This window comes from Theropithecus gelada, chromosome 12 (genome assembly GCF_003255815.1).
Source record: "Theropithecus gelada isolate Dixy chromosome 12, Tgel_1.0, whole genome shotgun sequence".
Classification (NCBI taxonomy): Eukaryota; Metazoa; Chordata; class Mammalia; order Primates; family Cercopithecidae; genus Theropithecus; species Theropithecus gelada.
The window spans coordinates 114,467,336-114,751,880 of record NC_037680.1 but is presented as its reverse complement, the minus strand read 5'-3'; the positions used below and the strand labels follow the sequence as shown (position 1 = coordinate 114,751,880).

The following is a 284,545-nucleotide window of genomic DNA, read 5'->3' as shown; positions in this document are numbered from 1 at the left end:
GGTTCCACAGGACAGACACCAGGAGTTGGGGGCGTTGAGGGCCATCTCCCAGGCTGCCCACCACAGCCCCCACGTGGCCGCCCGTGTCTGTGTTCTTGCCACTGTCCCTACCCTCCGGGAGTGGGTCTGGTCTCATCAGGGAGGGCAGCGCTCTCTTCACTCTGTCCTTACTCTGGTGTTTCACTGTGATTTTAAAAACTGAAACTGGAATTGTTACCCCTTGACATAGCTGCACCCTGAGTGGGCCTCTGCGACGCCCCTCCTTCTCTTAAGCCTTTCCAAGCTGTCTGACGATTTTTAAGTCCCATTTCCTGAGTGACACAGAGCATCTTAAGCTTCTGAGTGACTTGTGTTTTCCTCAGAGACAGAGGGGACCCCCAATCTGTTTGTTTCCAGAGGCCCTGATGGTGTCGTCCTGGGAGTAGAGGAACCTGAGGGAAAGTCCCGGGGCCGAGTCAGGGGAGAGCTCTGCCCTGGCGCCCTTGCACGTATCCACATGGGCCACAGCTGCACCCTGCTCTCAGCAGAGCACCTTGCCATGCTCCTGGGCACAGCCGGGCCCTCTCGCCTCCCTGCGGCTCCTGATGCCTCCCAGGCTCTGCTGAGTCACCTTGGGCACTTAGCGTGGCTGCAGCTCTTTGCAGCCCGGTGTCCTGTCATCCATGTGGCAGTCGTGGTCACTTTTCGGTATTGCCCTGCACAAGGTCCATGGGAACTGGGCACCTTCGGCCATTCTTTCTTTGGTTGTCTGTGCAAATAATAAACCAAATCTGAAAAGGTCTTCAATTTATTTACCGGCAAATCTGTCAGCCTTGGCCTTGCCTTGTGCTTGACAGAGTGGAGGGAAAAGGAGGACAGACTCGGTGGGGAGCAGGGGTGGGTGAGGAAGGCCCGAGCCAGGCCTCCCCCTCTTTTGAGGATGCTCCATGTCTCCCCTCGCCCAGTGCCACATTCTGCTCTCTGCCCTTTCTTTCCACAACTTGACCCATCCCCCGTAAAGCTTGGCTACTTCTCCCTCAGGATACTGTATTTTACCCCAGCCGCCCCACCTGGAGAGCCTCCAAGGGGTGGCAGGAGCTCCTCCGGGACGTGCCAGCATCTGAAGCACAGGAGCAGAGGCCTAGACCTCCTTTCGCCCCCAACACCCGGCGACAGACATTTGCCGGCTCACAGCAGTGATGAACGAATTTTGTATTGCACATCTGGATATATACCCACCACCTGAGTGTACCATTCACGTTACTGGACTTTGTCACATCTAGTTAATCCTCCCTGCATTGATCCATTTTACTTTTTATGCATTTCCAAGTAAATTATAGACCTCAGGCGGCTTTCCCTAACACTCCAGTGCGCACATCATTAGAATCCATTTGCCACCGGGTTTTCCTTTGGATGGAAAGCTCGGCATTCGGTGCGATGCCCTGCTCACGGGTGAGTACCTGCCGAGTTTTGACAAGCGTGTGCTGTGTGTGCCTCAGACCCTTCTCAAGGTCCTCAGCATGACCATCAGAAGGTTCCCTCACATACCTTCCAACCAGTACCCTCCCGTGCAGGAGAGTGGTGCTGGAGCCTGAGGCAAAAGGAAAAAATGTGGTTTTTGTGTATGTGGTTTTCTTTCTTTCTTTTGAGATGGAGTTTTGCTCTTGTCGCCCAGGCCGGAGTGCAATGGCGCAATCTCAGCTCACTGCAACCTCTGCCTCCTGGGCTCAAGCGATTCTCCTGCCTCAGTCTCCCAAGTAGCTGGGATTACAGGCGTCCACCACCTCATCTGGCTAATTTTTTATATTTAGTAGAGACGGTTTCACCAGGTTGGTTAGGCTGGTCTCAAACTCCTGACATTAGGTGACCCACCTGCCTTTGGCCTCCCAAAGTGCTGGGTGGGATTACAGGCGTGAGCCACTGCACCCGGTCGAAAAATGTGTTTTTTAATGTTAATTTTTTTCCACAATGTTTCAGTAAGTGGGAAAAAAAAAAAAAAAGGAAAATATGTATATTAAAACTCAAAATATTTTAAGTTTAAATATTTTACTTATACAAAAACAGTACGTTTACTCTCCTTACGTAAACGGAAACAAACTCGTGAATATTTCTAAAATCTACTGTCTCATTTTTCAGTTGAGAGAATTGTCATGTGAATTTCTCTTGACCAAGTGATGATCTTAAATAATTTTTCACTAAGTTCAGCTGACCAAAATTTCTTTCAAAGATGCCACCGTGGCCGGGCTCGGTGGCTCACGCCTGTAATCCCAGCACTTTGGGAGGCCTAGGCTGGCAGATCACGAGGTCAGGAGATCGAGACCATCCTGGCTAACACAGTGAAACCCCGCATCTAATAAAATACAAAAAATTAACCAAGCATGGTGGCGGATGCCTGTAGTCCCAGCTACTCGGGAGGCTGAGGCAGGAGAATGGCGTGAACCCAGCAGGCAGAGCTTGCAGTGAGCCGAGATGGCGCCACTGCACTCCAGCCTGGGTGACAGAGCGAGACTCTGTCTTTAAAAAAAAAAAAAAAAAAGAAAATGCCACCATGACTGGTAGTATTAAAAAGCTTCTCATGCTGGGTGCGGTGACTCACAGCTGTAATCACAGCAGCACATTAGGAGGCCAAGACTGAAAGATTGCTTGAGCCCGGTAGTTCAAGACCAGACTGGGCAACAACGTGAGACCCTGTCGCTGCAAAAAGTTTAAAAATTAGCCAGGTGCTCACGCCGCTGCACTCTAACCTGGGCGACAAAGCAAGACGCTGTCTCAAAAAAAAAAAAAAAAGTTCAGTGTTTACAAATACCTTTAGTTTTAGTTTGTGAAGTGCCTTGGTTGCATTTGATCTTGATGTCCATGGGGAATAGTTTTTTAAAACAGATGTAAGAATATTCTGTCTGTTCACTGAATTCACACACAAACACAAACATACAATGTTAAAACAGGTCATCAAATTTCATTTCACAGAAGCAGAATTTTTGCATATGAATTAAGAGCTGATTGAGCACAGCAGTTTGGGGCTGCAGTGAGCCATGTTCATGTCACTGCTCTCCAGCCTGGGCAACAGAGTGAGACCCTGTCTTTTTAAAAAAAAAATTATGAACCGAGGAAGACACAATTTGGCATAATCATTTTTGGAGGGAAATAGTAGCTTATACACCCTTGGATAACCTGCCATGGTTGTTCCATGATCGTATCCCTGGCCAAAAGCGTGTTTTATGTTAATACCTTTTTCCAACCTGTAATTTCATAGGCTAGACTTAGTTTTTTCTTTGATTTCAGTAAAGTCAATGCAACTTATTTTACTGTTAATGGCATTATTCTTCATGTGAGCGTGCTCACAGTCTGACACACTTGTTCACAATGGGCTACATCTGGTGCACAATCAAAAGTGAGGGGCTGGGCTTGGTGGCTCATGCCTATAATCCCAGGACTTTGAGAGGCAGAGGCAGGAGGATCGCTTGAGGCCATGAGTTCAAGGCAAACCTGGCAAATACAACAAGACCCCATCTCCTTTAAAAAATTAAAAATTTGTTTTAAAAGTGGGGTCCCAGATGTGGTAGCTTGTGGCTGTAATCCTAGTGCTTTAGGAGGCTGAGATGAGAGCATTGCTTGAGATTAGGAGGTGGAGCTGAAGTGAGCTATGATTACTCCAGCCTGGGTGACAGAATGTGACCCTGTCTCTTTAAAAAAGGAAGCAAATGTATTTGCTTCTTTTATTCTTAATAATATCTCAAATCAAATATAATTTTCTAGTAGCAGCACACATTTGTTTTAATGTTATTAGACACAACATCCTTTTTTATTTTATTCCTTTGGAGACAGAGTCTTGTTCTGTTGCCAAGAGTGGAGTGCAGTGGCACCATCATAGCTCACTTTAACCTTGAACTTCTGGGCTCCAGCAATTCTCCTGCATAGCTAGGACTAGAGGTGTATGCCACAATACCTGGCCTTTTTTTTTTTTTTTTTTTTTTCCGAGTGGGTCTTGCTATGTTGCCCAGGCTGATCTGGAACTCTTGGCCCCAAGTGATCCTCTCACCTTGGCCTCCCAAAACAGTGAGATTTCAGGCATGAGTCACGGCTCCTGGTTCCCTTTTTTTATGATTAGCTATAAACTCACCTAAAGTTAAAAACATGCCACCATTTGGACCTCCAGTAATTTCTTGTGATCCTCTAAGATGTAAAATATTTCTTACCTAACATGTGATATCTAAAATCACTCAAAATAATCTATTTTTGTTTCACTTATTTTATTGTATTCTGCAAAGCACCATTTATTAAACTGTCAATTTGAATATTTTAAAAAGACACTTTGATTTTAGAAAAGCATCACATGAGCCAGGCGCGGTGGCTCACTCCTGAAATTCCAGCTGCTTGGGAGGCCGAGGAGGCAGTGATGCAGTGGCCGCTCCAGACGGCTGCTGTTGCCAGGAGCCAGCGACCAGCAGGACCCCTGCCCCTTCTGAGCTGGGGCAGGAGCAGCTCCCCGGTGCCACTGCAGCTGCCCACACTGCGCCTGCAGGCCCGGGCCTCCCACTCTACAGAGCAGGCAGGAACCCCACCGGCCCCTTCCCTGCCCAGCAGCAGCTGCCCAAAGCACGCTGCAGACTCAGGCCTCCCTGCACTCTTGGGGACCTGGGAAGGCCCCCCTGCCCTCACAGGCCCAGAACTGCCTGCTCCCACGGACTGGCCTCTCCCTGTTCCCGGTGCCTGCTCCAATCTCAGAGCAAAATCGGGGCTGAGCTCTGGTGCCATGAACGGCAGCAGAAGGCAGACAGATTCCTGGGCAAAAGAGGACAGGTCCCTGATGAGGCCCCACCTTCAGGCCAGGGAGGGCCTGAAGGTTGGGGGCCAGGCTGCCAGTCCCAGAGCATTGGAGTGGGGAACTTGGGATGCTTTCTCCAGGCTGCCCATGACTGCCCTTGGACCAATCAGCATGCACTTCCTCCCCTCTAAGGCCAATAAAAGCCCTGGCTCAGCCAGAGCTGAGCACATGACAGGAAGACCAGCTGCAGAGAGGAGCTACCCTCTCTGCTGAGAGTTTAGAGACCTTAGGACTACCGGTGGCAGAGAGGAGCAACCCACCCCAGGGCCTCTTCTCTGCTAGGAGCTGGGCAGACACTGGGACAACCCCCCTGCAGAGAGGAGCCACCACTCCAGGGCTTCCTCTCTGCTGAGAGGTGAACACTCAACAGGACGACTTGCCTACAGAGAGAAGCTACCCACTGCGGGGCTTCTTCAGGCTGTTCTAGCAGTCAATAAAGCTCCTCTGTCGTGCTCACCCTCTGCTTGTCTGCGCTTCTCATTCTTCCTGGATGCAGGTCGAGAACTCAGGCAAAGATGCATTCAGCCTGGGTGACAGAGAAAGACCCCGTCTCAGAAGAAGACAAAAAAGAAAGCCTCACAATAAAACAAAATTTTCATGGTCGCAAATTCTGTTTAACTGTTTCCAATCTTCGGAACCTTTTTTTTTTTTTAAGTTGCAAAAATTTGATTTTATTGCATTACTACAGAAAAGTATACACGAAAAATAAGGATAACTTTTTTTGGAATACATGAGCAGTCACAATGAATTCATTTGCCATTAGAACATTAAAGAAAAATGTTTTGTCAGGTGCAGTGGCTCATGCCTATAATCTCAGCAATGCAGAGGATCCCTTGAGGCCAGGAGTTCAAGACCAGCCTGGGCAACTTAGTGAGACGCTCCCTCCCCTGCCCCATTTCTGAAACAAAAAAAGAAAAGAAAACTCTAGAAATGTCCATTGTGTGAAGTAGATTCCCTAAAATCTAAATCTTTTCCTTTGTGATCTATTCAGGTATGTGCTCTATTCAGATCATTTTTACTTTATCACAAAGTAGCAGCCACAGTGGATAATTATTGCAATTCGTTTCAAATGGCATCTTCTCACCTTTTTTTTTTCGAGATGGAGTCTCACTCTTGTCACCCAGGCTGGAGTGCAGTGGCGCAATCTTGGCTCACTGCAACCTTCACCTCCCGGGTTCAATCAATTCTCCTGCCTCAGCCTCCCGGGTAGCTGGGATTACAGGTGCGCGCCATCACACCCGGCTAATTTTTGTATTTTCAGTAGAGACGGGGTTTCACCTTGTTGGCCAGGTTGGTCTCAAACTCCTGACCTCAGGTGATCCACCCACCTTGGCCTCCCGAAGTGCTAGGATTACAGGCGTGAGCCACTGGGCCCTGCCGGCATCTTCTCACTTTTTTGCTCAATCTCATATTCGCTAGTTTCTGAAACTTCTAAAATTTTTCTCTAATGTTTTGAAGCAGATGCTTTAGTTAGCTGACTTTGATGACAACTCTGTTCCGATAATATCAACATTAGATGACTCAGCCATTTTCAGTAGCCAAAATACTGTATTTCTAGCCAAACTTATAGTGGTCTCCTATAATTTTTATATATTTCTGCATGTATTTTTCTTCTTCTCCTGAACATTGTACCTCTTGGCTTTTTATTTATTATTTATTTTTATTTTAAAAAATTATTTTGTAGAGAGAATCTTGCTATGTTGTCCAGGCTGGTCTCCAACTCCTGGCCTCAAGCAATCCTTCTGCCTCGGCCTCTCAAAGTACTGGCATTACAGACATGAGCCACTGCATTCAGCCACGTGGCTTTTTAGATGCTGAAACCTCCACCTCCCAGGCTCAAGCAGTCCTCCCACCTCAGCCTTCCAAGTAGCTGGGACTACAGGTGCATGCCACCATGCCTGGCTAATTTTTGTATTTTTTTTGGTAGAGTTGGGGTTTCTCCACGTTGCCCAGGCTGGTCTCCAACTCGGGAGCTCAAGTGATCTGCCTGTCTTGGCTTCCCAAGTGCTGGGATTACAGACGTGAGTAACATGCCCAGTCTCAATACCGTATTTATCTAAAAACTTTTAGTATGAATTTAAAATATATTTTAATATAGTATTTAATTGTAGAGATTATAATATTGATTTACATTAATTAACAATATGAACTATAACGTTTAACAAGTAGGTATACATAAAATTTTCTATCAAAAATACAGAAATATCTGGTGTGTACTGAGAGTAAAAGAAAAAAATTCAGAAGCCAATTGGTGGGAATGTAAAATGGTGCAGTCACTATGGAAAATAGTTTAGTGGTTCTTCAAAACACTACACATAGAATTACTATATGACCCAGAAATTCCACTCCTAGGTATATACCCAGAAGAACTGAAAATGGGCTGGGTGTGGTGGCTCACACCTGTAATCCCAGCACTTTGGGAGGCTGAGGCAGGTGGATCACTTGAGGTCAGGAGTTTGAGACCAGCCTGGCCAATATGGTGAAACCCCATCTGTACTAAAAATACAAAAATTAGCCAGCCATGGTGGCGGGTGCCTGTAATCCCAGCTACTTGGGAGGCTAAGGCAGAAGAATCTCTTGAACCTGGGAAATGGAGGTTGCAATGAGCTGAGATTGCAATCTCAATGGTGGCCTGGGATTACAGGCATGAGCCACCATGCCCAGTGTCAATCTTTCAATAACATTTTCTTCTCTCTTTTTAAGCACTCATTAACAGCCTCAAGGCCCATTGAGGTTCTACTAACAGTCTTCTCAAGGCCCTTCCAGCCTTTGCCTGCTGCCCAGTCCCAAAGACAATATCATATGTTTTGGGTTGGGTTTTGTTTTTTAGGCAAGATCTCACTCTGCTGCCCAAGCTAGAGTGCAGTGGTGCGATCATGCCTCCCTGTAGCCTCAGCCTCCTGGGCTCAATCAAACCTCCCATCTCAGCCTCCTGAGTAACTAGGAACACAGCATGTACCACCATGCCTGGCTAATGTTTTTAGTTTTTGTAGAGATGGGGGTCTCACTGTGTTGCCTAGGTGAGTCTCAAACTCCCAGGCTCAAGCAATCCACCAACCTTGGCCTCCCAAAGTGTTGGGATTACAGGTGTGAGACACCCCAGCCTGTTTTGAGGCTTTGATGTACCCACTCTGGGTACCAAATTTATCTTCCAGTTACTATTGTGTAACAAATTACCTCCAAATTCAGCACCTTCAAAAAAAGCTAGGCTGGGCCAGGCGCAGTGGCTCAAGCCTGTAATCCCAGCACTTTGGGAGGCCGAGACGGGCGAATCACGAGGTCAGGAGATCGAGACCATCCTGGCTAACCCAGTGAAACCCCATCTCTACTAAAAAATACAAAAAAAAAAACTAGCCGGGCGAGGTGGCGGGCGCCTGTAGTCCCAGCTACTCGGGAGGCTGAGGCAGGAGAATGGCGTAAACCCGGGAGGCGGAGCTTGCAGTGAGCTGATATCTGGCCACTGCACTCCAGCCTGGGCGACAGAGCGAGACTCCATCTCAAAAAAAAAAAAAAAAAAAAAGCAAGGCCGATTTTTTTTTTCTTGTGGTTTTGTAGGTCAGGAATTCACAAAGGGCTTAGCTGGGCAGACCTTCCTTGGGGTCACTCAGCGGGTTGTAGTGAGATGTTGGTTGAGGAGGTGGAGCATAATGGCCAAATAGAAGCCTCCACCCATCATTCTCTCCACAGGTACACCAAATTCTACAACTATCTACACAAAGAATTATCCCCATAAGAACCAAAAATCAGGAATCAGGTGAGCAATCACAGTACTTGGTTCTAACTTCATATCACTGAAAGAGGCAAGGAAAAGGGTGGGAAAGACAGTCTTGAATTGCCAACAACACTCCTGGCCAGTGCCCCTAGAAGTAGCAGGCCATGTAGCATGGAGAGACAATCTGTGCCCCCGGAGGGGAGAGAACACAGTGATTGTGGGACTTTGCACTGGCACGCAGTGCTGCCAACACTGGGCAGAACTCAGCTGGCACCCATGGAGGGATCATTTAAACAAGCCTTGGCCAGAGGGGAATCACTCATCCCAGCAGTCAGGACTTGAGATTCAGCAAGCCTTGCCGCCGCGGGCTGAAGCGCTATGGGATCCTAACTAAACTTGAAAGGCAGTCTAGGTTACAAGGACTGTAAATCCTGGGCAAGTCCTGCTGCTGTGCTGGGCTGAGAGCCGGTGAACATGGAGGACACACAACCCAGTGAGACACCAGATGGCGCAGCTAAGGGACTGCTTGCATCACCCCTCCCCCAACCCCAGGCAGCACAACCCACATCTCCAAAAAAGACCCCTTTGTTCTGCTTGAGGAGAGGAGAGGGAAGACCAAAAAGGACTTTGTCTTGCAACTTGGATACCAGCTCAGCCACAGTAGGATAGGACGCCAGGCAGAGTCCGGAGGACCTCATTCCAGGTCCTAGCTCCCAGATGACATTTCTAGACACACCCTGGGCCAGAAGGGAACTCACTGCCTTGAAGGGAAGGACCCAGTCTGGCAGGATTTATCATCTGCTGATGAAAGAGCCCTTGAAACCTGAATAATCAGCAGTGGAAACCAGGTAGTACAGCCATGGGCCTTGAGTGAGACTCTGAGACATGCTGGTTTCAGGTGTGACCCCGGACATTTGCAGCTGTGGTGGCTATGAGGAGGGCCCCCTGCTGCTTGAGAACAGCAGAGGGGAGAGTAAAGTGGACTTTCTCTTGGACTTATGTACCAGTTCAGCTACAATGGGGAAGAGCACCAAGCAGGCTCTTGGGGTCCCTGATTGCAGGCCTTGGCTTGAGATTGCATCTCTGGACCTACCCTGGGCCAGAGGGGAGCCCACTTCCCTGAAGGATGAGTTCCAGGGCTGGCAGCATTCACCACAAGCTGACTGAAGAGCCCTTGGGCCTTAAATAAACACGGCAGTACCCGCTGTGAGCCTGTGGTGGTGGTGGACGTAAGAAGAGACTCCTCTGCCTGGAGAAGAGTGGGAAGGACTTTGTTTGGTGGTTTTGGCACCAGCTCAGCTGCAGTAGTATAGAGCAACAGTAGATTTCTATGGTTTCTGCTTCCAGGCCCTGGATCCCAGGACTCACCCGGGGCCTGGGGGAATTCACAATCTCAAGGGAAGGACACAAGCCTGGCTTGCATTGCCAACTGCTGATCATAGAGCCCTAGGGCCTTGAGTGAACACAGATGGTCGCTAGGTAGCAGTTATAGCAGGCATTGGGCAAGAACCAGTGCTGTGCCGGCTTCAGGTCTGACTCAGGACACTCCCAGGGGTGGTGGCCACGGGGGTGCTTGTGTTACCTTTCCCCAGCCCCAGGCATCTCAATCCAGAGTGAGAGACTTTTTTGTTTAGGAAAAAGTAAGGGAAGAGAACAAGAGTCTCTACCTGGTAATCCGGGGAATTCTTCCAGATCTTAGATCCTCTATGAGTCTGCAAGAACCACAGTGTTACTGGGCTTGCAGTAGTACCTAATGCAGTTACAGCTGCAGTGACCAAAAACATAGATCACAACACCTAAGTCTCTTCAAATACCTGGAAAGCCTCCCCAAGAAGGACAGATACAAACAAGCCCAGAATGTGAAGACTGCAATAAATGCCTAACTAGTCAATGCCTAGACACTGATGAACATCCATAAGCATCAAGACCATCCAGGAAAACATGACCTCACTAAACAAACTAAAAAGGCACCATGACCAATCCTGGAAAGACAGAGATATGTAAGCTTTCAGACAGATAATTCGAAATAGCTGTTTTTTAGAAAACTCAAAGAAATTCAATATAACACAGAAAATGAACTCAGAATCCTATCAAATTTAACAGAGAAGTTGAAATAATTAAAAAGAAGCAGAAATTCTGGAGTTGAAAAATACAGTTGACTGAAGAAGGTATCAGAGTCTCTTAATAGCAGAACTGATCAAACAGAAGAAAGAATTCGTGAGCTTGAATACAAGCTATTTGAAAATACAGTCGGAGGACACAAAAGAAAAAAGAATAAAACAGAATGAAGTATGCCTAAAAGATCTAGAAAATAGTCTCAAAAGGGCAAATGCCAGAGTTATTGTCCTTAAAGAGGAGGTATAGAGAGAGATGGGGGTAGAAAGCTTATTCAAAGGGATAACAACAGAGAAATTCCCAAACCTAGAGAAAGATGTCGATATTAAAGTACAAGAAGGTTATAGAACATGAAGCAGATGTAACCCAAAGTAGACTACCTCAAGGCATTTAATAATCAAACTCCCAAAGGTCAAGGATAAATGATCCTAAAAACAGCAAGATGAAAGAAAACAAACAACATGCAATGAATCTCCAACATGTCTGGCAGCAGACTTTTCAGTGGAAACCTTACAGGCCAGGAGAGGGTGGCATGATATATTTAAAGTACAGAAGGAAAAAAAAAAAAAACCAAACAAACAAAAACAAAAAACCTTTTACCCTAGAATAGTAAAATCTGGTGAAAAAATTCTTCAAACATGAAGGAGAAATAAAGATTTTCCCAGACAAACAAAAGCTGAGGAATTTCATCAACATCAGACCAGTCCTACAAGAAATGCTAAAGAGAATTCATCAATCCCTTTCGTTGAAGAAAAGAACAGTAATGAGCAATAAGAAATCATCTGAAGGCACAAAACTCACTAGTAATAAAAGGAAGACAGGGCTGGGTGTGTTGGCTCATGCCTGTAATTCCAGCACTTTTGGAGGCCAAAGTGGGAGGATCGCCTGAGCCCAAGAGTTCAAGACCAGCCTGGGCAACAAAGCAAGAGCCCATCTCTACAGAAAAATTTAAAAAATTAGTCAGATGTGATATCATACACCTGTAGTCCCAGCTACTCAGGTGGTTGAGACAGAGGGTCACTTGAGCCCAAGAGGTCAAGACTGCAGTGAGCCATGACTGCACCACTGCACTCCAGTCTGGGAAACAGAGCAAGACTGTCTCCAAAAAAGGGTGTAGGGGGCCAGGCACCATGGGGAGACAGGAAGGAAGGAAAGAAGGAAAAGAAAACCAAAAACAACCAGAACCCAACAAAATGGCAGGAGTAAGTCCTTACTTATCAATAATAACATTGAATGTAAATAGACTAAACACTCCAATCAAAAGACATAGAGTGGCTGAATGGATTAAAAAACAAGACCCAAGATCTGTTGCCTACATGAAACACTCTTCAACTATAAAGACAAACATAGACTGAAAATAAAAGGATGGAAACGGATATGAACAGAACCAAAAAAAAGAGCAGTAGTGATACTTAGATAAGATAGATTTCAAGACAAAAACTATAAAAATAGACAACATCACTATATAATGATAAAGGGGTCAACTCAGCAAGAGGATATAGCAATTGTAAATATATATGTACCCAACACTGCAGCATCCAGATATATAAACCAAATATTATTAGTGCTAAGGAGAGTGATAGATTGCAATACAATAACAGCTGGAGGCCAGGCATGGTGGCTCACACCTGTAATCCCAGCACTTTGGGAGGCCAAGGTGGGCAGATCACCTGAGGTCAGGTGGGCAGATCACCGAGGTGGGCAGATCACCTGAGACCAGCCTGACCAACAGGGTGAAAACCCATCTCTACTAAAAGTACAAAATTATCTGGGCGTGGTGGCACATGTCTGTAATCCCAGCTACTTGGGAGGCTGAGGCAGGAGAATCGCTTGAACTCAGGAGGCAGAGGTTGCAGTCAGCCAATATCACGCCATTGCACTCCAGTCTGGGCAACAAGAGCAAAACTCCATTTCAAAAAATAAAAATAAATAAAAAATGAAAAAATAACAGTTGGAGACTTCAACACCCCACTTTCAGCATTGGACAGATCATCTGAACAGAAAATCAACAAAGAAACATCACACTTAATCTGCACTACAGACCAAATGGACCTAACAGATATTTACCGAGAATTTAATCCAACCGCTTCAGAATATATTCTTCTCCTCAGCACATGGATCATTCTCAAGGATAGAACACATGTTAGGCCACAAAACAAGACTTAAAGCAGTCAAAGAAATAGAAGTAATGTCAAGTATCTTCTCTGACCACAAGGGAATAAAACTAGAAATCAATAACAAGAGGAATTCTGGAAACTAGACAAACACATGGAAATTAAACAACATGCTTCTGAATGACCAGTGGATCAATGAGGTGATTAAGAAGGAAATTGAAAAATATCTTGAAAGAAATTATAGTGGAAATACAACATACCAAAACCTATAGGATACAGCAAAAGCAATACCAAGTGGGAAGTTTATAGTTATAAATGCCTTCATTAAGAAGAAGAAAAACTTCAAGCTGGGCACAGTGGCTCATGCCTATAATCCCAGAACATTGGGAGGCCAAGGCAGGTGGATCACTTGAGGTCAGGAATTCAAGACCAGCCTGACCAACACAGTAAAACCCCATTTTTACTAAAAATACAAAAAAATCAGGCATGGTGGTGGCCACCTGTAATCCCAGCTACCTGGGAGGCTGAGACACAAGAATTGCTTGAGCCTGGGAGGCAGCAACTGCAGTGAGCCGAGATCATGCCACTGCACTGTAGCCTGGGCGACAGAGCAAGACTCTGTCTGAAAGAAAGAAAAGGAAGGAAGGAAGGAAGGAAGGAAGGAGGGAGGGAGGGAGGGAGGAAGGAAGGAAGGAAGGAAGCAAGGAAGGGCGGACTTCAAATAAATAACCTAGTGATGCATCTTAAAGAAACACAAGAGCAAACAAAAGCCAAAGTTAGTACAAGAAAGGAAACAATAAAGATCAGAACAGGAAGAAATGAAATTGAAATGAAGAAGACAATACAAAAGATAAATGAAATAAAAAGTCTGGGTGCAGTGGCTCACACCTATAATCCCAGCATTTTGGGAGACTGAGGCAGGCAGATCACTTGAGGTCAGGAGTTTGAGACCAGCCTGGCCAACATGGCAAAAAAAATCCCATCTCTACTAAAAATACAAAAATTAGCTGGGCATGGTGGCGGGCACCTGTAATCCCGGTACTCAGGAGGCTGAGGCAAGAGAATCGCTTGAACCCGGGAGGCAGAGGTTACAGTGAGCTGAGATCACACCACTGTACTCTAGCCTGGGCAACAGAGTGAGACGCTGTCTCAAAAAAAAAAAAAAAAAGAAAAGAAAAGAAAAGAAAAGAAAAAACTTAAATTACATAAGAGCCCCAGGAAAATCCTGCCCTTTTCTTATTACGCCTCACTGAAGCTATGCTAAAATATACCAATTTGGACCCAGAATCTAGAGAAGGTCAAACTTTTTCCACCTCCAATTTATTTCCCAGATATCCAGAAAAAAATTACAAAAACTAGAGGAGGGTCCCCAGACATCTCGGTGGGACCTCCTAAATGCAGCCTTCTGTGTCTTTAACAAGAGAGGAGGAACAAAAAATTCAAAAAGACAAGCATCTCCATTTAAAGTACCAGATGCTCACCTCTGCTGTCCAAAAGCCTCTCGATAACCCAAAATGAAACTCTGCCATCTTTCTAGGAGTCTATTTCCAATGTGGCAACCCTGGACACTGGGCAAAGGCTTGTCTTAACCCCCAGCCCCCCACCAAGCCATGCCCAACTTGTGGTCTTTGGGGACACTGGAAAATGGACTTCCCCCAATGGAGACACCTTCCCCATCTGGGTGTGGCTCATAATGAAGCCCCGGGCCATCACAGGAGGAAATCTCTTCACTGCTGGTGCTGACAGCAGAGGACTGAAGGTACTCAGGATTCTTTGCCCCTATGTCTAGTGAGTCCACAGAATCCAGGGTAATTGGGATGTTATCTGGTAAGATTATTTCCTTTCTTTTGGATACTGGGGCAAGCCTATTGGTATTAACTATCAAGGCCCATTAGAACGTTCATCCATTTCTGTTGTTGGCATGAAGGGCATACAAGAAACCCCATACAAAAGCCCGCCTCTATACTGCTCATTTCAGGGAGTCACCCTCACTCACTCTTTCTTGGTCATTCCTCACTGTCCCACTCCTTTATCAGGAAGGGACATTCTATATAAACAGGGGGAATCATTCATTTATCAGCCCTACACCAAAGACACCCCTATTTATTATTATGTCAAGAACAGAAGCCCTCCTCAGACACTCCACATCAAACAGACTTAAATCTCAAATTTCTCAGCCATGTAAACCCCATCATATGGAATGCTAACTTCCCCATAATAGCTACCCACCATTCTCCAACCCAAATTTCACTGAAGAATCCTAAGCACTATATAGTGGTTCCAACATTGTCCCCTCAACCCTGAAGGATTGCGGGGACTCAAGCCCATCATCTCCTGATTTGGGGAGCCAGTATTTTAATCCCCACGCATTCCCCCCACAATACTCCTATTCTTCCAATTAAAAAAACTGGACGGCTCCTATAGACTGGTTCAGGATTTGTGACAAATTAACTCCGTTATTATTCCTGTTTGTCCTGTTGTCCCAAACCCCTACACCCTCCTACATGAATTCCTGTCAACACTAGCCACTCCTCTGTATTAGACCTCAAAGATGCCTTTCTTACTATCCCTGTACATCCCTTCTCTCAAAACCTTTTTGCTTTCACTTGGGCTGATCCTGACACAGGCTACTCCCAACAACTCACCTGGACTGTACTCCCCCATGGGTTTAGGGACAGCCCTCACTATTTTGGTTGGGCACTTCAATTAGACCTCTCCCGACCACCTCTACAACCCAGCATTTTGCTTCAATATGTGGATTTACTCCTTTGCACCCCCTCCCTAGAATATTGTATTCAACACACCACCAGGCTTTTACATTTTTTGGCTGAATGTGGACACTGGGTATCCAAAAGAAACGTTCAAAAGTTTCATACCTAGGACTAATCATAACTCCAAATTCTGTCAGCATGAAAGCAACGTGTTCAACAAATCCCATTTCCTAAAACAAAAAGGGACTTACTTTCCTTCCTCAGATTAGAGGGATATTTCCAAATATGGATAGCAAATTTTGCCATTGTCACTAAATCCCTTTATGAACACACAAAAGAATATCTTGACCAACTCCTCACTCCCACCCCAGATCTTTATCATGCTTTCTCTCACCTAAAATGTGTGTTATTACAGGCCCCTGTTTTAGGCCTTCCAAACCCCCTAAGACCTTTTAATCTATATTTACACAGTTCTCATAATCAGGTCCTTGGACTATTAGCCCAACCCATGGCAAACTCCCTCCAACCAGTGGTATATTTTTCAAAACAACTAGACTCCATTTATAAAATCTGGCCCCCTTGCTTAAACATTTTGGCCACAACAGCATCAATAATTATCTCTGAGGCACAAAATCTCATGTTTTATGAACCTCTTCAGGTATTTTCTTCTCACAGTCTACAAGATATGCTCAGCCATAAGGTGCTCACCTCCAGCTCATCCTCTCGCATGCAAGCCCTATTTTCAACTCTCCTTCAACCCTCTAACTCTCTTCATAGATGCTCCTGACTAACCCCGCCACTCTTTACTTTCAACACCGATTTTAGACCCCAATCAACAGTCACGCTCTGATCTAACTGAAAGTTCTCTATGTATCACCGCCTCACTCACATGAAAGGAGCCCCAGATTGGTTTATAGATGGGAGCACATCAAAAAACTCCAAGCAGAATATGCCATCATTGAAAGGATATCATGATGATATCTACTCTCTCCCACCTAGAAAGCCGTAGAGGCTGCCCCCTTGCCTTTGGGCACATCCTCCCAACAAGCAGAATTAGTTGCCCTAATAAGAGCACTAACTCTAGCAAAAAACACACAAGTGAATATATACACCACTTCTAAATATGCCTGTAACATTGTCCAGCAGGATCATGGCCATCTCACAGACAATTACCCAAAAATATCTACAGACAGCGTTACTCCTACAATCAATCTGAAACCAAAGAACTCTCTGCTCGCTCCCCCAGCAGGAAGTAGCCAGAAAAAACGTGCTGCCCCTAGTCCTTTTCATAACTGTAGAGACTGGATTGACAGAACAGGAGCATCGCCATCTTGGACAAACACCACCATTCTAAGTTCCCCTTGATTAAAAAACCACCTAAATCCCACCCCAAAACATCAGCCTAATGGCTAATGTCAGCATAATCGGAAGCATTCCAACCCTAAGATAAACCCCTCTTCAACAAGAAACATGTTAACCCTGAAATAGCCTCCCCTCCAACCAGAGACATTCCAACCCTGCAATAAACTTTCCCCCACTTCCAAAACCCTTAAGTATCCTTATTCTGTAAGAGAGAACGCTTAGTCTGTAAGAGAGTGTGCTCCCGATCAAAATTGGCCAGAATCCCCTCTCAGGTTTATTCTCTGAAATAAACCTGTCTTTGACTGTTGAGCCGCTTTTTGTATTCCTTTCCTCTTTAACTCTTACAAGCATTGTTACTTGAGTGTTTCTGCTGTAATGGAGGAGGCAGCATGAAGATCTCAAAGAGTTGCTAGTAAGAAGCCATGTAGATGAGAGGCATGAAGCCTTGTTGGGCTCCCTCCATGTCCTACAGCCAGAGAGCGCCAGAAGCACATCTGACCTGGAATGAATTGGGCTGAACTCTTTGCATAGAGGGAGACCACATAACCTGGGGAACTTGGGTAAAGGGTATTGGAACGGACGCGTAAGATTTGGGTTTGTGTTAGTTGATTTGCGGAAACATTTATGGAAACGGGGCTTTGCTCTGGACTGGATGTCAGGAAGAGGAGGATTCCATGATTGGATATCTTTTTTTTTTTTTTTTTTTTTTTGAGACTGAGTCTGGCTCTGTCGCCCAGGCTGGAGTGCGGTGGCCGGATCTCAGCTCACTGCAAGCTCCGCCTCCCGGGTTCACGCCATTCTCCTGCCTCAGCCTCCCGAGTAGCTGGGACCACAGGCGCCCGCTACTTCGCCCGGCTAGTTTTTTGTATTTTTTAGTAGAGACGGGGTTTCACCGTGTTAGCCAGGATGGTCTCGATCTCCTGACCTCGTGATCCGCCCGTCTCGGCCTCCCAAAGTGCTGGGATTACAGGCTTGAGCCACCGCGCCCGGCCTATGATTGGATATCTTGATGAAGCTTATCTAGATGGCAGGAGGACTAGACAAAGGCTAAACATGTAATGGTAAAGAAGCAGCAATCACTCTCTGGCCGAGACGAGCGAAGTTTGGTCACTTTTGCGGCTTGGACAGTGTTCCTGTTTTCTCTATGTTCAGATTTCATTACACAGTGGTCTGTTTTTTTGGTCTTGATCTGTATTATGGCCTGATGTTGGTGTTTTATGAAATTGTCCATATTCAAAGAGAACACTCAGGACTAGCTGTTTGTGCCAGACCAACCCCAAGTCCTGGCTGCAGAACCAGGCCAGGTCCCCGATGTCAGTGGCCGCCTTTCTCTTTATAGCCATAGAGGGGGACACCATCAAGGAGGAGTCCCTCTTCTCCGCTCCCCACAGAGACCAGTGGGTGCAGACAGGTCAGGGAATGCCTCCTTTCCCTCCAGCATCTTTTGGGGTTTCCGTCCTGACGCCCAGGGCCACTCCATCCAAGCCTCGGTTTTTCAGTCTCTAAAACAGCCCAGGAACCAGGCACGCCGTGGTGAAAGGACGAGCCGAAGAGATGGCAAGAGCTCCAGAAAGCCTTCCCAGGCATCAGGGGCTGCCCTTGGATTGACAGGACAGGCCTTCTTGGACAGGAACTCAACGAAACTTGACAGAAATCGGACACCCCGGCCAAGGAAAAAGCACGACGGGCCCGGGATTCGCCAAGGCGGGAAACACCGCAGGGCCCAGGCGGCACCGCCTGCCAGGCTCGCAGTCCGGGCGGGAGGGGTCTAGGCGCATGCGCACTGCCCCGCCCCTCCCTTCGCCCCGCCGCTCCAGCCGCCCCGCCCCGCCGGCGCGCAGCCCTCTGGGGCGGCCGGGCCACGCCGCGCGCGGATTGGTGGCGTCCGGGGCTCTCCCTGCAGGTGACTGACGGGGCCGGCAGCCCCTGCGTGTCGCCCGCCCGCCGCCGCCGCCGCCGCCCGCCCGGGGTGTGGAGCCCCGCCGCTACTCGCGGGCTGAGCGTCTGCCGCTGCTGCCGTCGCCGCCCAGCCTCCGCCATGGACCTGTTTGGGGACCTGCCGGAGCCCGAGCGCTCGCCGCGCCCGGCTGCCGGTAAGCGGCGTTGCCGCCGGGCAGGCCAGGGAAGGGAGGGCGGGCGGGATGGCGGCGGCCTGAGGCCTGGGGCGGCTGAGGCGGTGCCCGCGCTGGGAGGCGGCGGGCGGCGCGGGCAGCACGGGACCTGCTCCTGCCTGGCCCGGCCCTGTCCGGCCCACTGGCCGCCCCGCGAGAGGCCCAGTTGCTCGCGGAGCTCGGGGAGGCCGCTCCGCCATTTTCGCTACGCAGGAAGGAAAGGGCAGCGCCGCCCCGGCCACAGCCCCTCTGCGTGGCGGTGGAAGGCCCTGGCGCGGCCGCGTGGGCCGACCCGAGGGACCAGCTCTGAACGCCCGGCGGCCCTGCGGACCCCCGTGCCACACGATTCCACCCGTGGCCCGGGGTGCCCTGCGCGCCGCCACCCCCCGGCTTCCGGGCCGCGCTTCACCCGCGGGCTGTGGAACGGCAGCGTTCAGGGCCGGTGCAAGTTCAGGGGCTTGGCGTTTTTTTGCACAGGAGATTGAATTAATCACCATCTTAATCCTTCGCGTTTTTGAAGCCTGGAAGACAGGATGCGTCCTCCGCCATCCTATGATTTTGTGATAATTAACAGTAGGTTTTTTTTTTTTTTTTCCTGTACCACGGGAAGTTCCCCCTCTCCCTAAAGTTAAGGGGTCCGCTCATCTGCTGAGCCCTGGCCCCTGCCAGTGGGAGGCCCTGTGGGCTGTGGTTTGAGCTCAGCATCCTAGCAGCGTGAAACGGCCCGGGTTAATCCCTGCGTCCCGTGGGTTACAGTCTCCGGGTTTCATTTGTCAAAACGCGTGAATATTTCCTATGCAAGAGTTCCAGCTTGATGTTGTAGTTTAGGGCCTTATTACCAAACTTAACTTGGGGGCAGAAAACCTGGAAAACTTAAGACATTCAGATTTCCAGGCCCACCTCAGCCCCAATAAATCCGAATCCCTAAGAGTGGGGTTTCCGAATCTGTTACTGAATCCCCAGGCCAACCCAGCGGAGGCTGGAGACCAGTGGTTTGGGAACTGCTGTTGTAGGGCAGACGGAGGTGAGTAAGGCCCAGCCTTCGCTTTCTAAGAGCTGCTTTCTGAAGGGTGCTAATTACGGTAATTAAAACTGGCAAAAGTTAATGACTGTGGGAAATGCTGAGGACTCTTGAGGAGGGATTGTCGCGCACCGAGAGACTGGGGAAGGAGGCAGTGTTTGAATTAAGCTTCTAAGGATGAGCAGCCTTGTGATTTGCGGTAATTCTGGGCAAGAAAACATTTCATTTTATTTTATTTTTTGAGACGGAGTCTCGCTCTTGTCCAGGCTGGAGTGCAACGGCGAGATCTCAGCTCACTGCAACCTCCAGGTTCAGACAATTCTCCTGCCTCGGCCTCCCTCGTAGCTGAGATTATAGGCTCCGATCACCACACCTGGCTAAATTTTGTATTTTTAGTAGAGACGGGGTTTCACTATGTTGGGTAGGCTGGTTGAACTCGTGACCTCAGGTGATCCGCGCGCCTCGGCACTTACAGGTGTGAGCCAACGCACCCTGCCCCCACTGACCATTCTGATGGTACAGAGCATCTCAGTAACTGATCCTGGAGTCTTTGAACTTGACTCAGCCATTCATTTTCAAAATAACCACGGTTCTAGCTGTGGGTAAAAATTGACATTGTGTAGCAGTCTTTTTTCTCTGTTGGTGGAGTATAATTTCTATCAATATATTTGGAGCAGTGTTTGGATTCACCGGTGTGCCTGTAAACCTATGAGTTTTAAAGTCTCCCTTGCCTTTTACCTGCAATTAGGTTCTGCTCGGGGGTAGGCTCCCTTTACTGACAAAAAACCTGGCAACTCAAAATCTCTTAAGGTGGCACGTTAGCAGCCTTTTGCCAGATACAGTGGGAAAGGTACGTCCTGTAGCCGTTTTTTCCAAACTCAGTTTCCAACCTCGACTGAGCTGAAAGGGTGGCAGAGGGGTTGCATGGTGTTTAAACTGCCGACCCCCCGAAAATGGATTAACTGCTCCCCATCTGCCAGGAGGACCCTGACAATTGTCAACAGGTCCTGCTTGGCTGAGTGTATTTTTTAAAATAGCTTTAAAACGAAGAAGATCTCAGAATTTGTAGATGATTGGAAGCTGAGAGGGATTAAATACTAAAATGAGTGACAATTGGGATCCACAGTTATCATTGCAGGCAGTTAGCTACAAACAACAAGATGAGATTTGACAGGTTAAAATCATTTGTACAGGAACAGAATCTGGTTTCACATATTTGTGAAAATACTGTGATTTTAAAAAAATACCATACTTTGAATAAATCATATTGATTGCTAAAGTAAATGGAGTAATGAGCGTGCACTGTGCATCATGACCCTCACACATGATATGTGGGTACCACATAATGCAGTGAACAATAAAAGACCTAGTTATTTTCACAGAGCGCAATAACAGGAAATGTAACCAGACTATTTGGTTTAGAATCCAACTCTTCACGTACTAACTCTTGCCTTCTGTGGCTATGCCTACATCTGTAAAAAGAGGTGACACTTCCCACTGTTGCTGTACAAATCAGTACAGTATGTATGGTGCTGTACATGGTGTGGGGTAGAATGTATCATGTTTTATAGATGTTAGCCAGGGTTGTTATTTTTGAGACAGCCTCATTTTGTTGCCCAGGCTGGAGTGCAGTGACACAAACACAGCTCACTGCAGTCTCGACCTCCCCGGGCACAGGTGATTCTTCCACCTCAGCCTCCTGGGTAGCTGGGACTACAGGTGTGCACCACCACAGCCAGCTAATTTGTGTATGTTTTGTAGAGATGAGGCTTTGCCACGTTGCCCAGGATGCTCTCGAACTCCTGGGGCTCAAGTGTTTTGCCCACCTTGGCCCTCCCAGAGTTCTGGGATTACAGGTGTAAGCCACTGTGCCTGGCTGAGCCATTAACAGGTGTTTAAAAGTGGAAAAATACAGTCTTAAATGAATTATGGGAAAGCACTAAGTGTCCAAAGGGTGAATACTACACTGCTTATATCACATCAAATGCATTAATATTTTGTTTAGATCTTTTTATTTTTGTTTTAAACATTGCAGCTAATGTTTCCACCCCAAACCTCTTAAATTTTTATAATCTGGAAAGATACATAGAATGCACTAAACATTTCAGGTATTTTGCTAAATTAGTAGTTTTATCAAGCCCTTAAAAGTTTTAATTGCTGAGTGAATCAAGTTTTTTAAAGGAGATATGTATACATTTTACCTGAAAAAAAGAAGTGTTTGTTCATATCAGGCAGAAATGGAACTTTTCTATGTCATACCCATGAAAGTGCCAACTTGATGTCTTTAGGATTGGCAGCTTGTATTTGACAATCCGTATATGTCAGTTACAGATGTCGTGGTTTAAAATTGCTTTGCCAGTGACTTGGTTTCACTTTTATAGGGTGGTTCTTTTACTTGTTTGGTTGCTACACCAGTACATTTAAAAATGATGGTCAGTTGTTGAGGATGAAGTAAAATATTTGCTTGCCACACCATCTTAAAAATACTTTTTAAAAAATTGGAGGCTGGGCTCGATGGCTCATACTTGTAATCCCAGCACTTTGGGGGGTCAAGGCATGAGGATGGCTTGAGGCCAGGAATTTGAGAAGAGCCTGGCACAACATCGTGAGACCCCTGTCTCTACAATTAAAAAAAAATGAATATTTGAACATAAAATAAAGGTTAAGGTATTATAGGAAAACAGATTAATTGTAAAACTACAGGGTTGAACAAGAAAAAAGTCATAAAATAAAGTGAATTTGACTATGTAAAAATTTAAAATTTCTGCAGGACAAATGATACTATAAAGGCAAAAGACAGAGAAAATATTTACAATATACTTACTAAGGGTATGAGAAAGGCTCACAAAATTAATAGGAAAAAATAAAACCCACTAGAAAAATGGTCAAAGGATGTATTCTACCGGTCCAGAGGTAAGGGATACAAATGACCCATCAACAGAAAGTTGCTGAGGAACTAGTTACCTTTTCACCTATCAGATGAGCAACAATTGGTAACATTGGTGAATGTGTAGAGAAATAGACATTCTCATAAAGTGTTTTGGGAGTGAAAATTACAACTTTTTGGGGAACAAATTTTGGCTTCTTTTTTTTTTTTTTTTTTTTTTTTGAGACGGAGTCTCGCTCTGTCACCCAGGCTGGAGTGCAGTGGCCGGATCTCAGCTCACTGCAAGCTCCGCCTCCCGGGTTTACGCCATTCTCCTGCCTCAGCCTCCCGAGTAGCTGGGACTACAGGCGCCTGCCACCTCGCCCGGCTAAGTTTTTGTATTTTTAGTAGAGACGGGGTTTCACTGTGTTAGCCAGAATGGTCTCGATCTCCTGACCTCATGATCCGCCCGTCTCGGCCTCCCAAAGTGCTGGGATTACAGGCTTGAGCCACCGCGCCCGGCCCAAATTTTGGCTTCTATGAGATTTAAACTAATATTCTTTGACGAGCAGTCTAGCATATTAAGCAGGAATACATGTATCAGGTTGTTGATTGTGGCGTCACTTGTCATATGAAGAACTGGGAAAAGCTTGAACCCATCAGTAGGATCTGGTCGAAGGAGTGGAGATGCTTCGCATATGTTGCTGTTGGAGAGAATGAATTAGACTCGAGTGTGTTGGCCTGGAGCATGCCTTGATGGGTTGTGTGAACAATATATCTGGAGTATTGTGTAGAGTATGACTCTGTCTTCTACAAATTAAAATGCATGTATCCATGTACATGAGCGTTAAGGAAAGTAGAAAGGACATACTAAACTCATACTGTGGTTGAGGAGTGCGGTGGAACCCGTCCCCTTTTTCTGATAATACCTGTGTGGCGTTTGGAAAACACCTGGATTTATTTTATAGTTGAAAAGAAAATTGAGGTATAAAAAACAGTTCCAGCAAAATATTTTAACATCCTTATTTAACTTTATTGGATATAGCAACCTTTAACCTGAATATGACCAACCCAAGGGTATTTTTCTCAGCATAGTATATAACTTCCAGTAGACTTAGCTCCAGAATGTAGATAACTGGGGTGGGGGTGGGGGGGTAGTTCTAGGTGAGATTAACTATGATTAATAAACATTTTTAGTCTTGTCTTCTCACTAGGGTTCTAGTATTTTTAAGATTGGGGGAGGCGCCTCTTCCAAATTTTTAGGTCAGGGTCACACTGTGTCCAATGATTGCAAGCTCCCAGTGCTTTGAATTTCAGTTTATTCAAAATAGAATGTAAGGGCCTGGAGCAGTGGGTCACACCTGTAATCCCAGCACTTTGGGATGCTGAGGCAGGAAGATTGCTTGAGTACAGAAATTCGTGACCAACCTGGGCAACATAGTGAGACCCTGTCTCTACAAAAAATTTAAAAATTAGCTGGGCATGGTGGTGTATGCCTGTAGTTACAGCTACTCGGGAGTCTGACAAGGGAGGATTGCTTGAGCCAAGAAGGGTGAGGCTGCAGTGAGCTGTGATCACACCACTGCACTCCAGCCTAGCTCACAGAGCAAGACTCTTGTCTCAATTAAAAAAAAAAAAGAATCAGCCAGGCGCGGTGGTTCAAGCCTGTAATCCCAGCACTTTGGGAGCCGAGACGGGCGGATCACGAGGTCAGGAGATCGAGACCATCCTAGCTTAACACTGTGAAACCCCGTCTCTACTAAAAAATACAAAAAAACTAGCCGGGCGAGGTGGCGGGCGCCTGTAGTCCCAGCTACTTGGGAGGCTGAGGCAGGAGAATGGTGTAAACCCGGGAGGCGGAGCTTGCAGTGAGCTGAGGTCCAGCCACTGTACTCCAGCCTGGGCGACAGAGCGAGACTCCGTCTCAAAAAAAAAAAAAAAAAAAAAAAGAATCTAAGGTTTTTGGCTAATTGGTAGTTTCCTTATGTATCTATGACCTATAGATTTTTATTTTTTTTTTAAGAATCCGTGTATAAACTTCTAAGATCCTTTTGATGATGCAAAAGATATTTCCAGAGATTTTATACAATCTCAGGATTATCATACGATTGTTGTAAGGGTAAAATGAGTTGATGTTTGTGAAGTTTCTGGAAGGGTGCCCATGTATGGAGGCAGCATAGTACCTCACTAAGAGCATGGACTGCATGGCTTTGAATCCCCTCTCCACTCCTTACTGGCTCTGTAATCTTGGATGGGTAATTGACCTCAGTGCCTAAGTTTTTAAATCAGTAAATAATAATAGTACCTATCTCATAAGAATTAAATGAGTTAAGGCCGGGCGCGGTGGCTCAAGCCTGTAATCCCAGCACTTTGGGAGGCCGAGACGGGCGGATCACGAGGTCAGGAGATGGAGACCATCCTGGCTAACACGGTGAAACCCCGTCTCTACTAAAAATACAAAAACTTAGCCGGGCGTGGAGGCGGGCGCCTGTAGTCCCAGCTACTCGGGAGGCTGAGGCAGGAGAATGGCGTGAACCCGGGAGGCGGAGCTTGCAGTGAGCTGAGATCCGGCCACTGCACTCCAGCCTGGGTGACAGAGCGAGACTCCGTCTCAAAAAAAAAAAAAAAAAAAAAAAAAGAATTAAATGAGTTAAGATGTATAGAGTTCTTAGAATAGTGCCTGACAGGCAGGCAGTATTATCATTTTTAGAAGCCATTCCCAGTTGTGGCCAGCAAAATGTAAGATGGTCTCATTGTGTTTAATTGAAATACTTCTCATAGTATTCCAGAGTGAGAAAGAAGGTGATAGGCAGTTCTCTGGGGATGGGGCTCAGTTTGGGGCACCATCTGATTGAATTGTAGCCAAAGGAGAGGGGGCCAGGCTAGTATTAATACTAAGCTGGAAGTTGCATTGTGAGGAATGCTTGCAAGAACTGAAAATGTATTTATTACCTGGGTAAAAGAAGACTTCCCCCATTGTACAGTGACAATGGAAAGACCTGATTTAGACGGGCAAATTAATTCAAAAATTAAAATATGATCTGGTACAAGTGGAAGGGTTGTTTGCTCTTCAGGTTGGGCTGTTACCTGTAAATGTCCCCTCCCTTGTCCTAAGACGTCTGGCTCTGTGACCCCACTGAATGCAGCGTGATTGCTGGATCATCTCATGTGGTTTTGAGTCTGTCTGGAGAACGGGCGTTTTGATTGTTAGATCCAGTGTCGTTTGGGCAAAAGTGACCTACTTCGAGATACTAGGAATTCTTGTAAGAGGATTAATACATTGAGTAATGGTTATCCTAAATACTTTTTTTGTGGGGTAGGGACAGAGTCTGGTTTTGTCCTCCAGGCTAGAGTGCAGTGGCACTATCTCAGCTCATGGCAACCTCCGCCTCCCAGGTTCAAGCTATTTTCCTGCTTCAGCCTCCCAAGTAACTGGGGCTACAGGCACCTGCCACCACGCCTAGCTAATTTTTGTTTTTCTAGGAGAGACAGGGTTTCGCCATGTTGGTCAGTCTCATCTCGAACTCCTGACCTCAGTCCTGACCTTGGCCTCCCAAAGTGCTGGAATTATAGGTGTGAGCCACCACGCCTGGCCATACTAAATACTTTTTAATGGCTTTCTTCTGCTTCTTGTATACTTGTAGAGTCTTTATGCCACTTGTAAGAAAAGTGAAAGTATTTGCAATTCCTTAATTTGTTTAGGGTCATCCTGAGAGATGAGAATACATTTTCCCGTTTGTATTAGGGATATAAAGCAAAATAGTTATTTTTTGTTAACTCAGGAATTTCTTGTGTATTTTAGGTACTTCTGACCCAAAGACCCTGGGAGAAATTTCATTCCCTTAAGTTTATAAATTTTAATTAAAGCTTTTGTGTTTAAAAGAAGAAAGTTGGCCGGGCGCGGTGACTCAAGCCTGTAATCCCAGCACTTTGGGAGGCCGAGACGGGCGGATCACGAGGTCAGGAGATCGAGACCATCCTGGCTATCATGGTGAAACCCCGTCTCTACTAAAAATTACAAAAAACTAGCCGGGCGAGGTGGCGGGCACCTGTAGTCCCAGCTACTCGGGAGGCTGAGGCAGGAGAATGGCGTAAACCCGGGAGGCGGAGCTTGCAGTGAGCTGAGATCCGGCCACTGCACTCCAGCCTGGGCGACAGAGCGAGACTCCGTCTCAAAAAAAAAAAAAAAAAAAGAAGAAGAAAGTTGATACCCAGCTCATTTCTAAATGGAGGCAAAAAGATGATATGGATGAGCCTCTCGGGGGATATAAATTTATTTGTTTAAGTGAATTGGTGTTTGGCCTTGCACAGTAGCTCACCTGTAATCCCAGCACTTTGGGAGGCTGGGATGGGTCCTCAAGCGTGGACCCCTTGAGGCCAGGAGTTTGAGACCAGCCTGGCCAACGTGGTGAAACCCTGTCTCTACTAAAAATACAAAAATTAGGACGAGCATGGTGGCTCACACCTGTAATCCCAGCACTTTGGGAGGCTGAGGCAGGCAGAACACTTGGTCAAGAATTCAAGACTAGCCTGGTCAATATGATGAGACCATATCTCTACTAAAAATACAAAAATTATTTGGGGCGTGGTGGTGTGCACCTGTAATCTCAGCTACTCAGGAGGCTGGAGCAAGAGAATCGCTTGAACCCGGTGGCGGAGGCAGTGAGCTGAGATCACATTACTGCACTCCAGCCTGGGCAACAGAGTGAGACTCAGTCTCAAAAAAAAAAAAAAAGTGAATTGATTTTTAAGTGAGTACTTTTTTTTTTTGAGACAGGGTCTCATTGTGTTGCCTAGGCTGGAGTGGCCCAGTCATGGCTCACTGCAGCCTTGGCCTTCCTGGGCTCAGGTGATCCTCCCACCTCAGCCTCCTGAGTAGCTTGGACTATAGGCGCCTGCCACCACACCTGGCTAATTTTTGTACTTTTTTATAGACATTTTTTTGCCATGTTGCCCAGGCTGGTCTTGAACTCCGGGTCTCAAGCAGTCCTCTCACCTCAGCCTCCCAAAGTGTTGGGTTTATAGGCATGAGCCACTGCGTCTGGCTTAAATGAGCACATCTTTATACTTGAACTCTGAGGAACAAGAGGTGGGATAAAGCCGGTGTGTTTGGTTGGTGTGTCGAATTTTGCAAGAGGTGAACATGTATACTTCTAATTTGGATTCTTGTGTGCCAGTTCAGATATCTACTAGCTTAAATAGAATTTCAGGAAAAAGCTGGATAATAAGGAATGGTGGTTAAATTTTATGTGGAAAAAGATAATTGGGCATAAAACATTTAAGACATACGTTTGGAATGTAAATCTTCACATTTTTTGTTAAAAGAGTTTCCTGACTTTCTCCTGAGGCTATCTTTGATTACCTGAAACTCCTTATTTTCTCCAAAGCTATTTATTGAATCAAGCACTGTGCTGGGGCTAGGGACACCAGGTTCCAACAGATTTTCTTCCCTTGCAGAATGTTACTGAAATAGGATTTTTACAAACTTGTAGGTCTTTGAAGGTTCCTCCCCTCTTCCCCCGCCCCCACATTTCTGAACGTCCATCTTGAAATCCTAAGTATTGTTTTCTTGGTCTAGAATCAGTTTTTTGCTTCCCAGGATTCTATTTTAAAGAAAGACTTTTAAATGTTTCATGCTTTCAATAATGAAATTATCAAGAAAATACTTGTTTTCCTCAAAATACTCAGTGGCCCTGAAAATGCCTGTTAGGGCATCATTCATTGCTTTTATGTTGACTGCAACTGTTGGAAACAGATGCCCAGATTTAAAAAGCTGCTAAGAAAATATTTTTTAAAAATTTGTCCAACAGGAAGGAGAAAATTAGAATCTAATAGCAAACTTGTCTCAAAGCAGGGGAGACCACATGATCTTCCTCTTTGAAAATCTGTCCTGGGTGATGGCCATATGCTCTCTAAACAGCTTTTCTGTGTTTTAGGGAAAGAAGCTCAGAAAGGACCCCTGCTCTTTGATGACCTCCCTCCGGCCAGCAGTACTGACTCAGGTACAGTCTTCAGGCTCTCCCAGGTGTGTGTCAACGTCTCTACTCATCCTGGGATTGTAGTTGTCTCAATCTTTTTCCCTTTCCCCCATTTTCAACACACAGATGTTTTAGGTGTTGGACTGTCTTTAAGTTTTGAATCCATGGCATCAGGTAAGGCAGAAAAATCTGCTAGTCGCTAGCCCTGAGAAGTACTGCAAGAAAATGTGGAGCAGTTTTCTCTGGTTCATTTGAGTATTTATTTTACTACCTGAAATACAATTTAACTTTTTAAGGCAGATTTTTATTTCCTTTGAAATAATAGGACTTTAAAATAGGTTCAAGATATTATTCACCGCAGTATGAGTTGCCACTGGATTGACGCGAGAGTTTTGAGTTTATTTCAGTAACCTACATAGGTGTCCTGGTGGGATGGATTCTGAAACTTCAGCCTTACGTATTTTTTGTGGGCTCACTAAGTGTTCTGCTGTGTTTCAGGATCAGGGGGACCTTTGCTTTTTGATGATCTCCCACCCGCTAGCAGTGGCGATTCAGGTAAGTGGTAGGAAAAAAAATCCAAGGTGCTGGTGGAAATAATACATAGTATTTTACTCTTCTGTGAAATTTATGTATAGGTTTTAACAGGATTTGGATGCCATTAAGTCATACAGTATAAGGTTTACTAAAACTATAAACAGGCACATTAATTGGAAGCACAAAGATAAGTTAATACTATATTACTTTCTGGTGATATTAACTTCTTGAGGTTCAGATTGTTGGAACTGCCTTTAAGAATTAAGAGTTCACTAATTTACTCTTAACTTTGTTATTAACATTTTTTTAAAATTCAGGGTTCATTATTCTGATTTGCCTTGTTAAACAGAGTGCTTGACCCAAATGTATCAAGGCTGGTAGCATTGGCTCTACCTTTTCCTGAACATATTCCTTTACATGTCCTCATTAAGTAGAAGGGAAGAGTAGAGCAGATTCCCGTTGCCATTGTGGTAAAGGTATGATTCTGTCTCATGAGAACTTACGTGGAGCTCTTCTGGTTGGGGAAGGTGAGGGTTAGGAGAGGTTGGGAGATAGATGGTGTGGGGGCAGTGGGGATGCAGGTAGTCCCATTTCATATGCAGGTATATTTTCTATATTTTAGAAAAAGTACTATAGTCATCTTACATAAGAATTCTCAATCTTCAGGGCTATAGACCCATACCAAAAAATTGCAGCATCCTCACACCCACAGTGTAGCCTGAAACCTTCCCAATAAAGATAGTACCCTTAGTTGTAATGAAAGTTAGTATGTTCTGGCTGGGCGTGGTGGCCCATGTCTGTAATCCCAGCACTTTGGGAGGCCAAGGCGGGTAGATCACTTGAGGTCAGGAGTTCAAGACCAGCCCGGCCAACATGGCGAAACCCCGTCTCTACTAAAAATACAAAAATTAGCTGGGTATGGTGGCACGTGCCTGTAGTCCCAGCTACTCAGGAGGCTGAGGCAGGAGAGTCGCTTGAACCCGGGAGGCGGAGGTTGCAGTGAGCTGAGATCACGCAATTGCACTCCAGCCTGGGTGACAGAGCGACACTCTGTCTCCCAAAAAAAACGAAAGTTAATATGTTTAAAGAAGGTTATTAAGGGATTTAATAAAAGAAATGAAGAGACAGCATAGCTGTCTCTTATCTACAGGACAAAAGACAATAAAGTAGTTACAATTTAGAAGATTTACATAACACGATTAGCAAGCTTGATTTTTTGGATATATAATCTTGGGTCTAATGTTTTAGATTTCTTGAGAAGATAACACATTCTTTTTTGTTTTTTCTTGAGACAGAGTCTCGCACTCTCACCCAGGCTGGAGTGCAGTGGCGCAATCTCAGCTCACTGCAACCTCCACCTCCCAGGTTTAAGTGATTCTCCTGCCTCAGGCCTCCTGAGTAGCTGGGACTACAGGCATGCGCCACCATGCCCGGCTCATTTTTGTATTTTTAGTAGAGATGGGATTTCACCATATTGGCCAGGCTGGTCTCGAACTCCTGACTTTGTGATCCGCCCACCTTGGCCTCCCAAAGTACTGGGATTATAGGCGTGAGCCACTGCACCCTGCCGATAACACATTCTTTTTCCTTTTTCTTTTTCTTTTTTCTTTTTTTTTTTTTTTTTTTTTTTGAGATGGAATCTCGCTCTGCCGCCCAGGTTGGAGTGCCGTGACACAGTCTCAGCTCACTGCAAGCTCCGCCTCCCGGGTTCATGCCATTCTGCCACCTCAGCCTCCTAAGTAGCTGGGACTACGGGCGCCTGCCACCATGCCCAGCTAATTTTTTTTGTATTTTTAGTAGAGATGGGGTTTCACCGTGTTAGCCAGGATGGTTTCCATCTCCTGACCTCGTGATCTGCCGGCCTCAGCCTCCCGAAGTGCTGGGATTATGGGTGTGAGCCACCTTGCCTGGCCCGATAACACATTCTTAAGCAGGCAGGAACCACTTACAAAAGTTAATTATGTACTAAACCATAAAATAAGCCTCAATAATCTGTTTCTTGTACAGACTGCATTCTCTGACTATAGTGTAATTTGCTTAGAAGTCAATAACAAAGCTGTAAGGTGTCTTTTTGAAATTTTATTATTTCCTTTTCTTTTTTTTTTTTTTTTTTTGAGACAGAGTATCACTCTGTTGGCAGGCTGGAGTACAATGTCGCGATCTCAGCTCACTGCAGCCGCTACCTCCCAGGTTCAAGTTGCTATCTCAGCCTCCCGAGTGGCTGGGACTACAGGTGCATGCCATCACACCCAGCTAATTTTTGTATTTTTAGTAGAGACGGGATTTCACTATGTTGGCCAGGATGGTCTCAATCTCTTGACCTCATGATCCGCCTGCCTCTGCCTCCCAAAGTGCCGAGATGACAGGCATGAGCCACTGCGCCTGGCCTTTTTCTTTTTCTTTTTTTTTTTTTTTTTTTGAGGTGGAGGCTCGCTCTGTCTCCTAGGCTGGAGTGCAGTGGTGAGATCTCATCTCACTGCAGCCTCCGCCTCCTGGGTTCCAGTGAGTCTCATGCCTCAGCCTCCCGAGTAGCTGGGATTACAGGCACTACCACACCCGGCTAATTTTTTGTATTTTCAGTAGAGACCAGGTTTCGCCTTGTTGGTCAGGCTTGTCTTGAACTTCTGACCTTAGATGATTTGCCCGTCTCAGCCTCCCAAAGTGCTGGGATGACAGGCGTGAGTCACCACACCTGGCCATCTGTTTTGGAATTTTAAAGGAAGATAGTTTCATATCCATTTGGAGAAAACGGGAACCCACACAGTAAGCCACAGGACACTAATGGGGACCTTTGGGAGAGATACTGTTGGAAACATCTGTGTTACATTATGCAGGGTGCATATGTGTATCATGTTACACTGTTGCAGAAATAGGTGCTTGTGCAAGTAATTTACTCTTCTTGAGGGCAGGAACATTTTCATTACCTTTTCCTCAGCACTAAGAAATGTCTGACACAAGGAGTTCGAGACCAGCCTGCCCAGCATGGTGAAACCTCCTCTCTACTAAAAATAGAAAAATTAGCTGGGTGTGATGGTGCACGCCTGTAGGCTGAGGCAGGAGAATCGCTTGAACCCGGGAGGTGGAGGTTGTAGTGAGCTGAGGTTGCGTCACTGCACTCCAGCCTGGGCGACAGAGTAGACTCTGTCTCAAAAAAAAAAAAAAAAAAGACACCTTGTGTTTACAAAAAAATTAAAAAATTAGCTGGGTGTGGTGGTTCCTGCTTTCAGTCCCAGCTGCTCAGGAGGCTGAGGCGGGAGGATCACTTGAACACAGGAGTTGGAGGCTGCAGTAAACTATGATCATGCCATTGCGATCTAGTCTGTGTGACAGAATGAGACCCTGTCTCAAAAACAAAAAGAAAAAGAAATGTCTGGGCCGGGCGCAGTGGCTCACGCCTGTAATCCCAGCACTTTGGGAGGCCGAGGCGGGCGGATCACAAGGTCAGGAGATCGAGACCACGGTGAAACCTCGTCTCTACTAAAAATACAAAAAATTAGCCGGGCGCGGTTGTGGGCGCCTGTAGTCCCAGCTACTTGGGAGGCTGAGGCAGGAGAATGGCGGGAACCCGGGAGGCGGAGCTTGCAGTGAGCTGAGATCCGGCCACTGCACTCCAGCCTGGGCGACAGAGCCAGACTCCGTCTCAAAAAAAAAAAAAAAAGAAAGAAATGTCTGGCAAAGAGTAGGTTGAGTAAGTACGTAAGTACTTGCATCCTTTTTTTTTTTTTTTTTTTTTTTTTTTTAAGAGAAGCATCTCACTACTTTGCCCAGGCAGGTCTCAAATGCCTGGGCTGAAGTGATCCTCCTGCCTCAGTCTCTGGAAGTAGCTGTGACTACAGGCATGTGCCACTGCATCTGGCTATTGCATACTTTTATACCTAAATGCAGAGAACATTTCAAGTCATTTATTAGGGCAACAGCTGCCCTTATTGGAGATTGATGTGTTAGGCACTGTAACAAATGCTCTTCTTACCTGTGCTCACCCATTTTCAAACGTCCCTCTGAGATGACAGTATTCTTACCGTGTTACGCATAGGTGAAGACAGCTGAGACTGAAAAGTTAAGTTGCACACTCTTTGAAACTTGACTTTTCTGATTTCAAACACATATACACTGCAGATTCCCTTCGCTCTGGCTTTGAGTACAGATTCATCCTTTTGCTAGTGGGAACAGCTGTGGCAGCCCTATTTTGCCTTTGAAAGGATGTATTACAGTTCTTAAAGGCTGCCATTTACCTCATTTTGAGTCTTTTTGGGTACTACTTTTTGGAACTTGTTTAGGATATGTTAGTTTGCTTACAGATTTTGTAAGTGTTTAACACTAAGAGCCTGTGGATATAAAAACATGTATATGCTACAGGCCAGAAAAATACATATTTTTACCACTGAGAAAAGTCTTTTACAAACCCCTTCAGCAGGGTCAGTTTGACTCAGGGCCTAGATCTTTATGTTCTCTCACTGTGGGGACCTGCCCCCACCCCCCGCACCACCATGAAGACACAACTCCTGGGTCCGCCTGTGTCTGCCAGACCTTGCTTGAAATGACCTTGTCTTTGAGTGCTAGGATGAAGCCCAGTCTGCTAGTGACTTTTTCCAACAGTCTACAGCTGTGTTTCTGTCCGGCTTTTACTTTATTTCCAGGTTCTCTTGCCCCGTCAATATCCCAGATGGTAAAGAATGAAGGGAAAGGAGCAAAGAGAAAAACCTCCGAGGAAGAGAAGAATGGCAGTGAAGAGCTTGTGGAAAAGAAAGTTTGTAAAGGTTTTCAGACAGTTTGAAAACAAATGTATTAGACTTCATATTTTAAAACAACCCAGAGCAAAACCAGTTTCAGCTTTCTAATAATACTTTCTTTTTATGTCTGTATTTAAGAGATGAGTAGGGTTCCCTTTTTGCAAATGAATTTCCAAGTTTCTCTGTGCTTTCCCCTACTTTTCATGTACATCTATCTCTGATCCTACCTTTGATCAGATAGGAAACCTACATTTGTTCCTCAAGAGTTAAAAAATACAGGTGGTTTTTTTCTTAGTCTTCTGCAGTGAATGGTTAGTTTTTGACCACCTAGTGTCTCTCTGACTTCCAATCTTTGTTCGCAGTTTGTCGATTAGTGCTTTGAATTACGTGATTTAGCTTTGTAGGCAGCTTCCCTAAGCCTGGAAAAAGCCGTTGAAATTTGTAGTCAGTTGTGTACCTTGTCAAAGTTAATGGGCAAGAAAATGAAAAGAATTAACTAAAGAGAATAAATACTTCAGTTGTGGTACTAAAGTATTCTTGAGCTGTGGAATTTTCTTTCTTTCTTTCTTTTTTGAGACGGAGTCTCACTATCACCTGGCCTGGAGTGCAAGTGGTGCGATCTCTGCTCACTGCAAGTGCTACCTCCTGCCTCCTGGGTTCACGCCATACTCCTGCCTCAGCCTTCCTGAGTAGCTGGGACTACAGGCACCCACCACCACACCCAGCTAATTTTTTGTATTTTTAGTAGACACAGGGTTTCACTATGTTAGCCAGGATGGTCTCGATCTTCTGACCTCGTGATCTGCCCACCTTGGCCTCCCAAAAGTGCCGGGGTTACAGGTGTGAGCCACCACGCCCGGCCCGAGCTGTGGGATTTTCATTGACTGCATTGTCCTTTGCCAGAAATTATCTTAGTGAAAGCTGTACGATGCAGGCAGAGGTATTGAAAAAACCCACTTGTAGCTTTGCTGGGAAGATGTCATCTTGAGTTTAGCTTGTCCCTTCCCAGAGGACAGCTCTTCACAGTGTTTATTATTTGGCATTAGTTATCAGAAAATGAGCTTAAATGAGCCTAACCATTAAATGTAAATAGATCTCTGTCTGCATTGGAATCTTTTATCTTTTTCTTCCTCAGTTGAAATAAAAGCAACCAGTTCTACTGTTTGTTCAAATTCTTCACCAGCGTTGAGCATGGAAATACGTATTTTCAGGGCATCTTACAGGGCTTTTGAGACAAACTCTGCTGACTTGCATTTGTCCTTATTCAATTATCACAAGACTAATTTGCACGTGATCCTTTCCCCTGATTTGAATCTCACTTCTCTGGGATGGCAGCACATCCCTTGCCCTGGTGCTTTGACTTATACCCTAGACAGAATTGTTTTGTGCTCACTGACTCCTCATTCGTGTCCCTGTGCAACCTCTCAGAGCTTACCCTGTCCAACAGTGCTCTGATTTTAGTTATAGATTTGCAGCTGGGAAGATGCCTTAAGGGGTATTGCTTATTTGTTTGCACCATTAGGATATTGTTGAGTCAGACAGTCATAGTTCCCTCTCATTTGCTCTGGGACTAGGGTTTCCAGCGGGTTGGGCACAGTTTTGTATTGGCTTTTTTGTTCTCTTTTCCTTAGCCTCTTCGGTGATCTTTGGTCTGAAGGGCTATGTGGCTGAGCGGAAGGGTGAGAGGGAGGAGATGCAGGATGCCCACGTCATCCTGAACGACATCACCGAGGAGTGTAGGCCCCCATCGTCCCTCATGTGAGTCTCATGTGGTAGGAAGCCCAGCCGGCATTAACATCTCCTGGGTTCTGACTGGCATTTTGGACTGGCTAGTATGTATTTACTAGAAAGACTAACACATCACTTGATTGTACATCAATGATTCTCAGCTGGGGTTGATTTTGCTCCCCGCCCAGGGGACATTTGTCAGTGTTTGGGTACATTTTTGTCACAGTGCGGGAGGGAGTTGTTACTGGTGTCTGGTGGGTAGAGACTAGGGATGCTGCTGAGCATCTTAGCAGCGCAGGGCAGCCCCACAACAGAGAACTGTTTAGCCTGGGATGTCAGTAGTGTCGCGGTTGAGCAGCTGAGCGGGAGACGATGCTCCATGGCAGGGCTCTGCAGCGTGTGTTACTCCTTACCAGCAACTGAGCAGCTTCTGGCAGAGAATATTTTTATTCCATGACCTAGAAGATAAGAGTTGGAAGCTACTAATTAAAATATGAATGGTGATCAAGGAGAGCTAGTACAGATAATCAGGGCCCAGGAAGAACAAAAGTCAAAATGATGTCAAGGAAATGACAGACAATGAAAAATTAGCTGCAACTATACAAACTAAAATGAAGCCTTCTGGATAAGCTCTTGGGCCTGGAGAAAAAGAAACCAGAAGGTAGGACATGAAGTTGGCTGTTAATATACATTATAGTACATATTTAATAATATATATTACACAGGTTACATAATTCAGAATTACATAAATACATTACGTACGTTTATTGACACCAGTTGGTCATTAACATACAGCGTGCTGGAGTCATTTGGGCTGATGGCGTTTGTCCTGAGAGGTCTACTCATGAAGATGAGGTGATGGCTGCTGCAGAGCAGCTGATCATATGTAGAGGGGACGGTATACACACCCTTTGAGACAAAGTCTTGCTGTCTCACTCAGGCTGGAGTACAGTGGCACAATTCCGGCTCCCTGCAGGCTTGACTCCTAGGCTTAAGCAGTCCTCCCACCTCAGTGTCCTGACTAGCTGGGACTATAGGCATGTGCCACCACAGCCAGCTAATTTTTTGAATTTTTTTATAGAGGCAGTGTCTCCTTAAGTTGCTCAGGCTTGTCTCCAACTCCTGGGCTCAAGCCATCCTCCCACCTTGGCCTCCCAAAGTGCTGGGATTACTCGCATGAGCCACCATACCCAGCCTGGGATTTGCATTAAAACCAGGAAAGGGGCCGGGCGCGGTGGCTCACGCCTGTAATCCCAGCACTTTGGGAGGCCGAGACGGGCGGATCACGAGGTCAGGAGATCGAGACCATCCTGGCTAACACGGTGAAACCCCGTCTCTATTAAGAAATACAAAAAACTAGCCGGGCGAGGTGGCGGGCGCCTGTAGTCCCAGCTACTCGGGAGGCTGAGGCTGGAGAATGGCGTGAACCCGGGAGGCGGAGCTTGCAGTGAGCTGAGATCCGGCCACTGCACTCCAGCCTGGGCGACAGAGCGAGACTCCGTCTCAAAAAAAAAAAAAAAAAAAACCAGGAAAGGGACCTCTGGAGCCCAGGAAGGCAGATCCTTTGAGTGTAAATTTAATTGGGACGCTAAATCATGCCTTGCAAGTAACAGGCAGGAAGATAACAGCTCTGAGTTATAAACCAGATGAGGTTTTTTCTCATGGCTCAGGATGTCCTAAATTGAAAAGGAATTCCAAAAAATTTGAAAGAAAAGCAGCTTTCTAGAATAAATGTCATTTCTCATAGGCATTTTTTTTTTTTCTTGAAATAGTTTATTTGATGTCTTTTATTCCATATATGAGGGTTTTCTGGCAAAACTTGAAAGGGGAATAGGAATAAGAGTAGTAAGAGGTTTTTAAAATGAGATATTTAAAATTTGAGTAACAATTCTGTAATATCCTCCCTGCTCTTACACAATCACGTGCTGAATGACATCATCAAGTCATTGATGGACTGCATATATGATGGTGCTCCCATAAGATTACAAATTTTGTAGAGATGGGGTCTCGCTATGTTGCCCAGGCTGGTCTTGAACTCCTGGCCTCAAGTGATCCTCCTGCCTTGGCCATCTCCCAAAGTGTTGGGATTAACAGGTGTGAGCTGCTGTGTTCGGCCATAATACCATGTTTACTGTACCTTTTCTATGTTAAGGTATGCTTAAATACACAAATACTACCGTTGTGTTACAACTGCCTTGGTATTTCGTGCAGTAGCATGCTGTACAGTTTAGCCTAGAAGCAATTAGGCTCTGCCATGTATGTAGCTTAGGTGTGTAGTAAGCTACACTATCTCAGTTTGTGTAAATATGTTCTATGATGTTCACACAACAAAATCACTTAACAGCACATTTCTGTTGTTAAGTGATGCATAACTGTTTTTGACTTTTTTCGATAAATGACTTGATCTGTTGTTTTTTTTTTTTTTTTTTTTTAGACGGAGTCTTGCTCTGTCACCCAGGCTGAAGGGTAGTGGTGCAATCTCGGCTCACTGCAAGCTCCGCCTACCGTGTTCACACCATTCTCCTGCCTCAGCCTCCCGAGTAGCTGGGACTACAGGCGCCTGCCACCATGCCTGGCTAATTTTTTTATGTTTTTAGTAGAGACAGGGTTTCACCATGTTAGCCAGGATGGTCTTGATCTCCTGACCTCGTGATCCACCCGCCTCGGCCTCCCAAAGTGCTGGGATTACAGGCATGAGCCACCACACCTGGCCCACACACAAGTATTTTTTTTTTTAAAAAAAAGATAAAATGCTGTGAAAGTTACTTAAGTGTTTGTCTCAGTTAAAGCCTTTTTCCCCCAATTCATAACAGTGTGACTGGTGTCTTACCAATGTGACTTCCTCATTAATGTTCACTCTTTGAGATGAAATTTAAAAGCTTTAATGGAAAAGTGTGGTTTTCGCTGTGAGAATTTGATTAACTCTCAATTCATTATTTCAGTACTCGGGTTTCATATTTTGCTGTGTTTGATGGACATGGAGGAATTCGAGCCTCAAAATTTGCCGCACAGAATTTGCATCAGAACTTAATCAGAAAATTTCCTAAAGGTGAGACTGAGAACGAAATCAGTTGATACTCATTTTGGTTATTGCTGTTCGGATGGCTGTATGAAGCAGTCAGATGTGTCATTTTGGCTTTAGCAGAGAATCATTGATGAGTCTTAAAAGAGTGGTGCTGAGGAGTGGACTCCACGGCTTCCAGGCATAGCGGCCATGCGGGTGTGACTTCGGGTGGCACTTCTTATGATTCTGAGTGATAGGCACCTTTTGTGAATTGTCTTTGGGTTCAGTTAGTGTCTTGCCTTTATTGGAAAACTAGTAAAACCAACTTCAAATGGTACTGTGTTATATATGAGGAAACAGAGATTGTTCTGGCTGGGCACGGTGGCTCACACAGCACTTTGGGAGGTCAAGGCCAGAAGATACCTCAAGCCCAGGAGTTTGAGACCAGCCTAGCAACATAGGGAGACTCCATCTCTACAAAAGAAAAAAACAAACTAACTGGACATGGTGGTATGCACCTGTGGTCCCAGCTGCTCAGGAGGCTGTGGTGGGAGGATTATCTCAGCCCCAGGAGGTTGAGGCTGCAGCGAACCACAATTGTACCATTGCACTCCAGCCTGGGTGACAGAGTGATACCCAGTCTCAGAAAAAAAAAATTTTTTTTTAAAGAAATAGGGATTGTTCTTAATCATGCTTAAAAATCAGTTGATGTGCAGAAATTACAAAAACAAAATGGCTGGCCCTGGTGACTCAGGCCTGTAATCCCAGCATTTGGGAGGCCAAGGCGGGTGGAACATGAGGTCAGGAGTTCGAGACCAGCCTGGCCAATATGGTGAAACCCCGTCTCTACTAAGGATATAAAAATTAGGCTGGTGTGGTCGCGCACGCGTGTATTCCCAGCTACTCGGGAGGCTAAGGCAGAAGAATTGCTTGAACCTGGGAGGCAGAGGTTGCAGTGAGCTGAGATCACGCCACTGTATTCCAGCCTGGTGACAGAACAAGACTCCGTCTCAAAAAAACCACAAAAAACAAAACAAAATTACAGTGGGAGGAGGATAATCTTCCCTCCTTGAGAGATTGTTTTCTTTTGGCCCTTTTGTAACAGGAGATGTAATCAGTGTAGAGAAAACCGTGAAGAGATGCCTTTTGGACACTTTCAAGCATACGGATGAAGAGTTCCTTAAACAAGCTTCCAGTCAGTAAGTATAACTTGAAAAGTTTGAGTGGACTGTGCGCGGTGTTTTCCTAAATGCATTTCAGTCTTCTGATGTGGTTTGACACTATTGCTCACTGTCTGAAAAGTGCCTAGTACTCAGTAAGCCCTTATAACCATTAGCTAAATCTAAAACAGAAAAAAAGCAAGTATCAAGGAAATGGTCCATTTTGAAATATAAGATACTTCCCATTCAGCTCTGGAAATTAGTCCCAAAGTGCTAGGCTGTTGGTGGTGACTGTGTTTCTGATGTGTTTCCCCCCAGGAAGCCTGCCTGGAAAGATGGGTCCACTGCCACGTGTGTTCTGGCTGTAGACAACATTCTTTATATTGCCAACCTCGGAGATAGTCGGGTATGTGGCTCTGGAGCCACCCACTTAGGTGACAATACGTTGTATGGGGAAAAGACTTTAGCAAGTACTCGTTGAATAAGATTAAAATGATGATGTCTGGTTGAAACCTTTCTTCTCCCGGGGTTGCTGCAGAGTGTTCTGCTGCAGCTCAACTTCTGGGTAAGGGAACAGCAGCCCAGCTAGAGGCCATTTGTTCTCTGGGGAGACTTACGCCCTGTGATAGACTTGTGCTTTAAAACCCAGATCCTGTCTTTTTTGTTTCTTTTTTCCTCCCGTGGTTTGTGTGTGTGATGCTGTGGATCAGAATGTAATCAGTATGTAAGTAGCCTAGATCATCTTTTATTTCATTTCTCTGACCTTAGACAGTAATGAATGAAAAGCTTTAACCCCTGCCTCTCAGAGTTACTGTGATTTCAGAGTAACTCGAAAGCTGTAGCTAGAAAATAACAGATGAGGTGCCATTCATCCCCTGAGCCCAGTCCCTAGCTGAGGGAGAAAGCCCAGGGTGTTGTTCCCCCTGGTGACAGTCATGGGGATGCTGTAAAGCCTAGAGGGTGCTGCTGTGGAAAGCTGGATGCAGACCCTGCTGCCTCTGTGTCAGGACCGTACGTTCCGTTCCATTGCCACTTTTTCAACCGCCTTCCTTGCTCCTTCAGCTGTCACAGGAACCAAGTAACTCTGTCCACACTTAAGCAGCATCTTTAGACCCCTCCCCCTGATACTTTTAGGGGGATGATTCATCAAATACTAAGCGCTAGGGGTATAGCAGGGACTATAACAGATGACAGCCCCTGCCTGGTGGAGTTTATATTCTGGAGACCCTGTAGTAGACTGGCCCTAGCCCACATGTGTTTAGACCACATGATTTCAGAAATAGCAAGAGGAAAATTGGCAACAAATAAAAAAAATAAAGACTTAGGAGTCAGACCCAAATTTGAATCGTGGCTGTGCTCTGTGACTTTATTGCATTACTTATTCTTCGTGCCTCAGTGTCCTGTAAAACAGATACAATGAGCCTGGCAGGGGTAAGAACACCTGGAGGCACTGGTGTGGACGGCCTGCCTGGCACTCGGCCAGCATGCACAACGCTTGCCCTCCTCTTTGCCTTCCATAGGCTCATGGACATGTCTCTGGCCTTGTAGTCTCCAGGCCAAAAGGGACTTTGATGCTTGTTGAATGCTTCCTTTCATGTCACAAATGTGACAGCAGCCAGAGTGAGCGCTTGGCTGTAGTTATTCAGCAGAGTTTGCACCAGAGTTGATATCAAAACCAGGGGTGACTCTCTCCCTAACTGTTGTGTCTTTGACACTTCTTTGCTGCTTGATTCTCTGAACTTAGGTTTATCAGCAGGAGGCTGAATGTGAAACTCCATTGTTAACTGTTTTCTTCAACTGCTACGTTTAGATGCTGGGCCCACTGAATTTCATGACTATCATAATCTCCATCTTCCCAGGCAATCTTGTGTCGTTATAATGAGGAGAGTCAAAAACATGCAGCCTTAAGCCTCAGCAAAGAGCATAATCCAACTCAGTATGAAGAGCGGATGAGGATACAGAAGGCTGGAGGAAACGTCAGGTAACCAGGGGACTGAGAGGAGCTCATGGGAAGGAGGGCTGTTGGCTATAGAAGGATCCCGAGACCTTGAAGGAGTAGAACTTTCCCTGTTAGGCCGTCTTCAATATGACGAGGCTCTGTCTGAGATCTAACACTGGTGACATAGGTGGATGACTGTTGTAGATTTCACATGTGTCCAAGTGGAAGGACTCTTGCCTCCCTACATTTGCAAAAGGACAAATTCATATTTACTGTTCACAGTGTTTTCTGTGCCTAGGGGGTTTCTTAAATACTGTCATTTGTCGTGGTGTCTGGCGCCTGTAGTCCCAGCTACTTGGGAGGCTGAGGCAGGAGAATGGCATGAACCTGGGAGGCGGAGCTTGCAGTGAGCCAAAATCGCGCCACTATACTCCAGCCTGAGCAACAGAGTGAGACTCCATCTCAAAAAAAAACAAAAAACACACTGTCCTGTCACTTGTCACACTGAATAAGTTACAGTTTTAGGTGAATTCTCCAGAGAGAAAATCTGAAGTAGTTAAGACAGGTTAAGTAATGTCTTTGGACTTCTTGGGAACTGTCTTTGGGCTTTTTGGGAACAACCGGCACAGAGGAACCTGTCTGTCTTGGCTTTGTCTTTTGCAGTTTCGTTTCACTCTCTCTTTAAATCTTTGAAAACCATATGTCTACTTTGGTTTTATTATCTGCTTCTATCCAAGGCAGCTAAAGGAGGGCATAAGTCTTTTCTTTAGAATTCCACTTCAAGAACATTGCATTATGAATTTGACCAGGAGTATTTTCTGGTTTATTGTACAGTTTGACTATTAAAATTTTATTTTCTGCCAGAGATAAGAGAGATGTCATCTCTTAGTATAAGACTGCACTTACCTATCCTTTGAAGTGTAGTTTCTCTTCTGTTGTTCATTTGGGGAAGCCTTTTTTATTGCTCTAGGCTGAATCTAGTCAGTGGTACAGGGAGGTTTCTAGAGAGTAGTTGGAACCCTTAGCATTTGTTCAAAAAGCTCCTGGATTAGTAAGAAGCAGTTTCATTCACGGTTGCTGCAGTTTGCATGAGCAGTGATGGGATTATAGGCCTGTTTTCAGGCCTCAAGCAGTGTTGTTTGTCCAGTTTTTGCCACCGTAACTACTGTCCTGGTAACTACTGTGGACAGTCATGCCTGAGGATGTGACTCTTAACGTGAGTGTAAGCATCACCTCTTCTCCCCTTTCTTGTAAGTTTTACATTTATTCTGCTTTTGCCTGAACTCCTTGAAAATAATTTGATACTGACAGTCCTATGGCTGAAAGTAAGGCCAGTTGTGCCTGAGGCCAGGGCTGGCTCCCCCACTCTCAGCTTTTATTATTAAATTTTTCAGACATACAGGAGAAACTTTACAGTAGTAAAACAAACATTTCCAAATCTACTAGCAGTGAACATTGTGACATGTTTAGTCTGTATAGATGTGTGTCAGGTTTGAGCTGTTTAAAAGTTGCAGATATGATGACATAACACCCTAAATACTTAAGCATGCACCTCCTGAAGATAAGGACGTTCTTGCCATAATTAATGAGAGTTTTCGCACCTAAGATAATAATATTTCCTTAGGTTATATTAGGTTATCTAATGTCCTGTCCAAATTCTTATTTCCTGAGTTATCCCCAAAGTATCTTTGTTTCAAACGAGGGTCTAGTCAGCATTCATGTCTACCGTGGACTTGACTTGGCATTTCTTTTTTTTTTTTTTTTTTTTTTTGAGAGAGAGAGAGAGAGAGTGTCTTGCTCTGTTGCCTAGAGTGCAGTGGCACAATCACAGCTCACTGCAGCCTTGACCTCTGAGGCTCAAGCAATCCTCCAGCCTTGGCCTCTCAAGTAGCTGGGAGCACAGCATGTACCACTATGCCTGGCTATTTTTTTTATTTTTTGGTAGAGAGAGGGTCTCTCTCTCTGTTTTCTAAGCTGAGTTCAAGTGATCCTTCTGCCTTGGCCTCCCAGAGTGCAGGGATTACAGGTGTGCACCACTGCCCCCTGCCAAGACTAATTTCTTACCAGGCTTTGAACCGTGTTATAGGCTAGCAGTTGTATAGAGTCACCACCATTCTGAACTTGCGTATTTTTTTTATGGTGTTATTTCCGTATATTTCCTATAAACTGGAAGTTAGGTGTAAGGCCTTCTTTAGATTCAGATGAGATGTTTTATGGGGGATGCTGTTTACTCAGTAGTCCTTCACTTCAGTAGGCACATAATGTGACCTGTCAGTTGCCAAATCCCAGCACTTGGCTCCAGTGGTAACAGTCAGATGCTCCTGTTACCTTGTGTCATCAGCAAGTAATCTGGGGAGGTTCACTGGTACCTTGTGAATATTCTGTTTCCTGTCAGCCTTTCACCTAATGGTCTTAGCATCCCTAAATCATTATTTCATCAGGGATGTCAAGGATGATTTTCATATTCTGTGATTCCTTTCACATGTATTAGCGGGCATTCTGTAAAGAAACTTCTTATTCATCGTCAATAAAAGAACATCATAGATTCTTCTAAAACAGAATAAATGTTTCATTCTGTCCTTTACCAATTTGAAAGGAAGATAGTCACCTATAGTTGTGGAAATTAGTGTTTTTCTTTCACTCCTCTGTGTCTCTCCCTCCATCCTTCCTTTGTGAATCACTGTGTGCCAATTGACTATTCAGCGTGTTGTAGTCACAGTCATGGTGTTTTCTGCTGCTCACTTTATTTCAGATATGGCCAGTGGGAACTCCTGCCGGCTGGTTCCTGTGCCCTTTTCATATGTATTTATTAATGTTTAAGAACCGAAAACCAGGCCGGGTGCAGTCGCTCAGAGATCTGTAATCCCAGCACTGTGGAGGGCTGAAGGGGGTGGATCTCTTGAGCCAAGGAGTTCAAGACCAATTTGGCAACATTGGTGAAACTGCATCTCTACAAGAAATACAAAAAAAAAAGAGAGAGAAATTAGCCAGGTGTGGTGGCACACACTTGTGGTCCTACTCAGGAGGCTGAGGTGGGAGGATTGCTTGAGCCTGGGAGGCGGAGGTTGCGGTGAGCAGAGATCATACCATTGCACTCAAGCTTGAGTAACAGAGCAAGACTCTTGTCTCAAAAAAAAAAAAAAAAAAAAAAAAAAATAATTAGTGTAGAGAATAAATTTTTTAAAAAAAGAACCCAAATCCATGTTCTCAGGTGCTCAGTTCAGTTGGATTGTCGTTAGTTCTATGTCCACTCAAAACATACAGAACTAGGAAACATAACACATTTTAAATTGCAAGCTTGGAGTGCTATTTCTTACTCATATTTAACATTACAGAGTTTTCTCTTCTTTGGTTTAATATTTGTAGCTCATTTCTCTTAATGCTAGAAATCTTGGTTCTTAACAACAGTATATTTATTTGTTAAAATAGTTTCATAGTATCAAAATTATCACTACTAGGGGAGCAGAGGGCTCACACCTGTAATTCCAGTGCTTTGGGAAGCTGAGGCAGGAGGATCGCTCCATACCAGGAGTTTGAGAGCAGCCTGGGCAAAGCAGTGAGACCTTATCTGTACAAAAAATAAAAATAGCACCGTGGAGCCATTTCTGGTGGTGTGCGCCTGTAGTCCCCGCCACTCGGGTGGCTGAGACAGGAAGGAGGGTCACTTGAGTCTAGGAGTTCTAGGATACAGTGAGCCATGATTGTGCCACTGCACTCCAACCTAGTTGACAGAGTGAGACCCTGCCTCAAAAAATAAAAATATCCTAACTTTAGTTTGTGTTCCTTGCTGTTCTCTTGTCCTTAGAATATATCTCACTAAAGCAGTACTGTTGGCACTGTGTGCAAAAGTGAATTAACTATTTCTTACTGTGGTTATTTTGCCACTTTGTTTATTACTATTATTAGTTAGTTTTCTGTTTATTTTTACTCAGTTCATTGTTTTCAGTTTATCCAATTTATAAAGGGCTTCTTTCCCTTTATACAATACGGGGAGAAATGAGAACCCCTGTGCATGACTGGTGGGAATGTGAAATGGTGTGCACTATGGAAAACAGTATGGCAGTTCCTCAGACATTCAACAGAGTTAGCATATGATCTGCAGTTCCACCTCTGGGTATATACCCAAAAGAATTCAAAGCAGGGACACAGATATTTGCACACCCATGTTCACACTCTTATTCACCATGGGGAAGAGGGGGAAGCAACCCAGATGTTCATTGACAGATGAATAGATAAGCAACGTGTGAGATGCCTATATAACAGAGTATTATTTAACCTCAGAAAGGAAGGAAATTCTGACCCATGCTACAAAATGGATGAACCTGAGGACTTTATGCTAAGTAAAAGAAGCCAGATGCGAAAAGACAAACACTAGCATTTCACTCATAGGTACCAGTCAAGTTCACAGAAAGTAGAATGGTGGTTCCAGGGGGATGTGGGGTTAGTGTTTAATGGGAACAATCTCAGTTTGGGAAGATAGAAAAAGTTCTGGGAATGGATGGTGGTGCTGATAACACAACAGTGTGAGTATATTTAATGCTGCTGAACCTGTACACTTAAAAATGGTTAAGATGGTAAATTTCATGTATATTTTACCATAATAAAAAAAAAAGAAAAACTCCCTATTGCATCCTTCAGAATCTAAATTGAGTAAAAAGACATTTATAGATGTCATGCTTTCATCCCTGTCCCCTTCATCCTATTTCTTGATTCTTTCCAGTATTTCTTAACAAAAGTATGTAAATCTTTGTGCATTCTTATTTTTTTCTGCTTTCTTACATTGAAGTAGCTATGTAGCAGTGAATTTTTCTGAGAAGATTAAGACAAGTTTTATTTTTATTTTACAAGGAAGGCAGCTGAACAGATGGGAATTTTACATACAGCATTTAAATTTAAATATCAGTACTGTGTGCCTAGAACTTGATCAAGTGCAGGCCTCTCACAACTAAAAGTAACTGTTGTAGCATTGTACCTTTGGTTATCTTTGTAGCACTCATTGTATGAATACGTTGGATTTAGGCATCCACCAGTCTTTGGATGGTCAGGAGATGGAGCTTCATCCTCCCAACCTTAACTTTGCAAACATCACTTGTGGATGGTCTATTGAGACCAACTGTGTCTTGCTTTTACTGACATGCAAGAGGAGCTGAAGTCCAAGCAGCTTCCAGCTGCTTTAGCAGCCAGATTAGCCTTAAACACACAAGTAGTAGGATGTCTCAGTCTCACCCAGTCTCTCTCTCTAGAGAAAGAATTAGAACAGAAAATATCAACAAAAATAGCTAAGATCTGAAGACACTGTTGAACAGCTTGTCAAACAGTAGGAAAACAGTTTTCTGGTTGGCAGAAAACAGAGAAGAGAAATAAAGCAGCACAAAGCAAAAGTTGGAAGTGCGTAAGGGCAGGAGGACAGTCCTAATGAGGGCTGGTACCAACGGACAGGCAGATTGGCTTGGTAGGCTGAGACTTAAAATGCCACTACTTGGCCGGGCATGGTGGCTCATGCCTGTAATCCCAGCACTTTGGGAGGCGGAGGTGGGTGGATCACGAGGTCAGGAGTTCAAGACCAGCCGGGCCAAGATGGTGAAACCCCATCTCTACTAAAAATACAAAAATTAACCGGCATGGTGGCAGGCGCCTGTAATCCCAGCTACTCGGGAGGCTGAGGCAGGAGGATCACTTGAACCCAGGCAGCAGAGGTTGCAATGAACGGAGATTGCGCCACTGCACTCCAGCCTGGGCGATAGAGTGAGACTCCGTCTCAAAAAAAAAAGCCACTACTTGTTAAGTGTTGTAATTACGGGGCTGGGGGGAAACTGAGGGAAGGGGAAAGAGAATGAACTTTGGGCAGTTTGTTTGAACTTTGAAAACTGGGCAATGGGGGAGAACCTGCTGTGAAACAGCTTTCTATTGTGTCTATAGTAGTGCAGACTTTCTAAGAAATGGACATGGATAGATTATGTATTGGTGGCATGCGCCTGTAGTCCCAGCCACTTGGAGGCTGAGGCAGGAGGATCGTTTGAGTCCAGGAGCTTGAAGCTATAATGCGCCACCATGTCTGTGAATAGCCACTGCACTCCAGTCTGGGCAACATCGCAGGACCCTTTCTTTTCAAAACAAAGAAGAAGTCTGGTGAAATGGATAAAGCAGACTGGAAAGTACGAAGCCTGTGTCTCTGGGGCTGAGTCTCGACCAGCCTCATCAGTGGTGATCCTTTTGAACTTGTACCAACAGTTTCCAAAGTAGACGTGGCATGGATTTACCCTTGTGTGATGCTCGATCTCAGAGTTGGGACTCTGTGATTGGCCTTTGTTGAACTGACAGGTATTTGAATGTGCATATCTATGTAGGACATTGCATTGGGTGTAGGCATAGTGCCAGGGCAGCTTGCTGCATCATTACCAAACGCTTTTCCTGGGATCCATCATCCTGTCCGTGTGCTTTCTGCTGTTACTCTAGCAGTTCAGTGAATGTAAGATTACTACTCTGTATGCGGAACTTTGAAAACAAGAATGAGGCCACATTATACCTGTAATCTCAGCACTTTGGGAGGCTGAGGTGGGAGGATTGCTTGAGGCCAATTGTTTAAGGACCAGCCTGGGCAACACCCCATCTGTACAAAAAAAGAATTTTTTTTAATTACCCGGACTTGGTGGCACCTTTAGTTCTAGCTACTCAGGAGGCTGAGGTGGGAGGATCACTGGAGCCCAGTGAGCGATTGCACCACTGCCTTCCAGCCTGGGCAACAGAGGGAGACACTGTCTCTATTAAAAAAAAAAAAATAGAGAATGAGAGATGGCAGTTCCGGTGCTGCTCATATTTTCCTTCTTTAGACTTAGGAGTTGTTTCACATTTTCTATACTGTGTTGTGCAGTACCAGAAGTTGCTGGTGGCTACTTTGGCTTCTGGGACCTGCCGTGGCAGAGGTGGTTATTGTAATCCTAATCTTGTTGAAACAGGATGGGTTTATGACTGGAATGCGGGGAATCCACACCAGACACCCAGTCACCTGGTTATGGGAGAGGTGCTTTGTTGGGTTTTCATAGCACTTCACTGTGAGCTGCTTCCTAAACTGGCACTCTTAAGGCCAAGTGCCCCCACCCATCTTCATCCGCAGCTCTTCCCCTGTGCACTCTGTTTCCTCTTGCTGTTTGTTTTAACAGTTTGTATCCTAGAAGATCACTAGGGTTTTTGCAGATACCAGCAGAAGGCTTTGAAGAAGAAAAAACGTGAGAGGGTAACTGGGGCCCAGAGAAGGGCCAGGCTGAATTCTGCCTTTAGGACAGCAGCCCAGGAAGCATTTCCTACCATGTGCATCCATCTGCACCGCATCTTCTGAACTTGCTTGGTCCATGGAGCCCCCTGGTGATCCTAAACACCCACGCACAGCCGTGGCATTTGTGGAGTGCCCTCTCGCACTTTTGAGTATGGTTGTCTTCTCTCCCTTTACAAACAAGGCCCTGAAGGGTAGAGAGCTTGCAGCTGCTTAAGGTGACAGTGCTACAGCCCAGACCAGAATTGTTCTTTGGGTCAGTAGGCTCCCCCAAATGGTTTTTCCTTGGCAATAGGACTGTCCCTTAGATGTCTCTTCCCATTTGTAGATCACTGCCCCATCTCCTCCATATCCCCTTACCTAAAAATAGAGTGGGTGAAACTATGGTGCTATGCAGGACACTCTCATTTATATTAACGTTAAACCATCCCTGTGGAGCAAAAGACATGTGCTCCACAGTCCAGGAATAGCCACTCTCAGGGATTTTCCAAATCTAATTAGATTGAAATGCAAAATATCCCTCTGTTCTAGCTGTTGTTAACCCTCGCTGCATGTGGGAAACGCTCAAGGAGCTTTAAGATATAAAAACACTGCCAGGCTCCCCTACCCAGTCCAGTCAAATCCAATTCTGGACTTTGGACCTAGGTGTGTGATGAGAACTGCTGAGTCCTGTTGAAGGTTAAGCTGGACAGTACTGCTTGGCAGCCACTGGAGGTGCTGTTCCCACCCATGTGCAGCTGGGCAGGGTCCCTATCCCAGGGCAGCAGTTAATGGCCTAGACACTCCTGCATATTGGAGACCAAGAAATGTCAGTACTGGTTAATAATGTGAATTCCACAGTCTGTATCTTTCACACTTTCATTCTCTGCTTTTAAGGTGAGATTCTAAGTACTACGGACCCATAATCTGTCAGGTAGAGTCTGAAATGTTTTTCCTCTCATTTTAGGGATGGGCGTGTTTTGGGTGTGCTAGAGGTGTCTCGCTCCATTGGGGACGGGCAGTACAAGCGCTGCGGTGTCACGTCTGTGCCCGACATCAGACGCTGCCAGCTGACCCCCAATGACAGGTAAAAGGGCCCTATCAGAGGCACAGGTGTGCGTGCACGTGGCTTTATTTCTTTTCCTCACTTCTTCCAATTTGTATCAAGCCTTTGTTGGAGGGAAGGTGTCCATGGTGCTAGGCCCTGGGGGTGCAGAGATAAAACAGAGTGTGGTTTCTGCTCTGGTGGGGTCCACAGTGGTGGGGAACACACTTGGGGATGGGCAGCTGTAGTCCAGTGTGTCCTAGGCATGTGCCATGTGCTGGGGTCTTTAGCAGGAGGGGAAGGGGGGTATCCCTGTCAGAGAGAGGAGAAGGGCCTTCCTGGCAGAGGGAACACACACTAAGGCATTAACATATGACAGTGTGAAAGCTTGGCCAGACAGGCGCTTGGAGGACCGAGGGAGTGGTGGGAAAGTGATAGCAGGGTACTTCAGGGGCAGATCCTGAAGGGCCCTCAGTCCCATGCTGGAGAGTTTGAATTTTAGTTGATCATTGGTGGAGAATCATAGGTTTTTGCACAGAGCCAGGATTGGTTGAGAAAGAGACTGTTCACTTGTTCATCTCCTGTTCTCTATGCCTAAACATATGGCACCATGCCGGCCGAGGGCAAGGCCTCAACAGTTAAAGATGGTTAAAGATGCTATTTTGGAGCTAGGGAGGCCCATGAGCAGCGGTGCAGCAGCCCTGGCCTGATGGTGAGGGCGGAACTAAGGTAGTAACAGGAGGCGGACAAGGAAAGCTCCCGGAAGCAGGATTCACAGCATTGAGTTGATGAGGGGAGGCGAGAGACTAGTGGCACTGCGGCGGGGTGGTCCTCTGAGTGCTTCTCTGAGTCCTACCCCAGTGCTATGGATGAAGAGCACTTGCCTTGCTTTGGCACTCGCCTGCTTGGCCTTGTCTCGAGCCACTGCCCCATTCTCCACATCTGCCTTCAGTGTGTTTGTTATATTCTCACGTACCCCGGGGTCCTCCATTACCTTTCCAGCAGCCACCGCCTCTGGTTTTCTGAATGATGCATCTTCTGCTTTGCTTCCTAGCTCCCCTTCCTGGGTTGTAATCGTGGGTCTGTGTGATTGGTTATTCAGGGTCTGACTTTGAGGACACTGGAAGGGGCAGGAGCCTGCCAGGACTAGGCCCCACTGTGTTCTTAGCATGGACGACATGCTCAGCAAATAGTGGCTGAATGAAAGCCTAGTCAAAAGAGGAAAACAGGCTGGGTGGGTGGCTCACGCCTGTAATCCCAACACTTTGGGAGGCGGAGGTGGGTGGATCACCTGTGGTCAGGAGTTCAAGGCCAGCCTGGCCAACATGGCAAAACCCCATCTCTACTAAAAATAGAAAAATTAGCCAGGCGTGGTGGTGGGCGCCTGTCATCCCAGCCACTCAGGAGACTGAGGCAGGAGAATCACTTGAACCCGGGAGGCAGAGGTTACAGTGAGTCGAGATCGTGCCACTGCACTCTAGTCTGGGCGACAAGAGTGAAGTCCGCCTCAACAACAACAACAACAACAACAGAAAGGAAAACAGACACAGATATTACAGTGAGAAAAGGAGCGTGGCTTATACCGTAAAGCCGCAGGGAAGCATATTCCCCACCCCCAATACCGGGAGAACTAGAACTGTCAAATGGAATCCATTGGCGTTCAGAAAGATTCCAGGGGCAGTCTAGAGGGGCTTGATTCTGAAAGGGAGAACATGTGGTTTTCAAACACAGGAACACACACAGCTACCCCTTGTTGGGCCTTAGACTTGCATGCAGCCCCCAGGGTGTGCATTGTGCGCCCAAGGATGTTTCACCGAGGCCGAGCTCATTCTCAACTTGATGTCTGGAAGTGGTGGAAGGCCTATGGTGTTATAAACTCTTGTATATTTACCATAACACCCATGTTTTTATTCAGTGATTTTTCTTGTGTTTGTCTAAGAAAGTATAGCACCTAATGTTTGAGGTAATAATTCTGTTAATTGGTGAAGAGAAAGATAGTCTCTGTTTTGATGTATAACATCCTATCCACAAATACTTGTAAGTAGTTTAAACCTTTGTCTCAGAAGTTGAAACCTTTGTCTCAGAAATTAAGTGGGTTTAAACAGATCTTAGCCTGGCCAGGTGCAGTGGCTCATACCTGTAATCCTAGCACTTTGGGAGGCTAAGGCAGGTGGATCACCTGAGGTCAGGAGTTTGAGACCAGCCTGGCCAACATGGTGAGACCATGTCTACTAAAAACACAAAAAATTAGCCGGGTGTGGTGGCGGGCGCCTATAATCCCAGCTACTCAGGAGACTGAGGCAGGAGAATAGCTTAAACTGGGAAGGTGGAGGTTGCAGTGAGCCAAGATTGCGCCATTGCACTCCAGCCTAGGCAACAAGAGGGAAACTCCGTCTCAAAAAAAAAAAAAAAAAACCTTAGCCTTTGAATAGTTGGACAAATATTTATTTTATCTCCATCTCCAGGCCTTTTTTTTTTATTTTTAATTTTTTTGGTTGGACCTAAAACCCATTTATATTTCTCCCTGGTGTTGTAGGTTCATTTTGTTGGCCTGTGATGGGCTCTTCAAGGTCTTTACCCCAGAAGAAGCCGTGAACTTCATCTTGTCCTGTCTCGAGGTGAGAAATCTCACATGGGAGTGGTGAGTGGTGGTTGTCCCAGCTGTGTCTTAGTTTTCAGAGAAGTGTAAGTCCTGAGACCCCATGTCCTCCCATTGTTGAACAGCTCTTTTGCCCTTTTTCCAGTGTAAACGCTGCCTACTGACTCACTAGTCAGTTTGTCCTGCCAGCCCTGATGGAGACCAGAGCAGCTCCTCTTCCTGGCAGTAATGTCTCAGGAAAGTGACAGGCTGCAGGGTCACCCCATTCACTCATTCCCTTTCTCATCTGGTAGGATGAGAAGATCCAGACCCGGGAAGGGAAGTCCGCAGTCGACGCCCGCTACGAAGCAGCCTGCAACAGGCTGGCCAACAAGGCAGTGCAGCGGGGCTCGGCCGACAACGTCACCGTGATGGTGGTGCGGATAGGGCACTGAGGGGTGGTGCGCGGCTAGGAGCACGCATGGTGTTGACTTAAAAGGTTCATTTTGTGTGTGTGCACATTGTGTGTTTTGTGTACTCCTGTGGGACTCCCATGGTTGTAAATAAAGGTTTCTTTTTTTTTTTTTCCTAGTCTTTTGAGTTATTACACTGTGAGCACCTGTTGACCCTTCAGAGATTATGTTTGCTTTTGAATATGCTGTCTTTCCTTGTTAAAACCATTATAGGCATCTTGGACTGGCTCAGAGTGGCCTGCAAGCTGCTGGTTGTGTGATGTTTTATAGTTCACAGGCATTTTGCTGTGCTTTCACTCTCATGATGACCCTGGTCGGGGAAGTGGCATGTTGCAATGAAGAGACCGAGGAAATGACTGGTTAGAGACAAGGCTAGGACCAGACCGGGGCTTTTGGAACCCTCTAGCTCTTTTCAGTTTTCCCTATGGAAATAGTGTTGGAAAATGTTGCATAGCATAAGCTCAGGCTCAGCCAGGAAATAGACTGATATACAAGGTTACTTGTGCATCAGATCCTCCAGAAACAGTACAGAATTAGCGATTCTGATTCCATTGGTGAGAGCTGCAGTCTGGCGGAAGGAGTCTGTGGAGGACTAGGTTCAGTGGCTTCCATCTGGACCCCCTGGGTGTAGGTGTGCACCTTCCTGTTGGAGCAGGCAGCCTGCTGCTGAGCATGGCCCGGAAATTCTGCTTCCCACATGAGGTAGGTGTGGAGAGTTGGCCCTGTGCTGGAATGAGGTTAATCTTTGCAGTAACACCTCAACCCGTCTGTGAAAGATGTTAAAAGCATGAGAGTACATGAATAATCTCAGAAGAATAAGCTTTAAAATACTTTTCAAGCACTTGTTTATATAGAAAACATGTCATCATTATGACTAAGTAGTTTTTAGTAAAGCAGCTCTTGGATCCTTTTGTGTAAATGTTTGGCTGAGGATGATGTAAGATTCTAAAAATTTGCGTTTTTCAGAATCTGTTTTGTAATGTTCCCTGGCCCCCACCCAACTCTCACACATGGTTTTATCACCCAGTTGATTCAGTGAGTGGAACTGGTATCCATGCTACAAGGATCTCAGTGGTAAATGCTTCATGTAAACCTTAGATGACTCCTGTGGGTCTGTTGTGTAAAAGCCGCAAATAAAAACTGAAGTGTTGGTGCTGTCCCTTCCCCAGGGAGTTTTAAGAGCCAAGTACCCATTTTAGTTTGAGGACTGGGACATTGTCCAGTGTGGCATCATTGAAGAAAAGAGCCCTGGTACCCCAGAATCAGGAAATAGAACCATTTATTTGGTAAATAACTTCCTATAGCAAACCAGGTGTTTGCACACTGATGTCTGTGCCTCATACATCCCTATGTCCCACCATCCCCCAGAGGCTTGACCCTAGTTTCCCAGAAAGGTTCACTCCCAGCCTTCAAGGGAGCCCCTCCCACGTAGAGGCTGGAGGCCATCTCCACTTCACCTTGCAGGTTTCTCCTTACTGTGCTTAGTGAACCTGGGCTAAAGGATTGATTCTGGATCTTAAGGTCTCCCTTTTGTTTTGTAACTGTTGTGTCACACAGTTCTTAAGTAGTTGAACCACCCCCATGAAATCAGTTATATATATTCCACCTGGCAGTATTAGACAATAAATACTTTAATAAATTGCTGCATAACACACTGAGAAAATGAAAGAGATGTGGATATGTGGCTTTTTCAAGAGTAAAAGATGAAGTTCTCTAAAATATCTGTGCCCAGTGGATACAAAGTGAAATCTAGATAAGGGTGTGGCCACATCACCCCCTTATCAAAACGCACGGGATGCAATACCCAGGCCAGCCCAGTACTTCTAGGTAGGGTGGGTATGAGTCCTACTGAGAATCGCGCCGGGCCTGCCCCAGGGCAGAGTGGTTGGTTTTTGTGTATTACTGCACTCGGGGATGGAGATGTTTGATTCGGAGTTGGGGTTTGGAAGCTGGGCTCCTGGGGATCATTCAGGCCTGGTGGTGGTCACCTCATCCGAAGGCCAGTTAGAAGGTGAAGGTGACTGGCCATTGCTCCCTTCTTTCCCAGGCCCGAGCGCCCTTGCCAGACCAGCTTGGCTCCCAGGAGGTCCTGAGGCACCAGGTTCTTCATAGCCTGTTGTGTTGGGGAGGCAGTGGGTTAACTCTTCCTCAGCAGGTAGAAGGCCGTGGAGGTCACCGCTGAGGGCCTTGTCCTCTTCACTACCTACTCTCAGACAGTCCTGCACTTTAGGGAAAATGTGGGAGGCTGTGGGCTCACAGCCTAGGTCTCCTCATGAGAGCTGCCATCCCCATCCCCACACCCCATCACTGCCACAGGAGCACAGCAGGCTTGAGACCAGCCCTCCCGAGACCACCCTTTCTTGGGACCGTCTCTCATCCACCACCTGTCCAATCTCAGCCGCATCGCCACCCAAGTGGGAAAGATGCTTGGGAGGCTCCTCCCAGAGCCGCTGGACCAACCCAGGCCCTGGCATCCCTGGTGGAAGTCTCTTGCTTCAGCTGTTCGGATGGGTCAGCAGGCCTGGCTGTCTCCAATCTGTCAAGATGTTCTAGATCTTTCCTCTGGTGGGTGGATCCTAGCAGTAGGTCAGCACCTCAGAGGGGAGGGGAAAAGGGATCTCATCCTCCTCTGGAGAGGGTGGAAGGGGCCTTGGCTGTGAAAAGATTGGCAGAGGAGGGGAAGAGTAGAGCTCTCATTTGGAAAGGCCTTCTGAGGTGAATTTGTGAGTTAATCTTGCATACATTAGAACTGGAAGCTGGGCGGCCCAGACTCATTGTCCCCCAAAGGCCCTTGTCCAGTGTCCCTCTGGCCCAGGCTAAGCAGTGCTCAGCTCCACTGGCAGGTGGAACACAGTTAGGGGAGGGGCAGGGAAGACCAAGGAGCCGATGGAGACCAGGGGATTGGTGGGAGACCCTGTCCCTTCTGAGCAGTAAGAACACACGGCGTACTTCCCTGTGGCAGCCCCCTCAGCCCTGCATCAGCTGACCCTCTTCCAGGTAGGGGCCCTGGCTGGTGCGCTCTGCACTCCATGAGAACATGAAGAGGTGAAAAAGGTGGGGCTGGGCGCAGGAAAGACGAAGAGGCCATCTGGGCAGGTGCTGAGCAGGCCAGGAAAGAGTCGGCCTGCAGCTGGGGACTAGCAGGTGTCCCCAGGCCTGCCGACTGTTTCCGGGATAATGGCTCAAGATGGTGTCCTGAATCACCCCTGGCTCCGGGACCACCAGTGTGCACGTCACGTCCGTAGGCCTGCCTGCCGTGGCTCTGTGGGCTGAACTGCAGTGGCCAGTGTGGGCAGAGTTCCGGGTGGGCCTCTTCCTGCATGTGGCCACTGCTACTCCGACACTGTCCACACATTGTCTAGACCTGTGCTCCATTTGCCCCCGAGAGGAAGGGACTGTGGTGGCTGCTCACACGCCCAGGAGGACAGCGCTGAAGTGGGAGCCACTGCGCACTGTGAGGGAGGAGCCGCTGGCGTTGTCCAAGAACACGGAGGCCCACTGCCCCATCTGCAAGGAGGGTGCCTTTGAGGCACTGGGCCACCCCAACAGCCTGCAGAGGCGACCCAGAGGCCAGCCAGCCACACTCCCTCCTGCCCACTCAGCCCCGCACATGGGAAGGGCTCAGGCCCAGAGAGTAACGTGGCTGCCAAGGTCACAGAGCAAGGGCCTGCTCGGGTTGGGCCCTGTGCCCCACCCAGCACCTCTCCTGCTTTCCCCGCAGTGCCCTATGGTTCGCGCGTGTGGGAGCAAGCCCCTGCTCAGGGCCAGAGTGGGATTCAAGAGTCCAACAGGTTTCTCAGCTGCAGGGCTTCTCAGAGCCTGTAAGGGCTCCAAGTCAGGTGGGAGGGTGGCCCTTCCCCACAGGCCTCGCCCTGCAATCATTTGGCAGGGCCTTCCATGAAACCAGCACTCTAGCCTGGCTGCTCCAAACGTGGTCATGTACCAGCAGCATCACATTCTCTGGGAACTCCCAGAAATGCATAATCCGGGATCCACCCAGAGCTGCCTCAGGATCTGCATCTTAAGATCCAGGTGCGGCAGAGACTGAGTTCACCAAGCACGCTGTGCGGCACCCAGACAGGAACTCTAAATGCCCCTCAGCAAGCACAGACTCTGGAGCCAGATGGCCTGGCCTCCATTTCTGGCTCTGCTGTGTGAACTCGGGCTAACTTGGGGAGTAGCACTCCCTTCTCCAAAGCTCTGGGAGAATTCAATAGCAGCTGTTACTCCACACACCTGCACTCAATTGTTTTTTGTTAGTAAATTCCACCTTTCTGTCCATTTCTCTACCACTTGCCAAAATTCCCAGTGCCAGAAAGAGATGGTCACTTAGGGTTTTAGGTAGGAAAATAACATCTCTGGCTTCTCACAGTCACAGGAGACTCAGGGCGTCAGCGTGGGCAGTCAGCCTGGCCTCCATTCCCTCCCTCCACCGGTCCCTTCAGCGGACCTGTGGCGGCCGGGAGTACCCGGCCTCAGAATGAGGTGCTCAGGAAGTCTGAATGTTGGGACTGCAGAGCAGAGCAGCTGCTCAAGTGGGCAGGCGCCCTGGGGGAAAGGCTGTTTGGAGGAAGGAGATCAGAACTTGAAGCCTGGCTGTGTCCAGACCACGGTGAGCACTTGGCATGTCCTGGACCCTCTCCCAGGCCTGGAGTCTGAGGGTGCTACACCCGGTGATCCTGAACATCTAACAGCACCCTTCTGCACCCAGCCACCCGTGGCCATGCCCAGGCGGTGCCCCTCCATGCCCAAGCCTGCCCCACTCACCTGCAGGTACAGGATGCCATTCACGGAGATGGTGAAGAGCTCACTGCTGTTCTCCAGGCCCATGATGGCCTCCAGGGAGCTGTAGCCAAAACAGAAGGAGGGTCAGCCTTCCCCATGAGACCCCACCAACTTCACCCACAACACACAATCCTGCCAGCAGCAAACACATGCCCAGCAAAGTGCCTGGCCCTGGCCAGGTCTTCCAGTGGAGGTGGTGTCTGAACCGAATCCCCAAAAGGAGGCACGATACAGGGCCAGAAGCACATGCTTGCTGTATTGGGAAAGGCAAGGCCAGGGACCAGCAAGGGGCAGCAAAGCCCTGGCTCCGATGGGAAACAGGACACTGGCTGATACAGCCGGAAGTGGGGGTGTGGTGGAAGGTGATGCTAAAAGTTGGTTCAGGCCAACACACTCTGGGGGTTCAAAGGCAGACTAAGAAGTTCTGGACTTGATCCATTCATTCAGGTCTGCTCCAGGTATCGGCAGGGCATCTCCGCTGTACCTGGGCTGCCTTCTGGGTGTGGGGAGACAGGGAGCTCCGTCACGGTACTCAGGAGCCAGATGGTGCAGGAGCAAGGGATGCGATGATGGGGAAGAAAGTTCCCGGGTGAGGGGTGGGAGGGCGACTGAGGAGGGGCCCTCCAGAAAGCTGTCTGGAGAGGCCTCTTGGAGTAACACTGGTGCTTCAGTCCCCAAGATGAAAGTCCCCGAGGTGGGAAGGAGGCGGGAAGCTGGGAGGAGGCGGGCCTCCTAGGACCTGGGGAGGAGGTGAAGGTCTGGGCAGGGAGTGGCCTAGATTCCGGCAGCAGCGCCCCCTGGAGTTTCGGCGGCTTGAGTCCTCAGGGGCGGGGGGACAAAGAGCGGAGGGGCCTCCCCGCTTGGCCATCCAGGGACCTGAGGACTCCCCTTCCAGACAGTCCCGCCGCTATGACTGGTGAGGGCCCCGGGCCCTCAGCCTCTCTTGTACAGGCTGAGAGGCTGAGAAATCATCCCCCGAATAACTTTTTCCTCTCTGATTCCCATCCCCAATTTAATATTAAATTAACAGGCAAGCCGGCCCCCACCTCTCCCTGGGGGTCTCAGGGAGAACCTTTCACGGCACCCTTTCCTACTTTTTCCTTCTTTAATCCCCTTACCATGATGACTTCGCCTCTCCATCTACTAACTTGATTTTTCATTCTGCTGCTCCATCTTCAAACCCCTTCACCTTTCCCATTCTACTCCTGCCATGCATTGAAGGGTCTTTTGGGGTGAGCTCTGGGTTTAGGGGCCTCCTCCATCCCTCAGCTACCCTGGATCTTTGCCCACCTCTTCCTCAGAGCCCCCACTGAGGGGCCGTAGCCCTGTCTAGGGCTGTGGAAGGAACAGACTGGTTCCCAACTCTTTCTCCCTACTCCTGCCCACACACATCAGGAGAATCTTCCCTAAACCCTTCTCTGCCTTTATTTTTTGATTTGTGCAACTTGTAACTAGGTGTTTATGGAATAAAGGAGAATGGAAAAAAGAAAAAAAAGAAAAAAAAAAAAGGTCATTTTTAACAGCCCCTGGTTGCTGTGAAGGGAAGGCCTGATCGGGGCAGGAGTAGACCAGGAGACCTGGAAGGAGGTGTGGGGTCACCCAGGCCACGGCGGGGTGGGAACGGGTGGAAGCCCCGTCCAGTGCCTTGTTTAACCACCCACAGCTTGTGGGGGCCAAGCGAATGCGGGTGTGGGGTCCGGGCCGGGATGCACTCACGTGTTGCGCTGGCACCGGGACTGGATGCAGATGAGCAGGCGCAGGTGGTCTCGGGGGCGCGGCGGCCCCCTCCTCGGCGGCTCCCCGAGCGCTGCGGGGGAGGGCGGGACGTGGTCACGCAGGCAGGCAGGCGGCGGGGTGGGCGGTCCCCCCACGCCCCGGGCCTCACCCACGTGCAGCGTGGCGGCGAGCGCGTAGAAGCCAGCCACGGGCGCCCTGTACTGGCCGCTGGTCAAGTTCAGGCCTGAGCCGCGGCGGAAGGCACCCTCCGCGTCGGGCTGCGAGGGGCACGGATGGTCATCCCGGCTCCCGCCTGGCCGCATGGTGCCACCCGCCCTCCCGCGCGCCCGCACTCACCAGGTAGTAGACGCCCAGCTCATGCAGCGCGCGCCGCTCCACCAACGCGTCCCGGCGCAGGCGGCAGAGGAAAGCGGCCTCCACGCGCGGCGCCCGCGGCCCCGGGGCCAGGGGCGCGGCCAGCAGTGCCAGCACGTCCTCCGCCGCGTCGTCGTCCTCCTCCCTGGCGGTGGCTGAGACCGGGGCTAGGCTCGCAGCGACGGACCCGGCGGGGCCGCACGTGCAGGGTTCGTGCTCCACGCGCTCCCGCTGCCGCACAGCGCCTGGCACAGAGCGAGCGGTGGCCGCGCGCCGGGGACCCCCTCACCCGCCCGCCGCGTGGGTGCAAGCGGGACAGGTACAAGCGGGACAGGTGCAAGCGGGACGAGGGGCCTGCCCGGCGCAAGGGTGGGGCGAAGGCGACGCCCCCTCAGCCTGAAGGGCCTTGGAGGCTTTGCTTCCTGACCCTGCAGCGGCTTCCGTTTCCCTCACCATTTGGGAAGCTCGGGCAGAAGTGCCCCAGCGCCCCTGGTCTCCAGCCTCACCTCCACCCCACCCACATTTTCCAAAGAAGCTGGGGGTAAAATAAGGGATTGCGACTTTACTGGAAGTACAAAGGAGGTTCTTCAGCGCAGAAGGTGCTATATTTAAACGAACAGGACATTGAACTAAAAGGGAAAAAAGGCTCAATTCTAATGACTAACGTGAGCCGCTGATCGGGAGCTGGCCTCAAAGTGTGGACTCCGCAGCTCGACTCAGCTCTGCCTCCTCCAGCGCAGGTTGCCCCAGCCTGGGCCAGTGGTGACTGTGGGTGCCAGGCCGAGCTCCACCTGGTGCTGCCCCATACACTAGCCTCTGCCTTTCACTGGGCTCTCCTGACTTCCAGGCAGGGCATGGGCGCTGGTCCCTGAGCACCTGCCATGCTGAGTGGCCAGGTCCACCTTCCTCTGTGAAGCCTTCTCCTGGCCATGGTCCCCCACTCCCAGCCACCCCCAGCCCTGACCCTTGGCAGACGTGGGCCAAGACAGGGCAGGGACTGGACCTGGGCCAGCTCCACTGTCCTTGAGTCCAGCCCAGAGCAGGTGCCTCCTTGGGTGCCTGCAGAAGTGCTGAGGTTGGCCCTGTCGGCTCCTCGGGACACCCTCCCAGGCCCAGCTCAGTGGGGGGGGGGTGTGTGTGCCAGCTGGTGCACACCCGTACCTTTCAGCAGCAGCTGGAACTCCTTCAGCAGCGCCTCGGGTGGGATGATGGGGCCTGGGGGGCCCTGGGGACCGGGAGGCCCAGGGGGCCCTGGCAAGCCGAACTGAAAGGGAACCTTGCCAGTGAGGACATATGAGGAGCAGGCTCTTGCCACTAAGAGGCAGGCAAGAGAGCTCCCCAGTGGGCTCCAACCTCCAGCCGAGGGTCTACCTCCAACTGAAAGCTTCTCCTGGAGCACAAGGACTGTGTTGAAGGTGGGGGCCCTCGGGCGGGGCTTTGGCAGGGAAGGGCTCTGCCCTCAGTGGGGAGGCAGAGGGCTGAAGCCCACTCCTGCAGCCAGGCCTCCTGGAGGGAAGATGACTCTAGGCTGCTTTTGGGGACTTGCATCTCAGGGTCTGCACTGGGCCGGAGTCCACCATCAGCAAGTCCCCACTAGGCTGGGTTGGGACCCGAAATAGGAGCCAGTGAGCCCCTGTCGGGAGCAGCTTAGGGCAGGGCCAGGAGGCTGGGGCAGAGGTGGAAGGCCAGGCCACGGGGACAGCCTGGCCTGTGCACCTGCCTCATGTGCTCTGAGCTGGCCTTCCATCGTGTGGTCAGATCCCAGGCAGGTGAGACTGGTCCCCAGGGGACAGAGAAGCCCACACCCCGTATGTGCCATTTTGGGGGCTCCAAGTAGGAGGCAGCACCAGGACCAAGCACCAAGGACCAAGCACCTCCACTCAGGCCAAGACCCAAGGCTGAGTGAGGGTGAGAGCGCAGCAGTCGCCAGGACCCTGTGCCCCTAGTCCCCGGGAACCAGGTACTCCTGCAGGCCCCCCCAGCGTGGACAAGGTTCTCACCACAGCCTGCGCTAGCCCAGCCTCCCTGGCCTGGATGCAGAGGGAGGAGAAAAGAGGGAGTGCTTGGCATTTTAGGGGTATGGGGAAATGGTTGGGACCAGGCCCCTAACTCAGGGCTCCCCCTGGGGCTGCCTGGGTTCTTTCTCTGTGTTCTCTGTCCCCAGGCCGAGGCGTGAGGGGTGTGCTATTAGAAATGTTCAGGATGTAGGAGTGGGAGTGGATGAGGAGCGAGGAGGTGGAGCCCCCCGACGGCCTGGTGCTGACGGGATGCCGGCCTCACCTTCAGCTTCTTGGCCTTGCCCTTGGACCTCTTCTTGCCGTTGACACCCTTGTCACTCTGCCTGACGAAAAGCATCCAGGTGTCCCGGGGGTCGACGCTGTGTGCACGCTCAGCAGTGGGCTCCTGGAACACAGCCAGCCCAGCAGGGCGGTTGGCCTTACTGGGCTCCCACCAAGCAGGTGGGACACTTTGCAGGAGGTGACTGTGTGGCCTTCTGTACTCTGGGACCCTGGTCCTTGTCACCTGTGGTGCCCTCAAAGGCAGTGCCTCAAAGGCAGCTCCCAAAGGGGCCCCCACCCCTCGCACCTTCTCCCCTTGGCCCGTGGAGGACGACTCCTAGGGAACAGGCCACACCTCGGCCTGGACTTGGCACTCATGGGAGAGGCAGACCCAAGATGCCTGGAAGGAAGATGGGGTGCAGGGCTCAGGTATAGGCGTGAATCCCTGCACTGCTGGGCCTCCTTCCTCCAGAGGAGCTGCAGTGATCACACCACCCTCCAGCCACCAGGAAGATCCAACCACGAGAGCACCCATAGGTGCTCAGGAAGAAGCAACTGTGATTATCAGGGAGCCCAACTACTAGCCAGCCCTCCTCTGTGTATCCCCCACTGTCAGAAGTTCTAAGGAGGCAAATTCAGCCCTCACAGCTGCCTCGGGTTACAGTTCAGTAGGGGAGAGGACCAGGTGAGCTTCTCCTCTGTCCATCCCCCACTGTCAGAAGTTCTAAGGAGGCAATTCAGCCCTCACAGCTGCCTCGGGTTACAGTTCAGTGGGGGATAGGACCAGGTGAGCTGTCATGACATGAGGCCTCTGCACGGGACGTTCATTTCCTCAGCACTTCTGAGACACTGACTCAAGCACGGACAGTGAAGCTTCCAGAAGTTCCCATTCCTGTCCTTGCTGCATCCTGACTGATGCTGACATTGAGCACAGTTTTGGGAGGGAGCTTTCTGGGAGAGGACTTGGGCCCACTGGGCTCTCTGGGCTCCAGGCAAGGCTGCCAGCTGGGAAGCAAACCAGTCCAAGAGGGCTTAGATGCGGTCATGGGTGCTGGCGCTGGGGGCTGACAGAAGGACCCTGGGGTTTTATAGCTGACCAGGCCCTTTTATCAGAGACAAAGCCGGCTGCCAAGTCACTGCCTTTGGTTCCTGGCTGCTCTAGGGGGACGCAGGGCCTTCTTTTGGGAGCTGGCTGACCAATGCACAGGCTAGGGTGCTGTGGTGGGAAGATGGGGCTGCGGTGCCAGAGGAGCCTGTGGTTGGACGGAGAAAGGGTTCAGGGTGCCCAGGGCCCTCAGCGCGCTCAGCGCTTCCTTGTGCCTTGGAGGGTCAACTGTACCACCTGCTGGCTGCTCTCCACTCTACCCCCTCCCAGGACCCTCTTCCACTTCGCGTGTGCCCTCTGCGGAAATATGCAGTGAGGATGCCGCACACCTGTCAGGAGGGGTGTGCCCAGCTGACCTTCCCAGCTGCACCTGTAGCCTGTGGATGGACTCTGACCCCAGTTTGGTTTGGGGGTAGAGCTGTTAACAGGCAGAACCATGTCAGTTGGCATACCAGGAGATGGCCCCAGCCGTGAGGGTGGGTATTGGGCAGCTGCCCTGGTTCCAACCACAAGGGGTCTCTCAGAAACAAGCCTTGGAGCCTTGGAGGACCTCTGGTGTCACCGTGTCCCCTACAAACAGGGTCCAACCAAAACTCCACCTGGAAGCACCTGAGCCCCATCTGCCTCCTGCTGACCGTGCCCTGACATTTGGCTGCTGTGCCCACCTGGGTGGTCTGGCCAACTGCAGGGGGAGGGGGTGCCCTCAGTCCCTGGAAAGCAGCTAGGGGTGGTGGGGCTGGGATAGAGAACGCTGGGGGACCCCAGGCCTAGCTGCACCCCTGTCCCCTCTAGTAGATGCCCTCCTGACTCTCCCCTCTACTGTCCCTGAGCATCTTCAGAGTAAAGAGCACCCGCCGCCCACCCCGGCTTCCCTGGAGCGGCCCTGCCCCCCTGACCCAAGGCCTGGCCACACTGAGGCCCCTCTGAAGTTCTCGTCTCCTCAGGCCTGGGCCACACCTCCCCAACCGGACCACCCTCTGCTCAGCAGTCCAGGCTCCAAAACCCTGGAGAGGAGGGGGCAGGGCAGAGCTCAAGCTCACCCCTTCACGGCCAGAAGCTACCTGACTCAAAGCCCCATGTCATTCCCCACCCTGAACAGCCCCCTGACCCCAGACCCGCAGGGAAACACTTTGTTTTCAGAGAACTGCACCAAATAGATTGGGGGCGGTGGTAGTTACTTGCTTATACTTTTTACAAATGCGTTCTTCCCAATTTCCTCAACTCAAGTTATTTACACTTTATTTCCCAACTTCCTTCTGTCCCAAAAGAAAAGGGGGTTTTCGCCGACCTAGCAGAACCTTGCTTTAAGTCAAACTACCCCAAAGCCAAAGTCAAGGCTCCCCGCCGGGCTGAGCGCAGCGTCTACACGGCCCTGAGTCTCGGCGGAGCCCCGGAGCCGGGCATTGCAGCAGCTCTCGGGGATGAGGGCGGGCTCGGCCTCTCCGTCCTCCTCCCGGGCCGGAGCTTGTGGGCGCGGGCTGGGTCCGGAGCGGACCCGGGCGTCTTACCGGCAGACGGGCGGCCGGCCCCGCGCGGCTCTCCCCGGGGCCCCAGGGCAGCTCGTTCCCGGGTGACGGCTCCTCGCGGGCGCGGCTCCTCGAGGGCGCCCCAGGCTCCGGGGACCCCAGGCCCGCGGCGGCGGCCAGCAGGCCCGCGTAGACAAGCAGCAGGCGGGCTCCGGCGGGGCGGCGGGCCGGGGCCATGCGGGCGGCGGCTCCGAGTGCGGCGTCTCGGGCGTCCCGGGCTCCTCGCCTTATAACGCGCTTGAATCCCCCGCCTCGCCCGAGACCGCGCGCCCGCCCGCGCCCCCTCCCGGCTCCCGCGCGCGCTGCAGGGGGATGCGGGGAGTGTCCGGGCTGGGGGAGGGGGCGTGGGGAGCGGGGCAGGGCAGGGAGAGGGAGGGGTGTTCCCCTGCTGTGCGCGTCCCCCCTGCAACTCCCTGTTCTGGGGCCCCTCCTTCGCGCTGCCAGCGCTTCCGCTTCCTGGGGAGCGAGGCGCCTCTTCTCCTGGCCCTAGACCCTCTGCCCTCACGACCCCATTTTCTTTACGGAGAGCCAGGCGCTGCCTCCTCCCAGCCGGCCCGAGGATTCTTTCTCCTCTCTCTATCCCCCACGTCCTCTGCAGGGACCCCCGAGGTATCCCCTCCCCATTCTCCTGGACGCGCCCCGCCAGGGCCAGGCCTCTACGACACAGGTGGAGCAAATCGGAGCCGGGAGACCCTCGGGGCCCCTTCTCAGCTCCCCTTTCCCAGGGGGGAACTCCCCCTTCCAGGCCGCCCTCCCTTCATGGCTGGCGTGCTCCGAGCGCAGAGACTCACTGTTCTTCCCCACCCGGCTCACCTGCAGGGACGGAGGGGACGCGGGGAGCCAAGAAACAACTCAGGACAACCGCCTGCCCTGGTGGGGCCTGGGCTGGGAGAACTGACCCCTATCGTGCCCTAGTGGGGGTGTGGGGACAGACCAGACCAGCAGCGAAGCTGCCCACCGCCTACCAGAGTCGGTGCCCCCAGAGGTGGACCAGACCCTGCAGGCCTCAGAGAAGGTGGCAGGCCTCTGGGCACCCCTACCAGGAAAGAGGCAGCCCCCAGCCCCACCCCACCCCTGGCTTTGTTATATGGCATACCCTTTTGGTTATCTGCCCCGCCACTAAGACGCTACGCCGAGGAGGGTCACAGGCTTGGCTCTCCTGCCCCACCCCGGAGGCACCTGCCCCGGTGGGTACACAGTGCGTTTTGTTAAAGACCGGGAGAAGGCTCCGCTGGAGAAGCACCTCCCACTCACACGGAGGGCTGCTGTTCCCCTCTTTTGAGAAGAGCCCGCTGGAGAAAGGAGGCCTCACCCTGTCCTGGTTCACAGGATGTGGCAGCAGGGACTGAAAGGGGCACCAGCAGCCACAGGTGGTCCCCGCCCAGGCTTGGGGATGGGCCAAAGTCAGTCCTCAGATGCAAGCGGGCCTTTGCCGCCTGACTTTTCTGGCCACTCATCTGGCTGGCCTCATGCCTGGCAGGTGGGGAAACCAGGAAATACTTAATACTCTAGGAAAAGCATGGGATCAGAAGGTAATTATTCCCAGTGATTCCACCCCTTTCCCCATAGGATATGGGAATGATGTAGAGTTGGGTGGGGAGGGCGTTTAAAGATAAACATGCCCTGCCCAGCATGAGAATCTGTCCAGCAGGGGTGAGTGAGTAAGTCCCACGGACTTACTCTATGAAGATGTCTTTCAATGGCAGGTGAGGACACAAGAGAGAAGTCCTGCCTTTAAAAGCCACAAATGGGCCCAGCACAGTGGCCACACCTGTAATCCCGGCACTTTAGGAGGCCGAGGCGGGTGGATCACCTGAGATCAGGAGATCGAGACCAGCCTGACCAAACCTGGTGAAACCCCGTCTCTACTAAAACTACAAAATTAGCTGGGCGTGGTGGCGAGTGCCTGTAATCCCAGCTACTCAGGAGGCTGGGGCAGGAGTATTGCTTGAACCTGGGAGGTAGAGGTTGCAGTGAGCCAAGATCAAGCCACTGCACTCCAGCCTGGATAACAGAGCCAGACTCCATCTCAACAAAAAGCCACAGATGATTTTTTTTTTTAAAACCAATACAACGAAAACATTTGAATTCCTATAAAACATGCAAGTCTTTAAGACACATTTGAGAAATATGAGAAACACTGGCTTAGGTCATATGTGCCCAGCAAGATATGTGAACTTATTTCACCTGCAAACATTCCACAGGTTTGTCACAATTAGAGACATTTGCTCCTAAATTCACACATATGAGGGGGATGTCTTAAAGCCCTTAAAGAATGAAGGTTTTCTCTGGTGGGTTTTCATGTCTGGTTCTATTGGAGTGTCTATTAAGAAGCCTGATGTGTGGAACTTTGTCATGACATGTCTGAATGTGACATGCACATTCAGTATAATGTGTTAACATTTCATTCGGTTTCTCTTATTCAGAGGGACTGTATCTGTGAACCACAGGACCCCTGCGTGCCGTATTCTCCTGTATTCTGCTGGTAGAGAGGGGTTCCTGTCGGCCGGGCGCGGTGGCTCATGCCTGTAATTCCAGCACTTTGGGAGGCCGAGGTGGGCAGATCACGAGGTCAGGAGATCGAGACCATCCTGGCTAACATGGTGAAACCCCGTCTCTACTAAAAATACAAAAAATTAGCCAGGCGTGGTGGCAGGTGCCTTTAGTCCCAGCTACTTGGGAGGCTGAGGCAGGAGAATGGTGTGAACCCGGGAGGCGGAGCTTGCAGTGAGCCGAGATGGCGCCACTGCACTCCAGCCTGGGCAACAGAGCGAGACTCCATCTCAAAAAATAATAATAATAATAATAAAAAGAGAGACGGGCTCCTGTCCCCAGGAGTTGCAGCTGTGTGAATGGTACCTTCTTGCTTCTGGAGAAGCTCATCCACACCAGCACCTCATTCGATTCCCCACCAATTAGCCCAGAGAGGTGGGCGGCTTGCCCAGGACGCAGCCCATGGGCAGAACCGGAGTGGGACTGGAGAGACCCTCCTGCCCACTGGGCAGGTTACATCTTCACGGCCTTATGTTTTGCTCGTTAGGGTTCCTCCTCCTCTAGTTGGTGTGAAATAAGAGCTCCGTGATGAGTTGGAGCATTACTGCAGAAAACATAGCCCCATCTTTTCCCTGTGAGGAATGGGCATCCCACAGGTCTGAATTCCCTCTGGGGTCCTGGCTGCAGCTGTGGTTCAAGGTGGGCGCCGATTGGTTGCACCCAAGCCCTGGGAAGAGGAGGCGCTGCCACTGTCAGCAACACTGAGGACACACAGGGATGAGGTGCCCCGATTTGGGGAACATTACCCTTAAGAAACTGGTGTGATGTCATTCCACTTCACAGTGGGGGGCCCCAGCTTTCAGGCCAGCATTAAGGACAAGTGCCGTTGCCATGTGAAAAAGTTATTTTCCCAAACAATGAACAATCCTAGTGATGTCATAGGCCCTGCCAGAGGGCCCAAATCAAATCGGTTCTGGTGCTGGGGCAGCCTCCTGTAACACTATCCTGAGGGGATGACTCTTCCTGGGTTGGGGGCAGACAGCGGAGAGGCCGGGGGTCTTCAGGTGCGGCCCCTGCATGTATCTGTGTTCACATTTCAAAGTGCTTTTCACTCAGAGGAAGGTGGAGCTTAGCAAAGAATTGTGCAGATCAAGGAGCAGCAGAAATGGGGGCTTCCCCCTGCAGCAGCAGCCCATGGCTCAGAAGTAGGGCTGGCATCGGGGCAAGCCAGTGCGTCCCAGGGTGGAAGGACTAAATGAGTGGCCACAGGACAGGGATCACTGGAGCAGGAGGTGGCCTCCCCCACGCGCCTTCGTGCCTGGCTGAAATCTAATCCTCATTCTTGGGCCCTCATGTCACGGCCCAGGCCTGCCTTCCCAGCAGCCTGATGCAGTCAAGCTGTTCCCACTCTTCTCTCTTCCTCCAGAGGAAGGACCTTTGCCGATGAAGTCATGGGAATAAAAGCTCCCTCTGCTCCGAAAACAGTGGGACTGTGAAGTCAGCTTGTTGTGTGGCCTCCCGAGGCCCAGGTGGGCAGCCGTGGCTGTTTACTGGGCCTTGCAAGTCCACGACATCATCTAATTTGCAAATCATGTGATTATCCCCATTGCACAGATGAGGAAACTGAGGCTCAGATCTTGGGACTGGCCCAAGATCATGGAACCATCAAATGAAACCACATCCAGGTCTGGCCCCTACAACTTGAGGTCCGTTGCTCTGGAGAACCCACAGATTTAGTTCAATTCAGTGAGCATTTGTGCAGTTCCCGCAACGTGCCGGCACCAGGCCGAGCCCTCAGAATACTCTGTGGCCTGCTGCATGGATGTGTGGGCAGTCTCGGGTCTCACGGGGGACAGTTCTTTCTCACTTCTGCCCAGAAGGTCTCTTGAGTTTTCTGCTAATTGTCTACATGGTTTTAATAGATTAATTAAAATAATCATCTTTAGCTCACCTCTCCGTTGAATGCAATGCCATTTTGGAAAGAATCACATTCTTAAATGTGACTGTGATCAAAATCACCTTGGCATCTGACAGAGTCGTGATGGCTCCTGGGGTCTGTTCCAAACAGGACACTTCCCCCATGGAGATTCCTCACTCTCAGTGACAGCCACACACCTGGCTGCCCTGCCACGTACCTGGTGCTGCAGAGCCTGGGAGAAGCAGCCACACTTCAGACCAAGCAGCTGGCACCACACCGGGCACTGGGGATGGACAGTACAGACATCTTTTCTGTGTATGTGGCTGTGCCCTCTCTCCTTAAGCCATTGGCACATTCTCCAGCCATACACGTGCTTTCAACTGGATCAACTGATGGCCCAACCAACTGGAGTAGTGGCCTGTATCTGTCTGTTTTCTTTCTATAAAGGAAAACTTGAGGCTGGGTAATTTATAAAGAAAAGAGGTTTATTTGGCTCACAGTTCCACAGGCTGTACAGGAAGCATGACGTCAGCATCTGCTTCTGGCGAGGCCTCAGGAAGCGTCCCCTCATGATGGCAGGGGAAGGGGAGCAGGTGTGTCACACAGAGAGGGAGCAAGGGAGAGCAGGGGAGGTGTCAGGCTCTTTAACGATCAGCTCTGCGTGAGCACACCACCATTACTGCACCACGCCACGCCTGAGGGGTCCTCCCACCAGGCCCAGCTCCAACGCCAGCGATCAGACTCTACATGAGATTTGGAGGGGACAGATCTCCAAGCTATGTCATGGTCTACCCGACTATGGAAAACTGTCAGGTGACCAGTCCATTTAATTACAGTCACATGAGGGTGTCAATGGCCTGATTCCAGGAACCACTGTCCCTGCCTGAATAGAGAAGATGCTGGATAATTAAAGGGGCCTGTCTGGCAGGTGTTGGGTAACTCAAGTCCAATGGAAGTGGCTGGAAGCATGCCTAGGCCCTGGCTTACCTGGGGACCTGAGGGAGCTGAGATAGAGTTGGCGGTGCTGGGCCTGGCTGAGGGCCCTGTGTGCCCACTGAAGGCTGAGGGGCCTTAGTTTACCCAGCATCTTCTGTGGCCAAGACAACACACAGCTACCTGGAGGACATGAGCACACGGGGCTGGGGAGGTGGGTTTCACTCACACACCCCTGTGGGCTTTTGCACATGTTCCAAGGCTACGCGCTCCCCTTTCTAGAAGCCCCTATTAGCCTCAAGCCTTCTAATGAGTCCTTGCTGTCCTGGGATTTTGATGGTGGAAGGGGGTGCCTTGGCTGCCCTATGACTGTTGCTTGGTGAGTGAGTGCATTAATGTCCCTTCCTGCAAAGCTCTCAAGTGGGTGACGTGTGCCAGACATTCTGGCCGCCATCCTGGTGTCCTGGCCACCTTCTCCACCTGTTCTCTGTCCCCAGTTGGCCACTACAGCCTGTCAATGGCCTCTCTTCCTTCTGGGTTCTGGTTGGGTTTGACCTGTAGGAGGCACTAGTGGGAGACACGGGGCAGGCTGGACAGAGAGGGCAGACGGACTCTGCCACCTCCTCCCAGCCGGGCAACAGGGGTGCTGGCTGCATTCCCCCGCCAAGGCCCTCTCTCAGCAGCTCCCTGGAGTCTGTGTCTGCCCTTTCCCTTCCCCCAAGACAGAGGGGGTTGCGCTCCCCGCTGCTGCTGTCCTGGGACACCTCTCCAGCCTCTGGGCTCCCTTCACTCTCCCCACAGCATGGGGAGAGGCCGTCGTGAAACTCTCCTTAGCCTCTCACCTCAATACCCAGCAGGCACCCCTTTCCTCCTGGTGCCATGAAGGGTGCGATGGCCCCCTGAATCAGGAGCCCAGCTGATCGGGCGAGGTGCACTTTGGCACCTCAAAGCTGGGAGCCAGGACCTGGAGAGGCCCACGCCCTCCACCCGTGGAGCGCCCATATTCCTGCAGGGTGTGCAGGGGTGGAGAGCAGGTCTTGCTCTGGCATGCCGCCCTTGTGGCTACTTTGTGATCAAAGTTAGCCTATGTTGACATTTCATGTCTTCAGTTGTATTTTTATTTATTTTAAAATATTCCTGCAGAAATGGTTTACGTGGAGGCTTTGTTTTTAAACAGCCCTTTGGCTGACCTCCTTCCATCACTGTCTAGAAAACATTTCAGATTTCCATGTGGAAACAGAGCCCAGGGCCCCAGAAACCCTCACCCGTGCTTCATCCAATCCACCTGCCACCAAAGGTCTCCTCAGCTCTGGGCTCTTGTTCCTTTGGAAGCACCCAGTGGCCCCACTCTCTCTGGCCCTCCAGGGTCAGCTCACTTCTCCCACACCTTGTAATCCCAGCACTTTTGGAGGCTGAGGCAGGCGAATCACCTGAGGTCAGGAGTTCAAGACCAGCCCAGTCAACATGGTGAAACGCTGTTTCTACTAAAAATACAAAAATTAGCCAGGCGTGGTGATGGGTGCCTGTAATCCCAGCTACTAGAGAGGTTGAGGCAGGAGAATCGCTTGAACCCGGGAGGTGGAGGTGGCAGTGAGATTGCACTCCAGTCTGGGCGACAAGAGAAAAAAAAAAAAATGCTATGACAGGCAGGTCTGGGAGCAAAGCAGATCCCTACCTATGGAAGCTCGAGAGACCCAGGGGCTCCTGTCCTCAGAACCCAAGGATGTCAGAGGTCCCTCTCGTCCCTAGGGGCAGGGGCTCTTCAAGGAGGAATCCATGGGCTGCTCCTGGAGAGGAAGCCTGGATCCGGTGGGAGACGGGAGCTGCCCAAGGCCTCTGCGGGGCAACACCAGGGCCTGTGCCTGGCCAGACCTGACTCCTGACTTCTAGCCCCATGTCCCAGGGCGGAGCCTGTGATAGTAAGGACATGCCACTAGGCACCCAGGGAGCGTCCTTCATCGTCTCCTTAGCTCCAAAAGTGGGTGCCTCATTCAGGATGAGGGAGAAGCCACTTAGAGCCTGAGCCAGCCAGAGTCAGGCTGCGTGCTGCCAGGGGCCCATCAGATGCTACCCCTCACCCTCAGGAGGCTGCCACCAGTGCACCCAAGAATCATCCCCTGGTGGGAAATTCCATTCTGATGCACAGCCTTTGTTCTGACACAAACAGATGCAGCAGTCACTTCTGAGAGCAGGCTCTCCTGCTCACCTCCCTGGGACCCTCCGGCCCGCCCCACACCCCGCCTCCATCCTTCCTGGTTTCTCTGTGGGCGCTGCCCGCTGGGTGCAAGAGATGGTTGGGGCCTTTGTCCACAGAAGCAGAAACAGCACCGACATGCAAAGGCTGAGTGGGGACCCAAAGCCCACACAGTCAGCCCCGTGTGTGGCGGACGCGGAGCTTGAAGCCCAGAGAGGGGAGGTGGCCTGCCACGGTTACACTGCTGTGAGCGAGGCAGAAGCAGGCCCACCAGGACCTGGTGCTGACCCCATCTCTGGGGCTTGCCTTCCTCAGCAGTCTCAGCTTTCTGGGACACTCCGTGTTCACCCTACATTCATGCAACTGCTCCAAAAGGCCCTGCAGGGCAGGAGTGGAGCTCACAAGCTCTGGAAATGCTGGCCCAGCCCCCGGCTCCTCTCTCTCAGGTCTCGGTAACCCCAGGGGCAGCAGAGCTTCCTGACCCTGTTATGCTGGTGTCCGGCACTCAGGCCCTTATCACTGCTCAGCTCAGACTTTAGTGTGGTGGCCGCAGAGACCAAGGCTGTGTCCTCCGAGCCATGCTGTCTGATCACCCCTGGTGGCCCAAGTCCGGAAGGAATGGTAGCTCCAAGTGAAGAACTAAGCGAAAATGAAAGGGGGCCGTTCCACACGGTGATGAGGGGCTGCTGGGGGGCCCTTTCCGGGGAGCCCAGCCCTGGCTTAGTGCTCCTGGGTGGAGCTGAAGGGCTGGGTCCACTTGGAGACATCCAGGAAGACGGTGGAGGCCCCGTGGTAGAGCCAGAGCCGGGGCAGGGCGCCGTGGCGGGTCCAGGTGTCCCGAACTGTATCGTAGGCCTCCATCTCCACGTGGTAGTCACCTTCCATGCCCTGCCAGCGGCCGCCTGTCACGTACAGCGCATCGCCCAGTGGCACCAGCGCGCCGTTCTCATGCAGGCTGTGCTGGGACTGCACCTGTACCCGGTCAGCGGGTTAATGTCCCATGGTGGGAGCCGGAGAGCAGTGCTGAGGGTGCCCTCAGCAGGGTTGGGGGAGTGGCAGAGAGGACGGCCAGCCACCTGGCCCAGATCCCCTCCACGGCACGAGCACAGGGTCCCTGGGCAGCCCACCCCAGCCCCTCCAGCCTCCTCAGACTCTTCTTTTGGTGGGGAGGCCCCTTTCCCTCTCTGACCCTCAGCCCTCGGGATGACAATTCCACCCCCTGCAGTCAGAGGGGGCCCTGAAGCCTGAGCCCAAAGCTGCCTCCCAGGGAGGTCTGGGCTGACTCGAGGCCTCACTGAGGCTTCGCTGTCTCACAGGAGACACCCAGGAAGAGCCTAGCCCACCGTGGGCCCCCTCGCCTCACCCCTGCACCCCTGCTCAGTCTGTGGCCTTGGGAGTGGCCCCGGGAGGGATTGTGGGGTGAGGGCAGTGACTTTCCAGAGGCTGGAGAGAGGTGTGGCTTCAGGAAGAACCTGGGCGGGTGGGAAGCAGGAGGCCGGTCTGTGGCCTCCAGATGAAGACAGGGAAGAGATGAGGACCCAGGCCCGGAGAGGGTAAGGCAGAGTCCTGCTGTGCTGGGACCTGAGGCTGGGACAATGGCCTGGGCTGGAGGAAGGCCTGGCTGTGGCCCAGCTGAGAGGGCCCAGGCTGACATGCTGGCCTGGCAGAGCCCACCCTGCACCTGTCTCACCACTGTAATGGGGGCCCTGGGTCAGCTGAGCAGTGACGCCAGGGGACAGCTGTGGGCAGCAGGATTGCAGAAGTCCAGCTGTCACCAGGCCGGGAGCCTGCAGGGTTGCTGCAGGAAAGAGTGCCCCATTCTCAGACTGCAGGGACTGGGAGTCTTGGGGCAGGTGGGCAGGCCCAGGGTATCTGGCTTGGTGCCAAGACCCACCCCCAACCTCCTGGGCACTGTCCTCTCCACCAGGGAGGCCGCCCAGAGGTCCACCTCCCGCCCCTTCCTCAGGGACTGATGGTCAAAGAGCGGGCCATGGTGGGATGGTGCTGAGGACAATAGGAAGGCCCCGGGGCTGGCGGCTCTCACCTCCCCTCAGCTCAGGAACCCCCTCCCTGACTTGGCCACCCTGAGGCAGAGGACGCCCTCCCTCCTGGTCCCTATAGCACCCTCCGTCTGAACCTGGTTTTTCTCCCTGAGAAGGAGGACAGGCCACTCCTCTGTAGGAAGCTGGGTGTGCAGGGACAAAGCACCAGTGGCCGACAACCCCAAACCACATTCTCCCATTGTCACTGTCTCTCCTATCCTCAAGGGGGCTCAGGCCAGGGCACTGTTGTCGCCTTGTAGCCTGGGGGGAATCTCAACATGCGCCACCCCCTTCGTTGTGGGCCCTCTGTGGGCATTCCAGCCTGTGCTGTCCCCTTCGCAGTGGGCCCTCTGTGGCACCCCATCCCTCACTTCCCAGGCTGGCTCTCTGATGTCAGGAGTCCCAGGCAGGGGCTCACACATTGGGGGAGGGGGTGGCCCACCTTCTGCCACAGGTTGGCCCCAGGGTCGTACACGTAGACCTTCTTGGTGTTGTCCCCGATGAGGTAGAGCTCCCCGTGCAGTGCGGCGCAGCGCGGCGAGGACAGGTACTTGGGCAGGAAGGGTGAGGCGATCACACTCCACGCATCTGCGGGGGGCATAGGCACCGGCCACCATCACCAGGGTTGCCAGTGCGGGCACTGGCACTGTCCCCCACTCTGAGGGACCCCGGACTCAATGCCTCTCTGAACCTCAGTGAACTCGTCTGTGAAATGGGAGTAGGTTCCTGTGGTGCAGCTGGGAGGGACCCACACCTGCCTCTCACCCAGCCTTGATCTTCCCCCTGGGGACAGTGGCCCCTCACAAGGCTGCAGCATAGGTGAGGGGCCTGTGAACGGTACAGGGATCCCTCAGGTCTCTCCCTGTTGGGGGTGCTTTGGCCTGGCTGCCACCCCACCCACCCCACCTGACTGGCTGGGGCCCCTCCCTTCCCAGCCCCCAACCCCGGGCCTGGTACCCAGGTGGGCCTTGCATGGACTCTGGGCCCAGCCAGTCTCTTGAGGGTCCTCACATCCACGCCTCAGAATGGGGCCCGCCACCATCTACACTGTCCCCACACCCACACGGTGAAACAGGGCCCGCCATCATCTATACTGTCCCCACACCCACACTGTGAAACAGGGCCCGCCACCATCTACACTGTCCAGAGGGTGAAACAGGACTGGAGACCAGGGTCAGGGCTGGACGGCTCAGAGTTCAGGGAGGCTGAGCTGGGCCTCCAACTCTGGCACAGAGTCCAGAACCCAAGATGGACCCCAGGGCCTCGGAGGTTGGGGGGTCACCACTCCTGCTCCGTGAGGCCCTTTTGGGTAGAACAGTCAGGCAGTTGCCAGGTGCTGGGCTCAGGTCACTGGCACCCTACCCCTAGCCCCAGCCCACTGCTGCCCTAAGGCCTGAGCAGGACAGATGTGCAGCTCGCCTCTGCGCTGGGACTCTGTGGAGGTGACGCAGTGGGTCCCCGACCCCTTGGGCCCCTGCCTTTCTCCGCGTCCCCTCCTCTTTGTGAGAGGCTGCGGCCACCAGCTCTCTCCACCCCAGGCCCCGTCTATCCTCAGGAGCCCCCATCCTCGCCATCACTGCCAGCGGACTGTCGCCTGTCAGAGGGGCCTGTGGTCCTCTGTCCTCGGTCCCTGAGCCCCGCCCACCTGTGACAGGGTTGTAGCACTGCAGGGCCAGGGCGTTGTACTTGCAGGCACTGGAGCCCACCAGGTAAAGCCGGCCCCGGCAGCCGGCAGCTGAGAAGTTGCTGACGTATTTGAGGGCTGGGCTGATGGGCGTCCAGCTGTCCGTGTAGGGGTCGTAGCTCTCCACCTCCACCACGTCCAGGGTGGTGCCTGCGGGGTGAGGGCGGGGGCAGGTCAGGGCTGGGGAGGAGAGGGGAGGCCTGGAAACTCAGGGGCTGGGGCTTTGTAAGGCAGCAGGGACCACCGTGGTGGGAAGCGGGGTGGGCGCCCCATTTCACAGATAGGGAAGCTGAGGCTCAGAGAGGCGCCGGCACCTCCCAAGGCCACCCTGCCAGGAAGTGGTGTAGGGGATGGACACTCAGGCCTAGAAATGCCCCACTCTGGGGCCGATGTTGCGGAAGGGGGTGGCAGGGAGCAGTCAGGAGGCTGCCCGTCCCCAGGCCCCTCATGTGCCAGGAGTCATTTCCTGGAGTGCTCTGAACTAGAATGGAGGACGCCAGCCCTGGGAGGGCAGGTTGCGAGACCCTGGAGCTGTAGGCAGCTCCCTCCCAGTCCCAGATACAGTCTGGGTGTGACAGTGATGGGGACGCCTCCTGGGGAGAGCAGGCCTTGGCCTGGGCCTCTGTGAGCACCTGGGGACCTCACAAGCCCTGGGCGCTTTCTGCTGTCTGGTTGGGGACACGGTAGCCACTGAGAGAAAGGGGACAGCTGGGACAGGTGGGGCATTAGAAGTGGCCTCAAGACCAGTTCATCACCTACAGAGCTTTTGGGCCACATGTGTTTTTTCTTTTTTCTTTTTTTTGAGACAGGGTCTTGCCCTGTCACTGAGGCTGAAGTACAGTGGTGCGATAACGGCTCATTGCAGCCTCGACCTCTCAGACTCAGCCATCCTTCTACCTTGGCCGGCATGTGACACCATACCTGCCTTTTTTTTTTTTCTTTTTTTTTGAGATGGAGTCTCACCCTGTCACCCAGGCTGGAGTGTAATGGCTCAATCTCGGCTCACTGCAATCTCTGCCTCCCAGATTCAAACAATTCTCCTGCCTCAGCCTCCCGACTAGCTGGGATTACACATCCAGCTAATTTTTGTATTTTTAATAGAGACGGGGTTTCACCATGTTGGCCAGGCTGGTCTCGAACTCCTGATCTTGTGATCCGCCTGCCTCGGCCTCCCAAAGTGCTGAGATTACAGGCGTGAGCCACTGCACCCGGCCTGGCTATTTTTTTTTTAAAATGGGCTGGGGGCAGTGGCTCCCTCTTGTAATCCCAGCACTTTGGGAGGCTGAGGTGGGTGGACCACTTGAGCCCAGGAGTCTGAGACCAGCCTGGTCAATATGGTGAAACCCCGTCGCTACAGAAAATACAAAACTTAGCTGGGCATGATGGCACGCACCTGTGGTCCCACCTACTCAGAAGGCTGAGGTGGGAAGATTGCTGGAACCTGGAAGATGGAGGTTGCAGAGAGCTGAGATCACTCCACTGCACTCCAGCCTGGGTGACAGAGCAAGACTGTCTCATAAATAAATAAATAAAAAATAAATAATTTTAAAAAGGGAGACAGGGTCTCTCTATGTTGCCCAGGCTTGTCTCAAACTCCTGGGTAACATAGAGAGACCCTGTCCTCCTCCAAGCAGTCCTCCTGCCTTGGCCCTGCCAAGTGCTGAGATTACAGGAGTGAGCCACCACACCTGGCCACATTTTGTTTTTCGATGTTCCTTTAATCAGTGAAGGCTCCTGGGTGACTCCCTGCTGTAGCTGCAGGTGCTGGCGGGTGGGTGTGGCTGTCCCCACTGGCCCCTCCTGCAGGAAGCCCTCCTGGGGCCTGAGTCACCATCTTGCTGTCTCTGTCCCAGCACAGCAGAGGCACTGGGAGCTGGCCAGGGAGGACAGCCGGGCTGTGGGTCTCGATGGCCCACCTGGTCAGGAGCCCTGGCCTATGGCTTGCCCACCCCACCAGACAGCGAGCCCTGATGGTGGCACTGGGAGCAGCATCTCTGTGGTCTCTGAGGCCAGCATGGGGCTCTCTGTTGCTATTGCTGCAGGGAAGAGAGGCTAGAACCAGGCCCCAGGGAGGAATGGAGAGGAAGGCCTCACCGCCAATGGCGTAGATCTCCCCATTGAGTGCCGCGCTGGCATGGTTGGTGCGGGCCTTCAGCATGGGCGCCACGGGCTTCCAGGCGGCCTCCTTCAGTGGGAAACACCAGGCCTGGGTGGTTGACCAGGTGTCTGTCTTGGTGCCCCGAGAGCCACCTGCCGGGAGAAGTTCTGTCTACATGGGTACCACCAGCCTGGGGTGCCAGGCCAATGGGGTCTGGGTACCAATGTCCAGGCGCCTCCTCCCATGCCAGGCCATGATCTCCAGCGTGGTGAGCCAGGGGTGGGACCAGCGTAGCGCAGTCGAGCTGTGTGACTGCACAGGCCCCTCTATCCCCCATAAACAGGGATGACAAGATCAGTGGTTTCAAGCCCCCATCAGCGGAAGCTTGTCCCCTCCCAAATCTTACAAGGAACCCCAATTTCTTTTTTTTTTTTTTTTTTTTTTGAGACGGAGTCTTGCTCTGTCACCCAGGCTGGAGTGCAGTGGCCGGATCTCAGCTCACTGCAAGCTCCGCCTCCCGGGTTCACGCCATTCTCCTGCCTCAGCCTCCCGAGTAGCTGGGACTACAGGCGCCCGCCACCACGCCCGGCTAGTTTTTTTGTATTTTTTTAGTAGAGACGGGGTTTCACCGTGTTAGCCAGGATGGTCTCGATCTCCTGACCTCGTGATCCGCCCGTCTCGGCCTCCCAAAGTGCTGGGATTACAGGCTTGAGCCACCGCGCCCGGCCCTCCTTTTTTTTTTTTGAGATAGAGTCTTGCTCTGTCACCCAGGCTGGAGGGAACCCCAATTTCTAAGATAGGAAAGAACAAAGTGACCCCTGCATCACATGACTCCTTCTGGGGACCAAGACGGACATCTGGTCAACCACCCAGGCCTGGGGCTTCTCACTGAAGGAGGCCACCTGGAACCTCGTGGCGTCCACAGCAGCCACGCCAGCGTGGCACTCAGCGGGGAGGTCTGGAGCTTCCCCTGAAGGAGCTGTGCGATGCAGGGGTAGGCCCACGCTAGCCTGTGTACAGAAGCAGCTCCCGGCTCCCACGAGTGACCACGGATTTTAAATGTCCTTGTTTTCACATGCATGGAAAGGCCTCAACAAGCCTTGACTAACCATCAGAGACCCCACTCAGTGCGGGGAGTTGCACGGAGCCCGGTGCTTGGCTGGGCAGGGCACCCCTGGAAGGGCCCCTGAGCTGCCTACCTGTGACATAGATGTTGTTGTTCAGGGCCGCCAGGGAGAAACCCCACTTGTGGTAGTCGGGGAAGTCTGGAAGCGCCATCCACCTCTCTGGCAGAAGGAGAGAGGCAGAAGGGTCAGGCTGCCAGGCTCCCTGCTGGGGCGGTCCCCACTACCCCTTCCCAGGTGCCTTTCCGTGCACCAGGTGCAGAAATGCCCCCCTCACTGGTGGGGAAAGGGAAGGGCAGGGGGACACTGGTGCAGGGGCCCAGGGGGTCCTGGGTGCTCTGGCTTAATGCGTCCCCCCCACCCCCTCCGCAGAGCCTGGCACTCAGAGTGGACATAGGATAGCCCCCTGGAGAAGCAGGAAGGCTTTGGAGGCTGGGGTCTCACCTTGACCCTGCAGTTGACCCCACTGACCCCAAATGGACCATTCAGCCCCTGGGACTGGCCTGTCGGTTAGATGTGGTGTGGGTTAAGTGGCCTGATCTGTGGGTGTCACTAGTGTGTGGTAACACCAACAGCATGCCTTCCTCCCTCCCTACCTTCCTTCCTTGCACCTTCCCTGCCCTCCAGGCAGCCAGGCACATACAGGGGATCAGGCACAGGCCTTGCAGCAGGCAGAGCGGGTCCAAATCCCAGCTGTCGTGCCCCAGCTGTGTGTCCTTGGGCAAAGCCCAGCCTCAGTTTCCTTGCTGTAGAGTGGGACTGACCCCTGCCTCCCAGGAGCTATGGGGACCCTCATGGGACTGCTCACTGATGGTGGCTGTTAGGATGATTGCTGCTCGGGTTGTGGGGTGGGGCAGAGCGATATGCCCAAGTCAGGCCTGCCTCTCAGAGCTACAAGAGGTAAACTGAGGCAAGAGATGCGAAAATGCTTTGGAAAATCTAGACAATAACTGTGGAAATGGTAAAGTCCTATAAATGGACATATTTTGGGTGTTTGTGGAAGAGCCCCAGGCCTTCGGGACGTCCCCTGGGAAGACTCTGTTTACTGTTTATGACCATTTTTGGGAGATGCGGGATTCCAGGCCTCCCTGGGAGCACAGCCTGGCACTGTGGGCAGGGACCGTGTCCCCGTGACTCATGGCTCTGTCACCCCAGGGAGGGGGTTGCCCAGCCATCAACAGGCCCTTCCTGCCAGCGCCCCGCCTCCCGGCCGGGTCTGAGACAGCTGCTCCCTCCTGACGCCAGCCTCAGACCCCTCTCATCAGCCCCTGACCCGAACAGCTGGCCTCGGGCTTCCTGGAGTCTGCCAGCCTCTGACGCCAAGGAGATGGTTGGCGACCTGCCTGGTGGCCCCATGACACCAGCCAGCCTGCGTCAGCCCTTCCCAGAGCACCTCCCGGGGCCAGTGCAGGGGCCTCCAGAACCGCTGCGGGGCCCTCATGCCTCCTTTCCCGCCAAATGGCAGACCTGGCCTCAGTGCCCACTTCAGGGCTTCCTACAACTGTGTGAGGAAACAGCAGGAGCCCATTTCACAGATGAGGAAGCTGAGGCTCAGAGAGGCGAGGTCACCTGTTTGAGGGCTGGGATTACAACCCCGTTTGGGCTGACCCAGAAGCTGAGCTCTCACTCCTCCAGCTGCCTGCACCCCTTTACTCCCCACCCCGCTCTCCCCTTGGGGTCTCGATTCCCCCGGCAGGTGCACTGAGTGGGGGGCATGGGGAGGAGGCAGCGGCCAGGCCGCCCACTCCACAGAGTGCAGTCTGGGCCGTGGAGCCCTGTACACCAGTCCCAGAGCCTAAAAGGGACCAGAGTCCTGGGCTCTGGTTGCAGAGAAAGGAAACAGCAGTGCCCCCCAGCTTTCCTCCTCACTGGGGTGTCACAGGCTCCTCTGCAGCCCCCAGGTGAGGCCCACCCAGGCATGCCCCTCACAGTGGCCTCACACAGCTCCTGGTCCTCTGCGAGCCTCAGTCGCTCCACCTGCAAGGTGGACACAGCGGCTCTCGCCAGACCGAGGGACGGCAGGCGGGCCCAGACGCGGGAGGGGTACTTACTGGCCTTGCTGTTGTAGAAGGCAAAGTTTCCAAGGCGGGGAGTGGGCTCCTCACCTGCCTCATCCTCCTCCAGCGCCCGCCCGCCCACCACCACCAGGACCTCCTCCAGCTTCTGCCGGACGGCGGGTGGTGCCTGTGGGGTGGGAGGCCAGGGTCAGGGCAACGGCAAAGTCTCCCCATGCCCTGAGCCCCCGTATGCCCTGGGCAGGCCTCGGCATGTGTGTGCATGTGTGCATGTGTGTTGCTGGAGATGGTGTGTGCCCGAGTGCACGAGCTGCTCACTCCTTGCACCACGTGCCTTTCAGGGGCCATTCCTGAACCACCTTCAGAACCAGCCCCACAGCAGGTACGCAGTGCCATGCATGAGCTTCTCCCTATCCCCGCTCCCTGGGTGGCCTCCAGCAGGCAGCACAAGGGTGTCCCGGCTCAGCGGGAAATGCTGGCTGTCTTAGGAATGGCCAGTAAGCAGTCGCTGCCTAGGGCTCCCAGAACCCCAGGCTCCCCAACGGCCACCCGCCCTGGCCCCCATATGGAACCCCCAGATCTCCCACTGCCAGGAGTTAGAATACTAGGTGACTGCCTACTGGCAAGGCTCTGAAGCCAGCTCCAGAAGGAGGCCAGGTGCTCTGTGACTGGCTGGAATCCAGTGGGGACAGGGGTTAGGGGTTAGCCCACTACTCACTCCACCCTTGGCCTGAGGACCATCAGCCTGAGCCACTCTTTGTCCTCGGACTTGGCTCTAAAGGAGTGCCCTGGAGCAAGGCCCCCAAACAGGGTGTCTGGCAGCTGACCGCGCAGCCACTCCCAGACCTGTCACTCCATCATGACCTGCCGTGCCTGCCAGGCCCACTGCCAGCACAAACAGGAAGTAGCACCCCATAAAAGCTCCGGCAGACTGCCAGGCCTGTCTGTGCCTCCTTGCCTGTGCATAAGCTGCACCACCTTCCTGGATGGTTTTCCCCTCTTTTTCTCCCTGTGAGCTCCTATCCCTCCTCTAAGGCCCAGCTCACATGCTGCCTCCTCCAGGAAGCACTCCCTGACTGCCAGCCCCTCCCAGAATGCATCCTGGGCATATATTTGGCCCTTCCACACTGCCTGATGTCTGTTTCCAGGCTTGTCCCACTGAGCTGCAGGCTCCTTCAGGACAGGGTCAGATCTTACCACTTCTACATTCCCCTGCCCCTTGCACCCAGGGTGTGGCACGCACACAGGCACGATCTGCACTTGAGGGGTGAATGGTGATGTCCTTATAGGGAACTGGCCCAAAACAAGGAGCATTGCAAGGTCAGTGCACCTTGGAATGTCCACTCCTTACTCTGTCCTGATTCAGGTGGGGTTTCTGGGGCTCTCCTCCCTGCTTCCCAGGAATAGGGGCCTCCCAGCTGCTCACTCACCCCATCACGGCCCTGGGACAGGGCTGCCCGGCATGCCTCTGACTCCTGGATTAGGGGCTCTGTGGCCAGCAGTTGTTGCACGCAGGGCCTGGGCACGGCGTCCAGGTGCACTAGGCTGAGCAGCTCAGGCAGGTGGGAGGCTCGGGCCTGTGGGTCATGGCGCACCCAGCGCAGCAGGGCCTCAAGTCGGCTTTGCTCTGGCTGCACCTGCAGCAGGTCACTGGCCAGACAAGTGACCAGCCGGTCTCGAGGAAGCTGCAGGAACTCGTCCTCACGTGCCACAGCCGCAAAGTTCTCTCGCAGGAAGGCCCAGGCCTTGGCAGCCACGCCCAGCAGCCCTTGCTGCTCCCCAAACTCACAGATGCCCAGGCAGTTGGCAGCATCCAGTTGCTGCTGCAGGTAGCGGCCGCAGACCTTCTGCACCGAGGGGAAGTGCAGGCGTGCAGCCGTGCGTGTCAGCGCCTCCACATTGCCCTGGGTGATGGTCAGCCGGCCTGTGTACACGAAGTCCACCAGTTGCCCCACCACAGCTGGCTCCACGTCCCGCAGCTCCACGCGCGCAGAGAAGCTCTCGGCAAAGTCACCCGCAAACATGGCATGGAAGTAGGGGCTGCTGAGTGCCAGGAGGCCACGGTGGCATGGCAGCTCCCGGCCGCCCACCAGCAGTGTGACATCGGCCAGCTTGGGCTGAGAGCGCAGCCGCTGCAGGCCCTCCAGCATGTCCTGGGCATGCGAGGGCAGGTGGAAATCCAGGTCATCCACGTTCCGTACCATGACGCTGTGCCCACGGGACCCTCAGCAGCCCACCCACTCAAGGGAAGAAGTGCCTGGAGCCGCCCGAGCTCCTAGGAGAGAAGAGAGCAGGGTCAGCCAAGTGGGGATGGTCTCATCCTCCTGAGTGACCCATCCAGTCTGTCCATCAGTCCTTTCCATCCCTTGATAAACAGGATGAGCACCGACCATGTGCCAATCACTTTACTCGCCATCTGCCTCAAGCCACCCCCAGAACCCTGTAAGGTAGGGCAGGTGTCATCCCTGTTTGCAGTGAGGAAATTGAGGTTCAGAGGGGTGGGAGACCTACCCATGGCCAGGCATTTGGGGCAGAACAGGGCTGGCAAAAGAACCCATACCCTGGGTCTCGTCCACAACCCTGGGCTACACCGAGCCCACCCCCAGGGGCCCCGGAGGCACCCAAACTCCCGGAGGCGTCCTCTGTCCCAGATCCCACACTGCTGGGGAGGCCATTTGGGGGCTGCAGCAGCTCCTGCTCCCGTGGTGCTCCCAGGCACCAGGCCACGTGCCAAGCATGCAGAGAAGCTGTGCATTCACCACTCAGTCCCACAACAGTCCTGGAGGGTGGGTGTAATCATTGCTCCTTTTACAGCTGGCGAGACTGAGGCACAGAATGTTTCAGTCACTCGCCCAAGATCACACATCTAGGAAGTGGTGAAGCTGGAATTTGAACTCAGAGCTAGGCTTGGGGGCCCAGGCTCTGAACCCTGCATTCCACGTGGCCCGCTGGAGGTTGCTAAACAGAAACGGCCAGCCAAAGGCAGCGTTCTGGAGGGTTTCACATCACCACTCTCCTGTGGTTGAAGTCAGCAAGGCTGCTTACAGGCTCATGTAATTATATGCATGTGGTTTATGTCCTTCTGGTGTTGCACCCTAAGACAACCGTCCCTAGGAGAGATCAAGTCTGTGCACAAGCCTTTGACCCGGGTCACCCCAGGGCGAAAGGCTGCACAGCGGAGGGGCCGTTCGCCCGCTAGGGGGCGCCTCGTGGAGCCATCCCGGGCAAGAGAGGCGTCCGTGCGTCCACAGGTACAAAATGTGTGGGAACGCCAGCGGCACGGAAATGACAAAGCTCAGCTGGAGAACCAGGAGGCCAAGAGTCTGGCCGCGCAGTCACGGTGCAGGTGCAGGTGCAGGTGCAGGTGCAGGTGCAGGTGCAGGTGCAGGTGCAGGTGCAGGTGCAGGCAGTGGGAGCTAGAGCTCCCCGACTTCCCGACCCGGATGCCACCTCTTGACCCCAGAGCGGGGAAGCACCTGGGAGCCCACAGGGCCTCAAGGACCAACCCTGGCTCGCGCACAGGGCAGCTCAGGCGGCCGGCGGCCCCACGCCCCAGCATCCCAGCCAGTACTTGAAATACCCACCCAATACTGCAGGCATGGGGGTCCTGCCTGGCCCCTCCCCAGGAGGCCCTGGCCCCCATGAAGGCGGTTCTGCCCTTCCTGGGCAGCTGGGAGATGAGCTGGGGCCTGAGTAGGCGATGGGGCTGTCCCTGGGCCACCGCCTGCAGGCGTCGCATTCCTGTCATTGTTGTGCTACCTTGGGCCAGCTGCTGCTGGGGCGATGGGCCGGCAGGCGTAAGCGCCCCCACTTTCCCTGGGGGCCTCAGGGGTGCCTGCTGACACTTGTCACCCTGCAGTCCCTGCATGGATCAGGGGCTTCCTGAGGGTCTCAGAACCTCACCCCAGTGCCTGCCCAGGCCTGGAGTGAGGAAGCTGAGTGGGCAGGACAATAAAAAGCCTGAGCCCAGCAAGGCTGGCGACTGTGGCCGAGTGGCCCTGGCTGCCATCCAAGGGGTGGCCCAGGCTCCCCCTCCCACCTCTCCAGCTGGAACAGAGGGAAACCTGTCTCCTGAGCCCCCACCCTGAGGAGCCTGGCTTGGCCGCTGGCAGGGGCCAGGGGGCGTCCCTGAAGCACTCGGCTGTGATCCTCGCCTCCGGGGCCTAACCCATCCTCCCCGCTGCCCCCTGCTGGGTCCCCCTGCCCTCTCTGCTGTCCCCTGCCCCAGAGCCCCCTGGATCCTACCTCTCACTCGGCCTGGACCTTGAAGCTGAGAACACAGACCCGAGAGCAGGACTGCCTAGCCGGCAGCCAGGGGACACGGAGGCCTGCAGGGCGGGGCAGGGCGGGGCTGGTGGCCCCGGGGGAGGTATTTTTAGCCTCTGTCTGGAGGGTGGCGGGAGGGTCAGGTGGTGAGGGCTGGGCTGGTGGGGGAAGGAGCGAGATGCCGGCTCCTCGGTGACTGTCAGCTGAGAAAGCCCATCGAGGCCTTCCAGGGACTCGCGGCCTAGGACAGACATCAGGAAGGGCTCCAGGGCAAGCACAGGTGAAAGCTGTGGCGGTGGGGCTGGCTGGTGGGGGCAGGGGTGCAGCTTCCCCACCTGTTTCCTCATCTACAAGGTGGGGACAGTGGAGCCCGTCGTGGGGGCCTGGGGTGGCAGAGAGCCTCAGCCCAGGGCCAGGACACCGACAGGTGCTGCCCTCGCTGTTGATGTCAGTGGCACCTATGTGTCCTCTTGTTCTGCTGTCACGTGGGAAAACGTGATTATCATGAATAAGCACAGCTGGTTAGCAGAGGCTTTCCAAGCTGGGAGTCCATGGCAGCGGTGAGGGAACTTTGCCCAGAGAGGGGAGGTGCCACCCTCAGGTGCCCCACCCAGCTAGCGCAGGTAGGAGAGACGCTGGGGCTCCTTGCCCTGCTACCCCACGGCCTTGGCCTCGGGGCTGCCCAGGGCGGCTAAGAAACAGGGTCATCTAAAAATACAGCAGCGGACTCTCAGCTTCCTGTCCAGCGCTTGGTTCACAGTAGTCGCAGGGGGAAGCCCTCACGCCTGGGACTGAACTGGGCTCAGAACCACAGGCCCTGACCAAGGGCAGGTGGGTTGAGTTGGGAGCCGAGGAGGCCACTGGACATTTCCCACACCAGTGGCCAGAGCAGAGCTTTGAGGCTGAGGAGCTTCAGGTGCATGGGAGAGAAGCCCTCAGCCCTCAGCCCTCAACCCATCGGCCACGTGGGTCTGACCAGTATGACCATTTCCAGGTGTGCTGCGACCTAGAGGAGCTGGGGAGTGTTGGGTCCGGCTGTGGCCTCTTGATGCTACTAGGGATTGTCCTAATGCTCTTACAGACCGGAGAGGCCCAGGTGGCCCCCAGGGAGACAGAACCCCACTCCTGCTCCTGAGACGCACACAGCCTATGGAGGGGAAGCTCACCCACAAATTACTGCCAAGTCTGCAAGGTGTCCTGAGAGTTACCTTCCATAGGGGTTCCCTGAGTCCATGCTTCCTCTACAGCCCAGCCACAGCCCAGTTCAGCTCAGCCATAACCCAGTCCAGTTCAGCCACAGCCCAGCCATAGCCCAATTATAGCCCAGCCATAGCCCAGCCTGGCCCCCGCCCCTGCTGTTTCCCCTGCTCCTGTCTCACACTGTCCCGGGATTTTCCCCCTGGCCTTGGACATCAGCCTCACGTTGGGTGGGGGACGCTTATGGAAGACCCCAACTCTCGCTGTGCCCAGGACCACTATGGGGTGGGCGCTGGAGTGCTGGGTTTCCCCACTGTCCCCGCTGTTTGCAGGTGGAACATGCAGGGTTAATGCGGTCCCAGCTCGGCTGGAGGAAATGAGGACAGGGGATTCTGATGACAGGCTGCCGTCACGGGGAGCTGGCTCTGCTCGGGGAACAGCACTGCTTGCCAAGTGTGGAGGCCTCACAGCAGCCGTCGTGGGGCTCGGAGTCCCAGCACCTCAGATGACAGGTCAGTTTGGGAAACTCAACACCGGGGGCGCAAAACAGATCCTCATCAACAGATTGCTACTGAGTGGTGCAGTTTTTAAAAATACACCACTTGTTTCTTTTTATGAGGATAAAAATAACACAAGTTCCTTTTGGAAAACAGAAAAATAAAAAGCAGAAAATGTCACCAGTAAAAGATCATTTGCCATTAACATGCTTCCAGCTCTTTCCTATTGTCAAAATGAGCCTGCCGGTGCGTGTGGGTCAGCGCCCTTTCCTCACACCTTGTTAGATTGTGGGCGTTTCTGATGGGATCAGCACTGGAAGATTTTCTGTTTTTGCCAGGTGCGGTGGCTCACGCCTATAATCCTAGCACTTTGGGAGGCTGAGGCGGGTGGATCACCTGAGGTCAGGAATTCTAGACCAGCCTGGTCAACAGAGTGAAACCCCATCTCTACTAAAAGTACAAAAAGTTAGCCAGGAGTGGCGGTGCACACCTATAGTCCCAGCTACTCGGGAGACTGAGGCAGGAGAATTGCTTGAACCTGGGAGGCAGAGGTTGCAGTGAGCCGAGATCGTGCCACTGCACTCCAGCCTGGGTGACACAGCAAGAGTCTGTCTCAAAAACAAAAAAGATTTTCAATTTCATCTCAATAGGATGACATCGCACTTTGTGAAGCTGGGAGTGGTAACCTCCTCCTGTTCGTGGACGTCCAGGCTGTTTTCCATTTGGGACTATTACAACGAAGGTGGCGTCACCTGTGTGACTATTCCCTCAGAATAGATTCTGAGCGTGAAATCACCAAGTTAAAATGTGTGAGGCCAGGTGCAGTGGCTCACGCCTGTAATCCCAGTGCTCTGGGAGGCCAAGGCAGGCAGATCCCTTGAGGTCGGGAATTCGAGACCATCCTGGCCAACATGGTGAAACCCCGTCCCTACTAAAAATACAAAAAGATTAGCTGGGCGTGTTGGTGCATACCTGTAATCCCAGCTACTCCGGAGGCTGAGGCAGGAGAATCACTTGAACTCGGGAGGCGGAGGTTGCAGTGAGCCGAGATCGCACCACTGCACTCCAGCCTGGGTGATAGAGCAAGACTCCATCTCAAAAAATAAAATAAAATAAATAAAAAACTGTGTGAGTGAGCTCCCCTCTGCTAGGCCGGGGGCCTTCCAGCTGTGAGGACGTCCCAGGCCGGGTCCGCATGTCAGTCTGCCCGCCTCTCGGGGGCCTTACAGCCCTGCACAGCACCTCTCATCCATCTGGGGTGATTTGAGGCCTGGGTTCCATCAGGCTGTCCTTGTTTCCCTTTCACCAGCACTCTCACCTGTCAGACGGCCGCTCCTTCCCTGCAGACTGGCTGCGGCACCACTTTCTGTGTGTTCACTGTTGGGATTTGTTGATTATTGGGTTAAACCGCCTTGTTTGACGGCATATCGCGCTGTAATGAGGACGTCTTCTATCTGTGATGGAAGCCCCTGCTGCCCTGCCGCATTAGTGATCTCACACCGTATCATCAACTGCCCCGAAATCCAATGTCCTGGAACAGCACACACGCGTCGTCTCTCCGTTTCTCCTCGGGAGCGCGTGCGTGGGGTGGCTGCACCTCAGGATGTCTCAGGAGCGTCCCACGACGTGCTCAGTCCAACTGCAGTCATCGGAAGGCTGGCCTGGGGCGGGAGGGTCTGCGGGCTGTGAGCTGGAGAACCCATTGCCCCCATGGGTCCCTCTGTAGAGCTACTCCCAACACGAGGCGGCTGCTTCCCCGAAATAAGGCGAGCAGCAGAGATGGAGCCGTGACGCCTTTTGCAGCCCACTCAGAAGTGATGTCTGCAGCTTCATCCTATTCTGGGGTACCCTGGGTGGAACGGGGCTGCATGCTGTGACCACCTGGAGGCAGGGATTGCTGGGGGCCTTCGTGCAGGCTGGCCTCCATGGCAGGCTTCATTCATTTCTTCTTTTAAATGGCCTTCAGAGGCATTAATTCAGAGGCATTAATTTTTTTTTTTTTGAGATGGAGTCTTGCTCTATCACTAGGCTGGAGTGCAGTGGTGCGATCTCTGATCACTGCAACCTCTGCCTCCTGGGTTCAAACAATTCTCCTGCGTCAGCTTCCCGAATAGCTGGGATTACAGGCACCCACCACCACACCCAGCTAATTTTCGTATTTTTAGTAGAGGCGGGGCTTCACCATGTTGGCCAGGATGGTCCCGATCTCTTGACCTCGTGATCCAACTGCCTTGGCCTCCCAAAGTGCTGGGATTACAGGCGTGAGCCACTGTGCCCGGCCGACGTTAAATTTTTAAATGAGTTAGGCTTTGCACTAAATCTGTGCACCGACATGCAGGGAGCCCGCCCTCTGCACACGGACCCAGCTGTGAGGGAGAAGCTGGGGTTCCTGCCCTGCCCTTGGGGAAGGTTTCTGTTTTTCCACATCTCCATCCTGCCCTCATCTATGGGCTGGGGACACAGGGCTCCCTTTCCCTTGGATGTTTTCGACTCATCGGGAAGTCCCCAGGCTTTGCGCCTTTGCTTTGCATGTGGCCACCTCACTGATGTCGGCACCTCCAGGGTGCTGTGGCTGCCATCTCTGGTCCTTAGTTTTTTGTCAATTGAACAACAGATTTATAGGCACCAAACGGGCCCTACAGCTGTGAGTGTGGCATTGCAGGGGCCAGTGCCTGCCTGCTCCGGGGACACGTGCTCCCCACGGGTGAGCTGCTGGTGGGCACGGGTTCCAGCTGCTGGGCATCAGAATCGCCTGAAATGTCTTAAAACCCCAGCTTTCCAGACCCACCCCAGGCCAAGGGAATCAGAATCCCTGAGGCAGCTCCCCCAGAGGCAGGGTATTGGCAGAAGGTCATTTAGGGGTCACCCCAGGGCATCCCAGCAGCACTCCAGGGGCCCAGCCTGGATCTGAGCCATACCCCACCCCTCGTCTGGCATTCCACCCCAGGCTCTCCTGGGACCCCTGATGCGTGTGTCTGCTGCTGGCCTTGATCCAGCTCCTCAGTTGGGAAACTGAGGCCTGGAGGCCATGGAAGACTTGCCCAAGGCCACAGCGAGTTGGCAGGGACACCCGGAGCCAGGAGGGCTGAATCCCTGCCCAGTGCTCTCTCTTGAGCACCCTCGGCCAGGGAGCAACCTGAGGCCTGCTGCCCTCACCTCCAGTCCCCTCCTCTGTCAGGGCCCTGAGAACAACACTGCCAGCAAGCGGTGCATGAGGGGACTCCAGGAGACACCAGAGCGTCCAAACCTTCTGACACCCCCAGCCAAGGGCTCTCCCTAGACCCACCTGCTGCCCCTTGCCCTCTGCCAGCCCTGGGCAGTGGCTGTACTGGGTGGAGCAGCCTCATCGGTCTCCCCTGGGCGCGTGTTGTGGCCAAGAGCCAGGGCCCCACTGACGGAGAAGCAGCGTTCAGGATGCTCCTGGCCGCTCCCAGTGCCCTGCTCATTAGAAACAACTCTGAAACACCTGTAATCCCAGCACTTTGAGAGGCTGAGGTGGGCAGATTGCTTGAGCCCAGGAGTTAAGACCAGCCTGGGCAACATAGCAAGACCTTGTCCCTACAAAAAATACAAAAAAAAAAAATTAGCTGAGCGTGGTGGCTGACACCTTAGTTTCAGTCACTCGGGAGGCTGAGGTGGGAGGATTGCTTGATGCCAGGAGGCAGGAGTTGCAATGAGCCGAGATTGCACCACTGCACTCCAGCCTGGACAACAGAGCCAGACCCTGTGAAAGAAAGAAAAGAAAAGAGAAGAGAAGAAAGAGAAAGAGAAAGAAAAGAAAAGGAAGGAAAGAAAGGAAGAAAGGAAAAAAAGAAAAGAAAGAAAAGGAAGAAAGAAAAGAAAAGAGAAAGAAAGGAAAGAAAGAAAAAGAGAGGGAAGGAACTCTGAAGTGCTCACTGCATGTTGGTGAGTGTCTGAGACGATGCTGATTCCCCAGCAGAGGCCCCTCCCACGTGGGACCTCCGTCCTCCCTCACTGCAACCCCAGGAGCGTGAGCTCCATATGTGTCCCATGCTGCAGATGAGAAACCAGAGGCTCTGAGGGACCAAGGACAATGGCCCTGATATTTCTGCAGAGCTGAGACGAGACTCAGGTTTGGTACCGGGGTCTGTGAGGGCACACGCGGCTCTCAGGGATGGGTAAACAACAAGTACAAGACGGGGTGGGCTAGGAATGGGAATCTTTATTTAGCAAACACATGTTCAGCTTCAGCTCTATGGCAGTGTCTTCAGCAGTGGAGGAAGCCAGAGCAGGCCGGCCACAGAGCAGGCTCTTGGGGAAAAGCCACTGGCCTGGGGCTGGGGCGGGTGCTACTTCCCTTCCTGGCCCTGCCCGCCCTGATGGCCAATACCACCCCTCCCAATTTTATATCTTCTTTTTTATTTATTTATTTTTTGAGTCGGGGTCTTGCTCTGTTGCCCGGGCTGGAGTGCAGTGGCACAATCTCGGCTCACTGCAACTCCGCCTCCCAGGTTCACACCATTCTCCTGCCTCAGCCTCCCGAGTAGCTGGGACTACAGGTGCTGCCACCCACGCCCGGCTAATTTTTTGTATTTTTAGTAGAGACGAGGTTTCACCGTGTTAGCCAGGATGGTCTCAATCTCCTCACTTCGTGATCCGCCCACCTCGGTCTCCCAAAGTGCTGGGATTACAGGCGTGACCCACCACGCCTGGCCAATTTTACATCTTCTTCAGCGCCCCTCCCCTTGGGCCCCAGTCAGCCGCGAGCGTCTCTCTGTTCCATCTAACAGCTTGCCTGCTGCCTTCCAGGTTCTGCCTGGACAATCCCCAGGGAGCAAGGCGGGGACCCCTGACAAGCCTGTCCCCTGACTGCACCCTCCTCTGTCCCAGAGGGCCTGGATGCCAGGAAGAATATTCCTGAAGCCTCCCCTCCCTGCCACTCCCCGCTGGGCCATCTCACAGCTGCAGAGCCCCACCCCCAAAGTCGCTGTGGGCTTGGGCCCAGCCCTCCTCAGCCCCAGAGCCTGGGTGATGACCCATTCTCCTGGCTGCCATCAGGAGCTGGGGACAAACCACACCCTATGCCAGCCATGCCCAGCACCATGTCCAGGGATACTCGGCAGCACCCAGAGCCCCCGAGGATGGAATCCATCTCCCTTCCTGTAGGCCCCCGTGAAGAGGTGCACTGTGGGTGACACCCAAGTGCCCTCACGGAGTAGCCATGCCCCACCAAGGTCCGGCTGCTGCCCACCCCTGCCGGCATTCTCCTCTGTGTTCAGAGCCTTTGAGAGTGGACGCCAGCCACCCCGTCTGGAGCACTCTCTCTCAGCCACTGCTACTCCCACGTCCCTGCTCACCGGCCTTGCTGGGGCCCATGACTAGGCTGAGGCTCGTCAGCTGGAGGACAGGGGCCCCATGGGGAGCCTTCCTTTGAGGGAGCAGGGTCTCTGGAGCACCCTGGGGGCGGGGCACTGGCCTGGCGGGCATTGGTGTGTGACCAGCAAGGACGGCCTGGCAGGAAGGTCTCCTCCCCATGGAATCTGTTCTCAGAATCACTCCAGCTCCCCACCATTCACAGGTGGGAGGTGAAGGGGTGTGGCCCAAGGTCAGCAGGAGAAACAGGGGCAGGACCAGGACCTGGGGCCACCTCAGGCTCACATGGAAGGTGGATGTGGCCGAGGCCACCAGCACCAGAGAAACTGAGGGACAGGACGCCCAGGTAACTGGTGGCGCTGGGGAAGGACAAGTGGGAAACAGGCAGCATCCCTGGTCTCGGGGGCTGGCCGGGCAGAGGTGCCCTGGGCTGGGGTGGCCCATTACCTAACTTCAGGGCCTGTCCAGGGGCTTCCTGGGTGCAGTGGTGAGGAGTCTGAGTCCTGACTCGGAGGAGAAGCATGCCACAACAGAAGAGTCCCGCAGCCTCTGATAACCCGCAGGACTGGAGGCAGCCTTGCCTGGCTCACCCGGCCACCAAGGGTGTGAGCAAGGAAAAGAGAAACCCCAAGTTACCCCCAAACCACCTTCTGGAAAGCAGGCTGCCAGCTGGGTCATTCTCCAAAGTTGAACATCTCAGCTTCCTTCTCCTTCCAGAAGGCAAAGCTCCGGTTGATGTAGCCACAGATGTCCTTGCTGTTGAAGCTGCCCCGCTGGGAGCGGGACCCCAGCCACTGTGCTGTGGGCTCAGGGCTGCTGCAGGGGACGGCGGCATGTGGCAGGGGCCCGAGCGGGGTCAGGCCTGACTTGCGGCCAGGCTCCGTATCCCAGGCGGGACCCTGGCTGGAGCCGAAGAAGCGGGCTTTGATGTCCTCGAAGCCGTCGGTCCAGGCCCGGCGGCCGGCGGCCACCTCGTCGGTCACAGCCTTGTGGAAGGCGCGCACCGCCTCCCAGCCGTGGGTGTCCAGGTGCTCGAAGACCTCGAAGCAGAGCAGGTGGCGCACCTTCCGCTCCTCGGCCGGCAGGTCGCACTCCAGGAGCTGGAAGTAACCCAGCATGAAGAGATCCAGCGAGAGGCTGCTGTAGGGCACAGGAGCCCCGTCCACGTGGGGCAGGAACTGCTCGGGGGACAGGGCCCCGCGGGGCCGCCGGCTTAGCCGCCGCAGCTGCCGGGTGGGCACATGAGCCATGATGGCTTTCCAGTTGCCCAGCAGGTGGGTGATGGTGCTGCGCTGCTGCCACAGGTGGCCCAGCCGGGGACCCTCGCCGGGCAAGGAGGATGGTCCAGGGCTCCTGGCGGCCTCCTGGCCCCGCAACCCCGCGTGGCGGGCTTCTAGGGTCCTGCAGGCTGCTGTCTTGAGGGCCGGCGTGTAGGCCGACCTCCTCCAGTGGCTGAGGAAGAGCATGATGATGCGCTCCTTGCGCAGGCTGGCCAGGTCTGGGCTGGCTGCGGTGCCCACTTCCAATGGCACCTCCTCGCAGCTGATGCCGGAGTCGCTGGCCTCCTCTGTGTCGCCAGGCCTGGGCTCCCCCGAAGCCAGGCCACTGCAGGGCTTAGGCAGAGCCGGCCAGCAGCCACCCAGGCACTGCCTGCGCTGGGTCCCTGGCTCGCAGGGGCCAGGGTTGAAGCCACAGGGTGGGCCGGAGGCCGACTCGAAGTTGCCACGCAGCATCCGCACAGACACCCCCCACTCCTGGATCTGGCGCTGGGCCTCGCTCCGAGGGGGGCTGGCCGAGGCCTCCCTGCAGGTCTCCTGCAGGGGCTGGGTGGCTGGCTTCTCATCCCCCTGCACCAGCCCATGCACACCCTTCAGCAGCAGGGACAGGCTGCGCACCAGGCGGGAGATGTGGCTGCACCAAAAGGGCAGGGGCTGCCCCCCGGGGGCCACCTCCGAGGCCTCTGCAGAGCTTGTGGGCTCAGCCGCTGGGGTTAAGGCCTCCTCAGCCTCCAGTCCAGGCGCCCTGGGCAGGAAGTGACTGTTGACCGTGATGCTGACCAGGGGCTCGGGCAGCAGGGTCTGCAGCTCAGCTGCCAACCGGCCCAGCTCACTCTCATACTCCTGACAGCGGCGCCGAAGCTGCAGGTCTGCAATCTGCTTCTCTAGGTAGACCAGGTCGTCCTCCGTCAGTAGCTCCCCAAAGGGCCCCAGGATGGCCTGGTGGGTCTGTGAGTACCTCCAGGCCGCCTGCTCTGTGGGGCCTAAGCTCCCACCATTGTCCTGGGCACAGGAAGGGCAGAGTGAGCAGGGTGAGCCCGCCTACCTGCCATCAGCCCACCTAGCTTCCAAATCCCTGAGTTCTCAGCATCTCTGCAGAGCCCCTGGTCCTGCCCCAAGGTAAGACTTTAAAGGGCTTCCCAGCTAGGGCAGAAGCCCCTGACCTGCTCTGCCCCAGTCTTGCTCTGCTCTCAACCCTGTGGCTTTCAGCCCCTATGGCTCCCAGCCCAATAGGCAAGGACAGGCTGGGCCCTCAGACAGGGCTGTCCCACAGTCCTGAGATGATGGAGATGGGCTATATTCCAGCAGCCAGGAGCCACTTGTGGCTACAGAAATGACAGGTGGCTGGTGCAATGGAGGGGCAGGACTTTTACTTCCCTTAAATTGTAGTGAATTTCAATGGCTGCACGTGGCTGGCGTGATTGTGCCGGACAGCACAGCGCTAGACCGGGGATGCAGGACGCAATCATCCTGACAAAATCGTAGGCCTCTGAGGGTGCAATTCCTGAACTCCTGTCTGCACAGCAGCCCGGGGAGCCTGTTCAAATCCAAGGCACATCACAGCCCTTCTCTGCTCAGATTCTCAGTGGCTCCCCACGGCCTCACAGAGGTGCAATAATCCCAGCCAGGTTCCTCTCCAACCTCAGGCGCCCATTCCACACCAGGGCGCCGCCTCTTGCTTCTCCCCAGGCCAGGGGGGCCTCAGGACCCTTGCACTGGCTGCTCCCTCTGCCTAGGAGGTGCCTGCCCCAGATTCCCACAGGGCTCCACCTCTCTTCCCTCTGGCCCCTGCTCAAGGCCACGTCCCCAGAGGGGGCCCCGTAAGCACCCATATATCGTAGCCCCCAGCTGCTTTGCTTTCTCCACAGCAGTGGGAATCGCACCCCCACACCTGCCGGCACCTGCCCATGGGCCACCGTCTTCCCTGCTAGACGCTGCGCCCAGGAGGGCAGGGCTTGCCCTTCACTGCCTAGAACAATGCTTGGCACAGGCAGGCGTGTGCCACAAATCCGCCAAGTGGAAGGATACGTGGGACCCATGCCTCCAGAGCGGGCGAACGGGCTCTGCTCAGAGTCCTCTGGTCTGGTTCACTTCATCCTCTGGCGGAAGCAGCAGCTGAGGCCACAGAGGAGAGGGGCCCCTGGGCCTTGGATTTAGTTCTGGGCTTCGGGTGCTCTGACTTCCACTTCCACCTACCCGGAAAAGGCCCCGCTCCTCCCCGCCCACTGGTCCCGCCCCTCCCCGGGGCCTACCTGGACCTCCCCGGGCCTACCTGGGCCTCTGCGGAGCTCTCTGCGCCCAGGCGCGCCTGCAGCTTCCGCACCATCACCTGCCGCTTCCACTCGGGGATGGGCCGGCCGCGCTCATCCTGCGTGGGCACCAACCCGTCGATGTCACCTGAGGGCGGCCCATCCAGCTGCAGTGCCGCCAGGCTATCTGAGGCGTCCCCCGCCAGCGCAGTCTCTGTCCCCTGTGCAGAAGGGGGTGGGTCACACAGGCCTGAAGGGGACCGAGGCCCTAAGTGGAGGGAAGATCCGAGAGGACATGGGGGGTTGGCTCCGCCCAGGACACCCTAACAGGGCGCCCTGAGAGAAGGGACAGTTGGGGTCACGGACAGCACCCCACCCTCTCATCCCCAGCTTAAGAGTGAGGCCTTGGAGGGGAGGGATGGGAGTGGGGCGGGGGTAAGATGTGTGGGAAGGGATTGTTAGCAGAGAAATGAAACCAGAGGTCCCTCCCAGTCCCCTATACAAGCCCAGCTGATGCTCGCGGAGCACACCATGTCCCTGGGCAGACTTGCTCTGGGCACAGCTACATAGACAAAGCCTGGCAGCCAATCCTGTGCTGCAGGGCTCGTCAGAGGCTTCAGTGTACTGTGCACACTCCAGCTCTCCAGGACGGGCAGCGCCACGTGGCATTTCCCACTCCCACCGAACATCTCAGTGGTTGAGAATCTGCAGCACCACTCAGGGAAAGGCTGGGCTGGCTTTCTATGGGCCTGGCGCCCAGGAAAGGGAGGGTAAGGGGGAGCAGGACCCTTCTGCTGGTCTGGGCTGGCGGAGGCCTTGAGGAGGAGGACAGGGGCAGCGGGGCCCTGCCCATGGCTGGCTGCTGCAATCTCCGCACTGCAAGCAGGCACGGAGCACCCCTGAGCTCAGAGGTCGGGCAGAGGGGCTTGGGCCACTGCAGCCCTCTGGGATGACAGAGAAGGGTCCCCGTGTTTCTGTGGTGGGGGGACAGCTGCCGTCGCCCTGACACTCCCGTCTCCTCAGAACTCAAGGTGTTCTTGAGAGCAAGCAGTGGAGTGATGCAGGCAGCCTGGCATCCACCCTTCAGGAAAGGCCTGGCTGTGCTGGGGGCTTCCCTGGGCCCCTAAGAGGATGGGGATGGAGGCTGGCTGGGGGCCCCGGGAGACAGGAATGCACGGGTGGGTGACGCACCGCAGGGTCAGCCATGGCACTGGTGGTGATCCTCGGAGGGGCCGGGCCGGTCATCTGCTCCCTGGGAAGAGGCTGGTCAGGATGGCCAGGCCAGGCAGGGCTGAGGGATGTGGCTGCCGAGAAGAAGGGGGTGTTGCAGAAAGGGCAAGGGCTGGGGAGCAGAGATGCAGAGCCTTGGGGGTCTAGGCCTTGGGGCAGAGCCGGCCTCCTGAACGAGCTGCGAGCTGGGAGCCAACCCCAGCCTGCCCTGCCCCAGAACACCTCAGGGCCCCACTGGACCTTCTCTGGGGAGTCAGCCTGGTCCACTGGAGACCGAGGCACACCCCTGGGCCACGCTGCAGCCTCTCCTGCAGCAGGGGAGGAGCTGGGAAGGGCTTGAGGCCTGGAGGTCACAGGCCGCTAACAGCTCTGCAGGCCCCAAAGCTGGTCCCCTCGCTGCCCACAATGCTCCTTGCCCCGATGCAAACACACACTTCAGTGTCAACCTTGAAAGAAGAACACGTCTGCATCACAGCCAGGCAGACACACAGAGACACACACAGACACAATCACACACAATCACACAGACACACACACGCACAATCACATACACAATCACACACAGACACACACACAGACACAATCACCCACACACACACAGACACAATCACAGAAACATACACAGAACACAGACACACAAACACAATCACACACAGACACAATCATACACAGACACAGACACAATCACAATCACACACAGACACACAATCACACACAGACACAGACACAATCACACACACAACCACAGACACAGACGGACACAATCACACAATCACATACAGATACAATCACACACAGACACACAATCACACACAATCACAGAAACACACGGACACAGAACAGACACACAAACACAATCACACAGACACACACAGATACACAGATACACACAGTCATACACACACACAAAGCATACACAATCACAATCACACACAGTACAATCACAGACCAATCACACAGAAACAGACACAGGACACCCACAAGCACACAGACACAGACACAATCACACAGAGACACACGAACAGAATCACCCACAGAAACAGGTACAATCACACACAGATGCATAGACACAATCACACACAGAAACGGACACAGAACAGACTCACACACACACAATCACACAGATACACACAATCACACACTGACAATCACACACTGACACAATCAGAAAGACACAATCACACACATACACAGGCACAATCATACAGAGACACACAATCACACACAGAGTCACACACAATCACAGACACACAAACACAAACATACAGACACACAATCACACACAGATACACAGACATAATCATGCACAGGAACACAAACACAATCACACAGATACATACAGACACAATCACAGAGAGACACACACATAGACACAATCACACACAGATACAGACACAATCACACGGACACAATCATACACAGCTACAGACACAGTCACACAAAGAGAAGGGTCCCCGTATCTATGTGTATCACACACAGAACACACAGACACAACCACACACAGACGCACACTCCCACATGTGAGTACAGGGCCACAGCGGGGCCTGTGGAGGAAGCTTGCCCTCACTACCTGTGGCACCTGCTGATGTTTTCTTGCCATGCCATGCCATTCCATGCCATTCCAATCAGTGCTGCTCACAGACCCCTAATGGTGGTGGCCCACAGTGTGAGGACCATCCCCTCCCCTGCTAGCCCACGCATGCAAGGTGTGCTGGGGTCTCAGGGACAGCAGCCCATCCACAAGGGGCCTGGGCCCAACCGGCCCGTCTCCCCGCGTTCACCCCTGGACAAGTTGCTGTGACTGTAAGTGCTCACCATGCAAAATGCTAATCCTCTGCTTTCCAAAGCAACAAAGGCAGCCAAGGACACCCGGAAGCAACTGGGGAGGGAGGGTGATGGGGTGCCCGGCTGCCCGCAGACTTCCCCACTGGTCCAGGACCTTGGAGGGAAGGCCAGTGGCACCCACTCCCAGGCCCATGCCCCAGCCGGCCCATGTGGGGCTGTGCACTCACTCACACGTGGGGTTCCCGGGCCCTGGGCCTCCTCTTCTTCCATCCTCCAGGGAGGGCCTCGTGGCCAACAGTGGAGGTGGGGGGAACGGCGGTGGTGGGGGCGTCATCAGCAGGGGCACCTGTGGGTGGATGGACCTGGTCAGTGGGGGGCCCCTGTGGGCTCTTCCCTACTCACCTAGATGGGGTGGGAGCACCCAGTGGGCGAGCCTGTGCATCTGAGAAGGGCTGGGACAGGTAAGGAGGTGGTAAGAAAGAGGGGCAGGTCCTTGATCAGGGTTCTGTCGCAGGGTCATCTCTTGCCTGAGTGCCATCACTTCCCAGCACCCCACCTTGGTTCCCCACCTGCTGCCACCTCTATTGAGTGGGCCACCCCCATCTCAAAACTCAGCTTCCAGGCTCCCTCTGGAGGCAGCTGAGCTCTGGGGTTCTGGGCACTGGGTTAGAGCCTGGTTTGCAGCTGTGCTCAGCGCCCTGTGGTCTCACAAAGACACGTGCACACGTATGCACACACATGCATGTACTCTCCTGCACACATGCATGTACACTCTTCCGCACACCCGCCTCCCCGACTGCCCTGACTCCTGTGCTGTAGTCCGCCTGGAACTTCAGCCCTGACTTGGGGCTGACACGGGTCAGTGTCTTGGGGGTGGAGGCCCCGTGAGAAACCTGGTGAGGAGAGGGGAGGGCAGTGGAGTAGGATGGGGGTCCCTAATGTGCCCACCAGCCAAGGGCATGGGCAGCCCTTGTCCCTAGCCAGCAGGGCCACATGCCACCGACCCTCTGGGCACCTCCCCCACCGTGCCTGTCAGACCAAAGCTCTTGTCCCTGCCCTCCAGTGGGCACTGGAAACCAGACGTGGCTATCAGGGCTCCAGGGTCAGTGCTAGCGAGAGCCTTGGGCAGAGCAGAGAATTCACATCGGCCTGTTGGGAGAGCGGGAGGGACCCTTGCTGCAGCTTGCTCGAATGCACGGCTGTCTCTGCCTTCGAATTCCTTCTCCTTTCTGAACGCAGGGGCCCCTTTTCACACTGCACTGGGGCCGGACTGCAGTGAAGCCGGTCCTACGTGAGCAAAACTTTGGCCTCCCCAAGCCTCCCTTGCTCATGGACAAGGTGGCACAGGCTGCCTCCCGGCAAGGATGCTGGGTGGCCCCTCAGCCACCTCCCCTCCAGGACCCTCACCCCACTGGGCCGCGGGGGAGGGAACACAGTCTGAAAGCCCATCTTCCCAGCCCCCACGCACCTCTCTCCTTCCAGGAATCTGTGCCCACAGCCCAGGAACCCTGGTGCACGGTGGGCTGGGGAGTGACCGCCCAGCCCCAGCCCCGGAGGACCTCAGACGCGAACTGCAGAGCTCAGGGAGTACAGCTGTCCTGGGACACCGGGGGCTGCTGAGGCTGCCACCCCCAGGAGTGGGAGGCGTCACATGAATATTTGAAGGCCGAGGTGTCAGGTGGCCACGCGGGGCTTGGGCTGGGTGCGGGATTCCTTACCACAGCCCCTTTAACTCTCCACAGAGCAGCGGCCGGGGAGGGGACGCTCTGGGAGACTGAAGGGGACCTGAGACCCCTGGGCCCCATGAGAAGAGAAACCATCCAGAGGAGTCCCCGGCCCCACCCACAGTACGGCTCCCGGTGCACAGATGGGGAAATTGAGACTCAGAGAGGGCAGTGGGGCTTTCTCAAGGCCCCAGAGCCGGGCTGCCACAGAGCTGGGATGAGAGTCTCACAGGAGACCTCAGCCTTTGCTCTCTCCAGTGCCCTTGAACAGCTGCTTCCTTGGTGGGCGACACCACAGAGGTCAGCCTCTGGGGAAAGACCAAGAACACAAAGCCTGGCTGTCCTTTCTGGGCCGCTTCTCAGGGCTGTGTGTGCAGGGAGCGACTGAGGGGTGGGGAGCGACTGAGGGACAGGGACGGGGAGCGACGGAGGGACGGGGAGAGACTGAGGGATGGGGAGCCACTGAGGGACGGGGAGCGACGGAGGGACGGGGAGCGACTGAGGGACTGGGAGCGACTGAGGGACGGGGAGCGACTGAGGGACTGGGAGCGACAGAGGGACGGGGAGCGACTGAGGGACGGGGAGCGACTGAGGGACTGGGAGCCACGGAGGGACGGGGAGCCACGGAGGGACGGGGAGCGACTGAGGGACGGGGAGCCATGGAGGGACGGGGAGCCACGGAGGGACGGGGAGCCACGGAGGGACGGGGAGGGATGGGGAGCGACGGAGGGACGGGGAGCCACGGAGGGACGGGGAGAGACTGAGGGACGGGGATTGACTGAGGGACGGGGAGCGACGGAGGGACGGGAGCGACTTGCCCTCTGCTGAGCAACACGGTGTTCCCCAGACTCGAGGGTCCTCGGCGGAGATACAAACCTATGCGGCACAGCTGCCATCGGGACCCAACTTGCACCACCTGGGACTCAGGGGCAAGGGAACGCCACAAAACATGATGTGTGCTCTCTGCCATGCTGAAGGAAGGCCATAGTGAGAGGCTGGCTTCGCTGTTTCAAGCAGGGCAGTCAGACTCCAGACCAGACACGGCCAGAAAAGCCGGACACAAGTGGTACCACCAACAGAGGTGGCTAAGCCCTGCCTCGAGTGGGCCCTCAACAGCAAGGCCACCCCAATGCCCTTGCACTGTCCCCTGCCTAGCCAGGACTGAGCCAGGAGTGGGATGGTGCCTCTCGCCTACTCTCTGCCCTTGCCTGGGAGCCCTGAGCCCCCTCCCTGAGATCAAACCTGCTGTCTGTGGGGAGGGGCCACCCCTGGCAGAGTGAGGGGCTTGGCAGGATGGCAGCGGCCCTCTTGTGCTGGGGAAGACAAAAGAGGTGGAAGTTAGTTTGGGGCTCAGGCGACTACCGGGCTCTGGCCCCAGCACAGCACCTGTGGATTGGGGGACCTTACTCGAGGTCCCTGTGGCCCAGCCCTGCTCCACTCCTCACCAGCGAGAAGCCCCAGGACGCCACCCCCTGAGCCTCCATTTCTTTGCCTATAAATCAGGGTTCTTGGAAAGTTGAGGGACTATGGAGAGCACCTGGCAGGGGCCTGCATGACAGTGGCATTCAGACCTCCACGCTGCTGCCACCATCGGTATTAGGATGGTCTCTGGGTTTTAACAGGGATGAGAAGCCTGGCTGTGGCGTTTACCCGGCAACGGGAGTCACCACACCCCTGCCTCCCACAGGAAGGCCCTGGACACAGTGGAGCCTCAGGGATCTGGAGGCACAGACGTGGGAGTCCCGTCCCTTGGGGTTTTAACAGTTAGACACGTGCTGCCCCGAATCCCAGCATTGGACAGTTGCCCTGAGGTTGGTGGTCATGTGGCCCCACGGCCCAGCCCGCTGTCCCTGTCCCTGGTTTTTGGTGAGATTTGAGCACCGAGGAGGTTCCATGCATTATACATGGAGAGCATCGTGGTGAGCCAGGTCACAGGCCTGTAATGCCACCCGGGCAGAGAGAATCACGGCCCACGGATGGGTGCCGGACAGCAGTTGCCATGGCTGAGATTCCATTACTGACTGGGCGGGTACCACCCTTCCCAGCAGGAGGAGAGTGCCCAGGAAGCCTCTCACCTTCTCTGGGCCTCAGTTTCCTCATAAATAAAATAAAGATGTCTCAGTACCTTTCTGGACTGAAGCGGGGAGAGCACACCTGTCTCGAGGGCCCACCAGGGCAGGCGCCTCACCGGGTGCTCGAGGAGCTTCTCCTTTACCCAAAAAACAAGGCTCTGGGTCGGCTGCGGTGGCTCACGCCTGTAGTCCCAGCACTTTGGGAGGCAGAGGTGGGAGGATCACTAGAGCCCAGGAGCTCAAGACCAGCCTGGCCAACATGGCCAGACCCCATTTCTACAAAGAATACAAAACTTAGCTGGGTGTGGTGGCATGTGCCTGTAGTTCCAGCTACTTGGGAGGCTGGGGTGGGAGGATCACTGGAGCCTGGAAGGCTGAGGGTGCAGTGAGCTGAGACTGTGCCACTGCACTCCAGCCTGGGTGACAGAGAGAGACCCTGTGGTGAGAAAATTGGGGTTTAGAGATGCTCAGAACTTGCCTGCGCCCCATGCCCAGGAAGGGCAGCACAGTGCTGGCAGGTGGGGGTGAGTGGGACAGCCCTGGACACCACGGGAGGTGCCAGAGGCTCTTCCCCAAGCATGGAGGGTTCTATGCGCCGTCCCTGCCCAGACAGGGCGCTCAGAGCCCCACAGCCAGGATCCCAGTTGCTTGGCTAGCAGAGGGGAGGGGGCCTGCCTTGAGGGCAGCCCCAGGACTTCAAGACCCCATCTCTCATTGCGTGGAGAGGGGTCCCCAAGGCCCAGGGAGGGGCAGGGCTGGCCGTCCCTAGCACCCTGAGCAGACCCCAAGCTGGGCAGGCCCCACAGACCCGACACAAAGGAGGCACGAGGGGGCACCTCCCACAGGCCAGGTCTCAGCACTGCTGTCCAGCATTGCTCCCCAAGCTGCTGTTGCTCTTGGAATGCACGAGTTCCCTGGGGGCGGAGACACGCTGTGTTGTCATGGGGAAGACGATGGATTTCACTACCTCTTCTGAGGCCAGCTCGGAGGCGGCCAGTGCGAGCAGCCCCTGCGGATTGCATTCCCATCAATATTGCAGCAGGCACATGGCCTCCCCCGGCCCACAGCTGACAGCCTGCTCTCCCTCAGAGGCCTGGAGGGGAGACAGCTCCAGTGATGAGAGATGAGCACCCCCTGCTGTCACCAGACCCTCCCAGAGGCTGAAGACAGAGACATGCTTCAGTCCCAACCCCGAGCTCCCAAACCGGCTCCTGAAGCTGCACACCGAGGAGCCGGGAAGGTGGCAGGGTTGGGTTTTCATGTGCTGGGCAGGGGGCACCCAGGCGCAGGCAGGAGGGGACTGTGGATGGGAAGGACATGGCGAGCCTAACGCAACCCGTCCTCCACTACCACGGGGTCTGGGGACAGAAGGCAGAGGCGCTGCTTGGACAGAAAGCCCACGCATGGGACCCCAGAATGGCTGGGCAGGAACAGTGTCAGAGACTCCCAGGAGGTTGGGCGGGGCTGTTCCCTTGTGCCAGGGGCTTCTGGAGGCTGGGACACCAGCAGAGCGGCTGCCCTCCCCATCGCCTAATCTTGGCTGCCATCCAGGCAGGAAGTGCAGGGATGGGCCCAAAAAAGGCCGAGGCCGACCCAGCGGCCTTGAAGGAGCTATGGGAGACCCAGGCAGTCGGCACTCCTGGGCTGCGGGCCGTGGAGCCCCGCCTTCTGTGGAGAAGCCAGCAGAGCACCACCACCTTCTCAAGCCAAGCCAGAAAGACAGCCTTCTGCTGAACCAGGACCCGCTGGACGTCTAGCAAGCACACCATTTAGTAAATACATGACTTCCAGCAGTGACTGAATTCTGCTTCCTGCAACTGCTGCACCGGGGCAAAACCAGGGCAGAGCCGTGCTCTCTGGAGGTCACCTGAGCCACCTGCGCAGTGCGGCAGGATGGTGTGGGTTTCCACCAGTGCTAACAGAGGCCCCGGTGGTGGCAGTGTGACAAGTGTCCGGCAGACCCCAGGGGCTGGGGGGTGGGGGGGACTGTGGCTCTGCCCCAGTTGGCCCCAGATGCTCTGAGAGGACACATCAGAGAAGAGGCCAGCAACCCCTTGGGGAGACAAGGGGTTTGGGGGGTAGAGGGCAATGACACCTTCTGGGCCTCAGTCCCCTCACCCAAAAAGAAGGGTCAGGTGATTTCAGAACACCTTTCTGAAGGGGTGGTCACTAAAAGAAGCGTGAAGGAAACTGAGGCAGGTTAGATGAATTTGTCACAGTAACTGCCCTGGGCCTGGAATAGAGAGGGAAGGTCGGGTGGGAGCACATGGGGGTGACCTGACTCCAATGTGGATGCCAAAGCACCCTCTCCCACTGCCTCCTTCATTCATTTGCCCCCATCCACCCTCCTCCACCCACCCAGCTCCCGTCTCCATCCTTCATCCACCCTCCTCCATCCACCCTCCTCCATCCACCCAGCTCCCATCTCCATCCTTCATCCACTCTCCTCCCTCCTCCATTCCTCTTCTGTCCATTCCTCCTCCATCCACCCTCCTCCATCTCCCCTCCTCCATCCAACTCCTCCATCCAGCTCCTTCATCCATTTCTCCTCCATCCATCCTCTTCCATCCACCCTCCTCCATCCACCCTCCTCCATCCACCCTCTTCTATTAATTTCTCCTCCATTCACCCTCCTCCATCCCACCCTCTTCCATTCATTCCTCCTCCATTCACCCTCCTCCATCCATCCTCTTCCATTCATTCCTCCTCCATCCAACTCCTTCATCCATTCCTCCTCCATCCACCTCCTCCATCCAACTCCTTCATCCATTCCTCCTCCATCTATCTCCTCCATCCAGCTCCCCCATCCACCCTCCTCTATCCATTCCTCCTTCATCCACCCTCCTCCATCCACATCCTCTATCCACCCTCCTCCATCCACCTCCCCCATCCAACTCCTCCATCCACCCTCCTCCATCTAACTCCTCTATCCACCCAGCTCCCATCTCCATCCTTCATCCACCCTCCTCCATCCATTCCTCTTCTGTCCATTCCTCCTCTATCCACCCACCCTCCATCTCCCCTCCTCCATCCAACTCCTCCATCCAACTCCTTCATCCATTTCTCCTCCATCCATCCTCCTCCATCCACCCTCTTCCATCCACCTTCCTACATCCACCCTCCTCCATCCACCCTCCTCCAACCACCCTCCTCCATCCATTCTTCCTCCATCCACCCTCCTCCATCCCTTCCTCCTCCATCCCCCCTCATCCATCTCCCCTCCTCCACCCACCCTCCTCCACCCACCCTCCTCCATCCACCCTCTTCCATGCACCCTCCTCCATCCAGCCTCCTCCGTCCACCTTCCTCCATTTTCCCTCCTCCATCCACTCTCTTCCATCCACCTCCTCCATCCATTCCTCCATCATCCACCCTCCTCCGTCCACCCTCTTCCATCCACCCTCCTCCATCCACCTCCTCCATCCACCCTCCTCCATCCATTCCTCCATCCATTCCTCCTCCATCCACCCTCCTCCATCCACTCTCCATCCATCCTTTTCCATCCATTCCTCCTCCATTCACCCTCCTCTATCCATTCCTCCTCCATTCACCCTCCTCTATCCCTTCCTCCTCCACCCATTCCTCCTCCATCCACCCTCCTCTGTCCATCTCTCCTCCATCCACCCTCCTCCTTCCACCCTTCTTCGTCCACTCCTCTTCCACCTATCTCTTCTCCGTCCGCCCTCCTGAGCTTTCCCCTCTCCATGTAGCCCTCTCCTCATTTCTCACTCCTTTGGCCTCCCTGCCCCATCCATTCCTCCTCTGTTTGTTCCCTCCCCATCCATCCCTTCCTCTGTTCACCCTCATGCATCCACCTGCTTTTCTGTCCATTTGCTCATTTGTTCATTCAGTAAACACTTGTTGAGCCCTGTCATGTGCTAAGGGCTGGGGACTAGTGGGACAGACAAGATCCCTGTCCTTACAAATGGGGAAATGAGAGGCTGTGGGGTCCCAGGCTGAGGGACAAGAGCCAGGGCTGGAATCTGCTGCCTTCCGGCTGCTGCAGGGCTGTTGGCTGCCTTGTGGTCACCTCTGGGAGGTTCTGCTCCCACTCCTGGGGCTCCTCAGTCTGACGTACATCACCCACGAGGAACTCTGGCCACGGAGGCTCTTGAATCACAGGTGTGGTCTCTGTGACCCAGATGAATGGCATGACCTCGCCAAGTTCCAGCCACAAGCCCAGGCCGGGCCCTGGCCACAGCCATGGCCCCAGGCCCTGTCACATGCCCTCTCTCCTGATCCCCGTTACAGCCCCTGTCCTTGTCACAGCACTGGCCCCACCCGTCACAGCCCCTGTCCTGGCCCCTGTCACAGCTCCTGTCACAGCCTGACCCTAGCACTGGCTGCCCTGTGGCACCTCAGTCCTGCCCAGGCCCTTGCTCCTGGCTCCGATGCCATGTATGAGTTGGATATGGTGAGCTTCCCAGCTGACTATGCTGCAGGTTCAGCAGTGGGGACCTGGCTGGGATCTGGGCCCACCCTCCATGCCTCCAGGGCAGCTGGGGACCCTGAGCCTTACCGGCTGGGCCACCTCCCGCAGGTACTGGGCACAGTCCCGGTGTCCATGGTATTCCGCCAGGTCCGCCGCCGTGTAACCGTCTCCATCCCGCAGGGAGGGGTCCACGTGGTGGGAGACTAGGGTCTGGCAGCACTGCAGTGAGGAGGGCACACGTGTGACCCACCGCGACACTCACCAGGTGCCCATGGGCTGGCCCTGTGCAGGCCGCTCCCCTGGCCCCATGGCACAGGCTGCCCTGGTGCCCTTCCCAGCGGGGCAGGGCTTGAATCTGGGCCGTGGGGTTCCAGAGACCTGCCTAGGAGCACCCAAGCCTCATCCCACAGCCACCCTGTCCTGGCACAGACAGTACCAGGCACTGGATATGAAGCAGTGCTGAGCTGACAGGCATCAGGGTGCCCCGTCCAGACCCCTCACAGCTGCCATGTCCTAGGCATTAAATGCAGAACCAGTTTCCATGTTTGCCACCCTTGGAGATGTGGATCAACGCACGTGAACAAACAAGGCTCAGAGAGACAAGCAACCGGCCCCCGTGCCGGGGACTCAGGGCCACCTCCCACCACAGCCCCACTCTCCATAGGACCATCTTCCTGGCCCCACGAGGTTCCCCCCTGGCACCCGGAGTACCAGCTCATGCCTGACCAAGGCTGCTCACCACCTTTGCCAGCCACACTGCATGCTCCTACCCAGCCAACCTGGGGCCAGGGCCCTCCTGTCTCCTTGTACCTGATGGGCTCTTGTGATGGGAATGGGGAGGAAGAGGGGAGGGAAGAAAGCTGGGGAGGGAGTCCACAGGACTGGAAGGCTGGAGGACATCTGGGCCTGTGAAGGATTCAGATGGGAGAGGGTCAGGGGACCTCAATAATGAATTCTGTACTTTATTCTGTATGTATTTATTCTACAAATATTTCTGTGTCTCTTTGGTGGTACTAGGGAAACACAAAAACGAACTTGAGTGAGGCGAATGCCGTGTTCACAAAACTGTGCCTTTGACGCAAACGTATCTCTGAGATAGACCAGCTGGGCCTCAGCATCTTTGGGTGACACTGAATTGAACTAAGTAAGAAGTTGTGAGACCCTTGGCCAGGCACGGTGGCTCACGCTTGTAATCCCAGCACTTGAGGCCAAGGCAGGTGGATCACTTGAGGTCAGGAGTTCCAGACCAGCCTGACCAACATGGTGAAACTCTGTTTCTACTAAATACAAAAAATTAGCCAGGTGTGGTGGCAGGTGCCTCTAATCCCAGCTACTCAGGAGGCTGAGGCAGGAGAACTGCTTGAAGCCGGGAGGCGGAAGTTGCAGTGAACCAAGATGGCACCACTGCACTCCAGCCTGGGCAACAAGAGTGAAACTCCATCTCAAAAAAGTTGTGAGACCCCAAAGGAAATTTCAGCTCCTTTCTGGACTGCAGGTGCCTCACCTATAAAAGGCGCAATTAGTGTTCATTCTCTACAGATAAATACAGGTTCAGCATGCATGTGGAGCGGCGCGTGTGCCCGCCGTGAGTAAACACAACGTGACGCTGTCGTGCGTGGCAGGGGGCCTGGCAGCGAAGTCCAGTGGCCTTGAGCTCATCTGGCTCTGTGACTTGCTGGTCAGAGAACTTGGCCAGCTAACTGGGCCTGTCTGTAAAGTAGGGACAGCTGCACTGATCTATGGCCGACACCACCAGCCTTCCTCGTCCCTGGCCTCTACCGACACCCAGCTGTGCAGCTAGCAGGTCAGCTCGAGACCTCAAGGGTGAGTGCCTCGTCCTGGGGGAATTCTTCTCTGGAGGGCTTCCCTTCCCCTCCTTCCTCTGCCCTGAGTTCCATGGCCTCCAAGGTGGCCACAGCCTGAAGAGGCCACGGCACCACCAGAGGAAGGTGGACATGAAGATGGAAAGAGCCCTGCGTCCTGGAAGCCCTGCAGATCCACAAGACCTGCTGCAGAACCACAGGGCCACGGGCTTGTAGTGCCTGAGGATAATGACCCTGTGCCTCTAAGCTGTGGACTCAGGTGTCTGCTCGCACACTGCCTGCCTTCCTGGGTGCCGCGCTGCCCTCCAGAGAGTAAGCAGCTCAGGCCGGGGGCCGCCGGCTCTGGCACAAATACGCAACCCTGGTTGTGGTGTGAAAGCTGCCACCCATAGCATGGCCGGGTGCACACGAGGCTTTATTTGTGGACACTTTTAACTTCAGATGAGTTTCATGTGTCATGAGATGTGATTCTTTTGCTTTTTCCCCATTTAAAAAGGGGAGAACTATTTTGAGCTTGTGGGGCCACACAAAATCAGGTGTGCGCACACCCCTTCCTGGGGGCCTGCTGGGAGGCTTGAACCAGATAACGCCTGAAGGCTCTTGGAGGACCAGAAGGGCTGAGCCAGTGGCTGGTGTGGCTGAGGAAGCAGGAAGCATTTGTCAGATGTGCAAGGAGGCTGGGGCTGGGGAGGCTGGGGCCGGTTGCTGAAGCCAGTCCCTGGGAGAGGCACTGCTCCCGGAGGCTCTGGGCTGGGGGAATGGCAAAAGTCTGCCAGGACGCGGTGGGTGTGTGGGTGGGTGGAGGCAGAGCGTCCCCAAGGAGCTGTTGCTGGGAAGAGGAGGCCAGGATGCGGAGGAGGGGAGTTACGGGGTCTGCAGGAGTATGAGGGGTGTCACGGTAGAGGAAGGGGGACAGGTGTCAGACCTGGCCCCAGATGGTGCTGGGGAGAGAGGGCATGGCCCTGACAGGAACAGAGCCATGGGGAGGAGGAAGGGAACATCTCCCCCAGAGTAATGGACCCCATCGCCGCTGGGATTGTCAGCAGAGGGTGGGTGGTGACAGACGGAACTCTGTCCGGAAGTCTGTGCAGAGGCCACAGCAGTGGAAAGGCAGGTGAGCAGACGGATCCACTTCTCCAGGGAGGAGAGAACCAGGCGGGTCAAACCAACCCACCGCCCAAGGACATGAAACACGGGTTCTCTGTAAAAGTCACCTGCCAACAGCCTCCGTAAGGTAACACAGAAGTCAGGGAGGAGTGATCCGGCCACACTCAGGGGAAAAGGAAAGCCTGGGGGGTAGGGGGTTGGTGGGGGAGCCTAGCACTCAGAACTGCCCTTGCCCTGAGCCTGGGCTGATGCCAGAAGAACACTGTCCTCCAGCAGCCTCAGGGGACCAGGCAGGCCAGGAACAGTGCAGGTTCTGCCAAGGGTGGGAGCTCTGGTTGACCACCTCCCGATGTAGGCCAAGGGCTCTACCCTCAGAGAAAACGGAAGCCAGATGCCAGTCAGGCCCCTGCTTCCTATCATGGAGGTGGTCCTGGGAACTTCCTGCCTGGAATGCAGATTAAGATGATCCTGAGCCCACATGTGCCCAGCAAAGGCAAATAAGATATTGCCAAGGCCTCCAGTTATGCCTACACTTCATTTTTCATATTTAATGTCAGCATACGTCAACAAAAATAAAAAATACAAGGAAATAAGATACCATGAATGAGAACCAGAAGACCCAGCCCACAAAGAAATAGAAATAAAGCTCTGAGAACTAACAGACAAAAACAAAAGTGCTTACTACTTTTAAATAAAGAAAAACCCAGGCAGCCAGATAACATCTCCTCAAAATAAGAGAGTAAAAATAAACCCCTAAACATTAGTAATTATACGACTGTAGATGGTCTAAATGCACCAATAGATAAAGACTGTCAGGCTGATGAAAAAAACTAAATATGACTGCATGTGGCTAACCAGAGGTACTGGCAAACAAGGATTCAGAAGGCTGAAAGTAAAGTATGAATAAGCTTCACCATCAAATGAGTACAGAAAGAAAAGTCATGTGTATACATATATCAGATAAAACAGACTAGATATGGGGTTCAAAATATACAAAACAAATGGTGACAGGATTACAGGGAAACACAGACAAATCCAGAATAATAGCCAGGAATGTTTACACACTTCTCTCGAGCCATTTGAAATCCAATAAACTAAAATGTATACCTATGGAGATCTGAAGAACACAATGATATAACGACATGTAGAGAACAGCCTGCAAACTCTACAGTCTTTCCAAGAACACATGCAACATTGATAAAATTGACCATACACAGGGCAATAAAGTAACTTCTCAAAAAATCAAAGGATTGAAATCACCAGAGTATATTTTCTGACCACAGTGCAATTAATAACAAATAGATAGCCGGAAGGAATGCCTTCATATCTGGAAATTAAGAAACATAATTCCAAGGAATCCCTAGGGCAAATAAGAATCAAAATGGGAATTAGAAAATATTTTTTTTTTTTTTTTTTTTTTTTTTGAGACGGAGTCTCGCGCTGTGTCACCCAGGCTGGAGTGCAGTGGCGCGATCTCGGCTCACTGCAAGCTCCGCCTCCCAGGTTCAGGCCATTCTCCTGCCTCAGCCTCCGAGTAGCTGGGACTACAGGCGCCCGCCACCACGCCCGGCTAGTTTTTTGTATTTTTAGTAGAGACGGGGTTTCACCATGTTAGCCAGGATGGTCTCGATCTCCTGACCTCGTGATCCGCCCGCCTCGGCCTCCCAAAGTGCTGGGATTACAGGCTTGAGCCACCGTGCCCGGCTAGAAAATATTTTTTAACTGAACAATTATCAAACAGTGGGATACAGCTAAAGCAGTACTTGGAGGAAAATTTATAGCCTTCAATAAATATATTACAAAAGAAAAAAGGTTGAAAAGTAAGTGAAGTAGGCACCCATCTCAGTAATTTAGGAAAGAAAGTAATAACAAAGATAAATGTAGAAATTAATGAAATAAAAAAAATACATTGGAGACAATTAAATGCTTTTTGGAGGACCCTGAACAAGTTAAAACCTGACTGTTGGAAAAACTAGTGACTAATAACCAGTGAAGCTGATTGAGACAAAAAAAGGAAGAAGAAAATAACCAACATCAAGAATTAAAAGTGGGGAACTTACTACGTACAGACAATAAAGGATCATCAGGATATTAAAAATAACTTTATGCTAATACACTTAATAACTTAGATAAAATTGATTCCTAGAACGTTTCTAGGAAATAAATCCTAGAAAAATATAATTTGATGAAACCAACACATAAGAAATAGAAAGCCCTAGTAGTTCTATAATTAAATAAATTGAATTAGTAATTAAAAACCTTCCCTTAAAGAAACAGCCAGATCCAGAGGATTTCACTAGTGAATTCCACAAAATCTTTAAATAAAAAAATAAGTCTAATGTAACCAAAATGTCTCAAAAAATAGGAAAAGAGAAAACATTCCCTAATTCGTAGCATATTTTGATACCAAAATATAACAAGGATAAAACAAAAAAAGGACATTCCATGCCAATTTTACTCAAGAATATAAGGCCAAAAAATCCTAAACAAAATGTTAGCAAATTGAATTCAGCTATTTTTAAAAGGAATAATATGTCATTGAATTTATTCCAGGAATGCAAGGTTGGTGTAACATTTGAAAGTAATCAGGGTAGATCCAGGTATTCTAATGCTGGGTATACATATCCAAAAGATTTGAATGCTGGATCTCAGAGATATTTACACACCCATGTTCATAGTAGCATGATTCACAACAGTCAAAGGGCAGAAAAACCCAAATGTCCACTAACAGATGAATAAAGAAAGAAAATGTGGTATACACTATACAATGGAATATTATTTAGCCATAAAAAAGGAAATTCTGGCTCGTTATAACAGGGATGAACTTTGAGGACATTATGCTAAGTGAACTAAGCCAGAGACAAATGGATAAATACTGTAAAATTCCACTTATATGAGGTATCCTAAGTCATCAAGTTCATAAAAAACAGAAAGTAGAATGTTGGTTGCCAGGGGCTGGGAGAAAAGGGAGATGGAGAATTGCTGTTTGATGGCCATAGAGTCTCAGTTTTGCAAAATGACAAAGTTGTGGAGATTCTGCTGCACAACAATGTGAACAGACTTAATGCTGCTCAAGTGTATGCTTGAAAATGGTTAACATGGGCCGGGCGCGGTGGCTCAAGCCTGTAATCCCAGCACTTTGGGAGGCCGAGACGGGCGGATCACAAGGTCAGGAGATCGAGACCATCCTGGCTAACCTGGTGAAACCCCGTCTCTACTAAAAAATACAAAAAACTAGCCGGGCGAGGTGGCGGGCGCCTGTAGTCCCAGCTACTCTGGAGGCTGAGGCAGGAGAATGGCGTGAACCCGGGAGGCGGAGCTTGCAGTGAGCTGAGAACCGGGCACCGGCACCCAAGCCGGGGGAAAAGAGCGGACCCCCGCCTAAAAAAAAAAAAAAAAAAAAGAAATGGTTAACATGGTAAATTTTATGTTATGCATTTTTAAATCACAATTTAACAATTTTTAAAAAGAATTAGTGTAGGCCGGGCACGGTGGCTCAAGCCTGTAATCCCAGCACTTTGGGAGGCCGAGGCGGGCGAATCACGAGGTCAGGAGATCGAGACCATCCTGGCTAACACGGTGAAACCCCGTCTCTACTAAAAAAATACAAAAAAACTAGCCGGGCGAGGTGGCGGGCGCCTGTAGTCCCAGCTACTCAGGAGGCTGAGGCAGGAGAATGGCGTAAACCCGGGAGGCGGAGCTTGCAGTGAGCCGAGATCCGGCTACTGCACTCCAGCCTGGGCGACAGAGCGAGACTCTGCCTCAAAAAAAAAAATAAAATAAAAATAATTAGTGTAATTCACACCATTCAAAGAATAACTAGGCTGGGCGCAGTGGCTCCTGCCTGTAATCCCAGTACTTTTGGGAGGCCGAGGTGGGCGGATCATTTGAGATCAGGAGTTCGAGACCAGCCTGGCCAACAGGCTTGCAGACCCAGAACGCGATGGTCGGTTGCACTTCCACTTATAATCCCCCCAGACTAGTCTTGCAGAGGCCTGGAGTGCGCTTCTGGGGAACCAGGAGACTTCATAGAGGTGAACAGACCCGACACCGCTCAGGGCTGGATGGGGCTGGGGAGAAGTAAACTGTGTGCATTCTCCTGAGATGGGGTCTCGCCTTTAGACGAGGTCAACATCGGGTGGGCACCCGTGCAGGGCCAGAGGCTTATGGCTGCGCCCACCCTCAAAGGCTGGGTGTAGTTCTGATGTTGTTGAACATTTGAACACCATCCCTGCCTACGTGGGGTTTTTGGATGTCGTGTCCTTGAGGCTGGGCCATGTGAGCCCTCAAGATTTATCTGGGTAATAGCAAAGGGGCTGACATCACAACCCTGCCACAACTCTGCTCGAAGGCTGCTCACGGCAGAGGGTCCGTCCCCAAGGGCTGTTCTGAGAAGACTGTCACCAAGACCAAGCCCTGACCAGGCACCAGGGAGTTTCTGTGCGAAGGGAGGGAGGATGGTACGCAGGACGAGAGCATACAGCTTGGATCTTGCCACTTGACCCTGGGCTCTTGACCTTGCGCAAGTGACTTTGCAACTCTGAGCCTCAGTTTACCCATCTGTATAAGGGAAGTCATCATTCTTACAGGGTTGCCATGAGCGTCAGTGACACAGTGCTGGGCATGGCTGACACTCGTGACTGCTCACCCTGTCTCCCTCACGCCCACCTTACCTCCATCTGTCCGTTCTCTGCTGCGTCGTGGAGGGGGGTCCCACCCCAGGAGTCTCTCAGGACCGGGGCACCCATCAGCAGGAGTCGGTCTAGGATGGGTGTGTGGCCGCCTCGGGCTGCAAAGTGCAGGGCCGTGGCCCCCTCATTGTCCCGTGCCGTGAGTCCGATGTTAGTGAATGTGACCTGGGGAAGGAGGAGCAGTGGGAGCAGCCACCCTCCCAGGGAGGAGGCAGAACTGAGAGCAGAACTGAAAGTGGACTCTGGCTGTGCCTCTCAGGGCACAGGGCACAACCTCAGGAAACCTCGGACAGGGCTGGCTCAGCACGTGCGTCCCCGTCACCCTGGGGCAGCAGGACCTCTGGGGTCCAGGTGGGGGTGAAGTGAGCGCAGTAGCTTAATTTGGAGACACCATGGTCCTAAATCTGAAAGCAAATATCATGGCAAATGAAATACCTAGGGAACAGTAAAGAAGCATTTGCTATGAAGGAAGGAGAGAAGGAAAGAAGGAAGGGAGGGAGGGGCAGGGGAGGAAAGAACTTCATTTGGCCCGAGGGTGGCGCTGCCTTGCTGGGCATTTGCACTGAGCCCCTTTGCTGGAGCAGCGGGTCCTTTGGCCTCCCTCCAGGGCCTGGATTTGAGCCAGGCAATGAGGTTTGGGGCCCTGACCTGCTGGCCACCACTGCTGGCTGAGGCCAGCCCCGCCTCTGGGGCCTCATCTGCCTTCTGAAGGGCCCCTGCTCTGGTCCACAGCACCAGCCAGGTGATAGTCCCCTACACTGACTCGCTGAAACCTGTGCAGCTGGGACAGCCATGGGGCCTGGGCCGGCCAGTGGGACGCGGGGGTCTTCTAGGACAAACTGCCTTCCTGACAGAGGGGTGATAGGTGTGCTGGCTCCCTGCCTTCGCCCTCCTTCCTCCTTCCTGCCTTGAGTGTGCCCGCTTTCCCCGTCGGGGAGGCCAGGAGGACAGCAGAGTCGTCAGCAGCCCCCGCCACCTTCGGTGTGAGTGCCTCTTAGCGCAGCCAGGGCGCTCCTGACTGATCAGAAGCGTCTGCTAGGCAAAGCACAATGAGCTGGAAACAGAGACAGGGACAGGGCTGCCGGGGGGCTCCTTCGCATCTGGAGTGGCCTCTCTGGCCCTGAGACCCCAAGGCCTGTCCGCTTTCTCCCCAGGAAGGGCCGCTCATGCCTCAGCACGGTCCCAGGGCTCAGCGGACCTCCTGCGGTGAGCTCTTGCCGCTCTGCCAGCTGTGTGCAGCCACCGCTCATCCCAGGGGCCAGGCATCGTTTGGGAGGCTGAGGTCTGGAGTGAATGGGTCAGAACTGCTGCAGGGGCGAGGGGAGGATGGCCAGGGCAGGACCAGGTCAAGAGAACTTCCTCTGTGGGAGACCGCTCCAGCAGGAGGAGCTGGAGGGGCAGCCCCCGGGGTGGGGAGGGGCGCACACGCAGGCGAGGCACCGGGAGGGGCTGCAGTCTCCACAGAGGGAGGCTGGAGGCCAATTCAGGTGACCTTGGGGCCAAAGTGGGCAGGCTGGCACCAGCCTGAGGACCTTGGGGCCAGGGGGAGCAGGCCAGCACCATCCCGAGCGCCCGGGGGCACGGTGAGCAGGCGGGACCCATCCCAAGGGCCTCAGGGCCACGGTGAGCAGCGGGTGCCATCCTAAGGGACTAGGCCCCTGTTCCTTCACTTGCCCATTGGTTCAGTAAACATCTCTCGAGCCTGACCGCATGCCAGGTGTGGGGAACGCAGCGGGTGGCGAAGTCCTGCACCCACGGAGCTCCTGGCGCCTACACCCCGGCGGGTGGAAACCACCACCAAGACCAGGAGTCAGATGTGCCGTGTGCCCGGTGCTGGTGCGCAGGGGAGGAAAGCAGGAGTGAGGATGGTCTGGGCAGGCAGCTCCCCGCAGTAAACCAGCTGGTCAGGGAAGGCCCCAGGGGCGCCTGGGGAGCTGTGTACCAGGCACAGGGTGCAGCGCATGCACAGGCCCTGGGGGCAGAGCCAGCCTGGCCTGCTGGAGAAGGAGCTGGAGCTGAGTGGGTGGGAGCCAGGAGACAGGAGGCCTCAGGCAAGCGTGGGAGGGCTAGGGGCAGGCAGCTCGCACTTCTCCACCAGCAGCCACAGTGACCTTCCGATACGCCAGTCAGATCCTGCTGCTCCTGGCTCTGAGCCTTCCATGGCTCCCCAGGACCCTCAGGAAAGAGCCCCAGTCCTCCCAGCACCTCTGTCTGCCTTTCTGGTCCACCCCCAGGCCCCACGGGCCAGGCTCTCCCTGCCTCTGAATGAGGTGTGCCCCCCTCAGGAAGTTGCTTTGGGCCCCGCTCCTTGTTCAGCCACTTCCTGTCCATCCTCAGCTCTGCCCCCAAGTCCCCTCCTCAAAGAGGGCCTCCCCTACTCTTTTTTTTTTTTTGAGACGGAGTCTCACTCTGTTGCCCAGGCTGGAGTGCAGTGGCCGGATCTCAGCTCACAGCAACCTCTGCCTCTCAGGTTCAAGCGATTCTCCTGCCGTAGCCTCCCGAGTAGCTGGGATTACAGGCGCCATCCGCTCTGCTTTTCTGTTGTAGAGGCAGGAAGTCCCCAGCCCACCCTTGAAGATGGCACCTCCCCAACCTCAGTCACTCTGCTCTGGGGTCTCAGGTCTTCCTTCCCCAAAGAGGCCAGAAGTGGAGAAAGGTGGGGACTGGCCCGGGGATATCAAGCGGCAGGGCCTGAACAAGCGGCCGAGTGGTCTGAACTGGGCACTGCTGGTGTGGGCGCAGACAAAGAACATGGGCCACCACCAACTGTGAGAGCACCTGGGAGGCCCACCAGGACTTCCGGGGAGAGAGGGACTAGGAGAGCCCCAGGGGAGCCATGGCACAACCCCACAGAGCAGAGTGCACTGCAGGCGGTCAAAACTTCCGGGGCCCAGCCTGGCCGGGCCTGCAGGGTCTCGGGAGCCATGGACCAGCTCATTGGATGCCCCAACAGCCCTGCGTGTCCCCAGTTCCCTCTGGAGCCCCTATCCAGGCTCCAGACTCTGCTTGCTGCAGGACCCACACTCCCTGGATGTCCCCTTTCCACCTCTGGCACCTACTTACCAGCCAGACAACGAGGGAGTAGTGGCCGCGGGCGGCGGCAGCGTGTAAGGCGCTCATGCCGTCGAGAGCACGAAGGTGGACGTCAGCGCCACAGTCCTTCACCAGGAACTGGGCCAGATGCAGGTGGCCCTCCTGGCAGGCCAGGTAGAGTGGGGAGGCGCCACTGCGTGTCCGCCGGTTCACGCTGCTGCAGGGAAGGGAGGGTTTGGAGGCCCAGTCCCTGCCTATGGCTGAGCCCATCCCTCAGCTGCTTGGACTTCACTGCTGACTCCTGGCCCTGCCCGTGATGGCTGAGTTTCCCACGTGCTTTCCAGCTGCTACTGTGGGGTTCCCTCCTCCAGGTTGCTCCCCCAGGTGGCTGTGCAACCCCACTCTCCTATCCTTCTGTCCTTTTCTGGGAACTCCTGGGTCCAGGTCAGAAACATGCATCTTCTTAGATCTGAGGGGTCACGGTCTTGCCTTCCAGGTTCTCAGTTGTCCCAGTGGAGGCCCGGGATTGACCCCGACTCCCTTAGGGGTTTCCCTCTGCCCTGTGCCCTGTGGCAGGTGATGCTGGGTGCCTGGTAGCTGTGGCAGCCTGTGATGAGGTGAGGGTTGCACTGGCTGGGCTGGGGTCGCAGTGGCGGCGTGGAGGCAGGGCCAATGTCACTGAGGAGGGTCAACTCTCCGGCTCGTGCCTGCTTTCCCGCCAAGCCTGCTCACCACGCCACCCTGTCCCAGACCCTCCACTTCCAGGCCCTTCCTCTCTCAAGAGGGGAAGCTGGGTAATAATGAAGGGATCTCACGAGCACCCCCACACGTGCTCCCCACTTCTGATGGATGAATCTGAGCAACGCGGGGTCTACCCCAGAGGAGAGTCTAGTCACAGGCCTCAGCTGGCAGAGGGGAGACAGAGGCTGGGAGCTGATCTGTCCAGGGGCTTGCACCTGGGTTTAAACCCCCCTCCCCTCACAAAGTCCCTGCCAGTACCAGCCCCCTAGCAACCTCTCCTCTGCTCCTAGCAAGGGGGACACAGGACCTTGGTGGCTGTTCCCTGGCCTTGGACCACACAGGGATCGTCCCCTGCACCTGCTGAGCCTGAGGGTACACTTGCTCATGGAACGTGCCCCAAAGGGCTGCCAGTATGCCTTGGTGTCCTTCTCGGGGGAGGATCCATGCTTTCACTGGACTCTGCCAGGCGTCCTTGACTGCATCCAGGGTTGGAACAGGCAGTGTCCAGTGCGGTGGCTGGGAGCAGGCCATGATGCAGCCAGTGGGTCGGGGGCCACTGGAGGGGCATGGTCTGGCCAGCAGCAGCCACCTCTCAGCTGCTGGTCAGTGCTAGGTGGGAACTAGGCTAGGGGTACAGGACCTTCCCATTTGTGTGTGTGAGTGTGTGTGTGTGTGTGTACATATTAACATGAAGTCTCCTGGTTTTCTTTTTGTTTTTTTTAGACAGGGTCTTGCTCTGTCACCCAGGCTGGAGTGCAGTGGCACAATCTCAGCTCACTGGAACCTCTGCCTCCCAGACTCAAGTAATCCTCCCACCTCAGCCTCCTGAGTATCTGGGACTACAGGCACTCATCACCATGCCTGGCTAATTTTTAAATACATTTTTTGTAGAGATGGAGGCTTCGCTATATTGCCCAGGCTGGTCTTGAACTCCTGGGCTCAAGCAATCCTCCTGCCCCAGCCTCCAGAAATGCTGGGATTACAGGCATGAGCCACTGCACTCAGCCCAAGTCTCCCAGTTTTCAATGGCGGAAACTTCTTTAAAAGCCAGGTGGGTCTGAGAGAGACTGTGGCCAGCCAAGGCTGGGGGTGGTGTGGATGCTCGGGGAAAAAGCCACAGAAGCGAATCCCAAGGCCTTTGCCAAGCGGTCCAGGATGGGAACACCCAGGAGTGAGAACCCGATTCCACAAGCATGGGGCTTGTCCTGGAGCTAAGAGGATGTGGAGACTGAGGCCTCTGGGGCAGCGACAGGCAAATGAGATGCTCCCTCGAAAAGAGAAGAGCCGTGGTCAGGGGTAGGTGGGTCCCTGGGGGACGGAAAGGTTCACCCTCAGCCAAGACAGCAGGAGGCAGAGGGCCTATTCCTATGACAACGGTGACCTTGGTAAGCAGGGTGAGGACTGGAGGAGCGTCCAGGTGGGGAGGGAAGCCCTCTGCCTCACTGGCTGTCCTGACCCTGTCCTTCCTCCTTAACCATCCACCAATTCTGGCAGGGGCACAGGGCCCCGGAGACGATGAGGCCAGCGCCTGGCTCTAGGGATGGGGCAGTGCAGAGGTAGCTCCAGCCTCTGTGTCCCCAAGTCCACCAGACAGTCCCCACTCCTGTCAGGTGAGGGGAGGGTGCCCTCACAGGTCGCCGGTTGCCCACGTCCCGAGCTGTTTTAGGTCCTGAGACGCCCCCAGGCGGGGCCTGAGCTGCCCTGGGCATCACAGCAGCATCTTGCTGTCCTCACTGCCCCCAGCCACTCTCCAAGCTGAAGCGTTGGCCTGTGTCCCCTTGGGCCCTGGCATGGCACCGCTACTGCCTGGCCTGTGGGTAGAGGCCTCATTGCCCTTGACTCCTGCCAGCTCACCCCACAGTGACAGCATGCCCGTCTGCAGGATTCACCTCAAAGGCTACCAACCTGTCCTCTTGGCCCTCCTCGGTGCAGCCTCCCCTTGGCCAGCTTGCCCCAGGCTGCCCCTCGGGTGGGACCCTGGGCTCCTTACCTGCCATGCGCAGTTGTCAGGAGCTTCAGGCAGGTCAGGTCCCCACTGACGGCGGCGTGGTGCAGCGGCAGGGCCCCCTCCCGGGTCTCCAGCGTGGTCGAGTGGCCCTCGTGGAGCAGCCACTCCACCAGCACCGGGTGTCCAAAACGGGCGGCCAGGTGCAGCGGGGAGACGCCCGAGGCATCTTGGTCCTACCGAGGCCCAGGCAGGTCAGTGAGTGGGGGGTAGGCCGTGTGGCCAGAGCCAGCTGCTGGAGGAGCCCCAGGCGAGGGCTTACACTGCCTGCAACCCAGCGAAGGGGCTTCCAGCTCCTTCCTCCTCCCCTCCGTTTCTGCCTGCAACATGGAGGGAGGTGCTCCCTGCTGGGACTGAGGTGAGAGGAGGGCCAGGACTCAGGTCCAGGTCTTGGGAGGCCACCTCTGGCAACCCTGCCCCTCCTGGGCCCCTGTCCCCAGTGCGGAGAAGGCCCTTTCCCACTCAGCCAGGTGCCCACAGACACCCGCCCACTCTGCTCATGGTCAGAAAGGCTTCCCAGGACACTTGCCTCTGGCTGGTTCCCTGCCCCAGTGCCCTCCCTCTGGCCACAGGGCCCTGGGGCCAGGGAGCGTTTCCACCACAGGTGCCAGGGGTCCAGCAGACCTAGGCCTTCTCCAAGGGCCCTGTGGTCAGAATGGATCCCCAGGCAGGCACAGCTCCCACCTGCTGCCCTTGAGCTTGGCGGAACGGGATGCTAGGCTGGCACTCTCAGGCCCTCTGGTGAGCCAGGTGCCGGGGAACCTTCCCGCTCCCTAATCTCAGCAGGTCCCACCGGCCCCCACCCAACTCTGACCTCTGGGCGGTGTTCTAAGGCCCATTAGTCCTGCTCACCCTCAGTCCTGAAAGCTCCACAGGGCTGAGCAACAGCTCGAAGGCCCTTGCCTGCACAAAGGGGATGGGGCAGGCAGGAGAGGGGAGGAGGGCCCAGTAGAAATGCTCCGGACAAGACGGTCACCATCAGCAGCCCTCACTCCCGTCTCCCAACCGGGTTCCCAGCTCTCAAGCCCGAGTTCCCACAGCGCTTCTGTAAGGATCCCTTTCTAGACCCTTTGGGAAGCGGGCCCTGTGGACCAGGCCTGATCAGAGACAAGGGGTCTTGACCTCTGGCAAGACCCCCACTGGTAACACCCAGCTTCCTGGCAGGGGAGGTGATAAGAACATTTAGGAGGTGTTCTTGGCTCTCAAGACTTTGTGCTCTGAGAAGCGTGGGGTAGAGACGGCGACCACTGAGTCCCCAAGAGAAACGAAGAGCCCAGGGCCGTGGAGCCTGGGGTGGCCTGTGCTCTGAGCCTGCGTGGCTCACACCTCCCTGGTTCCACCCCAGCCAGGTTTGTGGAGGCCAGGCTGCCCCGTCCCCGCTCACCTGCAGACCGCAGCCCCCCTCGCGGACCAGCCAGCACAGCTCGGCCAGGCTGCCTGTGGCGGCGGCGTCATGCGCTGGGGTGGCCCCATTGTGGGCCCGCTGGTTGCCAGGCAGCTGGGCCCGCTGCACCAAGAACTTGACACAGTCCAGGTGGCCGGCCCGGGTGGCGTGGTGAACCAGGCCGGCCCCCAGAGCATCGGTGATGCCCGGGCCCAGGGCGCCAGCCTCCAGCAGCCGCTCCAGTGTTGCCACATCCCCATCCTTGGCGGCCACGAGTGCCCGCTGCTCCTCCATCCTCTGGCCCGGGCTCTCAGTGGTGACTCATGCACAGGCCAGGGCTTCTTGTTTCAGACGTGGATGAAGCTGCCGGCTCTGGTTACCTGATAAGCCGCCACAGGGCAGATGGGAGGCGTTGGGGTGGGGTGGGGGGGATACACCTTGGGGACCTGCCCAAGCCACTCCCACAGTGTGGCGCCAGGTGCCTGGAGCTGGGAGAATGGAGTGCAGCACACAGGGAAAGGCCCACACCGGGCTAGGTCAGGGTTGGGCATGGCCCGCAGAGAGAGGAGGCTGGCCCTGAGGCTGCTCACATCTGTCCAGACGGCACGAACCCGCCTCTTCAACTGCGGAGCGAGGGCTGAGGACACGCATCACTGAGCTTCTCACAGGAGCCCCGAGTAGCCTGGGAGATGGTTCCCCCAATTCTCACAGAAGGGCAGACCCCCAGCCGCCACCACAGTGCGCCTGAAGTAAAGGGTGCCCAGTAGGTCTACATGTTTGGCTGTGTTGGCACAGAGCTGAGCGCTCCGCCTCTGGATCTGGCCCTGGGCCCTGGAGGCTATGAATCTCTGGGGACGCAGTGGCTCCATAGGGCCTGCAATGGGCCCAGGACCCTGACTTGGGTGTGTCCAGCCCCTGCCTCAGCCCCCTCTCCAACTACGCTGACCGAGTCTCTGGGCTGCAGTCCAAAGAGCCCAAGTACATTTAACCCCTTTCCAGATTGTTCTGGACAATCCACAGTTCTTCTTTAGGGAAGTCAGGACCACCAGAACCTCTTCCTGGCAGCAATGGGAAGCTGCAGATCGGGGACCCATTCCATTTGTAGGGGCTCCCGGAGACGCAGCCTCAAGCTGGATTTCTGGGCTAATGCATCATCACACAATGGTGACCTGGGGGCTGCTGCACCCCTGGTTTCCCCCATCCACAGGCTCCGTCAGATGCCTTCGTGCCCAAGCGCAGGGCCCACTAGAGAAACCACAGGAGACCCAGACCGGGCACTGAAATCTTTTGTTCATTTAGTTTCTGGCAAGTGTTTCCTCAAAATCATTATGCAGTTCCTTGAACCGTAAAACTACACATTAAAAGTGTTATTCCACTGAAAATGACTCCTATGCAAACATCGACATGGGATGTGTGTCCAAATGCCACAGAGTATTTTGAGAAAAAAATCCTCTGCAAATAAAATTAAGGTAAAAGCTGAGTCAGGGATGATCCAATTTCCACCCCAGGAATGACCTGGAGCTGCACCAGCTCAGTGAGGTTGGAGCTGAAACCCTGAGTTAATGATCAAAAGGGACAAGACGAGAAGGCCTGGGGACTGTGGATGGGGAAGCACGCAGCCCTGAGTGCCAGTGGGCAGAACAGGGTCAGGCTCGGGGAAGCAGGAGGGGTGGTGTGCGGTAGGTGCTGAGCAGAGCAGGCCTGGCAGAGGCTGGGGGCCACTGTGCACTGAGGCCAGAGGAGCAGGGTGGTGGGGGCAGCTTTGGAAAGGGACTAAAAAGGGCCTGAGAAGAGACCACTCAGGAAAGGTACATGTGCGAGGCCACGATCAAAGCAAAAACATCAAGTTTCCTATGTTCATGATAGCATTTGGCTGACAATGAGTTATAAATACTTGGATTCTATCTTCCTGATAAAAACACCTTCCAGGAAAGGGCACTTGCAACAGGCTTGCCCAGTTCCCAGTGGGGAGGGTGGATGAAGCCGGTGTTTCCACTTCACCACTGGAGGACCGTTCTATGTGGGCGTTCCTATGTGGGTGTTCCTATGTGGGCGTTCCTATGTGGCACTGGTGTCCTGGGCCCTGTGAGCTCCGCAGGGATCCAGGGAAGGAAACTGGGGGTGCACACTCCAGGACAGAATGCAGAGGGGGCATGAGACAGTCATCCTGGCACAGCCCTCAGGAGGGAACTGCAGGGACAATCCTGTGCCCTGCCACGGGCTTCCTAGAAGCGGGGCCGGGAGGGCGGCCCTGGCGCTAGGCCTGGTTCTCCAGCTGCGCCACGGCCTGCTTCAGGTCCTGCACGACGAGGTCCACTTCGGCCCTGGTGGTGCTGCGGCCCACGCTGAGGCGGAGCGCATTCCTGGCCACGTCGAAGGGGATGCCGTAGTTCAGCAGCACTGGGGACGGCCTGGGGAGGGCAAGACCGGGTGGCAGCTGCTGCCAAGGACACATGGAAGAGACACAGCATTCCCCGCCCTGGACTACTCCCCCAGTGGGGCTCTACCCACCCGGGTGCGGCCGGCCCTGCCTGGTATCCGCCTCCTGCTGAACTCCTGGACCAAGCACACCCCTAAGACTACCCATATCAAGGTGCGGCTCAAAGTTGCCACCATTCTCCCTGTAGAGTTCTCTCGCACTTGGCACTCCCAGCTGACACTGCCCCCCTCTCGCACTGAGCTCTGGGGCCAGGGGCTCTCCTGTCCTTGAGGGGTCTGAGGTCCTGGAGAACACTGATGCTGACACAGACAGTACCTCACCCATGCGGCCCATCTAAGCCACTTGGTAACTTCACGGCACCTGGCATGGGGCTTTGCAGACACTAGGGATCCAGCCAGTATCTAGCCATGGAACAGATGACTGTGTGTGGGCGTCCGGAAGCAGGGCTGTTGGAGGCTCGAGGTGTGGGCTCTGCCAAGGGGCTTGCCCTCATCACACCCAGACCCCTTTCTTCCCCTGCCCTCTCCTGCCCCTCCTGTAGCAGGGCACTGCCCCCCACCCCTACAGGGCCCTGTCCTGCCCCTCCTTTTCCCTGGAGCCGGGCCCACCACTGTCTCGCTCCAAGTGCTCCTACACAATCCCTCCGCCCTGACCCTGATGACCACGTGCTGCTGGCCACAGTTCTCTCTCCCCAGAGCCCTGGGTGTTTCTCCTACATTCACTCCGACCTCCCACAGGGGTCTCACATTTTCAGCAGGCCAGACCCGGAACCGCTTCTCCCCCGCTGCCAGCAGGCTGCTGCTCGGGTGCTCCACGCCCTCTACCCCACAGTCTCTGCCAGGCAGGCCACCCGCTCACCTGGACCCGCTATCCCAGAATCTCTGCTGCATCTTGCAGATGGCTGATCTGACACCTGAGTCTGCTCACGCCATGGCCCTCAGGGCTCCCCCTTCCATGAGATTTAAGTGAGCACTGACAGGCCATCCCCTCCCCAGCCCACCCCAGTCCTCCCCAGCCCCAGCCACGCTGCCCCTCCAGGCCCTGCTCCCCCTGCCTTCAGAACTGAGCACGAGAAGCCCTCTTCCCCCGCGCAAGTCCTAGTCCTTCGGACGGCAGCTTAGAAGTCACTTCTTCCAGGAAGCCCTCCCTCTGCCCTCCTAGGACCCAGACAGGGCCGCCCTTCACGAGCCAGAGCGCGGCCCAGTGGCCGCCTGCCCAGCACACCCAGTGCCCGGAGGACCCCTATGCCCTGGACTGGGTTTGTGAAGAGCACTTACTGGTCCCCATGGTCTGAGTGGCACGCGGCCCCCACACTGGCCAGCAGTACTCGGCACTGCGCAAGCACCTCGTGGCCTGTGGAGACAGAGTACGCGCCACTGAGATGGGGCTCCAGCCAGGCCGCCCTTCTCTCCCCTCCCAGGGTCCTGCTGGCGCAGGCTGCTTCCCTCCCTCCGTGCCACCTGGTGGAATTCCAGCACCGGCCATTCTGGCAGCTGGGGAGAGATCTCACAGCAGGAGCCGAAGAAGATGCTTCTTTCTCCTTTGGCTGCAGAAACGCGGACACTATTCTCCCTCACAAAGCTGGCCTTGAAAATGGCACTCGATTTTAATCAACTGCCTGCGAGGACACCTGGAGTCCTGACCAGCTCCGTCCTTACGAGCTGGCAGTCCCGACAATATCACGTCTCCCCTGTGTTCTGGATTGCAGAGACACGTGGGAGTTCTATGAAGCCAGAGGGCACTTCCCTCTTCTTTCACAAGCACGGCTGATGGAATTAACATGAGAATTTCAGTCAGGCGTAGTGGTTTACACCTGTAATCCCTGCACTTTGGGAGGCAGAGGCAGAAGGATTGCTTGAGCCAGGAGTTTGAGACCAGCCTGGGCAACACGGGGAAACCCTATCTCTACAAAATATTTTTTAAAAATTAGCCATGGCTGGGCATAGTGGCTTACCCCTGTGATCCCAGCACTTTGCAGGGCCAAGGCAGGTGGATCACTTGAGGTCAGGAGTTTGAGACCAGCCCGGCCAACATGGCAAAACCCCATCTCTACTAAAAATACAAAAATTAGCCGGGCGTGGTGGCAGGCACCTGTAATCCCAGCTACTCTGGAGGCTGAGGCAGCAGAATTGCTTGAACCCAGGAGGCGGAGGTTGCAGTGAGCCGAGATCGTGTCATTGCACTCCAGCCTGGTCAACAAGAGTGAAACTCCGTCTCAAAAAAAAAAATGTTAGCCAGGTGTGGTGGTGCATGCCTGTAGTCCCAGTTACTAGGGAGGCTGATCACTTGAACCCAGGAGGTCAAGGCTACAGTGGGCTGTGATTACACCACAGCACTCCAGCCTGGGTGACGACAGAGTGAGACCCTGAATCCAAAAATAAATATACAATATGAGAATCTCTGTCTCATTTAAAGTAATATAGGTTGTCACTGAATACAAAGTCTGACCCCAGAACAAGGGGAATGTTGACAGAGAACTCTCCTTTCCATGGTGAGGAATCTGAGATGGTCAAGGAAACCCAGGCTTCCTTGCCCACAAGAACGCATTTCAGCCCAGGTTCTCACGAATGCAGCCATCATGACGGTTACCCACGGGCTCTTCTTCATGGGCCAAACACGACTGCTGGGTTTCTCCGCATGATCCAGGAAGAAGAAGCAACACCTTCATCCTCTAAGAAGTCAAAACCTCGTCTACAGAGGCAGCTCATCGTGATCTCAAGGCCACCATAACCTGCTCCCAAATGACACATGGCTGGTCAATGACCTGGACTTCCACTCTCATGGAGTCAGGGCAGACCAGGTTTCAGGTGCATCTGGGACAGGGGTGACCCTAACTGCTCCTAGCTGAGGCGGATGCCGCAGGAAATCCAGATTTGTACTTGCTCCTTACTCTGCCAGTTATTTTTATTGTTTTTTTGTTTGTTTGAGACAGACAGAGTCTCACAAACTCTGTCACCCAAGCTGGAGTGCAGTGGCTCAATCTTGGCTCACTGTAACCTCCAGGTTCAAGCAATTCTGCCTCAGCCTCCCGAGTAGCTGGGACTACAGGTGCACACCACTATGGCCGGCTAATTTTTTGTAGTTTTTGGTAGAGATGGGGTTTCTCCATGTTGGCCAGGCTGGTCTCAATCTCTTGACCTTGTGATCAGCCTGCCTCGGCCTCCGAAAGTGCTAGGATTACAGGCCTGAGCCACTGTGCCCAGCCTCTGCCAGTTTTTAAAACTGATCGCCTCCCCTTTCCCTTACTCTAATAAAATATTTAATAAAAACTGCCAACAAAATAGATAAATGTCTAGAATTTAATGTTACTTCCTTCCCTGACAGCTTTTGGGGCGGTGCTAATGCCAGACATGAGAGTTCGCCACGGTCCACATCCCAGCAGCAGCAAAATGAGCCAAGTCAGGGAGAGGAGGGGCTGGCAGCAAGAGCCCGATGGACCACAGCACAGCCACCTGAGCCTGCTCTCAGCAATCCCAGCAAGGCCCTCTGACAGCCCGAGCTGTGTTATGCTCAGGGCAGGGAGAGTGGGAGTCGCTGGCTCGGACCAGAACCCATGCACCGCGGGAGCTATGCTCACACTCGGAGAGACCAGGGTGAGGGGCCGTCACCTTGAAGCCGGGGTCCCCGGATGGAGAAGTTGCAGGTATTGGGAAGCCGCTGGGTCCCTGGAAACTGGCTATTCAGATGGATTCTCTTCTGACCGAATTCAGCCTGAAAAAAATAAGTGAAATATTTGGTGGCCTTCAAAGACACCACCATCAGCAACTGTTTGAAATTTAGACTTTTCCAGAAACAATCTCAGCAGGTGCATACTTTTCAATCAGCATCTACCCAGAATAGTTATGGGGACAGACTATGGAAAGCAAAGTTAATTAGGAGAAAAACCAAATATTCAGAAACATATGAACCTTCCACATAAACCATGAAGTATACCACCTCTGCATATTTGATCGTGTGCCTCTGAAAAAGATCATGCCCCTGGCCTAGGGCCCCACTTTCGGGGTTTCTGATCCCAGTGTGCTTCCCGCCACTGTCATTTCTTCCCTCACTGCATCCTGACGAGTTCCAGGCTACGCTGCAATCCCCATAGGTCCTGAGGTCTAGGAGCACCATCCCCCTCTCCCTCCGGGCACCTGCCCCACACACCCTCCCTCTCCTGGTACCCACCCCACACTGCACTCACTTCCAGCCTCTCCTCCAGGTAGTCGCGGATGTCCCTCATGTGGGCCTCGTAAGCCTCGCAGTTCTGGGTCACCAGCTCCGCAGCCTGGGGGCAGACACACGAGTGGAAGCACAATTCTTGCAAAACAAAGGAGAGCAAAAAAGCTTTCAACAGCACAGGCAGCATTTCCTGAAACCACTCATTCTCCTGACAGTCACAGACAGACCATATTTTTTGAGTGCTGCCATTTGGAGGGTGTAGAAGTGCCACAGAAATTGACTTCATCAGGCATTTCCTGACAGTGCCAGGCACTGGAGATGCCCCAGCAAAGCAGCCCTAAAGGGGATCCCAACCCTTGAGGAGCCAGCATCCAAGAGGCAGACGGACAAAAGCAGGGGCAGGGGGAACAGACTCCTACCCACCAGTTGGCGCGGTGAAGGGACCTCGCAGGCCCGAGGTGGGGTGGTGGCAGATGGCTGCACAAGGGCAGGGAGTGGCGTCTCAGCAAGGGATTTGCAGGGGACAGTCATTCTGTCTCTAGAACAGAGGGGCCTGGTGTGGTGGGTGGAGAGTGCAGAGGGGGTGAAGGCCCAGGGACAGATCCACAGGCCCTGCAGGCCTGGCCACGGGGCAGACGCAGTGAGGCTCTGAGGGAGGGATGCGATGGTCTGACTGGCCTGTGTGTTGGTCACTCTGTGGCTGTGTGGACAATGGCAGCAGCAGGCCCCCAGGAGGCCATGGCAGGCATCCAGACCCTTGGTCTAGGGTTAGTGGTTATGAAAATGGACATGAGGCTGGTAGTGGGTGTATTCTGGAGTCCAGACAGACAGGACGGGTGCTGTATGAGAGGCAGGGGACGATGACAAGGACGGACTGAGGGCATCTCCCGGACTTCAGAGGCGAGAACCTGGATAGCGGGAGGTACCCAGGGTGGGAAGAGGGTGGAGGAGAGCGGTCGGGACAGGCTTTGAACTGAGAGGAATGGGTCTCTCAGGAGATGGGCCAGGGCCTAGCTGAGATGTCAAGTTCAAAGGCAGGAGCACAGGCATCACAGTGACAGGACGGACAGAGGGATCCACGAGGGTGCAGGTGCAGTTGCAGGTGCAGGGAAGGGCTGCCAGCACGCAACCAAGGCAGAAAGGAATGGGTGGGGGAAAGAATGTTGGGGAGGGCGTGTGCAGGATGGAGTCCAGGCTGGGCAGCAAGGGGGGCTGTCTAACACGCTGGTGGCATCAGGGTCTGGGCGAAGCTGAAGAACCAGCGGGGGTGCGGTGCTGGGGCTGAGACCAAGCTGTGGCACTTGTGCTGTTACGGGTGCAGATGCAGCCGCAGGAGCACGGAGAAGGTCAGGGGCTGGGGGGCTTCGAGCACTGTGAGCTGAGGCTCTATTGAGGAAGCTGTTACCATGATTCCCATCTGGCAGGGGGGATAGCCAGGACTCAGGGAGTTCCAGCGACCTGACCCAAGGCACAGGGTGAGTGAAACTTCAAGCCAGGATTTGAACCCTGGTATTTCAAAGCCTGTGGACCGCACCACTACTTCATCATTCAGTTCAATATGAGCAGGTACTGGACTCCACTTAAAACACACTCTTCCGGCCAGGCACGGTGGCTCACACCTGTAATCCCAGCACTTTGGGAGGCCAAGGCGGGTGGATCACCTGAGGTTAGGAGTTCGAGACCAGCTGGCCAACATGATGAAACCCTGTCTCTACTAAAAATACAAAAATTAGCCAGGCACGGTGGTGCATGCCTGTAGTTCCAGCTACTTGGAGGCTGAAGTGGGAGAATTTCTTGAACCTGGGAGGTGGAGGTTGCAGTGAGTCAAGATCACGCCACTGCACTCCAGCCTGGGTGACAGAGTGAGACTCCGTCTCAAACAAAAACACTCTTCCTTCTAGTAAATGTAGCCTTAGTTATCACTGTTAATAATTTTGGGTATTCTAAGTAACAGGGGATCCATTCATATTCTTCCCAAGGCCCGGCCTCCTGGGCGCCAAGCCGTTTCTCTGTCCTGGGGATACTGAGGCCAAGCCCCTTCGAAGGGGAAGCAGGAGGTGGGGCATACATCTGAACACACTACAGAGAAACATCAGATAGGGGAAATAAAGCAGCGTCAGGGATAGAGCGTGACAGCAGGGGACATGGGGGGACCAATGTAGCTGTGGTTCGTGGAGGGGTGCTTGAAGGTGGTGGCCTTTAAGCAGAGGCCTGCACAGTGAGGGAGCAGCCTGCAGACGCCGAGGCGTGACCAGGACCCCTGCCCTTGCACAGCAAAACCTGAGCCTGGTTACTGTGGCAGAAGCAGGACAGGCCCCCGTGGAGGGCTGGCGGCAGGTGCTGGATTGGCCACCCACAGACCAATTGGGGACAGAAGGTCGACGGTCTGGGCGCTGCCAACGCCTGTGGGAATGGTGAACCTGCGGCCTGACGTTTCGCCTCTGCTGTAAGAGTATCACTGTTTCTCACGTCACGAGAGACAGAGACAAGGAGTTTTTCCCTTTTAAATGCTAAGCAAGTGCCACTAATCCACAGATCTGAAAAAGTACAGATTGCTGGGTTGATACATCAGATTCCAGGCTGCTTCTTGTCCGTCTGTTTATGAGATCACGAATACGATCTCCCTAAAGCCCTGATTCCTGCTCGAGCCACTGGGGTCACCGATGACAAAGCGATCAACCCATCTCCTCCAGCTCACCAGGGCTCACCTTCCCAAGGCCGGCAATCATTGGGGTGTTCTCTGTCCTGTAAGAAACAAGGGATTCAGCAAGAACAAACAAAGGTCTCAGGAAGGAATCCTGTCTCCATGAAAGTCATTGTGTTAAAACAAAAATAAACTCACGCTCCATCTTTCCTAAGCATGCGCCATGTGGCTATCTCCATGGCAGCTGGTGGCCCCAGAAACCTCCCCTGCCAAGTCTGCACTTGCCCTGGCCCAGTGAAGGTCAACAAGGCCCACTGTGGGTGATGCGTTGGGTGTTCACTGTGACAATTCTATCTGGATCCTTTTCCTACCCAAAGCAAGCACTCTTCCTCCCGCAGGCCCCAAGGCACAGCTCTCTTTAGTCCTCACTGCCAAACCAGGACAGTATGGAACAGGGGAGAACCTTTGTTCTCAACATTTCAGGCATCAGCAAGCAAGAGGGGTGTGTGCGTGTGTGGGGGGGGTGGGCTTAATTTTTTTTTTTGAGACAGGGTCTCACACTGTTTCCCAGGTTGGAGTGCAGCAGATTTCGACTCACTGCAACCTCCACCTCCCAGGTTCAAGTGATTCTCCTGCCTCAGCCTCCTGAGTATCTGGGATTTTACAGGCACACGCCACCATGCCTGGCTAAGTAGAGACAGGGTTTCTTTTTTTTTGTTGTTATTATACTTTAAGTTCTAGGGTGCATGTGCACAACGTGCAGGTTTGTTACATATGTATACATGTGCCATGTTGGTGTGCTGCACCCATTAACTCGTCATTTAAATTAGGTATATCTCCTAATGCTATCCCTCCCCCCTCCCCCTACCCCACAACAGGCCCTGGTGTGTGATGTTCCCCACCCTGTGTCCAAGTGTTCTCATTGTTCAATCCCCACCTATGAGTGAGAAAATGCGGTGTTTGGTTTTCTGTTCTTGCGAGAGTCTGCTGAGAATTTCCAGCTATATCCATGTCCCTACAAAGGACACGAACTCATCCTTTTTTATGGCTGCATAGTATTCTATGGTGTATATGTGCCACATTTTCTTAATCCAGTCTATCAATGATGGACATTTGGGTTGATTCCAAGTCTTTGCTATTGTGAATAGTGCCACAATAAACATACATGTGCATGGGTCTTTATAGCAGCATGATTTATAATCCTTTGGGTATATACCCAGTAATGGGATGGCTAGGTCAGATGGTATTTCTAGTTCTAGATCCTTGAGGAATCACCACACTGTCTTCCACAATTGTTGAACTAGTTTATAGTCCCACCAACAGTGTAAAAGCATTCCTATTTCTCCACATCCTCTCCAGCACCTGTTGGTGCTTTTTAATGATCGCCATTCTAACTGGTGTGACATGGTATCTCATTGTGGTTTTGATTTGCATTTCTCTGATGGCCTGTGATGATGAGCATTTTTTCATGTGTCTGCTGGCTACACAAATGTCTTCTTTTGAGAAGTGAGAGACAGGGTTTCACCATGTTGGTCAGGCTGGTCTCGAACTCCTCACCTCATGATTCGCTGGCCTTGGCCTCCCAAAGTGCTGGGATTAAAGGCATGAGCCACTGCACCCAGCCCAGTAATTTCTTAAGTTTGGCTGAACAAAGTTTTCTTAAACTGCTGGACCTGGCTATTGCTTGTTTACCAGTAGATATTTTCTCTGCGCCCTCACCAGCATTTGGTGGTGTCTCTATTCTTATTTTAGCCATCCTTATAGGTGTTAGTGATATCTGGTGGTTTTAATTTGCATTTCCCCAATAACTAATGCTGTTGAACATCTTTTCCTATGCTTGTTACATGGGTCTCCTCTTTGGTGAAATGTCTGTTTATATTTTTTGCCTATTTTCTGATTGAATTTATTGTATTATTTTTGCTGTTGAGTTTTGCAAGTTCTTGATATATTCTAGATACCATCCCTTTGTCAGATAAGTCATTTGAAAATATTTTTTCCTAGATTTAGCTTATCTTCCCATACTCTTAATATGGTCTTTCCCAGAGCAAAAGCTTTAAATTCTGATGAAGTCTAATTTATCCGTTTTTCCTTTTACGGATGCTTTTGGTGTCAAGTCTAAGAACTCTTTGCCTAGTTCTAGAACTTGAAGATTTTCTCCTATTTTTAAGCAGTTTTATTGCTTTATGTTTTTCATTTAATTTCATGATCTATTTTGAGATACTATTTTATGAGGTGTAAGACAGGGGTGTCCAAATCCTTTGGCTTCCCAAGGCCACACTGGAAGAATTCTCTTGGGCCACATATAAAATACACTAATGACAGCTGATGAGCTTAAAAATAAAAAAAATCACAAAAAAAAAAAAAAAAAAAAAACCCAAAAAACCCCCAATGTTTTAAGTTTATGCATTTATGTTGGGCTACATTCAAAGCTGTCCTGGGCCACATGCAGCTGCAGGCCGCAGGTTGGAAAAGCTTGGTGCAAGACTTGGGTCAAGGTTAATTTTTTGCCTATGGATAACTAACTGCCTTGGCACCATCTGTTGAAAGGCTAACTTGCCATCTGCTGAATGGCTGACTTTCATTTGCTGAATTGATTTGCATCTCCTGTGGTTGTATCTGCACCCGTAACTCATATGGGCCTATTTCTGTTTGGGTCTATTCTCCTCCACTGATCTACCTGCTGGCATTTTGATAGAAATTGTTAGGCCTGTGTATCCATTTGGAGAGAACTGACATCTTTGGTATGTAGAATCTTCCAAACTATGAACATGGTATGTGTCTCTGCTTAGATCTTAATTTCTCTCATCCACGGTATACTATTTTTAGCATATAAGTCCTTTATATTTTGCTAGTTTATATCTGAGTAATTTTGTTTCATTGTAAATGGTATTTTTTTTTTTTTTTTTTGAGACGGAGTCTTGCTCTGTTGCCCAGGCTGGAGTGCAGTGGCACGATCTCAGCTCGCCGCAAGCTCTGCCTCCCGGATTTATGCCATCCTCCTGCCCCAGCCTCCCGAGTAGCTGGGACTACAGGCGCCCGCCACCTCGCCCAGCTAGTTTTTTGTATTTTTTAGTAGAGACAGGGTTTCACCATGTTAGCTAGGATGGTCTCCATCTCCTGACCTCGTGATCCGCCCGTCTCGGCCTCCCAAAGTGGTAGGATTACAGGCTTGAGCCACTGCACCCAGTCGTAAATGGTATTATATTTTTAATGTTACTGTTCACTTGTTCATTACCATTATATAAAAATAAGACAGATTTTTGCATGTTTATCTTGTGTCCTGCAACCTTGCTATACTCACTTATTAGTTCTAGCAGTTTTCTTGTACATTCCTTGGGATTTTCTTTATAGACAATCGTGTGATCTGATTAGAAACAACTTTACCTCTTCCATTCTGATCTATATGCCTTTTGCTTCCTTTTCATGCCTTACTGCGCTGACCAGAACTTCCACCACTATGTTGGATAAGTGTGGTGACATGAGCATCCTTGCTTTGTTCCCCCAGCCACAGGAGTAAAACACTGAGGCTTTCACCACTAAGAACGATGTTAGCTGTAGGTTTTATGTAGATGTTCTTTATCAAGTTAAGAAAGTTCCCCACTAATCCTATTATTCTGAGTTTTTAACATGAATGGTTGAATTTTGTCAAATGCTTCTGCTGCATCAAACATGAACATGTTATCTTCTTTATTCGTTAGCTTCTTAATATGGTAGATTACATTGATTAAATTTTTTTATTTTTGTAGAGATGGGTCTTGCAGTTCACCTAGGCTGGCCTTGAACTCCTAGCCTCAAGTGATCCACTTCCCTTGGTATCCCAAAGTACTGGGGATTACAGGCATAAGCCACCGTGCCCTGCCTTGATTGCATTTTTCCTTTCTTTTTTTTTTTTTTTGAGACAGGTCTTGCTCTGTTGCCTAGGCTGAAGTGTGGTGGTGCCATCTCAGCTCACTGTAACCTCTGTTACCCAGGTTCAAGTGATTCTTGTGCCTCAGCCTTCCAAGTAGCTGGGATTACAAGTGTCCGTCACCACACCTGGCTAATTTTTGTATTTGTAATAGAGACGAGGTTTCACCATGTTGGCCAGGCTGGGCCCGAACTCCTGACTTCAAGTGATCTACCCGCCTTGGCCTCCCAAAGTTCTGGGATTGCAGGCTTGAGCTACCACTCCCGCCTCTAGATTGCATTTTGAATGCTGAACCAGCCTTGCATCTGTGGAATAAATGCCACTTGGTCACAGTGTATCATTCTTTATTTTTTTGAGACAGTCTTACTTTGTCACCCAGCCTGGAGTGTAGAGGTGTGATCATAGCTCAACGCAGACTCGACCTCCCAGGCTCACTCAAGCAATCCTCCTATCTCAGCCTCCCGAGTAGCTGGGACTATAGGCATGTACCACTATGTCCAGCTAATTTTTTTATTTTTTGAAGAGGGGTCTCACTATGTTGCCCAGTCTGGTCTTGAACTCCAGGGCTCAAGTGATCCCGATTCCCCTGCCTCAGCCTCCCAAAGTGCTGGGATTACATGCGTGAACCAGCACACTCAGCTGTATATAATTCTTTTTATGTATTGCTGAATTCTATTTGTAGACATTTTGTTAAATATTTTTTGCATCAAAATTCATGATGATGTTGGGCTGTAAAGGATTTTTTTGTACTGTCTTTACCTGGTTTTAGTATCAGGATCTAGGTTCATAAAATGAACTGGGAAGTTGTCCTTCCTCTTAATTTTCTGGAAGAGACTGTATAGAAATGTTAATTCTTCTTTAAACAAAGAATTCTTCGATAGAATTCTCTAGTGAAACCACTGGGCCTGAAGACTTCTCTTTGTGGAGTTTTAAAGCTATAAGTTCAATTTCCTAATGTTATAGAGCTATTCAAATGACCTATTTTATATCAAGTGAGTTGTGGTGGTTTGTGCTTTTTGAGGAAGTGGTCAGTTTCATCTAAGTTGTCAACTTCCTATGTGTAGAGCTGTTTGTGTCATTCCCTTCTTATCCTTTTGATGGCTGCAGGGCCTGGAGTGATACTCCTTGTTTCATTCCTGATGTTATAACTTCTCTGTTTTTTTGGTTAGTCTTCATAGAGGTCTGTCCTGGGCTCAAGGAATCCTACCATCTATCTCAGCCTCCCAAGTAGCTGAGACTACAGGCCTGTGCCACCACATACAGCATTTTTCTTTTTGTAGAAACAAGATTTCACCATGTTGCTCAGGCTGGTCTTGAACTCCTGGCCTCAAGCAATCTACGTGCCTTGGCCTCCCAAAGTGCTGGGATTAGAAATGTGAGCCACCACGCCCAGCTAATGTTTTGTTTTGTTTTGTTTTTTTCCAGACGGAGTTTCACTCTTGTTGCCCAGGCTGGAGTGCAATGGTGCAATCTCGGCTCACCACAACCTCTGCCTCCCAGGTTCAAGTGATTCTCCTGCCTCAGCCTCCCTAGTAGCTGGGATTACAGGCATGTGCCACCACACCTGGCTCATTTTGTATTTTTTTTTTTTTTGAGACTGAGTCTGGCTCTGTCGCCCAGGCTGGAGTGCAGTGGCCGGATCTCAGCTCACTGCAAGCTCCACCTCCCGGGTTTACGCCATTCTCCTGCCTCAGCCTCCCGAGTAGCTGGGACCACAGGCGCCCACCACCTCGCCCGGCTAGTTTTTTGTATTTTTTAGTAGAGACGGGGTTTCACCATGTTAGCCATGATGGTCTCGATCTCCTGACCTAGTGATCTGCCCGTCTCAGCCTCCCAAAGTGCTGGGATTACAGGCTTGAGCCACCACGCCCAGCTCATTTTGTATTTTTAATAGAGACGGGGTTTCTCCATGTTGGTCAGACTGGTCTTGAACTCCTGACCTCAGGTGATCCGCCCGCCTTGACCTCCCAAAGTGCTGGGATAACAGGTGTTAGCCACTATGCCTGGCCAATACTGTCTTTTTATTTATTTATTTGAGACGGAGTCTCGCTCTGTCACCCGGGCTGGAGTGCAGTGGCCGGATCTCAGCTCACTGCAAGCTCCGCCTCCTGGGTTTACACCATTCTCCTGCCTCAGCCTCCGGAGTAGCTGGGACTACAGGCGCCCGCCACCTCGCCCAGCTAGTTTTTTGTATTTTTTAGTAGAGACGGGGTTTCACCGTGTTAGCCAGGATGGTCTCAATCTCCTGACCTCGTGATCTGCCCGTCTCGGCCTCCCAAAGTGCTGGGATTACAGGCTTGAGCCACTGTGCCCAGCCTTTTTTTTTAAAGAGACAGGCTCTTGCTCTGTTGCCCAGGCTGGAGTGCAATGGTGTGGTCATAGCTCACTGCAGCCTCGAACTTCTGGGCTTGAGTGATCCTCCCCGCTCAGCCTCCTGAGTAGCTGGGACTACAGGCACGCACTGCCATGTCGGCTAATTAAAAAAAATTTTTTGGCCGGGCGCGGTGGCTCAAGCCTGTAATCCCAGCACTTTGGGAGGCCGAGACGGGCGGATCACGAGGTCAGGAGATCGAGACCATCCTGGCTAACACGGTGAAACCCCGTCTCTACTAAAAAATACAAAAAAACTAGCCGGGCGAGGTGGCGGGCGCCTGTAGTCCCAGCTACTCGGGAGGCTGAGGCAGGAGAATGGCGTGAACCCAGGAGGCGGAGCTTGCAGTGAGCCAAGATCAGGCCACTGCACTCCAGCCTGGGCGGCAGAGCGAGACTCTGTCTCAAAAAAAAAAAAAAAAAAAAAAAAAAAAAAAATTTTTTTAGAGATGAGATCTTGCTATGTTGCCCAGGCTGGAGTGCAATGGCGTGATCATAGCTCACTGCAGCCTCGAATTTCTGGGCTCAAGTGATCCTCCCCCCTCAGCCTCCTGAGTAGCTGAGACTACAGGCATGCACTGCCATGTCGGCTGAATTTTTTTTAGAGATGAGATCTTGCTATGTTGCCCAGGCTGGTCCTGAACTCCTGTCCTCAAGCAATCCTCTTGCTTTGGCCTCCCAAAGCAGTGGGATTATAGGTGTGAGCCACCGTGCCAGCCTGTGTTGTCTTTTTGAAAGTTCTAGTGAAGCACAGACCTCATCTCCTTTCATGTTCCTTTACTTTGTCTTTCTATAATTATCTTAAATATGTGCTTTATGTACATTTTGAACCACAGGAGATACTGCTATGAGTTTTGCTTATGCTATCAAACATAATTCAGAAAACTCTAAAGGAGAAGGAAAGCCTATTCTATTTGGTGACAAATTCTTAGTTTTCCTTCATCTGAGAATATTCTGATTACTTCTTCATTCCTGAAAGATACATTCACTGGGTACAGGATTCCGGCTTGATGGTTTTCTTTGAGCACTTGAAGAAAAATAATTGTCCCCCTTTCTTCTGGTCTTTCTGGTTTCTGATGAGACCACTGTCATTCAAATTCTTTTTCCCTTATTGGTGAAATGTCATCTTTCTGTGACTGCTTTCAAGAATTCTCTCTTTCATTTTTAGAAGTCTAATCATATGTCTCTGGCATGGATTTCTCTGGGTTTATGCTATTTGGGGTTTGCTCAGTTTCTTGATTCTGTACGTTTATGTCTCTTGCCAAATTCAGGAAAGTTTTTAGCCATTATTTCTTCAAGTACCTTTGCAGGCTGTTATCTTTCTCTGTTTCAGGGGATTTCAATGAAATGAATGTTGTATCATTTGTTATCGTCTCACAGGTCCCTGCAGCTCTATTTTAAATCCCATTATTTTTTTGAGACACAGTCTCGCTCTGTTGCCCAGGCTGGAGTGCGGTGGTACGATCTCGGCTCACTGCAACCTCTGCCTCCCAGGTTCAAGGGATTCTCCTGCCTCAGCCTCCCATGTAGCTGGGACTACAGGCACATGCCACCAAGACAGGCTATTTTTTTTTTTTTTTTTTTTCAGTAGAGATGGGGTTTCACTGTGTTAGCCAGGATGGTCTCGATCTCCTGACCTCGTGATCTGCTCCCCTCGGCCTCCCAAAGTGCTGGGATTACAGGTGTGAGCCACCATGCCCGGCCGAAGCCCCACTCTCTTTCTTCTCTGTGGTCTGAATTTCTATTGTTCTGTCTTTCAGCTCACAGATTTCCTTCCCTGTCCTCTTATTTTTCTATTAAGCCCATCCACTGAGCTTTATATTTTGGCTACTGCAGTTCTTAGTTCTACAATTTCCAATTTTCATTTAGTTCTTTTATGTTGTCCTTCTCTTTGCTGACAGTTTGTTTCACTTGTTTCAAGTGTGTTCACAATTTCTCATTGAAGCATGTTTACTGTGTCTGCTGTAAAATATTTGTTAGATAATTTTAACGTCATCATCTTAGTGCAGGCATGTATTATTATTGTTCATTCAGTTCGAGACCTTTCTAGTTCTTGGTATGATGAATGATTTTCACTTGAAACCTGGACATTTTTGCCTTACATTATGAGAATCTGGATCTTATTCAACCTTTCTGTCTTGGCTGGCATTTTCTGACGTTGCGCTGGCAGGAGAAGGGGTATGCCATTCATTACTGCCAACTGGAAGTAGAAGTCTAGGTTTCTTTTTTCTTTTTTTTTTTGAAATGGAGTCTCTCTGTCACCCAGGCTGGAGTGTAGTGGTGCGATCTTGACTCACTGCAACCTCCGCCTCCTGGGTTCAAGTGATTCTCCTGCCTCAGCTTCCAAGTAGCTGGGACTACAGGCATGTACCACCACGCCTGGCTAATTTTTTGTACTTTTAGTAGAGATGGGGTTTCACCGTGTTAGCCAGGATGGTCTCGATCTCCTGACCTTGTGATCTGCCTGCCTTGACCTCCCAAAGTGCTGGGATCACAGGTGTGAGCCACCGTGCCTGGCCTTTTGTTTTTTGAGACAAAGTCTCGCTCTGTCACCCAGGCTGGAGTACAGTGGTGCCATCTCGGCTCACTGCAACCTCAGCCTCCCAGGTTCAAGCAATTCTCCTGCCTCAGCTTCCCAAGTAGCTGGGATTACAGGCATGCGCCACCACACCTGGCTAATTTCCATATTTTTAGTAAAGACAAGGTTTCACCATCTTGGCCAGGCTGGTCTCAAACTCCTGACCCCAAGTGATCTGCCCACCTCGGCCTCCCAAAGTGCTGGGATTACAGGCATGAGCCTATGTCTGGTCAACGTCTAGATTTTTTACTTGGCTAATGTTGACACCCTATGGGAGGACACTCCCTGTGACTGACAGGTGTGGGTCCAAGATCCCTATATGGTCTCTGCTGACACTATGGTGGGGGTGCCTAAGTCCTGGTTCTCTACTTGGCCTTCTTGACACACCCGGGGGCGGTGTGGGACGCCTTGTTACAGCCTGTATGGGCGGAAGTCTGGGCTTCCCGCTCCATCTTTGCAGGCGTGGATAGGCGTGGCCGCACAATATCCCCTGTAGCATCTGGCTGTAGTAAAGCAGGTGTTGTCTACAAGTCTTCTGTCTTACTAGGCCATTCCTTTCCTGGTCCACTGACTAGAGAGGACAGGCTTTGGTTGGGGCAATTTGTGTCTGCCCTTACTGGCATTTCAGGTTTGCCAGCTTCTCCAGCACTAAGTGTGGGATATATAAGGTGAGAAGAAAACCTGGGAACTCACCTCACCTCCTCCACCTCCACCTCCACCTCTATGCTGTTAATGTTTCTGCCTCTTGTTAATAAGTTTCTAACACAAGGTGTAGTGGGGACAACAACTAATTTCCCAGTTCACGTCACTGTACCTAGAGGGGACACAGGAGCTATCAGAAAGGAGACCAGGGTGCTTCTGTGTGGCCCCGAAGTTAAAACAGCAGCAGGCCTCAGCCATGAAGGGTCCAACAGTTATCTCTTCAGTGGGCTGGGCCAAAATTACAAGGGGAATTGGATGCGTTGGAGCAGTTAAAAGAAACAGAGATTTCCTTCATTGCTTTCAATCATTCCCAAAGAGACCGCAGGTCCTGTAAGTCCTCGGTGTGAAATCAGTCAGTGGGGTCAGTTCTGACAGCAGCACTGTGGACACTGCTACAGAGCCTCCACGAGACAGAGAAATGGCGCCATGTTTCTTTACAATGTTACTGCTCTACAAATGACACGGTCAGTAGGTCAGAGACCTTGTTAACTTTCTGCCTTACCCTGGCCTGAAATTCCGTTCTTGTCCACCTCCAAACAGCATAGGGTAGAGAGGGGTCAATTCACCAAGTCCTCGTACATAAAGTGCGCCAATCCTGGGACCATAAAACTGGAAGGAAAAGTTGGTCATTTATTCAACAGGAACTTTCCAAGGACCTACTCTGTAGACATGCTAAGTGCCTAGAGGCACACAGGAGAAATGCTCTGCGACGCACAGTGCTTCCTTGGGGCGCCTCTGAGGGTCACCCCTTTTGACATGCAGAGTCACAAAAGCCTTCGGGGCAGGGTGGAATCCCAACCTAGGAGGCAGCGCAGGTGCTGGACTCTCGTGCCCAGCTCTGTGGCAGGCAGCTCTCCCTCGCACATCATGTGATAGAATTTGTACAAGGATCTCAAATCATATGGATCACGGTTTAAAAAAAAAAGAGAAAGAGAATGCATAAATAGAGAGGAGTTGGAACCAGCAGTTGGCCGCGGCCTTTCCTGCAAATGATTCCACGTTTCCAACTGACACAATGCAGAACTCTGGAGTGCCAGAGTGTCAGGCCACCACAGATACTCCTTTGGAAACCAGCTGAGGACTGTGCTTCAGAATTGAGTACTAAAAATATCTCAGGCCCTGGTAAGCTGTCAGAAAGATGTGCAAAATTTTCAGAAGGGTCTTCACTGTTAACTCTTTCCCCCATACTCCCACCTTAAAGATAGCTGGTAAGTTTTTGTTGAGGAGCCGCATCTGAAATCACATTAGAGAAAGCAACAATTTCCTGTCCCCACATCTTCTACCCCACACCCTCTGCATATGCTCTGTCCGCTGCAGACACTCGCCGCCTGTCAGAACCCCCTGCCTTACTTCCCTGAGATCTCAACGTCTCCTCCCCTAGCTTGGTCCACCGCCCCACCCTGCCCTATGTGGGTTGGGCACCCCCATCATCCCTGCCATGGCATTCAACTTGGCCTGCTGGCCATGTGGGGCTCCTCTCTTAAAGTTCCTGAGGACAGGGATCCCATGTTGCTCCTCGCAGTGCCCCCAAGGCCTGGCTCACAGCGGGCAGTGAGGCTTACGGACCGAGCAGTGAACAGCCACCTGCGCAGCAGACTCTGCCCACAGAGGGAGGAGGCCTCTGCAAACATACCTTGTGGCCCACGATGGTAAGGAAGTCCACGCCCAGGTCCTCCACATCCACGCGCTGCTTCCCCAAGGCCTGTGCAGCATCTGTGTGCATGAGGATGGGAGGCAGCCCAGTTGCCACCCGTTCCTGGTTCAGGGCTTTAATGCGCTGACTGATTTCAGGGACAGGCTGACGGGGAAAGGAAACAGTTGAGTATGTTGCTCCGATTTGATGAAAACTGAATGACAGAAATCAGGAGTAGTGAGCACAGGCCAAATGTTATCAAAGTGAACAGAGAAATGGGAGAAGCCAGAGCTGGGAAACCTGAAACGCCATGAGTCTAAGCCGCTGTTCTTCCCCATGAGCTCTCCTTAAAGAGAAACAAAGGCTGACTCACCATGACAACGCCGGTCTCATTGTTGGCCAGCATGATGGTCACAAGGCGTGTGGTCGGGCGGACAGCTGCAAGGATGTCATCCACCTCTGCCTGCCCGCTCACCTTGGACACAGGGACAAAGGTGACCGCTGGGAAACAAACATGGGTACCGAACTAAGTTGCACAAATTGATTCCTCTCAAAATTGTATTCCAACAGAGCTTAACAAAACAGTTTTCTACAATTATAAAAGTAAATTGTTGTCCAAGTTCAGAAGACTATAAAGAAGAATATAAGCCGCCCATCATCATTCGCCCAGCGTCACTGTCGGGTGCTTCAATGTGAACGTGTCTTTAACGTGGCTGCAGTGGGTGGATCTGTGTCGTGGAACCTATGTGCCTTTCTGCTTCTACAGGGACCGAAGGGGAAGTGGCAACAGGGACACAGGCTCTTGCTTTAGGGGAGGGTCCTAGCACACAGCACTTCACTGCCATGTGCTCGGCACCCAGCCAGTGCTGATGAAGCCACTCCTACGCGCCAGGCGTTGCCCCAGGCACTGACAGTCTCACTACTACGGATGGAAAATGAGCAGAGGAGACGACATTATTTAGCTTTAGTCCTTTGAGTTTAAAATGGTGAAAAACAAATGTATCCACTGCCCGCTCAGGGTCCTACTGAAATGAAAGAGAAAACAGCCACTTCTCCGAATAAGAATCAAATCAAAACACCAACAAAGGGTATCTGGCCGGGCACAGTGGCTCACTTTGGGAGGCCGAGGTGAGCGGACTGCTTGAGCCCAGGGGTTCAAGACCAGCCTGGGCAACATAGGGTAATCATGCCACTGCACTCCAGCCTGGGTGACACAGTAATGCACTGTCTCAAATAAAAGGGGGAGCGGTGAGATATGTGGACTAGGAATTTTGAGGAGTCCCTAAAATGTAGCAAGATGATGGCATTAAATTAACAGTGAAGAGAATACTTAAAGGCAAATCTGAAAGGATCCAGTGGCCATGCAAGTTCAGGGTGGACAGCGGGAAGCGCAGGGCAGGGGCCAGCTACCAGGGCCGGCAGAGGACAGTGTCCCAATGTCCGAGCACTCCCTGCTCCCGTACACCAAGTCAGCAGCAGAGGCACTGACCTCAGACTGAGACAGCGCCACACGCCCAGAGAGAAACGACAGGCACAAGGCAGGCTCCTTGTCTGGGGGAACGATCCAGAAAATGGGGAAGAGCTTGAGGCATCTGCTAGGGGACTCAGAGGAGCAAAGCAAAAGCAGCTCTGTCCAGGGAAGTCACAGAGAAAAGTGGGCGGGGTCCGCTGCCACTACCTTATGCAGCGCCCACTGTGGGCCCTCCCTTCCTGGGAGACACCTCCTGGGGAAACGCACTGAGAGTTGGAGATGAGCCCTCCCTAGCCCCTACATCAAACAACGAAATGCTTCCTCCATCCACAGGAACAATCCAGGATCCCGAAGTCTGAGGAAAAACCAGGATGAACAGGTAAATGACTGATTCTAGATCACACAGAAGCAATCCCAGGAACAGGAAAACTGAAATAATTCTAACTGGTATCTTCAGTGTGTGGAAAAGCAGGAAAAAAGGCAAGCGATAAAAACTGCCTGCAACTGTACTTAAAGAGATAAAGTATGATGACAGTGGCTCATCACACAGAGAGTCCTCAAGATAACCAAGAGAGAAATTATGAAAAAGAACCAAAAGGAAATCGTGGAGTTGGAAAGTACAACCGATATGAAAAGTTCACTGGAAGGGCTCAAGAGTTTGTTGGAACTGGCAGAAAATACATTTACTCAACATGAAGGTAGATTTACAGAGATTATGAAATCCAAATATAAGAGAGGAAAAACATGAGAAAGATAAACAGAGCCTCAGAGAAATGTGGGACACCATAAGGCACCAAACATGGAAAACAGGAGTAGCAGAAGGGCAGGAGCAAGAGAAAGGGGCAGAAAACATCTCTGAAAAATAACGGCTGAAAATGTCTCAAATATGATGGAAAACATTAATCTACACACCCAAGAGGCTAAATGAATTCCAGGTAGGATAAAACACAAAGACATTCACTCCCAGACACATGATAATGAAAATGTTGAAAGCCAAAGACAGAGAAAGTATCTTGAAATCCGCACAAGAGATTCTGTCTCAAAAAAATAAAGGGAAAAAAGGGCAGTGTAACTGTATATTGCTTCTCTCAACTGATTTAAAAGCAACTGTATAAAGTGACATGTATATAATTATTTTGTTAGGGCTATAACACAATATTTCATGAGAACAGCACAAAGGAGGTAGGAGACAGCAGAATTGTCTATTAAGGAAAAGACACCAGATGATAATTCAGATCCATGGAACAAATGAAGATAATGTGAAAAGGCAACTAAGAAGGTTACTCGAACAAAATCTATAAACATACACTTGTTCTTTCTTCCCTTAGCTTCCTTAAAAGACATGAAATTGGCCAGGGGCAGTGGCTCATGCCTGTAAGCACTTTGGGAGGCCAAGGCAGGAGGATCACTTGAGCCCAGGAGTTCAAGACCAGTCTGGGCAACGTCAGGACACTTTATCTGCACAAAAAATAAAAAATCAGCTGGGTGTGATGGGATATGCCTGTAGTCCCAGCTACTAGGGCAGCTGAGGTGGAAGGATCACTTGAGCCTGGGAAGTTGAGGCTGTAGTGAGTTGTGATCGTGACACCGAACTCCAGCCTGGGTGACAGGGTGGAATCTTGTCGAAAAGAAAAGAGAGGAAAGAGGGGAGGGGAGGGGAGGGAAGGGGAGGGGAGGGGAAGGGAGGGGAAGGGAGGGGAGGGAAAAGGCAGGAAATTAACTAAAATGATATTTGTGGCTGGGTGCATGGCTCATGCCTGTAATCCCAGCATTTTGGGAGGCCAAGGTGGGCAGATCACTTTAGGCCAGGAGTTCAAGATCAGCCTGTCCAACCTGGAAAAATCCTGTTTCTACTAAAAATACAAAAATTAGATGGGCCTGATTGTACATGCCTGTAATCTCAGCTGCTTGGGAGGCTGAGGCATGAGAATCACTTGAACCTGGGAGGTGGAGGTTGCAGTGAGCCAAGATTGCACCACTGCACTCCAGCTTGGGTGACAGAGCAAGACTGTCTCAAAAAAAAAAAAAAAAGATATTTGTAACAATGCACTGTTGAGTTTGTAACATATATAGATGTAACACCCGTAACAATAAAAGCACAAAAAAGAAGAAGGAACAGAACTGTATAGGAGTAACATTTCTACGTCTTTCTGGAATTAAGTTAGTATAAATCTGAAGTAAATACTGATAAGTTTATACGTATATAGTAAGCCCTTGATAACTACTAAGGAAATAATTTAAAAAGTGAAAAAAGCACTAATGAATTTTGATGTTAAACTAGAAAATATTCGTTAATGCAAAAGAAAACAGTAAACGGGGAAAAGAAAACAAAAAATATATGAGACATCTAGAAAACAAAAAGTAAAAATATAGGTGGTAATCCAACTATGTCAATAGTAACATTATGTGTGAATGATTAAACAATCTAATAAAAAGGCAGAGGTTGCCAGACTAGATTTAAAAAGAACTGGCCAGGTGCAGTGGCTCGCGCCTATAATCCCAGCACTTAGGGAGGCCGAGGCTGATGGATCACCTGAGATCAGTTCAAGGTCAGCCTGGCCAACACGGTGAAACCCCGTCTCTACCAAAAATACAAAAATTAGCCGGCCATGATGGCGGGTGCCTGTAGTCCCAGCTACTCGGGAGGCTGAGGCAGGAGAATGGCTTGAACCCAGGAGGCGCAGGTTGCAGTGAGCTGAGATTGTGCCACTGCACTCCATAGCCTGGGCGACAGAGTGAGACTCTGTCTAAAAAACAAAACAAAACAAAACAAGAAAAGAATCTACAGGAGACCCATGTGTCCTGCTCAGGGCTCTTGGGGTGGGCCTAGTTAACCTTCCCCAAAGGTGACTTTTCCCTTTTCGTATTATTCACATCAAAGATAAGTCTTAGATGCTGTGTGATGTTCAAGCAGTTTATTCTGGCAGCGCTCTTACAAGATAGCTAGCAGGAGCAGGCAGGTGGCAAGGGTCAGATACATTCAGATATCATGACTGCCTGACCCGGAGGGTCTCTGTCCGGAGAGCATTCTCAGAGTTTCAGGGATTCTTCCCCGTTCTTATCTTGTATTTAGTCCAGGTCATTTATCAGGTTTCTCTTCCGTAAGGGAGTTAAGCTATTTTGGTAAGGGTAAGCTTTGTATTTATGGTTTACGAGAGTTCCATCTATGCTGAGGTGGTCTTACCTCCTGGAAATTCCCCAGCCAGGGCTGGAAATCCCTAGGCCATGTTGCGTCATACCGCTAATTGACACACAGTGTCAGCCCTGCAAGACGTTTGCATGGGCCTATGGCTATCATTAATCTTAAAGCCACAATATGTCTCTTACACTGTATTACAACATGTCAGATTTAAAGACATATACGGATTAAAAGTAAAAGGATGGAAAAAGATATTTATGCTAGCAGCAACCATAAGACAGTTGGAATGACTATACTTACATAAAATAAAAGGGACTTAAAAAAAGTTACTAGAGATAAAGATGGACATTTTATAATGATAAAAGAACCAGTTCATCCATAATACATAACAAATATAAATGTATATGCACCTAACAATAGAGCACCAAAATACATGAAGCAAAAGCTGACAGGTTTGCAGGGAGAAACTGATTAATAGTGTGATCAACTATTAATCAGACAACCAATTAATAATAGCAGGATCATTCAAAATCACATTTTCAATAATGGATACAACAACTAGGCAGAATTTTAACAAGGGAACAGGGAACAGAAGACTTGACTAACACTATAAATTAAGTAGACCTAATAGACATCTACAAGACACTCCACCCAACAACAGCAGAACATACATTATCCTTCAGTGCACTTGACATATACTCTCAGATAGACTATATGGCTAGGCTACAAAATAAAAAAAAATAAAGAATTTAAATCAAAGTATTTTCTAGCTCTTAAGGAAGAAAATTAGAAATCACTAGCAGAAAAAAAACTTAGAAATTAAAAAAACATATGGAAATTAAACAATACACTCTTAAATATCTAATGGGTCATAGAAAAAAATCACAAGGGACACTAGAAAATACTTTCTGAGATGAATGGAGATGAAGACACAACATACTAAAACATGTGGAATGTAGTTAAAGCAGTGCTTAGAGGGAAATTTATATCTGTAAATGCCTACATTAAAAAAGAAGGTACAGGCGTGGTGGCTCACACCTGTAATCCCAGCACTTTGGGAGGCCAAGGTGGGTGGGTCACTTAAGGTCAGGAGTTTGAGACAAGCCCAGCCAACATGGCAAAACCCTGTCTCTACTAAAAATACAAAAATTAGCCGGATGCGGTAGTGCACACACCTGTAATCCCAGTTACTTGGGAGGCTGAGGCACGAGAATTGCTCAAGTCTGGGAGGTAGAGGTTGCAGTAAGCTGAGATTGCGTCACTGCACTTCAGCCTGAGCAGTAAGACTCTGTCTCAAAAAAAAAATTTTTTTTCAAATCATAACTAAGACACCTTAAGACACTGGAAAAAAGGAACAAATCAAACCTAAAACAAGTAGAAAGAACCTATTTATGCCTAGTGTTCCATTATTGGAACGCTAAGCTTGTGGGAGTTATTTATATCCTACTGCTCAAGGTTATTGCCAAGGTCTGATTTTTCACACACAAAAAAACTTGCAACCTCCGGCATAAATGGGTTAATAAAGATTGGTGTAGAAATTAATAAAATAGAGACTACAAAAATAACACAGGAAAATCAAAAGTTAGTTCTTTAAAGAGTTTAAAAAAGATAAATCTTAACTAAATTGATCAAGAGAAAAAAAAGAATAAAATTACTAAATTGATCAAGAGAAAAAAAAAGAATAAAATGAAAGGGATATATAAATCTTACAGAAATAAAAAAGCATTACCAGAGACTACTATAAACAATGGTATGCCAATAAAATTAGGTAACGAATGAAATGCACAAATTCCTAGAAGGACACAAACAACTGAAAATGACTCAAAAGAGATACAGCCTGTACAGACCTATAAAAAGTAAAGAGACTGAATCAGCAACTTGAAAATTCTCCACAGAGAGAAGCCCAGGCCCAGATGTTGTCATTGGCAAACTCTCAAATATTTAAAGATGAATGAAAACCAAGTCTTCACAAACCCTTCCAAAAAACAGAAGAGGAGGGAACACTCCCCATGATTTATATGGGGCAAGTTTCACCCTGACACTAAACTAGACAAAGACACCACAAGGAAACTACAGACTAATACCTCTTATGAATACTGACAGAAAAATCTTCAGCAAAATAATAGTGAACTAAATCTAAAAACATATGAAAAGGATTAAATGGTTTAACACCCAAAAATTAGTTAAGGTAATACAACATTACAAACCGAATAAAGAACAAAAACCCACATGATCATCTCAATAAATGCAGAAAAAGCATTTAACAAAATCCAATACCCCTTTCATGATAAAAACACCCAACAAACCAAGCACAGAAGGGAACTTCCTCACCCTGATAAAGGCCATCTAAAAACCCACAGCTAACAGTATATGAAATTATGAAAGAATGAATGCTTTCCCTTACAATCAGCAGTAAGATAAGGATATCCACTTTGGCCACTTCTACTCAACATTGTATGGAGGTCCTAGCCAAGGCAATCAGACAAGAAAATAAAATTAAAGAAATACAAGTTGGACAACAAGAAGTAAAACTATCTCTAGTTGTAGATGATATGACCCTCTATATAGAAAATCCTAAGGAATCCATTAAAAAACTATGGAAACTAACAATTAGGCTGGGCATGGTGGCTCACGCCTGTAACCCCAACACTTTGAGAGGCCAAGGTTTGGGTGATCACCTGAGGTCAGGAGTTCGAGACCAGCCTGACCAACATGGTGAAACCCCGTTTCTACTAAAAATAACAAAATAAATAAGCTGGGCATGGTGGTACATGCCGTAATCCCAGCTACTTAGGAGGCTGAGGCAGGAGAATTGCTTGAACCCAGAAGGCGGAGGTTGCAGGAGCCAAGATCATTCCATTGCACTCCAGCATGGGCAACAAGAGTGAAACTCTGCCTCAAAAAAAAAAAAAAAAAAAAAAAAAAAAGACTAACAATTAGAACTAATAAATTCAGCAAAGTTGCAGAATACAAGAGTAACATACAAAATCAACTGTACAGTTGACCCTTGAACAATGTGAGGGTTAGGGGCGTGGCGCAACTCATGCAGTTGAAAATACGTGTCTAACTTTTGACTCCTCTAAAACTTTTTATTTTTATTTTTATTTTTTGAGATGGAGTCTTGCTCTGTCGCTCAGGCTGGTGCATGGTGGCACCATCTCAGCTCACTACAGCCTCTGCCTCCTGGGTTCAAGTGATTATCCTGCTTCAGCCTCCCAAGTAGCTGGGATTACAGGTGCCACCATGCCCGGCTAATTTTGTATTTTTAGTAGATGGGGTTTTGCCATGTTGGCCAAGCTGTTCTTAAACTCCTGACCTCAAGTGATCCGTATCCCCTTGGCCTTCCAAATTGCTGGGATTACAGGTGTGAGCCACCACACCCAGCCAGCTCCCCACAAACTTAACCAACAAATAACCTACTGTTGACTAGAAGCCTAAATGATAACATAAGCACTTGATTAACACATATTTTGTATATTATATATTATATGCTGTATTCTCACAATAAAGCTAGAAAAAATACTAAGAAAATCATAAGGAATAAAAAATATATTTACTATTAATTAAGTGGAAGCAGATCATCATAAAGGTCTTCATCTTCATCATCTTCACAATGAGTAGGCTGAGGAGGAGGAAGAAGAGGGGTTGATCCTAAAGTCATAGAGACAGTAGAGAAGGAGAAAACCCACATATAAGTAGACCCACAGAGTTCAAACCCATGCTGTTCAAGGGTCAACTACATTTACATATATTAGCAATGAACAATCCAAAAGTGAAATAAGAAAACAATTCCATCTACAATAGTATCAAGAGAATAAAACACTTAAGGATAAATTTAACAAAAGTGCAAAAAATCCTGAAAATTGCAAAAATTGCTGGAAGAAATTAAAGTAAATATAAAGACATCACATGTTAATGGATTGGAAAACAATATTGTTACGGTAGCAATACTGACCAAATTCATCTACACATTCAATTCAATCCCTATCAAACTCCTAGCTAGACTTTTTGCAGAAATTAACAAGCTTATCCTAAAATTCTTTTGAGATTTCAACATGCAGAATAGCCAAAACAATATTAAAAAATAACAAATTTGGAGAACTCCTACTTTCCTATTTCAGAACTTACTATAAAGCTACAGTAATCATAACAGTTTGGTACCAATCTAAGAATAGAAATATAGGTAAATGGAATAGAGTTGACAGTCAAGAAATAAACCCTCACATATTATGGTCAACTGATTTTCAATAAGGGTGCCAAGACCATCCATGGAAGAAGAGTCTTTTCAACAAATGTGCTGGAACAACTGGATGTCCACATGCAAAAAAAGTAAATTTGGATTCCTCCCTCACACCACACACAAAATTAACTCAAAATGTACCACAGATTTAAATGTAAGAGCTAAAACTATAAAACTCTTAGAAGAAAATATAGGAGTACATTTTCATGACTTTGGGTAGGACAAAATCTTCTTACATATGACACAAGGAACAACAACAACAAAAATGGACTTCACCAAAATGAAAAGTTTTTGTTCTCTAAAGGATACCATGAGAGCAAGAGCAAACCCACGGAATGAGAGAAAATATTTACAAATCATCTGTCTGATAAGGGACTTGTATCAAGCATATATAAAGAACGCTTACAACTCAATAAAAAGACAAGTCATCCAATTAAAATACGAGCAAGGACTTTAATAGACATTTTTCCAAAGAAGATATATACAAATGGCCAATGAACACATGAAAGATGCTCAACACTACTGGCCATCAGGGAATTGTAAATCAAAACCACACCTACTAGGATGGCAATAATCAAAAAGACAGATAACAAATGTCAGCAAAGACATGGAGGAATTGGAACCCTGTGACACTGCAAATAGGAGTACTAAGCGGTGCGGCTACTTTGGAAAACAAAGCTTAAGGTTAAACGGTTACCTTAAAAGTTGTCAGATAGTTACCACATGACCCAGCAATCCCACTCAATAGAATGCTAATTTTTTTTCCCCCAGAGATGGAGTCTTGCTGTGTCTCCCAGGCTGGAGTGCAGTGGTGTGATCTTGGCTCACTGCAATCTCCGTCTCCAGAGTCTAAGTGATTCTCCTGCCTCAGCCTTCCCAGTAGCTGGGACTACAGACATGCACCACCACGCCTGGCTAATTTTTGTATTTTTAGTAGAGATGGGGTTTCACCATGTTGGCCAGGCTGGTCTCGAACTCCTGACCTCAAGTGATCCACCCACCTCAGCCACCCAAAGTGCTAGGATTACAAGGCTTGAGCCACTGCAGCCGGCCAAAAAAATTTTTTTTTCCAAAAAGTCTTCATAGTCAAACCAAGCAGTTCAGCCACAGTCCCTTAATCTTGAAGACAAATGTATTTTCTTTTTATTCACCTTCAGGTTTTCATATAGATTACACAAGAAAGCTCAGGCTGAGAAGAAAATCTGTTTCAAGGACAGTGTTGATTAATGGGCTGCCTCAGTTTTACAAGTTAATGGTCTACACCTGGTGAACATGTCACTCCCTTTTGGGACGTCCTATGGCAGGAAAACTGAGAGGTGGCTCTGTCTGTGCTGTGTGACAGCCACAGAGCCACTGCTGCTGCAGCGAGCCTCCTCCTCCCCGCGGGCCCCTGTGCCTCCTGCTGCACCTGGGCACCACCTCGCTCCGCTTTTCCGCACACAGCGGGAGGCCTTGCCTCATGGGTGCTGAGATCAGGTGCGGCAGCTCGCTTATTCTAGGCTTCACACCTGAAGTTTAGGGCTATTTGATCCTTTCCCTTCATGGGAGAGGAGCGTGGGAGCTGAGATTTTATGATGAAAACCAAATAATGACAAGCTTCATTTGCCCATTTGCAGGCGTACTATTTAAAGGTTAAATATTTCTTATATGCAAGTTTCAAATATCACTCAGTTTACACAAATGGCTAGTTCTACATATTCATTCTGGATGTTTTTCCTAAGGGAAGGTTTGGCCACACTGGCTGACGCCCTCGTGGCAGCTGCTCTCTGCACTGAGAGGGGCAGCCAGGGAGCCCAGCGCAGTGAGGGGCATCTATTCACCAAGGCGCCAGGGCCTGGCTCCCCATCAGAACCGGGGAGTTACAGTGAGTGGTACATTGAATCCACATCTCCGCAGTGGATCCCGGGCTCTGCCTGCAGGCCGCTCCCCGCCTCACAGCTGGAGCCCAGCAGGTTGGCCCCAGGGCCACCCTGCACCCACTCACCTGCCACTTGTTCTTCCGCCAGGTGCTCCAGGGGCAGCCGGATGGAGTCGTGTTCCACCAAGGAAGTAATGAAATGGGGCTTGGCCCCCTCCACTGGACTGTGATGCTCACCCGCGTGTCCCTTTGAGGTCTGGTTTGCGTGGAAATGTTTCACCACAGAATGGATTACTAAATTATTTGACTGCAGAGATACAGCAAAAAAAGCATTTACAAAAACTGTGCTGAGGTAAGGGTTAGAGCAACAATTTCTGTTACTTAATTTCTTTTGTGGCTAATATCAAAAAAGCTTCAAAGAAATTCAGCTTCCTGAGTTGGACCTTTTGAAAGATTTGGGGTTTTCCAACATTCAAAAACTTGAGATTCATTTCCAGTCAATCATGTCTATTTTATTGTTAAGCAATATTATTAATTTTTAAGAATTTATATAAATGTATTGGTATAAGTGCAGTTTTGTTATATGCATAGAATATTATGAATTTTTAAATTTTATAAATCTGCCATAAAGAGTATTTTGTCCAGCCACTCACTACTGGTGGGAGTATAAATTGGTACAACCTCTACTGTGGGCCATTTGTCACATCTACCAAATGAGCCCCGTGACCCAGCAAGTCCAGTTCTTGGACTTTTTCCTACAGCTACACTCACAGTGAAACCAAATAGTGTGTATAAAGGTTATTTATTAACATTAAGCGCAGCACTGTTTCTTACAGCAAAACCTTGGAAAGCCCTTAAATATCTATCAATTAGGGATTAAAAGGAATGATTCCAGGGCAAAAATGATGGGGAAACCTTTATGGAAATAACAATGCAAAGCAGGTTACTTTACATATTACATTACGAAAATCCTATTAGCTACCTGAAATTTACTTAAAGGATATATACTAATTATCTCGAGCTAGTATGCAATATAGCAAGACCACACATTACTCTTTCTTTCTTTCTGAGACAGGGTCTCACTCTCTTGCCCAGGATGGGGTGCAGCAGCGTGATCATAGCTCACTGCAGCCTTGAATTCCTGGGTTCAAATGATTCTCCCACCTCAGCTTCCCTACTAGCTGGGACTACAGGTGTCACCACCACACCCAGCTAATTTTTTTTTCTTTGTAGATATGGACTCTCCCTATGTTGCCCAGGCAGGTCTCAAACTCCTAGGTTCAACCAACTCTCCTGCCTTGGCCTCCCAAAGTACTGGGATTACAGGCACAAGCCACCACACCTGGCCTACTCTTTCTTTAAATGAAAATGTAGCAAAAGGGAATCACTTTCTGTGTATTTTATTATAACTTGCAGCTAAAAGAACGTGAGCGTGTTCAGAAGCTTTACCTCAGTGCCCCCGGAAGTGAAGATTATATCTTGAGGTTTCCCCCCTATCATCTTCGCGAGGCTTTCCCGGGCTGCATTTATAATATCCTTGGCCTTTCTTCCTTGAGGGACCAAAAAGGAAATTCGTTAACATTGCTTCACCAAGCCCTATCAACGTTTCTAAAAGGACAACCAAATACAAAGGAGTAAGAGGTCTGCGTGGGCCATTCTAAGAAAAACCTGCCCCCTTAATGTGAGCACAGCAAAACACTACAACCTAGACACAACCTGGCAAAGGGGCGGCCGTGAGACAGCAGCGAACCAGTGACCAAACTGAGAGTTATTAACTCCATGAGACCCAGAAACAAGTACGGGAGGTTGGCTAAGAACCTGGACGTCCCACAAGATGTGGCTTTCTTCTTACCAGTTGCTGCGGGGGGAAGCTGTGGCCATCTGCCTTGCTTCCCATTCAACAAGAGTGGAGAATGAAAGGATGGAATGAGTTGCAAACAACAAAAATAAGCAAAAACAGAACTCATGACTCCTCAACACAAAGTCCAGTGCCATGTCTCATTCTGCATGTCGCCCACGGTGTACCTGGGCTGCGAAGGTTACTGTCTCAGGGACACACCTGCTTTCAAACAGGGCTATGCATCCGGCCATCACCCAGTTTCACTGGCTAGAAGGAAAACACAGGAACCATGCTTGCTGGGGCAAAGAAAGTAAGGCTCTGGCATAGGAATTCTGAAAGTTTCAGTGACCATCCTTACTGTACACACCAGGAGTCCCCAAACTTTTTTGACCATTCAGTCTTGTTTAAAAAAAAAAAAAAAAATTGAACAGGCACCACTAAAACATGTACTATTACAAAACATCATAAAAAAGAGAAACATAAAAAGCTGAGGTAAAATAAATACACAAAGTAATTCTGCCGCTCCTTAACGCTACTGTATAGATGTCAGTTTTAGTGGCAGTTTCCTAAACACCTAAGGCCTATGGTGTTTAGGAAAACTCCAGCATTTTACTTGGTGACACTAAAAGTTACCATAATAAACTGTCACCCTCACTCTCAGCCTTCCCTCTCTCAGTGATAATGGTTTGGCTGTGTCCCCACCCAAATCTCATCTTGAATTGTAGCTCCCATAATTCCCACGTGTCATCAGAGGGGCCCGGGGGGAGGTAACTGAATCACGGCGGCAGGTCTTTCCCATGCTGTTCTCATGACAGTCATTAAGTCTCAGGAAATCTGATGGTTTTATGAAGGGGAGCTCCCCTGCACACGCCCTCTTGTCTGCTGCCATGTAAGGTGTGACTTTGCTCCTCTTTCGCCTTCCTCCATGATTGTGAGGCCTCCCCAGCCATGAGAAACTGTGAGTCCATTAACCCTCTTTCCTTTATAAATTACCGAGTCTCAGGTAGGTCTTTATTAGCAGCATGAGAACAGACTAATACACTGAGGAAATGGCAACTCCATCCCTCAGCAGCCCAGGGCAAAAGCACAGGCTCTTTCTCTTTTCTTTCCCCACCAATTAATCCACCAGCAAATGCTGTAGGCTCTGTGTTCAAAAGACGTTCCGAACCTGACTCCGCCTCTCCACTGCCCAGCCACCAACCAAGCCAAGGCCACTGCTGTGATGTTCTCCTAGCAGGCCCCCACCAGGGTCCGTTCTCCACATAGTGGACAGGGTAATGCCTCAAAAACCCAAACACATTTTGGGCACCGTGCTTCTTCCCTCCCCAGCAAGGTGCTGAGTACACAGTTGATGCTTAGTCAGTCAGTGCCGCTTACGTCAGCGGTTTCCAAAACCCCAAGGCCCTCTCACGAGCTCCACAAAGTCAAAACTGTTTTCATGATGATACTAAGAGATCAGCTGCCTTGTTCACGCTCCTTTTCTCACAGGTATACAGTGAAGCTTCCAGAGGCTTCCGTCACTATGACGATGTAGTGACTTCAGTGGGCTGGACGGGGAGGTCTGAGCACTGGCTATCTTCCAGCAACAGGCTGTAAAGAGACCTCCACACGCACAACAGGGCCACGCTCACAAGGTTTCTTCTGTTTTGCCGAAGATAGTTTATTTTTCACAAACATTCATGAACGCTGAGCTTATTTTCAGGTTTTTTTTTTTTTTTTTGCTATTATAAGCAAGACTGTGATAAGTATCTTAGGTATGTAAAATCTTTCCCCACATCCTCAACATTTTCCTTAAAATAAATTTCCCTCTTCTTCGTCGGCAAAGCCTGAGTCCTGTCATCTCGCCTTCCTCCCATACAGCATGAGCTTCACCACTCGCTCCACCTTCTCTACCAACTACCGGTCCCTGGGCTCTGTCCAGGCGCCCAGCTACGGCGCCTGGCCGGTCAGCAGCGTGGCCAGTGTCTATGCAGGCGCCGGGGGTTCTGGTTCCTGGATCTCCGTGTCCCGCTCCACCAGCTTCCGGGGCGGCATGGGGTCCAGGGGCCTGGCCTCAGGGATGGCCGGGGGTCTGGCAGGAATGGGAGGCATCCAGAACGAGAAGGAGACCATGCAAAGCCTGAACGACCGCCTGGCCTCTTACCTGGACAGAGTGAGGAGCCTGGAGACTGAGAACCGGAGGCTGGAGAGCAAAATCCGGGAGCACTTGGAGAAGGGACCCCAGGTCAGAGACTGGAGCCATTACTTCAAGATCATCGAGGACCTGAGGGCTCAGATCTTCGCAAATACTGTGGACAATGCCCGCATCGTTCTGCAGATTGACAATGCCTGTCTTGCTGCTGATGACTTTAGAGTCAAGTATGAGACAGAGCTGGCCATGTGCCAGTCTGTGGAGAATGACATCCATGGGCTCCGCAAGGTCATTGATGACACCAATGTCACTCGACTGCAGCTGGAGACAGAGATCGAGGCTCTCGAGGAGGAGCTGCTCTTCATGAAGAAGAACCATGAAGAGGAAGTAAAAGGCCTACAAGCCCAGATTGCCAGCTCTGGGTTGACCGTGGAGGTAGATGCCCCCAAATCTCAGGACCTCGCCAAGATCATGGCAGACATCCGGGCCCAATATGACGAGCTGGCTCGGAAGAACCGAGAGGAGCTAGACAAGTACTGGTCTCAGCAGATTGAGGAGAGCACCACAGTGGTCACCACACAGTCCGCCGACGTTGGAGCTGCTGAGATGATGCTCACAGAGCTGAGACGTACATTCCAGTCCTTGGAGATCGACCTGGACTCCATGAGAAATCTGAAGGCCAGCTTGGAGAACAGCCTGAGGGAGGTGGAGGCCCGCTACGCCCTACAGATGGAGCAGCTCAATGGGATCCTACTGCACCTGGAGTCAGAGCTGGCACAGACCCGGGCAGAGGGACAGCGACAGGCCCAGGAGTATGAGGCCCTGCTGAACATCAAGGTCAAGCTGGAAGCTGAGATCGCCACCTACCGCCGCCTGCTGGAAGATGGCGAGGAATTCAATCTTGGTGATGCCTTGGACAGCAGCAACTCCACGCAAACCATCCAAAAGACCACCACCCGCCGGATAGTGGATGGCAAAGTGGTGTCTGAGACCAACGACACCAAAGTTCTGAGGCATTAAGCCAGCAGAAGCAGGGTACCCTTTGGGGAGCAGAAGGCCAATAAAAAGTTCAGAGTTCAAAAATAAAAATAAAAATAAAAATAAATTTCCCTCAAAGACTTTAGATAATAATATTTAGGCCGGGCGTGGTGGCTCACATCTGTAATCCCAGCACTGTGGGAGGCCGAGGTGGGTGGATCACGAGGTCAGGAGTTCAAGACTAGCCTGGCCAATATGGTGAAACCCCGTCTCTACTAAAAATACAAAAATTAGCCGGGCATGGTGGTGCGCGCCTCTAGTCCCAGCTACTTGGGAGGCTGAGGCAGAAGAATCGCTTGAACCCAGGAGGCGGACGTTGCAGTGACCCGAGACCTGAGATAGTGCCACTGCACTCCAGCCTGGGTGAGAGCGAGACTCAGTCTCAAAATAATAATAATAATACTTAAATATTATTAAATAATGTTTAAATAATAATACTGTGAAAATAATTAAACCACTCTATAAATTGATTTTTTTTCTTTTGCATTTCTATCAGAGTAGCAACAGAAAGTAAACTGCAACACTTCTGAGTTTATGGTTCTTAATTTGTGGAAACAAAGGCTGTCAAGGAAACCTAAAAGCCACTGCCAGGCTTCATTCAGGTCCAGAACATGATTTCTCCGTGAGAGCGATTCCCAGACTTTTTCATGAGACAATGCCTGTCATCGGCATTTAGTTATTCTCCGTATTTTCAAGTTTAATATGTCAGAAAGTTCAATTTTACTAAAGGAGAGACTGGATACAAGGCAATGTGCAGAAGATTAGCCAGAATAGACCAACAAATAAGCCAACAAGTAAGTTAATGAATGACTAGTATCTAAGCTGAGGGCTTTGTTATTAAGTTGCTGTGAAACTTAACAGCAACTGAATATGAGAACATATTAAACCTGTAAAGTTGTACACAAGTGTTACTAAACCAGATGGCCTGGCAATATTCTGTTTGAAATTATTTTAGTTCATCATAATCCACAGTTAACATAGTTTATCTTAATTATCCCTAATAAACATTAAATAAGAAAGGTAAGACTTGAGTTTGCTCATCTATCTGAAAAACAGAATGTAACTCTGCCATATAAGTGACTTGAAGCAAATTATTCTCCAAAACCTCCAATTTAATGCTCTACATTACAATAAGAATAAATTGGAAACATATAAGAATATTTATAACTAATTAATGAAAAAGTAATTTTCATTTTTAAAAAGGGCCAGGATTGTACGTTATCCTGATGACCTAAAAGACATATTTTGCGAATTCTGTAAGGATTGACTGAGCTAGATCTGTGCAGTGCTCAACAGGCACTGACAGCCACTGCAAGGAACTCTCAGTGGACACCTTTCTCATCTGGGAAAGGGTGACAGGACAGCATGTTAAAGATTAAACATTAAAGGTTAAAGACTACAGTAGCAGCAAGGCTCAGCTGACAAATTGGGACTTCTCAGAAAAGAAACAATCAAAAATTACAGCTAAAGATTTGCAGCTAACAGAAATCTATTCAAAACAAAGCCATCACATGTGGGTGTGCAGTTTCTCTAAGGGCGTCCCATCCCCATTATCTCCCATCTGTGAACATGTGCATCTTCTAGAATTACCTGCTGGATACAGGCTGCTGGGATTGCCCCAGGCTTCCCACATGGCCTCGGTCATGGCCTGGATAACTTCTGGCTCCAGGGGAGTGGTTGCATTATAGTCCATATAAACTTTCCTGAAGGAAAGAAAGCAAAGACACCCCTTAAGGAAAAGGAGACAGCACATGGGAAATACGGCTGCTCTGTGTCTATCCCATCAGCAGGAGCAAATAACGTCAAGGGCACGGCGGTCTCCTGCATAAGCACTGCAGACACCCACAAGCTGCACTTGGGAATATCCAGGATCTGCACTACTTGTGGAAAACGTATGCACAATTTCTAATAATCTAGTTTTTGCCAATTTCTTTTATAATTGATAGGACTTGGATTTTCATTTAGGTTTTCAAAATTTCTTTCTAGCAAGGCACAGTGGATCATGCCTGTAGTCCCAGCCACGGGGGAGGCTGAGGCGGAATGAACTCTTCAGGCCAGAAGTTTGAGGCTGCAGTGAGCTATGATGGCGCCTATGAATAGCCACTGCACTCCAGCCTGGGCAACACAGCCAGATCCTGCCTCTAATAACAAACACTCTTTCTACCCCTTGGTAGGATTAACAGTCTGTTGGGCCCAGATTACCCATCTGACAGCTATAAAGGGCAGATCGCTGGCCTCTTTCTTATGGAAGGAGGGGAACAGCTGCATATTCCCAAGGGAACTTTCCTGTCTGCTGTTTTAACTTCATCAGAGTTTCGCCTTATTTCCCCATACCCGTTTTTGCGATGGCCTATGGGGTTCGTGGTGACCTGGGCTTCTCCCTGGGGCAGGTGAACTTTGGCCCCAGACCTTGCACTTTCCGTTTCTTTGCCCAGAAAAACTACATGCCCTGCCTCCACCTTACTTTTTTAGATCTTTGTTCCAACTTAGTCCTCTTGTGACCCCCTGCCCCGCAGCTCTGTTTAAAACTACAGCTGGCTGGGCACAGTGGCTCATGCCTATAATCCTAGCACTTTGGGAGGTCAAGGCAGGTGGATCACTTGAGGTTAGGAGTTTGAGACCAGCCTGGCCAACATGGTGAAACTCCATCTCCACTAAAAATGCAAAAATTAGCCCTACTAGGGAGGCTGGGGCAGGAAAATCGCTTGAACCTGGGAGGTGGAGGTTGCTGTGAGCCGAGATCACGCCACTGCCTGGGCAACGGAGTGAGACTCTGTCTCAAACAAACAAACAAACAAACCCACAAAACTGCAGCCACCTATGTCCCTCCCTCCCCAGCCTCCAGGTCCCATTCTCTCCTTCCTTTCCAGGCAGCAGCAGCATGTGACACACTAGACTTGTTCCCTTACTGTCCACCTTCATAGACTGACAGAAGTATGGCTCCATGGGCACAGGGGCTCTGTTTTCCTCACTGCCCTGTCACCAATGCGGAAGCCCATGGGTGCCACACAGCAGGGGCCTGATTTTTATAAGATGACAAAATAAATGCCACAGAAAGTACAGATTCCCTGAAAGATCCCTCACTAAGTAAAATTTATCTGTATATGTTTTTACTAATATCCAAAATCTTTGAAAGCCTTTAGAAACATGTGTAGTAGTCCTGCCTGATATTAATTTACCTAGTTTTAAAATAAACAGCACTTACACCAATCCACATGAAACCCCAGATACAACGACTAACTACGGCTGTTAAGACACAGAGTGTGGACAAAATGTGCATTAGTTGTAATGAAGCATCTTTTCTGTTCAAAATCACTCAATAGGCTGGGCGCTGTGGCTTGTGCCTGTAATCCCAGCACTTTGGGAGGCCAAGGCGGGCCGATCACCTGAGGTCAGGAGTTCAAGGTCAGCCTGGCCAACATGGCAAAACCCCATCTCTACTAAAAATACAATAAAATTAGCCAGACGTGGTGGCACATGCCTGTAATCCCAGCTACTTAGGACGCTGAGACAGGAGAATCACTTGAACCCGGGCAGTGGATGTTGCAGTAAGCCGAGACTGTGCCTCTGCACTCCATCCTGGGTGACAGAGTGAGACTCCATCTCAATTAAAAAAAAAAAAAAATCACTCAATAGGTACAAGGCTTTGACAAGTTTGACTTGCCGTCCTTTACCACTCTGGTACTAGTATTAATGTCAGGCCTCTGAGCCCAAGCTAACCATCATATCCCCAGTGACCTGCATGGATACATCCAGACTGCCTGAAGCAACTGAAGATCCATAGAAGTGAAAATAGTCTTAACTGATGACATTCCACCATTGTGATTTGTTTCTACCCCACCCTAACTGATCAATGTTCTTGATAATCTCCCCCACCCTTAAGAAATTTCTTTGTAATTCTCCCCACCCTTGAGAACTTTGTGAGATCCAACCCTCGCCCCCAAAACATTGCTCTTAACTCCACCCCCTATCCCAAAACCTATAAGAACTCATGATAATCCCACCACCCTTGCTGACTCCTTTTTCAGACTCAGCCCACCTGCACCCAGGTGAAATAAACAGCCTTGTTGCTCACACAAAGCCTTTTTGGTGGTCTCCTCACACAGACCCGTGAGACATTAATAGTCCCAGGAAACCCCCAGCCCGGCTTGACTTTGCATTTGTCCTTAAATCTGTTTCTCTTTCCTATAAATAAGCATCCAAAGGACCTTAGTCGAGCTAGTGTTTGTTGGGTGACTATAGCTCTTCAATCTGCTGCCGGGCTGAACAAATCTATGGCTTGAATTTCAGATTAATACTTTACACATTCCTTTGCTTCATTATTTGCTGCTTCCTTAAAATGCTATCAGTATTGGATGAGCAGGCTCAACTTTATTAGTTTCTTAACCAAAAACTAAAAAGTCTTGGGAATCTCGCTCCACTGATTCCATAGGGGATATTTTCCCAGATCCCTTCACTTTGTTCCAACCAAAGTAGAATGCCAAATGTGTGTGCTTTAGGCCTGGACCCCTCATATTCTAAGCATGGGTAGCGAATGAGCTCACAAAAAGGAAAAAGAGGGGTCTGGAAAAGAAGACACACAGGCCGGGCGCGGTGGCTCACGCCTGTAATCCCAGCACTTTGGGAGGCCGAGACGGGCGGATCACGAGGTCAGGAGATCAAGACCATCCTGGCTAACACGGTGAAACTCTGTCTCTACTAAAAAATGCCAAAAATTAGCCGGGCGTGCTGGCGGGCGCCTGTAGTCGCAGCTACTCGGGAGGCTGAGGCAGGAGAATGGCTGAACCCGGGAGGCGGAGCTTGCAGTGAGCCGAGATCGCGCCACTGCACTCCAGCCTGGGCAACAGGGCGAGACTCCGTCTCAAAAAAAAAAAAAAAAGAGAGAGAGAGAGAAGACACACAGACCGGAAAATGCATACCCCTGCCTCCCGCCCTTCTCGGACTTAACAAGTGTGGACACCACTCCGGGTCTCCGCGCTTCTCAGCGGTGGCCATCCCCAGTTTCCTGCAGCTGGGCCAGTAGCCTGGGAGAATCCTTAATTCCCTTTCACCTGTCCCGGTGCAACAGCTTCCTACCAATGCATCCGTTTCTGGGGGCACACCACATCTCCCTCCTAGACGGTTACAAGATCCCCAACTGGCTTCCCGGCTCCCTCCCGTCCCAGGCCTACCCGCGCTCCTACTTTCTAGGAAACAGCCAGAAGGACTCCTTCAAAACACTTAAATTGCATCGCTCCGTGATCAACCTCCGAGGCCCCATAAGGCTCCGAATGAACCCCTAAGTTCTTCCCGGGTCAGGGGCTCCGCCGGGTCACCTCCGACAAGTCCCCTGCCCTTCGCATCTGCTGTGCCCTCTTCCTGGCAGGCTCTGCTACCCCAGAACCTGTAAACCTCACCCCTGGAAGTCACTCGAGTTTCGGCCCCAAAGTCACCTCTCCGTGGCCCCTTCCCGGGCCACAGCTCGCACCTGCTCCTCCTCGAAGCTCGCATCCCTGACTTAGACCGACCTCGAGGGCAACCCCGCGCGGGACGCCCCACGCGAGAGCGGCCACAGGCCGGCAGCGCCCTCCGTCCTCCCGCGCGGGACACGCCGGCCGCCTCCCCGGCCCTCCCCTGACGGCGCGCACCTCTCCGGCGAGTTGTGTTTTCCGCAGCCGCTGGGCTGACTCGCCGCGGGTGCGGGCGCATCCCTCCCCGGCGCCACTGCCGCCTCCATCCCAGCCCCACGGCTACCGGGGCTCCAGCCTTCTTCCCGCGGAGCGCTGCAAGTCCCGAGCGCTGGGCAGGAGGCGGGGCCGCGACGCCCAGACGCGCCCGGATTGGCTGAGCGAAGCGCCCCCAGCCAATCCGCCCGCTTCACAAGGCCGCAGCGCGCCCAGTGAGAGGCGGGGCTGCGCGGGGGTCAGGTAAAGGATTGGGGCGGGGCCTAGCGCGTCACAGAGCTTCCCGGGAACTTGGCGCAAATCCCCGCAACTTCACTTCCGGGGGAGCCTCGTGACCTTCGCTCTCGGGGGCTGGGCCGCCATCAGGCTGCGGCCGGCTAGTCGGCGTAAGAGCAGGCTAGGCCGGAGCTGGACCTGAGAAGCCGAGGCGGCTGTGCTATCTTGCGCGTGCCCCCCTCTGGCTGCATGCGCGTGGAACCGTGCGCTCCGGGAGAGCCGGGGCCGCGTGGCCTTTTTCGCCGCGACCACTCGAGGGGAAGTGCCGGGACCACGGCGGCAGGGGCAGGGCCCCGAGGGTCTCCCGCAGGCCGCCCTGGTCAGCGATGAGCAGGTCCGCTGGACCTGCGCGTCCGTAGTCGGAGCGGCTCCATAGGGGACGTGGATGTCGTGAAGTTGGAGTCACGCGTCGAGGAAGGGGATCTGGAGTAGAGGATGGGAGGGCATTGAAAAAATAGGGCGAGAAATGAGGGACTCTGAGTGGGCGTGGAAACGCAGAAAAGATTAATTCAAGATCTGTTTAGGCCGTTAAATAGGAATTGGGGCATGAGGGACAGGAAGGAAGCAAGGATTAGCCAAGTGACTGGAAAGATGTTAGGGCCTTTATCTGGGGTAAGAGGGAACACGGGAGGGGGAAAGATGATGGGTTGAGCTTTGGACATGTTGAGTTGTCTGTGAGACAGTCACAAGTGTAAACATCCACCATTCAGATGTCCCACCAACCGTTAAGAAAAGTCAGTTGTGAAAGTGGTAAAAAGGAGCAAAAATCCCTGAACTCTCACGAAGCCGTCCTACTATCCCTTGGTTTTTTTTTTGTTGTTGTTGTTTTTGTTGTTGTTTTGGCATAATAGTGTGTCTGACTTTAATTGAGCCTTAAACTATGCCAGGCAGTGTTCTAAGTATTTTTCATGTGTTCACTAATTTAATATGGATGATTAACCCAGTCCGGTAGGTATCTTGTATATGAGGAATCCAAGATACAGAAAGGAATCTTGCCCAAGTTCACAGGAGTAGTGGTGGAGCCAAAATTCGATTTCAAGCATGCTTTGCCAAGAGGTTGAATTTTAATTGGCTTTTCAGGGGCGTTCTCTATTTTATATCCTGTTGGGGTCCAGAATAACTTGACTTTTCCAGCACAGCAGATCTGCACATTTCTGGACTCGTTCTCTCTCATTCTTCCCTATAAACGCAGCTCATTTCTTGCAAATGCAGCCAATAGCAAAGGGCCCGCCAACATTTAAGAAGCAAATGGATGCACAGGAGCATGAGAACAGTCAAAAGAGGAGGAAAGGAAAGTGAATTGGGAAGGAATGTCAAAGAAGCCAAGAAGACAGATAATAGTGTCAAGTGTGACTGAGAGGCAATCCGAAGTCTACTGTGCATAACAATTAGGAGGCACCAATAAACTAGCGAAGAAGCCTCAGTTGTCGGAGAGGCGTGGAAGTTAGAATGCAAAGATGGGATATGAAAAAATGAAGAATGCACTCAACTCTTAAAATGGTTGAGAAAGGAGGAATTAAAACGGCGTATGAGATTACGGGCAAGCTGGGCGCAGTGGTTCACGCCTGTAATCCTAGCACTTTGAGAGGCCGAGGTGGGTGGATCACCTAAGGTCAGGGGTTCGAGACCAGCCTGGCCAACATGGCAAAACTCTATCTCTACTAAAAATACAAAAATTAGCCCGGTGTGGTGGTGCATGCTTGTAATCCCAGCTACTCGGGAGGCTGAGGCAGGAGAATCACTTGAACCCAGGAGGTGGAGGTTACACACTGGAACTGAAACCATGCCACTGCACTCCAGCCTGGGAGACAGAGTGAGACTCCGTCTCAAAAAAAAAAAAAAAAAAAAAGAAAAAGATTAAGAGCAAATAGAGACTGAACATGTTCATAGGGTAAAGGGAGGTAGCTAACAGGCCATGCCAGAAAGAGGAGCCAAAGTCCTGGAGGAGACGATAGGGGATGAAGTTAAGAGCAAAGATGGCTAGGGAAGTTGATAGGTATGGGGAGAGTTCATTCTCTAAATCTGTTTGGAAGGCCGTAAGGATAGAAGCCTAAGGACAACGGACAAGGTGATGATTCATCCCAAGCACTCCTTGGGCCACCTAGGCAGAAATAAGGTTTGTGTTTCCAGGTGGACATAGTGAGTGTAGTGGTGGAGTCAGACAAGATAGTGTCCAACATGGAATGCTGATACCCAGAAAGAATTGAGTACAAACATACAGAAGCCTAGGTGTTGAGATAGCCCAGCTGAAAACAGTGTAGGGTGCAACATGCAGCAGCAGCTACCACCATTCCAAGTGTACCGGTCACACACGCAACAGATGACCTACCAAGATGTCTCTAATAGAAACGCAATTGCCCCATAGTGGCCAGACATTTGAGGAATGCCATCTCCATGAAGATAGCACATGCACCAAATAGAATTCTCAGCTAAGGGAAAAAGTTAATAGAGCTATCAGAGTAAGTCTCCAGTACAGCAAGATCTTGAGACAAATGGGTATTTTATTAAAAAAAAAAAAAAGGCAGTCATGAAACAACAGTGAAAAGAGATACTGGACATTAATAATCGAAGTTTAAAAAACAGAGTTGTCAGGGGTTGGGGGAGGAAAGGATGCATAGGCAGAGAACAGAATTTTTAGGGCAGTGAACTATTTTGTATACTATAATGGTGGATACATGTAATATATTTGTCAAAATTCACAGAAGCTACAACACCAATAATGAATCCTAATATAAACTATGGACTATAGGTGATCTGTTAATGAAGGTTAATCACTTATTAACAAAAAATACCACAGTGGATGTTGATAGTGGAGGAGGTTGTGTGTGTGCACAGGCAGGGGATATATGGTAACTCCTCAATTTTCAAGTGAACCTAAAATTCCTCTAAAAAAAAAATTTTTTTTTCAGAACCCCCCAACAGATGGGTTGAAGAGCAGAATAGGCATAGCTGAGGAGTGAATTCGTGAACTGGTCCTAGGAATTCTCTGATTATTGCTCAAAAGGATAGAGATGGAAAATATGAAATAAAATCGTCCATTGAATACGGTGATTCTCAGGCAGGGGTGATTTTTCCTTCCAGGGGTCCTTTGGTCGTATCTGGAGACAATTTAGGTTGCCATAACGGGAGCTGTGGTGCTTCTGAGCTGTAGTGAGTAGGGGCTATTTATACTACTGAGCATCCCCACAATAAATTATTAGCCCCAAAGTGTCATCAGTGCCAAAGGGGAGAAACCCTGATGTGGTTCCACGTTTCCATTTGGTATCATTTCTTCTGCCAGAGGACTTTGTATTGCTAGTCTGCTGGTATGCTTCCTTCAGCTTTTGTACACACGAAAACTCGTTATTTTGCCTTCATATTTAATATGTTCCTTAGATCTAGAATCCTGGCTTGAGTTTTTTTCTTTCAGCATTTTAGAGTTACTTTAATATTTTCTTGCTTGTGTTGTCTGCACGAGACATCTGTTGTCACCCCTATCTTTGTTCCTCTCTATGTTGTCTCTTTATTTCCTTCCTGCTTGCTTTGAATATTTTGCTCTGGCCAGGCACAGTGGCTCATGCCTGTACTCCCAGCACTTAGGGAGGCAGAGGTGGGAGGACAGATTGAGCCCATGAGTTCCAGACCTGCCTGGGCAATATAGCGAGATCCCGTTCTTCACAAACAATTTTAAAAAGTATTTAAAATATTTTGCTCTGTCACTGGTTTTGAGCAGTTTCACTATGAGACTTCATTATGGTGTGGCGTTCTTCATGCTCTCGTGCTCTGGGTTTGTTTACCTTTCTAGATCCATTGGATTAGAGTGCTTATCAATTTGGACAATTTTTCTTTTGAAATATTTTTCTCCCCTGCTTCTTTGGCGATTCACAATTAGGAGTTATCTCACAGCTCATGAAGTTCTCATGGCGGGAGAGGTTCCCACTTTTTTCCTTTATTTTGGATTGTCTTTGTTGCTCTGTCTTGAAGTCCATGTTTCTTTTGCAACATATAACCTGCTGTTAAAGTCATCCAGTGTCTTTCTCTATTTGATTTTTTTTTTTTTTTAAGATGGAGTCTCTCTCTGTCGCTCAGGCTGGAGTGCAGTGGCGCGATGTTGGCTCACTGCAACTTCCGCCTCCCGGGTTCAAGTGATTCTCCTGCCTCAGCCTCCCAAGTAGTTGAGATTACAGGCATGCACAACCACGCCCAGCTAATTTTTGTATTTTTAGTAGAGATGGGGTTTCTGCATGTTGGCCAGGCTGGTCTCAAACTCCTGACCTCAGATGATCCCCCTGCCTTGGCCTCCCAAAGTGCTGGGATTACAGGTGTGAGCCACCGAGCCCGGCCTGTAATTTTTAATTGAATGCTAGGCATAGTATATTTTCTCTGATGGGTGCTGGATATTTATCTTTTTTCTTTTTCTTTCATTTTTTTTTTTTTTGTAGACAAGAGTCTTGCTCTGTCACCCGGGCTGGAGTGCAGTGGTGTGATCTCAGCTCACTGCAACCTCCTCCCAGGCTCAAGCAATCCTCCCACCTCAGCCTCCCAACTAGCTGGGACTACAGGTGCATGCCACCACACCTGGCTAATTTTTGTATTTTTTGTAGAGATGGGGTCTCACCATGTTGCCCAGGCTGGTCTCCTGCGCTCAAGCCATCCTGGCCTCTGTCTGCCTTAGCTTCCCAAAGTACTGGGATTACAGGCATGAGCCACCACTCCTGGCCTGGATATATATTTTTAATTAAAAATTTTATTGAGATCATTGTAGATTTACATGCAGATGTAAATAAATGAAAGAGATCCTGGCCAGACGCGGTGGCTTATGCCTATAATCCCAGCACTTTGGGAGGCTGAGGTGGAAGAATCACATGAGGTCGGGAGTTCGAGACCAGCCTGACCAACACGGAGAAACCCCATCTCTACTAAAAATACAAAACCTTAGCCAGGTGTGGTGGTGCATGCCTGTAATCTCAGCTACTTGGGAGGCTGAGGCAGAAGAATCACTTGAACCTGGGAGGCGGAGGTTGCAGTGAGCCGAGATCGCGCCATTGCACTCCAGCCTGGGCAACAAGAGTGAAACTCTGTCTCAAAAAAAAAAAAAAAAAAAAAAAAATCCTTTACCCAGCTGTCCACAATGATTAGCATCTTGAAAACTATAGTATAACATCACAAGGGCCAGGTGAGGTAGCTCATGCCTGTAATTCCAGTACTTTCAGAGGCCGAGGTGGGCGGGTCACGAGGTCAGGAGTTCCAGACCATCCTGGTCAATATGGTGAAACCCCGCCTCTGCTAAAAATATAAAAATTAGCCAGGCATGGTGGAGCGTGTCTGTAGTCTCAGCTACTCAGGAGGCTGAGGCAGAAGAATCACTTGAACCCAGGAGGCAGAGGTTGCAGTGAGCCGAGATCACCACTGCACTCCACCCTGGGTGACAGAGCAATATTTTGTATCAAAAAAAGAAATATATGTATCTCACAACCAGGATATTGACATTGATACAATTCATTGTTTTTATTCAGATTTCCCCAGCTTTACTCATTTGTGGGGTGTTTAGCCCTATGCAGTTTTTTGATGTGTACATTTGTGTATCCACTACCACAATCAAGATACAACATTTCCATCATTACAGGGGTCCTTGTATTAGTCTTAAAAACAAATCCACCCCCTCCTCCTGCCCATTCCTGCCTCTAACTCCTGTCAGCCACTAAACTCTTCTGTTTCTAAAATTTTGTTTTTCCAAATGTGTTATATAAACAAAAACATACAGCATGTTATTTCTTGAGTTTTTTTTTTTTTTTTTAAACTCAGTGTAATTCCTGGAGACTCATCCAAGTTGCTGTGAATAGCTTATTCCTTTTCATTGCTGAGTAGTATTCCAGGGTCTATGTGTACCATAGTTTGTTTAACCATTCACAGGTTGAAGGACACCTGGGCTGATTCCAGATTATAGCTGTTATAAATAAGGCTACTATAAACATTAGTGTAAAGGTTTTTGTGTGAACATAAGTTTTCATTTCTGTGGGAGAAATGGTCAGGAATGTAGTAGTTGGGGCATACAGTAATTGCATGTTCACTGTAATGACTCAGCAACTGACATTTCCAACTATGACTGCAGATTTGTCTCAACTCAGCTCTATCAGTTTTTACTTCATGTGTTTTGAGTCTGATGTTGGTAAAGGCACACGTAGGACTGTCTGGTGGTGAATCTTCTGTTATGTAATATCGCTCTTTGTCTCTGCCAATTTTCTTTGCTCTGAAGTCTAAGTGATCAGATATCAATATAGTCACTGTTGCTTTTTTTTTAAAATTAAATTCCGCATATCTGTTTTCATCCATTCAATCTACAAATGTTTTTTAATTTGATGGGAGTTTCTACTAAACAGAATATAATTGAGTTGTGTCTTTTAATCCACTCTGCCAATCTTTGACTTTTTAAGATAATTACTGATATGTTAGCTCTTAAATCTACCGTTTTCTGTTTGTTTCATCTGGTTTTCAGCCTGTATTTCTTTACTTGCCTTCCTTTGGGTTACCTGAACAGTTTTCAGTATTCTGTCTTGATTTCTTTATACTGTTTTCAAAAACTGAGATATAATCCACATACCATAACCTTCACCCTTTTAGAGTACACAATTCAGTGGATTTTCATCTATTCCCAAGGTTGTGTGACCAGCACCACTAATTCCAGAATATTTTCATCACCACAAAAAGAAATAACTGTGCTCATTAGTATTCATTTCCCATACCCTAGCAACCAGTAAACCTTTTTTGTGTGTGAGACGGAGTCTCGCTCTGTTGCCCAGCCTGGAGTGCAGTGGCTCAATCTCGGCTCACTGCAACCTCTGTCTTCCGGGTTCAAGCAATTCTTATGCCTCAGCCTCCCAAGTAGCTGGGATTACAGGCGTGCACCACCACGCCCAGCTAATTTTTGTACTTCTAGTAGACGTGGTTTCCATGTTGGCCAGGCTCTTGTATTTAGGTCTTTAATTCATTTGACTTAATCTTTGTATTATATGACATGAGGTAAGAAAAGACAATTCTTTCTACCATTTAATTGTCTTGATACTCATCAAATATCTATTGACTGTAGGCCAGGTGCAGTGGCTCATGCCTGTAATCTCAGCACTTTGGCAGGCCGAGGTGGGTGGACTGCTTTGAGTTCATAAGTTCGAGAACAGCCTGGACAACACGGTGAAACCCTGTCTTTACAAAAAATACAAAAAAATTAGCCAGGCGTGGTGGTGCATGCCTATAGTCACAGCTACTCGGGAAGCTGAGGCGGGAGGATGGCTTGAACCTGGGAGGCCAGAGGTTGCAGTGAACTGAGATCGTACCACTGCACTGCATCCTGGGCAATACAGCCAGACCTTGCCTCAAAGAAAAAAAAATTGATCAAGTCAGGCATAGTCCCAGATCCTCAGGAGGCTGAGGTGGAAAAATCCTTTGAGCCCAGGAGTGCAAGTTCAGCCTGGGCAACAGTGAGACCCCTGTCACTTGGGAAAAAAAAACTCAATTGACCATAGATGTATAGGTTTATTTCTGGACTCTTCATTCTCTATTAATCTATACATGTCTCCTTATGTCACTGTCTTGATTACTATGACTTTATAGTTAAGTTTTGAAATCACAAAGTGTGAGTCCTTTAAATTTGTCCCTTTTCAAGATTGTGTTGGCTATTCAGGACCCCTTAAATTTTCTCAAGACTGTTAGGATTAGCTTGAGAGGGCTTGCACTAAATCTGTGTGTTTATTTAGTGTATTAGTCCGTTTTCACGCTGCTGATAGACATACCTGAGACTGGGCAATTTACAAAAGAAAGAGGTTTAATGGACTCACAGTTCCACATGGCTGGGGAGGCCTCACAATCATGGTGGAAGGCAAGGAGGAGCAAGTCACATCTTATGTGGATGGCAGCAGGCAAAGAGAGAGCTTGTGTAGGGAAACTCCCCCTTATAAAACCATCAGATCTCGTGAGACTCACCCATCACCATGAGGACAGCACGGGAAAGACCTGCCACCATGATTCAATTACCTCCCACTGGGTCCCTCCCACAACACGTGGGAATTTAAGATGAGATTTGGGTGGGGACACAGCCAAACCATATCATTTAGGGAGTACTGTTATCTTAACAATATTAAGTCTTGCAAAGCATAAACACAGAATGGCTTTCCATTTATTTGTCTTCAATTTCTTCCACTGGCATTTTGTAGTTTTTGTCTCTTAAGTCTTGTTTCTTTTATTAAATTTATCACTAAGTATTTTGTATGCCATTGCAAATGGAATTGCTTTTCTTCATTTCATTTTTAGATTGTTCATTGCTAATGATTACAGAATATTGAACTTACATATTGCAACCTGGGAAAAGCAGTTTTGTCCTCAGTAAGCTCTAACTCAAGTCAAATACAGCCTTGCAAGTGGGGTCTTTCATGGAACTACAAGATTTGTTAAATGACACATTTCTCAGCTGGGCGAGATGGCTCATGCCTGTAATCCCAGCCTTTTGGGAGGCTGAGGTGGGCGGATCACCTGAAGTCAGGAGTTTGAGACCAGCCTGGCCAACATGGTCAAATCCCGTCTCTACCAAAACTACAAAAATTAGCAGGGTGTGGTGGCGCACACCTGTAGTCCAGCTACTCGGGAGGCTGAGGCAAAAGAATCAGTTGAACCTGGGAGGCGGAGGTTGCAGTGAGGTGAGATCATGCCACTGCACTCCAGCCTGGGCAGCATAGCAAGAAAAAGACAAATTTCTCCAGGAATGAGGCTTCGAAGGATCTCCAGCCACGTTCTGCTCCCTCCAGTAGTGTCCAGGCTGTGCATTTTCATTGTGAATGTGTTTAAGGCTAATGTGGAGTTTGAGGATGTGAAAGAGGGATAGTGTGCCAGGCATGGTGGCTCACGCCTGTAATTCCAGCACTTTGGGAGGCCGAGGTGGGTGGATCACCTGAGGTCAGGAGTTCAAGACCAGCCTGACCAACATGGAGAAACCCTGACTCTACTAAAAATACAAAATTAGCTGGGTGTGGTGGTGCATGCCTGTAATCCCAGCTACTCAGGAGGCTGAGGCAGGAGAATCGCTTGATTAAGAAGTTCTTGGCTGGACGCAGTGGCTCACGCCTGTAATCCAAGCACTTTGGGAGGCTGAGGCAGGTGGATCACTTTAGGTTAAGAGTTCGAAACCAGCCTGGCCAACATGGTGAGACCCTGTCCCTACTAAAAATAGAAAAATTAGCCAGGTGTGGAGGTGCATGCCTGAAATCCCAGTTACTCGGGAGACTGAGGCAGGAGAATTGCTTGAATCCGGAAAGCGGAGGTTGCAGTGAGCTGAGATCAAGCCACTGAACTCCAACCTAGGTGACAGAGCGAGACCCTGTCTTTAAAAAAACAAAATAAATTATTTGCCAATTTCACTGATATCATTTCTATTCATACTGTCTTTTAGTGTGTCTCTGTAGTTTCCTTAGTGGCTCTGGTATTACAATATACATATGTGACTTATTAAGTCTGCTAGTGTCTTTTACCACTTCTAATGAAATAAGGAAATCTTACTTGCATTTAATTTTATTCTTTTTTTTTCTTTTTAAAGAGAGAGGGTCTTGCTGTTGGCCAGGCTGGAGTGCAGTAGCAAGTCATAGCTCACTGTAACGTCTAACTCCTGAGTTCAAGTCATCTTCCTGCCTCACCCTCCTGAGTAGGTGTCACTACAGGCATACACCACCATGATGGGCTAATTTTTTTTTTTTTTCTGAGACAGAGTCTCGCTCTGTCACCCAGGCTGGAGTGCAGTGGCGCAATCTTGGCTCACTGCAAGCTCCGCCTCCTGGTTTCACGCCATTCTCCTGCCTCAGCCTCCTGAGTAGCTGGGACTACAGGTGCCCAACACCACACCCGGCTAGTTTTTTTGTATTTTTAGTATAGACGGGATTTCACTGTGTTGGCCAGGATGGTCTTGATCTCCTGACCTAGTGATCCACCCGCCTCAGCCTCCCAAAGTGCTGGGATTACAGGTGTGAGCCACCACACAAGGCCCCATGATGGGCTAATTTTTTAGAGATGGGGTCTTGCTATGTTGCCCATGCTGGTCTCAAACTCCTGCTCTCAAGCAATCCTCCTGCCTTGGCCTCCCAAAGTGTTGGGATTACAGGCATGAGCCACTGCACCCTGCCCTATTTCCTCTACCTTTAAATATCATTATGTTGCGCATCAGACAGCATGATTTTAAATTTAATCAACACATACGATTTATGAAGATTCATTATTTTATCACTTCTTTTGTTTGAAGAACTTCCTTTGGCTAAACTTTATGGGTAGATCTGCTAGTAACTAATTCTTCTTGTTTTATTTCATCCAAGAATGTTTTGATTTCACTCATTCCTAAAAGTAAGTTTTGCTGTATATAGAATTCATGGTTAACAGTTATTTTTCTTTCAACACTTTTATAATACCATGCCACTTCCTTCTGGCCTCCATGATTTCTGAGGAGAAATTCACTGCTTTCAAACTGGTGTCCCCCTATAGGTGATGCACTGTTTTCCTCTGGCTGCTTTTAGAACTTTTTGTTTTCAGTTTTTAGACGGTTAATTTATTATTTTCCTTGGCATGGAATTTTTTTTTTTTTTTTTTTTTTTGAGACAGAGTTTCACTCCTGTTGCCCAGGCTGGAGCACAATGGCACAATCTCAGCTTACCACAACCTTCGCCTCCCAAGTAGCTGGGATTATAGGCATGCACCACCATGCCCAGTAATTTTTATTTTTAGTAGAGATGGGGTTTCTCCATGTTGGTCAGGTTGGTCTCAAACTCTTGACCTCAGGTATCCGCCCGCCTCGGTCTCCCAGAATGCTGGGATTACAGGCGTGAGCCACCATGCCTGGCCTCTTGGCATGGATTTCTTTGAGTGTATCCTGTGTGGGGATCACTCAGCTTCATGAATCTGTGTTTCAGTCTTTCCATAAAATTTGCAAAGTTTTCACCTTTACTGTTTCAAATACTCTTTTAGTGTTAATTCCCTTTCTCCTCTCCTTTTGGAACTCAATAGGAAATAGAATGTTTCGTCATTGTTCCATCGAGGCTTTGTCCTCCTGGACTCCCCCTTTTTGGTTTTTCCCTCTTCAGACTTAGTAAATTCTATTGATCTGTCCTCAGATTTGCTGATTGTATCTTCTGCTATTTCTACTGTACTATTGAGCCCATCCAGTAAAATTTTAAAGTTTCTGTCACTGCACATTTTAGTTCAATAATTTCCATTTGGTTTTCTAAGTTCTATATCCTTGTAGAGATATTCTATTTTTTTCTTTTGTCTCAGAACAATTCATAATCAGCTTTTGAAACATTTTTATGATGGGTACTTTAAAATACTTGTAAGAAAATTCCATCTGATTCAGCTCATGATTAGTGTCAGTTTATTGTATTTTCTAATTTAAGTTGCAATTTTCCTGGTTCTTGGTATGATGAGTGATTTTCATTTGTATCTTGGACATTTCTGTTAGGAGATTGTTAACTAAAATCGCTGTCATGAACTGCCTGATGTCATGTCTGAAAGCCTGAAAACCCATAGATACTGTTGGGTTTTTGCTTATTTCATATAGGAGGGTAGATTCAATCCTTGTTACTCAAGCTGTAAGCACAAGTCCCCTCTGTCCTTTCTGTTATCTTCCTTCTGATGGCTTTTGTCTGTTTTCTTCTGCATTCTGGGAGAATCCCTCAAGTTTGCCTCCACATCATTGATCTACTTTCTCAGCATCAATCCTGCCCTTTGCTGTGCACTTTATGATGATGATTTTAGTTTCCTCATCTAGGTTCTTTTATAGTTTCATTCTGTTTCCTTTCACTTTGGCCTATTGCCTACTTAGGGCTTTTTAACTTTTAGTCAAAGGTGCAATTTACTGCATTTTCCTAAACATGTGAATTTTTCTTCCCTAAAATATTTTTTTGATCCTACACTTCATTTCTGAAATCATGTTTACCCTTAGAATCTCCAGGATATTACTTCTTCTTTTCTGCAGCATTTCCCCACAAGCTTCACTCAAGCAAAGCACACTCTGCTCAGCCTTGGCATCTGTCAGCTGATGGAAGGCAGTTACCTCGCTTGGGTGGTGCCCAAAGCCAAACTCAGCTATTGCCTGGGCTGGTCAGTGCACCCAGCTCCTGGTTAACTGCCACAAGCAGGCTTGCAGCTGGTGTACTGTGCTCTTAAGCTACTACATATTTACTCAACCGCCAAAAATCACATTGTAGTAACCTGCTCAGTTACTGCAGCTGGCTAAGGCCTGACTCCTGGGAGAGGCGGGAATACATAAGTAAGTGCAGTCCACACCCTTGGTGCTTCTGGAAGCTTGGGAAAGACGAGGATACTCAGGAAGTGTTCATCTACCTGTAAGAGCAGGAACAGTTTCATAGCAGTGGCACTGCATGAACTAAATCTTGAAGGAGTCCCAAGAGGGAGGCTGAGTGTCTTGGAAGAGTGGACCTCATCTCACAGCATGGAAGCACTACTTTGAGGCCAGGGTCTTCAGGGCAGTGGCTGGCAGGTGAACAGGGGCCCAGTGACAATGGGCTCTGTATGCCAGGCACAGGAATGCTTATTCTGAAGGCAAGAAGAAGAGGTGGAATGGTCAAAGGTGTTTCAGAAACCTCTATGGCAGTAAAGTGGAGAGGATGTGGGTGGGGAGGCCATCCCCACGGGTTTTAGTCTCGCCTGGATATCTCGCCAGCTCTTCCACATCCCACTGCCCTTCCTACAATGACCATGGTTTCTGTCACATGCCACTGTGACTGGTGTGGCAGAGCACACGGTCATGTGAGTGGGATCCACGAAGTCACTGGGCTCCACCTGTGTCTTCTGGTCTATCTGGGGCTCCTTGCCACAGCACTCCCCAGGGATACAGGTTTTCTCTTTTCAGACTAACTTGAGGCGGAAACCTCTCAGGAATAGGAAAGGAGACTACTGACCCACAGGGCCGCACCAGCTGCAGCTCCTCCACCTCACCATGGTTAGGAGAGGGCAGAAGGACACAGGTGAACGGGGTCACTGAGGTTGGAAGACATATTTTTAGAAAGGGATATCTGGTAATATCAATGACTGGTTTGACACAAAGTAATCTTTCAACATTAGGCATCAGGGATGACATAGGAGTGATGAGCTGCTAGGAACATCATGAAGTTGGACACTGAGGTGATGAAAAACCAACACTGAAAAATACAACAAATACAGACAGAGGAGGCCTTGTAGGCCACAAGAGCATCACCTGGGCATCACCTACATTATCAGAGAAGGGGAAACACCCAGACATGAACTGTGGACCAGAGGCCCAAGGAAGAGACTAAAGGGAAGTGCTAAGTCACTACGGCTACTATGTAAGTCTCTCCTGGTTACTGGTGCCCCCTGACAAGTATTTACCCCAGTCGGCTGTGCATGGAGGCCCTGTTCACAGGCGTTCTCTTCCCCAGCATAGGGAACTCTTGGGGCAGGCACTGTCATTTCCAGTTGGCCCTGGCATAAGCTTTTTTTTTAAAAAAAGCAGTGAATTTACCGGAAGAACTCTGGCTCAGTGAATTTGCCAGTGAGAATCAACAAGGCCTAAGCTGAATTTTTTGAAGAGATCATTCAGTTCTTTATCTACCTGTGTGAACAAATAGATATTTTAACAATGCAGGATCCCCAAATGCTCCCATCAGTGGGTTTCTTGAAGAAGTTTATTTTTTCAAACCACAATTCTTTCAATAAATAAATTTCTGTAACCCATGGAAACCTGGGGTAAGAGAGGTGGCGTAGACAGGTGACATGGACGCCTCTGAACCAGCCCCTCTCAGCTGTTCAATATTTTTTATTTTAGGCAGGGCTATAGGAGGGAGGAAAGAGGGCAGTGACAGTTTTCTCATTTTTCAAATTATTCTTTGGCAAAGAACAAGTTAAACATTTTACTAAGACTATGTATCAACACTTTACTAGACTTATTTTATGAATAGTGAATGTGTAGCAAACTTGAATTTCCAAAGTGAAACATATGGATGAAAGTGAAAACTGGATGGGGTGGCTCACATCTGTAATCCCAGCACTTTGGGAGGCCAAGGCGGGCGGACTGCTTGAGCTCTGGAGTTTGGGACCAGCCTGGCTAACATGGTAAAACCCCATCTCTACCAAAAATACAAAAAATTAGCTGGGAATGGTGGCAAAAGCCTGTGGTCCCAGCTACTTGGGAGGTTGAGGTGGGACGATTGCTTGAGCCCAGGAGGTGGAGGTTGCAGTAAGCTGAGATTACACCACTATACTCTAGCTCCAGCCCGGGTGACAGAGTGAGGTCCCATCTCAAAAAAAGAAAAAAAGAAAGTGAAAACAATCCTGAATTGATGGTTTACATCTTCTTGTTGGAATTCTTACATGAAAAAAACACAATCTGCTTGATTTGATTATTGGCAAAAAGGGTGATGTTAACAGGAATATGAGACTTATTTTGAAAATCTCTGAGGGAATAAGAAGGTTCTACTTAACAAAGGTAAATCAGAATGCACCAGTAGTGCCATGGGTTTTACGGAAGAAACTGGAACTGATTTTCCACAGCAGTTCTTTAAGTAAGTGGGGGTGGGGAGTGGCAGCAGAGCAACCCCAGGAACAGCAAGTGGGGTTTGTTCACTGCAGACTGTGACAGATTTTTGTGATCACCACCGCCTGGGAGTATGCCCTCTGGGATTTTATTTTTCTTTTTTGGGGGGTCTAGAATCCAGCAGAAGGGCTATTCAATCTTTCTGCTGCCGTAAGAAAAAAAACATGCTGGGCCTATCACCAGATGGCCTCTGAATGGGCTAGGACTCTGCTGAGACTGGCCTAGCTATGAACACTGTTGTGTTCTACATCCCACAAGGTCTTTCCAGACAAGTGTGCAAGTAACTAGAGACAGAGGAAAATACGCACAGGTGCTTTGAATCATGTGAACAGCCAAATACTAAGGTACATGATCCTTTAAAAGAACAGACATTCACAATGTTTTAGCTCCTGAGCAGCCTCTCAGGCCTCCCGTGCTTGGAGATGAGGGCAGGTGAAGACAACCCTAACCCAAGACACCGGCTCCCTGTGGTCTGTGCCCTGCAAATAAAGCTGGTGGAAACACCACAGACGACGAGTCGTGGGAGAAAAGGCGAGGGGCACAGCTGAGATCCATTTTCAATATCTGAGTAATACTCTTGCCTTGGCTCCTTAGTAGAAAGACTGCAAAGGGCTGGTCACCTGCTGGTGGTTATTTAGGGGAAGATCGGAGGTAAGATGTGAGCCGCCTTCTGAGAGGCTTACCCTGGAAGTGTTTCCTTCTAGGAGTGCTTGAAAAATATATAGCTTACGCATCAAATTCTAAGCAATAGTCATAAGGACCCTCTGGAGTCCAGCCAAGAACCAGGATTCAGGAAGCAAAGGTTCTGGATGCCCAACTGGATGTCAGAGCTTCCCAAGAGCTTCAGTTCCCCAAGGGCCTGCCCACTCCCACCTATTTCCAGGACTGGTCTTTTGGCCAAGTCTAGGGATTCCCATTCCCTGACAGATCAGAAATCACCAACTAGTACCCGCTTGGTTGGGGGCATATGCGTTGGAGCCAGAAATGTGACTTTGGCCTGTGAAAGAGGGAGGGGAATGCCAAGAAGTCAAAAAGTCTGGAAGGAAACCAGGTCCCACAGTCACCCAACAGATCCCAAGGGCCCCACCGGCCAAGCACCCAGGACAACACCAGCTACTTACTGTGATGGGCCGCATCTGAGTGTGCTCCTAAGATGGGGTGTGTGTGCAAAATATTTCTAGGGGATTTCCACTAGACAGAATGGGATGATTCAGTTATCTGGACATTTTAAAAGAATTGCTTAATCCCTGATAACGAGCAAAGTGATTTTCTACTGTGCAGATACTTTGATGTTAGAATAACTGATATTACCACTTTCAGTGTGGTCCAGAGGGCACATTGTCTTTCACGTACACTGCATAAATGTTTCCACTGGACAGCAGGCACTGGCATTTCTCCCACAGAAGTGCTCTTCTGAAAAGTCCTGCATCAACACTTGCACCACCAGCCGGGGAACTCCAGGGAGCCTGAGCAACTACTATGGGATGTGCCCTGCCTTGGGCCTGGGAATGGCACCAGGCAGAGAACCTTATTTCCTGGGTCACAGGAGGCAGGAATTAGCTGCTGGCCTCCTGCCCTGACTAGAGAGGATGCCTAGTGCTCAGCTGGCAAGTTCCTCTGACACTAGGCAGAGGACAAGTGTGAAGCTGCAGTACCTCCCTCTCCTAGGCCCTGAGAGGCGAGGATTAATGTGTCTCCTGGAAAAGCCCCGAGTTCCTGAGATGCCATCATTCTCTTTACCTAATCTCACCCTTCCTGCTCTGTGTGGCACGTTAGCCAGGGGCCACCCTCAAGTCTAATGGGTGCAAAGACAAAGCAAGGCCTACATTCCTCACCTGCTGGGTCTCCGTGACAGAATCTCCATGACTCAGAGATTCTATAAATTAAGAAAAACAAACTAAACCCAGTAGATGGCAGACAGGGGAATCTAGAGGTCTAAGGAAGCTGGCAGTTAAATCTGAGCGTTAGGCAGGCAGCAAATGAAACTAGACAGACATTTATTTTGCGTTTGATTTCACTGGTTCAAATGTCTACATGCTGGAGTAAATCCACTTGCCTCTCTTCAGGGCTCTTCCTCTGCAGTACATTAACCTGGCCGAGGATGGCATATGCCACTGTTGACTCTTGGTCCTCCAAGGCCTAGGAGGCTCACCCCACAGGCAGGGCCTGGAGCCATGGCAAACTCAGAAGAAGGCCATAGGTACAGTCTCAGTGACATCAGACATTAGGCTGATTCCTGAGGCATCGCTCCTGTCTCCCAGGACAGCAGGGTCTGATGCTCTGGTAAGTAGCTACCAGGTCACAATCACATGACCACTGCAGAAACATCAACCCCAGCTGGTCCAGGTTCCAGCCAGTTTCCTCTGGGCAGCATGTTACAATGGGCTCCCTGCCTTTTTGTTTTGGTCATCCAAATCTAGCTTCAAAGGGCTCCAAAACGTCCTCGCCACATCTGGACCTGAAAGCAAGAGCTGATTTTTAAGAGTGAGATTCTCATTGCATTTGGACAAAATGAATAATGTGCCTTTCATATTTTCTTTGTATTTCTCTTCAATAGTTGCTTGACCCAACATCTTTCTGTCTGCTCTATACAATGAAAATACAAACTAAATGAGAATAGAAAAAATAATTAAAGCATTAAATTGTACAAATTACAAATCTGTTCCAAAATATACTTACATTAAATAAAATACGCATTTCAATAAGAGATCTACAGTGAATGACTATGCATTCTGGGAAGCTTCACAACATCTAGGCAGGGCCAACATTCGTGAAAAAGCTAAGAGATTTTGCATCCAATCACAGTTTGTAGCGGGTATCTTATTGCCAATCTGCAAGTTACGCTGAACACATCATTAGCATCGCTTGTGCAGAAAACCAATTTTGTTTGGGAAAAGGGAAAGCAAGCTCTGGCCTCAATTTTGAGTTCATTACAACTTCTTAAAAATTTCACCAACAGCCTATACAGTACAAGTTCAAAAAAGTAAACATGTTAAGGTAAGCAGACAACTCTTCAGAAGCCCAAACACATTTTCTTGCTGTATTTATGTTGAATTCTCCATCTACAATGAGCAGTCATGAAGATGGTCTTCTTCAGGGCAACATGGTCACAGGACTGGGGCAATCCAGGGGACTGAGAGGGAGTATGAGGACGGGAGAGGGGGCTACCTCTTGCTGTTTCACGTTAGAGACAAACTGTAACACAGTCCATGGGCCTGCAATCGTCCCCTTTTATCATCTGGCATAACGCTTGATGTAGTCGTCCACTTTATTCCGGAAGTCCTCCTGTGTAGTAAGAGCATTGGGGACAGAAAGAAGAACGGGAAGAGTGAGTGAGTGAGTAAAGCAGCGCTTCAGGGACAAGTCAGATCCACCAGCACCAAGGCCCCCTGTGGTCGCCAAGGTGGTAGAAGGACTGGGACCTCGCGGAGTCTGAGTGCCATTTGCCACAACCTAGGTGCCTACTGCATGCAAGACACAGTGCTGGGTGTGCTGAGCAGGGGAGCATGCGGAAGGCCTGAGTGGGAGGGACCCTCAGGGGGCACCTATCCCTCCTCATTTCCAGACGGGGAAAGTAGAGCCCAGAAAAGTGTGGTCAAGGTCACAAAGCCAAGACTTCTTTGGCCACAATGGGTCTCAGCCACAGCTACTGCTCTCAGGAAGACCCTTGTTTCTGTATTTGTCTTGCTGGAATGATTTCCCTGGATGCTGCTACCTATTTAAAATGTGCCTGCTCTTCACAGCCCATGTACAGCCCCCCATCTCTTCTGGGCAGGATGACTACACCCTGCCCAGAAGAGAGCTGGGTGTGCCACAGAGCTCCATCCTCATGCATTGAAGTGCAGGTGGCCAGTGACCAAAGGCGGTGTGGACCTAGGAATCACCCCAGGCCAGTATGGGTGGAACAATCTCAGATCTGGGCCACTGTCAAGTTTATCCCTGGATCTGGTATCCCCAAGGTTACGAGTAAAATCCCATGGGATTGTATGAGCCATAAGAGTGACTTGGAGCTCTTAACCCTCTCACTCCTACAACACAGCTGCTGGGTCTCGGATGTCCCCGCAGGATCACACTGCTTCAGTCACATCAATGCCATGCAGCCCCCACTGCACAGGGAACACGGCACAGTTACCACAGTTCTTAGTGGGCATGAGTTCCATTTCCTTAGCTAAGCCTCAGTCCTCCTGTCTAAGCCTCAGTCTAGCCTCTTTGCTGATTCCACTGCATAATCCCGACACCTGGCAACGTGCAGGGCGCACCCAGGTACTCGGTGTATACCTCGCTGCTGCCACGATGCCCTCTCGCAGGGGAGACCCTGCCTGGAGCATGGTCCTGGCCAGCTGGGCACCAGGTGCCTGCCCTCCTGCCACACCCTTAATTAGCACAGCGACCCTTTCCAGGGCCGGCAAGTTCCCAATTTGAAGCTATGGATATGGTCCCATATTTTCTCTGGTCTCAGGGTGAGAAAGTGGAGTGCTCTGAGTCTACCCAGGTGCCTCTGCCCTGCCAACTTCCCTATTTGTCTACAGGATGGCGTTTGGAGCCTCCCACATGGGCCTTCACCCCGCAACAAAGGGGAGCTGTGCAGAAACCCTACCTGCCCTTTTACAAAACCTTCTCAAGGCCATTTCCCCAGAGCCAGACAATACTGTCAGCTTACAAGGACCCTGCAAAAGCTTACAGGATGTAAAATGAAGATCCCATAAATGCCCCGCCTCTCCATGTTTCGGAGGACAAAAGACGCCATGTACCCTTAGTTGCCCTGTTCACCTCACCCAGCACAGAGCCCAGCATCCATGCCTGCAGCAGGCCCCATGCTCCAGCCTCTGCTGCCTCCCTCCTCCTCTTCTACTGCAAGGGACACAAAGCACAGAGCCCAAGTGAAAACCACAGACTCTGGAGCCACACAGAGGAGGATCCAAGTCCTGGGCTCTGCCTCCGACAGGCTACTCAACCATGGCGAATCTCAGCTTCTTGGCAGCTGTGTCCTCAGCAGCAAAACAGGGATCATAATGGTATCCGGCCCAAGGGGCTGTTGTGAGAAACAAGTGCACTCTGTGTCAAGTGCATGGAAGCGCGCCCGGCTCCTACTATTCCATTCCTCTGACCTGCGCCAGTCATAATGGCCTCTTTTCTCTGCCCTGACCTCTGCAGCACGTTCCTGCCTCAGGGGCTTTGCACTAGCAGCCAAGGTTTTCTGGAGCGCTCCTCTCTCACCACCCGGCCCTCTGTGGCCCGCTCTCCACTTCACATGCTATGTTTGTTCACCTATTTTTTTTTTTTCACCTATTTTTTTTCATTTTAATTTTCATCTTTTTTTTTTTTTTTGAGATGGAGTTTCGCCCTTTTTGCCCAGGCAGGAGTGCAATGGTGCAATCTCAGTTCACTGCAACCTCCGCCTCCTGGGTTCAAGCGATTCTCCTGACTCAGTCTCCCAAGTAGCTGGAATTACAGGTGCCTGCCACCACGCCTGGCTAATTTTTGTATTTTTACTAGAGACAGGATTTCACCACGTTGGCCAGGCTGGTCTTGAACTCCTGACCTCAGGTGATCTGCCCACCTTGGCTTCCCAAAGTGCTGAGATTACAGGCGTGAGCCACTGCATCTGGCCGTGTTTGTTTGCCTATGCTCCGCGTCCTCCTGCTGGAATGTGTGCGCCACAGGGACAGGGACTGTCATTCCCAGTCATCCCGAGCACTTCGCACCTCCCCTGGCATATAAGTGGCCACCAGCCAAACAGGTGATGAACGAGTGGACATAAGGAAGCGGCGCTCAACAACTGTGACTATTACTCCGCATGAAGACGTGGGTGGGGCTGCGGCACTGCTTAGGCTTCATGTGGAGGCATCACTGGAGATGTTAGGTCCATTTTACTGGGACTAAAAGTGTATCAGTTGCAAAGTCTTATTTCATACAAATCAGGAATATGAAATCTTATTTCATACAAAGAAAGGTAAAATGGAAGACATCTCTCCACCTGGAGCTGTGGGAGTGCCCCTATTGCCATCACTTTCTATCTGACAAGGCTTGGTCCACAAGAGCTAGTCATCGCCAGCAACAGCAGACAGGAGTGCAGCCACGAATGCCTGCAAGGGGTGGGCCAAGGGGCACATTTGCCCAGGGCTTGTCAGTGCAGTACCAAGCCTAAGGCTTTGCTAGACAACACAAGCCCATCAGAACCACTGACGGACGGCAGGAGTCAGGGACTGACTGCTCTCATGGGGAGCTGTGGGCACAGGGCTGCCTTACACCACTGTTATTTCTCTTGAGGACCCCTGCTGCCCCAGCCCTCAAGACAGAGCTCGCCTCCTCGGCAGAACACCAGCCTCAGTAGATGGTCTGCTCTGCCCGCCTGCTTGCACTGCACCACTCCCTGTGCCCACTGTGCCTGCCACTTGTTTTGTGAGTCTCAGCAGGATGCATGCTGGGTGGCACTTCTCTCGCCTCCCTGTCGGAGGTGCTCCTGCCCACTCTTTGGGGCCGTGGTCAGGCAGCATCTCCTGGTCTGAACTTAGGCTCAAGACTGTAGCAAGGACTTGGCAGGGCACATTTCAGATGCCCTATTCGGTCGTGCCACATAGTAGGTCTAACTAACATTAACGGAAGCCAAGGCGCTGAACATTCTGCACGATGTCTAGAACTAGCTAGAGGGGTTTTAGAATGGTGTTCAAAGCTACATCAGGTCGGGTGCAGTAATCCCAGCATTTTGGGAGGCTGAGGCGGGTGGGTCGCTTGAGGCCAGGAGTTTGAGACCAGCATGGGCAACATGGTAAAACCCTGTCTCTACTACTAAGAATACAAAAATTAGCCCAGTGTGGTGGCGCATGCCCATAGTCCCAGATACTCGGGAGGCTGAGGCACAAGAATTGCTTGAACCTGGGAGATGGAGGTTGCATCTGGAGATAGAGGTGAGCCAAGATTGCACCACTGCACACTCCAGCCTGGGCAACAGACTCTGTTTCAAAAAAAAAAAAAAAGCAACTTCAGCCAAACGAACAACAGTGGCTGACTGACTGCCACAATGGCAAGGCTGCCACAATGGCAAGGCTGCCATAGGGAATCTGGTTCAGGTAACGGAATGTGAGGTTCTACCACCAAATCCAGCCAGAACCCTTCACCTAAGCTGAGCTACCTTGGTGCCAGCCACACATGACCTGCCTCTGCCGGCTCCTGTTCCATGTGCTTTGCACTGGGCCAATGTTAAAGTCATTTCAGACCCCCTTTCCTGACAGCACTTCCCCTCCTCAAGGCTTGTATGCTTTCTTTTATCAGACAGTTAAAACCACTGCTGCCTTGCTACTCAAGCACAGTGGAAAGGTGACATTCACCGACTATAACTCTTTCAGCTTGGTTTTGTTGTATTTTTTTCTTCCCAGTGAGTTTTAATATATTGTTTCTAGGTAAACTGTCTTCCTTAACAGGTGTCTTACTGGAAGACCTCAATGTGGCTCCTGAAATGAATGACGAATCATTTATGCACTGCATTAGAGGAAAAAACCTTTTAGAAGAGGAATTGAAGATTAAAAGTAATGAATAGGGGGAGCTCTCTGAACCTTTACAATCTCAGGGTACTGCCCTAAAAATTAAATAAATAAATAAAAATTAAAAACAGTAATGAATAGGATCTCATTATTTTTGGGTAAAAATCAAAGTCAAGTTTGTATGAATGTGTATGAGCTCAGCAAAAGGTGTGGAAGGATAAGGTGGGCCACTGGAGGTCAGGAGGGTGCTGGTGGGTGTGACACCATCCATTCTCCTTCTCTGTTCCTACCATTTATTTATTTATTTATTTAAAGATGGGGTCTCACTCTGTCACCCCGGCTGGAATGCAGTGGCACAATCTTGACTCACTCAACTTCCTGGGCACAAGCAATACTCCCACCTTAGCCTCCTGAGTAGCTGGGACCACAGGCATGTGCCACTATGTCTGGCTAATTTTTGTAAAGACAGAGTTTTGCCACGTTGCCCAGGCTGGTCTCAAACTCCTGAGCTCAAGCAATCTGCCCACCTTGGCCTCCCAAAGGTTGGGATTACAGGTGTAATCACGATGCCACCATGCTAGTGCTATATCTGTTTTAAATTACTCATACTAAATTCTACTAGGAAATCACATCAAATAAAAAGCATTTCTCAGCTGGGTGCCGGGGCTCATGCCTGTAATCTCAGTACTTTGGAAGGACAAGGCAGGAGGATCGCTTGAGGCCAACAGTTCAAGACCAGCCTGGGCAACAAAACAAGACTCTGTCTCTACAAAAAATAAAAGTAAAAAAATTAGCTGAGTGTGGTGTCATGCACCTGTAGTCCCAGCTACTCGGAAGGCTGAAGTGGGAGGATCACTTGAGCCCAGGAGGTAGAGGCTGCAGTGAGCCACTAATACAACACTGCACTCCAGCCTGGGTTACAGAGTGAAATCTTGTCTCAAATAACAAAACAAAACAAAAAACAAAAAAAACAAACACACACCAATTCTCTCTAACTTTGGGTAAAGCATTTTCCTGAGGTTACATACATTTACTATACCATATTGTTTACAAACTGCTTTGAATTCCAGCTTTGCATCCCACCACTCTCAATTTCTCATTTATCCAATCAAGAAACAGTAGTAATCATCTTTGTGACAAGTACATCAACCTAGAATAAGCCTGTTCCTGGCTCACCTTGTCCCGCAAATGATGTTCTGCAGCTTCAATATTCAGTGGATCATCAAAATTCAAAAGATCCTTAAAAAGAGAGAAACTTAAAGTAAACACTGGAAGAATTGCTTTTCTGCTGTTAAAGTCTTCTTTTCATGGCACAGTAAGAGAAGTCTAATTAGCAAATGGCAGACCAAACTGAAGAGCTGAGAATCCCACTAAGAACTCAAGTGCTTGTGATATGGAAGTATCGAACACGTGGGCATTTTTTTCAAAATGGTGACTGACAACTGACTGAAAGAAGTCAGAGATATGTTGACATGCAGTTCTACAAAGTTTGGTGAAGACGGAGTAAACTGCAATCACATTCATTTCTGATGCTATTTGTGATAACTGGAGAATGAAAACCACTCTCATTAAGCATTTCCAAATAAAAATCCCCTTCTTTTCCATAAAAATTATATTTTTCTTTTGTTTTGTGATTAACAGCTTTGACTTTTTGAGCCCATGGGTTCTCTTGGGGCCTTCCCTGGACTTTCCTTTCTCTGCTTCACCAAGCCTCCCATGCACAGTCAGTAGGGACGTCTGGAACCCGAGCAAATTGCATGGTAGTGTCACTAGGCTCATGTCCCCAGACTCAGGAGAGGGTGCCAGACCCATTCTCCCCTAGAAAAACACTGCAACGGCTATGCCCCTCAGCCCCAAGAAGCACTCTGGACTTTGGACCAAGGCCGCATCTTATCTTCACACTGCTCACCCCTCTTGCTGAGAATCAGAGGGGCTTGCTTGGCCGGGCATGGTGGCTCATGTCTATAATCCCAGCACTTTGGGAGGCTGAGGCGGGTGGATCAACGAGGTCAGGAGTTTGAGACCAGTTTGGCCAGCATGGTGGAACCCTGTTTCCACTAAAAATATGAAAATTAGCCAGGCATGGTGGCGCATGCCTATAATCCCAGCTACCCGGGAGGCTGAGGCAGGAGAATCGCTTGAACCCAGAGGAGGATGTTGCAGTGAGCCGAGATGGCACCACTGCACTCCAGCCTGGGCGACAGAGCAAGACTCGGTCTCAAAAACAACAAAAAAAGAAAAAATCAGGGGGCCTCAATTTGTCCTTATGACGAATCATGGCTTTCTAATGCAGGCTATAGGATGGATCATCGTCAAGACAACCGTATTTCTCTTCAGGAAGGACGTTAAATTTGGGGACAATGTTCCTGGAGATTAATATGGCTGTGACCATTAAAATGTTATAAAATAGCAAAAAAACCCTGTAAATCTCTATAGTCATTCACAGTTGGAAAATTAGATTCCAAGTCCCAGAGAAAGGCAAAAATGTAAAGTACATTATTAGATAGACTGTATCAGACACACAAAATTTCTTATCTTCTTTACTGTATATTAGACCTAAGATAAATGAGTTGATCAGAATAACCATTAAAGACTTAATTAGCAATTTTGATTGGCTTTTTTAGAATTTACTGAGAGTACTTAGAGATGGGAAGTTAGTGTGGCTATAGCAGATTTCTCTTCAATTTTTTTTTTTTTGATTTGAGATGGAATTTCGCTCTTGTTGCCCAGGCTGGAGTGCAATGGTGTGATCTTGGCTCACTGCAACCTCCGCCTCCTGGATTCAAGCGATTCTCCTGCCTCAGCCTCCCAAGTAGCTGAGATTACAGGCGCCCGCCACCATGCCTGGCTAATTTTTTGTACTTTTTTTTTTTTTTTTTTTCAGTAGCTGTGAGATTTCACCATATTGTCCAGGCTGGTCTCCAATTTCTGACCTCAGGTGATCTGCCGGCCTCGGTGCCTCCCAAAGTGCTGGAATCACAGGCATAAGTCACCGCACCCAGCCAAAAAAATTTTTTTAAGTCCAAGGAGTCAGTGTTTCTTTCCTCCCATTAATTCCCCTGCAGCAAGTCGCCAATCAAAACCTACTCAGAGCCAAGGAACCTGGGACAGACATGGTGGGCTCCAGAAAAAAATCATCATGGTGGCTGATGATAATGACGGCACGTGGGCCCCTAGAAGCGCCTGAGTTCACATCTGTTCTCTTTGGCTCTCTCAATCAAATCTAGAGATGCCAAGGCTCAATATTACAACGGAGCACAACGGCCAGACAGATTTCAAATTAGGCTCCAGAAATAAAACTTCATTCACTTCAATGAAAAAGCCAAAGACAGAAGCAGAACGAAGTGGCTGAGAGCAGCAGAAACTGTGAAGTCCAGGTCTCCATCAGGTATGACCTCCCACGGAGATTCAGGGAGATCCTGAAATCACTGGAAGTGCTTGGTTTCTCTGCTTGTGTGATAGACATTCACCAGCTAACATCAGACAGAAAGACAAAAGGTAGGCAGGGACTCAGTTTAGTTTGAGGCTCTGCTTTTGCTGAAGATAAGAACACTGTGCCCTCAGATGATGGGACAAGGAAGAGCAGACCCGCCCCTAGTTTAACTGAGTCCTGCAGGTGCCTCTGCTGTAGGCAACAGCCAGTGACCCACATGACACCGGCTAGGAGGATGCTCCTAAAACAGCCCCCTGGCCTGGGTGGACTATCCAAGATCATAGAGGCACCTTAGGTTTTATCAAAATAGCAAAAACTTTTTTTTCACAAACAGATCTCTGAGGCTTATTTCTTTTTTTTTTTTTTTTTTTTTTTTGTTTGAGGCGGAGTCTTCACTCTGTCCCCCAGGCTGGAGTGCAGTGGCACCATCTCAGCTCACTGCAAGCTCCGCCTCCCGGGTTCGCGCCATTCTCTTGCCTCAGCCTCCCGAGTAGCTGGGACTACAGGCGCCGCCACCGCGCCCGGCTAATTCTTTGTATTTTAGTAGAGACGGGGTTTCACCTTGTTAGCCAGGATGGTCTCGATCTCCTGACCTCGTGATCCTCCCGCCTCGGCCTCCCAAAGTGCAGGGATTACAGGCGTGAGCCACCGCGCCCGGCCTGAAGCTTATTTCTTTAAAAGCACCTTTATGAATTAAAAAGTAAAAATTCAAAGGAATGTATAATATTGTATTAAAAAAATCCAACCAACAGCTTTTAGCTAAGTCCATTTAGCCTCTTCCTGCACTAGGGCCATTGTCTGAGAAATGCTATTTCCTGAGAACAGCAAACTTCAGCAGCTCATCACTGACAAAAAGACAACAACTCTGAGGTTCTGGACTCGTGAAAAAGCCTTCAAGGCTGGGTAACCACAAAATCATCCACCCCAACCAGGACACCTGGGAGGTGACAGGGCCACTCCTTGGGCTGGCTAGTGTAGCCACAGGCACAGACATGGACTGGGCCAAGTGACCCCAGGGTAACAGCCACCCTGCTGGAAGGGGCTAAGGCAAGTGGAACCAACCTCATCCCCTAGAAACTGGGGTCAGCCACCTCAGCAGGGCAGAAGTGAGACTGCTGTGGCCCCTGCCCCAGATAACCTCCCCACGTGTCACTCCAAAGGCCCCTCATTCCCCACCTCACTGTTCTACTTCTGACTCATAAAACAGAAACAGAAAAAAGGGGGGTTATTTTTTCATTTATTATTTTTTTAGAGACAGGTCTTGCTATGTTGCCCAGGCTGGTCTTGAACTCATGGGCTCAAGTGATCTGCCTGCCTCAGTCTCCCAACGTGCTAGGATTACAGGTGTGAGCCACCATGCCCAGCAAGCATGTTTTTTGGGGGTTTTTGTGTGTATCTGTCTGTTTTTGAGGCAGATCTCTGTCACCCAGGCTGGAGTACAGTGGTGCAATCTCAGCTCACTGCAACCTCTGCCTCCCAGGCTCAAGCAGTTCTCCCACCTCAGCCTTCCAAGTAGCTGGGACTACAGACGTGTGACACTATGCCCAACTAATTTTTCTATTTTTTGTAGAGACCGGTTTTGTTACGTTGCCCAGGCTGGTCTCGAACTCCTGGGCTCAAGTGGGGATCCGCCCAAAGTGCTAGGATTACAGGCGTGAGCCACTGTGCCCAGTCCACATTTCATTTTTTAACATGGTTTTGTGTTAACGTTAATGTAATATCTAAAACCAGTAACAAGGAAATCGAGAAAAACTTGGGATTTTGATCACTGTACTTACAGTAAACAAAGAGTTTAATCCCCAAACGACATCCTGAAATAAAAAAGAAAACAGAAAACAAGTTTCAGGCCATTGTGCATCTGTATGCATGTGTAAACCCATGATCAAGAAATATGCATTGTACTGTATCAAAACCTGTCTTCAGCATGGCTTGTTTTTCTCAAGATAGAAAATTAAAATAACTTGTCTTCAAGTGTAACAACAAACTCTGGAAAATTCAAAGAGGTGAGCAGTCTCAGGTAGTGAATATAAAATCAAAGACAGCATCAGCTGCCCTCCCAGTCAGACCTGACAAGCCTAATCCTGCACGACAGGGCCCGCAGGCCAGTGTCTGCATGGGGGCTCTACCTTGAATCACCTCTTTTTTTTTTTTTTTTTGAGACAGAGTCTCGCTCTGCTGCCCAGGCTGGAGTGCAGTGGCCGGATCTCTGCTCACTGCAAGCTCTGCCTCCCGGGTTCACGCCATTCTCCTGCCTCAGCCTCCCGAGTAGCTGGGACTACAGGCGCCCGCCACCTCGCCCGGCTAGTTTTTTGTATTTCTTAATAGAGACGGGGTTTCACCGTGTTAGCCAGGATGGTCTCGATCTCCTGACCTCGTGATCCGCCCGTCTCGGCCTCCCAAAGTGCTGGGATTACAGGCTTGAGCCACCGCGCCCGGCCAAATCACCTCTTAGCTGTTACCACCAAATATGGTTCTGACTTCTAAAAAGTCACCTTCAAAATAAAGTCTGTTGTTTTTACATCTACTGCCCCTTGCGGTCGTAGATAAGTTAATTACACCTTATCCTATTAAGTTTTCTTAATGATTTTGCGTTATTTAAAGAATAATGGAAGATTCACAATTCAAGGATCAGAGATTTTCATTAAATAAAACTGAAAGCCAGAGTTGTTCTATCTGTACTGACTTGCCATCTGTGAATCACAAATTCATTCTCCATCTTCCTCTTCATCAACTCAAGAGTTTCGTCCTTTTTAGGCCTGTTCTCACGCTCCTCCCCTACTCTTTGCTAGTTGGTAATTTTATTTGCCCTTCTCTGTTTTCTCTAGTCCATCAATCCATCCACCCACCCATCCCTGACCTTCCAATGTGAGCCAGGCTTAGGGTTGGAGTGTGGGTGAAGGTGAGCCCTCAGCCTGAGGAAGGGGGATGGACAGGTGGGCAGGTCAGCAGGCCAGCACTGCTCACGAGACGTGTTCCCCAGAGCACCCACCCTGGGAGGAGAGGCTCCAGAGGCAATGACAGCCATCTGAGCCCCAGGGAAGCAGGAGTCTGCCAGGGAGAGGGCTGGAGGAGAGGGCCGCCTTCCAGGTAGAGACATGGCCTGCAGAGGGAAAGTTTTGAGAGGGAAGGACATTTCTAGAGCGTGGGGAGAGGCTAAGAAAAGGGTGTGGGTTGCCCATGGTGGCAGAGACTACAGCTTGGAGGAGCTTGGTCAGGACTGCATGCAGTCTGCAGTGTTCCCTGATGCAGGGCCAGGGCCAAAAGCCCCTTCCTGTGCTGTTCCCCTAGGGTCCCTGCTTGGTGTTAGGTACCCAACACCTGACAGTCTTCTCTGGCCTTAGGGAGTGGTCTGCACATCAATTTGCTGCTCTTCTCCAACACCTAGTGGCCAGAAGAGCTCAAGACATTCCTGTTGAATGAATGGTGGCCATGAGGTTTCCTATGTGGCGAGTGGTTTGGCGGTGAAGCCTGCAATTTGGGCTCCTATCTCTGGTTCTAGAATGGTGACTGGCAAAGCCAACAAGGATGCTCATCCGGCCCAAAGTGACTGAGGTCAGTGACTGGCTAAGTAGCCCAGGCAGCAGGGAGAAGAGGAGGCAGGCTGTGTCTGGCCATTGGTGTGGATGTGATAGGCAAGGACATGTGCTGCTTTCTCAGGAGGCTGGCTACTGCAGGGAGAGGACCACAGGGACAACTTATGATCAAGGCACAGACTCTACCTTTAATGTTCTTGTGGGAGCCCAGCCAGTGCCATCAATCGAATGTTCTCTCAGTAAACTGAAAAAGACAGACACACAGTGGTTAGTGAGGAGCAGCCACAGGTGCCTACACACTGCCGACTGGTCCTCTCGGTGCGTATTTTGTCTTTAGGCCATGCAGGAGAACTACTTTTATTAAGCCCACCTTTTCCTCTGTGGCTTCTCAGTTTCCTCTTGCTGAGGAAGGCATTTCTACCTCCAAGGTTATATACATTTTCAAGTATAACGTCTTGTGTTATGTTTGTCTATTTGTTGTAATACTTGACATGGAAGTTTTAGGCAGAGGAAAAGCATGTTTAAAACAACACACAAAGAACATCTGTCAATTTAATGTTCAGAAAATGACAATGGTGGCTGGGTATGGTGGCTCATGCCTGTAATCCCAGCATTCTGGGAGGCCGAGGTAAGGTGGGAGGATCGCTTGGGTCCAGGAGTTTGAAACCAGCCTGGGCAACACAGTGATACCCTGTCTCTACTAAAAATTAAAAATTAGCCAGGCATAGTAGTGCACGCCTGTAGTCTCAAAGGCAGGAGGACTGTTTGAGTCCAGGAGTTTGAGGCTGCAGTGAGCTGTGACGGCGGCCCTGTACTCCAGCCTGGGAATACTGTGAGGCCCTGTCTCCAAAAGAAAAAAAAAGAAAAAGAAAAGAAAATGACAATGGCAACAAAAGAAAAAAAAAGAAAAGAAAAGAAAATGACAATGGCAACAAAATGACAACATGACAACAAGAGTAACTGAAGCTTAGAGCTTATTATGTGTATGTCAGGCACAATCCTAGGTGCTGTGCCATTAAATTCACTTAATGCCTTTAACCACCCGTGAAGGAAGGATCACTGTTTCCTTGTCTTATACAGGAGGAAACCAAGGCACAGAGAAGACAGGCCCAAGGGCACATGCCTCATGAACAGTGTTGTTCTTCCAACCCAGGCAGCTCATGGGCACCGACATTCTGAAACACTGTTGATGCAGGTTAACAACAATGGGAGCTCTCAGCGTATGACATTTTAATAACTGGGTTTTTTTTTTTAAGTTCAAAAGAAAATGCTTGAGGATAAAAGATTAATGCACAATTCTGAATATCAATCACTTCTTAGGTGAGGGGCCCATGCTCAGGGAAGGCACACTAGGATTCAGAGGTCCGGTGAGGCCCCATTTCTGAAGCTGGTACCTGAGAGTCCTGGTCCTGACTGTCTATCAGCTGTAAGGCACACCATATACTCTCATGGAAATGATCATTCCAGTGCTCACTTCCGTAGCACATATGCTCAAATTGGGATGATACAGAGAAGATTAGCATTTTCACAATAATCTCAAAAAGTAAAAAAAAAAATTAAATAATTTTAAAGAGATTAAATGATCATTCCATACTTCGAAAAAGTATAATTTATTGCCAAACCTCCTTCTGGAGATAAAATTACTTTTGAATTTGTTGAATTATTGTGCTGTGGCTTTGATCTGCACATAAAGTATCAGGCTGTATAGGCCATAATTGTTACCTCTGATAAACTTTTTTGAATTAGAGCATGTTTAAATTCACGAAAGTCAATTTAGATCAGAAGAAAAATATGTAGAGTTTGAGTCAAAGCTATAATCTTAATTGTCTATGAAGAGCAGTTAAAAAAACAGATAACTAACCTTAAATTGACCATTAAAATTTACTTTTGCCTTAAAAAGAAAAAAGGAAAACTCAAATCACATACCCTACCAACTGGGTGGATGTCTTTCTACCCGATAGAGGTACTGGTGACTTGTGGATGTGAATCGTCAACTTCTGAATACCTTTTTTGGGAATCAAGTCAAATCCTAGTGGCTACATTTTGTTACTAGAGTGGAAGAATTATTTCTGATCTAGCTAATAATTTTCTTATATAGATCTTAATGCAACCTTCAGTTATATATTTGTCATTTATTTGTTGAATGCCCGTTTCATCCATAAAAGCAGAGAATTCTAATTCCTCTGCCAGTGCCTAAGCTCAATCAACATTAGCTGAATGAAGGAGAAGGAAGCTCACCCTGAGCTTTGCTGTCAACAGCACAGCCAGAGCAGGAGGGCTTTGCATGTAGCAGGGTAGGGAATGGGGAGGCAAGGCCGGCCCCAGCATGTGGTGGCCACTGGTCTGGGCAGCAGTGAGGCCCATCAGGGGTGCAGTGCCCCCAGTCACTGACGAAGTTCTAGCCTGGCCTCACAGAGGACAGTCCCAGCAACAGCTCAGGAGACAGAGACACTCGGCTATCAGAGATGTCATTAAGCAAGGAGACAGAGGACACCCCAGGAACTATAATAGAAGCTTAGGCTCTAGGAGAAGCTTCGACTGAGCTCTTGACCTAGGCCCTCCAATCCCACAGACATGGAGCCTCTGACCTTGTGTCAGAGCAGGGGAAGTGTCCCTGCTGGGACAACAAGGTGGAGCCAGGACAAATCTCTCTAAAAGAGGACGGTGCTCCTGTGTGCCAGAAATGAAAGGCCCGTGGAGCACCAGGCATCCATCAGTCCTGCTGTGGGAAGGGCCTGATTAGCTGCTGTCCAGTGGTCACCACAAACCAGAGGTGTGGCTGGGCTTTTCTTTCCCTTTATTCAGGACACACCATAAAGCTGCCACTGGACACTGTCTGCTTTTCACTAACAAGGTGGTCCCTGTACATCAATCTGACACATTATTTCCTTAGATTAAATCCCTAGAAGTGCAGCTGACAAGTCCAAGGGTACATACGAGTTAAAGGTAGTCTACATGGCTGAAGGACCAATGAAAGGTGTGCAAATATACACACCCTCCAACGAGAGAGCCTGCTCGCTCTCTATCACACACTCCCTGCCCCACCACCAAGTATCTACCTTTGTGCCTGCCAATCTGATAAGTGGTAAGCCACACCTCATGGTTTTCTGCACCTTTCTCTGGTTACCGATGAGAGTGAACATCCCCTTAGATATTTACTGCCCACTTCTATTTCTCCTTTTATGAATCACCTGTTTGTAGCCAATGCCACATTTTTCCAGAGGAAGTATCCATCTTTTTTTAATGAATAGTAAGGACTATTTACATACCAAGGATTTTAGTCCAGTTGATCATTTCTCCTTCCATTTTGTGTTTTTAATTTTTATGTGGTCAAATCTGACAATCTTTTTCCTTGAGACGTCTGGCTTTTATATCAGGATACCATCTGTTTATCCTTATCAGGCTTTGCTAATCATCTGATTTCCCAGAAGATGGCAAAAAGGACAAGAGAGCTTCCTATTCTGCACCCAATTCTGACTGAGGCAGGGGCAAGACAGGTAAGTAGAGTATGGCCCCCCAGAAAGTGAGCCAGGTGTCCTCACAATCACAGGAGGAAGCGGGGCAATGGGGGCCTGGGCCAAACACATTTATAACCTGCAACCAAAGATGGTGGAATTTTAACATTTCAATACGCAAAGGACAGATACTTCAAAGAGAAGATGCTTTTTGAAAAAGGCATGCCTGGTAAAATGTATTTTTAACTATCTGAAAAATGAGGCTGATACTGAAGAAAGGGAGCAGTATACACAAAAATGAAATGGACAAATGGGCACTAACTGTACTTGTGAAGAGAAAGGCATCCTGAGGTAAGATTTCCAGCAGCCACAGTTTACACATTTCCTTTCAAAGGTGATTAGTATTTACTAAGGAGAGAGGAACGAAAGAAAAGAGATACGGAGGTTGAGCATGAGAAGTGACTTAGGCCACTAATTGCATTTCATGTCAAAAGTAGGAGAAATATGCTAAGAAAACACGTTGTGCCTACTTTCCAAACTGGCTAAGTGTGAGGCACATATGGGTCAAATACCTAGCCTAAAGTCCCACAGCTGCCCCGGGTGGCGGGGCGGGGGCAGCAAGCTGGACTCAGGTCCAGGTGGTCTGATATCAAAGCCCCTGCAATCAATCTCGCTGCCTTAAAGTGATGAAAGGGACAAAGCACAAAAAAAAAAAAATAAAGCCCAAACGTGAAACTTACTTTAAAAACCAACCAATCCACCCATACATCTTTTCCAGCAGCCTTAAGAGGAGAAATCACTGATCCCTGATGTTCTGCCCAGGCCAGGGATCGGGGACACAAGTCACAGCGGACACGAAGCTCTGAGAGGCTGCCTGCCCTAAGTGCCCTGACACCTATTAGGACCATTTTGGTACAGAGAAGGCAGCTTAAATACAAGTGCCCAAGGTTGTCTTAAGCCTGCTATCTACATTTTTTCTCCTGGGTATCCATCATTAATCATATTTTCCCATCTTAGCTAAAATCAGCCACATGGAGGGAATGTGGTCTCTCATTTAAATAGGGGGGAACAAGGCAAGGGACCCCAAGGTTCCATCCTGGGCAAGCAAGGAGGCTGCACTAAGAACTTGGTAGGGCTGTGGCCCCCAGAGGGCCATGAGAGGACACTGGTCTGGAGGCAGAAGGTAGGGTAGGGTTTGGGAGCAGGCAGGCAACCGCAGCTACTTCAGCTGAGTTCAAGCTCATCCTAATCTTGGGCATGCCTCAAAATCCTCTCTCAGAGGAGACAACATGTTTAAAAGCCCAACGCTCACACGTGACACTCACGAATGTAGAAGAAAGAAAAGACAAGAAACTTACCTCAGACATATTTCCCCTGTCTCTGTGATGTTGGGGTGCCAGATCTTGGTCAGGCATTTCACTTTGGGAGGCTGCAACACAGAGAGAATGAGAGATCACGCTGACAGTCTCTGCAAATCACATATCCAGGCCAGAGCCTTACCACATACCCTATCTAGACGCTTGTTTCATGGCTTACTCAGCGTGTAGTTTGACTCGCTGAGCATGTGTTCAACCTTGAATACTGGCTCACCTCACCCACGAGGCATGTGTTGATGGGCTTCGTCCACAAGGGCTAGTCTCAGCAGCAAAGTCTACCCCATGGGCTTCTGAGCACCTCTCTACAAGCCCCAATTGTCCTGCCAGCTGACAGTGATGGTGACTGGACCTTTGTCACTTCCCACATCCCCTGGGTTTGGGACTGCAGGTATCCACAGTGCACTCTAGGGAATAGTTCTGCATCCTCTGGGCCCAAATCCAACCAGAAGCCCCAGATTCCTTTGCACTACAAGTTACTATGGCTTAAAGTTACTGCTCCTTGCAAGAACAGCCTGTTCCCTTTGCTGGATTTTTCTGAAGATGCTACTGTCACATACGTTTTCCTAGATGAAAGCCCTAGTCCACTTAATATTTAAAGGAGAGAAAGAGAATGAAAATGAACTTGTGGGGATAAAGTATATCAACATCATTTATGACTTGGCATGTTTGGATAAAGTTCTTTTAAGATTTTTCTAGGTCAGGCATTGTGGCTCACTTAGGGAGGCCACCTAAGAGAAGAAAATATAATTAACAATAGATGCCCAGGAGAAAAAAAATCTCAGCACTTTGGGAGGTCGAGGTGGGAGGATCGCTTGAGGCTAAGGGTTTGATATCAGCCAGGGCAATATAGCAAGACCCTGTCTCTCCAGGAAAAAAAAAAAAAGAGCTGGGCATGGTAGTTCCTGCTTGTAGTCCCAGCTACTCAGGAGGCGAGGTGGGAGAATCACTTGAGCTCAGAAGTTGTACGCTGCAGTGAGCTATGATCGCACCATTGTACTCCAGCCTGGGTGACAGAGCGAGACCCTGCCTCCAAACCAGAAAACCAAACCAAACCAAACCAAACAGATTTCTCTGTTACAAAGGCAATCCATACTCAAGAGAAAAGGACAACAGAAATGAAATATGTAAATATATAATAAATTATGCTGTCTTTCACTTTTGCTTTTTATGTAAGAATATATACACTCCATCAAAATGCTACCCAGAAATTATGTGACACCTGAAGTACATGTGTTTTATGCCTCTTTTCTAGGCCACACACATAGTGTGCATGCAGCATACTCATTTTCTTTATAGAAGAAAGCTGTGCTACATATGTTTTAGCTATTTCTGCCATTGTTTCAGATGGTGTCCTGCATTCTATGGTACACCTGCCCGAGTTTAACAAGCACTTCCCTACCTCTGGGCCCCCAGGTTGCTTCCTCTTCTCCCAACCCTGCTCTATCAATGCAGGGTTCATCCTGGATGAAATGTTTCCTCAGGATGAAGCCCAGCAAGAGGATCTGCTAGTCAGAAACCCTAGCTTCTGATACACTGCTCATGTTCTTCAGAAGACGTGACACCCACCACCCCCACAACCTGCAGTGAGGGAGAGGGCCTCTTCGCCAGGACTTCCCACAGCAAGGTACCCTTGGTTAACATGCAGAAGTGTCAAATCACAGGATCTCATCAGAAAGGTCATCTCAAAAAGGAATCAACCCTTTGTGAAATGGGTAACATTTTCCCCATGTATCATTTGCTATTAATTTTTATTTATGATGTTTTCTGAGGAGGTTATTTTTGTAATCAAATTTTTATCTTTGATGCCATACTTAGAAAATACTTCACCATCCAAATATCCTCTTTAACTTTCTAGTAAACTTTTATAGTTTCATCTTTTTATTTATTTCTATAAACCAAAAATACTTTTTCAACACTCTAATGAGCATTGTTTCTAATTTCAAAATACCACAAAATCAGTAGATTCCAAAAAACTGATTAAACTGACTGTGCAAATCCACGTGTCTGAGGACAAAGAATTTAGGTTCAGAATGAGTTTAAATAAATTTCACATTGTGCTTTTCTATAAATAAATGGGAATGTATTTAATAGAAAGGAGCAACTGCATCTTTCCCTTCCACTGAGGCATTTGGGCTGCAGAGGGAAGGTCAGACTGCCATGAGGGGCAGGGCTGTGTGCCCCCACCTGGGTCACTGGATGGTGGCAGTCTAGTGCTAGGCCGAGTCACCAACTCTGTTTTTGCAGGAACCTAGAAAATTGGCAAACTCACTCTCCCTCCCAAGCAGGTGCCCCTTCTGTGGAGGCCCTCACACATGACCACCCAGCCTGGTGCTACCACATCTCCCAAAGGCTTGGGGGTATTCGCCCTTCCTCCTGTCCCCTTTACACCTTCCATAGTTTGATGTTAACACAGGTACCTACTTTTGTCAATGGTCCTCTTAACTGTGGTTCCAGAACAGAGGGCAAAACTCTGCACCTGGCTTCTCACACACATACTTTCCAAACTGAATTAGGCCCCTAGCCTCTTCCCCCCAACCCCAGTGGCCCACAGCTAGATAAACAATGCCCAGCCCTCCCACATTTCCCCTCAGTGCTTGGCACGGCCACCATCACTCACCCTGCCAGGAGTCTAATGTATGACAAATCTGGCCTTTCAAACCAATAGAGAACTGGGTTATTTGGTGGGCCACTGGCTACCCATTTGGAAAAACACAGTGTTCCAGATGCATTAAAATTAAACATAAAAGAGAATTATAGGAGGACTAGAAGAAAATGTAGATGACCATCTTGGGGTCTGAAGGCTGCTTTAAGCATTTCATAACACACAAAACTCAAGCAGTGAAACAAAAAAAACAAAACTTGTATAGAATAACAACTAAAGACGGCAAATGCAAAACAAAGAATTTATAGCATAGCTAAAAAACCTAAGAAAAAAGTTTCACATACTTTGCATGTAAGGACTCTAGTAAACCTAGAAGAAAAACAAATATCCCCAATGGAAACATGGGCAAAAGACATAATAGCAGCTCATAAAAAATATAAACAGCTAATTAGTGGGAAATACTATTCAGCATCCGACTTAAGAAATGAAAATGCAATTGCTTGAACCCGGGAGACGGAGGTTACAGTGAGCGGAGACTGTGCCACTGGACTCCAGCCTGGGGGACAGAGCAAGACTATATCTCAAAAAAAAAAAAAAAGACAACCGGATATTAAATGAGATACCATTTCCTCCCAAAATGGCAACAACAACAAAAAAAAGGCAAACATTCTACCTTGGTAAGTGTTTAGGGAAAGGGAATTTTCAAACACTGATGGTGAGGATGCCAACTGACATTCCTCTTTGGAAGGTAATTTAATAGGATTTATCCAGAACCTTAAAATGGAGCATCAATTACTCAATACCCACAATGCCATGTCTAGGAACTGATCCAGAGGAAAGAGGCAGACAGACATAAGATGCATGCCCCAGACTTACCTCACAGCCCTATTTATTCTGGGGCAGCAGACCACAGCCTACAGACCAAATCCAGTCTGGGACTGTTTTCACATGGTCAAAGACTGGTTTTCACATTTCTAAAAGGTTGTTGAAAAAACAAAAAAGAATATGGGACAGAGACCATATGTGGTCCACAGAGCCTAAAATATTTATTGCTTAGCTCTTTACAGAAAGTCTGCTTTATACTACAAAAGGTTGGTCAGCCAGTGACCAATGATAAAGGACTGGTTTAAATGACACATCATACAAGGAAGTACTCTTATTAATGATGATGCAGTCGTGCACTGACTGACATGAATGTGTACGTCCATCATATTACGATGGGAAAGCCCCGAGTTACCAGACTATGTGTAGCATCACCCCACTGGTATGTAGGATTTATACTGTCTGCAACAGACATTAGAGAGTCATGGTGATCATCTCTGGGTGGAGAGATTACAGGTGATTATTATTCTATTTTTGCATGGCCGTGTTGTCTCAATTCCCTACAAAGTCTGATAATTTCGTACGAAGAAGGTGAGTGGGAGTTCAGGTGTCACTTGTGGTCGTCATCACTGCTATTCAACAAGTGTTTCTGGTTCTCCTCCTCCAGGGCCCACGGCAGGACAGTCCCTCCGGGCTGGCCATGGTCATGTTATCTGATTTGGCCAAAAACATGTGAGGAGACGTGGTGTCTTCACTTCCAGGAGGAAACCAGAGCCAAGAACAAAGAGCAGTAATCCTTTCTCCTGCTGCAGTACATAGCTTCCTCCAACCAGTCCCGACTGACACACCCGTGGGCTGTGTGACACCACAGGCCAGCCAGGGTCTGGGCTAAGGCTCTCTCCTCCTCCAAGGCATCCCCAGGCCACGTCATGTGCTCCTCCTCTGGGCATCCCCACCAGCCTGAGGAATAGCCGTCGCCCACATCACTACCCGGGCTCCTCATTATCATGTCAGCGTCTGTCTCCCCAGAGACTGAAATTCTTAAAAGGCCACCAAGTTCCCATCCTTGGCCCCCCAGTGTCTGACATGGAGCCTGGCACAATGTAGGAGCTCACTCAATGTCTCTACATCCGTTTGGCCAGTTTCTAAATTGACAAATTACAAGGCAAGTTTTAGGCTGGGAGTTAAACTTCAGAGGCAAAGGGACAAAAACACACAAAAAATTTGAATTTTAGCTGCTGGGATATTGGGTGGGGTGGGGGATTCCAAATAGACATTTTTCTTTTAAAAATTTATTCTGAAATGACGATCGACTTTATTAAAGGTTTTCCACATTCACAGTCTTAATAGACCTTCACTGCAGGAACTATAACTCTTAGGAAAAAAGTCCTTATGAAGTACAGAAATTGTGTCAAGTCAGTCGTGGCAGTGAAGCAGAGAAGCATCTGAGAAGTGCCAGCCCACCCCTAGGATCCGCACTGGCCGCCGCTGTGTCCGCTCTCACTGACCCACGCGGCGCCTTCAGAGTGTGCCCTCACACTCTGTCCTGAATGCCCGTGCCTATGTGATCTTCCTATGCTGGCTGAATTATTTCATCTCTTTTCTACACTGTTAAGTTTGTGGGGGGCAGAGAGAGGGGCAACCACTGAACAATCTGTGTTTTTTGCCTAGCATGACAGGCTATACATTGGAAATAGTGTGGGCAAGACGGCTGGCACTCCCTCAGGGCTCACAGCCCAGTGGGAAAGAGATGCTCGGGAGAGTCTGTAAGCAATGATTCATTATAAACATGGCAAATGCAACTACTTTTGTGTTCAACCAAGTACTGCACCCTAATGATCTTCTGGAGGGTCCCTGATGGGGACACCAGTGATACACGCTGGCCCCTAAGGAAGTTGCCCCACGCTTGCCTGAATGAGAGGCAGACAGGAAGAAAACATGAGAAGGGGACAGGAGGCCGGGTGCAGTGGCTCACGCCTATAATCCCAGCACTATGGGAGGCCAAGGCTGGTGGATCACTTGAGGTCAGGAGTTCGACACCAACCTAGCCAACATGGTGAAACCCCATCTCTACTAAAACTACAAAAATTAGCTGGGCGTAGTGGTGGGCACCTGTAATCCCAGCTACTCGGGACGCTGAGGCAGGAGAATCGCTTGAATCCAGGAGGTGGAGGTTGCAGTGAGCCGGGATCACGCCACTGCACTCCAGCTTGGGTGACAAGAGCGAAACTCCGCCTCATTAAAAAAAAAAAAAAAAAAAAGGCTGGTGGGACAGGAAGGAAAGGCTGGGGAGAGGAGAGGAAAGGACCCTACAGAAGCAGAGTAGGAACATGGTTCATGCAGAGTCACCAGCTGCTCTCGGTACTTCTGGGTTTGAGAACATGGGGTTTTATTCCTGATGAAATCTGACCAGCCCATCATATACGAAACTTCCAAAAGAGACAGCAGTGGAAATAGAAAAATGTAAGATCATCATTACAGAGTTAAAGGTCAAACACAGCACATCAAACTTCAGAAAGGCTGCACAGGATGATGTTTTCCCATGGGGACTGGGAGTGAGGAAGGGGGGGCAGGGCTGAGGAATAGCAGGTCTGAGAGAAGGACAGGAAAATCACTGGGAAAATTAAAACCTTACCCTCCACCTCAACCTCTGTGCCAGTCTCAAACGAATAAGGGAAACAAGTCTTCAAGGCTCAGTGGCTTTCAAGTCATTCTTTATTCCATTTTCCTTCCTATTTCTTGAAGTCACAAATGGGACAAGACAGTATGACAAACATTTTCTCACCACCTGGTGTGGTAGGAAGGGCACATGCTTAAAAGCTGGGCAGCCCTGGACATGAAGTGACTTCAACAATTCAGCTGTCTCCATTGGCAAAGCTAATATTTTTAACTTTAGCTTTCAGAACCCTAACTTCCTAATGTATAAAGATATAAATGTTAAGATCATCCACTGACAGGAGGCTAGGGCAGGAGAACTGCTAGAACCCAGGAGGAGGAGGAGAATTGCTTGAACCCGGGAGGTGAAGGTTGCAGTGAGCTGAGATCACACCACTGCACTCCAGATCCGTCTCAGATAACGAACTAAACCAACCAACCAACCAACCAACCCACAGAACTATCAGAAGAATGGAATAAAGTGAGTGAAGACACCTGGCACACAGAGGCTCTCAATCATGCCCATTCCTTACCTGGTATTTTCTCTTAGTTTGCTTTCTTCCTATAGTGAAAACAAGGAGCTCTGCTACTAGATGATGCCAGATATACCTGAAACGATGGTTCTCTGATGCCTCATGACTTATCTGGAAAGTTTATCAGCTTACACTTAACTCCCTGCTATGACATCCAGAACAGTGTGTCATAAGTATTTAGAGGCAAATCTAAATATAGAATTTTAGATACTGTATGCCTGTTTGTTTCCAGAAACCACCAAAGAGTCCCCAAATTCTAAATATCTGTACTGAAACCAAGCCTCTGAAACCACCTCGCACTGGACACGGTGCAGTGCTCTGTCACCAGGTTTCTCAGTGTGGTTTGGGAAGAATGGAAAGTCTCAGCAGGTGGTGGATGGACAAAGACTGGAAATGTGTATTTTCCCGTCTTTGTCTACAAATTAAAAAATTACTTGGACTGCCTACTCTTCCCCATCCCCAAACATTACATTTCAAAAAGAACCCTAAATGGAGTAGTCTGGTAAAAAGTCAATTTCCATAGATGAAGGTTTGGCTTCTCAAACAAGTGTTGCAGCCACTGAATGGAGCCCTGTGGCTGGGGTCAGGGCAACTCCACTCGTCAGGCAGTGGGAGCACACTTCCCACAAGCGAAGTCACAGGCACAGGGTCCCAAATGCCCACATCCTCATGATGGGAGTGAGGCTTCCTTTTCTCTGGCAGCACCATCAGCTTGTGCTTTCCTACTGGATGGGCCAAGAGGGTTAGTTAGAACACGTGAGGAGGAAAACATATCCACGCTGCACGCCAATAAAACAGGCACACTGAACTGCCCGTACGCCAACTCCTGGCAGTTTGGGCCTAGACACATCACACCCGTCTCTGAGGCGCAGCCACACCTCCTCTAATACCCCAACTCAGGGGTGTGGAATTATTCAGAATCTCCAGTGGTTTGTCACTGCCAAATCGAAAATGCCCAACCAAACCCACACTTCTGAATTTTCTCATTTTTTCCTCTATTCTTCCCCAACTCCAATTCTTCACTCGAGTTGACCTGGCCCATCCACCTTCTGCAGGTTGCAAGTTCTCATGTCCACACCTGTCACCACAGTTCACCATGTTTCCATGTCACCTACAACACCCTCCCCTGGTTCTGGGCCACATCAGGGTGACTCCAATTGGATTTCCCCCTAAAAGCTTAACTAGCCCTGACCACTTTCCAAAGTGATCATTACTTTCCCTTCTCTGAATTCTCAAAAACTAGTTTCCTATCATTGATCAGTATCTCTACTGTCCTCTACTTACCATTTTTATCACTTTATCAACTTTCTACACTTTATCTCTCCTAATTGGTCTGCAAGTTCCACCAAAGCAAAGACATAATGTCTTTGGTATTTGGTATAATCATCGCCTAAAAGGATCTTTGAGGGATTAACATGAAACTATAGGTATAAATCACTTATAGTTTAAACTACAAGTCACCGTTCTCTGAAATTCTAAAATACACATTTTATAGACTTCTGGAATTTTGGTGTCATACCATGAACAAAACTACAATGCTTTTTTTCTTCAGTGCCAGACTGTAACAGATAAGAGTTATAGAAAATACACAGGCAGGCTGCCTGGCACATAGTACTCATAAGTATTTGTTGAATAAACAAATTCTCTACTAACACTCTAAATACTGCTGATGAGTGACATTCATCACAAAAATACTGAAGTGAGTACTCAGTCACACATGGACACACGCAGAGAGGAGTGCTAGGGCCCTGTGCCAGTGGCGGGCCACAGCCACAGGCAGCCCCGCCCGAGAAGTAAAACAACAGGCTCAACGCAGGCTACTCACCACCATGTTGTACGCATCGGGAACTTCAGTTTCAAACTGAAATTTTCCACCCTGGTAGTAACCCTCATCTATCAAAAAACACAAAACAAAACAAAAAAATCCTTTAAATTAAAAAAAAAAGGAAACAAAAAGCAAACACTCTGTTAGGATATGGCAAATACAGAGAATCAGGAGTTTAAAAACAGGCCTGCGGAGTTCCTCGGTTCCATTACCAAATGCACACACACTGGTGGAAGTCATGCCCCCGCCTGAACAGAAATGGGCTCCATGCTGTCACATGCCTGCTGTCTTCTCATGGGGCCAAGCACACCCTCAGGGAAGGGAAGGGACATCCTTCTGGGGCCATCTGTCTTGCCTCCTTGCATCCTACCATCTTCCTGGAACCTACAACCCTCTGAACACATCTCATGCCTTAAGTGAATTCTTTATCTGCTTACTGCTGGTCTCCTCAAGAGAATGTCAATTGGAGGACACAAGACTAACAGTGACCAACAAACCCTTACTGAGCAACCACCCTCTGCTGGGCATGGTTCTAGGCCTTGGGGACACAGCAGTGAACCTGACAGAATCACTGCCTCAGTGATTGCTTGGCACAGCCTTCAGAACAGAGCAGACCTTCTGGAAATGCGGGCTAATAGGCACAAAGGAGGATGCCCAGGGTCTGAGCATCACTGACATTGCCATCCACATGCTGTGTACCCCCACTCCCTCTTTATCCTGCCCCCCACACCCTGTAGACCCCACAGGGTACTCATATGGTACCCAGCCAGGGGTCACTAAATGGCTGCTGGTGCCAGCACAGGGCACTCCAGCATGAATGAGCTTGAAAAGCCACTAGAAATTAAATTATTCTCGATTTCCAAATTTGACAGAATTAGCACCATTTTAAAGTTAAAATTCAACTTCTCCTAAAATATTTATCATGAACAAACCAGCAATATTAAATCTTACCACTTTTCTCAATTTTTTATATGAAATGAATGCATAACAGCAAGTTGTTAGCCTCAAACAAATCAACATTAAAAAAAAATTCCATTCCTTAAGAGTTGAGACTGTATCAACATTTATGTCATCTATCAGTTAAAACTGGCATTACCTGGACCCTGACATTTTTTTTATTTGCCAATCTTATAGAAGAGAAATACTAGTTCTCTTTTATTTTACATTCTCTGATGAATACCAGTGAGGCTAAAATTTATATTATTACTGGTCATTTATGTTTTTTCTTTTAAGAACTGAATGATCAATGTTCTGAAACTCTCCTTTTATTACTGAGGTATTCATCTTTTAATTATTAATATAAAAATCTCTTAAGAAAATTAGCCTTTGCTTTTTATATGTTACAAGCAATTTTTCTTAGGCTGCTGTTTGCATTTTGATTTTGTAGTTTCTGAACACTAGTTTTCCATTTTTAAGAAGCTAATCTTTCTTTAGGGTTTCTGTCTTTGGTGTCATGCTTAAAAAAGGCTTTTCCCAACGAAGATTGTATCAATACCTTCTTATATTTTCTTTTAGTAATTTAATGGTTTCATAGATTACATGTAATCAGCTCATTCATTCATCAACTGATTACAGACTAAGGTCGTATTTTTTTTCCTAACTGGTTGCTTACTCATCCCAACGGCATTTATTATTCTAGTCTTCCTCCACTTCTTTGAGATGCGTATTTCTAAGTTTTATAAACACACTTGGATTTGTGACTGGCAGTATAAAGTCTTTGGCAAAGACACTTGTTTGGGGAAATTTTTAACGCCAGATATAAGAACTTTTCAAATAAGTGGCATCTTAGGTATAAAATACTCAAGAGTATATATCCTTGTTCGTCAAAGCATGTGTGGATGTTGGTGTCTTACACGTATTCTGATATTGACCACTGTGGCACGACACAAAAATCCAACGTCCAGCTTAACGTTACAAACCATGCAGTCCGCTCTGTGACCTGTTACCACAGCTTCTGGACGCTGCTGCTGCACTGTGCTGTCCTTTTTCTTTTCCTTAGGAATGATTACTACCCACGCGAGACACCTTGGACATGGCTGTGCTCTGGCCATTCCATCCTGCCATGCTATGTTTTTTCTCTAGTTGGCTTTTCATTTCATGGATTACAGAGTTTCAACTCTATTGCCTGCCACTTTCAAATATGTTATTTGGTCTAAAATGATTATCACTTTACCTTATTCCCTCTGCTCCAGTCGAGTTCTTACTTAATAATTATTAGGATTATGTCTTCTCTTAACTCATTAAAAAGTGAGAACAGACTGTTCTATTTTTTTCTCTTTCATGAAACAAATCTCTCTCAGGAAAATGATCTGCTTCTGCATCAGTACTTCTTTTTCCCTGTTTGAAGTTGCACAGCTTTGAGACCTGATCCAAAGTTGCTTATTTATTATTGAATTTGCCCAGAAATTCCACAGTCCAACTTAAAAAGCAGCTTGGGAGCAGACTGGACTGTGATGAAACCCAAGAGCATCTCTTATTTACAAGGTTTCCTTCATGATGTCCCCAGCTTAAGAGTTCTGATTCACCTTCTGCACCTGGCTCTGGGAGGGCCTGGCCCAAAGTGGAGACGGTTCAGGGAAGGCCTGCTTACTTCCAGAGCTGGCAGGTAGAGGACTCACTGAGTATGTCTGTAACTACACGTGCACCGTGGCCCAGAGCACAGTATACAAGTCCAGGACGGGCCAAATATATGTTACTATTGTCCACGGCTGCTGGGGCTGAAAACATTGTACTTCTCAGACAACTAGGTTTTAAAATACAATAATGGAATGCAACTGAGGGAAGTTTCTGGCACTCAGCTCTCAATCAGCCAGCCTGGCCCCTGCCCCACTGTTACAATTAGAGGAATTATCCTCCTCTTTCCTTGTGCTTTAGAGCCCACTCCCCACTACCTTTGAGGAACCATACTCCAGTGTCTTCAAGACTACTGGGAGCCCTGGGAAAACAAACTGTTTGAAGGGGTATGTCGGCACAAATCACTGTGACAGAATCCATTTCTAGATTCTAGATGGCCAACATCCACATATGCTCTGTCTGGTAACAAATCTGTGGACAACACCCTTGAGGCCAAGGAGTCATGCCAGCTCTCCATCCCACCTCCTCTTTTACAACCTTCTTCCTCCCTGCAAAAACGCCTACCTCCCATCTCTCCTTGTACTAGAATGAACTGCCTCGAGGGGTGGACATTCCTAGGGGCAAAAGTACCCGTGACACACTAATAATGGTAAAGCCACCTCAAAGCGACGCATTAAGGTAGGGTCTGCGTCTCCATTTGCTTTTCCCTATCTATACCCATTTCTTCCTTTTTAAAAATTACTTATTTCTGAGACAGCGTCTCATTCCACTGCTCAGGCTGGAGTGCACAGCAGCTCACTGTAGCCTCGAACTCCAGGACTCAGGTGATCCTCCCACCTCAACCACCCAAGTAGCTGGGACTACAGGTGTGCACCAACACCCAGCTAATTTTTTGTAGAGATGGGGTCTCACCATGCTGCCCAGGCTGGTCTCAAACTCCTGACCACAAGTGATCTGTCCATCTTGGCCTCCCCAAAGTGTTGGGATTATAGGCATGAGCCACCACGCCTGGCCTATGCTCATTTCTGTAAAGGACAAAGCATGGTATTATAAATAGTATGTCCTGGTTCATGCTGAAGTGTCTTGGGTTCAGACACTGTGGAGTCTGATGGCATGGATGATGAAAACTTCATTTAGTAACTTCAAACCCTAAACCACTGTAAAAGCAGGCATCGCCCCTTTGAGAGCCAAGCAAAGAGGATGCCAAGAAACAACAGCCATGGTGCCTTCCTCTACCCAGGGCACCGGCTCCACGCCTCACCCATCTAACTAGGAACAGGAGCTCAGAGTGAGATGGCTGTCAGAGGCATGTTGTTAGAATGAAAATGAAGTAAGACTTTCGTCTGAGGGAAAGAGTCTGATTTCGCTGACTAGTTTGACAATTAATGTATATGGCAGATCGTTTTGATAAACTGAATGGGCTGAATCTGGAGCTCCAAGTTTTGGGTGAAAATAGGAAGAATGTAATAAGATTTTTAAAACACTACACTGGTATACATATTACTATGCTGAAATTAATAACACTACTGTTGGCCGGGCGTGGTGGCTCAAGCCTGTAATCCCAGCACTTTGGGAGGCCGAGACGGGCGGATCACGAGGTCAGGAGATCGAGACCTTCCTGGCTAACATGGTGAAACCCCGTCTCTACTAAAAAATACAAAAAACTAGCCGGGCGAGGTGGCGGGCGCCTGTAGTCCCAGCTACTCAGGAGGCTGAGGCAGGAGAATGGCGTGAACCCGGGAAGCGGAGCTTGCAGTGAGCTGAGATCTGGCCACTGCACTCCAGCCTGGGCGACAGAGCGAGACTCTGTCTCAAAAAAAAAATAATAATAATAATAACACTGCTGTTTTTCTCAACTCTTCCTCAGCATTTCCAGCAAAAGCCTGCAAAGCTGCTCTGAAGTGAGGGGTGACAGATGTAACTATTCAGGGCAAAAAAGCATTCTGATGTCCCTGCAGCTGACAGGGATTGGTAAAGTGATTCTGGTGGACATTTCAGAAACTGAAGCAAAGGATTCCAACAACTGAGTGACAAAGTCTTCTCCAAGTCAGGTGGCTTCCAATTCTCTACTTTCAACAAAATGGAAGAAGGAACCTAATCTAATAGTCAGCGGAAAAATCATGAAAATACTTTACATGAGGACGGGCAAAGTGGCTCATGCCTGTAATCCCAGCACTTTGGGAGGCCAAGGCAGGTGGCTTGCTTGAGCTTAAGAGTTCGAGACCAGCCTGAGCAACATGGCTAAACCCCATCTCCACAAAAAAAGAAAAATTAGCCGGGTGTGGTGGTGTGCACCTGTAGTCCCAGCTACTTGGGAAGCTGAGGTGAGAGGATTGCTTGAGCCTGGAAATTTGAGGCTGCAGTGAGCCACGACTGTACCACTTCACTCCAGCCTGGGCAAAAAAAAGAAACCCTTTCAAAAAAAAAAAAAAAAAAAAAAAAAAAAAAAAAAACAAAACAACTTTATGATCTTTGGCCTTTAACTTGGAAGTCCAAAGACAAAATGGCACAGCCATAACATGACAACTTCCATCCCCATCTACTTATTTATATGAACAAGAAGTCCTGAGTGTTTATATCTATAAAGACAAAATAATGGAAGAAATCTGGTATTGGACCTTTGTTTCTAGCATAAAATAATATTCATTTACCAATGCATCAATTTAATCAGGGAAAATGCTAATAGTAACCCCATCATCATTTTCAGAGATACACTGCAGGTGAAATGTTATTTTATGTTTAATTATCATCAGAATTTGCTTAAATTCATCATTCATTACACAAACAGTTGATGAGTGCCTACCATGTGCCACACACAGTTCTATGCCCTGGAGACACATCAATAAGACATAATTCCCGCCCTTATGAAGAGTACATTCTAGTGGAAGGGAGAGAAAATACATAAATTACATAACAGAAGGAGTAGAAAGTGGGGAGAGGCTGCAATTTTAAGCAGGGAGGTCAGAGAAAATGATGACTTGAAGAAGGAGAGTATTGGGGTGAAGGACACTCCACGTAGATGAAACAGGGTGGGTATGGTAAGAGGCCTAGTATGTTCCGTGAACCCTGCAGAAGCCAGTGTAGTCAGAGAGTGAGGTGGGGGAAGAGGATCTGAGCCCAAAGAGGGAGCAGATGCAAAGGGTGTTGGGCCCTATAGACCCCTGCAGGTAGCTGGCTCTGATTTAGAGTGAGATGGGGCCATGAAAGGGGTCTCAGTAGGGGAGGGACAGGAGCATATAAACGGATCACAGAGCAGGAGCCCAGTTGTGGGTATCTGTTGTAATCATCCAGGTGAGAGATGGTAATGGTTAGGATCAGGGTGGGAGCAGGTGAAGTGGACAGATTTTGAAGGCAGCAACACCAGAATTTGCTGACAGATTAGGCATGAGGGGAGGAGAGAAGGAGTCAAAGAAGATCTTTGACCTTGCAATGGAAAAGGCAGAGTTGCTACCATGAAGATAAAAGGACTGTAGAGGGCACAACTGTGTGAAGTTCAAATCAGACACATTAACTTGAGATTTCAAGTTGGCATCCCAGTGGAGGCGTTGAGTGGGCAGCTGACAGATCATTCTTGAGTGCTGGGAGAGGTTGGACAGAGAGGGCAGCTTGGGAGCCATTTGGGGTATAAAAGCATTCTGTCACAAGATAGCCAGGACACCAGGGAACTGACTATACAGGTCCAAAGACAGGATGAAGCCTTGAGGCTCCCTCACTTCGAGGGGCTGGGAGATGAGGCAAAGGATAGGCAGCCAGGACAACGGAAGAAAAACCAGAAGCAGGAGCCTGTACAAATAACAACTGCAACAATCGTTCAAAAGCAAATATTTAACACTTAAGAGTCTTAGTTACAGGAACTTTTCAAATAGTGAGTTCTGGGCCGTGCGTGGTGGCTCACGCCTATAATCCCAGCACTTCGGGAGGCCGAGGCCCGTGGATCACAAGGTCAAGAGCTCGAGACCAGCCTGGCCAACATGGTGAAACTCGTCTATACTAAGAATACAAAAATTAGCCAGGCATAGTGGCGGGTACCTGTACTCCCAGCTACTCAGGAGGCTGAGGCAGGAGAATTACTTGAACCCGGGAGGCAGAGGTTGCAGTGAGCTGAGATTACATCACTGCACTCCAGCCTGGGCTATAGAGCAAGACTCTGTCTCAAAAATAATAATAAAAAAAGCTCAATCTATCTATCTACCTGTATATCTAGTTACAGAAGAGTATAAAAAATCACAAATAAAATACTTATAAGCATAAAAATGTTTACATTATGGTGCAATTCGAGGGAACAAGTGGAATGAAAACATGAGCGCTAGGAGAAAAAGTAGCAAAGGTTTTCCAGTCAGTGACGTAGAGCTTATACACATCAAAAAAAAAAAAAAAAAAAGTGTGATGATGGGCATATCTGTGGTGGTGGGCATATCTGTGGTATTTAGATTCTATACTGGAAACATTTCAAAGAGTAATACAATATTTTCATTTTTATTTTTTATTTATTTATTTTTTGAGACGGAGTCTCGCTCTGTCGCCCAGGCTGAAGTGCAGTGGCCGGATCTCAGCTCACTGCAAGCTCCGCCTCCCGGGTTTACGCCATTCTCCTGCCTCAGCCTCCCGAGTAGCTGGGACTACAGGCGCCCGCCACCACGCCTGGCTAGTTTTTTGTATTTTTTTAGTAGAGACGGGGTTTCACCGGGTTAGCCAGGATGGTCTCGATCTCCTGACCTCGTGATCCGCCCGTCTCGGCCTCCCAAAGTGCTGGGATTACAGGCTTGAGCCACCGCGCCCGGCCCTATTTTCATTTTTAAATGTCAATATTTACAGCACACTAGAAGTTACATCCTATGCAAACTTTAAACTTAAAAGGCTCTGATCCATCTCAAATCAGACTGTTGAAAGAGAAGAGACAGAGACAGACGGTGGAGAAGAGTGAGTGCGAGTGGAGGCAGGAGGCAGGAGGCAGGACAGACAGGGGCACAGGGAGCAGGCAGGACTCTGGGATGTAGGGCTGCAGACAAAGACACAATGACAGCTATTATATAGAGATGCTGAGACTTAGAGGAAAACATGAACATAATGAAGCAAGAAATGGACGGTTAGGGGGAAAGCACCAAATGGAATGTCAACAGCTAGAAAATACAGTATCTGAAATGAAAAATTCACTGGATGCGCTTAACAGCAAATGAGACATTGCAGAAAAAGAAATTATCCAAAATGAGGCACAGAAAGAAAAGCGAACAAAGCCTTGTGACCCAATGGAGGTACAATTTACACGTAGAAGTAATCTATATGTAAGACATATATGATATATATATGAACTAGAGTGCCAGAAAAGGATCACAGAAAAAATATTTAAAGAAATGTTGGCCAAATTATTTCTAGATTGGATGAAAACTATAACTCACAGATCCAAAAAGCTTAATAAATCCCAAATGTGATAAAAAAGAAAAAACCACTTCAAAGCACATTATAATCAAACTGCTGAAAACAGTGATAATCTTAAAAGCAGCCAGAGAATAAAATGCACATCGCATAAAGTGGAACAAAGAACCACCACTAACTTCTTCTAAGGAAAAAAATACGAAGGCAGTAGAATGACATCCTTAAAATGCTGAAACTGTCAACTTAAGAATTCAACCTTCAGCAACACTGACAGAATTCGTCACAAGCAAATCTGCACTACAGAAAAATCTTCAAGGATGTTCTTTAGGCAGAAGGAAAATAACAGAGAGAGAAACCTAGATCTACAAAAGGGAATGAGGGTCATAAATGTTAAGTATGTGGAGACATATATTTTTAAAATAGACTGTGTAAAGCACAGATAATATATTCTGGGTTACAATATACGTAAAAGTGAAACAAATGAGAGCTACAGAATAAAGGTTGGACTGGGAAATGGAAACACACTACTGTTTGTCTAAGCTTCCATCTTAAACATCAGAAAAAGAGCAAATTAAACCGGAAATAAAGAGGAGGCAAATAACAAAGACATGAACAAAATTCAAAAAGTAACAGAGCAAAATCAATGAAACTAAAAGTAGGTTCTTTGCAACGATAAAAAAGACAAAAATTACAATATCAGTAATTAAAGAGAAGATACAACACAGACTCTACAGAACTTAAAAGGGTAAGATGATACTAAGAACATTATATCAATAAATTAAAAAATGCAGAGGATATGAGCAAATCCCTTGAAGGACACAGATTAGTGAAATCCACTCAAGAATAACCTAGGCAGCCCTATATCTATTTGAAATGTGTTTATACTTAAAATCTTACCACAACAAAACAAAATTCCAGAGACAAGTGGCTTCACTGGTGAATCCTACCACTGAATAAAGAATTAACAGGCCAGGCACAGTGGTTCACACCTGTAATTCCAGCACTTTGGGAGGATCGCTTGAGCCCAAAGGTTCAAGACCAGCCTGGGCAACATAGTGAGACCCCCGTCTCTACAAAAAATAATTAGCTGGGCATGGTAGTGCATCTGCCCACTACAGATGGTGGGCATCTGTAGTCCCAGTTACCTGGGAGCCTGAGGCGGGAGGACTGCTTGAGCCCAAGAGGTTGAGGCGGCAGTGAAGCATGATCATGCCACTGCAATTCAGCCTGGGCAAGACAGTAAGACCTTGTCTAAAAAAAATTAATCAACTAATTAATACTAATTCTACACAAGCTCTTCCAGAGACTAGAACACCTCCCCATTCAAAGACCAGAATACATTACCTTGACACCAAAATTAGGCAACTCATTATAAAAAAAAATTACAAATATCCCTCACAGACAGGTAAGAATTTGTAAAAATTCTTAATAAAATACTAATATATCAAACTGAGCAATATATGAAACCATTAACACATAATACATGATGAATTATGGTTTATCTCACAAATGCAGCTTTGGTTCAACATCTGAAAAATAATCTATCAATGTAATTTACCTTATCAACAGATCAAAATAAAAAAACCATTATGATCACCTCAGTAGATGCAGAAAAAGCATTTGGCAAATTAAGCATCCATTCATTATTGACCATTTTTGGTTTGGGGCAAAAAAAGCATCCACTCATGATTTAAAAAAATACATATATATACACACATATATATATGCAAACAAGAAGTAGAAAAGAACTTCTCAACCTGATAAAGGGCATCTGCAAAAACCCTATAGCAAGGCCAGACTCAGTGGCTCATGCCTGTAATTCCAGTACTTTGGGAGACCAAGGCAGGCAGATTATCTGAGGTCAGAAGTTCAAGACCAGCCTGGCCAACATGGTGAAATGCCATATCTACTAAAAATATAAAAATTAGCTGGGCATGGTGGTGGGCACCTGTAGTCCCAGCTACTCAGGAAGCTGAGGCACACGAATCGCCTGAACCCGGGAGGCAGAGGATGCAGTGAGCGCAATCACACCACTGCACTCCAGCCTGGGCGATAGAGCAAGACTCCATCTCAAAAAAACAAACAAAACCCCTACAGCAAACCATACACGTAATGATGAAAGACTGATAACATCCCCCTAAGATCAGAAACAAGCCGGCTGGGTGCAATGGGTCACGCCTGTAATCCCAGCACTTTGGGAGGCAGAGGCGGGCGGATCACCTGAGGCTGGGAGTTCGAGACCAGCCTGACCAACATGGTGAAACCTCATCTCTACTAAAAATACAAAAATTAGCTGGTTGTGGTGGTGCATGCCTGTAATCCCAGCTACTCGCAGGAGAATTGCCTCAACCTGGGAGGCGGAGGTTGTGGTGACCCGAGATCGCGCCATTGTACTCCAGCCTGGCAACAAGAGCGAAACTCTTTCTCAGGGGGAAAAAAAAAAAAAGGAACAAGCCAAGGATGTCCCTCTCACCACTTCTATACATGATTGTACTGGAAGTCTTAGACAAGAAAACAAGGCAAGAAGAGGAAACAGAAGGATACAGACTGAAAGGGAGAGATAAAATTGTCTTTATGCACAGATGGCATGATAGTTTACATAGAAAAGTCTACAGAATCCACAATACAACTACTACCATGAAAAGCAGGTTTGTCAAGATTGTAGGACACAAGGTCACTCTACGAAAATCAGCTGTATTTGTATGTACTAGCAACAGAAAACTCAAAATAGATATATAAACCACATTCATGGATTAGAAGATGTGATAATTAAGATGACAATTATATGGTTTGGACGTATGTCCCCTCCAAATCTCATGTTGAAATGTGATGCCCAATGTTTGAGGTGGGGCCTGGTGGGAGGTGTCTGGGTGATGGGGGCAGATCCTTTATGAATGGCTCAGTGCCATGGTAATTAGTGAGTTCTTACTGTTAGTTCATGCAAGAGTTGGTTGTTTAAAAGCGTCTGCATCTCTTTTGCTCCCTCTCTCACCATGTGACAAGCTAGCTCCACTTTGCCTTCCACTAGGATTATAAGCTTCCCGATGCCCTCACTAGAGGCAGATGCCAGCACCATACTTCCTACACAGCCATAAGCCAAAATTAGCCTCTTTTCTTTACAAATTACCTGGCCTCAGGTATTTCTTTATAGCAATGCAAATAAACGAACACAGCAATTCTCCCCAAATTGATTTACATTAGAGTCAATGTAGTCCTAATTAAAATCTCAGCAAGTTTTTTGCCAAATTTGACAGGCTGATTCTAAAGTGTATGTAGAAAAGTAAAGGAACAAAAAATCACCAAAATAATTTTGAAAAAGTAGAAAAATGCTGAAGGAGTCAGAGGTCACATGATGGGATTTCAAGACTTACTATAAAGCCATAATAATCAAGCAGCGGTATTTGTACAAGTGTAGACATACAGAACAATGGAATGGAACAGAGTCCAGAAATAGACCCACACACATATAGTCATGAAATGTCAACAAAGGTGCCAAGGTACGTCAATGAGAAAAACCTTCTTCAACAAATGGTACTAGAAATGGACAATGCAAAAAGAGATAGCAAAATAACAGAAACTACACTCTTTTCTTGTATAATATGTGAAAATTAACTCAAACTGGATCACACACCTAACTAAAACCTAGAGCTATAAAACCTCTGCTTTAAAAAAAATAAAGCCAGGCATGGTGGCTCCTGCCTGTAATCCCAGAACTTTGGGAGGCCAAAGTGGGCTGATCACTTGAGCCCAGGAGTTCAAGACTAGCTTGCGCAACATGGCGAAACCCTGTCTCTACAAAAAATAAAAAAATCAGCCAGGTGTGGTAGCATGTTCCCGTGTACCCAGCTACCTCAGGAGGCTGAGGCAGAAGGATAACTTGAGCCCAGGAGGTGGAGGTTACAGTGAGCCATGATCGTGCCACTGCATTCCAGCTGGGGCAACAGAGCAAGACCCTGTCTCAAAAAAATAAAATAATTTTAACAATAAGAGAAAATCTTTGTATTTCTTAGACAAAGATTTCTTAGGACACAACAAACACAAACTATTCTTACCAGTTTTGCATTGCTGCTATAATAAATTTTCACAAACTCTATGCCTTGAACAATACAAATTTATTATCTTCTGGAGGCCAGAATACCAAAATGGGTCCCACTGGGCTAAGATCATGACGTTGGCAAGGGGGCACTCCTTTCTGGATGCCCCAGAAAAGGCTGTCTCCTTGCACTACCAGCAGTCAGAAGCTGCCCACAACCAGGGGTCATGGGCCCTTCCTCCATCTCCAGAGGCAGCAGTGGCAGGTGAGTCTTTCTGCCAGTGCATCACCTCACCTGCTTCCTGCTTCCATTGTCACATCACCTTCTCTGACTCTAACTGCTTCTCTCTCCCTTTCCACTTTAAGGATCCCTGTAATTACATTGGGTCCACCTAGAAACTCCAGGACAATCTCCCTGCCTTAAGATCAGATGACTAGCAACCTTAATTTATCTGTAACTCTAATTCCCTTTTGCCATGTAACATAACATATTCAACAGGTTCCAGGAATTAAGACATAGACATCTTTTAGGGCCATTATTCTGCCTACAACATTATCACAAAGAAAAAAATCATAAGTTGGATATCCCCAAATGAATTTAAAATACATGGTCTTTAAAAGACAGTATTAAGGAAATAAAGATGAGCCATAGACTAGGAAAAAACATTTAGAAAACACATCTGATAAAAGACATATCTAAGGTAAAGAACTCTTAAAATTCCACAATAAGAAAAAAAACTTATTTTTTTTAAATGAGCAAAACAGTTGAGCAGATGCATCTCCAAAAAAGAGACAGTCATTAAGAATATGCAAACTAATACCACAATTAAATACCACTATGTAACCATTACCATGAGTAAAGTTTTTTAAACTAAATGCTGGTGAAAATACAGAGCAATTAGAATTCTCATTCAGTGCTGGTGGGAATGCAAAATAGTACAGCTACTTGGAAAAAACAATTTTGTAGTTTCTTATAATTTAAGAAAACTGAGAGCAACTCAAATGCCTGCCATTTGATAAATGGATCATCAAACTGTGGTACATCCATACAACTGAAATAACAATACATGCAACAACATGGATGAATGTCAAAAGCATTACGCTAAGTGGGAGAAGCCACATACAAAATGTTGCATACTGTTTGGGTTCATCTAAATAATATCCTGGTAAAGGGAAAACTGTAGGGAAGGAAATCAGGTTGATGACTGCCAGGGGCTGGGGATGGAGAGGGGATCTACAAAGGGGGTCGAGGGAACTTTTTGAGGTGATGGAAACTTCCTGTATCTTAATTGCAGTGGTGGTTATGTGACTGAGTAGGTCTGTCAAAAGGCAGAGAGCTGTCTACCTAAGAATGGTAAACTTACTGTATGTAAATTATAGCTCACTAAACATGATTCTTAAAAAAGATAAAAAGCCTGTGCCACATAAAAGACACCATCAGGTGGAACAGGAACCTTAAAGAGTGGTGGTAATTTTTTAAATGCCAAAAACCTTAAGATTTAAATACTATGTCATTTTTGGAGATTTTATACACACCATATACATTTTTACTGGAGACCACCAGAATCTATTTTTGCCCATGGAAGCGAATGGTTTTTACAACAATTCCTGTCATACTCACTTCAGGAAGCTTGAGCATCCCACGAGAGAATATGACTTGGAGTTACGTTTAAGGCAGGGGACAGACCAGCATGAGAACAGATCAAGTGTCCCTGTATCAGATGATGGGGTGGCCTACTCAGTAGGCACAGTAAGCAAAGAAGCATCACATCAGCCAAATTCTTGGAAGGGGCAAGGAGAGAGCAGTGAATGTTTTCCTGATGAAAGTCAAGAGAATGCTTTGGCAGATAACTGACATTTTAAAAGCTCACATCATATTTCTATTCTACATCACAAGAAAATTGGCATCTGTATTTTTAAGATTATTTGAAAGAAAAGATTCCACACACACACAAAAAAAAACACCTGTGCTTCTTTCAACTTTATCCCCCTTATAATGGTTATTTCCATACTAAAACTAAAAATCAAGCTAGAAAGAACCAGGGATGAGAGTATAAATTTTATGTGTCTGAAACCTTTACATATTAACAATAAACTACATGTAAACTACTACATGGTCAGGATGTTGGTCGAGGCAATAGGACTGCTCCAGTGCTCTGCTCCATTTCCTTATCTTCTTACATGTCTATGACTATTTAAATGTTGTTCCAAAATATTCATGTGTCAGCCAGGCATGGTGGCTGATGCCTTTAATTCTGGCACATTGGGAAGCCAAGGCAGATGGATCACTTGAGGTCAGGAGTTCGAGATCAGCCTGGCCAACAGGGGAAACCCTGTCTCTACTAAAAATAAAAAAATAAATAAAATAAAAATTAGCCGGGCGTGGTGGTACACACATGTAATCCCAGCTACTCAAGAGGCTGAGGCAGAAGAATCACTTGAACCTAGGAGGCAGAGATTGTAGTGAGTCAAGATCATGCCACTCCACTCCAGCCTGGGTGATGGAGTGAGATTCCGTCTCAAACAATAAAAACAAAATGTTCATGCGTGGAACCAACTCGGGTTTCAGGTTCACCAACAGTAATTCTTTGCTTAAAGATTGGGATATTCCGGTTGGGTGCGGTGGCTCATGCCTATAATCCCAGCACTTTGGGAGGCTGAGGCAGGCAGATCACCAGAGGTCTGGAGTTTGAGACCAGCCTGGCCAACATGGTGAAACCTCATCTCTACTAAAAATATAAAAATTAGCTGGGTGTGGTGGCACATGCCCATAATCCCAGCTACTCGGAAGCCTGAGGCAGGAGAATCACTTGAACCTGGGAGGCAGAGGTTGCAGTGAGCTGAGATTACGCCACCGTACTCCAGCCTGGGCAACAGAGCGAGACTCTGTCTCAAAAAAAAAAAAAAAAAAAATTGGATATTCCTTTATTACACATTCAGAAACTTCTCCTTCCATAGCTCCAAAGCTCTGAAACAAACCAAAAGTGATGGGGATAGCAGATAAATCCATTAAATGTTTATGACTTAATGTAAGCTGCACATTTACTATCATGTATCAGGGAGTTTTTATAAATTAAATTTTCAAAATAAGAAAACATCAAAATCTAATGACATACATTCTAAAACAAATTTAGAGAAATACATACATAACTACAAAAGATTTATAATCTAGCTATCGAAGTCTCTAATTAGAATTTTTTCTATACGTAATATCAATAAAAACCCTTTAAAAAAACACCACATATCTGATAAAGGATTCATATCAAGGTATAAAAGGAAAGCTGACAACTTAATAAGACAATCAGGCCGGGCGTGGTGGCTCACGCCTGTAATCCCAGCACTTTGGGAAGCTGAGGCGGGCAGATCACCTGAGGTCGGGAGTTCAAGACCTGCCTGATCAACATGGAGAAACCCTGTCTCTACTAAAAATACAAAATTAGCCAGGCATGGTGGCGCATGCCTGTAATCCCAGTTACTCAGGAGGCTGAGGCAGGAGAATCACTTGAACCAGGAGGCAGAGGTTGCAGTGAGCTGAGATTGAGTCACTGCACTCCAGCCTGGGCAACGAGAGTGAAACTCGATCTTGAAAAAAAAAAAGACAATCATATTTTTAAGTGGGCAAAATATTTGAAGACTCACTTGAACAAAGAAGATACACAGATAGAAAACAAGCAAACAATAAGATCACCATCACTGGTTATTAGGGAAATGCAAGTTAAAGTTATAATGAGATATACACCTACTAGAATGGCTAAAATTGAAAAGAATGACAATACCAGTTGTTGGTAAGAATATAGAGTAACTGGAATTCTCATTCATTGCTAGTAGGAATGTAAAACTTTGCAAAACTTAATGGTGGTGGTTTTATAAAGTTAAACTTACTCTTACCACATGGCCCAGTAATTCAACTGCTTTGTATTTATCCAGAAGAAATAAAAACATACTGGCAAATGAGGACCTGCACATACTTTAACAGCTTCATGTATAATAATAGCCCCAAAGTGGAAACAACACAAAGGTTCATCCACTGGTGAATGGGTAAATAAACTGGTATGCGTTCATACAACAGAATACAACTCATCAATACAAAATACAGAATACTGATTAACAACATGGGTGAAACTCAAAAACATGACACTAAGTAAAAGAATATAACCTATATCTCAATCAACATTACTTTTGAAAACACTAAAATAGATATATACACACCAATGATCTAGGTTCTACTTTAAGAAGCTAGAAAAAGTAAAGTAAAACCAAAGCATTAGGAAGGAAATAACAAAGAGTGGAAATAAATGAAATGGGCAAACAATTGAGAAAAAGTCAGTTCTTTGCAAAAACCAACTGCATAAACCTTTAGCTAACATGATCAAGAAAAATGAGAAGCCACAAATTATTTATCAGTAATGAAAAAGGAGACATCAATATAAGTCTTACAGATATTAGTAGACTAGTAAGAATATTCTGGGCTGGGCGCGGTGGCTCACACTTGCAATCCCAGCACTTTGGGAGGCCAAGGTGGGTGGATCACAAGGTCAGGAGATTGAGACCAGCCTGGCCAACATGGTGAAACCTGTTTCTGCTAAAAATACAAAAATTAGCTGGGTGTAGTGGTGTGTGCCTGTAATCCCAGCTACTCAGGAGGCTGAGGCAGGAGAATCGCTTGAACCTGGGAGGTGGAGGTTGCAGTGAGCTGAGATCGCGCTCCTGTACTCCAGCCTAGGTGACAGAGCGAGACTCCATTTCAAAAAAAAAAAAAAAAAAGAATAACATCAAAATACTTACACTATGAATTTCCAAATAAGTACTATATAAAGCTACGACAATTAAAACAGTGTGGTACGGGCCTAAGGGTAAACACAGATCAATGGAACAGAATCAAGTCCAAAAAGCAGAACTACACATATACAGTCAATGCTTTTTGGTCAAGGTATCAAGGTAATTCAATGAAGAAAGGAAAGTCCTTTCATTGAAACAGCTGGATATCTATATACATAAAGTAAATCTCAACCTCTGTCTTACTCCATACACAAAAATCAACTCAAGATGGATGATGGACCTTAACATAAAACCTACAATCATAAAGCTTCTAGGAAAAAAACATAGGAGCATATATTTATAAGCTTTGGGTAAGCAAAAATTTCTTGGACAGGACATAAAAGGCACAAACTATTTTAAAAATTGATAAACTGCACATCATAAAAATGAAAATTTCAGCCAGATGTGGTGGCTCACGCCAGTAATCTCAGCACTTTGGGGGCCAGAGTGGATGGATTACTTGAGGCCAAGAGTTTGAGACGATCCTGGCCAACAGAGCAAAACCCTGTCTCTACTAAAATTACAAAAATTAGCTGGGTGTGGTGGTGCACACCTGTAACCCCAGCTACTCAGGAGGCTGAGGCATGAGAATCACTAGAATCCAGGAGGCAGAGGTTTCAGTCAGGTGAAGTTGCACCACTGCACTCCAGCCTGGGTGACACAGCAAGACTCTGTCTCAAAAAAAAAAAAAAAAAATTCCTCCTCAACAAAAGACAGCATTTTTTAAAATGAGCAGAGAAGTCACAGAATGGGAGAAAATATTCACAGCTCGTGCATCTGACAAAGGACTTGTATTCAGACCACAGCATAAAATAAAAAGTGTTTTTAGGGCAAAAGACTGGGGCACTTCAGAAAGGACGATGTATAAATGGCTGGTAAATACATGAAAAGATACTCTACATCATCTGTCACTGGGAAATGCAAATAAAAACCCCAATGATATACCACTTCACACCCAAATGTTGATACATATGTAGAACAACGGAAAATTCTCATACAGTGCTGGTCAGGGTATGGCATAACCACAGTGGAAAGTTTCTTAAAAAGTTAAACATGTTTTCTTTCCTATGACTCAGAAATTCCACTCTTGGGTAGAATTAAAGAGAAAGGAAAACAAAGAACATGAAAAGCTTGTTAAAAAAAAAAGCTCACAGCAGTCAAACTTCATTGCTTTTGGTTTACTAATATTAGCCAAAAACTAGAAACTACTCAAATGTCTATCACTAGGAAGATAAATTATGGCATATTCATTAAAATTCTATAAAAGGGGAATAAAATGATTCACACGTGTAAATTTAAAACTATGTTAAGTGAAAGAAGTCAGAGACAAAGAGTACATATATAGCATTCCATTTACATATAAAAAATTCAAGAATAAGCAAAACTAATCTATGGAAATAAAAATCAGAAAGTAATTTTGGATGGTGGTGTGGGGGGCAAGGAACTGGCTACAAAGAGGCAGAAGGAAACTTTGGGAATGATGGAAATGTTTTTCATATTTATTGGGGTTATGGTTACGTATGTGTATACATTTTCCAAATGTAAGCTATACATTTCAAATTAGTACATTTTATTGTTTATACTTTTATACTTCACTAAAACTGATTTTAAAAATTTAAATTTAAGGCTGGGCGTGGTGGCTCACGCCTGTAATCCCAGTACTTTGGGAGGCCGAGGTGGGCGGATCACAAGGTCAGGAGATCGAGACCATCCTGGCTAACACGGTGAAACCCTGTCTCTACTAAAAATACAAAAAATTAGCCAGGCGTGGTGGCGGGCGCCTGTTGTCCCAGTTACTCAGGAGGTTGAGGCAGGAGAATGGCGTGAACCCGGGAGGCAGAGCTTTCAGTGAGCCGAGATCGCACCGCTGCACTCCAGCCTGGGCAACAGAGTGAGACTCCCTCTCAAAAACAAAAAAAATTTAAATTTAAATTTTAAAAATTGTCATTGTTATTTAAACCCATGTTCCCTTCAGTCTAAAACCATCACCACCATCACAGCAAGGCAGGCTAAGGTGACCTCCATCAACATGTCAGCCAGGCCACTCACTGAACAGGTCCAGTTTTTCAAACTGTCCCACTAACTTCACAGAAGACTCCATGGGATATTTCAGGCTATCTTTTAAGTTTTTGTTTTGTTTCACTTCACTTATTACTACTTTTTCTTGTTTTGTGAGATGATGTGGACACTTTTTTTCTAAATTCGGTCCCTTTCTTTCCCCATCACCAAATTACATTTCCATGTTTGTCTCTAAAGAGTGTATATTTATTCCCAAGCATGAGCAACCATTCCAAAAACAAACAAAACTATGAAAATGTTAGCAAGTGTGAACAGGAGCCAGATAAAGAGGTGTGAGCTGAAAACGCAGATGCAATTCTTCCACTCTTGACCATTCTAACCCCCAGATCATAGATACTAGTGAGTTTTCAGCCCTAGCCCCAGGATTACTGGCTACAAATAAGTTCATTTCAAAATTTTTATTTCATATATTGTTAAAACTTCACAACTTAGACATATCACTGTAATTTGTTTTCAATATGAAGAAGAGCATGATTCCAAAAAACTTTTTAAAAACCATGATATGTGGCAAGGTTTTAGGGTTGGCATATCTTGGCTACACTTCTCTTAATTATTAAAGAGCAGGCATCACCACAGCTTTCTAACTCACAGACATCACAAAATAGGGCATATACACAGTATCTAAAAAGCATGCTGTGCACAGCTCAATGTTAATGTCCCTGAAGTACACTTATTAAAAATATGAATGTTCAGGCATTAAGTATTTACAGGTACCAAGACACAAGTTACTTTTTATTTGTTATTTATTTATTTTTTTTGAGACAGCTCTGTCGCCCAGGCTAGAGTGCACTGGACTGATCTCAGCTCACTGCAACCTCCACCTCCTGGGTTCAAGCGATTCTCCTGTCTCAGCCTCCTGAGTAGCTGGGATCACAGGCATGAGCGACCACCACACCGGGCTAATTTTTTTGTATGTTTAGTAGAAACAAGGTTTCACCATATTGGCCAGGCTGGTCTCGAACTCCTGACCTCAAGGGATCCACCCACCTGAGCCTCCCAAAGTGCTGGAATTACAGGCATTAGCCACCGTGCCCAGCCACAAGTTACTTTTTAATCTGATGGAACAGTGAATAGAAAAACTAACAATTATGCTCCATTTTCAAGGACAATTATAAGACCAACATCAAAGATGCTATCATATATATAATCTCGATAATCACAACATTAATGTGATTCAGTAAAAAATTTCAGTTAAAAAATAAGGGGGGCTGGGTGCAGTGGCTCACACCTGTAATCCCAGCACTTTGAGAAGCTGAGGAAGACAGATCACCCGAGGTTAGGAGTTTGAGACCAGCCTGGCCAACAGAGTGAAATTCCATCTTTACTAAAAATACAAAAATTAGCTGGGCCTGGTGGTGCATGCCTGTAATCCCAGCTACTTGGGAGGCTGAGGCAGGAGAATCACTTCAACCGGGAAGGCGAAGGTTGCAGTGAGCTGAGATCACGCCACAGCACTCCAGCCTGGGTGGCAGAGTGAGACTCCGTCTCAGAAAACAAAAAAGGAAAAAAAGGCGGAGGAGAGGTAGGGAAGAAACATTTATCCAGCAGTTAGACCTGCCAGAAACCCAGTCACGTGACAGTAAAGAGCCTGGAAAAATCAACAAACATCTTTGAGTGGCCACGGACCACAAAGCCCATGCTTGGGATGGGCAGAGCCACAGAATCCCTGATAGCCATTGAAAATGCCCTAGAAAGGCAGATGAAAGAAAATATTTTACTATTAACACACAAGTCTGAAATTAGTAAACAGAGAACCAATCTTAATCACTACAATAATTTCTAAGAATACTCTACATTACTTAACAGAATAGTAAGTGATGTCCATAACAGTGACCCTGAGTCACCAAGAAAGCATTAGAGTGTGCTCAATACGTCTCGTCAAAAACAGCACAATATGCAATGTGTAGCCAAAGGCAGCCAAAGGATTGTGAGAGTTTTCATCATTTCACAGTTTAAAGTCCTTCACTACATTTATCTATAGATGTCAGGCATGTGGAACACTCCGCTTTCTAATGATGGTGTTCTATTTGGCATAAAGTACGGCTAACAGAAAAAACAAGAAAGAAAAGAAAATATATATATATTTTTATATATATATATATATAAATATATATATATATAATGATGATGTTCTAGTATTAACTACTATACCCAAGTACTCTCCTTATCTTAATCAGTATCAGATTGATTTACACTTCCAGAGCCCCTTGTAGAACCATCACATAGATAAAATGGAATTTTTTAAAGTTTTCAAGCGTATTTTGAAACCAGGATTTCTTGTGCTATTATTATCAAACATCTTCCACAGAAAAAGCCCATCCTACCCACAGAGAGACAAGGCCAGGACTTATTAGTGGGTTCATTGCCACCTACCAAAATCCTGTATTCTTTTCCACATTTTAATTTAATTTCCACATTTTAATTAACTAGTGACTAATAATTCTCAGTTTCTCACTACCTTTCCATATCCCAAATAAAATAATACCCTATATTTCCACCACCAAACATCCTTCCCTCTTGTTAATTCCCCACAGCAGCATCGACTGGTTGCCACTCACTGTCCAACACAAACACCAGTGGATTGTGAAGTGTGGGAATCTGCAGCTCTTGGAGCTGCATTGTAACTAGAAAATATACAAGTCCTCCTCTTGCTGTCTACTTTAACCAAGAAGAAACATGTTGCCATGCTGCGGCAGCTTAGGGATTAGACACTTATCAGTCTTTCTGAGGTCAGCTGGTAATCTTCTTTCTGTCTGCTTCTGTGTGCCAGACCCTGGGCTTAAGTGCTTTACCCACACTATCTGTTTAATCCTCACAACTGTCCTATGAGATAGGTCCTATTTGACCCCACTTTGTAGATAGGCAGGCTGTGGCTAAAAGGTCAAGCAACTTAACCAAGGTCACACTATTCCTATGTGGGGGAAAAGGATTGGAACCCACTTACAACTTCAAAGCCCACACTCTTCACTATACATCAACTGCTTCAGCTGTCATTAGCTTTAGTTACATTTATACATCATTGAGAGTATACACTGAATGCCTCAAATTCACTTTACTATGCTTTATTTCATTCACTATGAAGTCTGTATCTTATCTTCATATGAAATTGTTATTAATGTGTTAATTTTTTAAAAGCTAGAGGACAAACGAAGGCAAAGAATACAGGTTTGGGCAGCCTTTATAATTTGCTGTTTGAAATAACTTTAATACTTAAGTATGTAAGAATGTTACCTGGGGTTACTGTTAGCTGAAAACAATGAAGCTTGTTTGGATCAGGAAAATGCACTTTACATGTACCTGCAAAAGAAACAGCACATCAGGAAGGCCTGGCAGTGAGTAACAGTCCATATGATGAGGCTAACTTTTGAACACATGTAAAGTTAGCGGTGCTAGAGGGATTTGTATGGTTTATGGAAAGCTGGTAGATCTCCCTCCCTATTTGTCTGATAATAACTGTGCCAATAAAATTGCAAACCAGTGGTTTTTGTCATGTGTTTTTCTCCTTAGTCTTTTACTAGTTAATCCCAAATAGAGATGTTTTCCTTCAACCTTTAAGTGGTCACTAAACCATTTATTTCAAAAGAATTATGCTACTGTACTTTGACAAGAAGAAACCATATCTCAGGGAGATTAATATATGCAGGCAAAGGCTAACTAAACACGAAAAAACCAGGAAGGAGCCCAGGTCAACTCTGTTCCCCTGGCACCACAGACATTCAGTCACCATGGTAAATGGAAGTTCTTTATAAAGAAGGGTGCTGGCTGGGCGTGGTGGCTTATGCCTGTAATCCCAGCTACTTGGGAGGCTGAGGCAGGAGAACCACTTGAACGGGGGAGACGGAGGTTGCAGTGAGCAGAGATCGCGCCATTGCACTCCAGCTTGGGCAACAAGAGCGAAACCCCGTCTCAAAAAAAAAAAAAGAAGAGTGTGCACGGGACTTAGCTCCCACCAGCCAGCGTTTACCATGATATTTTGTCTTTTTAAAAAATACCTTTACTACCTAAGTGGTAAAGCATCTTGCTTTGTTGGTAAAATAATGCTCTACTGACCCAGATGGCAATGTTCTGTGCCCACTGGTCCAAGTCACAAGAGGCCTAAATCAGGACAAAATGTTCCCCTGGGAGAGGGGCTACTGGCTGCTGGTGCAGGCCAGGGAAGTTGACTGCACCCCACCCGTCTCGTTCAAACAAATGGCACATGGCTAATTACCCATGGAAAAAATACCCAAGGAATCTGGAAGGAATATATATAGAAATTTTCTACATCTATAAAATCAGAAAATACTACGCTAAACTTTTTTTTTAGACAGGGTCTCACTCTGTTGCCTGGGCTGGAGGACAGTGGCATGATTCCAGCTCACCGCAACCTTTGCCTCCAAGGCTCAGGTGATCCTCCCACCTCAGCCTCCTGAGTAGCAGGGACTACAGGTGCACACAACCACACCTGGCTAATTTTTGTATATTTTGTAGAGACAGGTTTTTGCCATGTTACCCAGGCTAGTCTCGAACTCCCTTGCTCAAGTGATCCACTCACCTTGGCCTCTGAAAGTGCTAGGATTACAGGTGTGGGCTACCACACCAGGCCTATGCTAAACTTCTCAGTTCACCACTGGTGGTGAACTAAACATGGAAAAACCAGGAAACAACCCAGGTCAAATTTCTACTCCATTCTCCTAGTACCATAGACATTCATAGTCACCACGGCAAATGGAAGTTAAAAAGAGTGTTGGCCAGGTGCGGTGGCTCATGCCTATAATCCCAGAACTTTGGGAGGCCAAGGTGGGTGGTTCATGAGGTCAGTAGTTCGAGACCAGCCTGGCCAACAAGGCGAAACCCCGTCTCACCTAAAAATACAAAAATTAGCCGGGTAAGGTGGTAGGTGCCTGTAGTCCCAGCTACTTGGGAGGCTGAGGCAGGAGAATTGCCTGAACCTGGAAGGCGGAGGTTGCCATGAGCTGAGATCATGCCACTGCACTCCAGCCTGGGCAACAAAGCGAGACTCCATCTTAAAAAAAAAAAAAAAAAAGAGTGCTGCCCAGGAGTTAGCTCCCACCCAGAGTTTACTATGAATTTTGTCTTTTTAAGTTTTTAAAGTTTTTTTAGAAAACTTTTTAAAAGTTTTTTTAAAGTTATCTTACAAGTTCCACCAAAAGTATTTGCTTGGTTTGACAATGATAAAAATTTTTATCGAAAACAGGACAATTCAAATTTCTATCAGAGGTGACCTTAGAGACGATCTAGTCCAACGTCCTCAACTAGGAGACATAAGTAGAAGGTCCAGAGAGGTTTGGTGACTAGCCCAAGATCATACAGGTTATCAACAGAAGCAAGGTTAATTCCTACATTAATAACTAGTTCATGACTCCTTCTCCTACTGCATGCCTCATTTCCTTTCAGTACGTAATGAACATGTTAAGACATGGGACACCTGTACATACAAACAACAAATAACACAGGACTGTTAGTGGGGTTTCCTTTCCAGAGTGAAACTGCCTAGAAAAGCAAGAAGCAGGCCGGGCGCGGTGGCTCATGCCTGTAATCCCAGCACTTTGGGAGGCCGAGGCAGGTGGATCATGAGGTCAGGAAATCGAGACTATCCTGGTTAACTAACACGGTGAAACCCCGTCTCTACTAAAAATATAAAAAATTAGCCGGGCGTAGTGGCGGGCACCTGTAGTCCCAGCTACTCGGGAGGCTGAGGCAGGAGAATGGCGTGAACCCAGCAGCAGAGCTTGCAATGAGCTGAGATCGTGCCACTGCACTCTAGCCTGGGCAACGAACGAGACTCCGTCTCAAAAAAAAAAAAAGCAAAGCAAAGCAAAAAGCAGTCTTAGAGATGACAATGTCACAGTCCTTACTTTAGAAATAAAGAAACTGGAGCCAAAGAGTTCAAGACTTTCTCCAAAATTACACATTGAGAACTATGTGTGAAATACTTAAAATGGGCTTTATTCTTCCTAATCTTAACTTGCAAAGATAAATGCCATCCTTCTAGTGAGTTCTAAGTAACAAAAACATATGATTATGACTTGGGATGTTAATCATGTTAGTCATGTTTCGATGATTAACAGAAGTTGGCATCATGTATTTGTTTTTAATATCTAGCATTCTCCTTTGTTTTAATAGAGAGATGAGGAAATCAATGGCTCCAAAAAAGCTGGCCCACCAAGAATAAAGAAATTATCAGCCGGGCGCGATGGCTCATGCCTGTAATCCTAGCACTTTGGGAGGCCAAGGCAGTTGGATCACCTGAGGTTAGGAGTTCAAGCCCAGCCTGGCCAACATGGTAAAAACCCCCTCTCTACTAAAAATACAAAAAATTAGCCAGGTGTGATGGCGCATGCCTGTAATCCCAGTTACTCAGGAGGCTGAGGTGGGAGAATTGCTTGAACCTGGGGGACAGACGTTGCAGTGAGCCAAGATTGCACCACTTCACTCCAGCCAGGGTGAAAGAGCGTGACTCTGTCTCAAAAAAAAAAAAAAAGAAAGAAATTATCAAAGTGGATTAAAAAGCAATAAAACTATGCCAGGTGCAGTGGCTCATGCCTGTAATTCTGGCAAAACCCTGTCTCCACTAAAAATACAAAAATTGGCTAGGCGTGGTAGCAGGCATCTCTAATCCCAGCTACTTAGGAGGCTGAGGCAGGAGAGTCACTTGAATCCAGGAAGTGGAGGTCGCAGTGAGTCGAGATCGCACCACTGCATTCCAGCCTGGGTGACAGAGCAAGACTCCATCTCAAAAAAAAAGAGAGAAACGAAAGGTTAAGTTTAAAAAAAAAATGTTAACAGTCAGGTTTTTGTTCTAGTTCAATTCACTAGAATTAAGCTTTTTATCTACATGTAGGCATGCACTATCTAAGCCTCTAATAATATTTCAGTCTATCTGGAAGAAACATTTTAAATCTTTTTGCAGAGAAACCTCTACAAACTTGCATGTACAGAGCTCTAAACTAGTTATGAATAGTTACTAAGTGGTACTGATACAAGGCAAGTTATTTTGTTAGCCTTTGTAAATATGTTAGAAAGATAATTAAACAGATAGTGAAGGGCTATGCATTGGTGGCTTCTTGTTTTCTCTTTAGAATAATGAGACATACTTTTGGAAAGCATGGCTTTTAAAATGATATAATTTCCCCCCTCTTTGATTAGGAGAGAAGGTAGGGAGAAAGAACGAAAGAAGAGGCAGAGAACATGCTATCTTTTTATCTGACACCATAGCCATAGGGCTAGGAAGATGTGCCATGGTTCTTTCAAACCTAAGGTATGCAGTTACAATCCTGATTTGAAAGCCAGTCATAAATTTTCTTGTTTTTAAAGTACACTCTATGGGTTAAAAATCAACAATCTCTGTAAGATACATATCAAGGATGAATGAACCATTTATAAGTGAGACCTTTTCTGTGATTTTGATTAAATGTCTGTATGTGTTGGCCATGCACAGTGGCTCGTGCCTGTAATCTCAGCACTTTGGGAGGCCAAGGTGGGAGGATCACTTGAGCCCAGGAGTTTGAGATCAGCCTGGGCAACACAGGAGACTCCATCTCTACAAAAAAAAAAATAATAATTTTAAAAAATTAGCTAGGTGTAGTAGCATGCACTTGAGGTCTGAGGTCTCAGCTGCTCAGGAGGCTGAGGTGGGAAGATCACTTGAGCCCAGGAGGTTGAGGCTGCAGTGAGCCACACTCATGCCATTGTACTCCAACTTGGGCAACAAAGAGAGATCCTGTCTATAAAAAAACAAAAAAAAAGTTTACATATACATACAGGCTCAAGCTGGGGGTCTGTGGGAAGATAAGATGGGAGTGGAAAGCAGAGGAGTTATTTTATTTTTATGAGGCAAATGTCCTAATAAAAGAGAAGAGTATAATGAACCCATCCCCCAGCTTCAACATTCTGCCAATCTTGCTTGTCTATCCTGCCCCCTCACAGTTACTTGTTTGTCTTCCTGTAGCATTTTAAAGCAAACCACTTCATCTGTAAATATTTCAGTGGGTAGAAAGATAACCTTTTTGTGTTTTGTGGTTTTTTTTTTTTTTTTTTTGAGACAGTCTCACTCCGTTGCCCAGGCTGGAGTGCAGTGGCATAATCTCAGCTCACTGCAAACTCCACCTCCTGGGTTCAAGCAATTCTCTTGCCTCAGCCTCCCAAGCAGCTGGGATTACAGGTGCACACCACCACAACCAGCTAAATTTGTACTTTTAGTAGAGACAGGGTTTCATCATGTTGGCCAACCTGGTCTCAAACTCCTGACCTCAAATGATCCACTCATTTCAGCCTCTCAAAGTGCTAGGAATACAGGCGTGAGCCATTGCACCCAGCCAAAAAGATAACCTTTTAACAGAATCTCAAGATATTGCCTCATTTCTGAGTTGAAGAAAACTTTGAGGTCAAGCAATCCAATGTCTTTCAAAACACCTTCAACTGAGATCCATAGTAAGAAACATATTTTATACCACAACTCACTATACCTACCCATAAGTTTCATGTTGAAAATAATCTTTTGGCTGGGAGCGGTGGCTCACGCCTATAATCCCAGCACTTTGGGAGGCCGAGGCAGGCAGATCACTTGAGCCCAGGAGTTTGAGACCAGCCTGCCCAACATGGCAAAAACCCATCTGTGCTAAAAATACAAAAATTAGCCTGGCATGGTGGTGCGTGCCTGTGGTCCCAGCTACTCGGGAGGCTGAGACACAAGAATTGCTTGAACCTAGGAAGCAGACTCCAGTCTGGGTGACCGAGTGAGACTCTGTCTTGAAAATAATAATAATTTTTTAAGAAACATTACATACTTACCCTCTCAAACTGATTTCACAACCATGTAGAGGTTGCAACCCACCATTATCTTTCCAACTTCAGATGGAGACTGGAATGGGCTCTGCCCTGCCCCATGTCAGAGATACCTCCACATTCAACCCTAAGTTCTCTCTAGCACTCACCCAAACCAGCAGACCCACTTATAAAATGCTTCACCATCATCCACAGACATCCTCAGCCTCGGAATTTTAAAGGAAGTATGATGACAAAAAGTTGTAATTAAAAAAATACTAAAATGATCAAATCTTTCAGGCTTTAATGATCTTTTGAAATAATCAAGGGTTTGGAAGAAGATTAATGATAGGGAAAAAAAAATATGACATATATTACAAAAGTGAACTGCCTGATAAACGGGCTTTCCAAACGTACCGTGCTCATGAGTGAAGACTGCATGCTGACCTTGTGTGTCTAGGGCAGAAACAATCAAGCAAGATGGACATCCACTGACAGCAAGGCAGTGCAGCCACCCCTCAAACATGCAGACGAGTTACAAATAAGCACTTCGCCGGCCGGGCGCGGTGGCTCAAGCCTGTAATCCCAGCACTTTGGGAGGCCGAGACGGGTGGATCACGAGGTCAGGAGATCGAGACCATCCTGGCTAACACGGTGAAACCCCGTCTCTACTGAAAAATACAAAAAAAACTAGCCGGGCGAGGCGGCGGGCACCTGTAGTCCCAGCTACCCGGGAGGCTGAGGCAGGAGAATGGCGTAAACCCGGGAGGCGGAGCTTGCAGTGAGCTGAGATCCGGCCACTGCACTCCTGCCTGGGTTGACAGAGCGAGACTCCGTCTCAAAAAAAAAAAAAACAAATAAGCACTTCGCCAAAAAACTGGTATCATCCCTAACAAAAATGGAACTATTATTGATTTATATACTTTTTCACGCAAAGTGGATGTGGGACAGAATGCATGTGTAAGAGGCAAAAACCTAACCAAATGCACCTCTGCTATGCTAAGGAGAGATAGAAAGCACTCAAAAAGATGGCAGAACCTTGCTCTTCTTTTTTTTTTTTTTTTTTTTTAAGACAGAGTCTCGTTCTGTCACCCAGGCTGGAGTGCAATAGCACAATCTTGGCTCACTGCAACCTCCGCCTCTTGGGTTCAAGCGACTCTAGTGCCTCAGCCTCCCAAGTAGCTGGGACTACAGGCATGCACCACCATGCTCAGCTAATTTTTGTATTTTTAGTAGAGACAGGGTTTCACCATGTCGGCCAGGCTGTTCTCGAACTCCTGACCTCAAGTGATCCAGCTGCCTCCACCTCCCAAAGTGCTGAGATTAGCGGCATGAGCCACCACGCCTGGCCTACCTTGTTCTTATTAGATAAATCCTACCTTTTCACAGAAAATTAAAATTCATTCCTAACATACATGAAAAATAGGCTTTTTACTATACAAGGTTATTAAGACATAAAAAGTTTTCTTCATGCAATTATTTCACAGTACTTAGCGTTTGGGGATGCTATACTTACAAGGTAAATTAGCTTCAAGTTCTGCAACCTCTGTAGAAACAAAGAAATTATTATTATTAATATTAGTTGATTACTCCACATAAAATCACCAGTTCTAAATTGGCAATTTCCTCTAGAACACTGAAGAAAAAAAAATAAACTGAATGAACTGAATAAAACCTAGTCTAAAGTTTAGACTTTAAGCCATTTAGCTGCTTTCGATATACAAAGTGACCTGCAGAAGGCCAACAAATTCAGTCAAAAGTCCTTGAATATTCACTTTAATGTAAAAGAAAAACATTTAAAATTAACACAGAAATGACCTACAGGTAGCCAGTTACTACAGTGTTTTTAAAAGTGGTTCCCAGTACTGGAACGAGTCCTCTCAAAATCTGATCTATATGCACCTTGTGTCTATGTCTGTTCCCAATGCTATCTTCTAGTTATCCCCTCATAGCTGCATTTCTTGGTCCCAGTCCTCTGCCAAAGGGCCTCAGACGTCCCAGTTCCTCTTCTACCAGCCACTCATTTGGTGTTTAAGCCCAGCAACCCTCTGCAGGACAAAACTGCAAACCCCCACCACAATCCTGCTCACCACTTCTAGTTAACACAGTACTAGAAGTCTAAACCAGAGCAATCAGACAAGAAAAAGAAATAAAAGGCATTCAAACTAGAAAGGAAGAAAATTATCCCAATTTCAGGTGACATGATCCTATATACAGAAAGCCCTAAAGAACCGCCCCCCCACACACACACACAGACACACACACACTTTAGAATAAAACGCTTGGGAATAAATTTAAGGAGATAAAAGATCTGTATACTGAAAACTGTAAAACATTAATGAAAGACATTAAAGAAGACACGAATAAATATATGGAAAGATATACCACGTTCATATATTAAAAGAATTAATATCGTTGAAACGTCCATACTACCTAAAGCAATCTACAGATTCAATGCAATCCCTATCAAAATTCCAATGGCATTTTTCACAGAAATTTTAAAAAAAAATTCTACAATTTGTCTGGAATCACAAAACACCCTGAAAAACCAAAGCAACTTGAGAAAGAACAAAGTTGTAAGCATCATACTTTCTGATTTCAAGCTACAGAAATCAAAACAGCACAGTACTGGCATAAAAATAGACACATAGAACAGAAAAGAGAGTCCAGAAGTAAACCTAAGCATACAGAAGTCAACTAATTTATGACACAGGTACCAAGAAAACACCATGGGGAAAGGATAGCTCCTTGAATAGTGTTGGGGAAAGTAGATATTCACATGCAAGGAAATAAAACTGGCTCCTTATCTTATACCATACACAAAAAATCAACTCAAAATGAATTAAAGACTTAAATGTAAGACCTGACAGTATATAACTCCTAGAAGAAAAGATAGAGAATAAGTTCCTTGACATGGGCCTTGGCAATGATTTTTTTGATATCACACCAAAAGCTCAGGGAACAAAAGCAAAAATAAGCAAGTGGGATTACATCAAACTAAAAAGCTTCTGTACAGTAAAGGAAACACTCAGCAAAATAAAAAGGTAGCCTATGTGCCAGGCACGGTGGCTCACGCCTGTATTCCCAATACTTTGCAAGGTCAGGTGAGTAGATAGCTTAAGCCCAGGAGTTTAAGACGCACCTGGGCAACACGGCAAAATCTTTTTTTTTTTTTTTTTTAACAAAATATACAAAAATTAATGGGGCATGGTGGCACACACCTATAGTCCCAACTGCTCAAGATATGAAGTGGGAGGATCATCTGAGCCTGGGAGGTCGAGACTGCAGTGAGCTGGGACCACACCACAGCATTCTACACCACTCACTCTGGGTGACAAACTGAGACCCTGTCTCAAAAAAAAAAAAAAAAAAAAAAAGAAAATGAAAAAGAAAAGGTAGTCTATGAATTGGGAGAAAATATTTACAAATCATATATTCAATGAGATTAATATCTAAAATATATAAGGAAATCACACAACTCAATAGCAAAAAAAAAATTTTTAAACGGGCAAAAAGCATGAATAGACACATCTCCAAAGAAGAAATAAAAATGGCCAACAGATATATGCAAAGGTGCTCAACATCACTGAACATCAGGGAAATATAAATCAAAATCATGAGAAATCACCTCATACCTGTTAGAATGGCTGCTATCAAAAAGAGCGATAAATGTTGGCAAGAAGGTGGAAAAAAGGGAACCCTTGTATACTGATAGCAGGACTGTACACTTGGTATAGCCATTATGGAAAACAGTATGGAAGTTCCTCAAAAAATTAAAAATAGAACTACCATATCACCCAGCAATCCCACTCTGGTTATCTACCCAAAGAAAACAAAATCAGTATGTCAAACAGATATCTGCGCTTCCATGTTCATTGCAGCATTATTCACAATAGGCAAAATATTGAAATAACCTAAGTGTCACTGACACCTGGATAAAGAAATTGTGGTATACATTGTATATATGTTGGAACACTGTTCAGCCTTTAAAAAGAGATCCTGCCATTTGCAACAACATGGGTAAATCTAGACATTATGATATATAAAATAAGCCAGACATACAAAGACAAATACTACATGATCTTACGTATATGTAGACTCTAAAGTCAAAATGAAGAAACAGAAAACGGTGGTGACTAGGGCATGGGAGCAGGGAAGGGGCAGAATGGGGGGATACAAAGTTATAGTTATGTAGGATGAATAAGTCTAGAGACCTGAAGTACAGCATGATGACTATAGTTCATAATATTGTTTTATATGCTGGAAATTTGTCAACGGAGTAGATTCAGGTGTTATCATTTTTAAAAAGGTAAACTATATGAGAAGATGAATATATTAATTCACTTGACTGTAGTAAACAACCTACTATGTTTATCAAAGCAGCATACTGGACCAGGCACTGTGGCTAATGCCTGTAATCCCAGTGATTTGGGAGGCCGAGGCAGGAGGATTGCTTCAGGCCAGGAGTTTGAGACCAGCCTAGGCAACACAGTGAGACCACGATCTCTGTCCCTTTTTTTTTTTTTTTTTTTTTAAGCCTTTTTCCACAACCTCCTAACCTCTTAAAACAAAGAGTGAGGCATGGTGGCGCATGCCTGTAGTCCCAACTACTCAGGAGTCTGAGGTGGGAAGATCACTTGAATCCACGAGTTTGACGTTATAATGAGCAATCATCGCCCCACTGTGCTCCAGCCTGGGTAACAAAGTGAGATCACCTCAAAAAAAAAAAAAAAAAAAAAAAAAAAAAAGTCTTCTTGTATACCTTAAATATTTATAATAAACAACTAATTAATTAAAAATAAAAACCTGCAGTTTAGCAGGGCATGGGGAAGGGTACACTCTGAAATAACTGACCTGGCAAAGTCCTCTGTGCCTCAGACAGAAAGTAGTGTGCTCTGGGGTCTTTGGGCCAGGGAGATTCTCTCCAGCTGTGGGAACTAAGGAAGGAGGAGGTTTCTGGGTTGGGCTTTGGCAAGTAAATAAAATTTAGTCCTGCAGAGTTAGGGGAAGAGAGGAGTATTCCAAGCCGACAAATTAGCAATGTGCGAAAGCACAGCGCATGGAAAAGCACAGAAACCAGACAGCATCCAGTGTGGCCAGAAGAAAGGTCCCAAAACAACAGGTGAGCACTGGGAAACAAAGTAGAAAGATAGAAACAGGAGCGTGGAGAGAGCTATTGGAGATTTCTGAACAGAAGTTTCTAATCTTTGCCTAAAGAGGACAACCTTAGAAAGGGCAAAGTGCAGGCCAGGTGACCTAAGAGATGGGCAGCAAGCACCTGGCAAAGGCAGAAAAGCTTGGGGGAATTCAGAGCAAACAGAATGGAGAGGTTCTGGCAACTGTAAGCGGGTGGAGGGTGTCAAAGATAGCACCCAGGGGTGATGAGCTGGGATGTGGGAGTGCCAGAAAGCCACTAGAGACAAAGAGAAGGAGTAGGGGAGGGGGAGGAAGAGGAGTAGCATGGGAGGGGGAGGAAGAGGAGGAGAACAAGGCTGGGGGCACAAAAAGGGCAAAGGTGAGGGGTACCTGCAAAGTGATGCCACCTGTCATCACAAGACTGGGTAAGGTCAACAAAAGGGAGAAAAAAGAACCTTGGAGAAAGCAATGGCCAAGGAACGGTGGAAGTGACAGATGAGAAACATGCCGAAAAGCAGAAGAGCCATCAGGAACGTGGTGATTCAGTGAAAGAGCACAGGGCGTCCAAGGAGAAAGGCCGTCGGAAGTGGATCAGACCTTGCTGACTGGCATTCAAAATAGCAGGAAAGCAGGAAGAGAGATGGAACCCAGAGTATGAAGTGAAGAACCAAATGTGTGGTCAACATAGCTGCAGCACAACAATTCCTTCAAGAAGTGAAGTGGGGAAAGGCAGCAAGGGGAAGGGGTAATGGAGGCCAGAATGCTTGCAAAGCTGACCACCGAGTGGAGGAGTGAAAAGGCTGGCTGAGGGCTCTACTCCAAGGCTGGGGGTTCAGGAGACCTGCAGGCCTCTGATCTCAGCTATTTATATGCAACAACTAAGCACCTGTATAGAGGCAACTGGCCCATTAAATGCACTCGTTCTAGGGCCCAGGTATGTGGAAGGGGCACCAAAGGTGAAGACAATGGAGGAGCTAGAGAAAGGGAGAGGCCCACCCACAGTAGCTCCCTCTCAGGGCCAGGACATGTTCTGGCCAGGGCAAGCCTTCTCACACTGAGAAAAAGGGCAGATCTCCTCAGCGAAGCTGAGTATGGGGAGAAGAGGAGAAAGAGTTCATCACCCACTTGCCATGATTAGAAATAGAGCAAGTTCTGGCAGGGCGCGGTGGCTCACGCCTGTAATCCCAGCACTTCAGGAGGCCGAGGCGAGCAGACCATGAAGTCAAGAGATAGAGACCATCCTGGCTAACACGGTGAAACCCTGTCTCTACTAAAAATACAAAAAATTAGCCGGGCGTGGTGGCGGGCACCTGTAGGCCCAGTTACTCAGGGGGCTGAGGCAGGAGAATGGTGTGAACCCGGAAGGCAGAGCTTGCAGTGAGCCGAGATCGCGCCACTGCACTCCAGCCTGGGCGACAGAGTGAGACTCCGTCTCAAAAAAAAAAAAAAAAAAAAAAAGAAAAAGAAAAAGAAAAGAAATTGAGCAAGTTCTGTGACTAAATACAATCCTGGGAGTCTATCTTCCTGGCAGTCTTATGTAGTGGCCCCTACATTAAAAAATATTCCCTTGACTGTGTGCGGTGGCTCACATCTATAATATCAGCACTCTGGGAGGCTAAGGCAGGAGGATCACTTGAAGTCAGGAGTTTCAAACCAGCTTGGGTAATATAGTGAGACTGTCGCTACAAAAACTTAAAATATATACGTATATTAACAAAATATAATGATGGTGATCCTAGGAAAGGTTCACCATTATTCTTCTCATGCCCACACTGATACATAGCTGCCTTTCCAATGGGCCAGATTTTGTCCTTCCTTAGAGCGATGTGTGGGAAGGGCAGAGGGTAGAGGAAGACAACAGAGCCTCAGACCACACCACCCAACGCTGGTCACATCTGACAGGTGTGACCTACACAGGTGAAGAGCAAATGAGTTGTTCATAGTGATCACTTTTAAATAAGGGTTACTTATATAATTAAACCTGATCTTAAAGCAAATACTAACATATTTTATTCTGTATTATTTATATTTTGTTGATTAGAATTTACAAGAAACTGTTCTTTAGGGCCCTTCTTTTGATATTGATGCTGGCCACTGGAATCCAGCTTTCCCTGGCATGACTCTGTGGCAGTGGCCCAAGCCACCTCAGTAGAGAGTCATAACTCCTGTCACCCAGCTTTTCCTAAGGGAATTTAGAAATGTGTCCAGAGGGCATGGTAAGCAACTGTGGATTGCAAGCAGAGGGGCCAGCATGACAGAAGCAAATGGTTCAAGAGGACAGTCTAGTGACAAGGGAAGGGCTGAGGTCTGGACACAGAGGGACAATGAGGAGTGAGGCCACTGACCAGTGCTAAACACTGTGATGTGGTAGGACGGAGGAGTGGGAAGAAATGGGCAACAGAACCAGGCCCCTTCTCCTATGGGGACAGGGGTGCGGGAGCAAGAGGCACTCAGGAGCTAGCAGAGTGACAGCCAGAAAGATGCCAGACAACACCTGATGAAGAAAGGAACGGAAGCCCTGGCTGCACATTCGTCATCTGGGGAGTGTTTTGCTGGTTTGACATTTGACAACTTTGTCAGGGACCAATTTACATACTGTAAAATAGACCCATTTTAAGTAAGTGATTCAGTGAATTGTAGTAAATTTTGGAGCTACGTATCCATCACCACAATCTAGTACCTGCTGAGCTTTTAAAAATCCTAACGCCCCATCCCTAACTTTGACCAATTATATCAAGAGTTTCAGGTAGAACTTAGGTCTCTGAATTTTTAAAATTCTCTCCCAGCGCTGGGCACAGTGGCTCATGCCTATAATGCCAGCACTTTGGGAGGCTGAGGAGGCTAGATTGCATGAGCTCAGGAGTTTGAGACCAGCCTGGGCAACATGGTGAAACCTTGTCTCTACAAAAGATACAAAAATTAGCCAGGTGTGGTGGCATGCATCTGTAGTACCAGCTACTCAGGAGGCTGAAGTGGGAGGATCACTTGAGCCAGAGAGGCAGAGGTGACAGTGTGCTGAGATCATGCCACTGCACTCCAGCCTAGGCGACAGAGTAAGGCCCTGTCTCCAAAAAAAAAAAAAAAAAAATCAAATTCCAAGATGAGCATCAGGCTCACATTTGCACGTTTGGTGCAATTCAGTCACAGAAGGAGGGCAGGCTAAGGGGAGCTCTTGGACCCAGCCTACCAATGACCCCACCACAGTCAGAGTCCCTGCAGGCTTCTGCTCCTAGAGACAGTGCAAGCAAGGACTACAATCCTGGGGCAGAGGATTTCAATACAGATGCCTGGCATTTTAGTTCCACCGGGGCAGAATATAAAGTAAGTCAGGCACACTCCCACAGTGCTCCTCTCAGGGAGTTGTCACAAATGACAAGAAGTTTTGCCGCACTTCCAATGAGGGCAAATTAGAATTCACTAACATCAGCAGTTATCACCTTAGAGTCAAGGTACAGTAAGACTATAAGCAAAGCTTGGCAGCCTCTGGGCAAAGCAGCAGCCCTTCTCTGCATACCCTCACCACCTGAAGAACGCCACCACCTACAAGGTAATGAGAAATGAAGATACTTTTAAAATTGCTCAAGTCTTGCCTATCCCAAGATGCTAACACGTCTACCACTCAGTGGCCTGGCATTTCTGGGAGGCACCTGGCTGACACCTTGCACAATTCTGTGGCTGCATAACTTCCTTCTGATAAATTAGACTCTTTTCCTTTCTAACTAAAGATCAAACCACAGGATCCATTTGAAGCATGACTACACTGAAATATCAGATTGCAAAATCCACCTGATCACCACAAAGGCCCCCGCACAGCACGTACTCACCTCCTGCCCTGACCCTTACAACACTGGGCTCCTGCTGGCTCCTTGCCACCTGCTCCCTGACCGTGCACACCTGGGGGCAGGGGCCATGTAACCTGCCCCAACCCTATGAGCTCAGTAGCTGGCACTGTGGCTGGGCACACATGGGGTGCTCGGGAAAAGGGGGACACATAAGCATACTTGCCTACAGGGTGGCAGTGCCCCTGCTGTGAGTTTCCTCTAAGACCCAAGAATGTTTCTCTTCACATAGCTGGGAACTGAGGAGGCATTCCAAAGGCGCTGTGGAACGGAATTTATGCTCCACCCCCAAATTCATGCTGAAGCCCTAACCCCCAATGTGATAGTATTTGGAGGTAATTAGGTGTAGATCAGGTCATGGAGGCAAAGGCCTTGTGATGGGATTCATGCCATTATTTAAAAAAAAACAAAAAACAAAGAGGGACCAGAGCTCCCCTTCTCTCCTCCATGTGAAGACACAGCGAGGAAGAGGCCATCTGCAAGTCAGGAAGAGAGCCCTCACCAGGAACTTGATTGTGCCCTTCCAGCCTCCAGAAGGGAAACACATGCCTATTGTTTAGGCCAAACTATCTATGGTCCTTTGTTACAGCAGCCCAAGCTGACAAAGACAAAAGGCTGGTCACACAGGCAGATGACTCTTGGCAAAAGCCAGCTCCAAGCCCCATCAGACAACACCAGGCAGAGCTGCCAAGCCCTTCAACCTAGGTAGAGACAGCTGCCATTTTCCAGGTGACCTGATTACTTCCTTAAACCTGAATCACTGCCTCAGATTTCTAGAACTAGAACATTATTTCTTAGCTTCCCACTGCCTCTATGCATTAAAATCCTCAAATCCACCTTTTCTGCATGCCTCACATCTGGGAGACGACTCACACGCAGGATTTCAGCCCCTCCAGAGAGAGCACCACCACGGCTGAGGCCTCACACTACAGAGTGCAGGCCCACAGTGCTCATGGTCCCCTCCATGCTCCAGAGGAGCAAGGCTGTAATCCTGAAAAGCAGTCACAGCCCCTGTAGCAGAGTCTGGTATCACTAAGAATGGAGCCCACAGGCCTCCTACCACTGACTTTGAACACAAATGCAGATGATGTCAACTTCAGCCCTCACCTATGTTTCCATAGGGTCCTCCCTGCCCACTGGGCTATGTGTACACCTGAGGGGCTGCCAAGTTTCCCGGGGCAGCTCCACTGGCATTTAACCCTCCAACAAAGCATGTAAAGGTCAGCCTGTGGCCAACTGCCTTACATCCACACTAGCTGGATTCCTCCCCTTGGGCCACTGCTCTAGTTTTTAAAATATGTATTGTAGCACAGAATCTCCCAGCTGCACACACTGCTAAATGCTGTGACTACCCTGACAATGTGGCATGCCACACCCTGAGCCCGCCCTGCTAAAGTTCCGTGCCAGGACACGCTGGAGACAGCGGTTCCAGAAAATAGTAAATGCTTCTCTTTCTCCCCCAACACTGAAATGGGGACATGTGGCAGACCTTATACAGGAAGGTGAGGGGTCCCACCTGTGACTGGACTGCTGCTCAGGCAGACACAGACGCCCTCACAGAGGGAGGCCCCTGCACCCCTAGACACTGGGAAGCTCAGGTAGATGGGCAGCCAGACCCTCCCACTCTGCAGTGGTCCCAGCCCCAGCCCCTATCAGCCAAAACAAGAGAAGGTCAGAAACCACCTGGGACTCAGGGGCTGACTGGGACAAGGGGTACACACAGAATCAACCCTGTTTAGCTCCCCTAACTCCAGATTTGACCCTGAAATGGCTCAATTCCAAATCCCCATATTTAACAAAGACTGACACAGGCAAAGGGTCCTGTCAGACCTCCTGGAGCCCCTTGAGGTCTTTGGGGTTCACTAACTGTATGCTGAAACTATCATGCGTATTGGGTGAACAAGTGAAAGAACAGGGAGACAGACAGGCATTTGGCTATTAGATGGAAACAGTGCCAAACTTCAGACAGACAAGAAAGTAATTAATTCTGCCCTGAGGGGTGTTTGGGGGATAGGGAGCACCATGGACTCAGACCCTGATGGACTCAGTCACACACAGGTTCACAGGGAATGCCGACAACACTGACAATGGCCAGCCCTCCAGTCAGGCCTGGACCCAAGTCAGGGCCAGCTCAAATGCAGATCTGACTCTCTCTCCTCAGTGACCCCAGCTTCTGGAGTCAGGACAGACAGCAGCCCAAAACACTCATCATTCCACACCCTCCAGGTAATGCAGCTACAAGCATCACTCCAGCACCAGCCTGGAAGATGCCCTCAGAACTGGACTGAGGATGCTGAGGAAATATGGGTGTGGCTGAGGGGGAGCCCTTGTGGGCATCTGGAGGCCTCCCCATGGCCAGCCACTCCAAAGCCACATATTTCCAGAGACCTGGAATCGAGCCAGGACAGCTGACTCTGGCCTCCCATCACTGTTCAGACCCGGGCTCACACTTCCAAGAAAAAGAAGAGGCCTCTGTTGTGCAGATACCATTGGCCCTCCCCCGCCAGGGACAAGCTCCTGCCTCCCACAAGCTCAGCCCTACTGCCATCTGCACCACACCAGAGCCCACATCACAGGCGAGCAAGGTAATGAGCCAGGTGCTGTGACACAGCAGCACACAGATCCCCTCAGTGAGGGCTGTGGGCAGGCAGGCTTCAGCAATCAGCCCTTTCAGGGATTTGGTGGCTGCACAGACCTGCACTCCACACGACACCTGTCCCAGGCAACCCTCATCTAACGACTGATGGGTGCAGAGCAGGAAGACCTGACTATCTCACCAGACTGGAGACGGCTCTGAAGGGCTGTGCTGTTGCTTGCTCTTGCTCCAAAGCAGAGGCTATCGTGGGGCCTTCCTCGCCACTTGAGTCTCCCTCTGCCCACTCTTGCTTCCCGCGCCTACCCCACAGGTGTTGTCCCAAAAGTATCCCTTAGTAAGGATCCTGCATGACAAACTCTCTACCTCCTCTTCAGGAAACCTAGCCTATGGCATAAAGTCCCAAAGACATATTGACACAATTTTCTGCCACCTATGGATGCTCGTGAATAACACCCTTACACAAGCCACAGTACCAGATGACAGTTCTGACTATAGTAATCTTTCTGAACTCCAACACCCCACTTTTCTCAAAGTCCCAAAAGGGAGCTTGGATTTCACCTGGAAAGGATTCTCACTTTATCAGCCCTCAAAGTGCCTTGCCATGCCCTCCAACAGCCACAAACTCCGCCAGCTTCCATAGCACCACTTCCGCCACAACTCCCCAGAGGACACAAGGCCAGACTGCCACCAGGGTCAACAAGCCACCCACAGGGCGAGCTAAACAAAGGAGCACTCTAGGTGCGGAGCCCACAAGCATGAACCGTCAGGCACTCTTGCTGCACTCTGTGTGTACAGCCACCTCTCTCAGATCAGGCACACCCTTCTCTACCCAACCTCCACCACGAGCCCAAACTACTCACCACTCAGCCTGGCCTGCAGCCCCTGAGGCAGGTGGAGGGAAAGGCCACGAGAGGGGAGGTTACACTGAGTTCTTACTGCCATTTATGGCCAGTGCTTTGGACTCTGAAACTTAATCGCCACCAGTGCCTGGGGAGGATGGAAATGGTGGCCTCAAGAGTTGGCTCTGCACCTTTCCTTGTGAGACCCTTCTTGTTCTTGATGGGTCGCACAAAGTCAAAGAACCTCAGCTGGGCCCTGTCAACCCAGACAAAGATACTTCCTTCCTTGGAGCTGGAGGGGAGCCCAGGTTGGTGGGTCTTAGTGGGCTCTGTCAGGCCCTGGAGCCAGCAGAGAGCTCCAGGGTGAGTTCCTGAGCAGGGCAGGAGACACGGAGATGCAGAGCCTCCTTGAACTCTCTTTTCTGTGGACTTGCACTTCTGTTCTGCTACTTTGGTTTCTGCTGGTTGCATCTGCTCCCCCGGAGCCTGTCCTACCCCAGTATGTGGGTCTGGCTGTCTTGCTGCAATAAAGCCACAAACTGGGCAAGTTTCTTAACCTGAGTCTCAGCAGTTCATGGGTAAAATGAAGCATCCATCTGGCAAGGCTTTGAAAAGTCAAACAAGAATTACCCCATTAAGTGCCTACTATGGCTTGAATGGGGAAATTCATGTTGAAGCTCAATCCCCACTGTGGCAGTATTAAGAGGTGGGGCTTCTAGGGAAGTGATGGTCACCAGGGCTCTGCCTTATGAATGGATTAGTGCCTTATAAAAGGGCAGGAGGAAACTAGCTTAGGCCCTTTTTGCCCTTCCATCTCTTCTGCCATGTGAAGACACAGCAACAAGGTGCTATCTTTGAAGCAGAGTACTACCTGTTCCAGATACCAATCCTACTAGGATCCTGGACTTCCCAGCCTCCAAAACTGTGAGAAGTAAACCTCTATTGTTTATAAATTACCCAATTTGTGGCATTTTGTTACAGCAGCACAAATGAACTAAGAAGGTGCCCAACAGAGGGCCTGGCCCTAAGTGCTCAGTATACAAAAGCTACTATTAGCTACTATTAACCATGATGATGATTGGGTAAAGAAGATGGGACAGTCCATTTGTCAGCTTCTACCCACTCCTCCTCAGCTAACATCCAGGCCCTCCTCGCTGCAACTCCTTAGTCACCAAAGCACTCACTGTCTACTCCAAGTACAGCAACAACACACCATTTTCCTGGCTTATGCTGCAAATGGAGCCCAGAATCTGAGAAGACATTCAAGTCCTATCAGGCACACCTAAGTAAGGTGCTCCAGCTCTTGCCCCACCCTCTGGGCCTCTTAGGGTAAAGCCTCCAGCACAATGGACACTAAATACAGGCTTAGTAGGTAAGGCCAAAATGTGAAATACCATTCTCACTCCACTTTCAACCAATCATCCAACAGGCTGGATAATCCAAAACTAAGTCCAAACTCAGGGGCAGAGGGAGAATAAGAAAAAGAGTACAGGCCAGGAACAGTGGCTCATGCCTGCTACCCCAGCACTTTGGGAGGTCAAGGCAGGCAATCACTTGAGGTCAGGAGTTTGAGACCAGCCTGGCCAACATGTTGAAACCCTGTCTCTACTAAACATAAAAAAATTAGCTGGGCGTGGTGACGCATGCCTGTAATTCCAGCTACTCAGGTGGCTGAGGCATGAGAATCGCTTGAACCCGGGAGGTGAAAGTTGCAGTGGGCCGATATTGTGCCACTGTGCCCTCACACTTCTCATTCCTACCCCAGTTTAACAGTGATTTGCGTCTGGGAAGGCCAAGCACAGCACATTTATATACAGCAGCTCTTCTGCTGTTAGATTCCTTCAGGACATGTAAATGCCTGTAATCTCCATGTTTTCAACCTAATACAACATGAAAACAGGGAGTGCAAATACACTAATCAACCATTTGCTTTCTAGCTGCTCTATATGTAGGAAATGTAAACACTTCTCAGGTGCGGTGGCTCACACTTGTAATCCCAACACTTTGGGAGAGCCGAGGTGGGTGTATCACTTGAGCCCAGGAGTTCAAGACCAGCCTGGGAAACATAATGAAACTCCATCTCTACAAAAAAATAAAAATAAAAAATAAAAAAATTAGCTGGGCATGGTGGTGCATGCCTGTAGTCCCAGCTACTCAGGAGGCTGAGGTGACAGGATCATCTGAGCCCAGGAGGTTGAGGCAGCAGTGAGCCATGATTGTGCCACTGCACTCCAGCTTGGTGACAGAGTAGACTCTGTCTCAAAAAAAAAAAAAAAAAAATTTAAAGAAATGTAAACACTTGTTATAAAGTAAAGCTGGGCACAGTGGCTCACGTCTGTAATCCCAGCACTTTGGGAGGCCAAAGCAGGTGGATCACCTGAGGTCAGGAGTTTGAGACTAGCCTGGCTAACATGGTGAAACCTCGTCTTTATTAATGGCTGGGCGCGGTGGCTCAGGCTTGTAATCCTAGCACTTTGGGAGGCCGAGGCAGGCAGATCACCTGAGGTCAGGAGTTTGAGACCAGCCTGGCCAACTTGGCAAAAACCTCATCTCTACTAAAAATACAAAAAATTAGCTGGGTGTGGTGGCGGGCGCCTGTAATCCCAGCTACCAGGGAGGCTGAGGCAGGAGAATCACTTGAACCCCGGGGGCAGAGGTTGCAGTGAGCCAAGATTGCACCACTGTACTCCAGTCTGGGCGACAGAGAGAGACTCCATCTCAAAAAAAAAAAAAAAAGAATACAAAAATTTGGCCAGGCGTAGGGGCTCACGCTTGTAATCCTAGCACTTTGGGAGGCCAAGGCGAGCAAATCACCTGAGGTCGGGAGTTCAAGACCAGCCTGACCAACGTGGAGAAACCCCGTCTCTACTAAAAATACAAAATTAGCCAGGCGTAGTAGCGCATGTCTGTAATCCCAGCTACTTGAGGCTGAGGCAGAATTGCTTGAACCTGGGAGGCAGAGGTTGTGGTGAGCCGAGATCGCGCCACTGTACTCCAGCCTGGACAGCAAGAGCAAAATTCTGTTTAAAAAAAAAAAAAAAATTAGCTGGGCGTGGTGGTGGGTGCCTGTAATCTCAGCTACTTAGGAGGCTGAGGCAGGAGAATTGCTTGAACCCGGGAGGTGGAGGTTGCAGTGAGCCAAGATTGCTCCACCGCACTCCAGCCTGGGTGAGAGTGAGACTCTGTCTCAAAAAAAATAAATAAATAAAATACAAAGCTAACCTTTTTATAATTAAGCAAATTATAATCTCCTTAAAGGCTGCAACTGTTTCTTCATCTTTCATAGGTCTTATGACCCCCAAGAAACCGACTTCAAAGCACTTGAAAATGTTGAGTTTGCTAAATGAATAAATGCAAAATTTACGCTCAAACATACAAATGAATGCATATTTGCATGCACACATACTCTCACACATTTTACCAACCCTCCTCCAGGATAAAGTTTCTCCTCACCAACATGGATAGCAGAAGTCAACTAAAACTGTAGAATACTACATGTTATTAACTCCGTGAAGAGAACTAATTTTTCACAAGACTCGCCGTAGGCTTTGACCTGAATAAAACAGGAAAGGATCCTAAGAGATTACAAAATTTGACTCCTTCCCCTTTACAGAGCAGAAACTATGGTGCTGAGAATCAGAAAGAAAGGAAGATAATGGCAGCTCTGAAACCAGTCGTAGGCCTTGCCGACTCTCAGCACCTTATTCTTTCTGCTAGCATTTTGGCAGACGTGACAAAGAACATCCCATACCATCTCCCTGCAACAGTGTGCTCATATCATCTGCATGGTACAATGTCCTTCCACTATAAGAGACAAGCAATTGTATTTTAAAATCTTTTTAAACAGGTATTTCTATTCAGCAGTGGGTTGCTTTATATCCCCAAAGACTCTCCAGTCAAACTTCCTTTTGTTACAGGATACAAAAACAGTTCACACGAATGATCATTACCTTTAACAAGCAATTTGTCTCTCACAGAAACCCTCCGAGTCGAGTCGGACGCTGTGGCTGCCGTCCGGGACCCTTTGAGACCATCGTCACGCTTCAGTTTGCTTGCTAGCGTTAGCATTACTGCTGCCTTTACCCTGAAAGACAGCAATGAAAGCAGGGTTAAGGACCAGGTCTCCAGAGACTAATTAGACATTGAGGAAAATGTACAGGTGCTTTTGCATTTTGATTTTTTCCCATAATTTAGTTATGGAAAAAATTTGCACACATTAATAAGATTGGATTCCTTCATAATACATTTGAAAAGCTCTACGCCATCCTCTATAAGCCTAACTTTTAAAATTATGAATTAACTTTATTTATTTTTATTTTTTATTTCTTGAGACGGAGTTTTGCTCTTGTTGCCCAGGCTGGAATGCAATGGTGCGATCTCAGCTCACCAAAACCTCCGCCTCCCAGGTTCAAGCAATTCTCCTGTCTCAGCCTCCTGAGTAGCTGGCATTACAGGCATGCAGCACCATGCCTGGCTAATTTTGTATTTTTAGCAGAAACAGGGTTTCTCCATGTTGAGGTTGGTCTCAAACTCCTGACCTCAGGTGATCCGCCCGCCTTGGCCTCCCAAAGTGCTGGGATTACAGGCATGAGCCACCGTACCCGGCCATGAATTAACAGTTTTTTAAAAAGAGAGTCATGGCTGGGTGCGGTGGCTCACAAATACAATCCCAGCACTTTGGGAGGCCAAGGTAGGAGGACCACTTGAGCCTAAGAACTCAAGACCAGCCTGGGCAATATGGCAAAACCCTATCTCTACAAAAAATACAAAAAAATTAGCCAGGGGGTGGCATGCGCCTGTAGTCCCAGCTACTCAGGAAGCTGAGGTGGGAGGATCCCTTGAGCCTGGGAGGTTGGGGATGCAGTGAGCTGTGATTGTGCTACTGCACTCCGGCCTGGGTGACAGAGCTAGACCCTGTCTCAAAAATAAAATAAAATTAAATTAAATTAAAAAGTCATGCATTTCACACTCACTGGTTATCCACTAGGTGCCAGGCCCTGGGATGTGGCTGTGACGAAGCTCCCGTGGAACACAACGTCTAGGGTGCCTCCACAGCTTCTCAACCAGCATGCCCTCACCAACGGGTTCCACATGGGTCCATTACTGTCCACTAGTAAGTCTGCCCTGCCCTGCTGCAGGGGATCATGCACACACATGGTATGGTCCCAGGGTCTGGCCCATCACCAACTGAAGCAGCACAGCCTCTGGTGGAAGAGGAGCACCACTCTTTGCTCTCCTTCCTCCTTTAATAAAGGTGTGACTAGAGCCTTAACAAGCATCTTCTCATTTATTCATGCTGTGTTGCATTTACTTATGTTTGTGTTTTATTTATATTTTTTGGCAATTTCAACATCAAGACCGAATTAAAATTAATGTCCCCAGGTAGATTATGTTCATTGGTGGCTTCCACCCCATCTGTGTTGCAGGTTCCCCTGCTGCAAGCTCACTGGGAGGGACAACAAAGACCAAACACAGGTGACGCCACTTGCTGCCTGGGAGACAGTTGAAGAAATGCCACAATTTGTTTAAGATTTTATTTTTTAAGGGCAGTTTTAAGTACACAGTAAAATTAAGAGGAAGGTACAGAGATTCCCCATATGCCCGCTGCCCCAACACACGGAAATCCTCCCCTATTACCAACATCTCCCACCAGAGGGTACATTTGTTACAATTAATGAACCCACATCAACACATGATAACTCAAAGTCCACAGCTTACGTTATGATCCCACTAATTATACAGGGTAACTATCCTCTAGACTCTGCCTTCTATTTCTAACATAAACTGACATTAATCTTCCTCCTAACTCTTACTTACTTTGCCATGGTCAGAGAGGGTCTCTGGAACTTCTTTTGACTGAGGACAAATATTTGTCACTAGGGCCGGGTGCTGTGGCTCACACCTGTAATCCCAGCACTTCAGGAGAACGAGGCAGGAGGATCACAAGGTCAGGAGATTGAGACCATCCTGGCCAACATGGTGAAACCCCGTCTCTACTAAAATACAAAAAATTAGCTGGGTGTAGTGGCGCACACCTGTAGTCCCAGCTACTGGGGAGGCTGAGGCAGGAGACTCGCTTGAACCCGGGAGGCAGAGGTTGCAGTGAGCTGAGATTGTACCACTGCACTCCAGCCTGGCAACAGAGTGAGACTCAAAAATAAAATAAAATAAGATAAATTGTCACCAGTTCAATACTTCCACAATTTCCTTTGTTGCTTTCATATCATTTTATTTCAACACCACTCTGATCATTTCAACAGAAAATGATCTAAAAATTCCGTGTGAAAAGCTTGACATAAGCACAGAAATTTTAGGTTGAGACTAAGATCCTGAAAGTCAAATAAGAATATTCCTTTCCTCATTGGCATTTGAAACCATTTTTCACCCAGGTCTCTTACACAGTTTCTCACACCATCTTCTGCCTATCTCCTAAAGGCGGTCAGATTTTATTTTCTATTGTTTGTATCATGAAAACAGTATAGGCCGGGCATGGTAGCTCATGCCTGTAATCCCAGCACTTTGGGAGGCCAAGGCGGGTGGGTCACCTGAGGTCAGGAGTTCTAAACCAGCCTGGCCAACATGGCGAAACCCCATCTCTACTAAAAATACCAAAAAAATCAGCTGGGCCTGGTGGCGGGTGCCTGTAATCCCAGCCACTCAGGAGGCTGAGGCAGGAGAATAGGTTGAACCCAGGAGGTGGAGGTTGCAGTGATGGTGCCATTGTACTCCAGCCTGGGCAACAAGAGTGAAACTGCATCTCAAAAAATAAAAAAATTTAAAGAATTTTTTAAAAATGAAAACAATACGTGGAATACGATCTTCTGAACTGCACAGTCTTTTCCACTCAGAGGACACAGACATACGCATACCATAAACCCCTTAAGAAGTACTGGTCTAAAGGCTTCCAAGACAGCTCTGCGCTTCCACAGTCATAAGCTCTTAGAATTGTAAAGTTGGAATGGACTTATCCCACTCCCATTCCATTTTAACATGTGGACCCCAGGACAACAGGGGCCCAGAAGGCAGCCTGCCCAAAGCCACTCAGCTGCTAGAAGCAGTCACCAAAGACATACTAGTTTCCCTCTTGTGGATGACAGAAATGTTTTTTGTTTGTTTTTTGAGACAGGTCTTGCTCTATAGCCCAGGCTGGAGTGCAGCGGCGTGACTCGAGCTCAGTGCAGCCTTAAACTCCTAGGTTCAAGAGATCCTCCCACCTCAGCATCCCCCATCCCCTAAAGCAGCTAGGATTACAGGCATGCATCATTACGCCCAGCTAATTTTAAATTTTTTTGTAGAGACAGGGCTTCACCATGTTACCCAGGCTGGTCTTGAACTCCTGAGCTGAAGCAATCCACCTGCCTCAGCCTCCCAAAGTGCTGGGACTATAGACGTGAGCCACCACGCCCAGCAGGACATGTTTTTAACTCGATTGTGGTCATGGTTTCAGACTAATCAATTACACAATTTAAATATGGGCAGTTTAGTGTATTTCAATTATGCCTCAATAAAGTTGACAAAAATGTGAAAATAAGCCAACATTAGTTTCTTCATTGTTACGCTACTGTGCCATCTCCTCAGGTGGACCTCCATAAGAGCACATCTTCACAGCTTTGCCCAGGGCAAAGCAGCTGGGTTCAGCTGATGAAGTTACTTCACAGGAGAATAGTCACAAACACCTGTAGGGTCTTCAGCTACCACAGACAGTAGCACCATCTAGAGCCAAGCTCTCCTGCTTCAGCCCCTACCTGGAATGATCTTGTCAAAAATCCCTCACAAGGATTCCTTGTCATAGAACAGTGTTTCCCTTCCCAGCCAAGTCTGCTGCCACGTGTGCAGACTCAATCACATCAGTCCTGCCACATCATCAGGGTCACCCAATTATGGACCAAGACGTGCATCCATCCATCACCAGATGCCCTACACAAGGACTACCAGGTCTCTGGCTGACCTTGGGAATGCAAATGAAGCAAAGAGTAAACCCAGCACTTTGGGAGGCCGAGACGGGCGGATCACGAGGTCAGGAGATCGAGACCATCCTGGCTAACACGGTGAAACCCCGTTTCTACTAAAAAATACAAAAAACTAGCTGGGTGTGGTGGCGGGCGCCTATAGTCCCAGCTACTCGGGAGGCTGAGGCAGGAGAATGGCGTGAACCCGGGAGGCGGAGCTTGCAGTGAGCTGAGATCCGGCCACTGCACTCCAGCCTCGGCGACAGAGCGAGACTCCGTCTCAAAAAAAAAAAAAAAAAAAGGCACAACATGCTTGAACATGAGTTCAGCAGGCAGTAACCTAGGAAAGCCAGAATGAAGAGTCCCATAGAACAGCAAGCACCAGGGCCACACCCAGCTCCCCGAGAACCTGCACTGAAGGAGGCTCAGGGGAGCCTGGGGAGACTGATCCCTCACATACTGAAAGGCTCACCACCAAGAAACTCTTCTGTAACACTACAGTCCGCAGGCTATGCTTAATGCTTTTATACCCCCAATCACGCCACGACGAAATCCTCTCTGTGGGCAGAAGATGCTAATATTCAGTTCCACTGGAAGAGTCAGATTGCTGGTTTACTATCTTCAAGTTTGTGACTTGCGAGATATAAGAGAATGTTTAACACGGGTGTTTTGTTTCCCATAGAAAGTAATAAAAAAATGTACTTCCCTAACATTCTAAGAAATCTAATACAGTGACCATCTATTTTTCTGTCATGTGTATCATTTTCACATGCCACTTTAAGGATAAACCCAAGGCCTAATTTGGGAATGTTTCCATAGCTATAAAATTAAATCTATACCAAAGGATTCTAACAAAAAATAAGTATTCAGACTGTCAAGCGGCTAGCTGAATACCTACAGTTGCTTCAGAATTCTTTTCCTTCTTCAATATGTTTCAACTCTTGAAGATTTGGTTTAAAACAAAACTTCCTCTTTCCTGCAAATTACACTCTAAGGCAGCATTTCAGTAACAGATCAGCTGTTCTGAACAGCATTCTCAGTCTCTAAATTCCACAAGTTGTAATTGGCCCAGTTAGGTTCTTCCTCTGGGTGGGACCTGCTTTCTGACGGCCCAGAGAAGAGTATCTTGTGTGCAATGTATTAGTGCCATCAAGTGATATTTACTCAGCATCCCTGCAAGCAATGGCAAAACCAGGCCATGTCACTTTGTGCAGGGACGCCAGGGACCAGTCAGCTCAAGGTGAGGGGCTACTTATTTACAATTCCTTCCTAATGGAGACATCTCAATCCAAGCATAAAGGATGGGCCTGTGGGTCACTAGGGGACACTCAACTTCCCCGGTCAAAGGGGCCCAGATCAGGGCACAACAAAGTCCATATCCCACTCTTCCACAGAATGCCAGTGCCCAAGAACCTCCCGCTTGGCACAGGAGTACGCTGGTTGACTGACCATCTTTGGAGCCCAGCCCCTTCTATTTTCAGCAGTAAACCTGCCTCTTCCTGCACTGCCTACTACCTGAAAGGCAGGTATGTCCAGGTGGGGGGACAGCACTACACTTGGTGTGATTCTGCCTCTCAATCTCTCTCTCTCCCACCTCTATGCTCCCCCTTACCTTCATCTCACTCCTCAGCCAGGATTCCTCTGCACCAGGCAGGCCAATTTCCTCTTTGTTGCTTCATAACACCCTGCTCATTTCCAGAAGCTTCTATTCAATCTGATACCCAGGTCTGGAATGCCCTCCTTCCTTCATAAACGAATCCTACTCCTTCCTTAAGGGGAAGATTCCTACCTAGATTCCAACGTCTCCTCCTCCAAGAAGCTTTCTCTGGCTGTTCCAACCCATCCTGCCCCCACTTCCAGGCGGTCGGGAACGCAGGGTGGGGGGCCCAATTATCTCCTGTGACAGATGAGGAAACTGAGCCCAGGGAGGGGAAGGACACACCCAAGATGACACACCAGCAGAACCAGGTCTGGAACCAAGATTCTGCAGCACTGACTGCTCCAAGATGCCCTTCCCTCCTCGTCTCCTTTGCTGTGGTAAAAATTTTTCAAACTAGCCTGGCCGCCCCCAATCGTAGGTAAGTGCCCATACTTACTCTTCCCGCTGCAGGTACACGGACGGGGCGCGAGTTGTCACTCCCCTCACCTCCCCCGCTCCTCACGGCCTAGCGTGACTCCTGCCGCGATCGGGAGTCCAGTCCCGCTTTCTGCGGCCACGTCGGGCTGGTGACCTTGGCCAGGCGCTGGACGCCCCGCTTCCTCCCTACAAGGCACGCAGCCGATCCCGCGAGTGGGGCGTGAGCGCGGCCAGGACTGTGCCACGCTCGACCCAGGGCCTGGTTCACACTAGGTGCTCGGCGCGGGCCGTCCCTAGCCGCCGCCGCGGTCACTCACTGCCGGGAGAGGCCAGCGCCCCGGCCACTGACGCCGCCTCCGACCCCCGGCTCGCTGCCCGCGGCCCGCGGTCCCTTCCCATTCACACCGCTCGGCCTTGCGTCCGGGTGCCCGCGCCCGCCCGGCCCCCGGCGTGAGGAACCCGGTGGGCCTGAGGCGGCCCCGCCACCGCCCGCGCCCTCCGCCCGGCCCGCAGGCCAGCCTGTGCACCGGTTTCCGCACCTCGCCCCGCCGCAGAGCCGCGCGGTCACTCCTCACCTGGGCTCCCCGAGACAGGCGAGGCGGGTCCGGCGCCCAACACCATGCCCGGCCCGGGCGGCTGCTGCGAGACGCGGCCCCTCACAGCCGCACCGGCTCCCGGCGGCGGGACCGGAAGTGGCGGGGCGGGGACTCGGCCGCTCTCGCCCGCGGCTGCAGAGACAGCAGCGGGCGCTTTAAAAAAAAAATTCAAAGTGGCGAAAAACTTTATTGGAACCAGACACGCGAACAGCGGCGTGCGCCGGTCGGGACTGGGCTGGGCGACCGGCCGCTCGGACCTCGCTCATTGGCAGAGGGCGCGGCCGGGGGGCGGGCACGGATTTCGCGACCGTCGCTGATTGGCGAGTAGCGTTAGGGGCGGGGCTTCCGAGTTGGCTCTAGAGTCCGAGAGCCCGAGGGCTGGGGATTTAGCCTCTGGTTCCAACCCGGTTTCACTTCGTGGTCTTCAGGATTTAGGGGCTCGGAGGAGCCCGGGCTATTCTTCCCTGAAGGAGCGGCCTCCGTGGCTGGAGCTCCCGCTGTCCAGCACCGCACCTGGAGTGCAAAGGACTGGATCGGACCCCGCAGCCTGCAGTGCGGGCGGTGAGGGAGACCGGGCGGTCAGACGCGCAAACCACTACCAACCCCAAACCGTGTGCTGCGCCCGCAGGCCCCACTGTTCTTGTCATGTCTCTTCTATTCCTTATTTTCTCTCTTAAATGTGTTAAAAGTGCCTTAAAAATCCATTTCAACTTGTCCTCTTTTAGGAGCCCAGATTCATCCCGCGCTCATTAGCGTCCTGTGTGATTGACGAGGGGCCGCCCTGGGCGTCAGGCAGGCCCCTGGAGGAGTGGACCATCGGAAAGATGAGATTCAGCAGGGAGACGGTCAGAAGGAGACAAGAAGTTAGACTTTCATTTCCAAAAACCCCACTGAGAGGTTTCTAACAGTGGAGTGACAATATCAGGTTTTCTTCCTAAAAGAGGCTGGCGGGCCCGGTGGCTCATGCCTGTAATCCCGGCACTTTGGGAGGCCAAAGTGGGAGGATCCCTTGAGCCCAAGAATTCAAGACCAGCCTCCTGATGGTGGCAAGACCCCATCGCTACAAAAAAAAAAAAAAAAAAATTAGCCTCATGGTGGAGCGCGCCTGTAGTCCCAGCTACTCAGGACGTTGAGATGGGAGGATCACCTGAGCCCAGGAGGTTGAGGCTGCAGTTAGCCGTGATCGCACCACTGCACTCCAGCTTGGGTGACAGGGCCAGACCCTGTCCCCATAATAATAATAAAGGCTTTGGCTCTAAGAGAGTCTGTGGGAGGGGAGTCAGGAAAACTGGTCAAGAACAACTCGGCCAGGCACAGTGGCTCAGGCCTGTAATCCTAACATTTTGGGAGGCCGAGGCAGACAGATCACTTGAGGTCAGAAGTTCGAGACCAGCCTGGCCAACATGGCAAAACCCCGTCTCTACTAAAAATACAAAAAAGCCGGGCTTGGTGGTGTGCCCCTGTAATCCCAGCTATTTGGGAGGCTGAGGCAGGAGATTCGCTTGAACCCGGGAGGCAGAGGTTGCAGTGAACTGAGATCCCGACACTGCACTCCAGTCTGGGTGACACAGCAAAACTCTGTTTCCAGAAAAAGAAAAAAGAACGAACGAACACAACTCGTGTTATTTCTTGTGTTTGGGACCATGTCTCTCCCTTTCTTGCCCCGCTAACTCTCAAGTTTTTCTAAGCTAAGACACCACCTTCTCAGAGGCCTCAAAGTCTGGGGGTGGAGTGGGGCAGTGCAGATGTCCTCTGTGTCTTCCTTGGAGCCCTGCACTTCCCTCTTCCTTATTGTCATGGCCTGTTTCCCTGACTAAGCTCAGCTCCTCAGCCCTCCTCTTCCTTCTTCCTCCAGCCTCACCTCCTGACACCCCCTTTCCCATCCTGGGACATGCAGGTGATTAAAACACGTCTGCTGGATAGAGATTGCATGAGCTGGCGGCGTGAGTCCTGGTGAGAGGAGATAAGGGCTTGAAGATTGCAGTGTGTGAAGGTGCAGCCGGAATGGCATGAGCACTTGTCTTACTCATAAGCATCACTGTCTGCAGAATGGATTGCACCACACATTGGCCCACGTAGGCCCAAATTCCACCGCCGTGGATGAATGAAGTCATTTCTAGCTCCATTTCATGAGGCTGCCTAATTCTTTCACTAAGACTTATTTAGGACTTCCTAGTTTATTAACTCAATTAATCCAAACAATAGCCCCATGAAACAGGTATTATCCCCATTTTATAGATGAGGAAACTGACATAGAAGTTAAGTAGTCTGTTGACAAAAAAGGTCAAACTGTAAAATATTTGAAGAGATTTTATTCAGGGCCAAATATGAGTGACGAAAGCCTGAGTCACAGCCTCAAGAGGTCCTGAGAACATGTGCCCAAGGTGGTTGGATTGCAGCTCGATTTTTATAAATGTTAAGGGTGTCAGAGGCGTTTGAACCAGAACAACTCCATCTTGAATGGGGGCTGGATAAAATAAGGCTAAGACCTGCTGGGCTACATTCGCAGGAGGTTAGGCATTCTAAGTCACAGGATGAGACAGGAGGTTGGCACAGGTACAGGTCACAAAGACCTTGCTAATAAAAGGATGCCATAAAGAAGCCAGCCAAAACCAAGATAGTGACGAAAGTGTTCTCTGCTCATCCTCACTGCTCATTATGCACTAATTATAATACATCTGTGCTAAAAGACACTCTCACCAGTGCCATGACATTTGTAAACTGTCATGGCAAAGACAGCAAGTTATCCTATGTGATCTAAAAATGGAAGGACCCCTCAGTTCCAGGAATTGCCCAGACCTTTCCTGGAAAACTCATGAATAATCAACCCCTTGTTTAGCATACAATCAGGAAATGACCATAAAAGTGACCAGTCAGCAACTCTTGGGGCTGCTCTGCCTACGTAGTAGCCATTCTTTTATTTCCTTACTTCTCTAATACACTTGCTTTCACTTTACTCTATGGATTCGCCTTGAATTCTTTCTTGTTTGCGATCCAATAACCCTCTCTTGGGATCTGGATCGGGACTCCTTTTCGGTAACAGGGGGACAGAAGTTACAGGCAGATACCAATCAATATATGTACATTAGTTCAGTCTGGAAGGGCAGGACAACTGGAAGCAGGGAAGAGTAGGTAGGGGTTTCTGGATCATAGGTAGATTCAAAGGTTTTCTGATTGGCAATTGGTTGAAATAGTTATTGTCTAACGAACTGGAATGAGTAGAAAGGAGTGTCTGGGATAAGAAAAGGTGTTGTGTAGACCAACGTTCTTACGTAGATGAAGCCTCCCGGTAGCAGTAGCAGGCTTCAGAGAAATAGATGGTAAGTATTTCTTATCAGACTTAAAAAGATGCCAGACTCTTGGTTAATCTCTCCTTGGATCAGGAAAAGACCTGGAAAGGGAAATCTACAGAATGTAGATTTTCCCCACAAGAGATGGCTTTGCAGGACCATTTCAAAATATGTCAAAGAAGTCCGGGCACGGTGGCTCACGCCTGTAATCCCAGCACTTTGGGATCACGAGGTCGGGAGTTCAAGACCAGCCTGGACAACATGGTGAAACCCTGTCTCTACTAAAATACAAAAATTAACTGGGTGTGGTGGTGGGCGCCTGTAATCTCAGCTACTCAGGAGGCTGAGGCAGGAGAATCGCTTGAACCCGGGAGGCGGAGGTTGCAGTGAGCTGAGATTGCGCCATTGCAATCCAGCCTGTGCGACAGAGCAAGACTCCGTCTCTCTCTATATATATGTCAAAGAAATATATTTTGGGGTAAAATGTTTCTCTTTCTTTCAGGGCCCGCTGTCATGTGATGCTGTACTACATACAGTCCACTGGAATTTGGCATCTTATTAGTATAAAGAGCCTTTTTTGTCAGTCTTATGATCTCTGTTTTAATGTTAATGCTGGTGAGTTGTGTTTGAATGCCAAAGGGAGGGGGGCATAATGAGGCATGTCTGACCCCTCTTTCCCATAATGGCCTGAACTAATTTTTCAGGTTTCTTTGGAATCCCTTTGGTCAAGAGGAGGGGTCCATTCGGTCGATTACGGGGTTTAGAATTTTATTTTTGGTTTACATGTCCAACATGACTGTGAGGAATAGAGAAGTTCTTCTTCAAAGTTTCTTAAAACCATAAAGAGCTTGTCATTTATTTGGTTTATGCATATCTGTGTATGTTCCAATGCAGCTGCTGTGACTTGGCCTGGCATGCCTGGACAGGGTTAAGCGAGCCCCGGACCATAGTGCATGCCACTCCTTATTTGGAAACCCTCCTGACCCTCTCATGAGTAGCTTCCTCTTTTCTTTGTCCTCTTTCCCCTTTACCTATTTAGAAAAGTTTCAAGCTGCTAGCCAATCAGGTCAAGCTTAGAATGTGAGGTCCCTTTCTGGCCAATGGAAATGGGACACAGCCACAGGACGATTGCATCAGGTTACAAAGATGATAAATATCCCCATCTCCTTTGTTTGGGTGTGCTCTCATGGCAAGACTGCTAGCGAGCAGCACCCTTTCTGCAGAAAGTAAACTAGCCTTGCCAAGTGATCCTTTGTCTCAGTGTTGATTTTGCCACATCGAACACCCATTTCCAACAATGGCAGAGCTAGGATTTAAAACCGGGCAGTCCGACTCTGATATTTGCCCTTAGCTAGCACACCTTGAGGCAGCTGATACAAAGAACTTGAGGTTATCTCTGGGAAGCTGGAGATGGTGCCATGAGTATATTGCCTGCAGGCCTGTCACCTGAGTCCTGGCCTCTGTGGGCTGGCCTTGCCCTCCCAGGTGCCTCCAGGAATCTTGGACCTGGGCTCAGACATCTTCACAATCCAGGACATAGAGGGGGCTGGTGTCCCTAACTCTGAATTTCATGTTCTCTGGGAGAGACTGGCTCTACTGGAGTCACAGAGTCACTGTGTGTGTATGTGGGAGTGGGGTGGGAGTGGGGGGGGAGGGGGGGAGTGGGGGGGAATGGGGTGGGAGTGGGGTGGGAGTGGGGGGGAGGTTCAACCGTGAGCCCCACAGAGGGGTCTTGTTGCCCAAGGAAGGGCAGGGGGAGACAATGTCCTTCGCATCCCTTCCTCCCTTACCCCTTTAAGTTCAACCCCAGAGGCTTCCAGCTAGGATGTGGAAGGTGAAATGGCCTGGGCTATCTATCTTTCCAGCCTGGTCCAGGGCCGTGGGCACTTTGGCCTGGACTGGTGCAGGGACCTGGGAACCTGCTGGGTGAGGGAAGGGTCTCCTAGGCAGGAAAAGTGGCCTCTGCCAGCATCTTATTCTGCTTAGGCTGCCATAAAATACCATAGACTGAGTGGCTTACACAACAGATGTTTATTTTCTCACAGCCCGGAGGCTGGGAAGTTCAAGATCAAGGTCTGGCAAGGTAGGGTTCATTCTGAGGCCTCCTCTTGCTTGTAAGCAGCCACCATCTGGCTGTGCTCACACAGCCTCTATGTGCTGGGGGGAGGGAGAGAGAGAGAGAGAGAGAGAGAGAGAGCGAGCATCGGGGTAGGCATTCCTGGCTCTGGGCTTCAGTGGAGGATTGGCCTCCAGAGGTAAAATCTGCAGTCTGGGTGAGCTGGCATCACCAGGCCCAGCAGCTCCAGTGCTCATGCCCCTTCCTCCAGACACAGGGTCCTTACCCCAGGCAAGACCTTAGCCATGTTCCAGGTGCAAGCCCTTGTTGTGTGAATTGGGAAACAGCCCAGGGGACACTAAACTTGGAGTAGACATGGGAGAAAGGGTGCAACGCGGCCCTTGGCCAGCCCTTGCTCCACCTGTTCTGTGCTGTTCTAGATTACTCCCAGGTGTACATCTGCCCTCCAGCCTCATCTGGTGCTCCTGGGGAGCAAGGCCCAGGACACTCAAGTGCAGGCCTCCCCATGTCCCTGTGGAGTCTTCTCAAACCTACTTCAATCCAAGTCAGGCACTATAAGAACCTGTCAAGGGCTGAGCGACACTGGGGACAGACCCTGCCCTCCAAAAGCCCGAGCTCCTGGGAGAAACTAGCATTTAGTAAACTGCTACAGAATAGGGGCAGGGGTGCGACTATGGCCGCTAAGCTTTGTTCCAGATAGGGGAGAACAAAGCCTCCACTGACCCACGTGAGTTTAGGGATCACTGGGGAAAGGAGGGAGACAGAACTGTGCTGACGGTAAGCTTCACCTTAGAATTCAACTGAGGAAGCTGAAAATAAATGCCAAAAATCCCATGTGCCACTAGCTCATTCTCTTGCTAAAAGGGGAGACAGGTAAATGGTGTTTCTGTTAGGAAAAGCTTTATTGGGCCTCTTGGGGCCTGGGGTCTAACCTGGAGAGGACAAAGGCGAGACTACAAAGCAGCCGGAGGTGGTGTGGAGTGCTGTGAGGCTGTCTGAGGGGCAGAAGCTGAGAGGTGATAGCCAAGTGCCAGTTCTGGGGTCCTCCGTGGCATGAGGGAGGGATGAACTTCCTGTAGCTGGGGCAGACAGGGGCTCACATTATCATCATTGTTGTTATTATTTAGTAAGGGGCCATCCAGGAAGCAGACAATGGACAATTCTAAGTAGTATAATTTTAATTACATATCTGGTATAATTAAGTTTTGCTTTTGCAACTGGCCCCCAGGGAATACAGCTTGTTGCTTTTTATTTCTTAAAATAATAATAATAATAATACAGTGGGCTGTGACGGCTTTGTTGGAGAGGGACTGAGTCAGAGTGGTGTTTTAAATCTGATGATAGGATTGAGATTGTCATCATTCACCCTACAGCAACACTGGGCTCCTTTTAATAAGGTCTGTGCATGGGGACTGGAATAGGGACATGGTAGTCCTGTGGTTCTTCTTCCTTCCTGGCTGCCCATCAGGTGACCCCGGAACTGGCAAAGCCCTACAGGACCATCAAATGTGAGAGAAGCCACCTACCTCCAGGGTCTTTTTGCTTTTACTTTCTTGCAGAAATGGATTTAAGTTGTCTGCCTTCGTCACACTGTCCCCCATTTTGTATTGCATGTTCTTTTGGATTAGTCACTAACCAAGGTTAGTTCAAGTTTTCAGGGGCTTTATTTTATTTTTTTTTGAGACGAAATCTTGCTCTGTTACCCAGCCTGGAGTGCAGTGGCATGATTTCAACTCACTGCAACCTCTGCCTTCTGGGTTCAACCGATTTTCCCACCTCAGCCTCCCGAGTAGTTGGGATTACAGGCGTGTGCCAGCGCGCCCAGCTAATTTTTTGTATTGTCAGTAGAGATGGGGTTTCACCATGTTGGCCAGGCTGGTCTCAAACTCTTGACCTCAAGTGATCCGCCCACCTTGGCCTTCCAAAGTGCTGGGGTGACAGGCGTGAGCCACTTCGCCCAGCTAAGTTTTCAGGTGTTTCTATGCAGCTAAAGAAAAGTGCCACCTTTTATGGTTTAGCACTGTAGAGGCCTTATGTGGGAGGTATGTGTGATATGACAGGTTATAACCACATACAGAGGGCTGAATAATGGCCCCCAAAGATGCCCTCATCCTGATTTCTGGAATCAGTGAATATGTGGCTTTATATGGTAAAAGGGACTTTGCAGATGTGAGTAAATCCAGGATCTTGAGATGAGATTATCATGGATTATCCAGGTGGGGCCAAGGTAATCACAAAGGTCCTTATGCCAGGAAGGCCAGAGATCTGTCAACAGGAGATGTGAGGATGGAAGCAAAGGTTGGGGGCATTCGAGGAAGGGGCCCAAGCCACAGAATGCAGGTGGCTTTTAGAGGCTACAGAAAGCAGGGAAGCGGGTACTCCCTTGAAGCCTTTGGAAGGAATGCAGCCCTGTCGTTACGGGCTTTTGTGTAACGACAAATTGTGTCCTCCCCCAAGTTTATACATTGAAACTCTAACCCCAGGACCTTGGAATGTGACTTTATCTAAAGAGAGGGCCCTTAAAGGTAATTAAGTGATCCATGAAGGCTGGTGTTCGAGAAACAATTTTAAATGTAAAAAGTAAATAAATAAAAAGGTAATTAAGTTAAAAAGAGGTCGTTAGAGAAGGCCCTAACCCAATACAGACTGCTGTCCTTATAAAAAGAGGAGTCTAGGACAAAGACATGCGTGGAGAGAAAACCAGGTGAAGAAACAGGGAGAAGACAGCCACCTACAAGCCAAGGAGGGAGGCCTTGGGAGAAACCAGCCTTGCCAACACCTTGATCTTAGACTCCGGCTTCTAGAACGGAGAGAATTGATTTCTGTGGTTTAAGCTGCCCTGCCTCTGGAGTTTTGTTATGGAAACCTGAACAGACTCACACGCCTGCCAGCACCTTGCTCTTAGATTTCTGACGTTCAGAACGGTAAGAGAATGTCTGTCGTTTTGGGCAACTGTTTGTGACGGCCCCCACAGGAAGTGAGTGCACCATGTCTCCCATAGAACATTCCCAGTGGACAGTGGCTGGGGCCGCAGCCTGGGGTCTGGGCTCAGGAAGGCCTGGCTGCAGGGAGAGGCACTGCCATCACCCGAGGGCACATCAAGGTGCTTTTCACAGGCACTCAGGATTCTGGAGCCACTCTTGCAGGGAAGTACTGCAGCCATACTTTCATTTAGCATGGCCTCTGGAGTCTTCATTGTTCTCACTATCTGACATTGTGCACTTCAGTGGGTGCTGTGTGGAAAATGCCACAAAACACTTTTCCCTAAAAACCAGCTGAAAATGTGTATCTGCGAGTTCATGGGAACACTTGAATGCACAAGGCAGAACATGATCGGGAGTAGCCATTCCGAATTTGGAGCATCAGTGATGGTTAAGACGGTATCCATGCTGTTTGCATCTCAGGCTGCCCCCCCGCCGCCCCGGGGCCCTACGGGGGCCACCTAAGACAGTCACCTGGCACGTCAAGGCAGTCCCTTCGCCTGCAGCCACAACTCTTGCTAGAGACTTAGGGGGAACCAACATTCCATAACTCCTTTCCAAACCCACATGACTGAAGTCCGGGAGAATTCAGGTGATGGTGATGCTACAGGTCTTATTTGTAAAGAGCAGGAGCTGCCACTCAGAATGGGCCTGCCAAGCGGAGGAACGGGTTCAAATATCCTATCACTGATGTATCATCAGCAGCAACATCCCAGCCTCTGGAATGGCTAGGACTAGAGGTTCATGCCACCACACCCACCTAAGTTTTCTTTTCCTATTCATTGTGGTAGAGACTAGGTCTTGCTGTGTTGCCCAGGCTGGTCTCGAACTCCCGGGCTCAAGCAATCCTCCCGCTTCTGCCTCCTAAAGTGCTGGGATTACAGGTGTGAGTCATAGGGCCTGGCCCTACTTATTTTTTCATTTTATCATGTGTGATGGATACTTTTCCAGCTGGGAATGTGTGTTTACCTTGTTTTTGGAACAGCTGTGTAGACTCTCACTAAGCCCCATCACCTATTCCCCAGGGCCCTATGGGGACTACTTAGCTTGCTTTTGGCTGCAGGGAGAGGCACTGCCATCACCCGAGGGCACATCAAGGTGCTTTTCACAGGCAGAGAGAGAGAGAGAGAGAGAAGAAAGAAGAAAGAAAAAGAAAGAAAAAAAGAAGGAAGGAAGGAAGGAAGGAAGGAAGGAAGGAAGGAAGGAAGGAAGGAAAGAAAGGAAAGAAAGAAAGAAAGAAAGAAAGAAAGAAAGAAAGAAAGAAAGAAAGAAAGAAAGAAAGAAAGAAAGGAAGGAAGGAAGGAAGGAAGGAAGGAAGGAAGGAAAGAGAGAGAGAAAGAAAGAAAGAAAGAAAGAAAGAAAGAAAGAAAGAAAGAAAGAAGGAAAGAAAGAAAGAAAGAAAGAAAGAAAGAAAGAAAGAAAGAAAGAAAGAAAGAAAGAAAGAAAGAAAGGAAGGAAGGAAGGAAGGAAGGAAGGAAGGAAGGAAGGAAAGAGGAAAGAAAGAAAGAGAGAGAGAGAAAGAAAGAAAGAAAGAAAGAAAGAAAGAAAGAGAGAGAGAGAGAGAGAGAGAGAAGCCCTCCCAGGGCTGCGTGGAGATACCGCCAGAGCCAGGGCGGGATGTGGGTGGGCACAGGGGGCGCCCCTTCTCAGCTCTGCCCCAACTCCCAACTTGGTCCTTGGACTCAGCGGCGCTGCCGGGCTGAATCCTGAGGCCTCGCATCTCCGCCTTGCCGGGAGGGCCAGCTTCACCAGGTTGCAGTTACACGGGACCGGGTTACCCAGGGCGCGGGATCCCAGGACACGGGGCGCGGTTACACCCCGCGTGGGGCTACAGAGGGTGCGGGGGTCCAGGGCGTGTGGTTAGTCAGCACGCAAGGGGCATCGCCGCCGGGGCTGGGGGGACCCCTCCCTGTCACCCTTTGGATTGTGGGAGCTGGTGGCCTCGCCCGGGGTCTAGGGGTCCACGCAGGGGATGACCCAGGCGCCGCAGGTTCCCCAAAGCCCCGAAGCCCGGGCGTCCCGGGGCAGAAGAGTTGGGTGGGGGCGACACCCGGGCATTGGGCTGCGAGTGAGGCTCCCCTTGCAGGGGTCCTGGCTCCGCGGGTCCCGCAGGCAGGTGGTCCTGGCAGTCCCTGGAACTCGCTGGGCCCCCGGAGGGCTGAGCACCGGCGGCGGGGCAGTGCCCGGACTTTGAGGAAGCCCGAAGAGCTGACTGCAGGGTAGGGCCAGCCTCCGAGGGGGAGCATTTCCAGGAGCCAAGGTCAGAGCAAAGCAGGGGAAATTAGTGAGGGGAGACGCTTGGTACACTGGGGGGCAGGGCTGCCTTTGCACGGAGTGGCCTGCTACCCCCTCCCAGCCCCCTTCCACCACTGCGCACCACCTTAAAGGAGAGATTACAAAGGAATTCAGATTCCAGATGAATTGTAGCTCTAAACGTAAAAGGTAAGACTACACTTCTATTAGCGCTTATAGGAAAATGGTTCCTTGGAGAAGACAAGCTTCTTTAGGCAGAACACAAAAAAAGGACTAGTCATAAAGGACAAAAAGGATATATTCGAGTACACTATAACTCAGGACCTCTCTTGATCAAACGACACCATCAAGACAATCAAAAGACAAGCCTCAGGGTGGGAGGAGGTATTTGGCACACATATCTCACAAAGAATTCATAGCCAGAACTGTAGTCTATAAGTCAGCAAGAAAAGGCAGAAATTCCCCAAGAAAAATCATCCAGTGATTTGATCGGACACTTCACAAATGAGGTTAGCCGAATGGCAAGAAGCCTGTGATCGTGGGAGCGGTGGCGCCTGAAGTCCCAGCTACCTGGAGGCTCAGGCCCGAGGGTCTCTTGAGACCAGGAATTCCAGGCTTCAGCCAGTCATTGGTCACTCTCTAGTCAGCAGGAAAAGAAACCATCCGACGTTGCTTTACACCTGTCAGGATGGTTACAACGAAGAAGATGGCAAGGATGTGGAGCAAATGTAACTCTTATACACTGCAGATGGGAGTGAATATTTACACATTGGCTATGGAAAATAGGTGGCATCCACTAAAGTTGAAGAAATGTTTACAACCCAGCAATTTCACCCTTAAGTATGTATACATATACTCACCAGAAAAAGTACTTATTCCACAACTTAGTTCTTTAACTTAATACTATGGCTTTGAAATCTATTCATGTTGATATATAGAAATCCATATTATTCATCTTTTTTTTTTTTTTTTTTTTTGAGACTGGGTCTTACTCTGTCACTCAGGTTGGAGTGCAGTGGTGCAATCACAGCTCCCTGCAGCCTTGATCTCCCGGCCCAAGCAATCCTTCTGACTCAGCCTCCAAAGTAGCTTGGACTACAGGCATGTGCCACCTGGTTAATTTTTTAAAATTAATTAATTAATTTATTTATGAGACAGAGTTTCACTCTTGCTGCCCCAGCTGGAGTGCAATGGTGTGATCTCAGCTCACTGCAACCTCTGCCTCCCGAGTTCAAGTGGTTCTCCTGCCTCAGCCTCCTGAGTAGCTGGGATTACAGGCATGCACCACCACACCTGGCTCATTTTGTATTTTTAGTAGAGATGGGGTTTCACCATGTTGGTCAGGCTGGTCTCGAGCTCCTGACCTCAAGTGATCTGCCTGCCTCGGCCTCTCAAAGTGCTGGGGTTACAGGGGTGAGCCGCCACACCCAGCTAATTTTTAAACTTTTTGTAGAGATGTGGTCTCTAACTCCCGGATTCAAGCAATTCTCCCACCTCGATCTCCAAAGTGCTAGGATTACAGGTGTAAGTCCCTGTGTCTGGCCATATTATTCCTTTTAATAAGTGCATATGTTATTCATTCATAAGAATATTTCACAATTGGCCACATGCGGTGGCTCACACCTGTAATCCCAGCACTTTGGGAGGCCGAGGTGGGTGGGTGGATTACTTGAGCTCAGGAGTTTGAGACCAACCTGGGTAACATAGTGAAATCCCATCTCTATAAAAAATACAAAAACTGGCTGGGTGTAGCGGCACGCGCCTATGGTTTCAGCTACTCAGGGGGCTAAGGTGGGAGGATTGCTGAGCCTGGGAAGCCAAGGCTGCAGTGAGCCATGATTGTGCCACTGCACTCCAGCCTGCGTGACAGAGGGAGCCCCTGTCTCAAATAAATAAATAAATAAATATAAAAATTGGCTGGGCACAGTGGCTCATATCTGTAATCCTAGCACTTTGGGAGGCCAAGGTGGGTGGATCACCTGAGGTCAGGAGTTTGAGGCCAGCCTGGGCCAACATGGTGAAACCCCATCTTTACTAAAAGTACAAAAATTAGTCAGGTGTGGTGGCAGACGCCTGTATCCCAGCTACTTGGGAGGCTGAGGCAGGAGAATTGCTTGAACCCAGGAGGCATAGGTTGTAGTGAGCCGAGATGATGCCACTGCACTCCAACCTGGGCAACAGAGTGAGACTCCATCTCAAAAAAATTACATATATATAAAATATATATAAATTAAAAATAAAAAAATAATTTTTTAAACAAAGAATATTTCACGATTGTTTGTCCAGTTTCCTATTTCCATTTCATTGCTTCCAATGATTTGCAATCACAAACAGTGCTGCAGCAAACACGCTGCCTGGTGAAAGTAACCTGGAGTAAGGCCCAGAGGAAAAACTCCTTATCTGAGAAGCTTAGAAGTAAATTAGACTTCCTTGTTATCTAAAGCCAGCATCCGGTTCCAGGCTTCTTTCCCAAAAATGTATACGTAATTCAAATTTCTATACATCTGCAGAATGCAGATGTCAAAACTCATTGTGCAACCCTTGCTGGCATTAAGGCATCAAAATGTCTACAAAGGTAATCATTTATCTGTCATGTCTTACGTGGCTAATATGGTCCAAGTTACCTTTAAGCTCCCACTTTACAGTCCATAAATAGCCCTAAGGAAAATCCACTGCAGTGTGCTGTCCTCTCTTGCTGAAGCGCCCACTGCACTCTTCCACAGCATATTTTTTATCTAATAAAACTTTCTCTTTCCCTCTCTCCCTCCCTTCCTTCCTTCTTTCTTTCCAGAATCTCACTTGTTGCCCAGGCTGGACTGCAGTGGTGCAGAGTCGGCTCACTGCAACCTCCGCCTCCCGGGTTCAAGCAATTCTCCTGCCTCAGCCTCCCATGTAGCTGGGATTAGAGGCATGCACCGCCACACCTGACTAATTTTTGTATTTTTAGTAGAGATGGGGTTTCACCATATTGGTCAGGCTGGTCTTGAACTCCTGACCTCAGGTGATCCACCCACCTCGGCCTCCCAAAGTGCTGGGATTACAGGCGTGCGCCACCGTGCCTGGCCTCCTTTTCAAGCCTATACTATTGGTAAATTCTTCTTACTACCTGAGAGCCAATCACTTTCCTTTGCCTGGCCTCTGACACCTCACCTGACATAAGGTAAGGAGTTTCTCTAAAGCCTGCCCCAAGAAGTGAAATAGCTAGATGATAGAGTATACACATTTCAGCTTCACTAGAATTGCCACATTGGTCTTTAGAGTGGCCATATTACTTAACATGCCTACAAGCAGTATGTGAGAATTTGCATTTCCCCGTAACCTCCTGGCACTGACAGGCTGATTTTGGCAATGTGATGGGGATGAAATGATATCTCCCTGTGGGTCTCCTTTGCATATCCCTCAATGGCAAGTGTGTGCAGCTTTCCTCTTTTCTATTGGCCATTCACAGTTTTCCTTCTGCGAATGGCCTCTTCATATTCTTTGCCCATTTTTTCTGTTATCTTTTTCTTATTGATCTGTATAAGTTCTTCATGCATTCTGGAATAAATCCTGTGTCTAATACATAAGACATAGTGTACATAGTACAAAATCTTCTGTTCTGTGGCTGGTTCCTTAGCTTTGTTTTTTTGTTTTGTTTTGTTTTATTTTGAGACAGTCTCACTCTGTTGCCCAGGCTGGAGTACAGTGGTGTGATCTCGGCTCACTGCAACCTCAGCCTCCCAGGTTCAAGTGATTCTCCTACCTCAGCCTCCTGAGTAGCTGGGATTACAGGCGGGCGCCACCACGCCCAACTATTTTTTGTATTTTTAGTAGAGACAGGGTTTCACCAGGTTGGCCAGGCTGGTCTCGAATTCACCTCAGCCTCCCCAGTAGCTGGGACCACAGGCACTTACCACCACGCCCAGCTAATTGTTGTAGTTTTGTAGAGATGAAGTTTTGCCATGTTGCCCACGCTGGCCTTGAACTCCTGAGTTCAAGCAATCTGCTCACCTTGGCCTCCCAGTTTTTTTGTTTGTTTGTTTGTTTTTTGAGACAGCGTCTTGCTCTGTCAGCCACAGCCAGGTTGGAATGCGGTGGCACAATCTCAGCTCACTACAGTCTTGACCTCATGGGCTCAAGTGATCCTCCCACCTCAGCCTCCTAAGTAGCTGGGATTACAGGCATGCTCCAGAATGCCCAGCTAATTCTTTGTATTTTTTGTAGAGAACGGGTTTCACCACGTTGCCCAGGCTGGTCTCCAATTCCTGGGCTCAAGCCATCCTCCTGCCTTGGCCTCCCAAAGTGTTAGGATTACAGCTGTGAGCCACTGGACCCGGCCTATAGTTTTTTGTTTTGTTTTTTGTTTTTGTTTTTGTTTTTTGAGATGGAGTCTCACTCTGTCACCCAGATGGGAGTGCAGTGGTGCAATCTTGGCTCACTGCAATCTCTGCCCCCCAGGCTTAAGCAATCCTCCCACCTCAGCCTCCAAGTAGCTGGGACCACAGACATACACTACCACACCTGACTAAGCTTTTGTATTTTTGGTAGAGATGGGGTTTCACCATCTTGCCCAGGCTGGTCTCAAACTTCTGAGTTCAAGCAATCTGCCCACTTAACCTCCCAAAGTGCTGGAATTACAGGGGCGAGCCATGATGCCCAACCCGGCCTATATGTTTTTATTAGTTCATTCCCACATTGCTATAAAGAACTACTGGAGACTGGGTAATTTATAAAGGAAAGAAGTTTAATTGGCTCTGTCTCCCAGGCTGGAGTGCAGTGGCATGATCTTGGCTCACTGCAGCTTTGACCTTCTGGGCTCAAGAGATCTTTCCACCTCAGTCCCCCAATTAGCTGCTGCTACAGGTGTGTACCACCATGCCCGGCTAATTTTTGTCATTTTTTTTTGGTAGAGGTGGGGTTTTGACATGTTTCCCAGGCTCTTCTCGAACTCCTGACCTCAAGTGATCCACCTGGCTCAGCCTCCCAAAGTGTTGGGATTATAGGCATGAGCCACCGTGCTCAGCCTTTTGTTTTTTTTAAGTCAATCTCTGACAAATAAACAGTCACATTTTCTTTGGAAAAAAGCTCTTCTACTCCAGGACAGATCCAGTTTTGTGGGGTCTCTGTCTTGATGCATAGATGAGGAGTCCTCTTTAAGAAAGTCGTGCTGCTGCACTCCAGCCTGGGCGACAGAGTGAGACCCGGTCTCAAAAACCAAACCAAACCAAAACCAAAACTAAAACAGAGTGCTGTATATTCAAAGAATGCACAGTCAGGGGTGAAAGTCAATATTTATTTACAGTGAGAAAATAAGAAACAGCACCAAAATGACAAAATACAGAAAAATATAATCACATTATATATGATATGTAATATTATTTACAAAATAAAAATTATATTGTATTAGTCTGTTTTCGTGCTGCTAATAAAGACATACCTGAGACTGGGAAATTTAGAAAGGGAAGAGGTTTAATTACTCACAGTTCAGCATGGCTGGGAGGCCTAAGGAAACTTATAATCGTGATGGAGGCACCTCTTCCCAGGGCGGCAGTAGAGAGAATTAGAACCCAGTGAAGGGAGAAGTCCCTTATAAAACCATCGGATCTCATCAAAACTCACTTACTATCACGAGAACAGTATGGGGGAAACTGTCTCCATGATTCAATTGTCTCCACCTGGCCCCACTCTTGACATGTGGGGATTATTGCAATTCAAGGTGAGATTTGGAGGAGAGACCCAGCGCCAAACCATATCATATATACAAGATGTGACGTATATAATATTATCCTTTTTTTTTTTTTTTTGAGACAGAATCTCGTTCTGTCACCCAGGCTGGTGTGCGGTGGTGCAATCTTGGCTCACTGCAACCTCCGCCTTCTGGGTTCAAGCAATTCTCCTGTCTCAGCCTCCCAAGTAGCTGGGACTACAGGTGTGTGCCACTATGCCTGGCTAATTTTTGTATTTTTAGTAGAGACGGGGTTTTACCATGTTGGCCAGGCTGGTCTTGAACTCCTAACCTCAGATGATTTGCCCACCTCAGCCTCTCAAAGTACTGGGTTACAGACGTGAGCCACCACCCCCTGCCAGTTTGTAGTATTCGTGATTTGCTTTCTCACCACCAGTAATATTTACTTTCATCCTTAACTTGTCAAAATTGAGTGTACTTTTTCTTAAAGGAACTCTCCCCACCCCAAAGCTGTATAACAAACCTCTCCAGAATTTTCTATGGCCACTGACCATTGTCGTGGGCAGAATAATGCCCTCCTCCCAAATGTCCACATCCTGATCCCTGGAACCTGTGAATATGTTACCTCACAATGCAAAAGGGACTTTGCAGATGTGATTAACTTAAAGACCTTGAGCTGGGAGATTATCTTGTGTTATCTGGTGGGTCCAATGTCATCACAAGGGTCCTTATAAGAGTGAGGCAGGCCAGGCATGGTGGCTCACGCCGGTAATCCCAGCACTTTGGGAGGCTGAGGTGGGCAGATCATGAGGTCAGGAGATTGAGACCATCCTGGCTAACACGGTGAAACTCCATCTCTACAAAAATGCAAAAAATTAGCTGGGCATGGTGGTGGGTGCCTGTAGTCCCAGCTACTCGGGAGGCTGAGGCAGGAGAATGGTGAGAACCCAGGAGGCAGAGCTTGCAGTGAGCTGAGATGCACTCCAGCCTAGGTTACAGAGCAAGACTCAGTCTCAAAAAGAAAAAAAAAAAAAAGAGCGAGGCAGGTGTGTGAGGACATCTTTTTCCTCTGCTCGTCTTAAGTTTTCCAGCTGGGGTCCTGAAAATTGGGCTAACAAAAGACAGACTAACAAGAGAAAAACAAACAGATTGTTAGAAAGTGCAGCACATATCACTTGGGAGAAACCTTGGTTTTGAGTAACTCAGAGGGATATTTAGAACTGGGTTTGTGTAGGCAGGGCAGGATGGCTCACGCCTGTAATCCAAGCACTTTGGGAGGCCGAGGTGGGTGGATTATTTGAGGTCAGGAGTTTGAGACCAGCCTGGCCAACATGGTGAAACCCTGTCTCTACTAAAAATACAAAAATTAGCTGGGTGTGGTGGCATGGGCCTGTAATCCCAACTACTCAAGAGACTGAGGCAGGAGAATCACTTGAGCCCAGGAGGTGGAGTTTGCAGCGAGACGAGATTGTGCCACTGCACTCCAGCCTGGGTGACAGATCAAGACTCTATCTCAAAAAAAAAAAAAAAAAAAGAAGAACTGGGTTTATGTAGCATTTTAGCAAAGAAACAATACATTTTTAGAGAAGCGATGATACAAAGGAAAAGGGTTTTATGTTTCCAAGGGTGACAAACTGTGAGAAGGTGACCAGATGAGGGAAGCTAACAGAAGAGTAGGGTTACCTGGGCAGGTCCATCTGGATGCTGACTTTCCATCTTCTACATGGCCATAAAGCTTCCCTGGGAGAGGGAATTTATAGCAATCCTCATTCTCCAGAAATTTCTGCTTTTTTGTCAGGTAAGAAAAGCACCAAGAAGATGTTTTTCTGCATCTACTGATTATCGTTTGCCTCTAAGTCAAATTAATCATTATGCCAACATAGTGTATTTTGGGGTGGCATATTCCTATGAGCTACACAGGAAATCAGAGTCAGAAAGAAAGAGATGTGAAGGCTGGGCATGGTGGCTCACACCTGTAATCCCAGCACTTTGGGAGCCCAAGGTGGGAGGACTGATTGAACCCAGGATTTTGAGAACAGCTTGGGTAACATAGCAAGACTCCCGTCTCTACCAAAAATTGAAAAATTAGCTGGGCATGGTGACATACACCTGAAGTTCTGGCTACTCAGAAGGTAGTGATCCCCTGAGATAGGGATCACTCGAGTCCAGTGGATTCATATTGCAGTGTGCTATGATAGTCTGGATGACACAGTGAGACCCTGTGGGGAGAGAGAGAGAGAGAGAGAGAGAGAGAGAGAGAGAGAGAGAGAGGGGGAGGGGGGGGGGGGGGGGGGGTACCCTGAAGATGCCCCTCTGCTAGTGAAGATGGAGGAAGTGGCCACAAGCCAAAGAACTCGGGCAGCCTCTGGAGGCTGAAAAACATAGGAAACAGGTTCCCCTGAAGCCTCCAGAAGGAATGCAACCCTGGTGACACCTCAATTTTAGATGTTTCACATCCAGAATGATAAGATAACAAATGTGTGCTGTTTTCACCAGGTTTGTGGTAATCTGTCACAGCAGCAATTGGAAGCTAATATAGCCATGTGTTCATAGCTGCATCTTGAACCCTTTCTCTCTTTCTCTTTCTTTATTTTTCTTTTTCTTCCCTTTTTCTCTTTCTTTCTTTCTTTCTTTCTTTCTTTCTTTCTTTCTTTCTTTCTTTCTTTCTTTCTTTCTTTCTTTTTCTCCTTCCTTCCTTCCCTCCCTCCTTTCTTTCTCTCTCTTTCTTTTTCCTCCCTCCCTCCCTCCCTCCTTTCTATCTCTCTCTCTCTTTCTCCTTCCTTCCTTCCTTCCTTCCTTCCTACCTTCCTTCCTTTCTTGACAGGGTCTGGCTCTGTTACCCAGGCTGGAGTGAGGTGACACATTCTTGACTCACTGCAACCTCCACCTCCTGGGCTCAAGTGATCCTCCCACTTCAGCTTCCTGAGTAGCTGGACCACAGGCATGTGCCACCAACCCTGGCTTGTTTTTGTATTTTTTGTAGACATGGGTTTTTGCCATGTTGCTCAGGCTGGTCTCAAACTCCTCAGCTCAAGCAATCCACCGCCTTGGCCTCCCAAAGTGCTGCAATTACATGCATGAGCCACTATGCCTGGCCTATTAAGGGTTAATTGAACCATTTTGTACCCAAGTGGGATCATATTCTACGTGAGTTTTGTCGCTTGCTCTTCTTATTTTTCCAGTTAACAGCAGGTCTTGAAGCCCTTTTTTGTAAGTGCGTGTGGAGCCACGTCACTCCTGTTAAAGGCTGTTGGAGGTGGTGTTGCTCACTACCTTCCTTCTGCTCCCCATGCGTCCAGCCGTCTGCAGTCAGCCCCATGCCTAGCTACGGCTGTTGGGTTGTGAGCAGAAATGATATGACTGGCTCTGATTTACGTGGAAGAGGGAATTAGAAGTCCAGTTGCATCATCCAGGCCTAAGAGTCCTACTCAGGCACCCTGTTCCCAGGGGGGCATCTCATGGGGAGACACGCAGCAGACAGAGGAGAGTGGCAGACAATGCTGGTTGCTATGCCAACATCTACCCTTCCCTTTCTTCTCTGTAACAAAGCTCTGGCTTGAAGCTGGGCACATCACTTGGTCTCCCTCGATGCTAAGTGTGGCCTTGTATCTCAGTTCTGGGTGGGAAGGCAGCTCAAATGGGGATGACTCATGTAGGGGGCACTGCTTTGCCTCCTGCGCTCCCTGTGCTCTCCAAAGTGGTTTTAAGAAGCAGGCACTTGAGAACCCAGAAGATTCTCTTCATCCATCACTTGGCTTAATTGAGGTGGTGGTGGGAGGCCACAAAGGCTGCCTAGCCCCTCAGAACCGCTGTCATGTCTTTGGTTCAGCCTTCCTTGATCCACGTTGCTCTAGCCAAGAGTCTTTGGTAGCAAGCTTACTTCCGCTAAAAGTGGGCAGGCCAGGCAGCAAACTTCAGATTCCAGAAGGCTTCAGGAATAGAAACTTCTCTCTTCTTTGGAGGCCTGCGTCGCTCCACAGCCCTGCCTCTGTCTATTGCTGTCTTACTCTCCATTGTCTCTGAGGCCGCCTCAGGATCCTTAGGGTGTTGCTTTTGCAGTTGGAAACCTCTGTGGCTGCTGGTGCCTTTGCCCGAGTTTTTGCTTGGACCCGCTTGGCTCATTCTGCCCACTTGGCCTGGTAGGCTACACTCAGCTCGTGCTACTGGCCTGGATCTCATACCTGCCAAGGGTGAGCCAGTAGCAAAGTGGAGTGAGCGTGGGGTCTGACCACTGTGCACAGCCAAGTGAACTGGCTGCTGCTATGGGACAGGCAGCTCCAGGCGCTGGCACAGGCACTGACTCCATGCAAGGCTGCACCTGGATCAGATGTACTGCAAGCAGCTTCCTCTGTGATTACCTGTGTCTGGACAAGGGCAGCATGGTGGTATCTGGAAGCTTGGAGATGCCAGGAACCACAGAGCCCCAAAGAAGGTGTCACAGCCCTGGCTCAGGGAGCCCCTAGGTCTGGGCTTCCTGAAGGGCCACAGCTCTTCTCTCCGTCTTGTTGCCCACAACATGGTGAGTGGGGGGTTGGGGGGCATGTTTCAGCCCTGTTTGTGTTACAGCTCTTTCAGTCACACCATGTGGTGAGTTCTTGTCCCATGTCCAGGAAGAATGTGGTACGTGGACGACTGGAGGGTGAGCAAGATGGACAGGAGTTTTATTGAGTGACAGAACAGCTCTCAGGAGACCCAAAGTGGGTAGTTTGTTTCCACAGGGAGGTAGTCCTGATGAATGCAGCCCTCAGCAGAGAGGAGATCCGGAGTGGGTAGCTCCTTTCTGAAGGCAGGGCATCCTGATGAGTGTCCGGCTCTCAATGGAGAGGAGACCCACAGTGGGTAGCTGCTGTCCACAGGCAGGTTGTCCTGACGAGTTAAGGAGACCCAAAGTAGGTCATCCCTTCCTGCAGCTGGTAGTCCTGATGTCTGTGGGAGTCTGGGGTTTTTACGGGTTTAGAAGGGAGGAAGTGTGTGCTGACCATGGGCAGCCATAGGTGGGCCTGGAAAAAGTGCCGTAAGTTCTCACTCCAGACTGTGGACTCCATCTGTAACTGACAATCCAGCCCCTAGGCTTCAGGCTGTCCCTTGCTTGAATGTGGGACTTCACTGGGGACCCTCCTCTTCCCACTCAGGAGCCTGTCTTCCTCCTGCTGCCATCAACGTGCCACCTATGGCCCCCAAGCTGTTCATGTTGAGGGGCACCTGCAGGCCCACACTAAGCTGCCCTCAGCACCCCTTTGGCTTCCCTCCCATCCTGGCTGACACCCAAAGTCCAGAGGGGGCAAGGTGCCGGGGGCTGGCATGTCAGCATCATCCCAAACGCAGTCACTCAGCCAGGTCATGACAGTGCCCAGGCTTGGCCACAACTTTGCTGCACCCCAGAGTGGGTACTGGGAGCAGGGATAAGCCAGGCAGCAGGAGCAGACACTTTCAAGCCTGCAGGGGTAAAGGGCTTCCTGGGTCCCCAAGAGTGCATGGATGCCTGGGGTCTGGAACTGAGGCTGAGCGGCTGCAGCTGCACCTGGGAGCATGGAGCTTCCGTGCTGCTGACTCTGTAGGGGCCAGGGCTCCCGCCTGTTATGCGGAGCGTGCTGCCCTGTCCGCACCTCCCCCACTGCAGCTGGCATTTTCACAGTGGCCTCTCCAGATGGGCCACTGTTGTCATCAAAGCCAATGATGTCTACTTGCTCCCTGTCCACATGACTGGTGTTTGCTGTGTCTCTAGAAAAAAAATATGTCAACCAAGAGGAGGCTTAATACCCTATGCCAGGCCCTGTACTAGGACTGGCCGATATCTTGATTAGAAAAGACAAGGTATTAAATGTACCTCCCCTTAAGTAAAGCCATGGGACAGGCAGTTTATGTACTTAATAGGAGCTGGGCAGGGCAGATGAAAATCAAAGAGGGGAACATATATTCAGGGCAACTTGACTATGTGTCTCCTGGGTTGCAGTCTTCAAATTTGGCCCAAATAAACTCTCTAATTATACTTAAGAAAGAGAGAGAGAGAAAAAAAAGAAAATCACAGAAGACAAGAATGGGCTGCACACAAACTTCTTGGTTCAGAGGGGCTTTGTTATCCACCATTACAAAATTAGATAGGAAACCAAAAGTCAGCTGAAAATAATCTCTGAAGAACAATCTACTTATAGCCAGGTGTGGTGGCTCATGCCTACAATGCCAGCACTTTGGGAGGCTGAGGCAGGAGGATCACTTGAACTCAGGAGTTCGAGACCAGCCTGGGCAATATAGTGAGACCCCCCCCCCCCATTTCTAATATAATAAAAGGAAAAAAAAGAAAAAAATCAATACGGCAAGTGATGTTAGTGAAGCTACAATAAGGGAACCCTGTAACCTTGTGCATTCTAAGAAGCCACAAAACATTGGCCCAAACTGCTGGAGTTAACTTCTTGGAACTCTGGAAATTAAACAAAGACTTGTAAGAAGTCAGGAAGCACTTGATAAAAGGAACAGCTGAAGGAAGGGCTGGGGTCTCCGTAAGAGCAGTAGGCGTTGTGGCAGTTAACTCTGTTCCTCTCCCTGGCTCCCCAGCAAAGCAGGAAACTTGAAAATGAGAGGCCAGTTCAGGGACAGTGGCTCACGCCTGTAATCCCAGCACTTTGGAAGTTCGACGTGGGTGGATCACCTGAGGTCAGGAGTTTGAGACCAGCCTGGCCAACGTGGTGAAATCCCGGCTCTACTAAAAATACGAAAGTTAGCCTGATGGCATGTGCCTGTAATCCCAGCTATCCCAGCTACTCAGGAGGCTGAGGCACAAGAATTGCTTGAATCTGGGAGGTGGAGGTTGCAGTGAGCTATCACGCCACTGCACTCCAGCCTGGATAACAGAGTGAGACTCCATCTCAAAAAAAAAGAGACAGACCAAATATACAGACAATGGCCAGGCCATACATACAAACAGAACTCTAACCCACAACCGGTAACAACAAGCCCAGGAAGGAAGCCAAACCCTTATCTGCATAACAACTCAGGAAGCCAGCATGCTACAAGTCAGACTTGTTGGAGGTGCAGTTGCTCTCTCTAGAAACAGTTCACAAAGTAAAAACAATTACTTCTGTGACAATTGCCCCCAAGTAGCCAGTTGACTGATTAATAACTAGCCACTTTCCTAATTTTTGTGCCTGCTTCCAGCTTAGGACCAAACAGAGAAAGTCAATTTGCTCCCCTAAGCAATCATATAGGAGCTCCATTTCTCGTGAGCCCTCCAGCTTCCCTAGGTCAATAGCCTCCAGCTGCACACACCTGAGACTTCCCTTTTTTCCGCCATGAAGCTTCCCCACTCCCCTGCCTGCTTTTGAGTCTCTGCCGAAACACAGGATAGTGGCTTCCTCCCTTGTTAAAGCAACCTCTGAGTAGATAAATAGCCTTTGCTTCTCTCTTTGTTTCCATGCAGGTAACAGCACACATCCCTAGCACCAGAGAGAGCAGAACAGACCTCATTCTCAAAGAACTGTCATTATTTGACCTGTCTTCCCTGGAAGACCAGCTCAAAACACTTGTCTTTATTTTTTTTGACCCAGAACTTTCCCAGTGTTGAAGACTTATGCAGGGAATGTTTGTCGAAAACACAGCCAAAGGCTTTAGTTGTTGCTGCCTGAGGCAATAGATAACAGTTGAGAAAAACAATAATTAATTGAAATTGTTCCATTAATTGGAAATGGTGTTCAAAACCAATATCTGAGTGCTCAGTGTGCTTATTGCTACTAAGGGGTGGGTGTGTGTGTGTGTGTGTGTGTGTGTGTGTTTGAGATGGGAGTCTTTTTATATTGCCCAGGCTGGTCTTGAACTCCTGGACTCAAGTGATCATCTGACCAGGTAGCTAGGATTACAGACTCATGCACCATTCCCAGCTCACGGTATTGGTTTTTAAATGCCCTTTCAGCCTGCAGGGTAAAAAATAGTCATGCACCACATGACAATGTTCGGGTCAATGATGGATGATATATATGATGGTGGTCCCATAAGATTACAAGACTGTGGAGGCTAAAGCAATTCCATCTTGGATTCTTTTTTTTTTTTTTTTTTTTTTTGAGACGGAGTCTTGCTCTGTCGCCCAGGCTGGAGTGCAGTGGCGCAATCTCGGCTCACTGCAAGCTCCGCCTCCCGGGTTCACGCCATTCTCCTGCCTCAGCCTCCCGAGTAGCTGGGACTACAGGCGCCCGCCACTGCGCCCGGCTAATTTTTTCTATTTTTAGTAGAGACAGGGTTTCACCATGGTCTCCATCTCCTGACCTTGTGATCCGCCCGCCTCGGCCTCCCAAAGTGCTGGGATTACAGGCGTGAGCCACTGCGCCCGGCCTCCATCTTGGATTCTAATCCACCATGGTGACTTCTCATTAACGCTTGTTCAGGGAGGCCTCTAAGATTTCTATTTCATCTGCTATTACCATAAACCCTGGCCTTGGGTCAAAACAACCTTGACCATAAATCCTGCCCTTAGGCAGATTCACGTAGCATTCTTGCCTTTCCCTAGGGGATCAGCTTCACTTGTCCTACAGATTCCTTCCCCGTGGTAGGAATGGTGTGAGGGTCCACCATCTTTTGGCCACCTGAGACATGGCTTCTGTTCATAAGTCTTTATTAAATGCTTCTTTCTGAGGAGCTGGATTCGTCAGCCTCTTCTTTAGCCCTCAGCTTCCTTGGACTTTGAGGGTAGGTTTGCATAGACTGGCCTGCTATGGAGCAAATACCATGTTTTTACTGTACTTTTCTATGTTAAGATATGTTTAGATACATGAATACCACTGTGTTACAATGGCCTACACTCTTCAGTACAGTAACATGCTGTACAGATTTGTGGCCTAGGCACAATCGGTTATACCATACAGCCTAGGTGTGTAGTGGGCTACACCATCTATGTTTGTGTGAGCTCACTCTATGATATTTGCACAGTGACAAAATCACCAGACACATTTCTTAAAAGGTACCCTGACGTTGAGACAGGAGAAAGAAACAGATCAGGCAGGCAGTTAGGGTGGGTCCTTGGTTGAATTCTTTCAAACGAAAGAACAGCCTGCAGGCATAGATAAGGGAACTTACACATGGGAGCTTGCCTAAGACACGCCCACAGCTGCACAGATAAGAAAAGCCAGCAGATCACCTGAGGTTGGGAGTTTGAGACCAGGCTGATCAACATGGAGAAACTCCATCTCTACTAAAAATACAAAATTAGCTGGGCATGGTGGCACATTCTTTTAAAACCAGCTACTCGGGAGGCTGAGGCAGGAGAATTGCTTGAACCCAGGAGGCGGAGGTTGCAGTGAGCAGAGATCTCGCTGTCAGGCCTCTGAGCCCAAGCTAAGCCATCGTATCCCCTGTGACCTGCACATATACATCCAGATGACCTGAAGCAACTGAAGATCCACAAAAGAAGTGAAAATAGTCTTAACCGATGACATTCCACCGTTGTGATTTATTTCTGCCCCACCCTAACTGATCAATGTACTTTGTAATCTCCCCCATCCTTAAGAAGGTTCTGGCCGGGCGTGGTGGCTCACGCCTGTAATCCCAGCACTTTGGGAGGCCGAGACGGGCGGATCACGAGGTCAGGAGATCGAGACCATCCTGGCTAACACGGTGAAACCCCGTCTCTACTAAAAAATACAAAAAACTAGCCGGGCGCGGTGGCGGGCGCCTGTAGTCCCAGCTACTCGGGAGGCTGAGGCAGGAGAATGGCGGGAACCCGGGAGGCGGAGCTTGCAGTGAGCTGAGATCCGGCCACAGCACTCCAGCCTGGGCGACAGAGCGAGACCCCGCTCAAAAAAAAAAAAAAAAAAAAAAAAAAGAAGGTTCTTTGTAATCTCCTCCACCCTTGAGAATGTACTTTATGAGATCCACCCCCTGCCCACAAAACATTGCTCCTAACTCCACCGCCTATCCCAAAACCTGTAAGAACTAATGATAATCCACCACCCTTTGCTGACTCTCTTTTCAGACTCAGCCCGCCTGCACCCAGGTGAAATAAACAGCCTTGTTGCTCACACAGAGCCTGTTTGGTGGACTCTTCACATAGACGCGCAGAACACTCACCATTGCACTCCAGCCTGGGGAACAAGAGTGAAATGCCGTCTCAAAAAAAAAAAAAAGAAAGACCACATAGGTGACTTTCCCAGACATGCCCACAATGGAAAATTCCGTGCCCTGACACATGCACAGTAAGGGTTACAAAGCAATGTGGAGTAACTCAAACCAAGGGCACAGATGCACATTAGGAGGATGGGGTAGGGCTACCAGAAGTTTGCACTTTAAGCAAATGAGACGCCCAGCCCTCTCCAGTTTCTTATGAAAGCCTTTGCTTTCAGCTGTGAAAATGGCCACGCTCTTCAGGTCCCCCTCTCTGCAGCAGAAAGCTTTCTTCTTTCACTTATTATCCTTTGTGTCCACACTCCTTCATTCTCTTGGTTGTGAGACAAAGAACTCCGGGTGATACCTCACAGTGAGAGCCCGCTCCACTGTGGTGCATTGACGAGACTGTAACACCATTAAGTGACACATACCTGTATATGTGTTCATACTAACTCATGTCACATATGTAACCAGCAGCATGTATCTACAACTATTTCTATATGTAGCTATCTGCATCTATAGTAAGCTAAGAATGAATTCATACTGATGTTTAATCCACCACCACATGGATCATTCTAGCTTCCTCCCCTTGCTTTTGTGTAAACACACTGAGAAATGTAGCTTCTGCTATCTGCCACTATTTACATCATTGCTCTATTCCAGTATATATGTATAGCAGTATCTGAATTATTAGCTCATACCTCCATAGCAAACAACTTTATTAAGTAGAGTACAGTGCTCATGTGCAATTCCTTCTGTCTTTACTCTT

At 49.2% G+C, this 284,545-nt stretch overlaps 6 protein-coding genes, 1 non-coding gene and 2 pseudogenes across 16 annotated transcripts in view; 4 read left to right on the top strand and 5 right to left on the bottom strand.

Moving 5' to 3' along the window:
• Window positions 1-777, top strand: part of LOC112636747 — a 6,891-nt pseudogene extending 6,114 nt beyond the window's left edge. Inside the window, exon 3 of the transcript XR_003122235.1 lies at window positions 1-777. This exon is cut by the window's left edge and continues 712 nt beyond it. The product of XR_003122235.1 is annotated as an uncharacterized LOC112636747 (transcript).
• Window positions 778-18,672: 17,895 nt separating this feature from the next.
• On the top strand, window positions 18,673-53,350 carry ILKAP (ILK associated serine/threonine phosphatase). Of its 2 annotated transcripts, none has more exons than XM_025405269.1 (12): window positions 18,673-18,911; window positions 28,753-28,818; window positions 29,293-29,349; window positions 33,966-34,085; window positions 35,690-35,816; window positions 38,729-38,835; window positions 39,896-39,989; window positions 40,269-40,356; window positions 41,810-41,931; window positions 50,106-50,225; window positions 52,720-52,801; window positions 53,076-53,350. In XM_025405269.1, the coding sequence occupies exons 1-12, from the start codon at window positions 18,857-18,859 to the stop codon at window positions 53,214-53,216; spliced, it is 1,179 nt and encodes a 392-aa protein (XP_025261054.1). In that variant the 5' UTR covers window positions 18,673-18,856; the 3' UTR covers window positions 53,217-53,350. The 2 variants fall into 2 exon arrangements, with proteins under 2 accessions (XP_025261054.1, XP_025261055.1); XM_025405270.1 differs by having other exon boundaries at window positions 18,702-18,911; window positions 33,966-34,079.
• Window positions 53,351-54,834: 1,484 nt separating this feature from the next.
• On the bottom strand, window positions 54,835-65,204 carry ERFE (erythroferrone). The gene is made up of 8 exons (XM_025404641.1): window positions 65,003-65,204; window positions 62,391-62,513; window positions 61,272-61,374; window positions 60,093-60,355; window positions 59,905-60,013; window positions 59,736-59,826; window positions 58,002-58,080; window positions 54,835-56,741 (listed from the first exon to the last, which is right to left on the bottom strand). Exons 1-8 carry the CDS (start codon window positions 65,195-65,197, stop codon window positions 56,643-56,645), a joined length of 1,062 nt encoding a protein of 353 aa, XP_025260426.1. The 5' UTR covers window positions 65,198-65,204; the 3' UTR covers window positions 54,835-56,642.
• Window positions 65,205-73,170: 7,966 nt separating this feature from the next.
• On the bottom strand, window positions 73,171-85,803 carry KLHL30 (kelch like family member 30). The gene is made up of 8 exons (XM_025405328.1): window positions 85,767-85,803; window positions 82,952-83,796; window positions 81,558-81,690; window positions 79,582-79,668; window positions 78,379-78,534; window positions 76,246-76,434; window positions 75,043-75,188; window positions 73,171-73,530 (listed from the first exon to the last, which is right to left on the bottom strand). Exons 2-8 carry the CDS (start codon window positions 83,723-83,725, stop codon window positions 73,279-73,281), a joined length of 1,737 nt encoding a protein of 578 aa, XP_025261113.1. The 5' UTR covers window positions 83,726-83,796; window positions 85,767-85,803; the 3' UTR covers window positions 73,171-73,278.
• A 7,686-nt stretch (window positions 85,804-93,489) lies between these two features.
• Window positions 93,490-122,913, bottom strand: ESPNL (espin like). The gene is made up of 9 exons (XM_025405181.1): window positions 122,369-122,913; window positions 120,970-121,160; window positions 118,269-118,455; window positions 115,188-115,370; window positions 107,672-107,803; window positions 99,588-99,702; window positions 97,533-97,645; window positions 96,365-96,562; window positions 93,490-95,094 (listed from the first exon to the last, which is right to left on the bottom strand). The coding sequence occupies exons 1-9, from the start codon at window positions 122,660-122,662 to the stop codon at window positions 93,490-93,492; spliced, it is 3,018 nt and encodes a 1,005-aa protein (XP_025260966.1). The 5' UTR covers window positions 122,663-122,913.
• A 726-nt stretch (window positions 122,914-123,639) lies between these two features.
• Window positions 123,640-164,392, bottom strand: SCLY (selenocysteine lyase). Of its 2 annotated transcripts, XM_025403942.1 has the most exons (12): window positions 164,148-164,392; window positions 160,111-160,223; window positions 154,961-155,061; window positions 153,638-153,818; window positions 143,177-143,304; window positions 142,804-142,968; window positions 141,673-141,779; window positions 131,678-131,714; window positions 128,992-129,075; window positions 128,417-128,519; window positions 126,086-126,161; window positions 123,640-124,779 (listed from the first exon to the last, which is right to left on the bottom strand). In XM_025403942.1, the coding sequence occupies exons 1-12, from the start codon at window positions 164,234-164,236 to the stop codon at window positions 124,626-124,628; spliced, it is 1,338 nt and encodes a 445-aa protein (XP_025259727.1). In that variant the 5' UTR covers window positions 164,237-164,392; the 3' UTR covers window positions 123,640-124,625. The 2 variants fall into 2 exon arrangements, with proteins under 2 accessions (XP_025259727.1, XP_025259728.1); XM_025403943.1 differs by lacking the exons at window positions 153,638-153,818; window positions 154,961-155,061 and having other exon boundaries at window positions 164,148-164,288.
• On the top strand, window positions 157,171-158,565 carry LOC112635830 (annotated as a pseudogene). Its single transcript, XR_003122100.1, has one exon. The product of XR_003122100.1 is annotated as a keratin, type I cytoskeletal 18 pseudogene (transcript).
• Window positions 164,393-181,014: 16,622 nt separating the features above from the next.
• UBE2F (ubiquitin conjugating enzyme E2 F (putative)) lies at window positions 181,015-257,591 on the bottom strand. Of its 6 annotated transcripts, none has more exons than XM_025403944.1 (10): window positions 257,404-257,591; window positions 250,753-250,886; window positions 235,909-235,938; window positions 228,858-228,923; window positions 206,750-206,817; window positions 198,295-198,365; window positions 193,668-193,725; window positions 191,727-191,759; window positions 187,692-187,754; window positions 181,015-182,319 (listed from the first exon to the last, which is right to left on the bottom strand). In XM_025403944.1, exons 2-10 carry the CDS (start codon window positions 250,868-250,870, stop codon window positions 182,269-182,271), a joined length of 558 nt encoding a protein of 185 aa, XP_025259729.1. In that variant the 5' UTR covers window positions 250,871-250,886; window positions 257,404-257,591; the 3' UTR covers window positions 181,015-182,268. The 6 variants fall into 6 exon arrangements, 5 of the variants coding, with proteins under 5 accessions (XP_025259729.1, XP_025259730.1, XP_025259731.1 ...); XM_025403945.1 differs by lacking the exon at window positions 257,404-257,591 and adding an exon at window positions 255,646-255,762; XR_003122102.1 differs by lacking the exon at window positions 206,750-206,817.
• On the top strand, window positions 194,948-195,049 carry LOC112636776. The gene has a single exon (XR_003122253.1). It is a non-coding gene; the product is annotated as a U6 spliceosomal RNA (small nuclear RNA).
• Window positions 257,592-284,545: the final 26,954 nt, after the last annotated feature.

Coding starts and splice junctions, on each gene's coding strand:
- KLHL30 (XM_025405328.1), bottom strand. CDS start 83,725: ATGGTACGGAACGTGGATGACCTGGATTTCCACCTGCCCTCGCATGCC. Junction 75,189..76,245: donor GTGCTACAACCCTGTCACAG/GTGGGCGGGGCT, acceptor TGCCCCCCGCAG/ATGCGTGGAGTGTGATCGCC. Junction 73,531..75,042: donor GGGCCAACCTGTGGCAGAAG/GTGGGCCACCCC, acceptor GACCGGGTACAG/GTGCAGTCCCAGCACAGCCT.
- ILKAP (XM_025405269.1), top strand. CDS start 18,857: ATGGACCTGTTTGGGGACCTGCCGGAGCCCGAGCGCTCGCCGCGCCCG. Junction 38,836..39,895: donor AATCAGAAAATTTCCTAAAG/GTGAGACTGAGA, acceptor CTTTTGTAACAG/GAGATGTAATCAGTGTAGAG. Junction 50,226..52,719: donor CAGCTGACCCCCAATGACAG/GTAAAAGGGCCC, acceptor CTGGTGTTGTAG/GTTCATTTTGTTGGCCTGTG.
- UBE2F (XM_025403944.1), bottom strand. CDS start 250,870: ATGCTAACGCTAGCAAGCAAACTGAAGCGTGACGATGGTCTCAAAGGG. Junction 198,366..206,749: donor CCGATGCGTACAACATGGTG/GTGAGTAGCCTG, acceptor TCTGTGTTGCAG/CCTCCCAAAGTGAAATGCCT. Junction 193,726..198,294: donor ACAGGGGAAATATGTCTGAG/GTAAGTTTCTTG, acceptor TGTCTTTTTCAG/TTTACTGAGAGAACATTCGA.
- ERFE (XM_025404641.1), bottom strand. CDS start 65,197: ATGGCCCCGGCCCGCCGCCCCGCCGGAGCCCGCCTGCTGCTTGTCTAC. Junction 62,514..65,002: donor GGCCGGCCGCCCGTCTGCCG/GTAAGACGCCCG, acceptor GCTGTGTTCCAG/GAGCCCACTGCTGAGCGTGC. Junction 58,081..59,735: donor TCCCGGTGCCAGCGCAACAC/GTGAGTGCATCC, acceptor TTTTGGCTACAG/CTCCCTGGAGGCCATCATGG.
- SCLY (XM_025403942.1), bottom strand. CDS start 164,236: ATGGAGGCGGCAGTGGCGCCGGGGAGGGATGCGCCCGCACCCGCGGCG. Junction 129,076..131,677: donor TGATTGCCGGCCTTGGGAAG/GTGAGCCCTGGT, acceptor GTCTGCCCCCAG/GCTGCGGAGCTGGTGACCCA. Junction 128,520..128,991: donor ACCTGGAGGAGAGGCTGGAA/GTGAGTGCAGTG, acceptor TATTTTTTTCAG/GCTGAATTCGGTCAGAAGAG.
- ESPNL (XM_025405181.1), bottom strand. CDS start 122,662: ATGGAGGAGCAGCGGGCACTCGTGGCCGCCAAGGATGGGGATGTGGCA. Junction 121,161..122,368: donor AGGGGGGCTGCGGTCTGCAG/GTGAGCGGGGAC, acceptor GGGCCTCGGTAG/GACCAAGATGCCTCGGGCGT. Junction 97,646..99,587: donor AGGGCCCGGGAACCCCACGT/GTGAGTGAGTGC, acceptor TCTTCTCGGCAG/CCACATCCCTCAGCCCTGCC.